Below are 241,123 nucleotides of genomic sequence, written 5' to 3' on the forward strand. Positions count from 1 at the left end.
CAAAGTAGATGTTTGAAAATGTTAGACTTAATTGAGCTCAAATTTCTCCTTTACATCTCAGTCTCAGTTGGGTCCTTCGTTGTTTTTCCTCTCCTACATAACTGCCCTTCAAATATTTGAAAACAATTACCTTGTTCATTTTTCTTATCTGCCCAAAATCCAGGAGGTACTGGCTAACTTGGTAGTCTATGTAAACAAAACTCAACATAAGCACAACATAGTCAAGAAGTCCCTCAGCATTCTATTTCCCAATCAACCTTTGACTCACACTCTATGATTTGGGACAAGAAGTATCTCTTCACACCCTTTATTTCACCACCACTTTGCTAAAATACGGAGAAAGAAAAATAAAACAAGGGGGAAACAGATAATTCCATCCTTATCTTAGTCATTTTACAAATATAAAAAAGAAAGGTGGCAAAGCACTTGGAGCTTCAGAACAGAAATGGAGTATGAGCAAAGTAATGGATAAATGTAGCTGAGAAAGGGTAACAATGAGCTTTAGCTCTGCTATTAAATCTGTGACCCAGGACAAAACTCAACTTCTTTTTGCATATTAAAGAGACTGATAAAAGCCAGGTAATTCACAATACTGGAACATTATATATATATATATAAACCCTCTGGGCTGTATGTAATCTTCTGGACCTTAGGTTAGGTATTTTATTAATAGTATCTCAGTTTTGCAAATACTAAAGCTGAAAACAAAAATACCCCACAGATCACTGTTTCTCTTTGTTGTTGTTCAGTGGCTCAGTCATGTCTGTCTCTTTGCAACCCCATGGACTGCAGCATGCCAGGCTTCCCTGTTCACCATCTCCCAGGCCTTGTTCAAACTCATATCCATTGACTCAGTGATGCCATCCAACCATCTGTCATTCCCTTCTCCTCCTGCCTTCAATCTTTCCCAGCATCAGGGTCTTTTCTAGAGTCGGCTCTTTGCATGTTTCTCTTTAAATTCTCTTATTTATGAGCCTTAGTTTTAACCCAGACTACCACAAATATTCTATTTGAACTATTAACCTCTATTGGTCATATATACCACTCCTATCGGCTCTGGAGGGAAGCTGTGGAAGGGAGAGCAAGGACTCCACTTACGCACACCTGTGGACACACTCAGTTTCCTCCAGAGACGGAGCAAAGCACCGAATGCTTTAGAATGGCCAATCCTTATGAGATGTGCCTTGAACATTTGGGCCAATGTTTACGTTCATGCTCAAATTATTTGGGTTACCACCAATAGGAACTGTTGTCTTGCCCTTTAAAGGGATTCCCCCCCCCATAATCATGTACTCATTTCTTTAAATCAATTTGTTCAGTGGCAATTTTAGAAATGAATTTTCAAAGGCAGTTCTTTCTGGTAGGAAATTGCCTGCATGTCTAAAAGCTATGTCTAGACTAAGTTAATAATGTGTTAAGCACAAAGAATTGAGTACTGATTTTTGTGACAAAATAAGTATTTGGTTTTTAAAGAATTCACGTTAACGTCCTCAGTCATCTCTCACTTGGATGGATCGCTTGAGTGGGAACAGCCATATCTGACAAAGGATATGTTTCAAGATTATGTTTAAGGTATGTAAGCTGTCAACTCTTTAAAGTTTACATACCCTAAATATAATAAGGACCTTAAATCAAATGATGATGGTAAAAACTTGAATAACATGTGCAATGGATGCCATGTCTTTAAATTCAGGCAGGTGGTGAAGAGTGCTAACTGCATTCAGCTCTGTTATGGGTTGTCATGGCATAATCCTTGTGGAAACACACTGTTGACGCTTATTACTTGTTCACAAAAATATAATTCATATAGTGCGAAGGGTAGGCTATTTCCTCCTCTGCCATTTCTAGAATTGCTCTAACTCAGTGTAGCCTAGAAAATGACCCACATCCATCTGACTTGCTATGTCCCCTAAAACTGCAGTAAATGTGGACATCTAGATTAAAATTTTAACCATTAAAAAAAATCCCCTGTATGACGAGCTTTGGGAAAACAAACTAATGATTGTAAATCAAAAGAGCTTCAATGGAAAAGAGGATATTAAAAAGAGAGAAACCACTTCAAGGTCAACAAAACAAACGTGGGCAGGTGCCATTCAAACGATATATACACATATATATACAACATGGTGGCTAGTGCTTGTTCCTCCACTTTACTGCCTAAAAAACTATGCCGATTAGCTTATAACATCAGGGCACAAAACTGGACTAAGATGGTAGATTAAACCTACATACTTAACTTAAAATTAGAATACAGAAAAAAGCAGGGAGACCCTGACAGGAGATGACAGAGCAAAATGCGGTGACCAAGAAAGCAGCGGTTTGAGTCACCTGGCTGATGAGAAACTTCACGCTAGCAGCAGGGAATGCTAAGACCCGACACAATTCACACCACAGAACCCTCCAGGGCACAGACTGACCGTGCCAGGTGCCCTGAGAACCTCGGATAAAATGTGTGGGGCGGAGCTAAAATAAAGCTTACTGAGAAAGCTGTTTCAATAAGTTAGTTCCCTAGATTCAGTCCCCCACTCCACACCATAGTGCAACCACACATTTCTTAACTGGGCAGGTATTTACTTGGAGACAGTCTCTGGAGAGAAAAGGACTGAAAGCAAGGATGAAGTAAACATACTCATAATGAATACAGAGACCCCCATAGCAGCTCCGGCCCCAGACCCTCTCCCCGTGGCCAGCCATCATGGGGAGACTGTTCTTTAGACAATCTGACCAGCCCAGGAGAAAAAGCCCCAAGACAGTGACAATAGGTCTTTCCCAACAGAGCCCCTCCAGACCTTCCCAAAGTGAAGTTCAAAGCTGGCATGCTTTCGTGTTTACAAAACTTCCTGTCAGCTTTTTAGTCTTATTCATGAGCGCATATCAAGAGTTACCAGGGATCTGCGAAGTCTCTAATAGGAAAGACAGAGATCAGAGCAAACAAAGAGGTAAAACCAACTGCGAGGAACAGAAACAATGCAAGAAGACAATTGTACGTATAAACAAACTCGAGATAAAGCTTCCTAGAAAGAGCAAAAGATCAAGTTGGCAAATTGGAAAAAAAAAAAAGGAGAAAGTCCAGAATAAGGGCATTTTTAGAAAGGAAGAGCAGAGAAAATAACTGCAAGAAATTCACTCATGAAATAAGAAAATTTCCTAGAATTGAAGGACATGAGTCACCAGGTTTTAAAAACCTAGTGTGTATCCACTGTGCTCAGCATAGACCCATACCAAGGAACACAGAAGACAATTTCTACAAGCTTCCAGAGAGAGAGACAAAAGGATTACATACGAGTGGCTTTGGATTTAACAGTAATACTGGAAGCAAGAAGACAAGAGAGTAAGGCCTTCAAAGTTCTAAAGGAAAAAATACCTTCTATCCACCAAACTATCAACTGAAACAGTATTTTCGGGTATGCAAAATACTAAAATAGTTATTTCCCACATGCATTTCTCAAGGAGTTTCTGGAAGATGTCACTCCAACAAAATTAGAGGAAAAAAGACCAAAAGATATGGCATATAGGAATCCAGGGGGGGAAAGACCCAAGAAGGAAAGAGGTAAAGGAAACACTAGGACTGTCAGCAGGGCATCAGATCTAAGAATTGTGAGCCCACAGACAGACATACAGGGCTGTCAGAACCAAGATTTCTATTGCTGTTATGCCAGCAGACCGCCTAAATTGGTTTGGTCCAGATTCTTTTTTGCACTTATCTGATTTTGACCAAATCTAATGAAATTTCTTTTCTCCCCTCCATGCCCTGGTAAATTGATCAGCTGACGTGTCTTTTAAACCACCCCATTCCCATAGGAGGTTGGGCTTTGATCAACTCCAGAGGACTGGAGAGAAACCACAGAGAGCTTGGACACAGGAAACAGAGAGCAGACTACTCCATCAGAGTCTCTGCCAGATGCCCAGGGTCAGGCTCACGGCAGCCCTGTCAGATGCCCCGCTGGCATCCCTTTTCCAGGACTCACTCATGACCTTGCAGTCTTCCCCAGAACTGGCTTTTATAAATTATCAGAGAAACTAAAGCCAAACTATGACCTAGAGAATCTGTTCAATTTATCTTCTAAAAGCCTGGATTTGATACTGATAATACTGCTCTTCCTTACACATTTAGGTTTTGGTTTGCAACTTAAGCTTTTTAAAAAATGAGGGAGGAGGGTTCAGGATGGGGAACACATGTATACCTGTGGCAGATTCATTTTGATATATGGCAAAACCAATACAATATTGTAAAGTTAAATAAAATAAAATTAAAAAATAAAAAATGAAACAAAGCATTATTCAGGGATACGTATGTCATGGCAAGACTTTAAAAAGAAAAATTAGCACAGATATCAAGATCATGGTTCTGTTGATGGGAAGAAAAGAAAATTGGAAAGGGAGAGATAGGAGGTCTTTCAAGATATTGTAGTTCTATTTCTAACTGAGGTGGTAGGCATATAGGGTTTTATTATTCTTTAAATGGTATTTATATATTTTATAAGGTCTTCTGTATATATGATTCATTAAGCATATACACAATCATAGCATAGCCATGCAAAATAGAATTGCCCTCCTTTTACATTTTTATTGACATACCAAACCCCCTGGCCCGAATGCCCCAAAGCCTTGATTATAATTCACAACTACCTGATATTACTTGTGTGTTGGGCAACCATCTGCAGCACAAAGTAAAGATTTAGGCAACTGGAAGATGTAGGCAACTGAAGTAAAGCTTACAGACCAAAGAAAGCCTACAGCCTATAGTCTTCTCCTATCACAGGTTACATTGTGGTTAATTTTTTAAAACACAATTTGCTGTTCACCCAGTCATATCTACTTGTGGTGACATGTATTTGAGACAATCTGCTTCACATTCTTCAGATTGTTAAAAAAAATTTTTGGTATCAAATTGAAGTACAGATTAAAGGTAAGAAGAAGGCCAATCAACCTGAAAAAAACCAGAATGTAAAATCTCAAAAGATCTACTTAATTCATCCCACAAAGATCTGCTTAATGGAAGTAGCTGGAAATATACCAACTCCAGCTTTGGACTTCTAAATGTAACCTAAATCACGCAGATTTCTAGCAACCTCATCCTCATCGTTGGTCAGTGGTGTGACTCTCCCTCTTAGGTCCTCCCTAGAACAGCTGGTCACGAAAGACGTCTCTGTGGGTTTCCTGCATCGGTGTTTCCGAGCTCTTTCCTCTTTCCCATCGTAGCATGCACACGTGCTGCTACTTGGATGGCACCCTGCCTGCTGGTCCTGCCAGGTCTCCCCGAGACCACCACCGTCTCAGCACGACACAGCCTATGTGCTCCTTTGTGGCACGTGAGGCTTCTCAGTTGGGAAGGTGTGGCCCACACAATGCAACAGCACAAAGAAGCATCTTCTACTGAAAGCCACTGGAAGAGGAACTCTTGAAGATAAGATGGGCTGGTCATCACACATGGCAATGCCTGACAGTAAGATTAATTTTTTTTCTAGTTTCTTCTTTTAACCCATCTTCCCTATTGTTGAAGATATAAAATCCATGGATACACCCGATGACTGTTACCACAAAATGTTTCAAATTCACATGCAACAAAATGGAAAAACAAAAACAAGAACAACTCAGGGGTCATCATCAAGTTTTCTGTTTTATTTAAGATTTTAGTTTTAATTCTGAAGAAAGAGGTACATTTCCTTTTTTTTTTTAGTTTTAGCATCAGGTTATAACCAGGTTTCTGTTTTCTTTTCTCCTGTCTTTTCAATACTGCACAAACGTCCAGAAACTACAGGGTTAAGTAAAAGCTGCAGGCAAGGAGGTCAGAGATTTGCTCCTGATGGTGATCAGATGGCCCCAGAGCAGTGCTATCTCAGAGTGCCCTCAGTCAGGTGAATTTACGGTAAAAAGAAAAAAAAGATTCTGACAGAGGAGAAAGATTGACAAAATCACTTATATTTCAGCTCATATATATTATGCATAGGTATTAAATCTGTGAATACTTTTTTTCTTTAAAACATATGAATTTATTTTAAATCTAAAGTCAAAATTTTTTCTCCTTTAAAAAAATCACTTCTCCCTCCCCTCCTTATAAACTCTTTAGCAACAGGCCAGTTACTACTACAGATCAATTTATCTTTCCATCAACTTCCAATAAATTCTTAAGCTTAACAACACAATCAAGTTTCCAAAATAATTAAAAATTAAATTAAAAGCATTTTCCCTGCAATAGTGATAAGCTGAATACAAGATGGATGCCAGGACCACTGCTTTCCCCCATGCATTTAGCAATCTCATTTCAACCTGGTTTTCAAACTTCTGCAGTTGATAATGCATTTACTTCACCTTTCCTAGAGATTAATCGTCATTTTCTGCTAAGCAGATTATATCATTATTATGCGCAACAGACAAACAGTAATTTTCTAAGTTTCGAGACTGCCCTTTGATTTCTTTTTTTTTTTTTCCTCCTTAAAAAGGCATTTTTAGAAAACATTCAACAGTGTCACTTGAATGCTGGATCAACAGAAACTTTTACAATTAAAAAAGAAAGATGGTAATGACCCTGTGATCGCATTGCATCTGGGGGTAGGGAGAAAAAAAAAAAAATTGATCAGGAACTGGATTCTTCAGAACGTAAGAGATGAGAAGGGAGCTCTGGGTGGGCTGAGAGGGAGAAAACAGGGGGGGACAAATCCTGCGTTTTCTAATGGATTCCCCTCTTTCCCTAGTGGCGGTCCAGTGTTGAACTCTGTAATAAATCTGTGGGGGTTTTGCTGGGGGGTCTGAAGGCTGTCTGAAAGCCTGGGGGTGGGGAGTGAAAGCTGGAAGGGTTTGAAGGAGGAGGGTAGGGATTCCAACTGGCTCTGTGCAGAGGGATCTGTGTGCTGAAGGGGGCGCTGTGGTGGGTTTGTGACGGAGCGGCAGTGGGGCCGTCCATCTCTGTGAGGGCCTGAAGGGATTTTAGCCAGTGTGGAGGATTGTCATCTTGAAGAGAGTCTAAACTGTTTCCTGAAGATGCTGGAATACCTAAGGAGAGAAAACAAAACAAGAAGAAGATGGTGAGTCTGTGCAGAGAGAATAAGAAATTCATCAAACAAATATTTTAAGGTGCTTAGTTTATCCAATAAGAAATGCAATTTTCAACTCCGTCCAAATAAGATGTTCTCAGCCTTACGTTGCATTTATCCTCCACCCACAACAACCACGATTTATTGTCACACAAACCCACGCCTCCTCTTCAACTATACAGACATTATCCCCCCGTGTCACAGAGGTGGAGTTTCAAAAACCAGTCCCCAAGATTGCATGACGGTATTTCCCAATTGTGCTTCTCCTTCTCTAGTAGGGATACACGGACCAGATAGCCTTATAATAGAGAGCTTTATGTTTTAAAGTGGAGTATGTTCCTTTAAGAGGATAAGTTGGATCCTTTTGTACTTTGAGACCTACAAAATACACGCATGCTGTCAGACGTGAGCACCTACTGACATCAAAGGAAGCAACCTAGGTACCAAACGCCTTATTACACAACGAGGCCAACAGAGTTTACAACTGAGGCTACGTGACCCCAGAGGATCAAAGAAGCTGCCACACACTTGTGACTTTGGGGGAAGATTATGTTGCCGAGACCTCTGCTTTTAGATCATCTGTGCTAAAAACCAAACGGGTGGCAGTCAGTGGAGCTGAAGGAACGAGAAAGTTACCTGTGATGATGGCTGGGTCTGTCCAGCTGCCAGGGCGGTCCCAACTCGGGCTGGCGGTGGTGGCAGTGTTGGACGCTGGTGCACTGTGGTTGGCGTTGGAGGGGGAGGAAGAATTGGGCAGTCCACCAAAGTTGATGTTAATGTTGGGTAGAAGTGCCCTTAGCCCGTCCTGCCATTCCTTCATATTTAAACTCTCTACAGAACTGCTGTTGTCTGGGAGATTTACCAACAAAAAAATGAAAGATAAAAAAAAAAATAAAAAGCTGACGTTAGAAACATATGTTGTTCTTTTGTGGTTAAGTGGGAGAAGAATTATTCTTTCTTTATTGAGCATCTAGAATGGGTTGTCCTAGCAAGATAAACTTGGTTAGGATTTTGCTCGTGAGCTTGGAGCCCCTGAAATCAGTGTGGAAAAACTTGCTCAAGGATCAGGAGAGGGAGCTTCTTGCCCTGACAGACGCTTCACCATTTGCTTTTGTAAGCCAACAGTCCAGTTTAAAGACTCAATGCTCCGGAGCATAATTTGGTTCCAGCTCCACTACAAAGTTTCAGTTAGTGGGGCGTGTAGCCAGCTGAGGTAATTTATGCTATACATAAAAAAAGCAAGCTTGTGAAGTTCAGTATAGGATTGTATTCTGAGCCCATCAAATGAAAAAAAAAAAAAAAAAAAAGCCATTTTATGAAAAGCAAACATAAGCCAATGGAAAAAAAAAAAAATTAAGTTCTTCCTGATTATAAAACTGATCATGTATTTCAGAGACGAAAGGCATAATGAATAGGCTTTTGAATCTGAAGAGAGTATTTTTCCATTAGTCAGAAAGGCCAAGGACGCAGGGGCGAAGCTACCCTTTGAACGGAATCATTTCCAGTGGCCTGCCCACTCTGTCCTTACAGTTCTACCAATCATTCACAACACAAGACCTGGAGTCCTGTGGTTAGTTCCCTGGCTCTATGCTATGCTATGCTGTCACTTCAGTCGTGTCCGACTCTGTGCGACCCCATAGACGGCAGCCCACCAAGCTCCCCCGTCCCTGGGATTCTCCAGGCAAGAACACTGGAGTGGGTTGCCATTTCCTTCTCCAATGCATGAAAGCGAAAAGTCAAAGTGAAGTCGCTCAGTCGTATCTGACTCTTAGCAACCCCGTGGACTGCAGCCCACCAGGCTCCTCCATCCACGGGATTTTCCAGGCAAGAGTAGTGGAGTGGGGTGCCATTGCCCTGGCTCTATAAATAGCAGCAAATATGATAAGATGCTATCAAGATAAAAAGGCTTTCATAAATTGCGACTAAACTCACTGGATCTGCTACCATCCAGAATCCACATGGCATATAACTAATTGCTTGGGGGGAAGGGAAGGGTAAAGTGTAATTACAACTTAGAATAACTGTCTTATTGAGACTAGGATGGTAGGTCAAGCTACGGACTGCAGTTCTTGAGAAGAGCACAGAAAACTGAGTTCTACAGAACTGATGAGAAATCACCATTAATGATGATGATGACAATGATACTTCATCAGGTACAGTCTAGGCTATTTGGTGAATTTAGTTTTCTTTTTATAATTTTTCCTTTGCCCTCATCACTGACCTATGCTAAATTAAAACATTTCAGTCAGTGAAGCTTTTAACCCTACTGACGTTATTCATAAGAAGACAAAAACTACAAACAAATTCAGCAAGTCATCTCTGAATTTACCTAAATGAAGAAGCAATCTACACCATACGAGTCAGTAGAAAGGAAAATAAACTCTTCAAACAAAATTCCAAGTCACCATCAGTGTCCTTTCCTAAGGCTCACCCTTCTATTTGCTTCCTGCCTCATACTTGCACTGTGCTGTACACTTCACAAAGCACTCTCACAGTCATTATTTCATTTGATGTTCATGTTGTGAGGTATGCAGGGCAGGAGGAATAGCATGCATTTAACAGATAAAGAAACAGACTCTAGAATAATTTGTCTAAGTCACATAACGTATATAGTCAACACTTGAAAGCCAGACCTTATCTGAGATTTTTTTTTTTTTTAAGTAACACCAAGCTCTAGATTTTGTATAGACTATTTATTTGCCTTGTATTTGTATAGACTATTATTTAGCTTTTTAACAAGTTAAATGTTTAAGGCAAATTCCAGAGGCCTGTGAGACCCATGATGAAAATGAAGCAAAAAAACACAGAAACATTATAGAATGTCCATCAGTCATGACTTGCAGAAGAAATATTTCACTAAAGGAACAAACGAGACTTGGCAGCCAGGGTGAAAAAATTCTAATCGACAACACAACCATCAGTCTCCTCTTGGCTCCAACTGCATGAGGCATTAACAAAATCATACTAATAAAGTCCTAGAACACTCTCAATTACAAGGTTTGGTGGCTACGGCACATTCTAACCTGTAAAGCAGTCACACTGTCACACTGAATAACTTAACTTGGTTTCAGTTCAGTTCAGTTCAGTTGCTCAGTCATGTCCGACTCTTTGCGACCCCATGAACTGCAGCACGCCAGGCCTCCCTGTCCATCACCAACTCCCAGAGTCCACCCAAACCCATGTCCATTTAGTTGGTGATGCCATCCAACCATCTCATCCTCTGTCGTCCCCTTTTCTTGCCCTCAATCTTTCCCAGTATCAGGGTCTTTTCCAATGAGTCAGCTCTTCGCATCAGGTGGCCAAAGTACTGGAGTTTCAGCTTCAACATCAGTCTTTCCAATGAACACCCAGGACTGATCTCCTTTAGGATGGACTGGTTGGATCTCCTCGCAGTCCAAGGGATGCTCAAGGTTTCCGTTAACCAAAAATTGAATTCTAAATAAGGAAAACTAATACAATTATGTAAAGTTTAAAAATAAAATAAAACTAAAAAATAAAAAAAAATTAAAAAAATAAAAAGGAAAACTTCACAGGAAGGGGAAAAAAAAAATCTCCCCAATATAAAAAGGTGATGTACAACTACATGGGAAAACTTTAAGGAAGATTAATGCCCTTGAACTTTAGGTAGCCAAACTCAACAAAAAGCCTATTAAGATAAACTGAGGTTCCCTCTTCTACTACACAAGGAAAAAGAAAAAAAAAAAAAAAAAAAAAAACACCCGTAACTTAGTAAAAACCCATCTTCTCCTTACTTTTGCTTTACATTTAGTGAAAGCTGGAACTAAGGAACTCTGCATTAACAGAATAACATTTGCAACTATATAAAGTTTATCTGAAAATTAGTATTACAATAAAATCAAAGATATCTGCTCACAGGCAGGAGGTATACGGGAACTTTCTGTACTCCACTCAATTTTGCTGTGAACTTAAAAAGTCCTCTAAAAAATAACCTTTATTTTCTCTGATTTTAGGGTAATGAAATCAAGCAAGAGTATGTTGGCCATAGACACTCAAAGATGGCACATGATATAGAAACAAGGAACTTAGATCCTCCCAAGGCGAACTATGATTATAAAATACCTTGGGAAATAAATTGGCTAGTTTATAACTCTTACAATCTTGCCAAAAAACAAAAGTCATGAATGTGCCTAGACATCATGGGAGCCTGAAAGCGTGGCTGGAGGGCTTGCAGTGAACTTGCAAGTGTCACAGGAAGTGGACTGACATCATTAGCTCAGGGTACGGGACCACTCTTCTCAGCTGCTTGCAAAAAGAAGTTTTCTTCACTGTTTTCTCTACGATTGCTATGCCAAGTGTTGGCACAAAGAAAGGCCAAGAAAAAGGAAATCAGATAAATCCATCAAAACTTCAACAGCCACACCTGTAATCACCTACTCTACCTCCCTGCCCACATTCCCACCCCACCTCTGGCCCAAATCTGTTCTGGCTGAGAGGGCTTCTGGTAATTCCATTCCTTGCAATACACACGGCAGGGCAGATGAACCTCGGCACAACTGACATTCAGGAGAAATGACAGTTCGTTTCTCGTCATGCAGGGGCTGTCCTCTGCCCTGTAGGTGTTTAGCAGCACTGCTGGATGCTAGTAGCTCCTGTGCACAACACCCCCACCCCCCCACCGCCAATTCTGACAATGAGAAATGTCTCCAGACATTGCCAAATAGCTACTGGGGTGTGCAGAGGCAAAATTATCCCTTGTTGACAACCACCGACACAAAGGAAGTTGATTCCTTTGTTTCTAGGACTCTAAATAATTCCATTCGAATACATATTTCCTTTTAAATAGCAACTTGGATGCAACCTGATGCGACTTCATTTCCCTTTGCTTATACAGGACTTCACACTGGCATATAAATTCACTACATACAAGTCAATAGCTGTAACGGAGAAAACACTGGGCTGAAAATTGCAGATGGACTCTATAAGGCAACCATAATTAACATAACCTTGAACATATAAGTGCATGCAAGTCTCTTAATATCCCGTGGACTGTAGCCCACCAGGCTCCTCCGTCCATGGGATTCTCCAGGCAAGAATACCGGAGTGGGTTGCCATTTCCTTCTCCAGGGGATCTTCCCGACCCAGGGATCGAACCCAGGTCTCCTGCATGGCAGGCAGACGTTTTAACCTCTGAGCCACCAGGGAAGCCACCCCTTAATATGTCAGGACCCTATTTTATAACATCTGCTTTTTTCTCTTATAAGGATCAAATAAGAGAAGGAAAAGCAATTTGAAGCCCATTTATTACTTGATAAATGCCTAACAACAATTTTTTTTTAATACTCAATACTGAATAGATAGTAGTTTCCAAAAAGCCAAGGTAAGAACATTTCTCAGTTGCCAGGAAGTGGCTCTGTGCACAACAGTCTCCTCCCAGGAATGTAGAGCTGATACCAGCATTCTCCCAGAGGTGCTGTGCAGTCAACCTAACTAATAAGCCTTCTCACCACCAACACAGTACAAACACAAAGACATGAGAAAGCCCTTTAAACTTTCTGTAAGCAGGGACTTCCCTGGTGGTCCAGTGCTTAAGACCCTGTGCTCCCAATGCAGGAGGCCCAGGTTTGATCCCTGGTCAGGGAACTAGATCTCACATGCCACAACTAAGACCTGGAGCAGCCAAATAAACAAACAACAATAAACTTACCATAAGCAAACTACAATGAAAATCATGTCACTGAACATACTTTATACTAAACGATACTAATTTTAGTGTTAACGTATTTAATTAGAAGTAGCATAATACACTGGGCTTCCCTGGTGGCTCAAATGGTAAAGTATCCGATACTACACTGTGGGAGACCTGGGTTTGAGCCCTGGGTTGGAGAGATCCCCTGGAGCAGGACATGGCAGCCCACTCCAGTATTCTTGCCTGGAGAATCCCGTGGACAAAGGAGCCTGGCGGGCTACAGCCCATGGGGTGGCAGAGTCGAACACGACTGACTAATCACAGCACAGCGTAATACATTAGGGAAGGATTGTGTATTTTTAAGGGATTGCTGATATGTTTAAATGTTTTATGATGTTAAAATTTTACTTTCAATTTGTAATTTTCAAATATGTACAAAACCACTATTTTAGGTTCTAAATAATTCAAGGGCAGGAGAGCAGGTGAAGTTGTTTGTAGTAGTTTTATTTTTTAGAACAGAACTCAAAGACAAAATTTAAAGTACTTTCAAGATGTCTTATATCACATTCTCATACTCCACTGTGTAAGAAACATCAGTATACTTCAATTTACCTAGCTCAGAACACGTTTTATTAAGGAAGAAATTATAGTTAAAATTCTGCCAGTTTGCTGATAGCCTAAGACTCAGTCCGTAACAAGCCGGTCATTACGCATTAAGCAAGATGACAAGTCTAGTTTTTAGCAACAACAGAAAATGTATGTGTTAAGGCTGCCAAAATAAAAGTCAAAGCAACTATTTAGTGAATGCCTACGGTACGCAGGGAGGACAAAGCCCTTATGCCTTAATTTCTGTTCTTAAGCAGCTTAACGTCTAGATGGTGAGACAATGCAAACATGGGGAAAAGCTCAACAACCACAGTCTGTAAAACCGACAGAAGAAATGTCATGGGGTTGTACATGATTAACAAATGCTATAAAAGTTTAGTGAAAAGAGAGGCTAGGTAGGCACACGTGTAGAAATGCAGGTGAGAGTTGTAGCCTCTCATTCATGGAGTTTAAAGTCCACAGATGCCCTGAGCCTGAAAAATCCATGACACGTTAAAACAATCTTTGGCGTTTTTATATACCTACCCCAACTATTTGCTAGAAAATACACATAAAGATCCATTTTATAAGCAATGATTATAACATATTACAAAATCAAATTAAGCTGTGTTCTGACATCAGGGCTTTCACAGAAAATCAAAAGCAGGAAAAGCTGAATGGCTTTAGGTAAGAGCACACGTTACAGCAGCCAAGTGGACTTCTCTCCTTTCTGTTCCTCAGGTTAACTGCAATATGTTATTATAAAATATAAAACTTTGCTACAGAGAACAAGACTGTGGGAAAATCTGCTCCTTATGATAAATCATCACTGGTGATAAGCCAGTGATTTCTTCTGGCTTGCATAAAATCTTTATCTAAGAGAAAAATTTTCAAATTGGTTATACAGACCGCAAAACCACCTTAGGAGCCACTAAGGAAGAAGTTAAAGGGATAAGGGTAGAAGGACAACACATCTGCTCCCACCTCCTGATTTCATCTATTTCACATTTCAGGGTAGCAGGTAAGATTGCACTTGAAAAACAAGACCTGCTAAGATAGAAGACAGAGGATCTATGTATAATAACACGGTGAAATAAAACACACTTAAGGGGAATTCTAAAATAAACGGCTATTCCAAGTTTTTGTTTCCTCTAATACAATACATACCACCAGGTCATGATTTTATCTCCACTTGGCATTCTTGCCTCTACCTTCTCTTTGGTTCCCCTCCACAAGGTCTTTTTATTATAAACACATAGGTCTTATTAATTAAACTAGCTAGATGTAACTACAGTCACAAATCTACCAATTTCTCCACTTTCCTGTTTGGGCAGGGACAACTGGTCCACATTTTCAGCCCTGATCCTTTCATTACTCTGTTCCCACCTACAGTCCCTAGGACCAGAGACCTCTTATTTCAAGTTAAATTTCTGTTAGCAGTCTAACTCAACTGGGAAGTAGTCACTGAGAGTTCCAGTCCCAAAACATTCCTAAAAGAGTTTATTCTGCTCTTCAGTTTTTAATACTTATCTCACCACTACTCCCCAAAGTCTCCTCAATTTGATCTTGTTTTCTAAAAAGCTTTAATCTTCCTTTTCTTGTGAAACAAATCTTTCTTGGTACAAGGGGCTGTCTGTCAGAAATTTAGTTCCCATTATGATTAATTCTTGCTACTTAGACTCTCAAATATTCATTTTTAGGACACTGAGTATGGCCTGTCTTAGCCACTCTACCCCTTGCTAAACTCCCCGCCTTCCCCAGCCCTATTAGATATTAATTCCTATGAATTTGGGGATGGGGTCTATCTCCATCAGTATATGATTTCAAGAAAGCCTAAACTTTCTCATACTTCAACATATCTCTAAGCAACTGAAATAGAAATGAATTATGCTTGTCCTATATATAAAACCAAACTTTAAAGAGCACACAAAATTTCTATCAGAAATTAAAAGAAAGCCTTTATGATACAGGAATGCTTTTCTCTAAGACAGTCACAACAATCATTTCAATTTATTAACTAAAATGTGAATGAATTCTTTCCAACAGATTTATAAAATCAGCTTGTTTATGGGGAAAAAAAAAAGCTATTCCATCTGAACAAAAAGAACTGAACCTCAGATTTTCTAGAATTATGCTTGTTATAAAAAGCAAAACAGACCACTACTGCACAGCACATTTGCTGGCGCACAAAATCTTGAGGGTTTAATAGATCTGAAAGTAGAGATTAAATTAAGTGAAACATTCTAAGAACTCAGAGTAGAAATGACACAAACAGGAAAAGAGAGGCCCTGAGGATCAGCTAAATATGATTTAGGCCTTCTGGACTGTCTCTACTTCCTTCCTTCCTCCTTGTCTAGAATGGTTTCCTGATCTCTTCAATTAATCTTTACTCTTCAAAAGCCAAGTCTTCCCCACAGATGATCCTGGATGAGCACGGTGGTCTGGACCGCGCTCCTGCAGCCGCACACCGTGCTGAGACAGCCGGTACACTCTCACATGTGCTCTCCTCTTCTCTCACAGCTCTGCTGGCATGCCTGAAGGAGGCTGTCTTATACCTTCTTGAGCATACAGCTCAGTGTCTTAGAAACGAGACATGCTTCAAGACACCTGCTGAATCAAATTCCCAACTTGAGAGGAGCTGAAAAACCACTTTCCCCGCAAAGGCCTATTTACATAATATCTGTATAATGTAGCGATTCGACCTGTTCTACCAAAAGGGATGCAAATCCTTCTGAAAGGAGGAATCAGCTAAGTTTGGGGGCCCAAAAGGCCTCTCTGAAGAAAAGAGGCCACTAAAATATGCTTTCAATAGTGCTTGAGATGTCAAAACACAAATAAACTTAACTTTTAAAATCCAATTTACCAAAATAAATCAGGAATACTTTTTTTTTAAAAGACATTCTAATATTATGTGCATGAGACAGTAAACAGGCCTATTAGCTATATTCTATCCATTTTTCTACTCTAGACACTATTCACTCACTATGCACTTTATGTACCTGATATCCTAGTACCAACAATCCAATGAGTTAAGTAGTAGTTTCATTTTATAAATGAGGAGACTAAGTTGACTCTGGAAAATGAAACTGCTACCTAGCCCATTGGGTTGTTGGTACTAGGATATCAAGTACATAAAGTGCACAGTGAGTAAATAGTTCAAAACTGCTGAAGTCAGTAATCATATCCATTCTGATTCCAAAGTGCATGTTCTCACCACCAAGCACACTACCATCCAGTCTGTGCCCTGGCAGGACTCACAGGCCAAGAGAAGAGGGCAGACATGTTTAAAAAACGACATGGCATGTGATAATAAGTACCGTGATATGAACAAAGTCCTGTGGGGCACAAGGAAGAAAATGAACAACTGTGCCTTTCTGCATGCAGGACGAATGATGGCTGGAGACGCTCAGGGGAAGAGAAGCTGATGTGGAAAAGGGAAAGGCATTCCATACTGAACAGAGAGCAGCAGAAGCAGCTAATCACAAAACACAGTGCATGGTACAGGACACATAGATGTGCTGTGCACAATGTGCACTTCTCTCTTCTAGAATGTTCCTACAAGGATCTGTAAGCTTGTTTTTGGAGAAGAATCAGATCCTTTAATGAGAGCCGGGAAAACATCTAGATGTTTGCTTTATGAAGGATCTGAAGAAGCAAAATCTATTTAAGGAAAAAAAGAAAAAACAAACACAACAGGAAAAAGTATCTATAGAAAGAAGTCTATATATAAAGCCTCATTTAGAATGAAGAAAAAGGTTACTGAGAAGTCAATGGAGGAGAAGACAATACATTCTCAGAAGCATTAGGTGGAGCCTGAACCAGAATACACAAAACTGAACGATGGGAGGGACAACAATCCAATGTAAGAAACTGACAAAATCTGAAGTTGGAAGCTTGAAAGAAAGCATTTAAGTGAGCACGAAACTACGAACTATGAACAAAAGCCCTATGAGGACATCCAAGGATGACTGAGGGAGCTTACCACCCAGGAGAAGATACGTGGATCCATCAGAATATGATCTCACCCAATTAAACTGCGGGGACATGGAGAATGTCAACTACTCTGACATCTCTGAGATCTGAATCTGCCAGGAGAAAATAAACCTGATAAAATTCATCTCCTGACCCCTGCCTTCACCTTTCCCAAAGTGGAAACAGAGGAAAAATTTTCTTCTGGACTTCTGACCAACAAAGCACAGGTTGGCTACTGTGAACACAATAGAAGCCCTAAAGTATGTGACATCACCTTAGGACTTTAAGAAGAAATGAGACTAACTGATGGGAGTTCTTGGATGGCTGGCATCCTGCCTACTTCTGTAACCACCTCAGTGAACTGCATTCATTTGTCTATCAGTTTTTTTCTACTACCCTGTGAGTTGCTTCAGAAAGGGCCTTGATTTGATCCTCTTTGTGTACAGTGAACAGTTTCTGAACCTCAAGAGGTATTTAATGTTTCCTAAATGAGGAGCCCTGAACATTTGCTTCCAGTTTTTTTGAGAAAACGTCTTTCCAAAGAAGTTTTTAAAAAAAAAAAAAAAAGAACGGTTGACCCGGGTCAGCGTGGTCCCGAGGTTAAAGGAGGCAGTGATTCATAGACAATAGAAGATGCAAAAATATGAACATTCTAACTATGTTCAGACTATATAATAATCTAATAAGGAAAATAAATAGGGGCAAAATCTAAAGAAACTAGTTCTTGTGCAGGGAGAGTCTCATGGGATAAGACTGGATAGAGTTATGTAACCTACCTGTGGATAAGAGTATCATAATCCTTGAGGATTAAAATCAGAATCCATAATGATCTGAAGCTTGTGAAAAATGCTGAAGGCAAAAAAAAAAAAAAAAAAAAGCTAAGTTTGGAACAGAAGAAAATTAGGAAAAGGCAACGGCTCAGCCTGTCATAATGTTAAGTCCTGAGGAAAGTCAGAGCTATGTAGTTCCATCTTCATTCTGCCTCGTTCCATCTTCTTTATAAAAGAGCATGATCCTCAAACCAGAAAGGACAGAATAAGCAATGTGGAGAGAGAACTGTAAGTCACAAGAGATACAAAGACAGTAAAAGAACATCTACTCAGTTTCAGTAGGCTTAAAATTTCTAGGTGCAACATGGGTGCTCTTCCAGGGTATTCATCCTCAGAGACGTCATCACAAAACCATTGTTAAGAGAATTACAAGGAAAGAAAGAAAAGGCAGCTCTGTAAGCTAAATGCTTAAAATGGGTTCTAGGGAAATTTTTGAAACAGATTGGAAGACACCTGATTTCTTTAGAAGTGAACATGAGAGGTTTTGCAAGCACTGCTCTACTGTTTGCATTTGGGGTCATTTTTCATGAGAAATAATACGCAACATTTTGGACTAAAACCTCAGCTCCTTTCCTAATGAAATACACAGGAAGTTTAACTTTGAGGTGAACAGCAGTCGTGAAGGCAGCTTCCACTGACAATTGTTTCCCACTGGAAATGTCCTCCTTCTAAATTCCGGGATCCATTTCCTTTCTTCTTCTGTTGCCTGCCCAAACTCAAAGACTTCACAGCTAAACTCCATTTCTATCCCACCAAAACATCAATGCCATAAAACAAAAGAAATAGAGCAGTCAATGAAAGCCAAAATACATTTCCATAAAGTATATTTCCATATCAAAGTAATTTATTCTTTGGAAAGACTACAGACTTTCTAGGATATAACTATGATACATCTTGAATTCAGCAGTTTCTAGAAGTTTTCTAATGGTAACCTTTTGGTATAAGATTCTAAAGTACAGCATGGATGACAGCAGTGTTTAGATGAACTGTCACAGAGCTAAAGACACTGTGTGTTAGTCTGGAAGTTCCTGAGATAGTGCTTGGCTTATCTTTGACTCCATGCTTCTTCTTATACTTAACAAAACCGACAACGTTTATTTAAACATGCAAACAAAAAGCCAATTCTACAGATGACAGAATCAATAATTAAAACTACAACTATTCTTAAATTAAAATCCTTAAACTCTTCACTATTAATGTTATTAATAACATTTATCTCTCACTTTATAATCACATAGTCTCATACCATAAACTTGTTGAGATGGTAATATACAAACAAGGGTACACTCTACACCAAATCCAAACACACAGTTTAACATGGTTACATTCAGGTTTTCAAAAATACATTTGCAAAGTACAGGATGGAGAGATCTAACTAACCAGTCACATGTATGAAAAAGGTTTAGTAGTTTTACTTACACCATTTCATAACAATTAGGTAATAGAATTTTTAAAAAATAACATTAAGCCCACATAAATAGATGTGAAATGTCCAAATTATCAACTGTATGACACTGAGCCAATCACAAATGATAACCACTCTGAGCCTCAGTTTCCTCATTCACCAAATAGGGATAATATCTACTCCACAGGATATTTTTATAAAGAGACTGTGTAAACTATAAAGGAATATACAAATATTAGTAATAAAAAAAGTGTTAATGATAAAGTAGATTCTCTAATCACATCTGGATTACTAAACTATGACCTCCACATTTCAAGAAAGCCATTCAATGTAATGTCAAAATATGTGGAGGAGAAACAGACTAAAGAGAACTAGAAACCATGTTAAATGTGAAAAGATTAAAAGGACTAAGGATGTTTCATCTATGTCTAGAAGTTACTAGACAAGTGGATACTGCCTTCACATATTTGACAAGAAGCACAAACGGGAAAAAGATTTTGGTTTAGCCAAGAAAAAACATTCTTTAACAATCCTAAGTTCCCTAGTGAGAGCACCCTGTTTATGAAAGTATTAAGTTCCCCAAGTAGCTCTTCAGTACTCACATAAGTAGAGTTCTAGAAAATAAGGTATTTATAAAGGCTTTCTGAATTGTGTATATGTTTGTGAGTATCACAAACGAGACACTGGAGGTAAGAAGGGTTATTGGTTAGGTGAAATTTTTTAAAGCCTGTGTGTATGGAGGAGGGAGCACAGTGGTCTTGGGAAAATAAGGAATAGTTGCAAGCTGAATTTTCAGAGTTCAGAGGTAGAGAAGATAGAAGGACTGATCATGGAGTGGTGAGGCAAATCGTTACACTGAATTGAGGATCACAGTTCAACCAAGAGATAAGATAACTTATTTGTAAACAAATCTGATTAATGTCTCCACAAGTCCAGATTTAACACAAAGCAGATCCAGATCCAGGCTGTGCATACCTCCAGAAATAATCAGATACAAACATCACCCTCTCAACCACAAGATTTCATGCAGCAAACGTTTACTGGCTATGTCTGGGGCTTGATGCTGTAACATTCTGCAGCAGCGTACTACAAGTCATGCTGTTCTGCTTATTTTCTATTTCTTCAGCGGATCACTAGAGTTTTTGGTTATTTTGAAGAAAGCAGTGATAGCTTTTGATTGTTTACTACCAATAAAATATTTTTTAAGGGAGTGTAAGTTCTCTTTAGGCTTGCATTCAGACCAAAGTATCTTGCTACTCATGCAAGAAATCCTCATAGGGTTATATGTCCATTGAAATTTTAAGACTTTTTATGTTCATAATCTTCCAAATTTAAAGATTTCTAAATTTTCTAAAAGTTATTAAAAAACACTAAAGCCAGTTTTTACTTCATTTGATTATTACACAGCTCACTTTTGTTTTGACAGTGAAGATTCAGTCAGTCTCATCTTTTTCTGAAGGATGGCTCCTATCTTAAGGGTTTATATCAAAGACACAAAAATATCCTGAAAAGACGACTAAAAATTATCCAAGCTCTGAAATATGATTTTCCATGCGCTGAATTATAACCCAACTATGAGCTTTATTTTTAGAAAGGTATCTTTTTAGGCATTAAAATAAGAAACTGCTTCTTAATTTTATTAAAAAAATCATTTTAGGAAATAAATTCCTCATTATTATACTAAAACTAAATGAAACAGATAATGGATATGGTCATAGTAATAAACACTTCCAACCAAACAGATCAAGCATACATCTTTCTTCTTCACTGTACTATTTTCACAAAGCAGAGGTATTTGTTAAAATTTGTTTTGAGGTTGTTTTATAAATAAACATTTGATTTTTCAAAACAAGAATATAAATTGAAATTACTTATTCTTTTATTTTCACATATACATGTGAAATTTATGATCTTAAAAAAAAGACTATTTTGCTTTTTTTTCTTCCTATTTATACTGTGGAAAATACACATATTTTCTTGCTTTCAATTTTTCAAATAATGCCTCAATTTAAAGAGCTTTAGTCCTAATAAGACTGTATTCTTTTCAGACCTATAAAAGATAATACTCCTTTGGAGGATAGCATTTAAAAAGGCCTACCTGCTGATGAATTTAAACAGCTATATGCCTACCATCAGGTTCACTAAGTGGCCTTAGTTTAAAAATTATTTTAAAAATATATTTAAGTGCTCATGCTTGGCTATGATTTATTGTAGTTCAACCTTCAAGGAATGCCAGAGATAGTCTTGCCAGACCAATTCTCAATCAGTGTTGAAGAAAGGAAAGCAGGAAGGAAAGAGAGAAAGATCAGATGAAACAGTTTTAAAATAAAATATAAATTATATATTTAGTCTTAAATATAAATTAGAAACAACAATTCCTATTTCACCATCTCCTGGAGCTTTATACAGAACTAGAATTTTTAGTGGAAAAAAATAGTTTTATTAAAAATCACATATATTTGTGAAACACTGAATTTCAATAGTATTGTCCAGAAAATATTTTTAAAGAGCTAGAATTACTTAGAAGTAAGTGAATAATGGCAATCTAGTAAAGTAAAAAGTCTACCAATCAGACATTTTTACTCAATCTACTTCCAACCCAGACTGTGCTTTCTGCTTAAATGTGCTGTTTTGATGTTTAAGAGAGAACAGAGACTGACTGAGAAGGAAATTGGGAGGTAAATGACAGAGAGACACTGAGTGAACATTCAGGAACCTGACAGAGCCCTTTCTTCTCCTCTGAAGAGGGAAAATTCAGGCCTGTCAAGGGTCCTACAGGGGTATCACACAGGAAGTGCACCTTAAGATCTAGTCAAGACCTCCCCCTCTAACTGTGGTCAGCTACACGGAGAAAGAAAGAAGCAATTTTCTCTTTGCACAAAGGAAGAAAAACTAGACAGAGAGGTAAGCACAAGCTACCAGAATGACTCACAGCAGTCAAGAACTGAAACCAGCAAGCGTGTTATAAAACAAAAGTTGCAGGGTTATATGTATTTAGTTGGAAATTATGAAAGATCTTTGCTTAGTTCAATAATAGGCTTCATTCCAGTCACCTGCCATTTAAAATAAAGGTGAGGTTTTGCAGCACTGACTCAAGAAATGTCATTCCTATCTAGGGCTAGGGCTGGGGAAGGCTATGGTTAGGTTCATTAGTGAATGTTAATAGTTGAGATGTAAAAACAAAAAAACCCCCAAAACCCATCAGTTCAGTTCAGTTCAGTTGCTCAGTCGTGTCCAACTCTTTGTGACCCCATGAATCGCAGCCCATACCCGGTAGCAAATCACACCCTAAGTTAGGGATGAGGGAATAGGGCTATCAGTAATTCATAATCACAAATTTTAATAAAAACTTATTATTTTAATAGAGACAACATAAGTGAAATAACACTCAGCTTAAGGTCAGTAAGAAATCTTCCTACTTTGTTGATGAAGTCATAACCCAGGGCCTCCTTTTCCTTTACTGAGTACTCAATTTATAGACATAATAAAGAAAAAAAAAAAGAATGGCTTCAGTGCCAGTTTTCTTGCCAATGCCAACACATAAAACGACAATGTTTAAAAACATCCCAGCAATATTCCAGATTACTACGTTCTGCTCCATAGACACATTACTTCCATACACAAGACTGATGACAACAGAGTAGAAATGCCAGTACGGTCCTTGGGAAGAGATCTCACCATATGAGGAAACAGCACTAGGCTATAAAAGTTGATTGCAGTCAGCTTCCCTGCATTTCTTCTTGGAGACGATGATGGTATTATCAACTTTAAATCCTTGTGGAGCTTCCCCTCTTTTTCATTATGCTGAAAACAACAACCTCCTTGATTGGAAAAAAAATCAGCAGATATTCTATCATTTTACACGGTGTAGCACACAGTAGCTCTTCAGAGATGAATCTGAGATCACCCCTTTGGTGTGGGGGCAGTACATCTTGGTGCCATTACTGTAAGAACTTTCTTCATTCTGTAGTATTAGAGATATCAGCAGACTAGTGGTCATGCAGGTTGATGCTTAAATGCTCTTTGGCACTGCAGAAAAATCCTGGGTAAATCTAATTCCACCTCTGTTTTACCCTTTATTTTGGTTCTGACATCTGTATGTACTTAAGTCACATTAAGAGTACCTGTGAAGTTTCAATCTCCCCCCATTAAAGTTATTCCATGATCACTAGGCAACATTTAACACAAGGCTGTTTTAACAACTTACAGGGTCTGTAATAACAATTGCCAACAGATGGACAATCTGAATGCCTTAAATTCATTATTTGTACTGATATTCACAGTTGAAAGCCCTTGACTTGTGAGAACTACTATAATAAACTGTAAGACACAATGAAGTTTAGAGAAATGTTCTGAATCTTGGAAGTCTTCTTCTTGAATTACATATACTCACATTAAGAGTACCTGTGAAGTTTCAATCTCCCCCCACTAAAATTACTCCAAGATCACTAAGCCACATTTAACACAAGGCTGTTTTAACAACTTACAGGGTCTGTAATACCAGTTGCCACAGATGGACAATTTGAACATCTTAAATTCATTATTTGCACTGATATTCACAGTTGAAAGCCCTTGACTTGTGAGAACTACCATAATAAAGTGTAAGACACAATGAAGTTTAAAGAAGAGATATGTTCTGAATCTTAGTTTTCTTCTCCTTGAATTACATATACGAAAGTGTATTCATTGGTGAGGGCTAACAAAACTTTAAACTGTTGTTAGAATGTGATTGTGGGCAAACCACAATCCTTCCGAGCCTTGTTTATTAATATCATTATTATTATTTGGTCTTCAAAAGAAGGATCATTAAAGGCTGTGCTATATGTTTCACAGCTCTGAAGTTTTAGGATTGTATAATAAAACATCTTTTTCTTTTTTTTATCCTTTCCTTAGGTTTTCCTAAAGAGTATATGGGATGGATATGTTCAGTAGTGGAAGTGAAAACTGATGAGAAAAAGCTATGAAAATATTTGTTCAGATAAAGCATAACCAGGGTTGAAGTAGGCACCTATATTGTAACCTTGCTGCATATGAACAGGACTTTAATTCCCATTAAGATAAAAAAAGAAAAAAACTTTAGAGAATGATGGAATATGAATACAGCTCTTATCCTAAACGCAAGAATTAATAAGAACACAGAAGGAGTAAATACACAAAAAGTCATAGGGAGATGGCCTGAGACGTTTTCCTCTGCCATATTCACTAAGTAGAGGATTTAAATGAAAATTACTATGTATAAATCAATGTACATGCACACATACCCACTCAATATCACCCTCAGACATAGAGTGAGGCTTCCTTGTTAAGGAAGCCTTTTTTTTTGTAAGGTACTAGTCAAATGTCATGAAGACAGAAAATTACCACTTAAGAACTACTCAGACAGTTACTTTAAACTTTTTTACCTGAGTCTAGATGCAGCTATTACCACACAGCCCCATCAAGGACGGGCCAAATTTCTCACAGCCAGAGTGGGTTATTTATTCAATTTTAACATTAAGATAATTAAAGAACAGTCCTACTAGGCCACCAAATTGTACACTTTAAAGTAGTTAATTGTATGTTATGTGAATTTCAACTTAAAAAAAAAGGTACTGAGTTCTTTAAAGGCTTTATAAATTATATGGAAGGGAAAAAAAGCTTTGAGGCTGTTGCTTAGAACACAGGACAATAGTAGGTCTTAGGACCAACCAGAAGCTGCAACAGCAAACTGTTCAAAGCACAGTTCTTAGGGGCTGGGTTGGAGCTTCCAGGAACCTTGAAAATAATCATAAAATGTGAAGCTGGCTAAGAACAAAGTGAAGTCAACAGCTGCTTTATGAAGTCTGGTGTGAAGGAACCTGAAGAAAATGGATTGGTTCTCGAGTACAGTAATTTCCATCTGATTCATGGAATTTCTAGGTACTTCAGTCTAATTCTCAAGCAGCTTATACTGCATAGGCCTGCCTTCAATTCTAGGTACCAATAGGTGTAAACCAGATTTTTATATAACTCAAACTTAGGGTAGACTCTCCAAAGCTCCAAGCTACCAGACTCTTCACATGCACCTACTTCCTCTGCCTAAACCTTTCACATCGTAAGTAACACACTCACTGGGGATACCTATGCCGTCCAATCTCACCTCTGGCTTTCCCCTGGCCTTCCCCTGGACTATGTGTTCACATCCTCCTTCTGCGCTTTGAGGAAGAAATGTTCATTCCACTGTGGGATGTTATCCTCTGGATCACCTTCAACTTATAGGAAACATGATCCAGGATTCCTCTGGTAATACCATGCTTTCTACAATTCTCTCTCACACAGTCTGACGTCCTACTCTGAACAAAAGAACTAGAGGGAAAGCTGGACGAGTAAAGGCCACAGGGGTAAGGAAAGCCTGCCTTCTTTTCAACCTCTGGCCCTAACGTTAGACATCTATCTACAATCCTTTTCCTGGTTCTCACTTGTCATGTAGTGTTGAGTGGTCATCACACTGACTAGTCTCCTAATCTGTCCTTCTGTTAACAATACTATACTGGTTCTTTGTCCTCATCAACATATAAAATCAATGAACTCTGGATCACAAGATTATATCATCAGTTTTACCTTCTTAAATATCTTTGTGTTCTTTTTTCTTCACCTTCTAAACAAACTCTCATATATGCTTTGTCCACTCCTGTTGAATCATCACAACATACAAAACTATACATATCTGACTCTCTTAAATTTGATCCTTATCTTGACTTAACAATTCTTAAATTTCTTTCTGATGAATTTCTTGGCTTATTCTCACAGACTTATTTCTTTCTCTCCCTCTTTTTAAAAAAAAACAAAACAAAACAACACAGGTTCCCAACTCCAGTCTTTCACCCCCATTTTCTCACATTATATGCATCCAAGAATTACTCATATGAGCACCTTCATCTAATCTCATTTTCTCTAATCTCATCTTCTTTCACCTAGATTTTCAGATTGTTTTTTTTTACAAATAACAAAGGAAGATATAGCCCATCTCGATTAAGTTAAGCTTATAGCCTAACCTCATCTCGGGGGTGTATCTCTTCCAAACACCTACAGAAATCTTTTACTCCACTGGTTAGCCTATCTTCTCTTCCATACTATCTACACTGTTCTCTCACTCGACTCTGTAAATTCTGCGTTAGATATTCAGCATCATCTTAAAGCAATGCCTTCTAAGATCTACGACCCGTCTAGTTAGCATCTTGTTTTTCCCTTCCTCTTTGTTGCCAAATGTCTTTAGTCAATGACTGCTGCATCTACATCCTTGAAATTTCCTCATAAATCCTAGAAATCTGCCCTTCCATCTGTATCTTTTTATGAAAGCAGCATTTTTAAAGATCACTAGAGACATGGCCTGGAGAAGGCAATGGCACCCCACTCCAGTACTCTTGCCTGGAAAATCCCATGGACGGAGGAGCCTGGTGGGCTGCAGTCCATGGGGTCGCTGGGAGTCGGACACGACTGAGCAACTTCACTTTCACTTTTCACTTTCATGCATTGGAGAAGGAAATGGCAACCCACTCCAGTGTTTTTGCCTGGAGAATCCCAGGGACAGGGGAGCCTGGTGGGCTGCCGTCTCTGGGGTCGCACAGAGTCAGACATGACAGAAGCGACTTAGCAGCACCAGAGACATGGCCTAACCCAAAGGCCTTTCCCTGAATCTCATTCTGACTTCTAATTCATAATTTCTTCTGCAATCCTACTAGTATTACTATTTGTGTCCAGGCCACCTTATTTTCACTGGTCAGCAATGACATACAAGAACTACTTTCTAACTGGTACTGATTTCCAGCAAATATATCAATCTTCTTAAAACGCTGCAATCAAGTTACATCTTTGCCAAAGAAATGTAGTTAACCACTGACCACATCCACATCAAGACTGAACTCTTCTTCCTAGTTATCAAGGCTTTTGCACATTCACCTCACCTTCCTACATGACCTGTAATACCTCAGACAAGTCCATCTCCTTACTATCCTCTCCTGACCCTTCAAAGACCATGCTAATCTCCATCCCCAATTTTTCATTCAATCTGTTCCCTTTACTGTATTTTCCAATTCCATCATTTAATTTCAAGCCATGCTTCAAAAGCAAAAAGCCAGACATTTCCTATGAAGCCTTTCTCCAAATCTGCCTGAATAACTTCTTTCTCTAAATCCCATTTTTACTTCTGTATCAGCAAAGTGTCTAACTGGCTCACTCAGCATTTCATGTGTGACTATTCAGCACAAGGAGACGACATAGTAGATATTCAGATAAAAAGACTGAGAGGAGGAAGACAGCACTAACGGCAGAAGAACTAGCTTAAAACCAGATAAATGACTTAAGTTAAATTTTATAGAAAAAGACATATATATTGTCATTTTGCAGTATCACCTCTTTCAAAGAAAAAAAATTTTAAGTTATTGTGCTCTCAACTATATGCTATGCACCTCTTAAGCAGATATGGGAAAGCTTCATCATCAAATAAACCAAAGAACCCAAAACCTTACAACTCAATATAGGATAAAATGTCCTCTCATTTTTATATATGCACACGTAACTTGGTGGTCTTCATTTTGTGAGTTTCAATAAACCTGCAATTCGTTCCTTGCTCTTGACTCTCTGAGGTAATGCCTCTGTATGAGTAGCTCCCTATGTACCTGTATTACATCAGAAGAGAGCTCTGTCAGTCTTGAAGGTGCTTGGAATACTGTACAAATAGGAGCCATGTCAGTAAAAATGTGCACACAATGCAATGAAGCTTTCTTTAAAGAAATATATATATATATTTAGGAATATATATATATATATAATCCTAATATATATATATAGGAATCTATACTTAACTACCACAACACTAAAGAATAAGACATGAGTATATGCCCACAACTGAGCAATACTTCAATTAGAATAATGACTGTATGTCTCCCCTGTTAAAATTTTTTTCACTCTCTCTAAATTATCATATATTTCAAAATTTCAAGTATCAGTATTCAATATCCTTTGTTGCCCTGTCAAAGCAATGAATAATGAAATGAGTGGACTACTATCGCTGTTCTTGTAGTTAAAATATATCAAGAGGTGACCCTATAGAAATAATTGAAATAAAATTGTCACAAGACTGTTATCCTTGATAATATATAATAGGATCTATACTTTATTTAACTGGTATCCCTCAAGATCTACCTCGAGCCACTACACAGAACAGGCACTTAAATATTTAATTAATGCTCTGCTGAAATAAGAGGAGAGTATACAAAAGTACCACCTGTAAAAACAAAATGCAACAGTAGAATGAAAAGGAAAGTATTATTAATCAGAAAATATTTCCTAATAGAATCTTTAAGAAAATAAAAAGAGGCACTTGACATTCATCATATGATCAAAATTATTCAGCCCAGGTCTATATCCTACAGTGACACTAAGAAGTGATGCTCTAAATGTTTTTTTAACATTTTATCCCACTTCAGCCGGGGGGAGAGGTGGGTCACCAAACACTTTGACAAGTCTAGTAACTATGAATATTCTCTCCAGAAAAAAAAATGAACATCTATACACACATACAACTCATAAGCACGTCCAAGGAGTTTTGTATTCCAGGTTAAACATTTCTGATTTAAGGAAAAGACTAGTCACTTTTGAAAAGTTAAGGATATAAAGGCATATAAAGTTTCCCTTGTGCATGACATATCAATCATGCAAGGAATTTATCAAAAACTAATCTGAAGTTTTTAGAATTTCTCATTGTTTACCATCACTTGGCTTCATCAACTTACTTGCTATGTGAAGCAGTACTTTCTTGTACGTGTTGTGTAATTTCTTCTGAGTTTTAGTACAATCAATTTTGACTGATTTTAGGACTTCACTTTAAAAAACCATAACATACAAAGCAAAACAGTGAAGCTTAATTTTTTAGGCTTACAAAGTCTCAGATTTACAAAGTTACTTAAATGATCATCTTTCATCCAAATGAAAATATCTAAGTTGAAGCCTAATTACCCAAGAAAGCATTTTCTGTTTACAGTGTGTATGTATAAGATGGCATAGGAGGGGAAGCAGGCAGGAAGACAGTGCTGGGCTCTAGCAAGTCAGATAAATTCTGACAGTTTTGTGGCAATGGCCAGGAATCAGAAAGGAGAGAAAGCTACCACAGGAGAGAAGCCTTGTTTAACAGGTGTATTTCTCAACACAGAGAAGAAAGTAAATGAGAGCTAACCACCTCTTATGTTTTCATAAGAAGGTTCAAGCAATGAAAGGCTTGGCTCTGAAGGCTGGAGAAAACTATGCACTAGGTCAGCCCTAGCAGGGAACCCAAGTTTGTACACAAGGCCCAGGAGCCTCGGCACCACAGGAGGCATTAAGTGGATGTCTTGGCCTCTTACAGCAAAAATGAAACCACAGTCAACACAGACTAAAAGGCTTCATATTCAATACATACTAAAAGGCTTCTAACAAATTTATAGTATTTTGTTTGTATTTGCTAAATTTCTTATAATGCTGTCCTAAAGTCACTCCTAAATCAAAAGCTGAGATTGTCATGTATGCAGAAATTTTACAAGAATAATTTAAATGGCTAGATAGTTGTTTCTATACTCTCAGCTAACCAAATTGAAGAATATCTAAGAATGGATTTTAGTTTACCCCCTATACTTCAGGACAAAGCCATTTAATTTGTGTATTTTATTTAATGGAAAGTTATTACACTTTACATAGAGAGGTAACCCTGAAAACTCCAACTCCAACATGATATTAGTATCTGTTCCCAGTAAGGTATTTCATTATTATTATTATCATCATCATCATCATTATTATTTTAAATCTTTAGGCTTCCTTTTTTGGTATTCATGCTACTCTTTTAATATTTTTTTTAATTAAGGCATATCTTTTATATCACAATTGTCCTTTGAAAATCCCATGAGGAGATCTGACTTTCCCTTTTCTTCCCAGATGCTTAATTTAGGCAGAACAGTCATGTTTTCTGAACCAGCTGTGTCTAATGCTGAGTACTGAACTCAGCTTATTTTCTTTCATTATCAGCTTTAAAACTATTTCAAGAAATTGTTTATTATCCAAAAAAATCACTTCACATTATATCCTAATAAAGTACACCACTATTCTCTGTGATTAAAATTACCTATGACAACTTACGTGGCCTAATTTTAGAGGATCCCCAATCTCTTCTCTTCCACCTTAGTCTCATTCTGGTCAGGAACTTGTAATATAGTTTTATTATCACATTTCAATTGTGAAACAATGAAATTTCCAAACAAATATCTCACAGAACTACCATTTTTCAATCAAAGTTTTAACACTACTATGGTTGCTTCTTACATACAATATTTACCCCATATTCAAGTTTCTGATAAATCAATTGTAAGTTGAAATTCTGTTTCTGAGGCATTTCCTGGTATACTAGGCAGTGCATTAGGAAAGAGATTATATTGCATTTAGTCTATAATAATTATCTTTTAAGCGTCTCTATATAATTAACAACCATTCAAAAAGAAAGTGCAAATGTGCAAATGAGAAAGAACAAAAACAGTTTCTAAACAGGTAATGCATAATATAGGACATAAATCCATACAACTACAAACAATTGCTGATAACATCCTTCTGGGCATTAAATGACACCACCAATTTTGTTTTATATGTATTCTTTCTTCTCAAGTATTCAAAGAATGCAATAGACATTATCTTCTTAATTTCCAAATTTCTCATGAATATATTAGGATATTACCATTTTTTCACAAGTCAGAAAACAAGGAACTACCATTATCTTTGAATATTTTCAATAACAGAGCCAAAGTAACAATTCTAGCTAATCTCATCTGGGATCTTAATTAGTACTACAAGTTTATTTGTGTGAGTTAAAAAATAGTATCACTCATGAGAAACAATGCCAAAATTATTATGCTAATAAATTGTGTTAAAGGCCTAATGAAGAAATACTTTAGCAGCTATATGAGGTAACACACTAGTTGTAGGTATGAGGAACGTTTATGTTGGCTCTTTTGGGTGTATACATTAAATGCAAAATCAGAAAGGAATCATGCAAAAATCCGGTTGCCCATGCAAGCACCCCAGAGTCTAATCCTCTCCTCTCAGTTCTGTTGTCAGGCCACAGTAGTGTGGAGACTTGTAGGCCGCTGTCCTTGTTGTAATGAATGGGAAGAGGCTGACAGTGGCATGGTCGAAACCTTCACCTCTTCTTCCCCTGTGGAAAAGTCAGTCATGGTCTAGTTATGGGTGACTAGATTTGTTAACAGTCCCTTTAAAAATGATTTCAATATTTGGAATACTGATACATATATAAAATACATGCTTAATGGCTGGAATGCGGGTGTGAAACAAGACATGAATTTTAAAATATAAATTTATCAAGTACCTAGAAAGCAGTTACACTCTAATCACACCCTTAAATTTAATACTATGTCAGATTTAAGAACAAACAATAGATTCAGAATTATAAATATACAAGAAGGAAAAAAAGAGACCAGGAAAGCCATTCTTTTCCAAGCCAATTGGACCTTTTATACAGATACTCCTAATAGTAAGTAGTATTTTGTGGGGGGGTGGGGGGGTAATTAAAACTAAATTCACAGAAGTGAAAATGTGAGTTTTGTAAAGGGCAAAATGACAAATCCATGTTTTAAAAGCAGTCATTATATTTAGAAAAAAGAAATAAAAAGATATAAATATTAGTTTAGCAAATTACCATATAGCATCTGAAAATTCAATGTGCACTTTTGAAACAATGAGAAAATAGTAAAATACTAACAATACAATGATCCAATTGACTGAAAGTAAGATGACTACTTCTAGGTCAAAGAACTATACATGAAATGAGATCAGTTCTCCCAATTATAATTGATAATGACTACAAGTGACTTGTTTCACAAATGACTCAAAATTCAATCAAGTCACTGTTAAAACAGTGAATTCAGAAACAAAGAATTTTCTTTAAATGCCCTCTCTTAAGTAAAATTTGAATAAACAAAAACATGAACAAAAATCTAATCCTGAACAGTTTCAAATATTTTTCTAGGTATATTTTGAAACAACAATGCTCACAGACTTAGACTATTATTTGTTTCCCAAATAATTTTTAGCTCTATAGAATAAAAACATCCTGGCAGAAAGTTCTTTGAAAAACAAATCTGCAAAGTTACACTTGGAAAGATAGTTTAAGGGATATCATGAAGAAAAAGACTGAGTTTTTAGAAAAGGTTATTTCATAGTTTTTCAGTAAATTGGCAAATATTCTATAAATCCCAAATATATAGCAAGAAGGCTGTGCAAAAGAAATTTTAGAGTTCTTGGTGAGGACATGGTACTCATAAGAACTAAGCAAGAGATTAATTTTCATCAAGTCAGTGAAATGCATTCTATTTTGTAACTGCAGGTTATATTCCTGAGCTGGGCTAACTGTCTCATGAATAGATTAAAAAGGGACCTCCCAAGAGTGTGAGAGCAAAAATCAATTACTATGGGAAGAAAGCCAAGTTAAAGTAAATGCCAGTAATGTTCATTTATGAAAGAGAACATCAATATTGTAGTGAGAAACATTTCAGTTGCTGAATCTGAGACCTGGGTTCCTATCTTAAATCTACTACTAACTGAATGTGTGACTTCTAACAAATTATTTAACCTTTTCAGAAAACAGCTTTGCCATTCCTAAAATGAAGGAGTTGAACAGGCAGGTCATTTTTTAGAACAGGAAAAGTTACTTTTTAAAACAAAAGCACATGGTTCCAATAATAAGGAAGATCTGAATGGACTTCACTATTACTGGTTACTAATCCAAGTTTTCCCTCAAGAATATTTATTCCAAAAATCCTTCTCAATTTAGAAAACTGGATATGCAGCCAAGAAAATGCTGCTAAAAAGATTTCACCTAAGGAAATAACTAATTTTCAACATTTAAAAAATGTTTTCAATTAGGCAGAGGAAATGGAAACCATGTTTATGTCAAACCTCTGGCAACTGTCCTTCCCATGATAGATTTCAGATATATCAATTTTTAATAATTAACTGAAACAAACCAAAACTTATAATTTAAATACAAATGTATAATAAACACAGACATTTGTAAGATACAAAGGTGACTATTTATTCCTAACTAAAAGTCAGAAACCCCATCTTGCTCTACGTATCTAAACAATAAATATACATGATTTTTCCAGTACTGAATACTATCTAAGCATATCTTAAGTGGCAGACCTTGCTGAAACATATGTACTCTCCTTTATGAAGCTCTTAACAGTTACCCTGTATAAGAAACCATGATATTCACTGCAGAAAATAGAGTTAAACCTTTTTCAACAGTTCAACTCAAGTACAGCTGAGTTACAACTAGGGGTGGGAGGCAGATATTGCCTACATATTAAACTGCTTCAAATAATTTACAGTTAAGATGTACACAGTTTTCCAGAATTTTAGGTTGTCACTTCTAATTGTTACTGCAAAACCTCAATCATCTGGCTACAATTATAAAACTATTCTGTTTTGAGGCTTCGCACATTCAGCATCCTGAGGTATTTGCCAAATATATATAGGCCATGGAAGGGTTCTGTATAACTCCTGATATCAATTTTAAATATTTTGGTACATTAACACTAAAATTTCTTTAGCCATGGTAACCTTAAGAGTTCTCTAAAAATAAGCTTAATTATAAGTCACCACTTAAATACCAAGCTAGTATGCCCAGTCAAGAAACTGAAATAACAAACTCTCCCCACCTCCCAGAAAATAGAACAATGATTCAGAATCCATAGTCGGTGACTTCATTCTTAGAATTTCTGGGAAAAAAAAAAAAAGTATTTTATGCTCTATGGTTGAGTATATGCTAAAAGAAAAGAAAAACCCATGAAGATAGGATCATGATTTAATGCCACATTTTTCTTCATCAAGTATCTATTCTAGATGAAGATTTCAAATGACTAACACAAGGACAGCTACCTCCAAAAATCAGTGATTACTCATCACCCCTGTGGCATTTCTGGAATATCTACCAGCTTAAAAAATATTTGGTTTAAAACTGCTCTTTTTACACTAATGGACAATATGATAACTATGAAATCAGAAGAACAGTTAATTTTTGAGGATGGTCACATAATAAGTCAAATGAAAGTACACGAAGAAGACAGCTAAGAACTAGAGTTCCACAAAGGCATCCTCCTTCCTGTCATATCAAGCCCACGCTGTTCTGCCTCCCTGGCCTAGCTCCACTCTCTAAAACACATGAAGCACCTCCTGGTACAGAAGGCAGTTCTACTGTTTATTAATGTAATGACACACTAGATTTTGCCTCTATGCCTTTATTCGGGAGTTTCTACCAACACAAAAGGTCTTGCCCTTTTCCTCCTGCTAACCCAAATCCAGGATACAGATCAAGTCCTAATTCTTCAATGATGCTTCCCCAACAATTTACAGGCTCCACTGATGTATCTTGCATTCCAGCATCAAATAGTTACCACCTTCATACATAGTCTTATTTCATCTTGTCAACTACACTATACAGTATCTGGAAATAATATCTGCATTTTAAAGTTTTTCTGCATTATCCACATGGCCTAGTTCATTGTTGGGCAGATATCCAAATATTCATAGTAATTGGTCTAATATTCTATTGTTAAATGTTTAGAATATTCAGGGAAAATTAAATTTTTGGTGTTATAATGTTATGAGATGCACTACTAGTAATTTAAATCCCACACTTCTAAATGATTGAAACAAAGGAAAACAAAACAAAATTACATTCTAATATATTGTCTTGGAAAAAAATGAGTACCAGGAACTGAACACTTAGTATTTCTTAAGTGAATATCATGTAGAAGAGGATTGAAAAATGTCACTCTTAATTACCTACTAACTACCATAATCAAACGAACAAATATCACAAGTCCCACCAACGTGCAAACCATTACATTAGGTCTATCATGGTGGTGGTGGTTTAGTTGCTAAGTCATGTCTGATCTTTGCAACCCCATGGATGGGGGACTGCCAGGCTCCTCTGTCCAGAGGATTTTCCAGGCAAGAATACTGGAGTGGGTTGCCATTTCCTTCTCCAGGGGATCTTCTCAACCCAGGGATTGAACCCGGGTCTCCTGCACTGCAGGCAGATTCTTTAACAACTGAGCTACAGACCCCATGTGCTATCACACTTATGTGTAAATTAACTTGACTGTATCAAAAGCCACACACCATATTCTCTTAACCTACCTACTTGTCTTGAAATTCAAATGCTGCCGTCACAAAGAGAATAGAACCAAAGAATTTTGATGGATCTCTGAAAATTTATCTACCAACCTTGCTAAAAACAAGAGAACAAATGTCTTGCTGGTGATAGCACATTATTACAGGAATACTGTGCCATGCCGTATCACAAAGGCCAAGACAAGGGATAAAAATAAATTTTATGAGTTATGTAACACAGTGAAGACTATTCTATTCTACTTGATTCTCTTCAGAATCAAGAGAAAACAAACTCTTTCAACAGTCATATCTAAAACCCAAATCAAACTTTGAAAAACTATTAATAAGAAAGATTCCTTTAAATGTAGAAGTCACTTGATCTAAAAAAAATATCATGAGACCTTAAAAGCCAAAAGTTCTGAAACCTTCAAGGGTAGCAGTACAAAATCAGAAATATTCTGGCATCACTTACAGGAATCTAATATTTACCCCAGAAACAAAAGCATGACAGACCAAAAGGAAAAAATCTCTCCTTGAACAATTTCTTTTTCACAGAAAGTATAATTATGCACATATGATATGTCTGTGAAAATTAAGAGTTCCCAAATATTATATCCTTTATTATATAAGCAGAGTTTTGATGTGAGTGTGTGTCTATCAGTCAAAATAAATTGTGAAAAGGAGTTAAGAGGGTGGCTTTATCCCTCATGCTCTCACTAATTATCATCTCTAAAAAATTTTTTTGAACCAGTTTACTATTAGAATGTATAATCAGAATTTTTGGTGTTGGACATTATGGCACCATAATTTCAGAGCCCATTTGTTTTTGCATTTGAAAGACTTACATGCCATAAGAAAGTATGGTAACTATGCTATTAAGTAAAATGCTTCCGAGCAATAACCAGGTATAATACTCCACCATCCTTATAAAGCTCAATATTACAAGGCATCCATCCAATTAAAATTTTTTTAGATTATCATAAAGTGTTTCCCATTGAAATTTCCAAGACTAATGATAAATACTTTCTGTTATCCAAAAGTACCCTCCCTACCCACCCAACAACCTGTAGGCAAGAGTTATTCACAAATTCTCAAAGGCTATAAACGAACCTACCTGCTATAGGGATCCCTCCCAGACCTGTGTTGTGCTGTGGCGGGAGATTCAAGTCCAAGAAATTACTATTTGAGGTGGGGTTTGCTGTGTGGTTCAAGTGCATGATGCTATTGCGTGGAAAGGCCATCCAAGGATAGCGGGCTGCCTGGCCTGGAAAACTGAATGAATTATAAACCGCTCGGTGCTGCTGAAATTGAGGGAACCTCTGTGGCAAGACGGAAAAGGTACTATTCAGAGAGTTGGCATTTGTAGGTGCAGCAGGATGCAGGAATCCAGAGCCTGGACCTTTGGCGGTTGTAGTGTGTGACGAGGAGTTCTGAAGAGATGTGGGCGAAAGGGAAGGCTGGTCTTGGACTGACAGTTCCTTTTCAATCAAGTCTGCTAAGGCTTTTCGAGTGACATCAAAGGGATCAAAACCCAAGTCATCCTCTGGTTGTTTAGAAGAACCAAAGCCAAACGCTGCTTGCCAGTCTGTAGAGGATGATACTGGGATTGTTTCTGATGGGAAGAAAATCAGTGATGAATTTAAAACATATATCTCACTTCCATACTAGTGAAACATCATACTATGTAACACAAAGGCAAATAAATACATGCAAAATCTGTTATGATCTATTAGAACATTAAGAATGTAAAATTATAATTGGCCTCAGATACTTTAAACAATGACTTCATTTTTAAGTTACTAACTTCAAAAATTGAATGATACAGACTGATTTTGCTAATCAAGGAAAACAAAGTACTACTTGAAACCCAAATCATACTCTCAATTATTCATCATCAAAACCCAGAATCAGTTGTTTAAATAAAGTAATAAATATGGTCAGAGAATTCAATTAAAGTTTATTTTTAAAATGTATTTCTCAAAGACACAAGTATAAATAATTTTGAATATATGCTTTATATACTACTATAACAATGAAAAAAGTATCTATTTAATCTTTATATTTTTTTACATTGTCTTAATTTTATGCTATCCTTCACATTAATGAGAACAAATGAATGAAACTGGAAATGGTTCAAATGCCAAAATATAACTTTCGATATTAACTAACATACTTCTTTTGTCAGCTGGGAAAACACTTTTTAAAATATAACTATATAAATACAAATCTAATTAAAAACTGTAAGCCCTTACTATTAATACTTCCTAGAGGAATAAGTATTTGAATACTGAAAAAATGATCTAATCCTTCATTTCTGGAAAAGTCTGTTAACACAGTAACTTCTAGATCACACAACTCTTCCCAAAACCATCCAATTTCTTGCAATTTAAATGTTTACATTTTTATGAAAAAAGAAGAGGACAAAAACAGCATAACAGCACACCCAGTGAAGGGCTGATTTTAGTCTGAGGATAATTACTAACACACGCAGTGTTGCTCTGTACCTGATGTGAAGAGGCTCTGTGGCTCTGGTGCTGTAGGCCAGTCACTGGAAGTCTGTGGGGAGCTGGGGAAAGGAGGAAGCCCACTTGGGATAGGGTTGGGATGGCGAAAATTATCTGAGAATAACGACTGTGACTCAGTTACTGCTCCTTCAAAAGGAGACCGTGCACTGTGATTGGATGAACTGATGGGGATGACTGGATTGGATTTTGATAAACCAGGAGGTGGTGAAGGTGTATCACTGTTAGATATCTAAATAAAATAGGAAAAGAAAAGAATAATCAACATAAATTTATACTATATACAACAATAAGCCATAATTTAAAGGGCTTGCAATGAAAGGTACTAGAATAGTGATCTTCAAAAATGGGATACTTAAGAGACTTTTTTTAGGACTGTATGAATTTTCAAAAAGATCCATCAACTTCGGACTTCCCTGACAGTCCAGTGGTTAAGATCCCACACTTCCGCTGTAAGGAGCACGTGCAGTTTGATCCCTGGTAGGGGAACTAGAATCCCACATGCCACACAGTGCAGCTGAAAAAACATCAACTTAAACATGTACTCTTCTATATAACAAAACTGACCCTCCTAAAAAGACACAGCCAGTATCCTCTCGTTTTACAACCTAATTTCTCTCACTATTTCTTACTCTCTGGGATCTAACCAAAGTATTTTGCCCAAGAGTGAAAACTTTCTGGAAGCCAAACACAACTTTATTAGAAATATTCAGATTAGTAATGACAGAGTGTCTGACTCTTAAGGACTACATTTTCTTTGGCAAACTAAGTGATTCCCAATACTTTGGTTTTAAACAAGACGAAAATATCTAATCAAGTTGTTTCCAAACACATCATTAAAACTAATTTTTATAATAAATCTTAATATAATTCTTAGGTATTTAAAATTCAAGAGTTTGAAAATTTGAGTGATATAGACATAATACTCTTTCTTCCATTTACTTATATAGATGAACCAAGATATCTCAGCACTTTTATTTAGAAAAACGAAAACACGATTAGATGGCTGCTAAAACATCTCCTTGTGCCAAAGGGTAACATTCATCCATGGATACAAGAAAACTAATTTTAAAAAGCCCTATCCACTTCATTAAGAAGTAAATTTCCAATACAATTTTAGCTTTTATGTTAAATGATTAATTTTTTTTATTAAAAAAAATCAGGTCAAGGAAGGATGTACAATTTCCGATTGTTAAAGACAAGCTTGTGTAAATGGATGAGGGAGTAACAAAACATTCTGATACTTAAATCTCTCAAATACTAATTAAAAACCAATATAGTCTGCTACTGCTACTGCTAAGTCACTTCAGTTGTGTCCGACTCTGTGTGACCCCATAGATGGCAGCCTACCAGGATCCCCTGTCCCTATTTATTTAAAAATACAAAAACTTATAATAAGCTGGAAATTACATCCTTTGTGGCTATTTTTAACTTATTATGAAAAAAATATTTAATGTTAACTTAGAATATACAAAGGGACATGCAGATTTTCAAATTCTTTCATGGAACTCATGAACAAAAAGTTTAGAAAAGCAGTGTAATTTAGATTTCACATTGTGGGAAACTGCACATTCTTTACAGAAGAGATTAGAACACTTTTTTTTTTTTTAAAGTAAGAGGGTATACAGAAAGTAAGAAGGTGTAGTGAAAAGCTAACAACCAGACAATAGGATACAAAGCATGCTCTACAGATTAGGACCTCATTCAGTATCATACTGGATACAACTTTGAAGTTGATTTAACCATTTCAAAGCCCAAAGTCATTTGAGGAATGAGGGAAACTTGGGGGAAAGTTCATTGAAAGAAACAGAAAATTAAAGTCAGTTTGGAACTAGCAGATACAAACTTATATATAAGGTGGATTAAAAGATCCTACTGCATTTCAGAGAGAATTATATTCAATACCCTAAAACATAATGGAAAAAAACATGAGACAGAATATATGTATAATTGAGTCACTTTGTCGTACAGCAGAAATTAACACAACGTTGTATTTAACTCAATAAGATTTAAAAAAAAAAAAAGTTAAAGTTGACAACAAGGACAGGGGAGCACAGGACAGAGAAACAACTCAAAATCAAGAATGCACAAGCCATGTTAGTCTGGGACCATTTCATGTCAGGTCAAAAAGACCAAGAATATGAGGGATTCTAAGGACACTAATGTATTGGTACATAGCAGAGTAACATATTTTATTTTCTCAGGCTCCAAAATCACTGCAGATGACTGCAGCCATTAAATTAAAATTTTCCTTGGAAGAAAAGCTATGACAAACCTATACAGCGTATGAAAAAGCAGAGACGTTACTCGGCTGCCAAAGGTCCAAACAGTCAAAGCTATGGTCTTTCCAGTAGTCATGTACAGATGTGAGAGTTGGACCATAAAGAAGGCTGAACACTAAAGTATTGATGCTTTCAAACTGTGGTGCTTGAGAAGACTCTTGAGAGTCCCTTAGACTGCAAGAAACTCAAACCAGTCAATCCTTAAGGAAATCAACCATAAATATATATTCACTGGAAGGACTGAAGCTGAAGCTCCAATATGTGAAGAGCCGATTCACTGGAAAAGACCCTGATGCTGGGAAAGATTGAGGGCAGGAGGAGAAGGAAACAAGAGAGGATGAGATGGTTGGATGGTATCACTGACTCAATGGACATGAGTTTGAGCAAACTCCAGGACCGAGAAGCCTGGTGTGCTGCAGTCTATGGGGGCGCAAAGAGTCGGACATGACTTAGGGACTTGAACAATGAACAGCAACTGTAACATATGGTCATAATGATACTTCTGCATCATCAAGAAAGGGTTACATTATGCTCTATTCTGTGGAGAAAAAGACAGCTAATTATTATACATGTAACAAAGATGTTCACTAAAAGTGTTTTTAAATTAAGCATTTAAAGTATTTTTCACTATCTAGAAAATTCACTTGCATAGAAGGTCTTATTTCAGCAGATGGCAGGTAAATAAGGCAATATAGTATCACAATCTTACCTGCTGAGAATTATCACCATTCCCTATGCTGAGAGAATCAGAAGGTTTGTCAATAGGGCTGTAAAAAAATAAAAATTAGAGTAAATTTATTCTCCTACAACCAAAGCCTGAAAAATAGACATTTTTTCATCTTAACATTTACTAAAGCACTCAGATGCAAAATATTAGGTTAGATGTTGGGGACACAAAGTGTAAGATAAAATCTCTATCCTTGAGTGACTTACAGTCTAATATTAGACTCTCCAAAAACAACAGGTGAAACAACAGTTTGGGGCGGGGGGGAAGTATACTACTCCATTATTTAGTTTGTACCCATGATAAACACATTCCCCATTAAAATTCTGAAAAAATTCTATTTTTCTAGGTGCTTAATAGAGGGCATAAAAGTTACTGAAATGTCATCTACAGGTTCTTAAAATCAATACATTTTTAATACTTCAATAGCCTAATCATAACCTTAGGAGAAGGCATATGTAAGTATATACATATACACACATAAACACATACACACCACACACGACTAAGAGAAAGAAACTTTTGTGCTTCAAACAAAAGTAGTAAAACTTGATTTCCATAAAAGAAAATGCAGTTATCACAGTAAAGTAACACAGATTTGCTAACTTCAAGTCCATTTTAACTCATCTGACTTAAAACAGAAATCTTTATAAACATTACAACACTGACCAGGCAAGCAATTTCTATAACAAACTTTAATCCAGCACATGAACAAAAGTTTTGGCACTCATATAACTAATACTTACTTCTGATATAATACTATAGCGAAAAAAACTTAAGATTCCAAATTTCTGAAAATTATTTTCTTGTCTGGAAACATATATAAAGTCACCTTACAAACCAACAACTTACTGGTATCATATTTGATTGCTTTGGAATAATTTCACAAGAACTAGTGTACCCAATCTGAATGCATCTTCTACAGAAACACTGCCAGATGCTCCTGAATCTGACTGGTAAGTCTGAAATTTCCTTGAAGAACACTTTTACTTACTATTCACAGTATATCAATAAATGAATTCATATTATTGTCAAGAGGGTAATCCTAATAATTTTAAGATACAGTTCTGAGCCCACTAAACTTAGAGGTAGCTGGGTAACAAGACAGGTGCACAACAACAAATACCAGTCAGTGTCAACTATTAAATGGACTATTTAAACACTAAGTGCCATAAATCTTTAGAAGAAAGAGGAGCCACTCCAAGAGGGGCAACTGGGAAAAGTTTCCTAGGGAAGTTCAAATTTAACTAGGCCCTTAAAAAATATTTACATGTTAGAAGGAAGAGAAGTGGGGTCGGGTGGTGGCAGGCAGCATTAAAGGCAGGATTAGCAAGAATTTCAAGAATCAAAAGGTTGTAGAAAAGGTTGAGAGAAAGGTAATTAGTTTAGCTAACTATATTAGGATGATTTTAACAATGGGAGGTAAGAAGAGAAAGACATCAGAGGCCATTGGAAATTTTTTTGAGCACAGAAATAATACAAATAAAGCAATGTTTTAGAAAGATTAATACACTTCAGTGGTATTAAATACACCTTGTTGTACAACTATCACCAACATTCATTCCCATAACTTTGAATTTTATAAAAATGAAATTCTATACCCACTAAACAACTCTCTTTTTCCTCCTTCTACTATCTACTATGTACTTTGTTTTGATGACTCTGACCATGCTAAATGCCTTGTGTATAAACTGTAATCACAGAGTATTTATCTTTTTGTGACTAGCTTATTTCATAAGCAATAATGTTCTCAAAGTTCATCATGTTGTAACATACAGCAGAATTTCCTTCCGTTTTAAGGCCAAATACTATTACATTGTATCAGTTCAGTTCAGTCACTTAGTCCTGTTCAACTCTTTGCAACCCCATGAATCGCAGCACTTCAGGCCTCCCTGTCCATCACCAACTCCCAGAGTTCACTCAGACTCACGTCCATCGAGTCAGTGATGCCATCCAGCCATCTCATCCTCTGTTGTCCCCTTCTCCTCCTGCCCCCAATCCCTCCCAGCATCAGAGTCTTTTCCAATGAGTCAACTCTTTGCATGAGGTGGCCAAAGTACTGGAGTTTCAGCTTCAACATCATTCCCTCCAAAGATATCCCTGTACCATTTTTTGTTTGTCCATTCATCCATCCATGGACACTGAAACTGCTTCTACATTCAAGCTACTGTGGGTAATGCTGCTATGACACAGTGCAGAAATACCGCTTCAATATACAGCTTTCAATTCTCTTACATTTATATATAGAAGTGGAATTGGTAGATCATATGGTAATTTTATTTTGAAATTTTTTGACGAACTGCCATACTTTCTTCCACAAAGGCTGTACCATTTTAAATTCTCACCAACAGTACACAAGGGCTCCAATGTTCCCACATTTCTTCACTTGTTTTCTGCTTTTTTGATGGTGGCTATAGCGAGTGTAAGGAGAATGGGTATGAGGAGGTATCTCACTGTAATTTTCAGTTGTATATTCATAACGATTAGTGATGTTCATCTTTTCATATGCTTAGTGGCCATTCACAAATCTTTGGAAAAATGTCTATTCAAGTCCTTTGCCCATATTTGAATTTGACACTTTTTGCTGTTCAGTTTTAGTTCTCTACATATTCTGGTTAATAATCCTTAAGAGATTTATAATTTGCAAATATTTTATCCCATTCTGTGACTTGTGGATAGTGTCTTTTGATTCATAATATTTTTAAGTTTTCATGAAGTCCAATTTATCTATTTTTTCTTTTGTTACCTGTGTTTTCGGTGTTATATCCAGGAAATCACTGCCAAATTCAATGTCATCAGATTTATCCTACATTTTCTCTTAAGGTTTTTTGGGGGGCAAGGGGGTGCTTAAGGTCTTAAATTTAGATGCTAGATCCATTTTGAATTGATCTTTGAATATGGTGTTAGGCAGGCAACCAACTTCATCCTTTTGCATGTGAATATCCAGTTTTCCCAGAACCATTTGTTGAAAAGATTGTCCTATCCTCAGTAGTCTGATCTTGGTGACCTTGTCAAAAATCATTTGGCTATATATGCGTTAATATTTATGAGCTCTCTATTTCACTGATCTGTAAACTATCTTTATGTTGATATCATACTATTTTGATTAATACAGCTTTGTATAAGTTTTGAAATCAGGGAGTATGGGTCCTCCAGTTTTATTCTTCTTGTTCAAGATTATATTGGCTATTTGTCCCTTGAGATTCTGTATGAATTCAGGATGGATTTTTCATCTGTCAAAAACTCTGGGATTTTTGACAGGACTGGGATCTGTAGACAGCTTTGGGTAGAACTGACATTTTAATATCAAGTATCCCAAGCCATAAACATTGGTCTTTTCATTTATTTATGTGTCTTTTTAAACTTCTTTCAGCAATGTTTCATATTCTTATACAAGTATTGCATGCTTACATGTGTGCTAAGTCACTTCAGCCATGTATTTTATTCTTTTATCTTATTGTGAATGAACTTGCTTTTGTAATTTCATTTCAGATTGTTCACTGTTCATGAATAGATATGCAAATGATTTCTGTATGTTAACTTCATATACTGCTACACTGCTGAATTTATCAATTTTAACAGGTGTGTGTGTGTGTCTCTCTGTGTATAATCATTAGAATTTTCTGCATATAAAGCCAAACCATCTGCAAAGAGATAACTTTACATATTCTTTTCCAATTTAAATGCCTCTTCTTTTTCTTGGCTAATTGCTATGGCTAGAAAATGCAATGCTGTGTTGAAGAGAAGTAGTGGAAGCAGGCATCCCATTCTTGCCTTGTTCCTCGTCTCAGGAAAAGCTTTCAATCTTGCCACCATTGCGTATGATGTTCACTTTGGTTTTTCATATACGGCTCTTACTATGCCAAAGTGGCTTCCTTCTATTTCTAGGTTGTTAACGGTTTTTGTCACAAGAGTGTTTGTGTCTGATGCTCCTCTGCATCAATTGAGAGGATCATATGGCTTTTAACCTACATTCTGTTGATACGGCATATTGTACTGTTCAAGTTCCATACATTAGACCATCCTTGCATTCCAGGAATAAATCAGACTCGGTCTTGGTATTTAATCTTTTCAACATGCTGAACTCTGTGAGTATTCTGTTAAAGATATGTGCATCAATGTTCGTTAGGAGTTTGAAGTTTTCTTACAGTGTCTTTGGCTTTGGTTATCAGGGTAATGTTGGTCTCATAGAATTAATTAGGAATCATTCTCTTCTCTTCAATTTTGGGGAAAAGCTTGAAAAAGACTGCTACTAGTTCTCCCTTAAATACTTGGTAGAATTTAACAATCGAGCCATTAGGTTCAGAACTTTTCTTTGGTGGGAAGTTTTTATTACTAATTCAATATGCTAACTGGTTATACATCTATTATGCTTTCTATTTCTTTGTAACACAGTCATGGTAGGTTTTGTGCTTCTTGGAATCATTTCATGTAGGTTATTCAATTTGTTGGTGTACAACTGTTTATAGTACTTTCATATTTATTTCTGGAGAATTTGTAGCAATGTTCCCACTTCAGTTTCTTATGTTAGTAATCTGAGACATTCTTTTTTCCTCAGTTCACCTAGCTAAAGTTTTGTCAGTTTTGTTGATATTTTTGAAGAGCCAAATTTTGGTTTCCTCAATTTTCTCCATTGTTTTCTATACTCTATTTCACTTATCTCTGCTCTAATCTTTCTTATTTTCTTCCTTCTGCTAGCTTTGGGCTTATTTGTTCATTTTCCAGCTCCTTAAACTGTGAGGTCAGATTGTTGACTTGGGATCTTTTTTATTTTTTAATGTAATATAGCACTTAGAGCTATAAATTTCCCCCTTAGCACCATGTTTGCTCCTTCCCAGAAGTTTTGGTATGCTGTGTTTTCATTTTCATTCATGTAAGTATTTTCTAATTTCCTTGTGATGTCTTTTTGAACCCATCAGTTGTTCAAGTGTTAATTTCCACACTTATGAATTTTATAGGTTTCCTTTTGTTAATGATTTCTAACTTTATGCCACTGTGGTCAGAAAAGATACCTTGTATATTCATCTTTTTAAATCTACTGAGACTTGATTTGTGGCCTAACATATGGTCTATCTTGGAAAATGTCCCATGTACATTTGAGAAGAATATGTATTCTATTGTTAAACAACACAAACATATACAGAACACTAGGTACAGTGTTCTGTATATGTTTGTGTTGTTTAAATCCTCTCCTTATCTTTTGTCCGGTTGTTTTATCCATTATTATGGGTGGGGTACTGAGTCTCTAGCTAGGACTGTAGAACTATTTCTCCCTTCAATTCTGTCAGGTTTTGCTTCATATAGTTTGGTCATTAAGTGTGTAAATGTTTATCATTGCTCTATCTTCTTGCTGTACTGAGCTTTGATTAATATATAATGTCCTTTTTGTCCCATTAATCTTTTTTATTTAAAGTCTATTTTGTCTGATATTAGAAATAGTTTTTGTTTAGTTGCTAGTGGTGTCTGACTCTTTTGTGACTCCATGGACTGTAGCCTGCCAGGTTTCTGTGTCCATGGGCTATGAGTAGAGCCACCTTTAATCTTTTTTGATTCCTATTTGCATGGAATATCTTTTCCCATTCTTTCAGTTTCAGCCTGTTTGTGACTTTGGGTCAAAAGTGAGCTTCTCATAGACAGCATATAGCTGGACTATGTATTTTTATCCATTTTGCCCATCTCTTTTGAATGGAGAACTGAACTCATTTACATTTAACATAACTGGTAGTAAAAAGTTATTTATGTCACCATGCCATTTGTTTTCTATATGTTTCATAGCCTCCCCCTCTTGTTTATTGCATTATTATCTTCTTTTATGTTTAGCTTATTTTTCTGTAGTGAAATGTTTCTCACTTCCTTTTGTGTATATTCTAGAGTTCTTTGTTGCTATCATGGGAATTACATTTAATATCCTAAATTCAGAACAGTCTACCTTAAACTTACACTAACTTAACTTTAACAATATACCAAAACTCATAGCTCCTTCCCTAGCCCTTCTGGTTACTGATATCACAAAACTGTATCTTCATACATTGTGTGCCCCCAATAATTCTTCTGAATGCAGTTTCTTAAATTATGTAGAAAACAAGATTTGAAGTCACAAAGCAGGGTAATATTAGCTTTTATACTAACATACTGGACCTTAAACATACTGCTCTTAAGGTCTACAGGAAGAAAAAAGCATAGTTACAAACCATTGTTATAACACTAGGTTTACTTTTACTGAGATCTTTATTCCTCCATACAGCTCTAGGGTACTGCTTAATGTCTTTTTATTTCATCTTGCAAGACTCCTTGAGTTCTTCTTGCAGGGCAGGTTTAGAGGTCCTGAATTCCCTTAGCTTCTGTTTATTTGGCAATATCTTAGTGTCTCCCTCACTCTTTGAGAACAGTTTTTCTAGACAGAAGATTCTTCGTTGATGTATATATATATTTTCTTTATAGCACTTTCAGTCTATCAGCCCACTGCCTTCTGGCCTCCAAACTTTCTAATCAGCAATCTGCTGATAATCTTACTGAAGATTCCCTTCTATGTGATAATTTGCTTCTCCTGCTGCTCCAAGATTCTCTCTTTTGTCCTTTGCCCTCTCTGATTATGCTGTCTCAAGTATCTCACTGTGGGTCTCTGAATTCACCTTAATTAGAATTTGTTAAGCTTCTCGGATGCTTATAGTCAGCAGACTTGGGAAGTTTTCAGTTGTTATCTCTTCAAATATTCTCTCTTCTCCTCTGAACTCCAATAATGTATCTGCTGGTCCCCTGGAATCCTATAAGTCCCTTAGGCTGTTCACCTTTCCTCAATTTTTGTGTGTTCCTCAGACTAGATAATTTCCATCACCCTATCTTTAAGTTTGCTGATTCTTTCTTCTGTCTTCTCAAATCTGTCTTTGAATCCTCCAGAGCATTTTTTGTTTCAATTATTGTACTTTTCAGCTCCAGAATTTTTTTTTAGTTTCTTTTAAATTTTTCTACCTTTTATTGATGCTTCCATTTTTCTTCATACATCACTTTTCTTTCTCCACATTTTTCCTTAATTCTTTAAGAATTTGTAAGATTTAAAGACTATCCAGTATACCTGCCATTTAGGTCTTTTCCAAAGACAGTTTCTGTTGATTTATTATTTTCTTTTGAATGGATCATCCTTTTCTGTATCTTTGTATGCCTTCTGATTTTTTTGTTTAACACTGTCCATTTGAATCTATCTAGTAACATGGTACCTCTGGAAATCAGATTCTCCCCTTTCCCCAGTGTTTGCTCTTTTTGTTACCAGTTGCTGTGTTTGTTTGTTTGTTTGATTGTTGCAGGCTATCTCTGTACTGAGAATTAGTCTTAGCTGTAAACTTAAGGTCTTCTCAGGTCTTTTTTGAGCCTTCCCTGGACATGCAGAGTAACTTTCTAATTTTTTCCTTATATGTAGCTGTTTTTGAATGTCCTAGTCTTTAATGCCCAGGTCCCAAAAGAAGAAAAAGCAAAAATTAAAGGGGTATGGCAAGTGGGTATCAGTCCATCAAATTCTCTGGAAATCACTTCAGTCAGAGAGGAAGGGACTTGTAACTACGAGAGGAGATACAATGCTTGCCTGCCTCTCTGTCTGCACCTGTGATCAGAAGCCATGATCAGCAATCAGAGCTGAGATCCTCAATATCTGAGGACATGGTCCACTTTACCCATCCTGTCTTCCATAAGCTATAGGCAAGCTGCTCTAGGAACATGTACACAGCACCTGCCACGTGGCTGGGGATGGGGGTGGGAAGCTACTGTGCTAAGAGTGGAAGTTGACCAAAATTAACTGCCAGGTCTTTCCCTGAAAGTTGCAAGCCTTCAAAAGACCTCAAGAGTTCAAGAACAGTTTCATTAGACAGATTATGTAAGTGCAATTGTTGTCCAGGTGGAGAGATTGATTCCTGGTGCTATCTACACTGTCACCTTCCCCAAATTTGCACTGTTCTTGCAATAGGGCATAAGGGCTTAAAAATGAGAGGAAGGAGTAGTCATAGAAACAGAAAGATGAGAGCAAGATATCACAAAAGAAAATTTCAGTGTCTTCATCTTGGTTTACTGCCTCAATTATCACCATTAGAAAGCACTAAATAATAATTTTCAACTTAGATGAGGTCAATCTTGCTAATGTCAAGGGTAACATATGAAAACATTATAGCATTCAGAATTAAACCTTGAGACTGTTTCTGGATTACAACTAATTAGAATAATTTATAGCATCTTTTCCACCATACCAACTGCAGTTTCATAAACACTGATTCACGAATACTTAACACTTCATCTGGGTAGGTTTTATCAAAGATCTCTAGATCAAAATCTTTATATCAGTGTCATCAATTCAAAGACAGCTACTGAAAAATCAGAATCAGGGCAAGATTTAGTAAGCTTAAGTCCCATTCAGTTTTAGTATATTCTTCAATTTAAGAATAACAAATTCAAGGAATAATAGATGACAGTTTTAGGAATAAGGATATAACTAGAAAGTTTTTTGTTATGTGGGTTGTAAAAAAAAAAAAGTTTTTTGTTCTGTAAAAAACATGGGTCCATTAAAATTACACCTGCCCTAGGAAGTGCAACTATCAGTGTCAAAATGGAAAGTAAAGATGGGGGAGTCCTCGCAAATGAATGTACAAACTCAATAGAAAGAAAAAGTACATTTCCCAAGTCTAACTGCAATAAATGCACACTTTTTGCACTCTGATGGCTGAAAAGAAAACATGTATCTCAGAGTTACCACTAACCAGTCAAAGTTCTCACAACTCCCCTGGGATCAAGTGTCCAAATTCCTTCTTCATTAAGCCCTGTCATACTAATAAAATTTGTTGTTTTACATTCAACATACATCCACCCATTATCATGCAAAGAAGGTTAAGAAAGGAAAGCAAACATAAATATCACATTAACTAATGAAGATAGAGACCTATGTCTTAGGGTTCCATGGGAATGACTCTAGAACAGGCTCCAGCTCCAGTTCAGGTCCTGGGTTTGGTTCTGGCTTTCTTTGTGATATCATGCCTAGAGTACGCTCTACTGCTGGTCCCAGATCCAGCCCTGCTCAAGCAGTGACTCTAACTCCAGGCTTAGCTCTGGCTCCCTGTATCAGTCTGGGCTTCCCCTCTAAGGATTCCAGTTCTGGCTCTAGTGGTTGTTTTAGCTCATCCACTTGTCTCTTAAAGACCACAATGAGCCTATGTTTCAGGTATTTCCTCTGTTCCTGAAAATTAACTTCCTCCTCTAATAGCACCCAAAAGCCTCATCCCTCGGCTTCAGGAGTGGAGGAAGTACAACAGGTTCACAGGTAAGTTCTCCTCAAAGAGGTTGTTAGTAATTGATGACTTTAGCTAGCAAGAATGACGGGAGTACATTCCTGGTGCAGGGCTACACTTCATCATCATTCAACCAGGAGCAGATAATGCCCTCTTCCAATGATTCAATGAAGTGCAGCAGAAAGGTGCCAGAGATGGTCTTCAGAAGCTGGCATCCCTGGCAGTGCTGGAAAAGAACTGCTGATTCTAGGGGTCTGAACTGACCAGAGTGAACCAAAGAATCAAGAACCAGGCAATCAAGAGTACGTTCACATTAGAAATAATCATCAAAGAGAAGGTGTCTGTTTTCAGCTCCTGCTTCAGATCCTGGTAGTTGTATCCGACCATGAAGCTGATAATGTGCACTTCCTGTTGCACCCAGCAGTCCCCTACTGTTGCGCTTTCCAGAACCACCTGAACACTGCTCCGGAGTCAGGGAGCCAAAGACCAAATTAAAATCTGACTCTGCTTCTTCTTGGGGCACAAAGTTTTCTGGTTTGAAGTCAGAATGTTGAACTTCTATAAACTTTGTATAGCTGGTCATCAACATCTGTGGGTTCCACCTATTCAGATTCAAGAATATTCAGAGGAGAAAAATTCCAGAAAAGTTTCAAAAAGCAAACTTGGATTTCCCTTGTGCCAGCAACTATTCACCTAGCATTTACATTGCATTAGGTATCGTAAGTAATCCAGAGATGATTTAAAGTATACAGGAGGATGTGCGTAGGTTATGTGCAAATACCACACCATTTTATATAAGGGACTTGAGCCTTCGAGGATTTTGGCATCCTAAGGAACCAATCCCCATGAATAGCAAGGGATGACTATAATTGAGGAAGATTATTGTCAGTGGAGACTTCTGCAGTCAGTGACCCACAGCCTTCCTGGAATCTCTTCAGCAGCCTTGTTTGAACAGTAAACTTCCTCCCAGCCTTGAGGATGAGGGGCCAATGGGGAGTTGTGCACGGCTGGGTTTCTACCAAAAAGGCTTTGTGGAACAGACGTAAAAGCAACTCTCTGTATGGGACTTTTCACAGGGCCGCCCCTTGGGTCAGAGGGTCGTCCTGATATATGACTGAGCAACTCAATTCCATCAGCTTCTTCAGGTGAAACAACAGCTTAGCTGTGAACATTTCTCCAGCTGATGCAGCCAATGGTCCAGGGGCACTGCACTGCAGGCGTTGTGCTGCTGGACATTCCATGCCTCCAACTTCAGCAGCAATACTTTAATTAGGGTAACTGGCGCAGTAGTCCTTTGGAGGCATCCAACACCTCCTTACTCCTTTAGACCAGTTCACTGAGAATTTCCTGAAAAAGCTGCTGCTGTCTAGTCTGATAGGGGTCCAAAAAGGGTATCCTCACTGGGTCTGGCTCTTACATTGGAGGCAAAAGACATCCTGCTGGCATTTCAGTTGGCTGATGGATTTTACGTTTCTCCATCAAGCCCTTAATTCCAGGGTCCAGGATTCAATCTCATGCTGCTGGCTTTCCACAGGTTCTTTGAGGTCTTCCTCTCCTTGCTTCACTGAGCCCTTTGAGCCTGGAGCAGAATTAAAGAGATCAAAGATCATCTCAGCCAATTAGGTATGGCCCCAAGAAAGGCCAGAATGTCCCAACAGAATTTTTGCAAGTTGGGCTGTAGTAACAAACACGCAAGGTCCTGGCTGCAGTGGCTACACTCATAGTTCAGTTGGTTTAAGAAGTGGAAGAACAGCATGTTAGCCTTGGAATCATCGTTGTCCAGTAACAATATGAAGAGAGAGAAATCAAGACACCTGAATCACACAGTTGACTGATAAGCACTGGTTTCAAGTGGGATTAGGAAATTCTAATAGGTAGTTAGGTTTCATAAAAAGTGAAACCTAAGAAAGTGAAGAGGAACTGAAAAGCCTCTTGATGAAAGTGAAAGAGAGTGAAAAAGCTGATTTAAAACTCAACATTCAAAAAACAAAGATTATGGCATCCAGTCCCATCATTTCACGGCAAACAGATGGGGAAACAATGAAAACAGTGACAGACTTTACTTTCTTGGGCTTCAAAATCACTGCAGATGATGACTGCAGCCATGAAATTAAAATACGCTTGCTCCTTGCAAGAAAAGCTATGACCAACCTAGACAGCATATTAAAAACAACAGATATTACTTTGTTGACAAAGGTCCATCTAATCAAAGCTATGGTTTTTCCAGTAGTCAGGTGGGAGTTGGACTATAAAAAAAGCTGAGTGCCAAAGAATTGATGCTTTTGAACTGTGGTGTTGGAAAACTCTTGAGAGTCCCTTGGATTGCAAGGAGATCAAAGCAGTCAATTCTAAAGGAAGTCAGTCCTGAATAATCATTGGAAGGACTGATGCTGAAGCTGAAACTCCAATACTCTGGCTACCTGATGTGAAGAACTGACTCATTGGAAAAGACCTTGATTCTGGGAAAGATTGAAGGCAGGAGGAGAAGGGGATGACAGAGGATGAGATGGTTGGATGGCATCACCAACTCGATGGACATGAGTTTGAGCAAGCTCCGGGAGTTGGTGATGAGCAAGGAAGCCTGGTGTGCTACAGTCCATGGGGTCACAAAGAGTGGAATATGACTGAGCGACTCAACTGAACTGAAGTTAGGTTTCATAACACAATCAAGGTATTATTTCTAGAAGGTAATGCTGTGTGTATAAATCCCTGTAGATAAAAATTTGTAAACATGTTTTCATACAGTCTCACTAAAATATTTTTTTTAAATTCTAGTCCTAAATAGTTCTGAAATCTATAAAATAGTTCTGAAATCTATGGTGAAATTACAGATTTCTCAGGAGCAAATATTTTCCAGTTAACCCTACAGGTGGAATCTGGTGCTATGGAGCTTTGCAAAATATAAACATTTATATTTATTTATTTCAAGAATAGAGTCTATATCTAGATTCTGTCCTTGGAGATTCTGACTCAGTCCAAATTGAGGTATTTGGTGTCTGATGATCACTGTTCTAGTGGAAAAGGAATACAGTGAAAAAGTATCAAGTCTCCTCAAAGTCTCTGAAATTATTAGGCTTTAGAGCTAGAAGGAATCATTAACATCAAATTTAAATACTGTTTTACAGTTAAAGAAACCAAATTCACAACTATCTGCAAAGTGCCTCTCTCTGGATCTTCAGATGCTCAGCCAACTTTGCTAGCTTCTAACTGGCCCACTGGGCAATTTTTGAGTTTGATTTCCTTTAATTTCCTTGGTGGTGACACCAACCAAATTTCTAAAGATAGTCTCTTGGCTGCTTTCTAAAAATTATAACATAAAACAAGCAGTTATGTAGTAGAAGAAACAAAGAAAAAAACATTTTCAAGGACTGGGAGTTGGATAAGAAAAATAGTGAGGTTTAGTTTCCTGGTTTATCATATTCAAAAGATAAAAAGTCTTCAAGGTTGTACTAATTTTTGTCGCATTTTGAACATAAAGTAAAATTTAAGGCAAATGTCAGTATAATGGACATTTCCAAATTTCTGTTGTGTTACTATATACCCAAGTACTTATACTGCTCCTAAATATTCCCTTATTCATTGAGAATAATTCACTTTAATTTTTCATGCTCGCCAAAGTCTTAAATAACTGAGATAAACATTTGCTACTGCAAAGGACAAATTTAAGTTACAGACAGGAAGCTTGCTTTTAAAGAGTTTATTTTGATACAGGGGCTTCAAATACACATTGACACTAAAATTACTTTGCTAGTAATATATGGCCACATCTTAAGTTACATGACACAATTAACATGGCAAGAGTAAAATGCCTCAGTAAACCTAGACTGATTGTAGTTGGCAAGTATGATTCTAACTGCAAGTTTCTCATAACTCCAGGACATACCAAATATGAAAGAAAATAAATGCTTTTATTACTGGTAAGCACAAAAAATTAATTATCCTTAATATTAAAATTGAAAGATGGACATCCACCATCCTAAACATCACAAACTATTGCAAGCTTTCAAAAACAAAAAGCAAAATCTCCATCTATTCATTATAATTTTGTATTTTAGTAATAAAGTTTGATCTTAAAAAGATATTTGACGTGTCTTTTCTTCTAAGAAATAAAGGCACCAAAAACTTCGATCTCTAACTCATTCCTACCGATACCCACCATTCCCCTCCCTTCCTTGCACTTATTACAACCACCCTCTGGAAAAAATACCCGTGGCTCTCTAAACTTTTTGAAAATATTCTACTTCAGTGGAGCAAGATACCAGAGCTGACTGACTAGTTTTCCAGTATGTATGTGCACATGTGCAGTACTTTATATATCCAAATATATCATGGGACTAAGTAAGATTTCTTAAGAAAAATAAGGAAATACTGAGAAATAAGTTCAGAAAAATTTTATAATTCATGAATTTTAATATAAATACCCCATTTTAGCAAACTTTACCACCTACTTAATTTAACAGTAAGCAGCCTTAGCTTTATACAAAAATAAAAGTTCAGAACTGTAAATAATTTACCTACTTCAAAAGATGGAATGCCTTACTGGGGGTCCACTTTACAAAAACAATGTAGGCTACCTTTCATGACACTTGTCCATACTTTGAGAATTACTGCTTTATACTGCTCCTGAATTCACCTCTATAGGTATCAATATACACCAGTAATTTATAACTATTTTTAGGTCATGGATCCTCCCTCCAGAAAAGTATACACACACACACAATTTTACAGAAGATTTCAGAGCTTGCAGATATTCAGAAGTCTATATCTGATTTAACACGTTCTACTCAAGACTATTTTATACAATTATCTGGACCATATCCTTTCTAAATTTCAGGGGTTTACCAAATGATATTAGGACAGAAGAATACGATTCAGGCAGTGCCTACTTCCATTCTGTTAAATAAGGCACTCTCATTATGCCTTCAGTCTATTAGAGCTTATATTTGACTTTCAATACAAATATAGCTGCATATAGTTTTTAAAAATACACCTTTTCCTTCAATGTGATAAAATGGATAAAATGGACAAATTTCTAGAGAAATTTTCTTTTCACCATTTCTTTAGCTTATCCTCTACTGCCACCAATCTGTGGTTTAGGGAAGGTTTTGCTTAAGCCTTCCCTGGGATTAATAGTACATCCATTATATTTATCCTGAGGTATAAGCCTTAAGTACTAGAGATCTTCCAAGGTCAAACTACATACAGTTATGGCATAGTTTAACTGATTTAGTTTGATTCACGCTCGAGTTTTTAATTCATGTTAGAGTCTTAAATTTCGCCTCTTCTAGATTAAGAAATGGCAGAGTGAAAGAATGAGCTTGGGCTTAAAACTGACTGAGACTTTTGGTCAGAATCTGGTCTATCACTTACTTGTGAAGGATACTGGTAAATTACCTAAACTCTCTGAGATTTAGTATTCTTGCCAGCAGTAAGATAATGATGTCTACCACACAGTACTACTAAATGAACACTGAAGACATCAAATTTTTATTCAACTTTCTTTCTACCTAAATCTAAAGCTGAACATCTCAATTTCTTCAGTGGTGTCTTCTCTGAGTCACAGTATCAAGTCATAAACTTGACTTGCGTGATCTGCACATTCCGTAATCTGTCCCCCCAAGGTAAGCAGACCTATACACTGTCCTGGGCATACAGCAGCCATTTAGCTACTACTGCCCTGTCTAAGTCTTCAGTTGGTGCACAAACAGTACCTCAATGTAAAAAAAGGTATTCAAAGCCCTGAACTTAAAAACAGAATATCCAGTCCTTAAGCATCACTACTGCATGGCTCCCTTATTTCCCCTTAACTACATTTTTATTCATCATTTCAAAATAACTAATAGAGAAACAGCGTATCCACAGTCAAAACCCAATCTGACTGATATACTCTCAAACCCATAATAATGGAGGGATGTGTGTGAAGAACAAATGATACACACTCTCTAATTAATTATTCATTTAAGTGATATAGGAATAAGACATAGAAAATTTCACTTACTAACATTAATGTGTATCAAGGGACCATGTTGGGGTTCAGTAATGATTAGTAGCTATGATATTCTTAATATTTATAATCTGCCTTAATTACATGTGAGAAAAGTACATTTCAGTTTAATGTCAATCTATAAATTTTCAAGTTTTGCTTTCTTGAAATTCTTCTAAAACTGCTGCTCACTACACAGGAATGCCAAGAAAAGAAGAAAAGGGGCCATTCTTTTTGTCCCTAGAAAGTTTAATTCTCAACTCGAATAAGGAAAATGTTCTCTCTCTGGGGTAGGACCACAGAAAGAGTTGTACTGCTCTTCATTCTAACTTGGCAGGTCTTCCCTGAGGGAAGAAGAAAACTTGTCTACAAATTCATCCCTACCTGTACCCTGTATGGTGATAAGGTATAAGTGGAGACCAAAGCAGATGTTCAGTAATATTGACAGTCAAACTTACTCTCTGTCAGGGGTTGGCATGCAAAGAAAACAAGCTACAGGAGCTTGCCAAACAAAACAAAACTGCGATAACTCTATGTAGCCTGGGCCATCAACTGTCCTTAACAAATCCTGGGGCGGGGAGGGGGGGGGGTGCCTTTCATTAAATAAACAAACAAACAAAAAAAACTCTTCTCCCTCTCTCAAAAATCCTTCACTTATCATGTACTTACGTTAAGCAAAGGTAACCATGTCAAAGTTTATTCTGGTCCCAGCTGAAGTTCAGTTGCACTGATTTTGGGCAAAGTTACTAAATGGGTATACTGTTTCAATTCCCCCCTTTTCTTTTTTCCCCTACAACTTGTAGTTGCTATGACACTCCTCTCCTGTAATTGAAACAATTATAAATGTGCTCTGACTATACTTTATATGAAGGCAAAGTTCATAAAATATTAGTAAATCTATATTAATAAGTGATCACAAAAACATAAGTTAAAGACAGCTAACTACTGTTAAAATGCTGAAAAGACATGTTGGTAAATTCCAATTTTTACTTCTAATATAAAGAAAAAAGTCCAATAAATTAAAAATAATAAGGTGTTTTCATATTGTGATTATACCACTTTCTGACACTGTTGCTTAATTTTTAGTTCCTAGAGATTCTTAGACAGGAAGAGGTGATGGTAGGAGATTTGATTTAAAAATGCAGGGAAAAGACCAAAAAAAAATTTCTTGACCGACACAGAAGACTTAAATATTTTGAAACAAATAGACTTGGTCAACTAACGGGAGAAGCTAGCCTATATACTGCACAGAAAACACTTAAATACACCAATAAAACATGGCAAAGAGATATGAATTCACGGTGCATAAGAAGTTCAGTATGTTAATCAAAAACAAATTAAAACAAGAAAGATTTTATCAAATTTGGCAAATGTGCAGGAAAAAAATACTTAATTCAAGGAAATACTCATAATCGTTGACTTAGCAGTTCTAAGATCATCAAAACTATAACCAAAATGTTTACATGAAAAAATATTTATCACAGTGTTATAATAATAGCACCAAAATGAAAGTAAGATAATATACACCAGCAGGAGATTGGTTTAATAAATGTGCAATACTCACATATAATGTTTTCATAACATGGGAAAGTATTCATAATAATGGGTATTAAATTTTAAAATGTAACAAACCAATGCAATTTTCTGTATATATACATTCACAGAAAGGAAAAGGACTACAAGGAAACACACACTGCAAGGAAGATACACCATATCATTTTAGTGAAAACGTCTGAATATTGAGATCACATACAATATTTACTTTCTTCTTTAGGCATTTGTATATTTTTCAGCTCTCCTTCAATAGCAACATTTCTTTTATATTCAGGGAATAACAAATGCTGTCACAAAGAGATCATCTAAATTTTACATTTCTGCTCTACATTCTCTTAGGGGCTATAAACCCAGAACATGACTTTAATTAGAATGACAACACTTTTAATGAGAATAAAGATGTGTATTTAAAAGCATCTGAAATAAATTTTTACTACAAATTCTCACATAATGTACTACAGAGTTAGCAACCAATGAGGTAAATAACAGCATAGGTTCTTAATAAAATAAACATAGGGGTGGGTACAAAAAGATCAATGGAAAGGGTCAAAGTTTATCAACCCCCAAAGATTTTAGACTTAACTTTTATACTTAGCTTTGATAAAATAAATTTCATGTAGTTTATTATATAATAATTTTGTTTTACTCTATGGCCACCTATATATTTTTATATATATATATGTACATATGTATGTGCAAATAAAAGGAAGTTTTTAAATTTGAATTGTGTTTATAAATAATCTTTACTATCAAAGTGAATAAACCTAACATGGACTTCCAAGAATTTAAATATAAGAATAAGTTTTGAAGAAACTGACTCTAACAACAATCCATGTGGTTATTATTAGCTATGCTTAAAAATGGCCCTTACATTATTCTAGTGCTAAACAGACATGGGACTGTAATAGGACTATGTAATACCCAGACCTTTAAAGCATCATTTAAACAAATTTAACTTTGGAATAAATTTTTTAAAAAAGAAAACTGACCTATTTGATTACAGCTATTTACTTTAGATGAATTCACTTTACAAAAGTTAGACTTACCAAATTAAAAAAAAAAAAAAAGAAAACACCAAGATCCTAACACAAACGTAAGATATATTCAGAATAAAGTGTAACCCCCAAATTATCATTTTTATTAATCATATCATTTTCTGACAGGCCAAACCCAAATACAATCCAAGATGTGACGATCACCATATCAGAATGAGATTCGATACATAAAATTATAAATTTGTTTAAACATGAACAGAATATAGGTCTATGCAAAAACAAGTTCTCTCCAAGATGAAAAAGATCTGTATATGGGATACCCTCCTCACTCAGAGGACATAAGACTTTGGTGATTCCTGAGACAAGACAAACATGAATACTTGTATCCCCAACACAAAACGCTTCAGATTAATAACCCTCTGTCCCTTTTACAGTATTTTGTGCCACCCCCCCACCCCCACACCCCACCATTACATCAGGAAGGAGACCTCCATTAGGTGACAAGAGCCTTTTAATAATAACCCACATCTCTTAATTTCCCTTTTTATCAAGGAGAGTGTTCCTGGGGCTCAGGGTAGTCTGCAAATCAATGCAAAGGGGAAGCATCGAGAGGCTCATCTGAAGTATTACCAGGGAGCAGCAGGCAGCAAATATTCAAACCCAGAAATTGTGACTCAACATTTCCTACAGTACAACAATTCTGCACAAATGACAGACACTGTCAAGAAGGATCCTGCCTGAAAAAGATGCAGAATGAAAAGAGAAGAATGACAGACAGGAAGGTTAAGGTATTTGATTACACTAGTATCGGTACTTACGTATCATACCTCTGCAGTGGTGTCACTTTGTTCTTATTCTTATCAACTGAACCCGTAGACAGTTGAAGGAAATTGGGGTTTAATTTATATAATTCCTGAAGGAGTTTCTGTTCATATTCTTGGTGTTTACCCGCCTAGTGAAAGAAGAAATTAAAACTGCAGTGGGACTCACAAAGTGGCTGGTATAAAATGCTGACGTACTTTCTGAATTATTAAAGCTATCCTAAATAAAACACACAAGGATTTGTCACAGTGTCAGAGAAACCTGTGAGGAAGATGTCACAGGAACTTCTAGACCAATGAAAGTTCTTTCAACAAAACTACAGGAGACATATTCCATTAATTAAGCACATCAACCACTTTATGTGGAGAAAAAACATATTAATGGACAACATTTTTGCTAGCTTAAAAAACTAGAGGGGCCCTTTTAAATTTACTTCCCCAGCTTTCCACAAAAGAATTACGTTTTCTAACAGGTCATTACAGAATTTTCTGAAGATCACTGGAAAATCAATCTCTGTTTTTAGAAGAGATTAACACTAAAAGTAACTCAGAGATGAAGGATTTTACTATATTTTTCATTATCCTAAGACTAAGTAACACATTTACATAAAAATGAATATATTTAAATGTTGGACCAGAAGATGGCAATTTAGAGCCAGCCGCTTTGTTTTTGTAAATAAAGTTTGAAGGGAACAGTAATGCTCATTCATTTACATATTATCTATGACCTTGTTGGTGCTACAACAGCAGATTTGAGTAGTTGTTACAGAGACCATGTGACCAGAAACACTAAAACATTGACTAACTGTCCCTTTACAGAAAAAGTTTGCCAATCCCTGCTCTATACATGACAAAGAGAGCTCTGTATTTCTGGAGTTGGTAGCTGTCTATCAAAATGCAGTGTTACAAACATGATGGAAGAAATTAAACAACTGACTGTGCAACTAGTCACACGCAAAAATAAATTACAATGAAATTACACTAAATAACTTTCTATTCTTCGCATGTATATTATGACTGCAAGGACATTTTTACTTACCTTCAGGGTTGTTAATTATTTTTAAAGTGTGATCTAAAGAGATGTTACGGGAAAACCAAAACCAGAACAGATCAAAACAAAAACAAAGCAATAAAAACAAGGGCAGTATCATGTGATCCAGCACAACTGTCTCATATATATTGCACAATGCATCGTTCCCTGTTCTGAGAGGGCTCTTGCCTGTTCAACTATACAAATATGTCATATGGTACTGAATTTTGAGTTATGCAGTAACAAGGAAAGACCTAGTATTGGCCATGATATAATTTGTTCGTTTCCTTTCTACACTGAAGAAATGTTTTAATGAAGAAACGCCTTTTCAAAGTAATTTTAAACTCAGAGAGATAAATACAGGTCAACAACATGAAATTAATTTTAAACTGTTAAGAAAAAATACAGTTTAGATGTGGATTTTACATCTTTAAAATGAAAAAAAGCCCTGAAAATTCTTTCTGCAAGCAATACTTCAGGAGATATTATGGCTTTCATTAGCCACAAAGAGCTCAAACTGGTATTCAAATGGTTTAACGGGGTCAGTTTACAGAGACAGGTTAAACAGCATTACAAATAAATTCCAATGGACTGCCCATCCATTTTCTTTTACTTTTTAATAATACTTAAGTGAGATCAACTGGGGCTTAGAAACTTCTTGACAGATATTTTTATTGTAATAATACCCATAAGTAAAGCATAGTTCCCATTAGTCAAAATACAGGATGAAATGGCTCAACCTTAGATCTCATCCAAGAAAGTTTCAAAAGAAGAAAAAAAGTCAAGAACCATTTACTGGATAAGCAAGAAACAAGTAAGTCATCTGTCCCCATTAAATATCACAGAGAACTTAGTTTTGGGGTTTGGGGGGTTTTTTTTAAGCTCTTTTTTTTTTTTTTTGACATGGACTATTTTTAAAGTCCTTACTGAATTTGTTACAATATTTATTGTTTGTTTTTTTTCCCTGTGAGGCATGTGAGATCTTAGCTCCCCAACCAGGGATCGAACCTACAGCACCTGAGTTGGAAGGTGAAGTCTTAACCACTGGACCACCTGGAAAGTCTCTTAACGCTGCTTCTGGATCATAAAGACCATACATACTGTAAAGAAATCCCAATGTATTTATTATAATGTGATTTAATCAGTGATAATTCCAAGTCAAAAGGGTAATATTTCATTCCATTTAACAATCTGCTCTGAAAGGAGCCCCTCCTAGATTGTCTCTAGTTTGACCTGGAGAATGAAAGGCAGTAGTCAATGCCCCCACCTTCTAAAGGAGAAGTATTCCTGCAAAGTTCACAGCAACAATCTGAAGTCTTCACCTATAATGGGGAAGTGCAGCATTGTGCTTTGGCATATGCTCATTTAATATGCCGTATGGTCAATATTTTTACTTGTAAAGGCAAGTTTATACTACAAATTGAAAGAAGACAGGAGAACAGGAAATGTAAAAAAGAATACAGGATAATAAGCCTTCAATTCACCCTTTACAGGACACTGACTCAGTGGACACTTCCATGGGTAGAATCATTTTATAAAAACAATTAAGCTTTTCAGTGGCATTTAACAGAGTATTATTTTCTAGCACACTCTATGAAGAGCAGAGATGGCAGAGGGGAACCTCATAATTACAATACTCCACTTAGCTTTCATTTTGCCTACATTTTCAAAACTTAGGGGACCACAGATACATTTTTTATTATAACAGTGTCCTGCAGAACTGATATTCCATAGAACAACCACATATTTGGAAAATGCTAATTTAAAGTAATAACAGTTTAATAAAAAATAAAATTCTTAGTTTTTGCTTTTGCAATTTTAAGTTATAAAGAAAAATACTTCCTTTGCTGCAAAGTTGATAATTCACATTACTCTACTACCTGCATTTCCTCTTTTGTGAAGCTGGCCGCCTCATCTCCCAATTCATGTAGGTACATGCAGTCAGGCTTTGGACACTGCATATTCTTTAAGAAGTAACTGCAGTATTTTGTTGTACCTAGAGATGCCTGCAGGAAGAGGAGGGAAGAAGGAAAAAGACCCAAAACGTAAACTGACACCAGAATGAGAATTTCCATATCTAGTGTTTTCAAATGAGGCAAAGACACAATAAAACAAAGTATGGCTGTGAATACTAGAGAATTCAACTATTATTAGCAGAATTTATTAAATATGATGATCATTTGAAAGATTCAAAAAAAAAAAAAAAAAAAACCCTCAATCTATGGTTTCCAGAGCTTGAGCACCCAAATCAAAGAATAGGAAGGCAAAATCTGTTCAATGTTTCAAGTGGTTAGGCACATAAGACAAATTCCTTTTTCTAATTATGCCATCCTTCTTTCAACTTACTTGAAGCATTGCTTAGTGGGACCCTTCACTCAAGCCTGAACTAATCAATGTCCAAATATTTAAGGACAACAAATTGGAACCATCATCTATTTCGTAAAGAAGAATAAATCCATTTTCACAAAGGAAAATATGTGTAAATACAGGAGATTTTTTTCTTTAAGATTACTCCCCTAATAAGGTATGTGTTTACTTCTACCTGGTAGAACAGGACCCTAACAGGTAAGTGATTAGCAAATTAGCTGTCATAGGTTAGAATGGATACCTACGAAGCAATCTTTAAATAAGACTCCTTCATTAATATGTAACAGCTATGTTCATCTGTACTTACTACATGTTATCTTTTCCTCCTTAAAAAAAAAAAAAACCCAGAGGACCACATTACCTTAAGTGTTCTGCCATCCACCACCACATTGTTAACACACTGTATGGCTCTGAGAGCATCTTCCGACCGTATATAGGTTACATAAGCACTGGCACTTGGACCCTAAAGTGAAAAGCCACTGTTGTTAGAATCAAATTCAACAAAAACTTAAAAAAAAAAAAATTAACTTGCAACCTGCCAAAGGAATTCTAAAGGCCTTTACTACCACTATCTTTAATAATAATGACAATGATTAGAAGTAGTAGTAGCTTATATTAAGCTATATACTAGCCCATCTTAAGATAATCATTAACGAATTTTATCTGATTTTAAGCAGACTAAAATATATATGAATGAAATATCTTTGGCTTGGTAATTTTCTTATAAAAGTCACCTGACAGGCTCGTCAACATTATAAAAAAAAACAAACTTTGAAAATTAGATTTGAAAAAATAAGATGTGAAGACACTGTCAAACTATGTTCTCAGAACAAATGCAATCTTTAAGGGTATTCTAGCTGCTAATATCAGCATAACAAAAATGCTCTATTAAGTTCACAATATCTGAAAATATTAATTCGAAATCACTATATAATTTAACTGCTTGATTATAGACTCAATTCCCCCTCCCCTTCAAACCATCACTAAATCTCTGTTACTACTTCCCTCTTAATACTATCAATTCACTGTTAAGTTTTGAAAGGACAAACAAGCACCAAAAAATTCCCCCACCCTACCAATAGAGGTCACTATATGGTGTAAATGCTTGACCATCAAGCTTTCTAATCACAGAAACCAAGTTTTCCTTCTGAATAGCCCAGGTCAAGCCCTGACCGTAGGAAGGAAAGGTAAAAATCCCTATAATTAGTTACCTGTGAGCCTGCATATGATGTGCTATTATTGATGACAACTTTATGTATTTTACCAAACTTCCCAAAATATTCTGGTCGTTTTAAAACCTATAAAAGAAGAAGAAATAAGGTATAAACTTTCCCCACTTCATCAACTTTATCCTTATAATGGGGACATGCACCATGCCTCTTCAGTGAAAAGAAAATAATTGTTAAAGTTTTCCAATAAATGTGACCACTTACTGATTACAATTTGTGTGGTTAACTTAACTGCAGGAAATCATCAACAAAAATCTAAAAGCTATTCTTTACTGACCCACTGAATAGAAACTGAGACTAAGTCTCACATTACTACATTCTAACATGTGCACCAATAATCTATGGGATCTTAATTTGACAGTAGTCTTAAACACAAAACAGATCAACTATCTTAACCACACTTTCATTAATAGATGATCCTTATAAGGTCTAAGAACAATGACCAAGATTATGTGTTAAACAGAAACTCAAAAACAGACACAAGTAGAGACAGTTTTACTCATAAATCTACTGTACATAAAATACTGTGTATTATGGTAACAGAACGTTTTTCAAACTTTCATGCTTTATGATTTATTACTCAGTGAGTGTCAACAAATTTTCCTTATGTCAATTTCACCATTTTTCAATTGTCTTCTGTGTTGTTCTCTCTTTCCCTGATAAATAATGAATGAATTTTTCTCTATTACCTGGTTACTTCTTGGTGGACATTTTCCCTCATACTTATGTCATCTCCTTTACTCTGTGATCACTACATGCATTCATTTAACTTGTCCTGCAAACTAACTTAATCCTCTCTCCCAGGATTTGCAACTACCTCAAAATTAAACTGTTCTTTTCCAAAATTTACCTACAGACCTACATAGTATTTTTTATAGGTTTAAAATTCAACATTCAAAAAATGAGTATCATGACATCCGGTCCCATCACTTCACGGCGAATAGGAAAACAATGGAAACAATGTCAGATTTTAATTTCTTGGGCTAGAAAATCACTGCAGATGCTGACTGTGGCCATGAAATTAAAAGATACTTGCTCCTTGGAAGAAAAGCTATGACAAATCTAGACAGCTAATTAAAAACCAGAGACATCATTTTACCAACAAAGGTCTGTATAGTCAAAACTGTGGTTTTTCCAGTAGTCATGTACAGATATGAGAGCTGGACCATAAAGAAGGCTGAGTGCCAAAGACTTAATGCTTTCGAAGTTGTGGTGCTAGAGAAGACTCTTGAGTGTCTTGGACTGCAAGAAGATCAAACAGTCAATCTAAAGGAAACCAACTTTGAATATTCATTAGACAGACTGATGCTGAAGCCAAAGCTCCAATACTCTGGTCACTTGATGCGAGGAGCCAGCTCATTTGAAAAGATTCTGATGTTGGGAGATACTGAAGGGAGGTGGAGAAGGGGGTGACAGAAGATGAGATAGTTGGATGACATCGCTGACACAACAGACATGAGTTTGAGCAAACCCCAAGAGATAGTGAAGGACAGGAAAGCCTGACGTGCTGCAGTCTATGGGGTTGCAAAGAGTTGGACACAACTTAACGACTAAACAACAACAACCTATAGACCCACTATTCCTACAATCTCTCCAAATAGCAAGCTATATCTCAACTGAAGCTTTCTGCACGTATCTGTTCAAGTGTGTGCAAAGTATCTTCTCCAAATACTCTTATTTGATAATTCTCGCATACTTAACATCTTAGCTAATATACTCTACATCTGACAGAACCAAAGTTTTGTGAAACAGTCTGCGGTTGGGGTGTCATGAATTCTTACCAGTTTTCAACCTGATTAATCTAATTTTTTTAACTTACTTTATTTTAGGTTTTTATAAGTATAGGGTTATTATGTTTTCTGCAGCCAATTTTAATGGATTAGAAGGTGCAGTGACTACACTGACTTTCAATCTTTTTTCCACCCAAATCTTCTGAAGGATATGACATTTAGAGTGCTCTTGGGTTGTTCACAGAAAGTCTTAGGATAGAGGTTATGGGAAGAGTATGTATCTTGAAAATCTTTCTGGCCAGTGGAGAACAGAACTGCATTCAATATTCCAGCTGGATGTGTACCAATTCAGCAAAAAGCCTCAGCTAAAAGACCTGCTTCAAGGGCCTCAGCCTGGTCAAAGGTTGTGCTGCATCAGCATCTCATATCACATCCAAGTTTATGGAAGTACTTCTCAATGAAGGCAGCATCAGGGGATGCTGGAACGTTATGTCAAAGCAACTGGGAGACACTACTGGCACTCAGTGGGTGAGAGCCAGGGACAGATTATAGCACTCGGGCTAGCCCTGCACCACAAAGAACCATCCTACACAACTTTTGAATGTTCTACAAGACACTGATCTAGCCAAGATGCTTGTTTATAATTAAGTGAATCTAGAAACAAATCATAAACATAAAGCACTTTCCCACAGTTTCAACATATGTTGAATTTAAAAGCAAACACTATGTAATTAAGGGACAACTGCAAATGCTTTGTTTGAAATTTTACTAAGAGTTCTTCAGAAAAATCACACACATCATTAACTCTTCATGGCACCCATGCTGTCAGCACATACGTCTGTAACAATCTGCACTTTTAGTTGTCATATTCACAGTGATTCTACAAACAGATGCAAGCTCCTATTTCATAACGTACTGGGAAAAAAAGTACTTTACAAACTTATATACACACACAAATCATTTGAGGATCCAGCTGAAATACCTATTTCAGCCCCTGAGAGTTTGCGCCATAAGCACCCAGGTGATACTAATGCTAGCAGCCCAGAGGCCACACCCTGAGCAGCGGTACCCAGTATTTACATGTAGAGACAGCCTTCTTATACTTCAATTTCTCCCTCATTTTTTCAAATTATGTATCTACCTAGACAAATTACATTATCAAGAAGTCATTTCATGAAACTCAAAGGGTGTTACAAAATACTATTTTTTAAAAAAACATGGATACTGGGTCTGAAAAGGTTAAAGACTGACTTATGGAAATAAATTCTGGCCAATAATTGAGCAATACTTTCATAAAAAACATTAAGACTTGTATATAATTACAGTGAGTGGCCAGAATAGTATTTCCAAAGCACAAATCTCTCCATGTCATTCTGTTCTTAAGATTAGTCAATAGCTTCTCCGCTGTCTTTAAGATACAGTGCAAACTCATTAGCATGTTTTAAAAGCCCTTTGTTATCCCTTACCACTTACCTCCTCAGCCTCATCTCTTACCATTTCACTCAATTTTCCAGCCAAACAAATCATTTGAAGACCAAGCTTTTTTTTTTTTCTTTAATCCAGAAGCACTTGTATAATCCCTATGCCTGAATTGGAAAAGACTCTTGAGAGTCCCCTGGACTGCAAGGAGATCCAATCAGTCCATTCTAAAGGATATCAGCTCTGGGTGTTCTTTGGAAGGAATGATGCTAAAGCTGAAACTCCAGTTCTTTGGCCACCTCATGCGAAGAGTTGACTCACTGGAAAAGACTTTGATGCTGGGAGAGATTGGGGGCAAGAGGAGAAGGGGACGACAGAGGATGAGATGGCTGGATGGCATCACTGACTTGATGGACGTGAGTTTGAGTGAACTCTGGGAGATGGTGATGGACAGGAAGGCCTGGTGTGCTGTGATTCATGGGGTCACAAAGAGTCAGACACAACTGAGCAACTGAACTGACTGAAGCATTTTATATCAAAGATAGCTAGGAAGTACATACCTTCCCCACCACCCCCACAGTCAGGTGCCATCTCTTGTGCTTCCACAACACACAGCACTTCTCACAGTATATAGCTGCTTTTATAAATAAACAGGGGCAACCTTTTATTAGTTTATGTTCAGTGTCTCAGACAGTGCCTGGCACACTGCAGGTACTCAATAGATGCTTATGGAATAATTAAACTCTGTTAGCATTGGAGAAGGAAATGGCAACCCACTCCAGCATTCTTGCCTGGAGAATCCCAGGGACAGCGGAGCCTGGTGGGCTGCCATTTATAGGGTCTCACAGAGTCGGACACGACTGAAGCCACTTAGCAGCAGCAGCATTGAACAAAAAGAATAATACATGTGTAAAACACTGGTGGGCCTTATTGTATTAGGAAATGATCTATGGGTGATAAAAACAGCCTGCCCAGGCAAGGGAAACTCAAGTAATTTCAATGTTCTATATTAAGTTGCACATTCGAGGTTCTATCTAAACATAAGTCAACTAGCAAAACAGTAAATAAAAAAAGTAAAGAGTATGGGTAGTAGGCAGAACACCCTGCATATAACCACATTACCTATATAGTCAAAGTCCTATATTTACTTCACAGTGAGTCAACTTGAGTACTAACTACTATATAAAAGATTACATGATAGAATTATAAATGCCCAATGACATACCTAATGTGAAAATGTCTTCCTATACTTTGGGAACACAAATGTTCATGGACATGTCATAGAAAATAAAAAATGTAATGACAGATGGAAAGATGAATAGACAAATGTGTGGATAAAGGAACCATATACACCACTGGTGTAAAATACATTGGAATAGGAGTTCTAAGACCAGGGAGGTGGGGTGGGGGGTGGGGGAATGAGGGTGGTTTCTAGTCCTGGGTCTGCTATGGAACAGCTAAGTAATCCTAGGCAAGTCATTCAACTTCTCTATGCCTCAGTTTCCCATTTGTAAAAGAAAATGGTTACGTTTTTAAAGTCTTTCAGTTCCTCAAACAAGCAGCTCTTTCATGCCACCATACACCTGGGACACTTCTGCCCTTATCTGCTACCCAGCTAATCACTAGTCATTTTTAATCATCCTTTCCTCAGAGAGGCTTTTCGTGGATCTCCGCACTAGCTAAATTACCTACTGTTTATATGTTCTCAAAAAGCCCTGTATCTCCCTATTTATAAATACTCAGCACACTTAAAGTACTTAATTCTGTCTTCTCCACTGTCTATAAGCTTTTAAGGATAGAGACTGTGTCTGGCTTGCTAAACCATTTCATCTCCAACATCAAAGTACCTAACAGACTGTAAGTATTCAAGAGCTAATTTACAGAACAAATGAATAAGGTTCTGACAAACTGAAATTTTTAGGATTTAGGAGATGTTTACTCTAAGCATTATCTCTAACTACCACATCTTCTAAGATAGGTTTTTTCCTATTAAGTGATAAATGGATACATTTGACCATCAATCTTGGTATGAAGTTGTCAGATTTACAAAAATTATTTTCAAAATAAGCTTTAAATTTTCCTAAATGTTCCTATTCTGCTAATCAGAATTCAGCCAAATATCAAATTGTTCAGCATCCAAAAATAAGTAAATGAAAGGGATCTTCTTTGACTAAAAGTTACCCTAACAATTTGAAACTTGGCGATTTCTAATGAAGTGCTCCAATCTGAAAGAGTTAGGCAGTTACATTTAAAAAAAATTTTAAGGCATTATTTAGAAGTAGTAGGCTTTAATAACTAAAACACTAACCTTTGGTTTTCTTAGGGTTTCAAGAGAAACAAATGAGAGAAACTAATGTTTAAGAAAATTCACCAGCAACAGTGCTTTCAAAAGTATAAAACCAAGACAGTGATTTTTTAGGTATATTTACATTCATGATAAAGTATTCTCTTTCACGAGTCATTCCCTAGATTAATTTCTTTCTGTGTAATAGTTCTTCAGATTAATCTTGCTGACATTGTGTTATTTGAAATGAATATAAATCTCTGTACATAAGTAAAAACAAACTACAGATCTAAGTCACATCTCTAAGAAGAAGCAGAAACCTGTAAACCAAACATCAGACTGAGGCTATGGCTTCATTTTATCCAGCATCTGGGTGCTGCTCGGTAAGACTCCAGTACCACAAGCAACTGGATTTTGTATTAATAAAACCAAGCACATCCATAGCCAAGAGTTGTTAAATCAAAATTAAAGTTCCATTAATTTACTGGCATAGCAGGGAGCTCCTTGGTGGCCTAGTGGTTAGGATTGCACACTTTCACTGCCATGGCCTAGGTTCAATCCCCGGTCAAGGGAACTGAGATTCCACAAGGTGAATGAATGCCACCCCTCAAAAATTTTTTTTTACTGGAGTAGCAGCTTCAGAAAAGCAAACACAGATTCTAATCAATAAGATTAGCAGGAATAAATGCTGCTAAGTCATTTCAGTCGTGTCCGACTGTGCGACCCCATAGACGGCAGCCCACCAGGCTCCCCCGTCCCTGGGATTCTCCAGGCAAGAACACTGGAGTGGGTTGCCATTGCCTTCTCCAATGCATGAAAGTGAAAAGTGAAAGTGAAGTCGCTCAGTCGTGTCCGACTCCTAGTGACCCCATGGACTGCAGCCTACCAGGCTCCTCCATCCATGGGATTTTCCAGGCAAGAGTACTGGAGTGGGGTGCCAAGGAATAAATAGAGGTAGGTAAATTAAAAACCTGCTTAGGCAAGAAATGTTCTCTGGTTGGAAAAAAGTATTGTTTAAAGAGGGAGACAGAAGCACTGATACAAAGTTGTGGCAGTGTTCAAGAGTGAAACGGGATTCTGCCTGTCTGGGGAGTTAAATGCTATATGATTTAGGAAAAAGGGAGAACTGGCTGCTGAGGTTAAATCACAGGCCTAAAATGAGCTCCTTCCTTATCATTTATTAAAGATATGAACTCTAGGTCCACCCCTTTGGCTTTGGAAGAAACCTCGTCTCTTGAAGATCATTGTAGTCCACTAATGCCAGCATCTTGGGCCTAGATCCTAGTCATTCGTGAGGTGCCTCCACAATTATTACCAATGACAGAGACTTCTTAGTAAGGTCACCCTGATGTTCTCCTCTACAGATCTTGAAGCCCTTCACAGCCTCAATACATAGTTAACTAATCAGCAATAAATATTTCTTATTCTTTCTAAACTGATTTTTACAAAATCAATTTTTAGACGCCTTATATTTCCTCCTTCTGGGGCCTTTAGCCCTCTTAGACCAGTTCAAAGATTGCTGCCTTCCTAAGCATATTCACTATAATCCTTCCTCTGATTGCTGCCATCCTGAGCATTACTATAAACCCTTCTCAAAGAGTACTTCCGACAGATCCCTCAAATCCAGCTCTCTCCAACTTAAGTGAACATTCTGGCTCCCATTCAGTTTTTATTTGCCTTCCCAACAATCTAGTCAGCATCTCCTCGTATATCAGGAACTAAACATTAGCAGACACGTATCCAAGGGCATTAAGGAAAGTAATGAGTTCAACATTACTCTAATAAGCCTGGTGGAGGAAGGAGAGAAGAGTTTTGTAATAAACAAAAGGGTTAAGACCTCCCCTGCTTTCAACGAATGACAAAGAACCTCAACCACTGTTTCCCTCTGAATTCTCTCTCCTTCCCCAAAGTTGGCTTAAAAATGAATGAATAAAGAATGATGACACAGTAGAGTAACACTTCTATCACTGTTTTATAATCAAGGTTCACCACTTTGGTGTGATTTAAAAAAAAAAATACAGATCTCTGGTGGGTTCATGAAAGTACATCTCCACTGTTGATCCTTAATACAGCGACAGAAAAGAGGAAAGAAACAGAGCAGTCCTGTCACATGAGCCTTAAGAGCACAACAGAGACACTATCCAACTTCCACAGACTATGAGTAAGGGGACGTCAGAGATCTAATTCAACTGCCCAGTTTCACAACTGAAGAAAATGAGCCAAGAAAGATTAAGACACTGGCCTAAGATCACAACTGGTCACTGGTTTCTTAGTGATTATTAAAAAATCATTTCCCATTATCTTCTAAGTTCTAGAATTTTCAGGTAAATCCTGCCATCAGGCAGGGCCAGCTATTATTTCCAAATAAACAAAAAGAAAAAATGCCAAGTTGAGGAAGAAAAGAGAAGACAACTTACCTCTGGGTCTGCTAGGCGCTGAGACAGACCTACAACAAAGACGAGGTTTTTTTGTACAACACGTACACTAGCCAAATGTTTGCGATTTTCTGATATTTTCTGTTTTCTCTCATTTTGTTTCTGTTTTTTCTCATTCTTTATCCTTTGCAGTTCTTCCTGGGAGAGTGGTTTATAAACTGCTGGGTCTTCTGGATATGGCTTTAGGCATAAAACAAACACAGAAGTTAGCATTAAATGAACAGAAAACTATGAATAAATAATTTTCAAATGCTGGATGATGTGTATGCACTTATTTGCTACATCTCCCTTTTTCTGAATCTTCTAATCTTCTAAACTTTTTATTTAATAAAAGTTAAATGTTACATAAGAGTGTTTTAAAATACTTTTTAAACCACTTTTAGTGCTGAAACTTAAAATATCACCAAAGGTTCTAAAATTTTAAAAACCAACCTGGTATTACCAACAATGCCTAGTACACAGTTTACAGAAAAATTAAGCTTTTAAGGTACTATGTAAGGGGCAAAGAGTACAAAATATCATCTAAATACGGATTTATTTATTACAATCAACAAATATTTAATGAAAACATACTATGTGTTTGAAGATTAATGAAGTACTTATTCTTTAATAGGTAGACATTTCCTGTCAAAAGAGATGGGCAAATAAACAATACACAGATACTCTGGCTCAGGAGTTTGAACTTAGCTTCAGCACTTATTATCCACATGGCTTTAGACAAGTCAATAGAACTCTATGTCTCCGTATCCATGTAAGTAAAATGAAAATAATCTTAAAGGCTGGTATCCTTTAAAAGTTTGAAAAAGCCATACTGTTAGGTAAAAATAACACTCGTAAAGCAATCATTGTAACTGGCCCACAGTAATCCCTCAATAAATACTGGCAATTACACCACTGTAATGTTCTTCTCTCTCATCATTACAATTTTGTTTTCATTCCTCCTGCTAATGCCAAGACTACCAACAGCCTGAATGAGAGCTGCAAACTGGCTTTGAATCTTGGATTTTTCTTTACTGAGAGACCTTGGCTAAGTTATGTAATTTGTCTGCCTCAGTCTTCCATAAAATGGGAATCATAGTACTTTATTCAGAGGGTTTCTGTGAGAATTTTAAAAAGGCAACACACTTATAAAGTGATTAAAACTGTGTCCTGCACAGAAGCATTCAATAAATCAGTTATTATTTCAGCTGGCCCTCTATATCTGCAGGTTCCACATCCTCAGATTCAACCAAATGAAATTATTTGGGGGAAAAAAAATTCTAGAAAAAAAGTTTCAAAAACCAAAATTTGAATTGTCATGCACCTAGCAACTATTTACATAGCATTTACATTGTATTTACAACTATTTATACAGCATTTACATTAGATATTAGAGACTATACATAATCTAGAGATGATTTAAATTACATGGGAGGATGTGTGTAAGTTACACACAAACACTATGCTATTTTATATGAGGGACCTGAGCATCCACGGATTTTGGTATCTGTGCAAGTGGCGTAGAGGGGGCTGTTCCTAGAAAAAAATCCCTAGAAAAAAAAATTAAAAAAAAAAAAAAACCTTTTTAATCTTAACATATTTGTGAATCTGCATCTCTGTTGTTAGGAAGAATTAAATAAATTGTTTTAGATAATAGAAATCTGGTAATTTAACCTAAACACAAATGAAAAATATACAAAATTTTATTAGTCTCAACCTGTCTAAAGGTTTCATTAAAAGTTGGTAAAGCACACCTTCTATGATGGTTCCTCCTCCACACTCACCACCATTAAATACCTACTCTACAAATCCGATAGAAAATTAATCATCTGATACAATAAGATGAGGAAAGAAGCTAGATTAAAGATGGGAGATGAAAACACATAACTTGAACAGCTGCAGAACAACACTGTGACTCACAAAACTAGTAACCTTAGTACTAAAAATGAATATAAAGAGAAATACATCTGGTCTACTTTTTGACTGAAACAGATAATGTTAAACCTAATATTCTAGGAATACAGGATCAAATAAAAAGCTAAAGGCAAAAAATTTTTCTTTAAAATTTTCTACTGCATGTTACAAACTAGTGATAAATAGGATACTTCTGGAGAAGCATTTTAAATGTGCAAAATATTTTTAGTAGTGTTAATTTGTCAACAGATTGCCAAACTACTAATTAAGATGGTTTATAGTCTTTAATATAATCACTTAATTCCTTTAATATGTGTAGTTATGTTTCCACTTTTATTTCCAATTTACATGTATATTTAGATGTGTCTTCCGTTTTATTTTTTGATCAGACTTACCAGGACTTTGATTATTTTATTGGTTGTTTCAAAGAACCAGCTCCAACTTTTATGGAAATACAAATTTCCTATTTCATTAAATTCTACTTAATCCCTACCTTCTACTGTCATAATGTTTATTCTTTTCCTAGTTTCTTAACCCGGAAATAAGTTCATTTATTTTTGCTCTTCATTTTCTAATAAATGAATTTACAGCTTCATCTTTTCCTCTTGCTAAAGACAATGAAAAATACTGGGTAAAACTTTTCAAACCAACATCTTAAAAACAATAATGATCTGCAGCGGTGAAGTCCCAAGCAAATTTCTGGATAAAAGTCAAAACCCAAAGAGATAAGTGGAAAGGCTGAGTAACAACCAATGGGAGAGAGGGAGAAATGAAGGAAGAAGCACAGCATTCAAAGTCCAAAACCAGTCTAAGGTGAAGAGTTCTGGGGAGATCACTCCCATGATAAGATGAGACCAGTTCACCCCCAAAGGGCTCATATTCTCTTAGGGTTAAGTACAGACTTACAGAAAGGTCAGAACAAGATAAGAAAAAAGGAAAAGGGTGAAGGAAAAAACCATCCTAGAGAAGGTGAAACCAGCCCCAGGGAAGATGTGCACCTGAGAGAACAAAAGATTAAGGCATCCCTAATGGCAACGTTCACAGGTTCCTGCAGAAGGCAAACCAAAGCCTATCTATAGGACGGCAAATTTATCCTGGGCCTCAGAGAACTGCACAAATGACTCAGTGACAACCACGAAGCCCATCAGACAACAAATCACAGAAAGAAATAACACGAACAACAACCAGCATAAACATCCCTCACAGACTTCAGCAACTGGAATTATTGGACAGATTTTAAAACAAGGATGATTATCAGTTTAAACAAATATATGACAAACTTGAAAATATCTGCAGGGTATAAAAATCTTTTTTAAAAAATCAAGTAGCAAAAAAGAACATACATTACTTTCAGAAATGGAAAACAAAATTTTAAAATTCAGTAGACTAGAACTTATACACTATTTAACTTACATGCTGAGTACATTATGCAAAATGCCAGACTGGATGACTTCAAGCTGGAATCAAGAATGCAGGGGGAAATACCAATAACCTCAGATATGCAGATGACACCACCTCATGGCAGAAAGCAAAGAGGAACTAAAGAGCCTCTTGATGAAAGTGAAAGAGAAAAGCAAAAAAGCTGGCTTAAAACTCAACATTCAAAAAACGAAGATCATGGCATCAGATTCCAGAACTTCATGGCAAATAGATGGGGAAACAATGGAAACAATGACAGACTTTATTTTCCTGGGCTCCAAAATCACTGCAGATGGGGACTGCAGCCATGAAATTAAAAGACGCTTGCTTTCTTGCAAGAAAAGCTATGACCAACCTAGACAGCACATTAAAAAGCAGAGACATTACTTTGCCAACAAAGGTCCATCTAGTCAAAGCTATGGTTTTTCCAGTAGTCATATATGGATGTGAGAGTTGGACTATAAAGAAAGCTGAGCACCGAAGAATTGATGCTTTTGAACTGTGGTGTTGGAGAAGACTCTTGAGAGTCCCTTAGACTGCAAGGAGATCAAAGCAGTCAATCCTAAAGGAAATCAGTCCTGAATATTCATTGGAAGGACTGATGCTGAAGCTGAACCTCCAATACTTTGGCCACCTGATGCGAAGAGCTGATTCATTTGAAAAGACTCTGATGCTGGGAAAGATTGAAGGCAGGTGGGGAAGGTGACAACAGAGGATGAGATGGTTGGATGGCATCACCGACTCAATAGACATGAGTTTGAGCAAGCTCTGGGAGTTGGTTATGGATGGGGAAACCTGGCGTGCTGCAGCCCATGGGGTCACAAAGAGTCAGATACGACCGAGTGACTGAACTGCACTGAGACTAGACCTAAAAAAATTAACTGATTAGAAGGAATCATCTATAATGCATCAAAGGAAGAAAAAGAAACAAAAAAGAGATGAAAAGACATGGCAGATAGTGAGAAGAACTGGAAAATATTTAATCAGTGTCCCAGAAAGAGAGAAAAGAGAATAACGGCAACAGCTGACTAGATAACAGCTTAATTTTTTCCTGAACTAATGAAACTCTAGATTTGATGATTTTGAATTGTGGGGCTGGAGAAGACTTTTGACAGTCCCATGGACAGCAAAGAGATCAAACCAGTTAATCCTAAAGGAAATCAACCCTAACTATGCATTGAAAGGACTGATGCTGAAGTTCCAATACCTTGGCCACCTGATGCGAAGAGCCGACTCATTGGAAAAGACCCTGATGTTGGGAAAGACTGAAGGCAGAAGAGGGCAAGAGAGGATAAGATGGTTGGATGGCATCACCAACTCACTAGACATGAGTTTGAGCAAACTCCAGGAGGTAGTGAAGGACAGGAACGCCTGGCCTGCTGTAGTCCATGGGGTCTCAGAGAGTCACACACAGCTTAGCGACTGAACAGCAACAATGAAATTCACCAAATCCACAGATTCAAAAAGCCCTACAAACCTCAAGCAGAATAAACAGAAATACACAAGTGAGTTCTACATTTTGGAACTGATCGATGGTCAATTTTTGTGCCCGATACACTGTATTTTAAAGTTTTGTACAAATTTATTTGTACAAAGTTGTATGTGTGCACACACACACATACTTGCTGTGTTAATCAAATTTTTCATTCCTTCTGTGTACTTCATGCGTGCGTATGTGTTAATAAGTCCCTTTAGTTGTGTCTGACTCTGTGTGACACAGTTCTGAACTACAGAAGTTAGAAGCCCCTCGATTATGAAAGTGGGTGCAGTTTCTCCTGGTATTTACAACAGCTCAATATACTTCAAAGCTCTACTATGTAAATAAAAGTTTTGTGACTCTAGGGGATCTTTCATCAGTAAGAAAAATATCCTCTTTAACTACTTTCAAAATGTGTTGATCTTGAATATAATATCAGTACTATTATACTTTCTTTCTTATGGTTTCCATTTGCCCACTCTTTTCCCCCTCTAGTTTCATGATCTATTTCTTACGTGTTCCTAGCTCTACAAGGTTTATCAGGAAATAGAGCAGTCCCCTATATACTTCCCCCTCAACAGTTGCCTCTCCCTAAAAATAATCTGTTTATTCTTTCACATGATTCTTTTGTCATTTACTATCACATCATTAAATAACATGCTTGTACTGCTACTTCTTGATTTTTTCAGTATTAAATATTATTATATTATGCAAAATCAAGATTTAGCTTTCTTTCAGCCAGCCTAACAACATATTCCAAGCCCACTTTCTAACCTTCCATTCTAATTTCGTTAGGCCAATAGTCATAATTACATTATTACAAAGTTCAAATATTATTTTTACACCTTCACCTCCAGCTATGGCAGATTAGATGGTTAACAGACTAGGGATACCAGCATAAACAACTAGAAAACTAGACAAAATGTATGAAATAACTGTTTTCAGACATTGAACAACAGGGAATGAACAGCAAGCAGATCTATGACCTCTGAGAGAAAAGAAATAAGGCAGATAAAAACCATGAGTGTCCCAGTTTTCTGCTCTTCTGGCACTTACTGGACCCTGGCACTGGTTCTAACAGTCACATTGAGCAGAAGGGACAGTGTTCAAAATTTGAAGAGGCTGAAGCAACTGAAATTTACAGGGCAAAAATACCACAAAGAGTGAACTAATACAAAAAGAGTTCCAGAAATCAATATGGAAGAATCCTGTGGTATCCAGTTTTCATAATAGCCCTCCTGATAGAGTGTCAACAGTGAATCTGGGAAGGAAATAAAAAAGAATTAAAACCAGTCACATGTACACTCTTTCAGAATACAGATGAGGAGGAAACACTTCCTGAAGCAAGTATTTCTGTGGTACCAAATCTAAAAACAATATAAAAGAAAGCCACAGATAAATACTTCTCATAGCACAGATACAAAACTCCTTATGAAAGTATTAGCAAATTGAAAATAAAAAGGATAATACATCATGACACATAAATCAAACAAGATTTACCCTTGGAAGGGAAGGTTGATTTTTTAAAAAAAATCAACCTAAATCACTGTTTCTACAGAACAAAGGAGATAACACACGATCACCTCGACAGAAGCAGAAAAGGCACTGACAAAATGCAACACCCACTCATGATTAAAAACTTTCAGTAACCAAAGAGTAAAAGCAAATGTCCTCAACCAGATACAGACCATCTACAAAAAAATGGTGACATACTCCATGCCTTCCCACTAAGATGGGAAACAAACAAGGATATGTGCCTGTAACACTTTCATCCAAGAATATAGTGTAGAGCTTTGTTGTTGTTCAGTTGCTAAGTCATGTCCAACTTACCCAAGTGCAATATGGCAAGAAAAATAATTTTTAAAAAATAAAGACTGAGAAGAAATAAAACTGTCTTAATTCACAGAAGGTATAACCATCTATTTAGAAAATCCTAACAAATCTATTTAACAAAAACCAATTATTCTACCTATAAAAATGAACAATTAGAAAATGAAATCTTAAAAGGCATTATCATGTGCCACAGCCCAAAAAACATAAAATAGTCATAGGCAAATATAACAAAACATGCTGCACTACTCTGTACACTGCAACTATAGAACAATGTTTCTGAAATGTAGAAAAATAAACCTTATTCGTGAACTACATGCTGCTGCTGCTGCTGCTGCTAAGTTGCTTTAGTCGTGTCTGACTCTCTGCAATCCCACCAGGCTCCGCTGCCCCTGGGATTCTCTAGGCAAGAACACTGGAGTGGGTAGCCATTTCCTTCTCCAATGCATGAAAGTGAAAAGTGAAAGTGAAGTCAATCAGTCATGTCCGACTCTTCACGATCCCATGGACTGCAGCATATCAGGCTCCTCTGTCCATGGGATTTTCCAGGCAAGAGTACTGGAGTGGGGTGCCATTGCCTTCTCCGCATGAACTACATAAGTCAGCATTTTTAAGATGTCATTTTTCCTCAAATAGACCTGTTTATTCAATGCAATCTCAATCAAAATTCCAGTAGGCTTTTTGTACAAAATGACAAATGAATTTAAAAACTTACGTGGAAAGGCTAACATTTAGCTACCCACCCATCAGTCTAAAACGACCATTCCTGATCTTTTATGTGCAACCTACCTCTTCCTCTTTGGAAACTTGTAGAACCTCTTTCTCTTTAGTATTTTGTATTTAAAAATAAAAGTTTGTTGGACTTCCTTGGGGGTACAGTGGAAGAGTCTGCCTGCCAATGCAGGGGACATGGGTTCAATCCCTGGTCCAGGAAGATTCCACATGGCACAGAGCAAGTAAGCAAGGGTGCCACAGCTACTGAGTCCACGTGCCTAGAGCCTGTGATCTACAGCAAGAGAAGCCACCGAATGAGAAGCTCATACACTGAAACAAAGAGAAGCAAGCCCTACTCACCACAACTAGAGAAAGCCTGCACACAGAAACAAAGACCCAGTGCGGCCATAAACAAACATTTTTAAAAAGGTCCTTGACTCTGTTTAGTACCTAAACAACTATTATTTAAAAAGTTTGTGCCTGGCACTTGATAGGTATTTTTGATTCTTGGGGGTTTTCTCTCTTTTTTTTTTTTTTGGAGGTAACACTAGTTTATAACCTTCTGTAAGTTTCATGTGTACAACGTTTTATTTCTACTTCTGTGTACCCTACAGCATGCTCACAACCAAAAATTTAGTTTCTATCTGTCACCAGTTGATGCCGTTTATCTATTTCACCCTCCCTCTTTGCCCTTTCCCCTCTGATGACCATTACTCTGTTCTCTGTATCTCTGTGTTTTTATTTTGTTTGTTCATTTATTTTGCTTTGTTTATGTATTCCACATATGAGTGAAATCATACAGTATTTGTCTTTCTCTAACTTATTTCGCTTAGCATTGACCCTTCAAGGTCCACCCATGCTGTTGCAAATGGCAAGATTCTACCTTTTTGATGAGTAATATTCCAAGGGTGAGTGCGTCAATGAGTATGTGTGTGTACACATTGCATCTTCTTTATCCATTCATCCATTGTTATATTGCTTTCATATCTTTTTTACTATAAATAATACAAGGAACATATGCATCTTTTTAAATTAATATTTTTGTATTCTTTTGTTTCTTTTTAATATGAAAATATATCCTTTGGTCCTGGGAATATTCTTCAGTCATATTATTGAAGATAATTTTCCTATCACTGTAGTCTCTTCCTAGAACACTAACTTATTTGGCATGTGACCGTCTGGACTGATCCTCAAATCAAAGTTCTCTCTTCTGTCAAATAGTCTTTGCTTTTTCGCACTACTTGTTAAGAGATCATTTCAACTTCATCCTCCAACTCTTTCCTTATTTCTGCTATCATATTTAATTTTCAATAACTGTTTATTGTTCACTGAAATTTTTTATACCATCTTATTCTTGTTTCATGGATGCAGTAGCTTCCATTATTTCTGAGGGGAAAATAACACATTTGTTGAAGTTTTACTTCCTTGGCCAGTCTCTAGTGTTCATGAGAACCAGCACTATATGGTGCTACATCAATGTACCACCCATATTCCCACAGCTGCTGTTTCCACCAGGTATTTTTCTCAGATACGCTGCACTAAAAGAACATGCAAAGGCAGTCTAAAGAATGACCTGCGCCTATGTTTAGGGAGGCATAAGGTCCTCTAGACCCCACCAAGCTCAGCAACTAAGACCAAAGAGAAATGTTCAACTTCATGTTTTTAAAACCTTCCTCTCTCTGCTTTTCAAAGCTACTTAAACAAAAGAGGCCCTTTCTGCAAAAAGACAGGTATCATCTTGTGGGCCAAAATCAGGCGCTGGCTTTTATTAGCCTCCACCTGCATCTCCAAGTCTAGTTAAATCATCTCAATTGGCCATCTCACAGAATGCCTTCTATAGACTTTTGCCCACAGGGTTGGGCTACATGTAAATTATAGCTTCATGGTCCTCTTCAGAAACACCTGTGGTTTCCTTCTGTGTTAACATAACCACTGAAGCTGGTCTCCAAAGATGTAAAGATCTTCTGGTCCCTGACTGAGATGGGCAGCTTCATAATTTTGGGTGTCCAGCACTCTCCAGCAAAGCTAAGTCAGATTCGAAGACTTTGCCTGACCTGTACTATCTGCATTCCACGACTCATGCCATGAGATAGGTATGAGCAAGGTCTGATAGTTAAGAGACTAAGGAGAGGTTCTAAGAGTTGTGGATATTAAATCAACAGGAAGAAAAAAAATATACTCCTGGTCTATTTATGATAAATGACTCATCTCATATTTCTTTATTATGGATTTTTTTCTCTTTTTCTATAAATGTTGGAAAGCATAATCTTTCATCTTTTCCACTGACCCTCTCTTGTGATTTCACTCAGTGTCATTAATTTACAAAAACATTCTACATACTGATAACTTCCAAATTTATAACTACATATCCAAACCAACTTGAATAAATTCACCTGTCTATTCACTATCTCCATTTAGATCTCTAATAGGAATCTCAAACCTAACATGTTTAAAACCAAGTTCCTGATAGTCTCAAAAAAGCTATTCCTATTACAGTCTTCCCCGTCTCAGTTAACAGCCATTCTCTACTTCTAGTTGTTCAGTTCAAAATCTTGCTGTCATCCTCAACTCTTCTACCTGTATTGTTATAAAACATATTTATATATATAGTTTTGTAACTACATTAACACTTAAATAGATCTCACCTTTCTTCATTCATATAACATATGTTAACTGCCCACTAGATTTTAAATACAAGACTGGACAATGCATTGTCTTCTGAGTTTTTGGTTGTTAATTTTTTTTTCTTTTTTAAATAATGCAGGTATCTAAAACACATTTCTACTTTATCAAAATTTAGTAATAATGAACCCAAGAGCTCTTTTAATGGGTAAAGAGAAAAGAAAGCTTAAATCATACACAGACATTAAAGAGAAGGCAAAAAACAGATATTTGCATAAACCCCTAAAGTAACAAATAAAGACCTTCAAAACAGAGATCCTACTCATTCTAATAGGTCATTCACTACACTATAACTGCTGTATCTGCTTAGTAAAACAACTAGACCCAGAAAATTACTTTAAAAATCATAGATTTTTTTTTTTTATTTAGAGGGGATTCAAAGGACTTGCATTTGACCACTGAACCTACTACCCATCAGTTGATGCCTTAGACAGATTACTTATAAGGCCTAGTTTCCTTAAGTGTACAATAGGGATAGCGCTCGTCAGCCTAGAATTGTCAACAATAAGTGTTACCTTCTGAACCAGGATTTCTCGTCATTTTAATTCACACTCTTTTTCAGTAAACATCAAAACTTCTCTATTTTGTACTAGAAAACTAAAGTAAATTTCTCCCCAGATGTAAAACTGACTGTGTTTTTCCAATCTGACATTATCCTATCTAAATCTACTGCCTTTCACTACTCCTAATCCTTGGTAAAGAATCTGCCTGCAGTGCAGGAGATCCGGGTTCAATTCCTGGGTCAGGAAGATCCCCTGAAGAAGGAAATGGCAAGCCACTCCAGTATTCTTGCCTGGAGAATCCCATGGACAGAGGGGCCTGGCAGGCTACAGTCCATGTGGTCGCAAGAGTCAGACACGACTTAGCGACTAAACCACCACCGCCACTGACTGTCAGTCTCCTCAGATAAGAAAACTAAAGGCCAACCAGAGAGGTTCTATGACTTTAGCAAGGTAATATACTTAGTTAACCATAATGTTGAGACTCTGATTCCCAGGGTAGTGTTCTTTACACTTCATGATATCTTAAGAGTATAATGTCACACTTTATCTCACCTGAGTTGTGTAGATTCTATTAAAATCTACTTGCTCATAGGCATGGGGGAAAAAACTAAACACAAAGTTATTTTGGAGCATTTACCTTTCTACATGCAGGACAAAGCCCATTTTCATCAGTGCGAATTCGATGCCAACAAAAGCGGCAAATCTGGTAGCCACAGGTGCAAGGGAAAAAGTTGATATCATCTATCTCCAAGGGCTCCATGCAAAGAGGACATTCCACAGGGTCTTCCTTTGCATCAGGACTGCGAGACATCTTCACTTTTATTAAACAGCAGCAAAAGTTTATAATAATTTAAGGGAGAAGGAAGTTCAGCACTGAGAACTAAACCGTAGAACTTCAAAGACCTGCATGAGAAAAAACAAAATATACTGCTTACTACTGAAAAACAATGGCATTTTCAACAATCAAGAATCATATTATCAACAATGAAAAATATTAATCAGATCAATTTTTGCTATCTCAGAAGATGGAATTCCGAGCATTTTGCATGTCAAGATAAAAGACCTGAGAGGTTGTTACATTTTTCGATTCAACAGAAGGAGAAAAGAAGTTCCTCTTTTACAAAACCAGTACTAATCATAGCACATTTTAGAGTAATAAATACTATACAGAAGCACATTCATCTTAAAACATATTCTAAATTTAAACTGTCTTATATTTGACCTAAAAGCTAGTAGTAATAATACTGCCACGTAACTAAGAGTATTATAGTAGTCTAAAATGTGTCCTAATTTACAAATAAATTTAATAAAGAAGAGAGGCTTCAGATGTCCAGTATGTGTTAATATCAAACCATAACCACAGAAAATATAAGAGCTGAAAAAATGTGCCACAGAAGCTAGCTGTTTACAATTAAACATGCCAATAAAAATTTCATTTCTGGGAAAATAAGCACATATTAAACAAATGAAAATATTCCTTTTTCTTGTAGAAAGGCTACTAAAAGCCTAGAGAAAGGAGAAAGAGAACAAATAGACCTCCATGTTTCAAAGTCTTTTAAAAAATTAAATAATTTATCTTTTTAGATTATGGAGAATTGAAAAGTTTAGGCAAAAGTCACTGTTAAATTAAAATGTTATGTCAAAATAACAGAGATTTTTGTTTATTTATATAATTTGACAAATTAATTCTAAAGTTTACATGAAAGAGTAAATGCATGAGAAATGCTTTGAAACTTTTCAAAGGGGGAACTTGGGAATTTGTGCTATGGGATACTGAACTGTACCACAAAGCTATAGTAACAAATAATTTGATACCCATACAAAAACAGACAAAAGATCAAAAAAACTAAATAAGGAATTTAGAAACAGATAATGAATTAGATTTCAATATTTGATAAAAGAGACAACATCAATACAGTAAGGATGGACCCAATTTATAAAGGATCCTGCTCTATCTATTTTGAGAAAGAAACAGTATATAGCCATCTCACACTGCAATCAAAATAAACCCCAGATGATCTGTCTAAAGAGTTACATAGTGAAATAAACTATTAAAGTGTTAGAAGAAAATAGAATTTTTTAAAAACTTGGGATACAGAAAGTCTTCCTAAGAAAAAAACATAAATTCATAAAAGATAATATAATCAACTAAGCAAATTAAAGGCAAGCAATAGAATAAAGGATATATTCACTGTATATAAGCGTTACTGTCCTGAATATACAAAGGAATCTTACAAGCAATGTTTAAAAGGCAAATAAGTCAGAAGAAAAGATGAGAACAGAATATGATCAGTAGTTCACAAAAGAAGTACAAATGATTACAACATACAAAAAGATGATCAACCTCTTTAGTTAGTAAACAGTGAGATAGCATTTTCCCGGCACCAGCCTGTCAAAGTTAGTCTCCCCACAAAGCAGAGATCATCACTGAAATAAGTTCCTCTTTACAAAGAGAAAATTCGAACACAAAGAGTACCTTGCCTTAAGTGTTAGTCACTCAGTTGTGTCCGACTCTTTGCGATCTCATGGACTGTGGCCCGTCACTCTTCTCTGTCTATGGGATTCTCCAGGCAAGAATACTGGAGTGGGCTGCCATTCAGGGTATGTCACTCAGCGAATTCTTGCCTGGAGAATCCCATGGACAGAGGAGCCTGACGAGCTACAGTCCATGAGGTCGCAAAGATTCGGACACAAGTGAGACAAAGTGAAGAAGAACAAAAGAGCCTCTTGATGAAAATCAAAGAGGAGGGTGAAAAGTTGGCTTGAAACTCAACATTCAGAAAACTAAGATCATAGCATCTGGTCCCATCACTTAATGGCAAATAGATGGGGAAACAGTGGAAACAGTGACAGACTTTATTTTGGGGGCCTCCAAAATCACTGCAGATGGGGACTGCAGCCACGAAATTAAAAGACATTTGCTCCTTGGAAGAAAAGTTATGACCAAGCTAAACAGCATATTAAAAAGTAGAGACATTACTTGGTCAACAAAGGTCCATCTAGTCAAAGCTATGGTTTTTCCAGTAGTCATGGATGGATATGAGAGTTGGACTATAAAAAATGCTGAGAGTAGAAGAATTAATGCTTTTGAACTGTGGTGTTGGAGAAGACTCTTGTGAGTCCCTTGGACTGCAAGGAGATCCAATCAGTCAATCCTAAAGGAAATCAGTCCTCAATATTCATTGGAAGGACTGATGCTGAACCTGAAGCTCCAATACTTTGGCCACCTGATGCAAAGAACCGAGTCACTGGAAAAGACCCTGATGCTGGGAAAGACTGAAGGCAGGAGGAGAAGGGGATGACAGAGGATGAGATGGTTAGATGGATCACAACTCAACAGACATGAGTTTGAATAAACTCCAGGAGTTGGTGATGGACAGGGTGGCCTGGAGTGCTGCAGTCCATGGGGTCCCAAAGAGTCAGACATGACTGAGTGACTGAACTGAACTCTCCAGAGGATCTTCCTGAACCAGGGATAGAATCTGGAGGGTCTCCTGCATTGCAGGCAGATTCTGAGCCCCCAGAGAAGCCCCACCTTGCCTTAAATTGCACAGCTATTAAGTGGTGGTGCCTGAATTCATTCCAGGAAGTCTTAGCCCCAGAATCTGTGCATTTAACCATTCCTTTAAACCACATACGTATTTATTCTACATAAATACTCACATATGCACCAAGTACTTTGTTGTAGGTTTTGCAGCATTGCCCGTACAACTAGAACTATAAACAATGTTAACTGTCCATCAGTTGGCAAATCATTATGCAAATAATGATACAGCCATTAAGTTGATGTGTGCTGAATCAAAAGATGTTTATTATACAGATTTTTTTAAATTTGTAAACGTAACTAACATAAATATACAGTAACTTCAACACAAATATACAAAATCTGTATGTGTACATTTTGTTTCTCAAAGAAAATAAAGCATATTAAAGGTTTGACACCAAAATGTTACCCATATCACAAAAGATAAAATGGAGGTACTAATTTCATTTTGAAAATTTGTATTATCTGTATTGCTATGACAAACCTTTCTGCAATTCAAATGACAAAAAAATTAAATTAAAAAAGAAATTATTTTCATCTCCTTTAGGAAAATTAAATCTGACTTGTGTTAATAATTAGAAAAACGAAATATCTAATGAATCTATAATTATTTCAAAATATAAGTTTTTTAATGGCATATATATTTACAAACAATTCAGGAATCCCAGTTTACAGACCCAGTTTTGCCACTATCAGTTTTCTCATGTATGAAATTAGGGGTTTAATCTTATGGTTACCAGGGGGATAAGAGGGGAGGGAAAGATTGGGAGACTGGGACTGACATACACACCACTATATATAAAATAAATAATAATGACCTACTGTACAGCGCGGGCTTCCCAGATGGCGCTAGTGGTAAAGAACCCACTTGCCAACGCAGGAGACATAAGGGATGTGGGTTCGATCCCTGGGTAGGGAAGATCCCCTGGAGGAGGGTAGGGCAACCCACTCCAATATTCTTGCCTGAAGAATCCCATGGACAGAGGAGCCTGGCAGGCTACAGTCCACAGGGTCACAAAGAGTCGTATACAACTGAAGTGACTTAGCACGCACGCATGCACTGTATAGCACAGGGAAATCTACTCAATACTCTGTAATGACCTATATTAAAAGAAGCTATAAAAGGGTGAATATATGTGTATGAATAACTGAATAACTGATTAACTTTACAGTAGAAAGTAACAACACTGTAAATCAACTATACTCCAATAAAAAATTTTAAATAAATAAAATGCGGGGTGTTAAAGACAATGCAAAAGGAAGACTGTAAGCTTCAAAGCCCATGTCCTTTCCAAAATGGTAAGGATTACCAAAGCTATGATTAACTGAAGGCTCAGCCACATTCTCTTCAGTATATAGTATAAATGTACTGAAAGTAAAAATGACATTACTTTTTCAAAAAGTTAAATTCTACAGGAAATGTCTACTTTATTATGAGTTCTTGTCCCCTATATTACCTGCAACTGCTATCACAACACAGTATATATTTAACATACATAAAAATGCTCCTGTAGCACCAAAGAAAGACTCCCATGTAGTTAAGTGTACAAAATAAATATTTTGTACAATATACCCAAAATCATGCTCAAAAGTTCCTTATCACTCATAACGTGCCATATACATGGTTTTATACTTAGGACCATTTTCAAAAGATCTATGTAAAATGCACTACAAAATGTCAAGAACTGAAGCTGCTATGGAAAATAGTTTAGTGGTTCCTCAAAAAGTAAAACATGGAATTAGCATCTGATCCAGCAATTCTACTTTTGGGGCTATACCAAGAGAATTAAAGGAGGGACCTGCACAGATACTTGCACACAAATATTCATAGAAGAATTATTCAGACAACCCAACTATCCATTAACAGATAAAAGGATAAACAAAATGTAGTCTGTAGTTACAATGTAATGTTATTCAGTCATAAAAGGAGTGAAATTCTGATACATGCTACAATGTGGATAGGGCTTCCCAGGTAGCTCAGTAGCTAAAGAATCCTACAAAGCAGAAGATGTGGGTTCAATCCCTTGGCCGGACGATTCCCTGGAGGAGGGCATGGCAACCCACTCCAATAGTCTTGCTTGGAAAATCTCATGGACAGAGGAGCCTGGTGGGCTCTAGTCCCTAGCGTCACACGACTGAAGTGATTGAGCATGCACAATGTGGATGAACTTTAAAAACATTTTGCTAAGTAAAATAAGCCAGAAACAAAAGACAAAAACAGTACGATTTCACTGACAGGAGGTATCTAAAATAGGCAATTTATTGACCCAGAAAGTAGAACAGAGGCCGGGAGGAGGAGAGAGAATGGGAAGCTTCTGTTTAATAGGTACAGAGTTTCGGTCTGAGAAGACAAAAAAAAATTAGAAATAAGAAGTGTTGATGGTAAAACAACACTGTGAATGTTCTTAATACCACTGAATTGTATGGTCAAAAATACTTAAGGTGGCAAGCTTTATGTTCAGTTCAGTTGCTCAGTAATGTCCGACTCTTTGTGACCCCATGGACTGAAGCATGCCAGGCTTCCCTGTCCATCAACAACTCCCAGAGCTTACTCAGACTCATGTCCATTGAGGTGGTGATGCCATCCAACCATCTCATCCTCTGTTGTCCCCTTCTCCTCCTGCCTTCAATCTTTCCCAGCATCAGGGTGTTTTCCAATGACTCAGTTCTTCACATCGGGTGGCCAAAGTATTGGAGCTTCAGGTTCAGCATCAGTCCTTCCAATGAATATTCAAGACTGATTTCCTTTAGGATGGACTGGTTGGATCTCCTTGCAGTCCAAGGAAGTCTCAAGAGTCTTCTCCAACACCACAGTTCAAAAGCATCAATTCTTTGGTGCTCAGATCTCTTTATGGTCCAACTCTCACATCCATACACAACTACTGGAAAAACCATAGCTTTGACTACACGGACCTTTGTCAGTAAAGTAATATCTCTGCTTCTTTAATATGCTGTCTAGGTTGATCATAGCTTTTCTTCCAAGGAGCAAGTGTCTTTTAATTTCATGGCTGCAGTCACCATCTGCAGTGATTCTGGAGCCCAAGAAAATAAAGTCTCTAACTGTTTCTATTGTCTCCCTCATCTATTTGCCATGTACTGATGGGACTAGATGCCATGAACTTTGTTTTTTGAATGCTGAGTTTTAAGCCAGCCTTTTCTCTCTCCACTTTGACTTCTATCACGAGACTCTTTAGTTCCTCTTTGCTTTCTGCCATAAGGGTGGTGTCATCTGCATATCTGAAGCAATTGACTTCTCTCTGCAATCTTGATTCCAGCTTGTGCTTCATCCAGTCTGGCATTTCACATGATTTATTCTGCATATAAATTAAGCATGTTAACAATATACAGCCCTGACCTACTCCTTTCCCAATTTGGAACCAGTCTGTTGTTCCATATCTGGTTCTAACTGTTGCTTCTTGACCTGCATACAGATTTCTCAGGAGGCAGGTATGGTGGTCTGGTATTTCCATCTCTTTAAGAATTTTCCACAGTTTGTTATGATCCACATAGTCGTAGTCAATGAAGTAGAAGTAGATGTTTTTCTGAAATTCTCTTGTTTTTTCTATGATCCAACGGATGCTGGCAATTTGATCTCTGGTTCCTCTGCCATTTCCAAATCCAGCTTGAATATCTGGAAATTCTGGTTGACGTACTGTTGAAGCCTAGTTTGGAGAATTTTGAGCGTTACTTTGCTAGTGTGTGAGATGAGTGCAATTGTGCAGTAATTTGAACATTCTTTGGCATTGCCTTTCTTTGGGATTGGAATGAAAACTGACCTTTTCCAGTCCCGTGGCCACTGCTGAGTTTTCCAAATTTGCTGGCATATTGAGTGCAGCACTTTCATAGGATAAACTTTTAGGATTTAAAATAGCTCAGCTATAATTCCATCACCTCCACTAGCTTTGTTCGTAGTGATGCTTCCTAACGCCCATTTGACTTTACATTCCAGGGTGTCTGGCTCTAGGTGAGTGATCACAGCATCGTGGTTATCTGGATCATTAACCTCTTTTCTGTACAGTTCTTTATGTTACATGTATTTTACTAAAAAATTAAAATATACACTATATACACAGCACTTTTGAAAAAAGGTTTTTAAGTATTTGGTTGCTTTATTTAAATTAATTAATCCTGTGTTGCTAAGTCGCTTTAGTCGTGTCCGACTCTGTGCGACCCCATAGACGGCAGCCTATCAGGCACCTCCGTCCCTGGGATTCTCCAGGCAAGAACGTTGTCCAAATTATTCCTCTAGTTTTCTGTCAATCTGGCAGTGAATTTGTGGTAAGTTAAATATGTGTGTGATACAAGTCCATTGAATAGTTACATAGAAGTTACATTCCTGAATACAGTATATAGGAATGTATACTATAATTACACATAATAGAAAAGCTATTTATAGATATGACATATACATACACACGTTTTGAATGGTAATTAGAACAGTATCTTAATTGAACTTTCAGAAAGAGACTCACAGACTTAGAACACAAACCTATGGCTGCCAGTGGGAGGGTTAGAGGAAAGGGATGTTTAGGGAGTTTGGGGTAGTCATGTACAGTCTGCTATATTTAAAGTGGACAAACAATGAGGACCTACCGTACAGGACAAGGAACTCTGCTCAGTGTTATGTGGCATCTTGCACGGGAGGGAAGTTTGGGGGAGAATGGGTACATGTATATGTACGGCTGAGTCCCTTCACTGCTCACCTGAAGGTATCATAACATTGTTTGTTAACTGGCTATATCCCAATACAAAATAAAAGTAAAAAAAAAAAAAGAACAGCCCCTTAAGTTTCCATTAAAGCCTTACATTCAATATATACACAGAACTATAAACTAATATTTTTTAAAACCTATAGTAAATGTAAGTACAATACCACACAGCTTACATTTTACTTAGTCAATGTTTCATAACTATAAATGCTTGTTTCTTTAACAGTCTATTCTCAATAGAATGGAAACTTCAGGAGAGAAGTTAACTGGTGTGTCACATGTATCAAGCAGCTACACCTGACTGGAAATAAACAGCACACATGTATTTGATGAATGAATAATGAATAAAAGAAGTAATGAATTATTTGTTATACATCAGTTTTGACTGACAATCCTCTTCAAAAATAGGAAAGAACATTCTAAGTTGTTCATTATATAAAGCATATATAAACTACACAAAGGCAAAAGCAGATTGAATGGTAGCTATGAACAGTTTGCTAAGTGAAAGAGCAAGGTAAGTCAACTGACTGAGTATCAGTGCCAGTACCTCTTCCCTTTCTTAAATTAAATACCAAAGTATCAATATACATATACCATAAATGTACATTTACAGTAGAACTCAAGATTGCCTCCACCAAAGTTAGGAAAGCTTACTTACTTTCTCATAGAAATAAACATCATGTTTAGATATTTTCTTACAGAAAAATATCTACCTAAGAATTTATTTTTTTTAAATTTTATTTTATCTACCTAAGAATTTAAAGTCTCTTTCATAAAAGGTTAAGCTGCAGTTACACAAAAAAATTGATTATGTGGAATTGCTCTCTACTTCCACACCAATTTGTTCTTTATTCAGCAACTTATTTGTACTTCATATTCTCTTCTTTTTTGGCAGCACTGTGAAGCTTGTGGGATCTTAGGTCCCCAGCCAGGGACTGAACCCAGGTACCGGCAGCGAAAGCACGGAGTCCTAACCACTGGACTGTCAGGGAATTCCCTGTACTTGTCAACATACAAGTCACTTCACATAATATATCATGTCCCCCAAGCAGTTTTTGCAGAAGGGGCAGATAAGGGTAGAAGGAGACAAACAATGTTTATCCAACAGAAAGCAAACTCCATGAAGATAGAGACTGTTTTGCTTGCTAACGTATCCAAAAATCCTAGAATTCTTGGCAGAGAGCAAACACTTAACAAATAAGTGTCAAATAGAAGGAAAACAAGAAAGGATGGAGGAAGGAAGGGAGCTGAAGGAAAGGAAAGTACCTCTTCATTCATCCATACATGTGTAAGCACATATTTGAAGAGTCACTGAACAAAACTGTGCCAATCTCTACAAGTTTTCATGCAGCAAATACACAGCAGACATAGTAATACACTTCTCTGAATGTATCAGTGAAAAACGCAAAGGTTTTTCTATTTTCTTATGATGTAACACTACTGAAAAATAATTTCTAACTTGCATATAGTATTCATTTGCATAGTTAGAGCAATGTGATTGTTAATTTGGGGAAGTTGTTCAAAAAAATCTACCAATTTATCAGCTATATAAAGACAACAAAGATGACAAACCATCTAATTAAAGCCATAAAGAAATGCAAACAAATATGTTTTCAAAAACCTAACGCTATGAAAACTTACATGTACGAAAAACTTGAAGATGATCATTTTGTGAAAAATCAATTTTAAAGAAAAAAGTTTGCTACAATTTTCCTTTAAATAAAAGTTTTCAGGATGGGGAACACATGTATACCTGTGGCGGATTCATTTCGATGTTTGGCAAAACTAATACAATATTGTAAAGTTTAAAAATAAAATAAAAAAAATTTTTCAAACACATTTAAAATGGTTGAAGCAAAAGTATCTAATTCAAGCCAATTTGGAAAAGAGTTCTACTATGGAAAGTATGGTAGGCAGAACTTAATGATGATTAGTCTTTTTAAAGGGGTGAAAGTCTATCTTTTTTTAAGGCATATTTAAGCTTTCTTACAAGAAAACTAACTGGCTGTTCTAACTGCATCTAGTATACCATTAACATTACTTATGATTCTCTCTAGGTAAAAAGATTTTCTCTTTATTAGAGAAGTCAGATGGCTGACCAGTGAAGGTTTTTGCCACCTAAAAGTTCATTGTATCCTTCACTCACTTAGTGATTCAATAAATAGTTATTAAGCTCTTGTTTCAAATTCTAGTCTAAGTCCTTGAGATACTTTGGTGACCCTAAAGGGCAAACCTTGGTTTCCTGTCCCAATTCAAACCCAAAACAAAAGTCATAATAAGTCAGTATATTAAGTATGATAAAAGGTGATAATGCTGTGTGTGTGTGTATGTTCAATTGCTAAGCTGTGTCTGAATGTTTGCGACCCCAAGGACTACAGAACACCAGGCTTCCCTGTCCATCTCCCAGAGTTTGCTCAAATTAATAGAAGGTACCAAAGTCAGGATGCAATTGAAATTGGCCAACTGGAGTAGATTTCTTTAAGAAGGTAACATTTTAATGGAGGAACCTGAATAAGCCATGCATATGAAAAAGCTGGCTTGAAATTCAACATTCAAAAAATTAACATCATGGTATCAGGTGCCATCACTCCATGGCAAACAGACAGAGAAACAGTGACAGACTTTCTTTCTTGGGCTCCAAAATCACTGCAGATGGTGACTGCAGCCATGAAATTAAAATACGCTTGCTCCTTGCAAGAAGAGCTATGACCAACCTAGACAGCATATTAAAAACAACAGAAATTATTTTGCTGACAAAGGTCCATCTAATCAAAGCTATGGTTTTTCCAGTGGTCATGTATGGATGTGAGAGCTGGACCACAAAGAAAGCTGGGCGCTGAAGAACTGTGATGCTTTTGAACTGTGGTGTTAGAAAAGACTGTTAAAGAGTCCCTTGGACTGCAAGGAGATCCAACCAGTCCATCCTAAAGGAAACCAACCCTGAATATTCATTGGAAGGACTGATGTTGAACCTGAAGCTCCAATACTTTGGCCACCTGATGCAAAGAACTGAGTCACTGGAAAAGACCTTGATGCTGGGAAAGATTGAAGGCAGGGGGAGAAGGGGACAACACAGAATGAGATGGTTGGATGGCATCACTGACTCAATGAACATGTGTTTGAGCAAGTTCTGGGAGCTGGTGATGGACAGGGAAGCCTGGTGTACTGCAGTCCATGGGGTTGCAAAGAGTCTGACATGAGCGAGAGACTGAACTGAACTGATCTTAACTGATATGTGAGAAGAGAACAGAAAAGGCAAGAAAAAAAATCAGTAGAGAAACCCCAAAAAGGAAAACTGCCTAAAATGGTTGAAGAACAGCAAATCCAGAGAGGTTGGAACAGAAAAAGCAAGGAGAAGAACAATTTCAGATAAGGTCAGAGTAGGGGTTCAGGCTCTTGGAAGGATTCATCACAAGCCACTAGAACAGTTTTGGCTTTTTTTTTTAAGTTATTTATTTTTTAATTGAAGGATAACTGCTTTACAGAATTGTGTTGGTTTCTACCAAACATCAACATGAATCAGCCATAGGTATACATATGTCCCTCACTCTTGAACCTCCCTAGTTTTGGCTTTCTTTGTAAAATAAATGAAGAGAACCAGAGTTTTAGAGATAGGAATGGCTGTGGATGTGACTTATATTTTCAAAAGTTTTCTCTGTGTTCTACTTCCAGACTGACAGTGTAAGTAGCTCCATGACCTCATTCCCCAGCAAAACTGCTGAAAATTATTTAAAATGAATCATTTGAAGTATCTGGAAATACTAAGAGCACAAGAGAAATGAAGAAACACTCACTCAAGAAAATCAAGAAGAAAAACAATACTATGTGGTATTGGAACCAAAACCTGTCCCCTCTCTTCCTCCCTTCTCAGCTCGGTGAGATGGGAACTCTACTCCAGGTTGGCACTGCCGAGAACACAGGGTGCTCCCTAAACACAGTTACCACTCAGAGAGCATCTGCCTAGGAGGGACAGGACATTAGCACCTCTCATTCTCCCAAAGCTACCTGATGCTGTTAGCTAAGTTTCAGGTAAGTGCAACCAATAGGCGAAGGTGCCCCTCCTCCACCCAACTGCCATTCACAGCAAAGAGCACCTTTGCTGCTGCTGCATGTTGAAAACACTAGGACCCAGATTGCCCTGCAACAGCTACTTTATAAAGCTGGGATCCTGCACCAGGAAAGGTAAGACAAGACTTGAGGCTACTGTACACTCTTTCAATGAGTGCTCAGTTACTAAACTGGGAGTGTCACACAGAGGAAAAAGCACACTACTGCCTCTCCTTCTCAGTATCAGAGCTCAGCAAGAGATTTTGACAAAGGGGTAAAGCAGGTCTTAAAACTGGTAACTTTGGATCTCTTCCCCCCTAAACCAACTTCATCTGTAATGGAGTCTTAAGTCCAAACCTAAGCACAATCTCAAAACCAGGAAGCTTGTGGTGAAAGACAAATGAGAGTAGTCAGACACAAGCTGAATGAAGTGTAAACCAGCTAGTTTGCAGGAAAGAATAAGAAGAATCAGGTTCTTCTTAACAGCTGGGATGATCCTGCCCGTGGTAACAAAACAAACTTCAAGCTGTGACCTAAAAATCTATGCCTTCGAGTGAGCTCATTAAAAAAAAAAAAAATCAGGCTGAGAAGCAATTTATATCCTAGGGCATTGTTGAAATCAATGGAGCAGTCACCTGGAAAGCTGTAGAGTTTAACATCTGGATGTGGTCAAGGAAAGCATGGAGGAGGGCCCTGTCCAAAACACAGTCATCCCAAGATACATGTAGACATATCCAACTCTGCACCCCCCAGGAACACAAACAGATGCTTAACACAGTCAGAGGGAAACAGAGTTCACTGAATTAATTCACCCACTCATTAAACAAATAAGCAAATAATAATAACAAACCCTGGGAAAAGCAGGACACTAGTACCCAGAGTCACTACAATACTATATAAAATGTCCAGTTTCCAACCAGAAATTACAACTGTGCAAAGAAACAGGAAAGTATAACCCATACACCAGGGGTAAAAAAAAAGCAGACAACTTCCTGTGAGAGCCACAATACATTGGATTTAATAGCCAAAAACTTCAAAAGAGCCACTTCTAATATGTTAAAAAACTAAAGGAAATCATAATTAAAGAAGTAAAGGAATGGATGTGGTCCACTTAAGAAAGGAATGGCAAGCTACTTCAGTATTCCTGCCTCGAGAACTCCATGGACAGTATGAAAAGGCAAAAAGTATGACACCAGAAGATGAGGCACCCAGGTCAGAAGGTGTCCGATATGATACTGGTGAAGAACAGATAAACAGCCCCAGAAAGAATGAAGAGGCTGGGTCAAAGCAGGAACGACACTCAGTTGCAGATGCATCTGGTGGTGAAAGCAAAGTCCAGTGCTATAAAGAACAGTACTGCATAGGAATCTGAAATGTTAGGTCAAGGTAAACTGGATACAGTTAAGTAGATGGCAAGAGTGAACACTGACATTTTAGGAATCAGTGAACTAAAATGGACAGGAATGGGAGAATTTAACTCACATGACCATTATATCTACAACTGTGGGCAAGAATCCCTTACAAGAAATGGAGTAGCCCACATAGTCAACAAGAGAGTCTGAAATGTAGTACTTGGGTGCAATCTCAAAAACAACAGAATGATCTCGGTTCGTTTTCAAGGCAAAGCATTCAACATCACAGTAATCCAAGTCTTAAGCCTCAACCACTAACGTCAAAGAAGCTAAAGTTGAATGGTTCTATGAAGACCTACAAGACCTTCTAAAACAAATACCAAAAAAAGATGTCCTTTTCATCACAGAGGATTGGAATGCAAAAGCAGGAAGAGATACCACGTTTGGCCCTGAAGTACAAAATGAAGCAGGGCAAAGACTAGAGAATTTTGTCAAGAGAATGCACTGGTCACAGCAAACACCCTCTTTCAACAACATAACAGACTACTTTACACAGGGACATCACCAGATGGTCAATACCAAAATCAGACTGATTACATTCTTTCCAGCCAAAGACAGACAAGCTCCATACAGTCAGCAAAAACAAGACCTGGAGCTGACTACGGCTCAGATCATGAGCTCCTTATCGCAAAATTCAGACTTAATTTGAAGAAAGTAAGGAAAACCACTAGACCATTCAGGTACGACCTAAATCAAACCCCTTATGATTATTATACAGTGGAAGTGACAAACAGATTCAAGAGATTAGATCCGGCAGACAGAGTGACTGAAGAACTATGGACGGAGGTTCATGACACTGTACAGGAGGCTGTGATCAAAACCATCCCCCCAAAAAAGAAATGCAAAAAGGTAAAGTGGTTGTCCGTGGAAGCCTTACAAATAGCTGAGGAAAGATGAGAAGCAAAAAGTAAGGGAGAAAGGCGAAGATATACCCAACTGAACACAGAATTCCAGAGAATAGCAAGGAGAGAAAAGAAAGCCTTCTTAAGTGAACAGTTCAATGAAATAAGAGGAAAACAGTAAGGAAAAGACTAGAGATCCCTTCAAGAAAACTGGAGATACCAAGCGAACATTTCATGCAATAAAGGACAGAAACAGCAAGGACCTAAGAGAAGCAGAAAAGATTAAGAAGAGGTGGCAAGAATACACAGAAGAACTATACAAAAAAAGGTCCTAATGACCTGGATAAACACGATGGTGAGGTCACTCACCTAGAGCCAGACATCCTGGAGTGTGAATGATTCCTGGAGTGGGCTTTAGGAATCATTACCATGAACAAAGACAGCAGAAGTGATGGAATTCCAGCTAAGCCATTTTAAATCCTAAAAGATGATGCTTTTAAAGTGCTGCACGCAATATGTCAGCAAATTTGGAAAACTCAGCAGTGGCCACAGGACTGGAAAAGGTCAGTTTTCATTCCAATCCCAAAGAAGGGCAATGCCAAACACTGTTCACATTACCATACAATTGTGCTCATTTCACATGCTAGCAAGGTAAAGCTCAAAATCCTTCAAGCTAGGCTTTGACACTATTGGAATCAAGAACGTTTAGACGTACAAGCTAGATTTAGAAAAGGCAGAGGAACAAGAGATCAAATTGCCAACATTCACTGGATGTGAGGGAATTCCAATTAAAAAAAAAAAATCTACTTCTGCTTCACTGACTACACTAAAGCCTTTAACTATATGGATCAAAACAAACTGGAAAATTCTTAAAGAGACAGGAATATCAGACCACGTTACCTGTCTCCTGAGAAATCTGTTTGCAGGCCAAGTAGCAACAGTTAGAACTGGACATAAAACAATGGGCTGGTTCAATACATTGTCACTCTGCTTATTTAACTTAAGACACCCCAGTGGCTCAGATAGTAAAGAATCTGCCTGTGATGCAGGAGACCCGGGTTCAATCCTTGGGTCAGAAAGATCCCCTGGAGAAGGCAATGGCTATCCCCTCCAGTATTCTTGCCTGGAAATCCCATGGACAGAGGAGCCTGGCAGGCTACAGTCCATGGGGTCACAAAGAGTCAGACACAACTGAGCAACTAACACTTTGCTTAACTTATATGCAGAGTACACCATGAGAAATGCCGGGTTAGATGAATCACTAACTGGAATTAAGACTGTCAGGAGAAATATCAATAACCTCTGATATGCACATGATACTACTCTAATGGCAGAAAGTAAAGAGGAACTAAAGAGCCTCTTGATGAGAATGAAACAGGAGAGTGAAAAGGTTGGCTTAAATTTCAAAATTCAAAAAACTAAGATCATGGCATCTGGTCCCATCACTTCATGGCAAAAGGATGGTGGAAAAGTGGAAACAGAGACACATTTAATTTTCTTGGGCTCCAAAATCACTGTGGATGGTGACTGCAGACATGAAACTAAAAGCCACTTGCTCCTTGGAAGGAAAGCTATGACTAACCTGCTGCTAAGTCGCTTCAGTCACGTCCGACTCTATGCGACCAAACAGATGGCAGCCCACCAGGCTCCCCCGTCCCTGGGATTCTCCAGGCAAGAACACTGGAGTGGGCTGCCATTTCCTTCTCCAATGCATGAAAGGGAAAAGTGAAAGTGAAGTCGCTCAGTCGTGTCCAACTCCTAGTGACCCCATGGACTGCAGCCTACCAGGTTCCTCCGTCCATGGGATTTTCCAGGCAAGAGAACTGGAGTGGGGTGCCATTGCCTTCTCTGATGACAAACCTAGATAGCACATTAAAAAGCAGAAACATCACTTTGCCGACAAAGGTCAATCTAGTCAAAGCTATGGTTTTTCCAGTAGTCATGTACAGATATGAGAGTTGGACCATCAAGAAGTCTGAGTGCCAAAGAATTTATGCTTTCAAACTATGGTGCTGGAGAAGACTCTTGAAAGTCCCCTGGACTGCAAGGTGATCAAATCAGTCAATCCTAAAGGAAATCAACCTTGAGTATTCACTGGATGGACTGATGCTAGAGCTGAAGCTCCAATACTTTGGCCACCTGATAGGAAGAGCTGACTCATTGGGAAAGACCCTGATGCTGGGAAAGACTGAGGGCAGGAAGAGAACAGGGCAACAGAGGAGGAGATGGTTGGATGGCATCACTGACTCAATGAACATAAGCTTGAGAGAACTCCAGGAGATAGTGAAGGACAGGGAAGCCTGGCATGCTACAGTCCATGGGGTCACAGAGAATCGAGTTAGTGACTGAATGACAACAGAATGAATGTATGATGACAATCTCACAAATATCTAATTTCAATACAGAAAATGATGCTATTTTTAATAGAAATTCTGGAGTTAGAGTACAATGACTGATATGAAGTCACTAGTGGGGTCAAAGCCTGTACATGTAGACTAGCAGAAGAATGAACTGGTGAAAGAAAAGATAGATTAATAGAGATTGTGCAATTTAGAAAACAGAGTGAGAAAAAAACTGAAGAAAATGAACAGAGCTTCAGAGAAATGTAAAACACCATTAAGTGCATCAACGTACACATCATGGGAATACTAAAGAAAAAGAAAAAAATGCTCGAAAAAACAATGGATGTACGAAAATGAAAAACTACAGTGATGCTAAAACAAAGACGAATCCCACAAACACAGTACTGAACAAGGAAGAAAGAAGTAGAATGTAGCTGTGCTCATACAAAGTTGAACAGGTAAAATAAAACTTTATTTTTAGTTTTTGGCTGCACCAATTACATTCCCACCAACAGAGTAGAATTCACTTTTCTCTAAACCCTCTCCAGCATGTGTTGTTTATAAACTTTATAATGATGGCTATTCTGACCAGTGTGATGTGGTACCTCAGTAAAAAATCTGCCTGCAATGTAGGAGACCTGGGTTCAATTCCTAGGCCAGGAAGGTCCCCTGGAGAAGGAAATGGCAACCTGCTCCAGAGTTCTTGCCTAGAGAATTTCACGGACAGAGGAGATGACAAGCTACATACAGTCCATGGGGTCATGAAGAGTCAGATACAACTGAGTGACTAACACTCCCATTTTTCTCTAATAATTGTGGGTGTTAAGCATCTTTTCGGAGAAGGCAATGGCACCCCACTCCAGTACTCTTGCCTGGAAAATCCCATGGATGGAGGAGCCTGGTGGGCTGCAGTCCATGGGGTTGCTGAGAGTCGGACACGAGTGAGCGATTTCACTTTCACTTTTCACTTTCATGCACTGGAGAAGGAAATGGCAACCCACTCCAGTGTTCTTGCCTGGAGAATTCCAGGGACGGGGGAGCCTGGTGGGCTGCCAGACGTCTATGGGGTCGCACAGAGTTGGAGACAACTGAAGCGACTTAGCAGCAGCAGCAGCAAGCATCTTTTCATGGGTCTATTGGCCATCGTGTCTTCTTTGGAGAAATATGTATTTAGGTCTTCTGCCCATTTTTCAACTGGGTTGCTTGGAGGTTTTTTATTGTTATTTTTTTCTTATTCTTATTGAAATGGTTGAGCTGTTTTTATATTGTGGAAATTAATCCCTCGTCAGCTGCATCATTTGCAAATATTTTCTTCCAGTCTGTAGGCTGTCTTTTTGTTTTATGTTTTCTTTTGCTGTACAGAAGCTTACAAGTTTGATTAGATCCCGTCTGTTTATTTTTGCTTTGGTTTCTATTGCCTGTGAAGACCGACCTAAGAAAACATTGGTACGATTTACATCAGAAAATGTTTCGCCTGTGTTTTCTTCTAGGAGTTTTATGGTGTCATGCCTTTTATTTAGGTCTTTAAGCCATTCTGAGTTTATTTTTGTGTATGTTGTGAGGGTGTGCTCTAATTTCACTGATTTACATGTGGCTGTCCAACTTTTCCAACACAACTTGTTGAAGAAAGTGTCTTTTTTCCATTGTAAGTCTTGCCTCCTCTATCAAAAACTGACTGACTTCAGTGTGATCACTATTGAAATAGGTGTGTGGATTTATTTCTGGGCTCTCTATTCTGTTCCATTGATTCATATGTCTGTGTTTGTACCAATACTATGCTGTTTCTGATAAATGTAGCTTTGTAGTATTGTTTGAAGTCTGGGAAGGTTATGCCTCCTGCTTTGGGATTCTGAGTCTTTTATAGTTCCACATAAACTTTAGGATTATTTGTTCCAGTTCTGTGGAAAACATCATGGATATTTTGTAGGGATCACATTAAACTTGTAGATTGCTTTGGGTAGTACTGCCATTTTAACAATATTAATTCTTCCAATCCAAGAACATGGGATATCTTTCCATTTCTTTGACTCATCTTCAATGAAATATTCTATTTTTGACCTGGGAAGTGGTTACAAAGATGTTTGCTATACCCTTAAACTGTACATGTTCTACATGTACACATTTTATATGTTTCTGAATATGCAGTTCTTACATTCTTCCAAGTCTTAAAAGAAAAAGATAATAGTTGCAGAATGGTTAAAATGCAATAGAATGGTTAAAAATAACCCCTTGTCCCACAAAGTACAATATACCCAAGTGAGATCAACAAATCCCCACCCAGACACAAGACAGTAAAATGCAGAACACTAAAGGCAACAAGAGTCTCAAAAGCAAACACTGAAAAAGAACCCTTCACCCAGTAAAATAATCAGACTTTATGGCAGATTTCTCAGCAACAGAAAATTACTGTCAACCTACAATTGTGCTACTTGAAAACAATAACACTTAAGAATGAAAGTAAATGATAAAACAACATTTGAGATAATGCGGCTTTTCACATGGACCGGTTATTAGAAGACATTAGTTAAATATCATACTAGTATTGACTTTATTTTGTTAAAAAGCTCTTCTACAGGAAATACCTTGTAAAATATTTACAGATCTCCTGATGAGATATTCTAGCAAAAGTCCATAACTATGGGAACTGAGGAGTAGTAATAACTGGATTCCATTACACTGTTTGGTCTATTTTCAAGTATGCTTAAATTTACCATGATAACAAACTAAAAATAAGTGATTTAAAAAACAAGGTGAATGGGACTTCCTGGTGGCCCAGTGGTAAAGAATCCACCTTGGAGTGGTCGGGGACCTAAGACCCCACATGCTACAGAGCAACTAAGCACACAGGCCACAATACCGAGCTGGAGAGTCCCGAGTCCGCGTGCCACACTACTGAGGCTGCGTGCTGCGACGAGACGGTCTGTGCGCCACATCCAAAGACCCTGCATGGCACAACTAACACAGCCAACAACTAGCTCAACACAGCCAAACGAATGTGTGAACAAATAAAAATTTTAAAAAGTAAGGCTAGGCTTCCTGGTAGCACAGTAGATTAAAAATTCACCTGCCAATGCAGGGACATGGGTTCGATCCCTGGTCAAGGAAGATGCCACATGCTGTGGAGCAATGGAGCCCCCTCGGCACAACTACTGAAGCCTGTACCCTTCTAAGGCCCATGGGCCACAAGCGATGAGCCCTTGTGCCACAACTACTGACTCCTGCGTGCCCTGGAGTCGGCAAGTAGCAACTACTGAGCCTGGGTTGCAACTGCTGAAGGCCCTGCACCCAGAGCCTGTGCTAAAACAAGACAGGCAACACAGCAAGAAACCTGTGCAACTCGACTGAGAAGCCCCAGTGCTCCCCACCCAGAGAAAGCCTGCATGCAGCAACAAAGGCTCGGTGCAGCCAAAAATAAAACATAAAGCGGTGTGGATATGTCAAAAAAAAATTAACAAAAAAAAAAGGCTAAATTAAAACGAGCAAACAAAAATAGAGATAGTTTTATCAGTAAGCCACCTCCATTACAGGCATTTGTGAAGATATTCTTCAGGATAAAGGAAAGTCAGAGATTTAAAAAGATGGTGAGGAAAGAATATAGTAAAAATATATGTAAATTGAATCATATTTCTATAGAATATTCTACTTCTACATAAAGTAATATAACTTGTTGGATTTGACAAGAATAAAATAAAACACTAAACAATAATAAAATGTCGGTTGGGAGAGGACTGATATAAATAAACTGCTATAAGATCCAACTTTAAGAACAATACAAATAGTAAAATCTCAAGGATAACCAAATACACACTAAGATCCACTAATTCCCTTTCCTGTACCTTTGTTAGAGAAACCACTGCACATTTTAATAAGGTGCCATGTACAAAGAGTTCCAGCACCATTGTAATAGAGAAAAAAACTGGAAATCTAAACATCCATCAAGGAACTCACTGGTGGTCCAGTGGTTAAGATTCTGCAACTCCACTTTAGGGAACATGGGTTCAATCCCTGGTCAGGGAACTAAAGATCCTCATGCTGCAGTATAGCCAAAAAAAAAAAAAGTCTGTGAATAGGAAATGGCAACATATCAATAAAATGAAACACTATACAGCAATTTAAAAGACTAAGATAGATCCCTACATTATAAACAGATTGAATGAAAAAAGCTAATTGCAAGTACTATATAACAGTTTTTACATTAAAGAAGAAACCATATGCTTTCTTTATATACAAACATACAGATGGTCTTCAACTTATAATGGTTCAACTTACAACTTTATCATGATGCGAAAGCAAAATGCATTCAATAGAAGCCAAAATGTACTTTCAATTTTGAATTCTAATCTTTTCCCAGACTAGCAGTATGTAGTACAATGCTCTCTTGTGATGCTGAGCAGCGGCAATGAGCCAGTGAGCCACGGCTACCAGTCAGCCACACCTTCCCAAGGGTAAACAACAGATACACTTAAACTATCCTGTACCCAGATAATCATTTTGTTTCTTGCTTTCATTACAGTTATTCAATAAATTACATGAGACAATCAACACTTTACTATGAAAAAAGGCTTGTGCTGGGTGACTCTGCCCAACTGTACGCTAATATAAGTTCTGAGCACAAGGAAGGGTAGGCTAGCCTATGCTGTAATGTTTGGCAGGCTAGGTGTACTAAATGTACTTCTGACTGACTAGATGTTCAATTTTCAGTTCAGTTCAGCCGCTCAGTTGTGTCCGACTCTTTGCGACCCCATGAATAGCAGCACGCCAGGCCTCCCTGTCCATCACCAACTCCCAGAGTTCACCAAGACTCACGTCCATCAAGTCAGTGATGCCATCCAGCCATCTCATCCTCTGTCGTCCCCTTCTCATCCTGCCCCCAATCCCTCCCAGCATCAGAGTCTTTTCCAATGAGGCAACTCTTCGCATGAGGTGGCGGCCAAAGTACTGGAGTTTCAGCTTTAGCATCATTCCTTCCAAAGAAATCCAGGGCTGATCTCCTTCAGAATGGACTGGTTGGATCTCCTTGCAGTCCAAGGGACTCTCAAGAGTCTTCTCCAACACCACAGTTCAAAGGCATCAATTCTTCGGCGCTCAGCCTTCTTCACAGTCCAACTCTCACATCCATACATGACCACAGGAAAAACCATAGCCTTGACTAGACGAACCTTTGTTGGCAAAGTAATGTCTCTGTTTTTCAATATGCTATCTAGGTTGGTCATAACTTTCCTTCCAAGGACTAAGCGTCTTTTAATTTCATGGCTGCAGTCACCATCTGCAGTGATTTTGGAGCTCAAAAAATAAAGTCTAACACTGTTTCCACATCTATTTCCCGTGAAGTGATGGGACCGGATGCCATGATCTTCGTTTCTGAATGCTGAGCTTTAAGCCAACTTTTTCACTCTCCACTTTCATTTTCATCAAGAGGCTTTTGAGTTCCTCTTCACTTTCTGCCATAAGGCTGGTGTCATCTGCATATCTGAGGTTATTGATATTTCTCCCGGCAATCTTGATTCCAACTTGTGTTTCTTCCAGTCCAGCGTTTCTCATGATGTACTCTGCATAGAAATTAAATAAGCAGGGTGACAATATACAGCCTTGACGTACTCCTTTTCCTATTTGGAACCAGTCTGTTGTTCCATGTCCAGTTCTAACTGTTGCTTCCTGACATGCATACAAATTTCTCAAGAGGCAGATCAGGTGGTCTGGTATTCCCACCTCTTTCAGAACGTTCAATTGAATGTCTGGTATTCCCATCTCTTTCAGATGGGAATTAGTGGAAAGTAATTCCATAATAAGATGAGGAAAATCTATAATAACATATACAAAATCAGAAAAATTAAACACAAGCTGGTAACAGTGGTTACATCTATGAAACGATGAAGAAAAGGGAATGGATTAGAAACTTGAGCCTTGTCTATAATTTTTGTAAAGATGGCTAATGTATTTCTCTATAATAGCGAAATTAACTTTTAAAGATAATTTTAAAGACATTAAACTTTGAATTCTTTGAGTGTAAAGACTGTATCCATTGTGTTCAAGTACTGTACCATGGGCAAATGTATAGCAAGTAACAGATTCCTACAACTGGAAGAAATGGAGGGAGATACAGAGGCTGACTCAAAAAGAAATATTCCAAAGTAGCAGACGTTATCACTTAGCAGGGCAATTATGAGTAGTTTCTTGTCTTCCTTTTATTTTCTTCTGCTTCCTAATTTTTAGAAAATAAACATTTATAATGGGAAAAATTATTTTAAATTAGTTAAAAACTTGGTACAATTGACAAAAAGAGACAATAAAGTCTCTGTATTGAGATGAAAACTTTTGACTGTGTGATTAGATTAGTAGCCTTAATGTTTTCCATTAGTTTGATGCTCTCTCAGAAGGCCAAGAGTATAAAAAAATTAAAGGCTAAGCCTGATGAAAGTCTTATTAATAAGATAAAATTAAACCTGTATAAAATCAAACCAGAGACTAATTAATCAGTGTGCCAATCAGTTCTCTACCATATTCGTGCAGGTTGTCAACAGAAGTAGTTACCTTATCAAAAAAAACCAGATCTATGTGCTGGGGGTTAACAGTCTGGTTTCTAAAATAGGGGGTTACAAAAAATGACTCAAACATATGCGCGTCTAAATTCTGAGATGAAGAATACACTGTTTATTTAATTGTGGAACGTATATTAATCCACATATATCCATACCACTGCTATCTTAGAAACTAAAAGCCCCATTTTAAAAAATGTAACATTAAAAGAGAAGAGGCTCTAAACCAAGGATCAGCAAATATTTTTTGACAACAGCTGAATGTTAAATTTTATGTTTTGTGGGCCATGTGGTGGCTTAATCGCTCAGTCGTGCCCAACTCTTAAAATCCCATGGACTGTAGCCTTCCAGGACCCTCTATCCATGGGATTCTGCAGCCAAGAATACTGGAGTGGGTTGCCATTTCCTTCTCCAGAGGATCTTCCTGACCCAGGGATCAAACCCGGGTCTCCTGCATTGCAGGCAGATTCTTTACTGACTGAGCTATGAGGGAAGCCATACAGACTTGCAATTACTCAACTCTCTGCTGAAATGTAAAGGCAGTTACAGACAATACCTAAATGAGTGTGGCAATGTTCCAATAAAACTTTATTTATAAACACTAAAATCTGAATTTCACTTAATTTTCCCATATCATATTACTTTATTTTTCAACCACCTGAAAATTTAAAAATCATTCCCTTTGGCCCTACAAAAATAAGCAGCATGACCCCCTGCTCTAAACTAACATGGAAACCGCACAAATTTGATCATGAGTCTGTCTTGGACTACCTTCAAATCTAGTTCTCTTAACGTTCCTGAGGAAATCTTTTTAGTATTTTATTAGGCAAATGATTTGCCTCCACTCTAGGCATTTACTTTCACATGTCCTGCTGAGTGGGCCCTAGCTTGATATGAGAAACAAACTATAAGCACTATTTTAAGATACTAAAAATTCTTTCTGCCTTCTCATACTCTTAACTATAAAACTCCACTGACCTGAAATAATTTGTGGACACAGGCTTGTTTGCCAATTAGACAAAATTCAGGAAATAAATAGAGTACCTGAGAAATATTGACATGAAATACTTAACCTACCACATGACAGCTACAATGAAACCAAGATCATTCTTCATAATACATGTTGAAGCAGTAAGTAAAACTATCCCTAATGATGTTAACCAGCACTAACTAAATGTTTACAAAATGGTCCTGATTTTAAGGGCCTCAGTAAACTTCTAGATATTCATAACTATATGCATATAAACAGTGAGAAAACAATGAAGATGTTTAGAATTGGGTACAGTTTCATATTTCACAGAAAGAAAGAAATTCTGTTGCAGGTGCAAAAAGGAGTAATAATGAAAACAAATATAAATAATGAAAAATCCAAGAGGTAAAAAAGTAAAGGTATAGAAGTGAAATAAAACAATTATTAGAGTCTAAATTATGTTTTAACAAGAAAAGAGGACAGTCAAAAGTAGACTATTAAGTTTAGCAACACAAAGAAAGCAACTGGGTTTTATTAAAGAGCAGAGAAAACAGTTTACATGAATAATGATGGTGATGCCAGAAGAAGAGGGAGTAAGAAAAGCAAATGATGAAAATAAACATTAAAATGAAGCCACCATTTAGTTATCCAGTTACAATCTAACTCCAATCATTTCTGCAATATATTTATAGTCTTATTATATAGAAGTATGCAACCATTGCTTTCCAATTACTGTAAAAATCACAGTATATCTATTAATGGAAAAGTTTAAGAATTAAGATGGTAATATTAATAATACACACACAAAATAAAATGTCAAAGATAACTGTAAACTTCTGTTACTACACTTACAACCTGTGGAAGAGTCTAACTTTTGATAATGGCTAGAATTTCAGCACTTATTATTCATCAATTTTGGGGAACAAGGCAAATTATAGTAAATTGTTACAAAATCTACAATGCTTCTAGAAGCTTGAACGCACAAAATGAGGATTTTTTTTAAAATTCTCCTTCAAAGCAACAGGAATGTATAAGAATACACTAACCAAGCAGAAATCTATATCAAACTGAGAATAAGAAGAACTAGCTCGATGTTTTTCAGTAATAATCTAGACTACAACCTACTAGGTCAAAACTAAAATTGCTGAAGTAGCAAAATTAGATTTATAAGACTATGTCTCCTAAACAAAGGCTAATCAATAAACAGGTCTTAGAGGAACAAGTATAAAGTGCCCTGTACTTTAGGTGTAGGTGTAACTGTAGAGAAGGATGAAAGTTGAGAAAACGAGGAGGGAGAGGAAAAACAGATGAGGAAACTGTATCATAAGCTTAATACTGAAATTTGAGTAAAGAAAACTACAGATCATTCTCATAAAAACATAAATACAAAAATCCTAACACAGTATTAGCAAAACTAAATTCAACAATATTAAAATAGAGTTTTCCCAGAAGTGCAAGGACTTCATAATAGGAGTATTTATCTCCTCAAAAGGTAAAAACAAACAAACAAAAAAACAACTGTTCACTTCCAGAAGTACTTAAAAGTCACTTAATAAAAACCCACTATTATGTCCTTATGAACTCTCTTAATAAACAGGAATAAAAAGATTACTCTATAACATGATAATGGGTATCTAGCCTAACACATTTTAATGACAAAACATTAAAGGAATTTTCACTAAAATCAGGACTAATGTAGGATGCTATCATTACTATTAACATTATTTCAAAAGCTGTTCAGTTCAGTTCAGTCGCTCAGTCGTGTCCGACTCTTTGTGACCCCATGAATAGCAGCACGCCAGGCCTCCCTATCCATCACCAACTCCCGGAGTTCACTCAGACTCACGTCCATCGAGCCAGTGATGCCATCCAGCCATCTCATCCTCTGTCGTCCCCTTCTCCCCCTGCCCCCAATCCCTCCCAGCATCAGAGTCTTTTCCAATGAGTCAACTCTTCGCGTGATGTGGCCAAAGTACTGGAGTTTCAGCTTTAGCATCATTCCCTCCAAAGAAATCCCAGGGCTGATCTCCTTTAGAATGGACTGGTTGGATCTCCTTGCAGTCCAAGGGACTCTCAAGAGTCTTCTCCAACACCACAATTCAAAGGCATCAATTCTTCGGCGCTCAGCCTCCTTCACAGTCCAAATCTCACATCCATACATGACCGCTGGAAAAACCATAGCCTTGACTAGACGAACCTTTGTTGGCAAAGTAATGTCTCTGCTTTTCAATATGCTATCTAGGTTGGTCATAACTTTCCTTCCAAGGAGTAAGCATCTTTTAATTTCATGGCTGCAGTCACCATCTGCAGTGATTCTGGAGCTCAAAAAATAAAGTCTGACACTGTTTCCACTGTTTCCCCATCTATTTCCCATGAAGTGATGGGACCGGATGCCATGATCTTTGTTTTGGAATGTTGAGCTTTAAGCCAACTTTTTCACTCTCCTCTTTCACTTTCATCAAGAGGCTTTTTAGTTCCTCTTCACTTTCTGCCATAAGGCTGGTGTCATCTGCATATCTGAGGTTATTGATATTTCTCCCGGCGATCTTGATTCCAGCTGTGCTTCTTCCAGCCCAGCGTTTCTCATGATGTACTCTGCATATAAGTTAAATAAGCAGGGTGACAATATACAGCCTTGACGTACTCCTTTTCCTATTTGGAACCAGTCTGTTGTTTTCAAAAGCTGTAGTCAATGTTAAACAAAACTTTAAAATTAAGCATTATTATTATATGTAAAGAACAATTAAAAACAGAAAATGAAGACAAACACATATTACCAATATCATAATAAAATGGGAACATTACACATACCACAAGAAGAAGTAAAAGCATAAAAGGAAATGCCTACATTCTGTTAAAAACAAACAAAAAAAACACAGGTTTTTAAAACTGACCCAAGGGACTTCCCTGGCAGTCCAGTGGTTAAGACTCCTCAACTTCCACTGCAGGGGGGATGGGTTCTATCCCTGGTTGGCAAATAAAGATGCTGCAAGCCACAGAGCACAGCCAAAAATCATAAAAAATGAAAAAAAAAAGAAAAACTGACCCCAAAACAAATAGAAAATCTAGACTGCCTCTAAAGGTTAGTGCAATTTTATTTGTATTTTAAAATATTCTCAAATGGCTTCATGAATTAGTCCTCAAAAAATTTAAAAGGTAAGTAACACAAAACTCAGACAAACTCTTACAGAGAAGAGCAGAAGAGGAAGCACTTTCCGAGGCCTTTTATGAGGTAGTATATTCTGCTATCATAACCTGACAAAAACATGACAAAACAAGAAAATTCCCAGAAAAGAATCTTCATGAACACAGACCAAAAAAATCTTTGAAACTTAACAAAATATAGCAAATACATTAAAGAAAATATATCATGACTATGATTATGCCAGGGATGAAAAGTTAATTTAACATTCAAAAGTTAGTCATTGGGTAACTGAACGAACTGCCAAGGAGAGTATACCAGGATGCCAGTGACACTAAAGAACAGAATCTAATGTCAAGCAGCCCAGATACCTGCACAACCCACGGCCTTAGTGAGCAAGTTCATGTGAAGATGAAGCTGCTTGATGGTCAGGAAATCAGGATAAAGCTGCTCATATATAAATCAGTTATCAGTGGGCTCTAATAGCCCATTACTTTCATCATTTATTCATTCATATGTATATTTTAAATGTATTATAAAGTAAACAACAAAAGGTATTAAACAATACTTTGAAATAAAACATTACAAATACAAACACACTAAAAAAAATCAGTAAGTGGAAATCACCACATTAACCAAATAAAGAATCATGATCAACTTGAAAGATGCAGAAAAGTGACAAAATTTAACATCTATTTATGATAAAAACTCAGCAAATTAGAAACAAAGGGAAACTTCCTCAATGTAATAGAGTATCTGTAAAAAGCTTACAGCTAACATCATACCTAATTGGTGAAATACTGAAAAATTTTCCTGAAATCAAAAAGTCAAGACAATCTGCTCTCAACTGACTTATTCAAACCTTTTGCTAGACAGATGGGAGGGAGGGGACATAAGTCTACATACAGTTGACTCATTTCATTGTACAGTAGAACCTAACACAACATTGTAAAGCAATTATACCACAATTAAAAAAGAACAACTTTTTTTTACTAGATGTCCTAGCCAGTAGAGCAAGACAATAAACAAATAAAGATCGTGAGACTAAATAAAACGAGTCTTTATTTGCAAATGATATAACTTCATACACAGAAGATCCAAAGGAATAGAAAAACTACTTGAACTAAGTGAACTTAGCATGACCACTGGATAAAAAGGTATACACCAACATCTACTGCATTTCTAAAAACTAGTAACATATAATATAGACAGAAAGTAAAACCACAACACCACTTATGATTAAATAAAACATCAATTACTTAGGGATAAATTTACTGAGATCTGAAACACATCTATACTGAATCACAAAATACTGCAGAAATGAATGGAGAAATTCACAATGCTTATAAATTGGAAGCCATGATATTTTTAAGATATCAACTATCCTCAAATTATTTATTCAAAGCAATCCAAATCCAAATGGATTTTCATGAAGTGAAAAGGCAAGCTAATATTGCAAGATAAAGCTCAAAACATCTAACAGAATCCATATCCAAAATATATAAAGAACTCCTACAAATCAATAATAAAAGACAATACAATTTACAAAAATGGTCAATAAGCAATTAATGTGTTCAACACCACTGGTCATCAGGGAAAAGCAAATTAAAACTACACTGTGACATTACTCCACAATCACCAGAATTGCTATAATTTCAAGTGTTAGTGAGGACATGAAGCAACTAGAACTGCCATACTTTGATTAGAATGTAAAACAGGACAACTATTTTTGGAAACTAGCAGTTTTTAATAAAGTTAAACACATACCTACTCTATAACCCAGAAATTCCTCAGCTACATATATACTCAAGTAACATGAGTGTATATGACTAACAAAAGATTTGTACAAGAATGTTCATAGCAGCATTATTCATAATAGCTTCCCTTCCTTTCCCCACAAAAAAAGGAAATGATTTAAACGTCCATCAACAGAGGAGTGGATGAACTGTGCTATATTCATACAATGGAATACTACTTCACAACAGAAAAGATATTACTATTACAAACAACTACTTCAATAAATTTCAAAATTATTATGGTGTCTAGAGCAAGGAGCCAAGCGTAAAGGAGCACAAGGTTTCATTACATAAGCTAGCCAAAAGTCAGATGCTTTTTCATCATGGGGGGTTGGAATGCAAAAGTAAGAAGTCAAAAGACACTGGGAATAACACGCAAGGTTGGCCCTTTAGCACAAAATAAAGCACGGCAAAGGCTAACAGAGCTTAGAGAATGCACTGGTCATAGCAAACACCCTCTTTCAATAACACAATAGACAACTTCTACATGGCCATCACCAGATGATCAATACTGAAATCAGACTGATTCTATTCTTTGCAGCTAAAGGAGAAGCTCTATAAAGTCAGCAAAAACAAGACCTGGAGCTGACTGTGGCTCAAACTGTGAGCTCCTTATTGCAAAATTCAGGCTCAAAATGAAGGAAGTAAGGAAAACCACTAGACCAGTCAGGTATGACCTAAATCAAATTCTTCATGATTAGACAGTGGAGGCAACCAGTAGATTCAAGGGATCAGATCTGGTAGATAAGAGTGCTGGAAGAACCATGATGGAAATTAATAACACTGTACAGGAGGTGGTGACCAAAACCATCCCCAAGAAAAACAAATGAAAGAAGGCAAAGTAGTTGTCTGAAGAGGCCTTACAAATAGCTTAGAAAAGAAGAGAAGTGAAAGAAAAGGAGAAAGTAGAAGATATACCCTACTGAATGCAGAGTTCCAGAGAATAGCAAGAAGAGATAAGAAAGCCTTCTTAAGTAAACACTGCAAAGAAACAGAGAAAAACAATACAGTGGGAAGGACTAGAGAACTCTTCAAGAAAATCGGAGGTATCAAGGGAACATTTCATGAAAAGATGGGCACAATAAAGGACTGAAATGGCAAGAACCTAACAGAAGCAGAAGAGATTAAGAAGAGGTGGCTAGAATACACGGAAAATCTACACAAAAAAGTCTTAATGACTTAGAATATTGCGATGGTGTGATCACTCACCTGTAATATGCGAACTGTGAACTTCCTGATGTTCAAGCTGGTTTTAGAAAAGGCAGAGGAACCAGAGATCATATTGCCAACATCTGCTGGATCATGGAAAAAGCAAGAGAGTTCCAGAGAAACATCTATTTCTGCTTTCTTGACTATGCCAAAGCCTTTGACTGTGTGGATCACAATAAACTGTAGAAAATTCTGAAAGAGATGGGAATACCAGACCACTTGACCTGCCTCTTGAGAAATCTGTATGCAGGTCAGGAAGCAACAGTTAGAACTGGACATGGAACAACAGACTGGTTCCAAATAGGAAAAGGAGTACGTCAAGGCTGTATATTGTCACCCTGCTTATTTAACTTATATGCAGAGTACATCATGAGAAACGCTGGGCTGGAAGAAACACAAGCTGGAATCAAGATTGCCGGGAGAAATATCAATAACCTCAGATATGCAGATGACACCACCCTTATGGCAGAAAGTGAAGAAGAACTAAAAAGCCTCTTGATGAAAGTGAAGAGGAGAGTGAAAAAGTTGGCTTAAAGCTCAACATTCAGAAAACAAAGATCATGGCATCTGGTCCCATCACTTCATGAGAAAGAGATGGGGAAACAGTGGAAAAAGTGTCAGACTTTATTTTTTTGGGCTCCAAAATCACTGCAGATGGTGACTGCAGCCATGAAATTAAAAGACGCTTAGTCCTTGGAAGGAAAGTTATGACCAACCTAGACAGCATATTGAAAAGCAGAGACATTACTTTGCCAACAAAGATCCGTCTAGTCAAGGCTATGGTTTTTCCTGTGGTCATGTATGGATGTGAGATTTGGACTGTGAAGAAGGCTGAGCGCCGAAGAATTGATGCCTTTGAATTGTGGTGTTGGAGAAGACTCTTGAGAGTCCCTTGGACTGCAAGGAGATCCAACCAGTCCATTCTAAAGGAGATCAGCCCTGGGATTTCTTTGGAGGGAATGATGCTGAAGCTGAAACTTCAGTACTTTGGCCACCTCATGCGAAGAGTTGACTCATTGGAAAAGACTCTGATGCTGGGAGGGATTGGGGGCAGGATGAGAAGGGGACGACAGAGGATGAGATGGCTGGATGGCATCACTGACTCGATGGACGTGAGTCTTGGTGAACTCCGGGAGTTGGTGATGGACAGGGAGGCCTGGCATGCTGCGATTCATGGGGTCGCAAAGAGTCGGACACGACTGAGCGACTGAACTGAACTGATCACTCACCTGAAGCCAGACATCCTGGAGTGTGAAGTCAAGTGGGCCTTAGACTCATTACCATGAACAAAGCTAGTAGAGGTGATAGAATTGCAGTTGAACTATTCCAAATCCTAAAAGATGATGCTGTTAAAGTGCTGCATTCAACATGCCAGCAAATTTGGAAAACTCAGCAGTGGCCACAGAACTGGAAAATGTTAGTTTCATTCCAATCCCAAAGGCAACACCGAAGAATGTTCCAACTACTGGACAAATGAGCTCATTTTACATGTTAGTAATGTAATGCTCAAAGTCCTTCAAGCTAGGCTTCAACAGTATGTGAACCAAGAACTTCTGGATCTACAAGCTGGTTTAGAAAAGGCAGAGCAATAAGAGATGAAACAGCCAACATCCGCTGGATCATAGAGAAAGCAAGGGAATTAAAAAAAAAAAACCTACTTCTGCTTCACTGATTACGCTAAAGCCTTTGACTGTGTGGATCATAACTAACCGTGGAAAATTCTTAAAAGAGAAGGTAATACCAGACACTTTACCTGTCTCCTGAGAAACCTATATGCAGGTCAAAAAGCAACAGCTAGAACCGGACATGGAATAACAGACTGGTTCCAAAATGGAAAAGGAGCACGAGCCTGTACATTGTCACCCTGCTTATTTAACTTACATGCAGAGTACATCATGCAAAATGCTGGGCTGGATGAATCACAAGTTGGAATTAAGACTGCCAGGAGAAATATCAAGTCTCAGATAGGCAGATGACACCACTCTAATGGCAGAAAGCAAAGAGGAAACAGACTCTTTTTTTTTTTTTTTTTTTTTTTTTTGGAGATTTCTTTTTTTTTTTTTTTTTTTTTAATTTTATTTTATTTTTAAACTTTACATAACTGTATTAGATTTGCCAAATATCAAAATGAATCCGCCACAGGTATACATGTGTTCCCCATCCTGAACCCTCCTCCCTCCTCCCTCCCCATTCCATCCCTCTGGGTCGTCCCAGTGCACCAGCCCCAAGCATCCAGTATCGTGCATCGAACCTGGACTGGCAACTCATTTCATACATGATATTTACATGTTTCAATGCCATTCTCCCAAATCTTCCCACCCTCTCCCTCTCCCACAGAGTCCATAAGACTGTTCTATACATCAGTGTCTCTTTTGCTGTCTCGTACACAGGGTTATTGTTACCATCTTTCTAAATTCCATATATATGCGTTAGTATACTGTATTGGTGTTTTTCTTTCTGGCTTACTTCACTCTGTATAATAGGCTCCAGTTTCATCCACCTCATTAGAACTGATTCAAATGTATTCTTTTTAATGGCTGAATAATACTCCATTGTGTATATGTACCACAGCTTTCTTATCCATTCATCTGCTGATGGACATCTAGGTTGCTTCCATGTCCTGGCTATTATAAACAGTGCTGCGATGAACATTGGGGTACTCGTGTCTCTTTCCCTTCTGGTTTTCTCAGTGTGTATGCCCAGCAGTGGGATTGCTGGATCATAAGGCATGTCTATTTCCAGTTTTTTAAGGAATCTCCACACTGTTCTCCATAGTGGCTGCACTAGTTTGCATTCCCACCAACAGTGTAAGAGGGTTCCCTTTTCTCCACACCCTCTCCAGCATTTATTACTTGTAGACTTTTGGATTGCAGCCATTCTGACTGGCGTGAAATGGTACCTCATAGTGGTTTTGATTTGCATTTCTCTGATAATGAGTGATGTTGAGCATCTTTTCATGTGTTTGTTAGCCATCTTTATGTCTTCTTTGGAGAAATGTCTATTTAGTTCTTTGGCCCATTTTTTGATTGGGTCATTTATTTTTCTGGAGTTGAGCTGTAGGAGTTGCTTGTATATTCTCGAGATTAGTTGTTTGTCAGTTGCTTCATTTGCTATTATCTTCTCCCATTCTGAAGGCTGTCTTTTCACCTTGCTAATAGTTTCCTTTGATGTGCAGAAGCTTTTAAGGTTAATTAGGTCCCATTTGTTTATTTTTGCTTTTATTTCCAATATTCTGGGAGGTGGGTCATAGAGGATCCTGCTGTGATGTATGTCAGAGAGTGTTTTGCCTATGTTCTCCTCTAGGAGTTTTATAGTTTCTGGTCTTACGTTTAGATCTTTAATCCATTTTGAGTTTATTTTTGTGTATGGTGTTAGAAAGTGTTCTAGTTTCATTCTTTTACAAGTGGTTGACCAGAGTTCCCAGCACCACTTGTTAAAGAGATTGTCTTTAATCCATTGTATATTCTTGCCTCCTTTGTCGAAGATAAGGTGTCCATATGTGCGTGGATTTATCTCTGGGCTTTCTATTTTGTTCCATTGATCTATATTTCTGTCTTTGTGCCAGTACCATACTGTCTTGATAACTGTGGCTTTGTAGTAGAGCCTGAAGTCAGGTAGGTTGATTCCTCCAGTTCCATTCTTCTTTCTCAAGATCGCTTTGGCTATTCGAGGTTTTTTGTTTTTCCATACAAATTGTGAAATTATTTGTTCTAGCTCTGTGAAGAATGCTGTTGGTAGCTTGATAGGGATTGCATTGAATCTATAGATTGCTTTGGGTAGTATACTCATTTTCACTACATTGATTCTTCCAATCCATGAACATGGTATATTTCTCCATCTGTTAGTGTCCTCTTTGATTTCTTTCACCAGTGTTTTATAGTTTTCTATATATAGGTGAAAAATTGAAAGCATTTCCTCTAAAGTCAGGAACAAGACAAGGGTGCCCACTTTCACCATTACTATTCAACATAGTTTTGGAAGTTTTGGCCACAGCAATCAGAGCAGAAAAAGAAATAAAAGGAATCCAAATTGGAAAAGAAGAAGTAAAGCTCTCACTGTTTGCAGATGACATGATCCTCTACATAGAAAACCCTAAAGACTCCACCAGAAAATTACTAGAACTAATCAATGAATATAGTAAAGTTGCAGGATATAAAATCAACACACAGAAATCCCTTGCATTCCTATACACTAATAATGAGAAAACAGAAAGAGAAATTAAGGAAACAATTCCATTCACCATTGCAACGGAAAGAATAAAATACTTAGGAATATATCTACCTAAAGAATCTAAAGACCTATATATAGGAAACAGACTCTTGTTGAGGGTAAAAAGAGGACAGTGAAAAAGCTGGCTTAAAACTCAACATTCAAAAAATTAAGATCATGGCATCATGTCCCATCACTTCATGGGAAATAGATGGGAAAACAATGGAAACAGTGACAAATTTTCACTCCAAAATCATTGCGGACATTGACTGCAACCATGAAATTAAAAGACTCTTGCTCCTTGGAAGAAAGTGATGACAAACCTAGATGGTGTATTAAAAAGCAGAGACAACACTGTGCCAAAAGAGGTCCATATGGTCAAAGCTATGGTTTTTCCCCGGAGAAGGCAATGGCACCCCACTCCAGTACTCTTGTGTGGAAAATCCCATGGACGGAGGAGCCTGGTGGGCCACAGTCCATGGGGTCGCTAAGAGTCGGACAAGACTGAGCGACTTTACTTTCACTTTTCACTTTCATGCACTGGAAAAGAAAATGGCAACCCACTCCAGTGTTCTTGCCTGGAGAATCCCAGGGATGGGGGAGCCTCGTGGGCTGCTGTCTATGGGGTCACACAGAGTCAGACACGACTGAAGCGACTTAGCATAGTATAGCATGGTTTTTCCCATAGTCATGTACAGATGTGAGAGCTGGACTATAAAGAAGGCTGAGAACCGGAGAACTGATGCTTTCAAACTGTGGTGCTGGAAGAGACTCTTGAGAGTCCCTTGGACTGCAAGGAGATCAAAGCAGTCAATCCTAACGGAAATCAACCCTGAATATTCATTAGAAGGACTGAGGCTGAAGCTCTGGTACTTTGGCCACCTGATGCAAAGAGCTGACTCATTAGAAAAGACCCTAATGCTCTGAAAGATTGAGGGCAGGAGGAGAAGGGGGCAACAGAGGATGACATGGCTGGATGGCATTACCAACTCAATGGACATAAGTTTGAGTAAACTCTAGGAGATAGTGAAAGACAGGGGTGCTTGGCATCCTGCAGTCCATGGGGTCACAAAGATTCAGACAGGACTTACTAGCTAAACAACAAAAAACAGAAGTCAGAATGCTTACTTCTTAGTGGGAACAGTGAAACTGTCTGGAAAGAGGGAACCACCTGATTGTAGAAGTTTCACATTTTGATCTGGGTGTTGGAGACAAGTTTGCATACATACGTAAAAGGTCAAGTGTCTAGTTTTATATAAGAATTGTCCCTCAATTTTGTACTGTGCAAAGGAAAAGAAGGAAAGGAAAAAGAACAAGTGCCAGTTTAATTTAAATTTCATGATCTAAATCAAAATTTTAGCTCTTAAAATGACACCAATAAATTTTTTGTGAAAGGGAGTGTTCTCTATGATACACAGTCCCTCAGACTGTTAGGAATATACCTCATATTCTTTATTCTTTGAATAGCCCATTGAAATGCCATGATTACACATTCAGCCTATTGAATGTCTAAGGATAATACATTAAGAGGATTTCGACAGCCGTTCTATTTTCTCTCATTTGCCCAAAAACGTCTAAGTTTCAACAGAGCATTCATACTTCTAATACTATGTTAGCTCTTCTCTTTGTGACTTAAAACTAATTGTTAATTTTTTCAAATTCAATCATCTAAGTTCACTGTAAAATAATTAGCAATTACAAAACTGCAACAATTAAAAAAATGTGAAGTTACCCACAATCTCATATTCTACTACATAAAGTTTTCTGTATCCACACACCTCAATTACATATTATAAATGTTCACATAATTTAAAAGGGGGAAGGATCATGCTGTACCCTATTCTGGACTCTGGCCCCGTGCTTAATGCTATCTTCCCTTCATAAGTCATGGGTGATGTCTCTCAATGCATAATATTCTTCTACACAGATGTCCTGTAATTTATTTAGTCAGTCCCGTTACTAAACATTTGTTTTCAAATTTTTATCACTGTGAACAATATTGTAACAAACAGTACATTTCTGTTGATTTTTTTCATATCTTGTATTTTTACTATAACTTTAAATGGCCTAAAATGATTCTCTGTGACCATTTAGGGTCTTATTGGTGATTCTGGGCACATAGTGGAGATTTTTTCTTCCAAGGCCAGATGGCAAATACTTTAGGCACTGAGGGCCATGTACAATCTTTGTTGTTTATTCTTTTGTTTTTACAAACTTTTAAAACTGTAAAATACCATTCTTTAGCTCATGGACCTTACAAAAACAATCCAAGGACCGGACGTGGTCTGCAGGCCAGTTCGCTGACCCAATTTAGATCATGTTTTATAAAAAGACCCATGAAGACAGAAAGTTACCTTAGAATTCTTGGTGGGTGTGCCAGTCATCACATTTTATTGGACAGTGTAGCATAATAAGTTTAATTCTTAGTTATTTTTAAGGAAAATTTTTACTTTGATTTCTTCTTTTAACCACCACAAGATCACCCAACCTCTATCCTGATGAGATTATTAAAATGTTTTATTTAAATTTTAAAATTATAAAGGCTGCTGAGTAAAAAATTTACAATTTTAAAGGTGCTTATCAGAATCAGTGATTTTGCTAATGTTCATAACTCTTCAGCTTCAACATTCTAGCAATCAGCGAACTAAGATGGACTGGAATGGGTGAATTTAACCAGATGACCATTATATCTACTACTGTGGGCAGGAATCCCTAAGAAGAAATGGAGTAGTCATCATAGTCAACAAAAGAGTCTGAAATGCAGTACCTGGATACAATCTCAAAAATGACAGAATGATCTCTGTTCATTTCCAAGGCAAACCATTCAATATTATAGTAATCCAAGTCTATGCCCCGACCAGTAATGCTGTAGAAGTGGAAACTGAACAGTTCTATGAAGACCTACAAGACCTTTTAGAACTAACACCCAAAAAAGATGTCCTTTTCATTATAGGGAACTGGAATGCAAAAGTAAGAAGCCAAGAAACATCTGGAGTAACAGGCAAATTTGGCCTTGGAGTACAGAATGAAGCAGGACAAAGGCTAATAGAGTTTTGCTAGGAGAACACACTGGTCATAGCAAACACTCTCTTCCAACAACACAAGAGAAGACTCTACACATGAAGATCACCAGATGGTCAACACCTAAATCAGACTGACTATATTCTTTGCAGCCAAAGATGGAGAAGCTCTATCCAGTCAGCAAAAACAAGACCAGGAGCTGACTGTGGCTCAGACCATGAACTTCTTATTGCCAAATTGAGACTGAAATTGAAGAAAGTGGGGAAAACCACTAGACCATTCAGGTATGACTTATATCAAATCCTTACAATTATACAGTGGAAGTGAGAAACAGATTTAAGGGACTAGATCTGATAGACAGAGTGCCTGATGAACTATGGACGGAAGTTAGTGACACTGTATAGGAGACAGGGATCAAGACCATCCCCAAGAAAAAGAAATGCAAAAAAACAAACTGGCTGTCTGAGGAGGCCTGACAAATAGCTGTAAAAAGAAGAGAAGAGAAAAGCAAAGGAGAAAAGGAAAAATATACCCATTTGAATGCAGAGTTCCAAAGAATAGCAAGAAGAGATAAGAAAGCCCTCCTCAGTAATCAAATGCAAAGAAATAGAGGAAAACAACAGAATGGGAAAGACTACAGATCTCTTCAAGAAAATTAGAGATACCAAGGGAACATTTCATGCAAAGATGGGCAAAAAAAAGGACAGAAATGGTAGGGACCTAACAAAGCAAAAGATGTTAAGAAGAGGTGGCAAGAATACACAGAAGAACTATACAAAAAAGATCTTCATGACCCAGATAATCATGATGGTGTGATCACTCACCTAGAGCCAGACATCCTAGAATGTGAAGTCAAGTGGGCCTTAGGAAGCATCACTATGAACAAAGCTGGTGGAGGTGATGGAAATCCAGTTGAGCTATTTCAAATCCTGAAAGATGATGTCAAAGTGCTGCACTCAATATGCCAGCAAATTTGGAAAACTCAGCAGTGACCACAGGACTGGAAAAGGTCAGTTTTCATTCCAATCCCAAAGAAAGGCAATGCCAAAGAATGCTCAAATTACCGCACAATTGCACTCATTTCACATGCTAGTAAAGTAATGCTCAAAATTCTCCGAGCCAGGCTTCAGCAATACGTGAACCGTGAACTTCCAGATGTTCAAGCTGGTTTTAAAAAGATAGAGGAACCAGAGATCAAATTGCCAACATCAACTGGATCATCGAAAAAGCAAGAGAGTTCCAGAGAAACATCTATTTCTGCTTTCTTGACTATGCCAAAGCCTTTGAGTGTGTGGATCACAATAAATTGTGGAAAATTCTGAAAGAGATGGGAATACCAGACCACCTGACCTGCCTCTTGAGAAATCTGTATGCAGGTCAGGAAGCAACAGTTAGAGCTCGACATGGAACGACAGACTGGTTCCAAACAGGAAAAGGAGTACGTCAAGGCTGTAGATTGTCAATCTGCTTATTTAACTTATATGCAGAGTGCATCATGAGAAACGCTGGGCTGGAGGAAGCACAAGCTGGAATCAAGACTGCCGGGAGAAATATCAATAACCTCACATATGCAGATGACACCACCCATATGTCAGAAAGTGAAAAATAACTAAACAGCCTCTTGATGAAAGTGAAAGAGCAGAGTGAAAAAGTTGGCTTAAAGCTCAACATAAAGAAAACTTAGACCATGGCATCCGGTCCCATCACTTTATGGCAAGTAGATGGGGAAACCGTGGCAACAGTGGCTGAGTTTATTTTTGGGGGCTCCAAAATCACTGCAGATGGTGATTGCAGCCATGAAATTAAAAGATGTTTACTCCTTGGAAGAAAAGTTAGACCAACCTAGACAGCATATTAAAAAGCAGAGACGTTCCTTTGCCAACAAAGTCCACCTAGTCAAGGCTATGATTTTTCCAGTAGGCATGTATGGATATGAGAGTTGGACGATAAAGAAAGCTAAGCAGTGAAGAATTGATCCTTTCAAACTGTGGTGTTGGAGAAGACTCTAGAGAGTCCTTTGGACTGCAAGGAGATCAAACCAGTTCATCCTAAAGGAAATCAGTCCTGAATATTCATTTGAAGGACTGATGCTGAAGCTGAAACTCCAAAACTTTGGCCACATGATGCAAGGAACTGACTCATCTGAAAAGCCCCTGATGCTGGAAAGATTGAGGGCACGAGGAGAAGGGGACGACAGAGGATGAGATGGTTGGATGGCATCACCGACTCAATGGACATGAATTTGGGTAAACTCCTGGAGTTGGTGATGGACAGGCATGGTGAGGCCTGGCATGCTGCAGTTCATGGGGTCTCAAAGAGTCGGACATGACTGAGCAACTGAACTGAACGGAACTGATCAAATACTCCGAAGATATTCTTTGAAAGGCTACTGTTAACAACCAGTGCTCTCCCAACTCTGGCTACGTAACGATTCACAGCTACAGCAGTAAACATCATCACCTAATTGTCCCCATCTTATCCCATAGCCTGTCCTTGTATCACCTATTAACTCTTCTTTAAAAAAAAAGTGAAAGAAATGCAATAAATATTAAAAAGTAAGTTGTTTGCCAATATATGATTTCACTAAAATGTTTTTAACAGCATCAGCAAATTATACAATTTAAACAATAAGGGTAAGACCAGTGACATTACAAAGAATTAAAAGAGTATGCCTTATGAATATATTCACTTTATATTTTATGCTCTTTTGTAAAATATATACTAAGCAAAGAATGCTTGAAGAAGGATAAAAGGAAAAGTTTTTTTTAAAAAGAAAACAGAAGATAGACTTTATAGATGCATGGTGGAAAACTAACGGAAAGACAATTCAATACGTTTGTAATACTGCCAGCTTTGGTGAACTCGGGGATGCTTCATGAATCTTCTGGTTTTGGTTCTTTTGGTTCTAGTGACTAGGCTGGAACATCAGAACCAGTATAGTAAGTTGCTGTTGCTGTTGTTCAGTTGCTAAGTTGTGTCCAACTCTTTTGCAACCCCACGAACCACTGCCAGCCAGGCTCCTCCATCCATGGGATTTCCTAGGAAAGAATACTGGCTGGGTTGCCATTTCCTTCTCCAGGGGATCTTCCTAACTAGGGATCAAACCTGAGTCTCCTGCATTGGCAGCTGGATTCTTTACCACTGAGCCACCAGAGAAGCTACAAAACATAACCTACTCCCGCTTCAGCCCATCTCCCTAGGTCCAATTTCCTTATAATAGGTCTACTTTACAGTCTTTCTATGTGCACTCTAAGAGAGAAAGGAGAAGAAGGAGAGGAAAAAAGAAATGGAGAAATAAAAGATAGTATCAACCACATATCACCAAGACAAAGTCTTTTTCTCACAGGAAATTTCACTTTTCCCAAAGTACTTTCGGCCATCATAGGGTCTGGCAGATTTTCTTACCAAGGAAAGAAATAAACGTGAATATTAAGCTCATTCTCTATTTCAAGTAGACTCAAGACTAGAAAGCGCCAGAAAATAAGATATATATATATATATTATATATATATAGCAGGAGATCTAGGTTACAGTTCTGATTCTTACCATAACTTGTTTTGGGTAACTGGTCAAGCTACTGACTTTCTGTGGATTTCTTTGTTTGTAAAATAAAGGGATTGTATTAAATACTGAGATCTCTCCTGGTTCTAAAATTCTAAAAATACAAGGTGCTTAAACCTCCCATAATTAAGCACAAAGTACCTTAAAGGGACTATGTAACAACTGATAATAGGAAAAAAATAAAATGTTACTTAGGAAATATTAAATAATCCAGCATCTTGTGATTCTAAAATTAAAAACTGTCATGATTCTCAAGAAAATTGTAATATTTAATAAAGCCCAAAGTTTTGATATTTGATGTTAATTCAATTCAGTTCAGTCGCTTACTCACATCCGACTCTTTGCAGCCCCATGGACTACAGCACACCAGGATTCCCTGTCCATCACCAACCTCAGAGCTTACTCAACTCATGTCCATCAAGTTGGTGATGACATCCAAACATCTCATCCTCTGTTGTCCCCTTCTTCTCCTACCTTCAGTCTTTCCCATCATCAGGGGCTTTTCCAGTGAGTCAGTTCTTCGCATCAGGTGGCCACAGTACTGGAGTTTCAGTTTCAACACCAGTCCTCCCAATGAATATTCAGGGTTGATTTCCTTTAGGATGGACTGGTTGGATCTCCTTGTAGTCCAAGGGACTCTCAAGAGTCTTCTCCAACACCACAGTTCAAAAGCATCAATTCTTCCGCACTCAGCTTTCTTTATAGTCCAACTCTCATATCCATACATGACTACTGGAAAAACGATAGCCTTGACTAGATGGACCTCTGTTGGCAAAGCAATGCTTCTGCTTTTTAATATGCTATCTAGGTTGGTCACAGCTTTTCTTTCAAGGACCAAATGTCTTTTAATTTCATGGCTGCAGTCACCATCTGCAGTGATTTGGGAGCCCCAAAAAACAAAGTCTATCACTGTTTCCATTGTTTCCCCAGCTATTTGCCATGAAGTGATGGGACCGGATACCATGATCTTAGTTTTTTGAATGTTGAGTTTTAAGCCAACTTGTTCACTCTCCTCTTTCACTTTCATCAAGAGGCTCTTTCATTCTTCCTTGCTTTCCTCTTTGGTTCACCCTTGCCATAAGAGTGGTGTCATCTCCATATCTGAGGTTATTGATATTTCTCCCAGCAATATTGATTCCATCTTGTGCTTCATCCAGTCCAGCATTTCTCATGATGTACTCTGCACATAAGTTAAATAAGCAGGGTGACAATATACAGCCTCCATGTACTCCTTCCCTGATTTGGAACAGTCTGTTGCTCCATGTCCAGTTCTAACTGTTGCTTCTTGACCTGCATACAGATTTCTCAAGAGGCAGGTCAGGTGGTCTGGTATTCCCACCTCTTTTAAGAATATTCCAGTTTGTTGTGATCCACACAGTCAAAGGCTTTGGTGTAGTCGATAAAGGAGAAGTAGATGTTTTTCTGGAATTCTCTTGCTTTTTCAATGATCCAACAGATATTGGCAATTTGATCTCTGGTTCCTCTGCCTTTTATAAATCCAGCTTGAATATCTGGAAGTTCACAGTTCACATACTGTTGAAGCGCGGCTTGGAGAATTTTGAGCATTACTTCACTAGCGTGTGAGATGAGTGCAATTGTGTGGTAGTTTGAGCATTCTTTGGCATTGCCTTTCTTTGCTATTAGAATGAAAACTGACCTTTTCCAGTCCTGTGGCCACTGCTGAGTTTTCCAAATTTGCTGGCATATTGACTGCAGCACTTTCACAGCATCATCTTTCAGGATTTGAAATAGCTCAACTGGAATTCCATCACCTCCACTAGCTCCGTTCGTAGTCGTGCTTCCTAAGGCCCATTTGACTTCGCATTCTAGGATGTCTGGCTCTAGTTCAGTGATCACACCATCGTAGTTATCTATGTCATGAAGATCTTTTTTGTATAGTTCTTCTGTGTAATCTTGACACCTCTTCTTAATATCTTCTGCTTCTGTTAGGTCCATACCATTTCTGTTCTTTATCGAGCTCATCTTTGCATGAAATGGTCCCTTGGTATCTCTAATTTTCTTGAAGAGATCTCTAGTCTTTCCCATTCTGTTGTTTCCTCTATTTCTTTGCATTGATCACTGAGGAAGGCTTTCTTATCTCTTCTTGCTATTCTTTGGAACTCTGTATTCAAATAGGTGTATCTTTCCTTTTCTCCTTTGCCTTTCCCGTCTTTTCTTTTCTTAGCTACTTGTAAGGACTCCTCAGACAACCATTTTGCCTTTTTGCATTTCTTTTTCTTGGGGATGGTCTTGATCACTGCCTCCTGTACAATGTCACGAACCTGTGTCCATAGTTCTTCACTCTGTCTATCAGATCTAATCCCTCAAATCTATTTGTCACTTCCAGTGTAAAATCGTAAGGATTTGATTTAGGTCATATCTCAATGGTCTAGTGGTTTTCCTACTTTCTTCAATTTAAAATTTGGCAAAAAGGAGTTCATGATCTGAGCCACAGTCAGCTCCTGGTCTTGTTTTTGCTGAGTGTATAGAGCTTTTCCACCTTTGGCTGCAAAGAATATAATCAACCTGATTTCAGTGTTGACCATCTGGTGAAGTCCATGAGTAGAGTCTTCCCTTGCGTTGTTGGAAGAGAGTGTTTACTATGACCAGTGTGCTCTCTGGGCAAAACTCTGTTACCCTTTGACCTGCTTCATTTTGATGTTAATTAAATGGCTCTTAATGTTAGTGTTAAAGTAATAGCTAGCTATGGTGTAAAAAAAGTTTTTCCTAAATTTTTCATATGCAAACATAAGTTTTACTAATTTAGATTGGAGGACAGTCCGAATTAGCAGAGTACTTCTTTGTATACACATTGTATCAAACACATCAGATTGCTTTTGATAGTACTAACTTATAAATTATAGAAGATGATATGGAAGATGGATTGGCCACTAAAGCAAATTCTTAATAAGTCTGGCTTATTTTCTAGGTTGCTGTTCTCTGGTTTTCGTAAATTAATTTTTTTAAAAAGGACATGACTTGGTTAAATAAGCAGGAGTGCTCTAAGTGTAGAAACGTTCCTAAAACTCTAAAGTGCAGTAAGACTCCTAAAACTCACTTAAGGCAGGCAATTGTAATTTTAAACATTTTTTTTAAGTGTGTATATTTGTGCATATGTATAAAATCTCAGAAGTATAAATGACAAATTGACTAGAAAAGTTAACCAAGTGATATGGATGGGCAAAGGGCAGTGGGGTTCAATTAAAAGGGAGTTTTGCTCTATTTGTACAGCTTGAATTTTTCTAAAACTTCATTACTTGTGTGACTATAGTTAAATTTTTTAAGAACAATGCTTTTAAGAAAAATATACTCAAAGAAAGTCATATTAGTACAACACAATGATCACTAGTTGGAGCAGGGTTACATGCTATATTTAAATGTCTAAAAAAAAGATAAACAAGAAATAAACTCACATTTTAAAAAACTTATATAGACTAGATATTTAGGTCAAATTCTTACTCCTCCATAAAATACATTTCCATTTCTAGGACTGAGTATTTTTAGCAGTGTTCACTTTATATTTCACCATCTGCGAATTTTCCAGGGAACTGAAGTGCATCACTTTAAAGTAGCAAATCCTACGTTCCTACTATGTGTCAGATATAGTGTTAGGCACTGAAGATGGTGAGTTGGTGATCATAATGAAGTTACTGCTGTTGTTGTTGGGGGGCGGGGAGAAAAATTAAGGACTAATGAATTTATTATACACTCAATGACCTTTACTCTATTTAGAGAGGCAAATTTCAGGTTCTTCCAGATTTAAAAATAAGTCAGCTATGTTCTAAACATAGCTGTGCAAACTACTGTGCAATCCTGTCTACTCCATGCTGCTGCAACTGTCCCCATCATCACTATGAGCCGACCTTTTTTCATTAACAGTCTATGATGTAAAGAGGTAAAATTTACAGAAAACTTGAATGTCTGAGGAAAATATAGGGGAGAATGGTAAAGATAGTCAAGAGCAAAGAGAAAATATAAATGCTGGTGTTTTAACTGAATTATGTAGCATACTTTTTTTCCGTCACAGATTTTAAAGTCATTTATTAGCTTGGAAAAACAAAACTATTACAGATTACTTGTAACGTACATTAAGATTACATTGTGGATATTTAATTTGTAGACTGAAAACCAAAGGAACAATTTTGGTTTTCTATTTTCTTGAGTCTTTTCTCAATTCTCAAGCAAATCAAAAAGGACTCTACTAGAAATTTTCCTACAAATTTTCTGTATCTACTCCTTCCCCGAACATAGTTTTGTTATAACCATTAGCATATTTTCTATTTTCTCCTTAAAGCAAAGCAGTATGTAGTTAACTGTATGCCACAATCACTTAAGACCTCATGCCTTACTCCTAATATCACACTTTTAATCTTCCTTAAAAAAAAAAAAAAAATCTACTTTATACCCAGGGAAGAGCACAAAGAAAGAAATGAGCACACAAGACCAAGGCCAGAGTGATTCCAACCTTGTAGAGACTGCAGTGGAGACGAAGGATGTTTATGAAGACCACAAAGACACTCCAGAGACAGACAGGTAGGAGAAAAAAAAGAGCACAGTGACAGCAGAGATCAACAAGAGTGAACAAGTTTAAGAAATATTTTGACAGGAGAACAGACTAGATATTAGAGAAAGGAAGAGAAAGAGGTTTCAAGAATGACTCTCAATATGACTCTCAGAGATGCCCATGAACATTCATTCATTCGCCAAAATAATTATTGAGCATCTAATATGCACAATGCACTTACTTTCCTAAGCATGGGGGTTGGTGTCATTTGAACAAACATACAGAGCTCAGTGATATGAGGGCTGATGAAATATAAATTTTTAACTCAGACACATATTTAATATTTATGGTTTTGATGATACTACCTGGGCTTTCTTGTTTATGTGACCCAAAATATTCTCATGTTTAAGCCAGTTTGGGTCAAGTTTTATGTCATTTGCAAGGAAAGAGTCCTCTTCACAGGGTCTTCCATCTTCAGCCTCACTTTTAACCCACTCTTCAAAAGTGGTCTCTTAAACCCTTCCATGGCTTTATACTGTACTTGGGATAAATGTTCTTTAACGTGACCTCTAAGATCATTCATGGTGTAGCCTTTAAAAGTATCTCTCACTTCCACTGCCCTCAATTCTGGCCTTGGGAAAACAGTTTTTAAGCAGACACTTACCACATAACCTAGCAATTCCATTTCTAGAGATTTACCCAGAAAAAAATGAAAACACATGTCCACAAAAGAGCTTATCCATGAATGGTCATAAACAGCCTTATCCACAGTTAGCCAAACTGAAAACAACCCAAATGTCCACCAACATACGAATGGATAAACAAACTGTGGTATATTTATTCACTGGAATACTACAACTATTCAGCAATAAAAAGGAACTGCCGATAGATATGACACGGACAATCTCAGAAGCATTACACTAAGTATAAGAAATCAGTCACAAAATTATTCCACTTATGTAAAATTCCATCAACAGCCAAAACTAAGGTCTGGTAACAGAATAAGAACAGAGATGCATTCTGGGAGACAGGTACTGAGTAATAAGAGGCATAAGAGATTTCTGGGGTAACTGGAATGTTACAGATCTTGAAACAGGTGTAGCTACACAGGTGCATGCATTTGTCAAAACTTACATATTTCACTATTCAGTTGGTGGTAAAGACTCCTACCAAAGCAAAGCACTGGGGGTGAAAAGGGGGAGTTGAGGGGAGGAAGAGAGGGAAGTCTTTTAACTCTCCTCTACAAGACTGAATCCTGAAATATTCAAGACAAGTTTCCTAAACTACAAGTAAATTTATTAGGACAAGGGACTCTAGTTGATAAAAAGCCATTATGCATACAAAACCACTCAGAGACCATTCAAACTACTGGAAAAACTTGATACTTCAAAGAAACTACTGTATTATAAATGACTTTATAAGATACCCATCTTATAAAACTTGAGATTCCTCAAACAACTATTAAACTATAGAATATCTTGCAATTATAAATTATTAGGAGTTGTAATACAAGCTTAGAAGCATAAGGTACTAAAATTGTAAGTAAGATAACTGCTTATGAAAAAATCATGCTGAAGACTAATTTTAAAGAGATCTAATAAAATTAGGTTTAGGATGTAAAATCATCAAGAGATAAACAAAGTTAAATGTAGAAAACATTCTTGAAATTAAATTACTCATTGTTCTTCTCCTTCTCTTTATTCAGCTCCTGTATACACAACGACTGTATTATTCATGTCTTACATTATATAAGTGAACCTTGTAATTCAGCTAGCCTACATGCCAACACTTTGAAGGCAGTGTCCTACACCTAGCAGAGAGCTGGAAGACACACTTACTAGCCAAATGAGATCTTGTTATACTGTATTAGGTCAGCCAAAAAGTTCGTTCAAGTTTTTCCATAACATCTTACGGAAAAACCAGAATGAACTTTTTGGCCAACCCAATATATTAAAGGTTCCTTGCTACAAGTCAGTCGTGGCAGAAAGCATCAAACAAACCTTTCAAACTGGCTCTAAAGATAATGACTGGCTCCAAAAGAAATTAAACAGAGGAGAAAAAAAAAGAACCTTAAGTATGTGCCTCACAAATAAGAAATTCTAAGTGAGTTAAAAATAAATCTTTTAAAAGATGCAATTATAATTTCTTATCTTGCTGGTATTAAAAAAAAAAGATTAACCTGCCATAGAATCAATTTTTAACAAAATTGCTGGATGGTTTGGAGGCTGAATAAGTCTTAAAAGGTCAGAAATAGGAAAGTAAATAAAAATAATCACTTAAATTAGTAGTCCTTATTTTCTGACAAATGAACTAGTGATTTGCTTAATTTAAAAGATTATTTCTAAGTTTCTCCTAAATTACTTAACAGTTTTAAAAACTAGATTCAAAAACAATAAAAATGGGGCTACACTAAAATTTTTGTTAAATAAAAAATAAACACAAAAAACTATTAAAACATGACAAAAATAGCTTATTATTCAATTCCTTGCAAAATATATTATGACATTACTAACTTGGCAAACAAACAAACAGTAAGTTTTTTAATTGACTGAACCAAGCAGACACGGAGATAGACTTAAGCACAGTGACTGTCTAGCTGCAGGATAAAAGTAGCATATTATTCTATTCTCAGCCTAGGGGGACATAAGACAAAAGAACTCCTCTGTTCCAAGAATACAATAGTACTCTTCATGACTTTCACTCCAGGGACACTCTATTTCATTATGCTAATAACCAATCTTAACTTTTGATTCAAAACAATAATGTAGTGATGGCTGCATAACCAAATGCTCTAGTTAGAAGTTAACATTTTCCAAACCCACTTCTGATTTGTTGTTCCTACTGAATTCTACACAAAGCGAATGAAAATGTAACTCCACAAGATCATTTTACTCCTAGTTAATATTTTCTAATACTAATAACTAATTCCAAAGAAAATCTATTGAAATCGAGGTGTTTATACACTGCTGACGGCATTATAAATTCATTCAATTCTTTTGAAAATCAGTAACCATGCAAATTATATAATGAAGTCCTCTGCTCCAGTGTTTTTATGTCTGGAAATACAGCTAAGGCAAATAATTTAGCTAAAAGAAATGTAAGCTATTTCAACTTTACCTAGCACCTGAGAGTCCAATTAATACCAATTTTGCAGTCAACTTAAACAGGCTGAACTCTGGTTTCAGTGAGTGTGAAGATCGGTATTTCCATGAATGAGATGGTCTCCCACTACTCTGCAGGTGTCATCTATGTAGCAGAATAACTAATAGCAACTACATAACAAAATTTTATCAAAGATATGAATAAGTCACATACAAACAAAATTCTGCATTCTAAACTCTCATCATTGGAACAGGAAGCCTCCAAAACAAAAAGGTCAAAATCATGACCAGTAACTTTTAGGGAGAAGAATAACTGAAATACAAAAGAATGGAAAGAATTCTGAGACTCAATGAACATGACGGAGTTAGCAGTCCTACAGTACTGAATAAAAGATGCTTACAATTTTCTCATGGATTAGCTAAGAAATATGATGTCAGTTTTTTGCCCAATTCATAAAGAATATTAATGGCAGAGTTAATTAACAAAATTAAGCAGACCACGACCAAAACTGGACATGGTAAAACATCCCAACGAAAACGGATGAGTCAACTCTTCTTGACAAAATTCCAGTGTACAGTATATAAGAAAAGTGAGTTTGTATAGGCAAGTTCAAATGAAAACTAACAAACACCAGAACTATACATAGGTAAATAAAACTAATTCCTTTAAAAAGACAGTGAAAAACACCAATGTTGTGGTAAGTAAACTAATACAAAAAAGTAAAATATAAAAAAACTGAAAGGAAACACCATAAAACAAAATTTTTAACAAACATCACCATTGGGAGACTTGTCTTCTACATGTCATTTTCACATCTTCTACAAGGAATATATGCTGCCAATATTTAATTTTACTTTTACTAGTTAGTAAAACTGATCAAGATTAACACACAATAAGGGTACCTATTAACTTTGTTTCCACCTGTTAGGATCATAGTGGCAACCACTATAAATAATTTTTAGTACTCTTCCAGATATACCCAATGTATATATAAATATATGTTCATAAGCATCTTTTCTTTAACTGAAAATGAAAAGGACTGTGTGCACTGTTCTGAACCTTTTTTACTTTACACTACAAATTTTTCTATCTTAATACATTTACCTCTACTTTCTTTTCCATGGCTGTAACATATTCCATCATATAGATGCACACATAATCTAGTAAACTCTGCTGACATGAATTTCAGCAGTTTCAGCCTTTTGGTATTACAATACTGCAATGCACACTCTTCCACGTATGTTTTGGTATGTTAGTATTATCAGAAACAAACCAATCTCCAAAATTCAGTCTGCTGAATAATAAATTCACTGAAATTACCAAATTTACATATTCATCTCAAAGATCTCAACAAATCAGACACATGACCCTGATTATATTTTATATCAATATATACCATATTGGCTTACTATAACATTGCTATAACACACATATTTAGAGTACAGTCTATATGTATAAATATATTTATTAATTTAAAAATATATCTGTATTTATAGCTACCTATATGTATAAATGGGCTTCCCAGGTGGCACTAGTGGTAAGGAACCACCTGCCAATGCAGGAGACACAAGAGACGCGGGTTTGATCCATGGGTTGGGATGATCCCCTGAAGGAGGTCGTGGCAACCCACTCCAGTATTCTTGCCTGAAGAACCCAATGGACAGAGGACCCTGATGGGCTACAGGCCATAGGGTCACAAAGAGTTGGACACAACTGAAGTGACTTAACACACACATGTATAAATACTTATATTTGTTAATATAGTAATAAATAGAGAAATCTCATTTATAAATAGTTCTTATTTATAAATATTTCTATAAGCATTTTATATTTATTAGTAAATATATGTTAGTTTTGTATGTCCAGTCATTAAATTTTTTGTCTTTTGTAGCAAGGTTTAGGCCACTCTTTCCAGTTCTTTCACATTCTTGTTTGAATGAAATATTTCATTACTCCACTCTCTAGGTAATTTTATTATTATTCCCCAAGGCCTCAATCAAGATAACATTCTTAATTTTTATAGCAATTAAAAAAATATTAGCATGTCTCAGCAATAGCTGCTCTAGATATTTTTCAGCACATATCTATGGTAAATGCATGTAATATTTACACTGAAATATTAATAATAATGATTGTGAAATGTTTTTCTGAATATTAAATATGTTCATAAAAAAAGTCAACCAACCTATGACCCTTAGCTTCCAATATTCCTTAAAATAAAGGGGGGGAAACTGTGAATCAAATCCCATCAAAAATCTTTAAAAGTTATTAAAATAATTCCATCCAATATACATAACTGCAAATTTTTTAAAACTTATAAAAATTTTTAATTAAAAAAAATTTATTAAAAAACAAACGCTGGTAGATGCACTTTGAAACTGACAAAAGAACCCTAAAACTATTAAAATGCTAGAAGGAAACACAAAATAACCGTTAAATAACTTTTTAAAAGATTATAAAGAAATCAGAAAGTGCTGGGGGAAAAAACATAACTCTTCAAAGAATGGGAAAGAAATCAAAGTAAACTGAAAAATTTTATTATAAAATAATGATATTTTGTCTATACTCTTTAAAAAAATGTTTTCTTGAATAGACTGATACAAAAAAACTGGTAAATGTGACAAGTCAGCCTTGTAGATCAATTGACCTAGAGCCAGTATATTTGTAGAACATATTCCTAGAAGTGAAACTGCTGGATCAAGAATGTTACGTGCAATTTTTAGTTTTAACAAACACTGCCAAATCACCCTTTAAAAAGTTGCGCCAATCTACATTCTCACTAAAATCTATTAGAATCAAACATTTTAATCTTTACCAATCTAAAAATGTAAATACTGGAATCACTGTTATTTTTAATTTGCATTTTTTAAAATGTGGATGAGAGTGTATGTATGTATTTTAAGTTGTAAAGAAATATAAAACATTTATATAATGAATTTTAAAGTATACAACAATATAAAAACAAGTTACATATTAATAAGAAATCAAGACAACATGCAAAAATAATGAAGATGCTATTTATTTTAGGATTTTGGAATTATATGTTTTTTCCACTCATTTTTCAAGATTTTCTCCAATGTTATCATTATGCTCATTTTCTATCAACAAAAAGTTCTCTAATAGCCTGGGAGTAAAAAATAATCACAGTTTTTTTGCCACCCAGGCTTTTTATTTCCTGTCAATGGCCCACCCAGTTTTCAGTTGCCCTGTGCCAAAACTTGAACATAATCTTCAATTTAGCAGTCTTATTATACTTAAGCATGCATACAAATTACCTATCTTATTAAAAAATGTAGGTTCTGATTCTATAGGTAAGATAGGGTATTAAAATTTGCATTTCTAACAACCTCCCAGGTTATGCCAATGCCTTATACTCCATTCTTCAAGTCACTCTTCAGAATGATAACCTTTAAATCTGCTACTGCCTCCTGTTCAAACTGAAGCTCCTTCTTGGTATTCAGAACCTTCCCTCTAGTTGACCCTTGATCAACATGGGTTTGAACTGGGGATCCACTTATACATGGATTTTTTTTCCCCCAATAAACACTACAGTACTATATACCACTCATTGAAATAGTTAACCCTTGAACAACATGGGTTTGAAAAGCACAGATCCACTTACACAGGAATTTTTTTCAACAGTAAATGCTACAGCACTACATGATCTGCTGCTGGCTGAATTCACAAATGCAAAACCTCAGATACAGAGAAATCTGGGACATGGAAGAAAGAACCACATATATGGAGGGTCAACTATAACTTGGCTTCCCAGGCGGCACCAGTGGTAAAGAACCCGCCTTCCAATGCAGGAGACATAAGAGACGTGGGTTCCATCCCTGGGTGGGGAAGATCCCCGGGAGTAGGAAATGGCAACCCACTCCAGTATCCTTGCCTGGAAAATTCCACAGACAGAGGAGCCTGGCGGTCCACAGTTCACAGGGTCGCAAAGAGTCAGACACGACTGAAGCAACTTAGCATGCAACTATAACTTAAACACAGATTTCCTCTTTTTTAATTTTCTTTATACTTGGATTTGACTGCATGGAGGGTCAGTGTCCCTAATCTCCACACTGTTCAAGGTTCAACTGTATTATTTTTTTCACAAGGCTACACAAATTAATCCTGCCTACATTCTTTAATTACGCATTTTCTGGATTCCTACAGTACCTCTCCATTAGGCATCTGTCTTATACTATTAGAAACACTGCAGAAGTGTTCATCTTGTGTCCATGAAGTACCTTGAAAACACAGATTTTCCTCCTATTTAATGCACAGCAATATGCCTGGCATACAATTCCTATTCAGTCTAAATTTATCCCGAGAATCATACTTTATGAGTGACTTTTTAAGAATAATAAAAACACACCACCATACTTCACCTTGGAGTAGTAATATTTCAAGGTCAATCTGCCATTAGTGTAAGCACAAATTACAGTGCCAACATTAAAGCCTAGTGAGTGACGATATTAAATGTTGTTTAAAACTATAGAAAATGTCAAATGAGACATAAAAATTAAGAATTTATGGGAAATAAAAAATTATAAGCAGAGGAATAAAGAATGAATGTCAATGATGCTCTACAAACCAATAATAAGGAACATGAACCAAACAGAATGGGTGGGGCAGGCAGCAAGGAGAGAGTTCCACAGAGAGAGTTAGGTGGTATTCCAATAAAGTCAAAAAGTAAGTAGAACATATATTCCTTTCAAGCATCCATAGAACATTCTTCCAGATAAACAATATCCTGGGCCATAAAACCTCAACAAATTTCAAAGAACTGATATCATAAAGAGCATGTTCACTGACCAAAATGGACTCCAACTTACAATGTATCAAATACGAAATTCAGCAAAAGCAGTGCCCAGAGGAAAATCAGTTCAGTTCAGTTCAGTCGCTCAGTCCTGTCTGCCTCTTTGCGACCCCATGAATAGCCAGCACGCCAGGCCTCCCTGTCCATCACCAACTCCCGGAGTTCACTCAGACTCATGTCCATCGAGTCAGTGATGCCATCCCAGCCATCTTATCCTCTGTCGTCCCCTTCTCATCCTGCCCCCAATCCCTCCCAGCATCAGAGTCTTTTCCAATGAGTCAGCTCTTCGCATGAGGTGGCCAAAGTACTGGAGTTTCAGCTTTAGCATCATTCCTTCCAAAGAAATCCCAGGGCTGATCTCCTTTAGAATAGACTGGTTGGATCTCCTTGCAGTGCAAGAGACTCTCAAGAGTCTTCTCCAACACCACAGTTCAAAAGCATGAATGGCCCTAAATGTTTATTTAGGAGAAAAAAAAGGCCTTAAACTGATCATCCTAGCTCCTATTGCAAGAAACTACAAAGAAGAGGAAAATTAACTCAAAGCAAGCATAAAAAAGAAAATAATAAAGACAGAGATCAATAAAATTGAAAACAGAAATAAGAGAAAATAATGAAACAAAGACCTGGTTCTTTGTTTCAAATAAACTTATAAACCTCGAGCAAGACTAACAAAAACAAAAAGAAGAAAGACTTGAATCTTAACTATCAGAAGGAAATAGGGGATTATCACTACAGATTTCTCAGTCATTAAAATAATAATAAGGAAATATTGAGAACAACTTCATACTCATAAATTCAACTTAGAAACAATTATTTAAAAACCACACATCATGTTGAGGAATATAATAAATATATATCAACTAGACATCAGGTGATCATTCTGAAATGGATAGGATTACAAAAGCACTATGTTGTATATAACAGGAACTAACACAGTGTTGGAGGTCAGTAACACTTCAAAAACAAACAAACTCATTTAAAAAAGAGATCTATGGTTACCAGAGTCAGGGAACAGGGGATGTGGGGGGTGAATTGAATGAATGTGATCAAAAGGTACCAATTTTCTGTTTTAAGATAAATAAATACTAAGGATGTAACATACAACATGATGAAGACAGTTAACATTGCTGTATGTTATATATGAAAGCTGTTAAGAAAGTAAATCCTAAGAGTTCTCATCACAAGGAAAAAATTTTTCCTATTTCTTTAATTTTGTATCTGCATGAGATGATGGATGTTCACCAAATTTATTCTGATAATCATGTAAGTGAAATCATTATGCTGTACATCAACCTTACACAGTGCTCTATGTCAATTATATCTCAATAAAACTGATAGAAAAAAACAATTTTTTAAAAAAACTACATTATCACCAAAACTCAATAAAAGATGAAAGAGATCATTCAAATAGTCCTGCTAGTAAAGTAATGCTCAAAATTCTCCAAGCCAGCCTTCAGCAATATGTGAACCGTGAACTTCCTGATGTTCAAGCTGGTTTTAGAAAAGGCAGAGGAACCAGAGACCAAATTGCCAACATCCGCTGGATCATCGAAAAAGCAAGAGAGTTCCAGAAAAACATCTATTTCTTCTTTATTGACTATGCCAAAGCCTTTGACTGTGTGGATCACAATAAACTGTGGAAAATTCTGAAAGATATAGGAATACCAGACCACCTGACCTACCTCTTGAGAAATCTGTATGCAGGTCAGGAAGCAACAGTTAGAACTGGACATGGAACAACAGACTGGTTCCAAATAGGAAAAGCAGTATGTCAAGGCTGTATATTGTCACCCTGCTTATTTAACTTATATGCAGAGTACATCATGAGAAACGCTGCACTGGAAGAAACACAAGCTGGAATCAAGATTGCCGAGAGAAATATCAATAACCTCAGATATGCAGATGACACCACCCTTATGGCAGAAAGTGAAGAGGAACTAAAAAGCCTCTTGTTGAAAGTGAAAGTGAAGAGTGAAAAAGTTGGCTTAAAGCTCAACATTCAGAAAACTAAGATCATGGCATCTGGTCCCATCACTTCATGGGAAATAGGTGGGGGAACAGTGGAAACAGTGTCAGACTTTATTTTTGGGGGCTCCAAAATCACTGCAGATGGTGACTGCAGCCATGAAATTAAGACGCTTACTCCTTGGAAGGAATGTTATGTCCAACTTAGATAGCATATTCAAAAGCAGAGACATCACTTTGCCAACAAAGGTCCGTGTAGTCAAGGCTATGGTTTTTCCTGTGGTCATGTATGGATGTGAGAGTTGGACTGTGAAGAAGGCTGAGCGCCAAATAATTGATGCTTTTGAACTGTGGTGTTGGAGAAGACTCTTGAGAGTCCCTTGGACTGCAAGGAGATCCAACCAGTCCATTCTGAAGGAGATCAGCCCTGGGTGTTCTCTGGAGGAATGATGCTAAAGCTGAAACTCCAGTACTTTGGCCACCTCATGCGAAGAGTTGACTCATTGGAAAAGACTCTGATGCTGGGAGGGATTGGGGGCAGGACGAGAAGGGGACAACAGAGGATGAGATGGCTCGATGGCATCACTGACCCGATGGATGTGAGTCTGGGTGAAGCCTGGGAGTTGGTGATGGACAGGGAGGCCTGGCGTGCTGCTATTCATGGGGTCGCCAAGAGTCGGACACGACTGAGCGACTGAACTGAACTGAACTGATAAGCATTATCAGGCCTCCCTGGTGGCTCAGATGGTAGAGCGTCTGCCTGCGATGCAGGAGACCCAGGTTCGATTCCTGGGTAGGGAAGATCCCCTGGAGAAGGAAATGGCAATCCACTCCAGCACTCTTGCCTGGAAAATCCCATGGACGGAAGAGCCTGATAGGCCACAGTCCATGTGGTCCCAAAGAGTCGGATACGACTGAGCGAGTTCACTATAAACATTAAAAAAAAAAAAAAAAAAATTGACTCCATAGTTCAGAACTCAGGAAAAAGACATTCCCAGGCCCAGATGGCTTCACTGGAGAATTTTACCAAAAATTTAAAGAATTAGTTTTATTTTTATATTACCTTCCAGAAAAGAGGAGGAACTCTTCCTAACTCATTTTATGAGGTGAGTATCACTGTGGCATCAAAACCAGACAGACACAGTACCAAAAAACATAAACAAAAACTTCAGACCACTATTTCTCATGAACTTAAGATGCAAAATTCCTAAACAAAATATAAGCAAATAAAATCCAGAAACATCTAAAAAGATTATTGGACTTATTCTAGGAAAGCAAGGCTGGTTCAACAGTGGAAAATCAATCACTGTAATCCACCAAATAAAAGGGCTAAAGAAGAAAAATTACATATCATATCAATGGAAAGAAAAGCATTTATCAAAATTCAAAATAAAAATTCTCAGTAAACTAGGAATAGAGGAGAACTTCCTAAATTTGGTCAAAAAAAATAAATAAAGTCGATTAAAAAAAAAACCCATGTATAACATCACAACTTAATGGCAAAAACTATGTTTCCCACATAAGCTCAAGTACAAGGCAAAGATGGCCAATCTCACCAATCTTTTTCAAGATTGGAAGTTCAGCAAACAAGGTTAAGAGAAGGAAATAAAGGCAAACAGATTGGAACAGAAGAAAAAAATCTGTCCTTGTTTGCAGATAACGTGACTTTTCATTTTGAAAATACTGAGTAATCTATAAAAAAAATGAACTAATAAATTAGTTCTGCAAGGTCAAATGATAAAAGATTAACACATAAAAATCAACCATAGTTCTATATACTAATAATAAACATATGAAAACCTAAGTTACAAACACAATGTCATTTGAAAATCACTCCAAACAAAATGAAATACTTAGGTATAAATCTAACAAAATGGGCAAGGTCTATATATTGAAAATTACAAAATGCTGATGAAAAAAATGTTTAAAAGACCTAAAGAACTATGTTCAATGACTGGAAGACACAACACAGTGAAGAACAATACTCCATAAATAATATATTTAATTGATATAGATGTAATTCTTAGCAAGTCACAGAAAGATTTTTTTACAGGTATAAAAAAGCTTATTCTAAAATCTGTATGGAAAGAAGATCCTACAAGACCTAAAACCTTAAGACCTAAAGAATCAAATTGTGTAGTAAGCCTGATATTGAGGCTTACTACATAGCTACATTACTCAAAACAGTGTAGTACTGATGGAGATAGACACATGGATGGATAGAATGGAACAGAAAACCCAGAAATAGGTCCACACAAATATGTCCAAGTAATTGTTGACAACAATATGCAAAGCAATTCAACAGGGGAAAGATAGACTTTTCAAAAGAAGGTTCTGGAACAAATGGACTAAGAAGAAAAAAAAAATCAACTGAAACCTCCTATCTTATACAAAAAGTAGCTCAAAATGGATCATACACTAAATGCAAAATGAAAGACAATAAAATTTCTGGGAAAAAATTTAGAAAGAAATCTTCAAGACTCAGGACTAGGACTAGGACTAAGTTCTTAGACTTGTAACAAAAAGCACAATACATAAAACAGAATTAACATATTGACCCTCATCAAATTATAAGTTTTTTCTATGAATGACCCTATGAAGATGAAAAGACAAGCTACATACTGGGAAAAAAAATCTGCAAACCACGTACTTGACAAAGTACTCATATCTAGAATATATAAAGAACCCTCACAACTCAAGAGCAAAAATATCAAGTTGGAAAATGGGCAAAAGACATCAGACATTTCACCAAAGAGGATATACAAATGACCAATAAGGACATGAAAAGGGATTCTACAACTTTAACCATAAGGAAATGCAAATTAAAACTACAATGAAATATTACACATCTATTTGAATGACTATAATAAAAAATAGGGATAATACACACCCACTCTGATTAAAATGCAGAGAAACTGAATCACTCATACAATGCCTGCAGAAATGCAACATCATAGAGCAACTCTAGAAAATAGTCTTACAGCTTCTTCTAAAACTAAATATGCACTTATCTGATGATCAAGTAAGCGTGCTCTTGGGAATTTATCCCCCAAAAATGAAAACTGTGTTTTCACAGTTTTCACAAGCAAAAAGTGTCCACAAATTCTCAAAACAACTCAACTAGGACAAGCAAAAAAACTACAAACAAGCCAAATAAACAAACTGTGATATATCCACACCATTAAATATTACTCAGCAAATTAAAAAAGAACATATGATATACACAACATAGATGGATTCAGAAATTATTCTTACAGATCAACCCAAATCTAAGTCTGCACAGCCAACAGAAATCAGGCCTATCTTCAAAACTTAGGAAGAACCAAAAAGTTAAACAGGGTATTCTAAGATTCAGAAAGTTGACAAGTAACAAAGTCTTTGTTTCAGTCTATCAAAGAGTATCAAAATTATCCATCCATTGAGCAGCTAAGAATGTGAACTTTTATGAGCTCACTTTTCTACTTCCTTCCCACAATTCCTATTATCTCTATTTCTCTACTATTTTCTCCCAATATACCCTTTCTCCCAATTTTCATTTTTAAACCTGTATTTTATCAATTCCAATCATTAAAAAAAAAAAATTCAAACTTGTTGGCCAAATTTTTTTCTTATATACTTTCTTGTGAATATGCTTTTACATAAATTTTCAATATGTAGGTACCTACTATTCTCTAAGTAGGTAAGGATAATAAAATAGTTCTCCAGTAAATAATTTTCAAATGCCTAATAAAGCCATTTTTGTTAATAGCTTGATGGTAACAACATATGATAGATTAATTTGAAATACATTTTGGAGCTCAGAAGTCAACATCTCACTTTAAAATATAATCCACAGTTACCCAAATCATTTATTCACTTGAAAATTACCCAGATCTGAGCTACACCACTTTTTAAAACACCACTGTTTAAAACAGCTACAAACTGTTTTAAACAGTTTAAGGCTTAACCATATAAAGGTATTCCCTGAACTCAATATGAATCCTTTTTTTCCCAAAGATCAGAAAAGGTAAGAGAAATAAAATAAAAAACTTAAACCCTCAAAGGACTGCAACATGGAGGGAGAAACAGTAGCAATGGTGCTAAGGTCCAAGTTTATGAAAGTTTATAAAACCTGTAACAGCAAACTAAGTCAGTGCATTTTTGCTTGTGTATTTATTTGTTTGCTGGGTTTTATGTTCAAGCAGACTTTCAATGTGAAATTTTCAATCCCTTTTCTTTTCTACCAGATACAAATTGCCTTTACTTTAAATTTTAAAATTTTACATTAGTAACAGAATGATTTATAAAATATACTATTAGTAGTCCTAAATATTAAGTAGTAAATAAAAGATAAACTCTTATACTTTTTAAACTCCTCCAAAATTCTCCCAGACAATATACAGAAAGCATAAGATGCCTATATAGTACCATGAGAAGAAAAGATGAAAGTCAAAAGGTTAAAAAAAAAGGAAAAGAAAAAGACAACTCAGGGTTTCAGAAAGTGAATACTAATAAGCATAACAACATAAAAATATTAAATTTCGGGAAAAAATCCTTTTATATTACATAACACCAAAATTATTTTTGGAGACTATATAATGGATTAAAATAATTGAAACTGTTAGAACAAAGGAAAAAGTAAGATAAGACAGCAATGTCAAAGAGAAATAAAATGCAAACCACATATGTAATTGTAAATTTTCTACTAGGCACACTGAGAAAAAGAATAGGTAATTTATCTAACCCAATATATCCAAAATATTATCAATTCAACATGTAATCATTAACTTACACTTAGCGCACAACTTAATTCAGACTAGCCACATTTCAAATGCTCAAAAGCCAACACATAGCTCATGGGTAACACAATAAACACCACAACTCTGAAACAGCTTGAGAAAACAGGCATATATATATATATATATATATACACACACACATATCTTCAGACCAATCTCTTGGTACAAATCTATGGTCCTAAGCACTAAAATATGAAAAGATCTGATATCAGTAGTAACATACACACAATATCCCAACTTGTAATATGACTGCTGATTCCAGTATAAAAGAACATTCTGCAAGGGAATCAAAAGAAAACTGATTAAAGAACATCTGCTTCAGAGAATAGAAGTGAAAAGATAAAAGGAATGAACTATGAAGTTCTTTTTTCAACCAATCTCCAAGCGTCTCTACATGTTGCAATAAATACAGTGTAACTCTTCTAGAAATCATAAGCATTATGACAAGTACATTCAGAATACCCAAAAAACATATCTTTCATTTTCCCCACAATTTTACACATGATTTCCCTATTTCTATAAATTACCCTTTTGCTGTCATGTTCAGTATCATTCTGTTGGAAACTTTATCAACAAAAGTAAAACCAACTCACATCACAGATGGCAGAATGGACTATCAAGATATCTGAAAGTAGAGTTTAGAGTATAAAATACTAATTCAAACAGAGCCAAATTTCTTAAGAAATACAATACATCCATGTGGAAGTAGGGAAAAACAGAGAAAGGGCAGGCGTAGAGGGAGGACACTGAGCTTGGCAGGAGCTGGGGAGGAAGCAAGTGTTGCTAAAGGAGGTTAGAGGCAGTAGTGAAATAACAACAGATTGCTGTTTTATTTGCCACACTGTGTGGCACGTGGGATTTAGTTCCCTGACAAGGGATCAAACCTGTGTCTTCCACATTGGGAGCATGGAATTGTAACCACAGGGCCACCAGGGAAGTCCCAATGGATCTCTAATTTAAAAGGGTGGTCCAGTCTTCCATTCAAAGTAACTTTCTGAAATAGTAACCAACTCATAACCTCTCTTCCCAATTTCCTCTGGTATATAGGTTGTCAGGTCTTTTGTGTGTAGGATGGAGGAGAGGAGGGTGAGTGAGGTGAAAAGCAGGCCATGAGCCATCCGTGACAACTTCCCCACCCACAAACATCAGTATAATCAAAGTCTACATTAAATATGCCTTAAAGGTTTAATTAAGATAAGATAGACTAGAATAATCTCTCACTAGCTCATGAATATAATGATTGACACCTAGGTAATGAATGTACACTAGGTAAGAAGGGAAGAAACAAAATCAAGGTGGGGGGTGGGGAGGTGGTGGAACAGTGCAAAAGAAAAGAGAAATCTGTGGACTGGAGGTCCTAATGACAATAAGACTGATGAGTTGGGGAGTGCCTGGAAGGAGTGAAAAGACATGGTGGTCAGAGAGGGGTTGCATGACTTGAAAATCATGGGAGGCAGGGCTCACATTATTGGTAATAACAAGGTATAAGATATGACCATGTGAAAGCCTTTGACTATGTGGATCACAATAAACTGTGGAAAATTCTGAAAGAAATGGAAATACCAGACCACCTGACCTGTCTCTTGAGAAACCTATATGCAGGTCAGGAAGCAACAGTTAGAACTGGACATGAAACAACAGACTGGTTCCAAACAGGAAAAGGAGTACGTCAAGGCCGTATATTGTCACCCTGCTTATTTAACTTATATGCAGAGTACATCATGAGAAACGCTGTGCTGGAAGAAGCACAAGCAGGAATCAAGATTGCCGGGAGAAATATCAGTAACCTCAGATATGCAGATGACACCACCCTTATGGCAGAAAGTGAAGAGGAACTAAAAAGCCTCTTGATGAAAGTGAAAGAGGAGAGTGAAAAAGTTGGCTTAAAGCTCAACATTCAGAAAACTAAGATCATGGCATCTGCTCCCATCACTTCATGGAAAATAGATGGGGAAACAGTGGAAACAGTGGCTGACTTTATTTTTTTGAGCTCCAAAATCACTGCAGATGGTGACTGCAGCCATGAAACTAAAAGACGCTTACTCCTTGGAAGGAAAGTTATGACCAACCTAGATAGCATATTCAAAAGCAGAGACATCACTTTGCCAACAAAGGTCCATCTAGTCAAGGCTATGGTTTTTCCAGTGGTCATGTATGGATGTGAGATTTGGACTGTGAAGAAGGCTGAGCGCCGAAGAATTGATGCTTTTGAACTGTGGTGTTGAAGAAGACTCTTGAGAGTCCCTTGGACTGCAAGGAGATCCAACCAGTCCATTCTAAAGGAGATCAGCCCTGGGTGTTCTTTGGAAGGAATGATGCTAAAGCTGAAACTCCAGTACTTTGGCCACCTCATGCGAAGAGCTGACTCATTGGAAAAGACTCTGATGCTGGGAGGGATTGGGGGCAGGAGGAAAAGGGGACAGCAGAGGATAAGATAGATGGCTGGAAGGCATCACCAACTCGACGGACCTGAGTTTGAGTGAACTCCAGGAGTTGGTGATGGACAGGGAGGCCTGGCGTGCTGCGATTCATGGGGTTGCAAAGAGTCGGACATGACTGAGCTACTGAACTGAACTGAACTGATGGGGACTTCCCTGGCTGTCCAGTGGTTAGGATTCCTCACTACCATTAAACGGGGCAGAGGTTCAATCCTGACCTAGGGAACTGGGATCCCACATGCCATGCAGCACAGCTGGGAAAAAAAAAAAAAGACACGACCATGAAGTAGTGGCTGAGATAGGGTGGAGAGCAAAATCATTAAAGAAGAATTTTAGAACTTAAGAGGTCAAAGTAATAGAAACAACACAAATGGTATACACTGCAACTATCAAGAATTTTTAAACGGATAGTGTTATTAGCAAGAATGACAGTATACTATGAGCTAAAAGTCAAGAAAAGATGAGTAGCTCAGAATGCAAGAAATGCCAGCAAACCTAAGGGTTTTTGGACAATATAAACCAGGTTCCCTTTTTGACTCCTAGTCAATGGAAGAGGTCATCATGGGAAATGTAATCTTAAATCTCAGTACATGAAACTCACCACTGACCCTTGATGATAGCATATAAAAATGAAATGAAAAATATTATAGCCAACGCATACAAGGATGACAGTGTCTTCACAACAGTAGGAAGTGGAGAAGTGTTTAGGGGGGAAAAAAAAACAAACAAGGATACAAGAAATTTTGCTGATGATGGAAAGGACTGAAAAGGTAAGAAACAGAACTTTGTCAGGATTCAAGTGTGAGACATGAACTGTCACTTGGGAGAATGGCAGTAACTGACATGAAAAGGGATAAAATATATAATGAGATTTGGACTTCGGGCGAGCAGTGGTGTCAAGCCTGTGACTGCCAGAAGGGGAAATGAGGTGTCAGAAGCTCCCTGTCAATAGAACGTGAGAGTCTGAGGAAGCACTGCCCTTTGTCTCAGTGCAAAGGGCTTTTCCTTCTCCCCTAATGATGGCATAGGAGGAAACTGCAATGTACCCGGGAGGCTGTAGAGTTTTTAAAAATTAATAATATAAAGAGTCTAGAGAACAGTTCCTAAATTCTAATAAACACAAAAATTTAAGCTTTTATCAGCTAATCAAAAGTAAAATATAATTATTATAGGAAAAGAGAGGTGTCTTAACATTTTTCTTTCCTCAGCTTGATGGGTTTCCCAAGTGATTTCCAGGAAAACCAGTACCAAAATGGACTCAGAAAACCCACTTGAGAAGAGGAAGTAGATCTGAGAAGATCAACTTCTATATAGTATGCATCAATCTCAGAAAATTGGCTTTTCCTCCAAAATTGTATCCCCAGCACCACTTAAATTGCTTTCCCCACCCACCTCGCCTCAATGGTGAAATACTTTACTCATTCAACAAGCATATACTGAGCACCTGCTATGTACCAAATATTATTCCCAGAACCTGGGTCTATCAGGGAACAAACATCCCCATCCTAGCAGATGGAGATCGACAACAACCAGTATATACAATAAGTAAGTGGATTATACAATATGTTTGAAGTACTGTATTTTAAGGGCTTCCCAGGTGGCGCTAGTGGTAAGAACCTGCCTACCAACACAGGAGATATCAAGAGCAACAGGTTCAATCCCTGGGTTGGGACAATCCCCTGGAGGAGGGCATGGCAGCCCATTCCAGTGTCCTTGCTTAAGAGAATCCCATGGACAGAGGAGCCTGGCGGGCTACAATTCACAGGTTCACAAAGAGTCGGACACAACTGAAGTGACAACTTATTTTTTTTAAGTAAAACAATGCAAATATTAGGGGAGAGAGGCTTGAATGCTAACTGTAAATAAACAGGGCAGGCCTAATGAAAAGTACACTACGTGAACAAGGGTCTGAGGGAGTGGAGACAGCTATACAGTAACTGGAAAACTGCTCTCCAGGCAGAGGGACAGTCAGAGCAAAGGTTCTAACTAAGGCTTTTCTATTCAGTTCTTACCACTACTTGGCAACGATTTTATTAATTTTTTTTCCTATTTCTTCTCTTCTATTGTCCAATCCTACTCTTTACCCTCACTTCAGCAGTGGATGGTAATAACAGGTAATATTTATCAAATATTTACTACATACCAAGCATTTTCTAAGCATTTTAAAAAGATTAACAGATCTAAGAAATAACATAGATCTATAAACATACCAGATCTATTAACTAGATCTCCATCATTTACAAGGAAGAAAACCAATGCACAAGAAGATTAAGCAACTTTCCTCAAGACTACAGAGTTATTTAGCAAGTGGCAGAGCCCTGAAGCAGCATGTTTAATAAGTCTTCTATACTGTGAAATTTAAGAACATTCAGCACAAAGACTGCCTCGTTTTCTCATTTCTAATAAACAGAATCTCTCATATTACATATTCAATAATTATGAAAGCTGCTATTATAATGTTTTACTGACATTTTTACAGTCATTCCCTACTACTGAACAGTCTTTACCTACAGTCTCTACTTACCATTTCCCTTAGCTCCCCCCAATCTGATTCACATTCCCAGACTAATGAAACTGCTCTAATATGATTAGTGACCATCCCACCACAAGCCAAAGAGCTTTCTCTGGTCTCATTCTCCTGGAATGTTACACTGAATTGTGTCAATTCCTTCTTTCCTCCTGAAGTCAAAGTGATATCATACTGGATCTTCCTATCCCTGTGTCTTCTGCCCTAGGAAATTCTTCATTTGTTTTCTGAGACATACTTTTCCACCTTCTTTTTACTTCTCCAGTTGTTCCGTTAATAATACCTTTTTTTTTTTTTACTTCTACCCCTTTAAAGGTAGGGATCCCAAAAGCTTACTTTCCTTTATATTTGTCTGTTATCTCAGTCCCCCTCAAGGTTCATTCATCCAATAAATATTTATCAAGCATCTTATTATCTACCAGGCACTGTTTGAGTCACTCTGGATACATCAATGAACAGAATAAACAAATAATATCTTTTCCACATAAAATCAAGTATCTATGCTACCACAGATACTCAAAACCATGTTCCCCTAAATACTATGGTTTTTCTAGTAGTAATGTATGGATGTGAGAGTTGGACCATAAAGAAAGCTGAACGCCAAAGAATTGATGCTTCTGAACTATGGTGTTGTAGAAGACTCTTGAGAGTCCCTTGGAAACCAAGGAGATCAAACCAGTCAATCCTAAACAAAATCAATCCTGAATATTCACTGGAAGGGCTGAATATTTACTGAAGCGGAAGCTCCAATACTCTGGTCACCTGATGTGAAGAGCCGACTCATTGGAAAAGACCCTGACGCTGGGAAAGATTGAAGCAGGAGGAGAAGGGAAAGACATAGGATGAGATGGTAGGATGGCATCACTGACTTGAGTTTGAGCAAGCTCCACGAGTTGGTGATGGACAGGGAGGCCTGGCATGCTGCAGTCCATGGGGTCACGAAGAGTTGGACACGACTGAGCGACTGAACTGAACTGAAACACTATTTTAAACACATCTCTCCCCAACTTAAAAAAACGAATTTGAAGTGACTGCAATGATTCCCCTCTTACCAATCACATCTAAATTTCTCTGTCTTCATTTAAAACACTCATAATTATTTTCTATTATACCTATCCAGATTCACTTTCTATTATTCCTTGATTCAAAAGAATCCTAGGTAGGTCAGTACTTGGATTACCCCCTAAAACACTTTAGTTGTATTTCTAGTTGGTCAAATAACTACTGAAAACATATGTCCACTACCTAGACACAAAAAAGTATACTGAATAAAAAAGTCTACAGAAACAGATTTTTTAAAAAAAATCCTTTCAAATGTGTAAAAACAGCAAACACTTCTACAGGGCTAACTACATGTCAAGGGTTTCCCAGGTGGCGCTAGTGGTCAAGAATCCTGCTGCCAATGCAGGAGACACAAGAGACACAGGTTTAATCCCTGGGTTGGGAAATGGCAACCCACTCCAGTATTCTTGCCTGGGAAATCTCACGGACAGAGGAGCCTAGCGGGCTACAGTCCATGGGGCTGAAAAAAGTCAGACACAACTCAGCACACATACAAGACAAGACTATATGCCAAACACTATTCCACGCGTTTTATAGACATTAAATCATTTATTCCACACAACAATCTTAATGGCTGCATCCTACAAATGAGGAAACTAAGGCCCTGATAGGATAAAGTCACTTGCCCTGCGTCTGACAAGAAGTATGTGGTAAAGTTAAGATTCAGGTTCAGGCAACCTGGTTCCATACTAAACTGCATAATACTCGCAGCAGAAGCAATAAATAAAAATAGGAATTCAAAGGGCTGGCAATGAAATCTAGAGGCCAATGAAAACTATGTTCAACTGTATTAAAAAAAAAAATCATTTAACTCCTTTACTCTAAGAGCAATATTGCTTTTAATATAATGCCAAGTTTTAAAGATTGTAGAATTTAGTAGTACATTATAAAAAGCACAATCTGTAAACACAAACACATCATGTTATTCAAAGTTCTCCAAAGCTGCTGAAAATATTTGCTAGGCATGACAAAATATATTTTTATATATTTATATATACATATAGGGTACCATTCAGGTATGACCTAAATCAAATCCCTTATGATTATACAGTGGAAGGGAGAAATAGATTTAAGGGACTAGATCTGATAGAGTACCTGATGAACTATGGACGGAGGTTCGTGACATTGTATAGGAGACAGGGATCAAGACCATCCCCATGGAAAAGAAATGCAAAAAAGCAAAATGGCTGTCTGAGGAGGCCTTAAAAATAGCTGTGAAAAGAAGAGAAAAGAAAACATATAAGCAACTGAATGCAGAGTTCCAAAGAACAGCAAGGAGAAATAAAAAAACCTTCCTCAGTGATCAATGCAAAGAAATAGAGGAAAACAACAGAACAGGAAAGACCAGAGATCTCTTCAAGAAAATTAGAGATACGAAGGGAACATTTCATGCAAAGATGGGCTTGATAAAGGACAGAAATGGTATGGACCTAACAGAAGCAGAAGATATTAAGAAGTGGCAAGAATGCACAGAACTGTACAAAAAAGAGCTTCACGACCTAGATAATCATGATGGTGTAATCACTCATCTAGAGCCAGACTTCCTGGAATGTGAAGTCAAGTGGGCCTTAGAAAGCATCACTATGAACAAAGCTAGTGGAGGTGATGGAATTCCAGTTGAGCTATTCCAAATCCTGAAAGATGATGCTGTGAAAGTGCTGCACTCAATATGCCAGCAAATTTGGAAAACTCAGCAGTGGCCACAGGACTGGAAAAGGTCAGTTTGCATTCCAATCCCGAAGAAAGGCAATGCCAAAGAATGCTCAAACTACCGCACAACTGCACTCATCTCACACGCTAGTAAAGTAATGCTCAAAATTCTCCAAGCCAGGCTTCAGCAATACGTGAACCATGAACTTCCAGATGTTCAAGCTGGATTTAGAAAAGGCAGAGGAACCAGAGATCAAATTGCCAACATCAACTGGATCATCAAAAAAGCAAGAGAGTTCCAGGAAAAAAATCTGTTTCTGCTTTATTGACTATGCCAAAGCCTTTGATTGTGTAGATCACAATAAACTGTGAACAGTTCTGAAAGAGATGGGAATACCAGTGACCACATGATCTGACTCTTGAGAAACCTATATGCAGGTCAGGAAGCAACAGTCAGAACTGGACATGGAACAACAGACTGGTTCCAAGTAGGAAAAGGAATACGTCAAGGCTATATATTGTCACCCTGCTTATTTAACTTATATGCAGAGTACATCATGAGAAACACTGGGCTGGAAGAAACACAAGCTGGAATCAAGATTGACAGGAGAAATATCAATAACCTCAGATATGCAGATGACACCAACCTTATGGCAGAAAGTGAAGAGGAAGTAAAAGCCTCTTGAAGAAAATGAAAGAGGAGAGTGAAAAAGTTGGCTTAAAGCTCAACATTCAGAAAACAAAGATCATGGCATCTGCTTCCATCACTTCACGGGAAATAGATGGGGAAACAGTGGAAACAGTGGCTGACTTTATTTTTTTGAGCTCCAAAATCACTGCAGATGGTGACTGCAGCCATGAAACTAAAAGATGCTTACTCCTTGGAAGGAAAGTTATGACCAACCTAGATAGCATATTCAAAAGCAGAGATATTACTTTGCCAGCAAAGGTCCATCTAGTCAAGGCTATGGTTTTTCCAGTGGTCATGTATGGATGTGAGAGTTGGGCTGTGAAGATAGCTGAGCGCCTAAGAATTGATGCTTTTGAACTGTGGTGTTGGAGAAGACTCTTGAGAGTCCCTTGGACTGCAAGGAGGTCCAACCAGTTCATCCTAAAGGAGATCAGTCCTGTGTGTTCATTGGAAGGACTGATGCTAAAGCTGAAACTCCACTACTTTGGCCACCTCATGGAAAGGGCTGACTCATTGGAAAAGACCGTGATGCTGGGAGGGATTGGGGCAGGAGGAGAAGGGGATGACAGATAATGAGATGGCTGGATGGCATCACCAACTCGATGGACATGAGTCTGAGTAAACTCCGGGAGTTGACGATGGACAGGGAAGCCTGGCGTACTGCGATTCATGGGGTCGCGAAGAGTCGGACAGGACTGAACAACTGAACTGAACTGAACTGATAGGGACATACGACTAACAAATGGTCTTTTATTAGCAAGGCTATTAAAGTATTTTATTGTCATACTTGTTTTCATTAGGATCAAACAGATTAGAATACAGTGCAGGGAAAGTAACTACCTTAAACAAACAAAGACCACTAGCTTTACTTTCTAGAAGCAAAACTCACATCTATACTAGGTCTAGTATAACAAAAAAGATTTTAATAGAAGCAAGACATTCCTAAAGAAGTACCACTAAGCACCTAACTTATATCCATACCCTGCAACCTAACACCAACTCTATGGCTAAAGCACATTTTACAAGATTTCTAAGGATTCATTTAGGAAATTTATGAAGCTATTTTATAACTAATTACATACAATTAAAAATGAAAGGAAGAGGTTCTTGTATAAAATAATCTTAGAATAATCTTATGCCAACTTACGAACAGATGAGGAGTATCATACATATCACTTTCTCCTCTTTCCCATTTCCCCCTTCTTCCTGGCAGATTAAAGACACAATTGTCAGGTTCTGAGCTAGAGAGATTAAAATGCCAAAGCCTGGAGAAGGAAGCTAATCTGACTTAGAAAAGGCTAAAGTTTGTAGCCTTCCCAACTAGTAGCCTAACTTAGAAAACCTAAAGTACGTAGCCAAAGGCAGCAAAGGAGCCAGTACCATCAATGCCTGAGGCAAAAATGCACTGTGGCCGTTATTAGAATTTGAAGACTTTCACTGTATTTTCTGCCTATCTTCCCTTTTCCTAGGTTTGCAATGCACCTGCCCTCGTAGCAACTCAAGACACTCCCAAAGCCACACACACAAAAAGGGCCCTTTTCCAAGATTCATATGAATAAAGCTATGCAAAATACTAATAATTTGACATTAATTCAAGTTGTTAAAATCTGGGAGAGCCTTTTGGAGAATGGAACCATTTGCTCCCCTCCCTATCAACTCCTCGGGGCTTCCCTGGTAACTCAGCTGGTAAAGAATCCACCTGCAAGGCAGGAGACCCCCGCTGGATTTCTGGGTCGGGAAGATCACCTGGAGAAGGGACAGACTACCGACTCGAGTATTCCTTTCCCTGGTGGCTCAGCTGGTAAAGCATCTACCTGCAGCATGGGAGACCTGGGTTTGAAAGATCCCCTGGAGAAGGGAACAACTACCCACTCCAGTATTCTGGCCTGGAGAATTCCATGGACTGTATAGTCCATGGGTCACAAAGAGTTGGACACAACTGAGTGACTTTCACTTCACTACCACCCCTTCATCGTGGCTCCATACTCAAGGCATTAAATTAAAAGTTCCTGGAGGAAAAGAATAGATTGGCAGCTACCACTGAAAATATTCTCAAATACTAAGGCTCTCCTATACTGCATATTTGATAATTTACTTCCTTTACACGTACACTGGGAATGAGAAAGAAGCATAATCCTCAAGATTCTTCTGCACAAAGGCGATCTCAATTCAATCTTAAATCCAAAATTAAAATATGAAAGGCTCTGTTAAAATATACCAAAGGAGAAAGCAACAGCTTTCTATTCTAGTGACCATATTAGACAGCACACATAACCCGCTAAATAAAGGGGGAAAATGTCAGAAATAGCTCTGTCACATTACCAGGATTAAGGAGGTACAGGATGGAAGGAACATCAATGAAAAACACATATTTCCCAACAAAGCACTATATTACTTTATTATCTTTATTCTTATTATAATTTCTCAAAATATTCATGGCATTATGGTAGATCTTTTATATTAATAATAGGAAAGAAAATGATTGATAAGTCATTTTGAAGCTGTAAGCACCCCAAGCTTGACATATTTTCAGACTCAATTGTGATAATTCTTGAGATCTACATGCTAAATGTTGTAAAAAGGGACTAAGTGTCATATTGAGGGAATCAGAAAGAGAAGAAATGAAAATACAGTATTACTCATCTACTATTTACAAAGCCAGAACAAGAAATCTACTTTTTCCCCGTTGCTTTAAGATACAAAATGAAATTTTCCTTCACAAAACAAAGCAAGCATGCTATCCAGAAATACACAATAGATGAAGAAAGTTGGTTTAATGAAGAGTAAACAAACCAAAACAAAGAAAAGAATAACTTCCAGGGTCTCAAAACTTAAAAAAAAAAAAAATTCCAAATAAGCCTGTTGTTTAACCAGATCTGTTTAGAATACCTCTGCAAAACAAAGTATAATCAAAATAAATCAAAGAATAAACTTTCACTTAATAATGGCCCTACATTCTTCTTTGGCCTGCTGACCTATCCTTATTCATCCTTACGGGAGCTTGGGGTTGACAATATTAGTGTTCTATTCATCAGAATTTTATGCCATTCCTTCTGCTTTCATTAGGTCACTATTAAACTTTAAAGACACCCAATAATATATACTGGTTACAAGCTGTTCAAACATACATTTCCTAATAATCCTGAACTCATACACATTTAAGCAGATAAGGCATCAATTCCTATTTTACAGATGAAATATGTTCCATCTCATCATCATGTAATAAAGATTTTATTTTCTAAACTCTTATTTCTCAGTGCACACATAACTAAAATTATTTGAAAACACTGGTGGTTATTTTCTGCTGAAATTTTTTGAGATTGTTATTTTGAGAAATCATGCATCGCTTCCTTTCCAAAAGCTGGGCTTGGATAACAAATTGCAGTTTACTATCAAAGACAAAGAGACTACATTTCTTCAGTTTTCTACTCTCCAAAACCTTGTTGTCATTTCTGGATGTAAAGGACTGAAGAGAAGATGGAATCTATGAGATGTCACACCAACATCTCTCAAGACGGTGCCTTACCTCCGTAGTCTACTCATTAATTTTTCTCACTCAACTCAACTGTCCACCCCACAATACACTGCACACTACTGAAGGAGGGATCTTTCTAGAAAGTACTTTTACTATGTCATCTCCTGCCCCAACCAACCTACTGGCTCCTTACTATTTAGTACATCAGATTCAACCTGACACTGAATACACCTCATAATCTAGCCTGACTCTAGCATACTAATTTCTCTGACACCATTCTCAGAAATTAGCACCTTATTCCACTGAGATCAGACTCCTCTCTCTCTCACATCATGCTGGTCCCCATCAACGTGTCTGCTCCTGCTTTCATGCTCCACATGGAATGTATGGAATGTTCTCCTTCTGAAGACGCTCTGCCTATACAGACAGTACATATTCTTTATTCAAGTCCTACTTTCTCAAGAAGCCCTACTTCTAAATATCTCTACACTAACATACTGGACTCAGACCTATGAATCAAAGCATTAGATCTATTATGTTTTGGTTAGCACTAGTTAATAATTATGGAAGTACACCCAACAAGATAATAAACTCTTAGAAGAGCCTGAACCGTTTTCCAAGAAGCACATCTGTAATAAATACTTAAAGACTATTTGACAGACTGACTGAATAATCTTGCTAAAAAAAAAAACAACCAAGGGTTTTTAAGTCAAAAGATTTCTAGCTCATATGAAATAATTGTGAAGATGAGGATTTGCTTCAAAATAATCCAGGTCAAAGAGTAGGGGGACAAGGAGTAAACTAAGTGAAGGTACCAGGTGAACTCAGGTTGACTACGAGTTGATCTTTGAAGTGACACAGACATTTCTGTCTGTGTCAGAGATTTCTGTCTACCTCTGTTTAAAATTTTCCACAATAAGTTTTTTTATTTTTAACACTGATAAGTCTATAGTTGATTTTAAATGACAAAACCAAGGCACAGAATACCACTTTTCGTTACCCGACAAATACCCAGGTCCCTATTTAAAGTAAGAAAAAAATTCTGGAAAGATCTAACTTGGCAGGAAACTTGTATGATTCTAATTCTCAACTAAGAATTAATTTAAAAATTAAAGAAAAACAATCTAAATGGAAAGGATCACCATCAAAAGAAAAATTAATCTACTACCAAAAGCAATACTGTTTATATTTCAAATTCTCACTCAATTACAGCATTCACAAAAGGACCCACCCAAACAACAGCTGAAAATCAGCTGTTTAAAAAAAAAAAAGCAAAATACAAAAGGCAAAAAAAAAAAAAAAAAAAAAGGCTGCTACAATCAACGTTCAATAAGCCAAATCAGTCAACGCTACTTCAAGAAATTTACAATCTGAAGACACTATTGCTCTTAACAGAGACTGACTTAGTAGAGTATTAAATAATCAGAAAAATAAGCACTTCCTCTTTATTCTGAGAACTGAAAATTATGTTTAAGAAATTTCAGATATTTGCCTTAATGCATCTGTTTGCTGCTACTAAGGAATGCTCCATCCCTTTGGTAGTTCAGTCTACAGCTACTTATCAAAATTCAACCACCATTTCTCTACATCATCATTAACTAACTCTTTTTAAAAGCAGTAATACAAACACCTACTATCTTTAAATGTTGACATTTTATTCTAATTACACTGCTTCTTTGCCTTGACTTCTTTTTCTCCCAAACTAGTTTTAGGCATATATACACACTAATCTGATTATTTTGATTTCCCCTTCTCCACAATTTCTCTAAATATTCAAGAAGGTAGGTTTTAGATACCATAACTAAAAACCCAGTGACTGTGAACAGATATCTCATATACCCTGATGCTGGGAAAGATTGAGGGCAGGAGGAGAGGGGCGGGACAGAGGATGAGATGGCTGGATGGCGTCACTGACTCAATGGACATGAGTTTAAGCAAACTCCAGGAGATGGTGAAGGACAGGGAAGCCTGGTGTGCTGCAGTCCATGGGGTCGCAAAGTCTGACACGACTGAGCAACTGAACAACAAATAAACAGCAAGCTTTATCCTAATAGCAATACATCATCTGTCCATCACCCAATACAATTAAAGTTTAAAACAAGACAACTTTCTTATATAAACAGAGTTTAGAAAGAATGAAACCATACTCACAAATAAACTTCTTAGAAGAAAAATAAACATATTCAAATTGCCTTGTACTTGCCCTATCTTTAAAGTTTCATTTTCCTAGCAAGTAAAGGTAATGATCTTCTTTTTAGTAGCATGTAATTTCCCTCTTCCAGTAAAAGAAAAACTGCTAGATAGGAAAGCTAATCTAAGGGGCCAAAAGAGTGCTGAAATTTTCTCTTCTATAAACTACTTTCTCATTAAAAAATACAAGAATCATGCTATGAAAAAGAAATGAGACAAAACCTATTGAATTAATATTATTACACCTGAAAAAGTTGACATTTACCACAAAATCTTTTCTAATAAAGATCACATAAATATCAAAAACATTTTCAGAAAACCACTAAATATAGGATTAAAGGTCCCATTTATCTTCTTTCATCACATCACTGAGTAAATAATGCCCATCTTTACCATTTGTATACTCTAGACTTTTGAGAAAAAACATTACTTTTTAAAATATCAGGGGTATTACCACAAAGAATGTGCCATTTGCACATTTTTCCTAATATCTGAGTTAAACACAGATTCTTTTTTAATCTCAAAATGTGTTAACAAATTTTATCCAATACATGCTACTCCAGTGGGATGAAAACCATTTACAAGTTCCACTTAGATTAAGAAATCCTTTGAGAAAAGTATGTAGTACATTCTAGTTATACTATTTCTAGAGCACCAAAAATCTCTATAACCTATTTCCCTACTGTTTTTCTTTAGAATCAGCTGAGATGAATGTAACTTCCTTCACTAAAAGTCAAAAGACAGTAGTATATCTAATGACAAAAAACTAACTGAATTTTCAGCAAATGCTTAAGTTTTCACAAATTAAAACTTTCTACTTCACTTGAATAGTCTATAAAAATAGTAACACTGAGTTGAAAGGGATTCAATCAAGTGCTATTTGCAGGCACCAAAAAGAAAAAAAAATGTTTTAATCAACAGTGTGGCTTAACCTTAAGACAGGAGTAGTGAAAGAGAGAAAGGGAAGATTTCTAAAATCATAGTGCTTAAACTGAGAAGGTATTTTTTCATTAACTTAATATATATATATATATATAGAACATCATCTTAAAAATAAAATTCCCCTAATGCAAGATGCTCATCCTTAAGCAATGCTCTCTTTCTTTTACAAAGTAATAAACCGCAAGTTATCGCTAGTGCTCCATTCAGACTGAAGTTGAAGGGCATTACAAAACAATTTTTCTGCACTTTGCCATGTGGTTATAGTCTTATGCCTCATAAAAGGTTTGTCTACAGAACTTCATATAAACAAATTTTATAATAAGTTTACCTTAAGTAATTCACATTCAAAAACCCTCCTTTAGAAATAATCTATTGATTGAAGAATTCAACTACTGAACCCAGCAGAAAGTATTTCAAACTATCTCCCCCCTCCCCAAAAAAACCCCATAAAATTAGGAAGCTGCAATAAACCATACAAAAATATTTTGAAATCTCAGCTATTTCCTATCAAAATATCAAAGCACTTTAGATTATCTTCTTCAGATGTGTTAAAGATCCCAAAGTGAATTCATTTTGACTTCACAGTGCTGAAAGTAAGAATTTGATGACTGCAGGTAAAAAAAGTATAGAGTGGAGAAAACTACTTGAGAACATTTTTTATTGAAGCAAAATAGCTTTACAAAAGAAAAGATATATTAAAATCATTTACCTTCTTCTGCCAGACTGTCCTCTCCTAGAATACATAGCTTACAATTCAGCAAAGCATGACTGCCAAAGATTTCTAAACCCATTCAGATTGTTCATAGTAGAAAGCTTCTCCACCAGTGTATTAAAAAGAAAAATGAAATGTATTTTTTGCTTAGAGTTGAAGATCAATTGTATTAAATATTTTCCTACTAATATAAACTAAAAGTAATACTTATAAAAAAAAAAAAAGCTCAGGTTATAACTCAACACAAGGTTTGCTACATGAATTGCTTCTAAATCTCCAAAGAGTAGAGATTAATTCAGTTTCCCCAAATTGTGGCTTAAGTGGCTGAAAGGAAAAATGAAGCTTTTCCTAACCTTGGTTTACATTTGATGAAACAGACCATTTATCACAATCAAGTGAATGTAATGTCAAATATAAGATTCCTCAAGTACTACAGATAAAATCTGTAAAAATCACAATTAATGCAGTAATCTCCAAAAGTGATTTAAAGGGCAGCTGTATGTATTTATATTTACATTTGAGGTATTATTACTTTTGCAAGTAGGAGGTATATTGCTGCATGAGATTGCTACTATGACTTTTAACGTTTTTATATATATCTTATGAATACAATGTCTTATTCATGTTTAAATTTGAAATGTATGTATTTGATCTATGTAATCCTGTCTGTTTTTCTGGTAATTCTTTACTTAACAGTAGTCTGATTATAGCAAAAGCTCCTTCTTCTCTTTATGCCATTACTCAGGACATTTTAATTTCGCTTTCACCAAAACAGACATCATAAGCCACCCTTGGCTTCTAGCTTTCTGTTTCTTAATGTAAACAATAATGACAGTGAGTGTTACCAAATGCATTTATGTGTACAGCTTTGTCATTTCTTTTCCCAGCCCCCTTCTTTCCTATGAAAAAAATGAGGGATTTCCTTCTAGAAAAAAATCGATTTTTCTTTTGCTTATGTACCTAATAGTTTTCAAAAGAAGATAATGTATTCTGATACCTACCATTCTAGAAATGTTAAAAGAAAGAACTTACCAAATCCAAAAATATTAAGTCAATCTGGTATTAGCCAGAGAGGAAATTTCCACTCAAACTATAAATAAAATGTCATCAATTAAGCTGAACATCAATAAAACTGAGTCAATAATCAATTCTCAATTTGAAAGGAATCCGTAACCCACATATAACCTGCATATAATCAAAATACCATTTATATTTGCTCGTGAAGCTCACAGATGAATTTGATTGTGTGTCAGATTTATCTTATTTTTAAACGCCTAGGCTAATATTTGTTGGTATCATCAGAGCCCATACTAAGTGTCCTGGGGAGATGCAATTCAGAAGAACGTTTGGTAGCATGGAGAAACCGGTCCAAAATGAAAAAAGAAAAACAAACCAAAACAAAACCACGTCCCAACAGAGCAAATAATCCACAAATTGATCACTGGGAGCAAAACGAAGACGCTCCTCTCCGGAATAGCCTTTATAAACGATCTTCACTCAAAATGTTTAATAGTATCCTACCTCACTTCATTCACTTCCCAACTTCCTTGACTTTTCAGGGGCCAACACGGGGCGTCCCTTTCTTTCTTTTCTTTTTTTTTTTTTTCTGGAAGAGTATGCTGAAACAATCAGTTAGGAAAGAGGGAAGGAAAGGACAATACCCAAGAAAGCTGTGAAACAGGTGGGTTAGAACGAGCAGCGGCACAATCGAGATAGTTAAGGGGCAGCTTTTAAATGACAGATGTGGTTAAAGGAAAGACAGCAAATCGGAAGCTCCAGGGTAGCAAGACAGGCTAAGGGGCTGACTGCAAGCAACAGAGGGGGGTAAAGGCTAAGTCCAGAGTGGTAGCAAAAAAAAAAAAAAACAAGCAGCAGGACGAGTGGGCAACGAGCAGTAGGATTAATGAGCAGCAGCAGCGGCACCGGTCAGAGTGGGAGTGATGGCTTTGGTCCTGGGAGACGGGGTCCACTGGGAAAGGACGTCAGAGAGGGGCAAGGGGGCTGGGAAAACAAGGAGTCCTGAGACTTAAGATTGCTGCTCCTACAAAAATGTAGAGGAAAGCGCTGAAGACGAGCAGCCGCCTCAGCTGCCCAATTGAAGAGATTTTCGAAGCAGCCGGCGCTCGCCGCCGCGCTGCCTTCTGCCCCGCTCCCTTTTCCTGGTGGTAACTGCTGTGGCGTAGGGGGGAGAGGGAGGAAGACGAGGAGGAGGAAGATCGAGAAGGAGGAGGGTGAAGATGAGGCGGGGGGGTGGGGAGAAAGGGGGGTGCGGCCTGCACAGTCCCAGCGAAGCCTCCGCTCTCTCGTAGCCGGTCAGCCCTGGGTTTCCCCTAAAGCCCAGCCCCGCATAGACTCACCCGCCTGCCTTGCCTCGCTTTTCCCTTAGCCGACTCCACGCGCTGCCGCGTCCTCACGAGAGACCACTGAACGAGTGTCGGGGAAAAAAACTCTTCAGAACCGGGTCTGATTGCTTCAGCGAGTCCGACCTTTACGACTGAGAGAGAGACTCTCAGCTTTCGGTGGGTTCCACAGCCAGACGGGCCACCATCTTACATTAGGGTAAGACTCCTCCGGGCTCCCGTGCGCAGGCGCACGCCGATCCGGCCGGGAGGGGCAGGGGAGGGGCGGGAGGAGTGGCGGGTGGCCGCTCCCGCAGCACCCTGGGAGTTGTAGTTCTGCGAGGGTAACCGCCCAGCTGCAAGCCGGGAGTTGAAGTTCTCACTCGGAGGGCGGCTGGCATCGCCTGCCTCACGTGGCTGCTACACTATTGCCTTTTTTTCGTGTTTTGCTTCCTTCTCGGCCCTCGTGTGTGCTGCTCCGCTGTCATTTGGTCGGCGGCCTACGTTAGCGGTTCCGTTTCCTCAGTGTTTGCTCAAATATGGGAAACCAAAACTCGGGGCGGGCATAACCAATTTGAGGGGAGCCGAGAACGTCTTTTCTCTGCTCCGCCCACTATAGGTATCAGAGAGGGCGGGGTAGAGGCAGATGCGGGGGTAGGAGGAGCGCGGGATTTGATCTAGGGTGGGAATTAGATACTGAATTAGCGTTCGTTTTTCGAAAAGTGAGAGTTATCTCGTTTCCCCTGTTTGCGCTTTTTGGAGCCATCACCCTTCTTCCCATCCTCACCATTAATCTCCCCTGAAGAGGTAATCCTAAATTGTCCTGTACAGAAGTACAGGAGAACGGCAGACCCACTCACTTACAAAAATGTGTTTCTGATGAGGTCAATTTGAGAACATTATGCGGACTTTGCATATTAGTGTTAGTTCGGTTTCCAGCCTGCACAGCTCTGCGCGCGGAGTTCACAAACCCTTCACACATCAATACAGGCCAAGGACTATAAGAATGCACTCGCAATTTCTACGACCGCTGAGGAATCCTCAATCTCAAAAATCAGTCAATTTACTGGTCCCGCCCACAGTCCTCCTAGAATTCTGGTGGAAGTGGCGCTCCACGCAGTCGTTTCTGCTTATTGCGTGTATTCCTCACCCATTCATACAACGGATACTCATGGAGCTCCTCCTGTGTGCCCGGCACTGTTCTATACATGGGGAGGCGACGGTGAGCAAAATAGATAGCATTCTCCGTTTCTATTCTAGGAATTCCTGTATCTATTCCAGTGTGTGTGTTAGGGTGAGAGAAAAGGGAGAGGAAGCAACGTATGATTAAAATGCATAGTGCATTGTAACTGATGAAAAAAAAAAACAGAAGGGGAATAGGGAGAGGTTGCAGTTTTAAATCTGTGAACCTAATCCCGTAGTGAGCAGCTTTTTCATTTTTAAAAAATACATTAGTTATTTGTGTTTCAGTTTCTTCACTGTCAAGCCTAGACACAATTATTTGGTGAATACCTAAAATATGTAATAAACTCAACAATTTCCCCAAAATTTGAAATTGTAGAATCATGAGATTATTATCTAGCAAGCAAAATTGGGAAAATCATTTGGCTTCACCACCTTTAGGTAACTGTCTAAACATTCAGTATAGGAGGCGTTTTTTTTTTTAATGTGTGTTTGTTTTTTTAATCACCAATTATATGGTGAAATATAAGCCAAGTTATGCAAAGACCAAAATAAAAAGAATCCTTAACCTTATTAAAGATTAGAACCACCACATTAAGACTTCTAGAAAAGATCTTTAATCAGCATTTAATCCATCACCTTATCCTACACACCTTTTTTTAAGAACAGTGTCTTCACAGTGTCTCTTGTATTAGCCTAAAATGAAATTCAGGGATAATTTATAAATTTCATTTACATACATGATTTTGTTTTAAATCAAAATAATGTCCTATATATGATATAAAAAGTACAAAAAAGTGATTTGTAGTTCAGTATGTAAATGCTCAGACATAACTAGTCTAGAAAATATAATCAAATCATCATTTGTTGGCTCCTGTAAATCTCCAGGAATGTGAAAGCTCCACTTACCAACTGACACAAAGGATGGTGATTTGGCCACCTCTGGCGACAATGCTAATCTGTCCTCAGTGTCCACTGTAGATGCAGTCCCAAAGCACTCACTGTTAGAATTGTATAATAATTAGAAACAGTGTTGGTGAGAAGTTGCTCAATAACACAGGTAGCCCAGTCTGGTGCTCTGTGAGGATCTAGAAGGGTGGGATGTGGGGAAGAGAGGGAGACTCAAGAGGAAGGTGATATATGTATAATTATGGCTGATTTTCATTGTTGTATGACAGAAACCAATGCGACATTGTAAAGTAATTTTCCTCCATTTAAAAGATAAATTTTTTAAAAAGCAAAAAAAAAAAAAAAAAACCCTTGTGTTCATATGCAAAATAGTTGTTCATATATATATATATACACACAGGTTTTTCACCTACACTGAGGACATTTAAAAGATATGAAGGACACACAAAAAATTTTCATGTAAGGAAGATTCCCATGTTTTGCAGGAAGTCTTGGGCTTCCCTGGTGGCTCAGCTGGTAAAGAACCTGCCTGCAATGTGGGAGACCTGGGTTCGATCCCTGGATTGGGAAGATCCCTTGGAGAGGGGAATGGCTACAGACTCCAATATACTGGCCTGGAGAATTCCATGGACTTGTATAGTCTATGGGACCTTGAAGAGTCAGATGGGACTGAGTAACTTTCACTCATTGACTAGCTTACCTGGCCCCTATCCTCTAAAAATCAATAGTAACTCCAGAAGTATTCAATACTAGGGGGGCAATACCGTACCTACTGACAGTCATTTATTCCTGGAGATTAAAGTGACATTTACTAGGTCACCAACTAATTAGTGACAGAGTCACAACCCTCCCATGGCAATGCTCCTTTTACAGTATTTTACCAGTTTTTCATATATGTATATGTGTATGTATTGTATGTATAATTTCATATAGACATCCATGGATGCCCATATAGACATCCAACATATTTTTTTCATATCATTTTAAAAATTAATTAACATTAAATTATATTACCTCATTGCCCAACGATTCCTTAGGACTTCCTAGGTAGCTCAGTGGTAAAGAATCCTCCTGCTAATACAGGACACCCAAGAGATGTGGGTTCAATCCTTAGGTTAGGAAGATCCCCTGGAGGAGGAAATGGCAACCTACTCTAGTACTCTTGCCTGGAAAATTCCATGGACAGAGGAGCCCTGGCAGGCTACAGTCCATAGGGTCACAAAGAGCCAAACACAACTGAATGACTAAGCACACACAATGATTGATTCCTTGGTGTAGCATATACAATCTATTCACTCAATAAATGTTTTCTGCCTTTGAGTATTGTGCTAGGAGGTGTTGGTGGTACAGTACAGCAAAACATTGTCTCTGTCCTCATAGAACATGGTACCTAGTGGAGGAGACAGAGATGAAATAATCAGACATTTAAATAAATAAAATATATAAATATAATTTCTTATAGATTATTATAACTGGTGATGAGTACCGTAAAGGTGTTTATAAGATGTTATGAGAGTGTTTAAGAGGGGAAACTCTTTTTTTTTCTGTTTTTTATAGTTTGTATCTACCAACCACAAACTTCCAATCCATCCCTCTCCCTCCTTGCTGCCACCCACAACCATAGGTCTCTATGTCTGTGAGTCTATCTCTGCTCTGTAGATAGATTCATTCGTGCCATATTCTACATTCCATACGTAAATGATATCATATGGTATTTGTCCTGCTCTTTCTGACTTATTTCACTTAGTATCATCTCTTAAGTTGCACCCGTGTTGCTACAAATGCAATTATTTTGAGGTAAACCTAATTTAAATGAGTGAGCAAGAGGAAGATGTGTGCATCTGTGTGTGCTCAGTTACTTTAGTCGTGTCCAACTCTTTGCAACCCTATGGACTGTAGCCCACCAGGCTCCTCTGTCCATGGGATTCTCCAGACAAGAATACTAGAGTGGGTTGCCATTCCTGAGCAAGAGGACTATAGTCAGGGGAAATCTTTACAGGTTAAGAGTTAAAAATATACAAGAATTATGAGGGGGGGGGAACCTTATTAGAAGGCCAGTATGGATTATGGTGCAAAGAAGGCAATGGCACCCCACTTCAGTACTCTTGCCTGGAAAATCCCATGGGTGGAGGAGCCTGGAAGGCTGAAGTCCATGGGATCGCGAAGAATTGGACACGACTGAGCAACTTCACTTTCACTTGTCACTTTCACGCATTGGAGAAGGAAATGGCAATCCACTCCAGTGTTCTTGCCTGGAGAATCCCAGGGACGGGGGAGCTTGGTGGGCTGCCGGTCTATGGGGTTGCAGAGTCGAACACAACTGAAGTGACTTAGCAGCAGCAGCAGCAGCATGGATTATGGTGAGCAAGGCGAGGTGGGGGTATAAGGTGAATTTAAAAGAAGCAAGGGCCGTATCATACCAGAGCCTTGCAGGCCATGGTAGGTAATGTGGATCTTACTCCACAGGAAAAGGAAAGTTTTGAAGGAAAGAGGCATGATCTCACTTACATTTTTAAAAGGCCATGCTTTGGAATGTTTGTCACTGAGGAAGTTGCCAATTTAATTTCTGTACTTCCATTCTCTGGAATAATATACAGCTATATAAAAAATAGAAAGGGAAAGAACTGTATATCAACCTGGAGGAATGTCCATGACATGTTATTATGTAAAAAATAAATAAATTATAACATGATATATTGTGTATAATGTTACCCATTTTTTAGAAATAAGAAAGAATTTATATTTATGCAGAGCACAGAGAAAAGGATGGGCAGCTGGTTACTTTGGGGGGTTTCAGTTGGAAAGGGGTTAGAGGGAGTATACAACTTTGTCTTTATAAATTGCTATATGGATCTATTATGTGTATGAATTAGTCTTATACATTTAAAAAACAGATCAATCTGCTGTGTGGACAATGTATAGGATAAAAGCTATAGAATGAAATGGAGCAACTAATTAAGAGAACATTTCAGTTATCCGTATGGTGGTTCTGATAGTGGAGGCAGTGAAGATAGCATAGAGGTGATGAGTTCAAGATCTGTTTCCTGAGGTGGAAACAATAGGACTTAGTGATATAATGGGCCAGGAGGCAGTCCCATGAGTAACTCTCAGGTTTTCTGATTTATTTGGCTTTGTAGACGGGGGCTCTTTTGATCCCAGGAGAATGGTGAATATTGAAATAACATCTGTAGGGAGAAGAACAGCTTCATCCATAACACAACAGCATTTCAGGGAAATGATTGCTTATCTGAGTTGGGTGATATTAAAAGTCCTGCCGATTGTATTTTGCCTAACTTAGTGGTTTATCTCTAATAATGCTTATCTGCTTGGGTTCTGCCAAAGAAACAACATACAGTTGGGTTTATCTAGGCTGGAGAAGGGAAATGAAAACAGAAAACATTATGGGTTATTTCCCATATTTTTTAACCTTAACCAATAATTAATATATGGATATTTTTTTAAAAATTCAAGTTATATTCTTATAGTCTCAAATATAGATCTACAGAGTCAAAGGAAATGATCAGCTTTATGACCCTTGTTATGGCCAAATTGCTTTAGTATTAGTGAATATTAATGCCATTTTACATGGAGGATTTTTTCCCCAAAAAATCCATTTGCTTGGAGTTTTATTGTTCTTATTTATCTTTTCTAGTTTTAATTATTTGGTATTTGAGTGCTAAATATTGAGTTATGTCAAGGTGAGCAAAGCACTAAGCTCCCTCAAGGATCTTAGAGTTTAAAAGGAAAGACAGAAAATAAGTTAAAAAGCAAGTAAAACTCTACTTATTTGTTGTCAAAGTATTAAGAAGGAAAAAGAACAGAGAAATAGATACATCATGAGAGGATTTACTTTAAATTGGACAGCCTCTCTAAAGAGATGACTTAATCTGAAATTTAAAGGATTGGAAGGAATCACCCATTTGAAGAAGAGAGAAGAAGGAAATGGCAACCCATTCCAGTATTCTTGCCTGGATGGAGGAACCTGGCAGGCTATAGTCCACGGGCCCCAAAAAATACATGACTGAGCTACCCATTTAAAGAATGGCCTGTGTTAAGATCCCAATGTGGGAATGAATTTGGCCATATTCCAGGAATGGAAAGTTTACCAGTGAAGTCAGGGCATTCAAAGGCAGAGTGGTAGAAGATGGAGTTAGGGAAGAAGGTAAAATCTAGTCTATAAAAGGTTTTACATGGAATTTGGATTTTGTTGCAAGTAGATTGAAACAATTGCATGGTTTGAAAAAGAGAAGTGACATAATCAATTTGTCTTTTCAAAAGATCAGTGGGGCAGTGATGTGAAGAGTAGATCAAAGATGAAAGTGGAGAGACCGGTTAGGAAGCTCTTGCAAAAGTGCAACCTGGAGATAATTAGTTTAGACTATGGCAGGGCTGCAATTAGGACGAAGTGAGGGAGGCTCTTGCCTTGGGCACAGAATTTAAGCAAGCTCTCAAAGATGCAGTCATCAAGGTAAATAACATTTTGATACTATACGTTTAAAAATCAACATTAATGCAATAAGTCCATGGTGAAAAAACTTTAAAATATAAAATAAAGACAAAATCTGACCCCAAGTTTACACATTTCAATTTCAAAGGATGAATTCCAAAAACAAAATACAGGACAAAAGAAGAAAATCGTACATAAATATATAACGGTATGATACATTTTATATGGAGTTCAAAAATAGGCAGAATTAAATAATATTGCCCAGGGATACATGCTGCTGCTACTGCTGCTAAGTCACTTCAGTCGTGTCCGACTCTGTGCACCCCCATAGATGGCAGCCCACCAGGCTCCCCCGTCCCTGGGATTCTCCAGGCAAGAACACTGGAGTGGGTTTCCATTTCCTTCTCCAATGCATGAAAGTGAAAAGTGAAAGTGAAGTCACTCAGTCGTGTCTGACTCTTAGCAACCCCATGGACTGTAGCCCACCAGGCTCCTCCATCCATGGGATTTTCCAGTCAAGAGTACTGGAGTGGGGTGCCATTGCCTTCTCCGCAGGGATACAAAGGTAGAGTTAAAACTACAAAGAAAAATTAGGACATATTTTATACAAAATTCAGGACATGGTTATCCCTACATGGAGGAGAAAGAGACCTGACCTTGGAGGGTTACACAGGGAACTTCTAAAGAACTGATGCTATTTCTTTATCTTGTAGACCTACAGGTGTTCAGGTTACTATTATTTTTAATAGATGCAAATACATTTTGTACTCTCCTTTGTGTGATTTGCTTCATGGTGAAAACAATTATATTATTCAGGAACATACTCATGAAAAAATTGAACTACTAATCAGGTTTCCCAAGCTGAAAGACACCACATCTGAATATTTTTGCAGGCTCATTTTACCAATCATTCAAAGAAATCGATAATGCCTTTCTTATTCAACTTCTTCACTTATGGAGATAAATGCAGCATAATTTACCACATCAGCAGATTAAAATAGAAAATACATGTAATCATTCTAATAGATGCAGAAAAAGCTTTCAATAAAAGACAATGGTCAATTATTAAAATATATATTTTAGCAAAACAGAAATAAAAAGGAACTTCCTTAATCCACTAAAAACCTATAGCAAACACTACACATAATAGTGGAATTTTAAAAGCATTTTCTTTAAAATATGGCAAGGATGTCATGCTATCATTGTTACTATCCCGTATCATACCAGAGGGCCTAGCCAATGCAAAAAGACATAAAGAGGAAACAAAAGATATAAGAAAACTAGGAAGAAAAGTGACCTACTCATTATATACAAATATGATTGTCAGCATAGAAAATTCAAAAGAGGATATATGAACAAATAATGAAAACTAAAGAGGATTCAGCAAGGTCATTGAACACATCAATATACAGAAATCAAGAGCATTCCTATATGTCAGCAATCAATATGAAACTGCAAAAAATGCACATGACAAAAGCGATTTGTTAAGTTTGGGCGATGGGTGTTCAGCTGAGAGATTAGGATTTCTTTTTGGTAATAGCATGCAAAATGATTTTCATCAACCTTTCCACTATTGTGCATAAGGAACAGAGGCCCACACACACTGCTCATGCTACATAGTATAAATGCAAATAAGATTTAGTTTGGAAAACATTCTGGAGATGCAGCACAGATATTATTCCTCATTTATCCCACAGAGACACATACTTAAGCCTGGCATAAATATACGGGGTATACTCCCTGTAAGGGAGTTTTCCAAGTGATAAACCAAACTCCCAAGATACTATTGACACTTATACAGAATGGAAAATGGGGAGCATCTAGGCAATTGTGTAAAAATGAGAATCTCCTGGTTGAGGAATGACCTGTTAGAAGAGAGAAGCTTCTGGAGCTCAGATTCTGATAATAGCCTTTTTTTCTGTTGTGATAACTCACATACCTGTATGAGTAGTTATTACAGAAACAGTACTATCTAACTATCCCCTAAAAGCAGTGACTTAAAAAGAATGATCATTTGCTGTCTCTTATGCAACTGTAGATTAGGTGGGGCTGGGTGGGGAGGCAGTCAGTGTACCTAAACTGGGCTCACCTGGGTGCCTCTGCTTCCATCTGCAAGTCCAGTTGGAGCTGGCTGTTCTGCAGGTTGGGCTCAAGACTGCTTTTGTGTGTGTTTATTCTGGGGCCCAGGCTGAAGGGGCAGCATCTTCTTGAGGAAAGATCTCATGGCAATGAGGGAGATAGATGCAGGAGGGCAAGTCCAAATATGCAAGCACATTGGATAACAGCTCAGTAGTCAAAGCAAGTCACCCAGCCAGCTTCAACATCAAAAGAACTGGAAAGTAGACTCTTCTTAGCAAGGTTGCTGTGCTGTGCTGTGCTCGGTCATGTCTGCTCTGTGACCCCATGGACTGTAGCCCACCAGGCTGCTCTGTCCGTGGGATTGATTCCCCAGGCAAGAATACTGGACTGAGTTGCCATTTCCTACTCCAAGAGATTTTCCCAACCCAGTGATCAAACCCGCATCTCTTGTGTCTCCTTCATTGGCAGATAGATTCTTTACCGCTGTGCCAGTTGGGTTAGGTAGAATGAAAATTTGCTGAACAATAATCTAATCTACCACAATACTACAAGAGGGACAGGAGTGAATCTCTAGGATCATCTAGATTTGTCTCTCTTCACTTCCTGGCTTTTGGGGCCTCGTTAAGTGAGTCACTTTATCCCTTCACTAAAGACAACTGAGAAGAAGTTGGATAAATACCAAGAAGCATTTACTAAAAAGCATCAATGTGGCAGGCCTTAAACCTGGGAAAGAATTGGAACTTGGGATTAACTGAAGCCATTTCTGACCAAGGAGCATTTACTTATACCAAATAAAGGGGATGAGGGGCATCTGAGAGACAAAGATGCCAAAGGTAAAGATCCCCCTCCTGTTAAATATGCTAAAGAGCTACTGCTTTTACTCAGGAGGCATTTGTTAATCTGAGGGGAATAGCTTAAAACTGGAGTAACTTCATGGACATCTGACGTTTAAGAAACAGGGGTGGGGATTCAAAACAAATGAAGGTGGAGATCTTCTGCCCTTGACTGGGACCCAGAACATCCCTATTTCAAAAAGTAAGGGTAGGTACCCTCCAGTGGGTCATCTCAGTAACCCAGTCTTGCCTTTGACTGCATGAACCATCAGGTACTTGGTTGAAGAAAACAAAAATTTGCTGGAGGAAATTTACATTATCTTAGCTTTTAAGTTAATCCTAAAGATAATATTTAAAATAAAATGTCTAAGAAACAGTGAGAGATTATGGAATACACCTCAAGTCACAACAAGGCAGGATTGAACACCAGTTGCCCACTACAGTAGATGCATCATTCAGTTCAATTTAGTCGGTCAGTTGTGTCCGACTCTTTGTGACCCCATGAACCACAGCATGCCAGGCCTCCCTGTCCATCACCAAGTCCCAGAGTTTACCCAAACTCGTGTCCATTGAGTTGCTGATACCTTCCAACCATCTCATCCTCTGTCGTCCCCTTCTCCTCCGCCTTCAATCTTTCCCAGCATCAGGGTCTTTTCCAATGAGTCAGCTCTTCGCATCAGGTGGCCAAAGTATTGGAGTTTCAGCTTTAGCATCAGTTCTTTAAATGCACATCCAGGACTGATCTCCTTTAGGGTGGACTGGTTGGATCTCCTTGCAGTCCAAAGGACTCTCAAGAGTCTTCTCCAACACCACAGTTCAAAAGCATCAATTCTTTGGCGCTCAGCTTTCTTTATAGTCCAACTCTCACATCCATACATAACTACTGGAAAAACCATAGCCTTGACTAGACGGACCTTTGTTGACAAAGTAATGTCTCTGCTTTTGAATATGCTGTCTAGGTTGGTCATAACTTCCTTCCAAGGATTAAGCATCTTTTAATTTCATGGCTGCAATCACCATCTGCAGTGATTTTGGAGCCCAGAAAAATAAAGTCAGCCACTGTTTCCACTGTTTCCCTTTCTATCTGCCATGAAGTGATGGGACCGGATGCCATGATCTTCGTTTTCTGAATGTTGAGCTTTAAGCCAACTTTTTCACTCTCCTCTTTCACTTTCATCAAGAGGCTCTTTAGTTCTTCTTCACTTTCTGCCATAAGGGTGGTGTCATCTGCATATGTGAGGTTATTGATATTTCTCCCGGCAATCTTGATTCCAGCTTGTGTTTCTTCCAGCCCAGCATTTCTCATGATGTACTCTGTGTATAAGTTAAATAAACAGGGTGAGAATATACAGCCTTGATGCACCCCTTTTCCTATTTGGAACCAGTCTGTTGTTCCATGTCCAGTTCTAACTGTTGCTCCCTGACCTGCATACAGGTTTCTCAAGAGACAGGTCAGGTGGTCTGGTATTCCCATTATTAATGTGTGCTTTTTTATCTCTTCCCTGTATTACTTTTCATGCTTCCTCTGTACTTTTGCATTTCTTGGAATCATCTCCCACATAACTTCTTTCACCCAAGTTCTTACCTCTGGGTTTGCTTCTGAAGGGCTCTAAGCTCACCCAACAGGTGGGACAATCACAGAACCCCCAGCACAATCAAGATAGAGGGCAAGGATTTCCCTGGTGGTCCAGTGGTTAGGACTCCACACTCCCAGTACAGGGGGTCTGGGTTCATTCCCTGGACTATAAAAAGGGGTTCCGCATGCTGGACTATAAAAAGAAAAAGATGCTACGTGCTGCAACTCAAGGTCCCACAGGCTGCAACAAAGATCTAGTCTGCCACTAAATAAGTGAATGATACAAGGCAGTGCCTGCATTCCTCATACCCCTTTGCTGTCAGCCCTCTCCCCCACCCAATTCTCAAACAACTGCAGACCTGCTTTCTATCACTATCATTTTGCTTTTGACTTATTTTCAAATAACATGGAAACAATTTAAAATTTCTTTCACCTTGTTGATTTTATTGAATGGCAGTTTAAAGAGAATTTATTATGTGTGATTTAAACTGCTAACCTTGTCCAGGAAGGACCCCAGGGAGAATCTCATTTGTATCTACTGCTATTATAGGATATGTCTGATATCTTTGGAAGGCTGAGGGATGGTCATCAGAATTCTATCTGTAGAAGATCCCAAAGAATCTCCTGAGAGACATGAGTCTCCAGGGAAGAATGTGGCATAAAGGACTGTAAGAAAGCCTTAGTCATTAGAGGGCCAGGGGATGATACTGACTCATGTGTGTTACTCAGATCTGCATCGCAATTCAGCCCCCTCCGTAAACTCATATCTGAGTAATGCAGGTGTAGGTACTGGGGAAAGAAAGCAACATGAGCTATGAGTCAACTCTGAAAGAGCAATGTCCCTACAGTCTCTGTGTGACATTGATGTACGAGCTTCACGTCGCTGATACTCATTCGTAAGCATGACATCCAGAGCACATTTGCCCAGAACTCAGAGGAGCTTTGGCACCTTGAAAAATCCAGCGTATCTTCCATGACAATGCACAGAGAGGGAGGCGATGGTGACTGGGACAAGTGACAGTTTAGTGAGCACCAGCAGTCATGATGGGCGCCTTCATGTGACTTGACGGGGTGCAGAACCCTGAGCAGTTATGCTCCTGGAGTCCAGGAAGTAAACAGTATATCCCAATGACTAAGAATCTGAACTTTGGAGTCAGACAGGTCTAGACTGAAACTCCAAATATGACCCCATCCTACCTACACGAGGTGCCCCGATGAAGTACCAGCAAATGGTGGCACTGCTGTTGTTCAGCCACTAAGTTGTACGCGACTCTTTGCAGCCCTATGAACTGCAGCACACCAGGCTTCCCTGTCCTTCACCATCTCCCAGAATCTGCTCAAACTCATGTCCATTGAATCGACAATGCCATCCAGCCATCTCATCCTCTGTTGCCCCCCTTCTTTTCTTGCCCTCAATCTTTCCCAGCATTATAGTCTTTTCCAATGAGTCGGCTCTTCACATCAGGTGGCCAAAGTATTGGAGCTTCAGGGGTAGCATCAGTCCTTCCAGTGAATATTCAGGGTTGATTTCCTTTAGGATTGAGGGGTTGGATCTCCTTGCAGTCCAAGGGACTCTCAAAAGTCTTTGCCAGCATCACAATTCAAAACCATCAATTCTTTGGCACATAGCCTTCTTTATGATCCAACTCACATCCATACATGACTACTGGAAAAACCATAGTTTTGACTATACAGACTTTTGTTGGCAAAGTGATGTCTCAGCTTTTAAATATGCTGTCCAGGTTTGTCATAGCTTTTCTTCCAGTGAGCAAGTGTCTTTTAATTTCGTGGGTAGAGTCACCGTCTGCAGTGATTTTTGGAGTCCAAGAAGATTAAATCTGTCACTGGCAGGTGTCTGATTTTAACGATTCTTCCATTCATTTAACACATACTTATTGAGGACCTGCAATGTACCAGGCACCTTTGAGTGAGCAAAGCAAATGAGCTCAAGGGCTCAACTCCCTCTGTGCTGGTATCACAAAGAACCATGCAACCTGCTCATGGTGTCTTACTGTTCCCGAGTTATAGAGCCTTTGCCTCTTTCCACCAAGCTCCCTTTGAACAACTGGATTTGAAATCTACAGTTTTGCCCTGGATATCTTCATCAGTTTCCTCTTGATTCTCTGTCATTCTTTCGTACATGCAACCAGTTCCCACTTGCTGGGGAGAAAAGCATTCAGACATTTCTCCTCCAATAATCCTGATAATCTCATTGGAAGAGAAGTGAAGTGAAGTGAAAATCTCTCAGTCACGTCTGACTCTTTGCGACCCCATGGACTATACATAGATTCTCCAGACAGAATACTGGAGTGGGTAGCCTTTCCCTTCTCCAGGGGATCTTCCCAACCCAGGGATCAAACCCTGGTCTCCCACATTGCAGGCATATTCTTTACTAGCTGAGCCACAAGGGAAGCCCCACTGGAAGAAAGGAGGGTTATCTAATCCCCAGACACCAGTTCAGCCTTTATGTACCTTGCCCTGCCTTTTACTTTTCTGGCCTCGCATGATGAGACCAAGTCTATAGGTCAGTGTTAGAGGTTTTCCCATTTGGGACCCAGTTCTCAGGATCTCTGCTCTTATCCTGTTGGAGGCTAGCCCCAATCACTGTATGTTCACTGTATCAGTTGGGGTTCTTGAAGACAAAGAACAGCGAAAGGGCCTGGCTAACAAAAGTGGGAAATAAATGTATTAGAAGGACATTGGATGACTCACTCAGTTGGCTGAGAAATGGAGAACCAGGCTTGGAAAACAGGCAGGAACCAGGGGGCTGGCAGCTGCAGCAATCTGGTTAAGAGCTAAATATCACAGCCACCACATCCATCACCACTGTTGTGCATGGCCTAAATGGCCCTGTTGCCTCTGTTGCATACTGCCACAGGTCAGTCTGACTCAGTCTGCCTCCTTGCATCACCCAGAGTCCCAGAAAGAGCATCTAACTGCAGAGCCTAGGTCACATGCATGATCTCTAGCTGTCCAGATACTCAGGCAAAACTCGTTGGCATATTAATTGGCATTTTTGCTTTGTTTCCCTGGTTTCCCCTGGCCGATACTCTTACAAGTTGAAAGAATCAGGATTGGTTGTGGAGATGTAAAATCCTGTTAGCCAGGAGGCTTCCATGCATTTCATGCTGACCCTGCTTGGGCTGATCATTGCAGAGCCATCCTTTGGATATTTTCCTTTCTTTTCAACTTGAGACTAGCCTGTAGTTCCATTTTAACCCCCTTGCCCTTGTTCTCTGTCTTTTTCTTTGCCATGTTTATCTGCAACACTATTTGAACCTGTTTATTCTGCTCTGTTTTTGTGACTAGGACTCTTCTCTCAGCTTTAATCATTTCAAACTTGTAAGTCCCATGTTCTATACCTTTTCCAGCTTTAAGGCTTTTGTAAACCACAGCTAGAGAAGCCCCTGTGCCACAGCGAATACCCAGCACAGCCAATAATAATAATAGTAAATGAAAGTTCTGTCTTTATGTAAAAGAAGGCTTTTGTACAGTGGAAAAATCTGTGTACATGTAGCTAAAGTTATTTCTCTTCAACCATCTTGTGCTGCTATCCAAACAACTTAACTCTTAAACCAACGTACTCATAAAGAGAACGTTCGTTCCAAAAACTCCAGTTTTCTTTTGCATGTTCCAAGCCTCTAATTTTTATTATACTCACTGTCCTCCTACATTATTAGAGAATTTAAAATATTTTCCTTTTTAAAATTTTCAAAATGAGTACCCCTAAAAGGGTTTCAAGGGCTTCTCCAGTGGCTCAGACAGTAAAGAATCCACCTGCAATGTGGAAGACCTGGGTTTGATCCTTAGGTTGGGAAGATCCCCTAGAGGAGGGATGGCAACCCACTCCAGTATTCTTGCCTGGAGAATCCCCATGGACAGAGGTGCCTGGTGGGCTACAGTCCATGGGGTTGTAAAGAGTTGGACATGACTGAGCGACTAAGCAAACAGCACAGCAAAAGGGTTTCCAAGTGCTTTCTTTCTCAGTGTTTACCTAATACTACTTCCCTCTGAAATACTAGTTGTCTATATGTTAGATATTTTCTTCTCAGGATTGTTTATAAGAGCTGGTAATTGTTTATAAAAGTTTTAATTGTCCAATGATAGTAGACAGGCTAAAGAAATTATAGTATATTCATATGGTGGGATTCTGTATAGTCATATTAAGTAATGATACAGATGCATATATACTGGTGTGGAGCCATGTCCATCACATCCTGGTGTGTAAAAAAAAAGGAGAGACCAGAAGTGTGTGTATGGTATATTATTATTTGTGAAAAAAATGTGTGTGTGTATGCAAAGAATGTCTTCAGAAGAATATATGAGAAACTAGTAATGGTGATTCCCTCTAGAGATGGAATCTGTGGGCTGGAAGAAGAGGTGAGAGAGAGAGAGACTGTTTTCATTGCATGCTCAATATGGCACCAAAATAAAATAAATTATTTCTACTGAGGAGAAAATCCAGACACAAAGACCAAAACTGTAATAATTTATGATTCATCTGAAAGACCTTGAGAAACAACTCCATTTAATGACTTTGGGTTCATGGTTTAAATATTTTCTGATTTCTCTCCTGGGTTTGATTGCAACAAAAACTTGGGGAAAACAGGATTTGCGGTTTCACATTATCTCTTTGGAGAGGCTGATCTGCATTTTGGGAGAGTCATTCTAGGTCTAATCTTCTGTGTTACTCCCTCTTCAACAAGCATTTATTGAACACCTGTTGGAACCAGGCCCAGTGCTACACACTGAAGTGGCCCATATGCTGCAAACAGGTTTCATATATTGATGAGAATGAAGTGGGATAAAATATAAACTTGGCCATGATAACTCTTACTCCATCACTGAGGGCACAGTTCTGTGTGAGTTTCTAGTTCCAAGTCCTTGAAATACCAGTAAAGAGATTCAAGAATTTTAAAAAAAAGTTTTTCTTATGTTCAGGCACATTTACTTCCAAACTATGCCTTTTTTTCCTATCAGTAGTCCAGTAGGTATCAAACAGTTTTTAAGAAAGCAGGATTCAATTTTCACAGCACAAGCTTTTGTAGAACAATTAAGTAAGTAATAAACTGCAGAAAATGTCAAAGAAGTTTCTGTTAGAATATTTTAAATATGCATTTTTAATTTTGTTTCACAATTTTCACAAAATTTACTTGGGACCTGAGAGATTGCAGCAAAATAATGCTACATGTTTGGAAATAAAATCATTCTTTTAGCCATTTTTTCCCATTTGGCACTCTACTGATGTCTAGCAATGCTGTGAAAATCCAGTTCTTTAGTTCTTTTCCAAAGATTTAGACAACTATTTCCACCTTGAGACATTTGTAGAGACTAAATAAAAATCGGAGTCACTGAGATAGAAATGTCTGGTACTTAACTCAGCCAAGTTGCAATTGTTAATGTTCATCATCTTTCTACTGGGGAGATCAGTGAAAAATAAGCCAGAGTCATAAAGGAAGCCATCAAGAAGCCACTTGGAAAACTAACTGACCACAAAAGCCTAAAGGGCAGCAGTCCTAGATTATACAGTGCATACAGACAGAGGCTTCATTCATTCATTCATGTATTTATTCAATTTAGTAGTAATGTGGACACTGAAATCAGACTGCCTGGGTTTTAATCTTTGTAACTTGGTAACATTACTAGTATATGACCTTGTCCCAATCATTCATCTTCTCTGTGCCTCAGTTTCCTTATCTGTAAAATAGTACATATTGCTTTACAGAGTATTTAATATTTGTCCTTTAAACAGTGCCTGACCCATAGTAAACATAGAAGTGCTAGTTAGATTAACTTATAAATTAGTTTAACAAATATGCATCAAGCAACTATGTGGTCCAGGCATTGAGCCTGATGCTTGGGCTACACAGTGAATAAGAGTCACAGAATCTGCCTCCTTAACTTTGAGATGATAGAGAAAGACACAAACTTGTGATAACAGAAAATGTGAGGAGTATTTTGATAGGGGATGTAGAAGGCATTACGGGAACACAGTATGGAGGGACATCCCTAATCCATATCAAAGGGAAGTCTGGATGTTCTTGGGAGGAGCTTTTCGGGCACCAGAAGGGGCAGTAGAGACTAGTGGTTAAGTGACCCTGAGAAGCCCAGCTTTCTGGGTTTGCATCATGGCTCCATCACTTACTGCTCATGTGAACTTGAGCAACTTACTTAACCTCTCTGTACCTCAGGTTCTTCATCTATAAAATGGGAACCATAATTATATCTGCCTCTTAGAGTTATAGTGAGGAATCAATGAATTTATACATCTAAAATACTTAAATGGTACCTGGAATATTACTTGAGCATTAGTATTATTACTTAAAAATAAGTATTATTACATCATGAAAATAGAATGACATATGATTAATACTCTTGTAGTTGATCTTGTCTAGCTCTCTTCTTTAGGGCTTCCCTGGTGGCTCAAATGGTAAAGAATCTGCATTGCAGAGACCCAGGTTCAATCGCTGGGTGGGGAAGACCCTCTGGAGAAGGGCATGGCAACCCACTCCAGTATCCTTGCCTGGAGAATTCCACAGACAGAGGCGCTGGTGGGCTAGCTCTCTTCTTTAGCTTTACCTCTCCTTTTATGAGAAAGTGAAAATTTTAGAGCATTATGTTTTCCTTGCATCTTTTGTCTAAATCAGTGGTATAACTAAAAACTTCCTCCTCATTTCCTCCCCTCTGAAGTCTAGGTTCTAAACAGGTTTTACTGGGGACTTTAAAATGATAGAAGCTTGAGTCATTGCATGCATGGGAAATACCAAATGCCTGCTCTTGTATTTTGGCTTTCCTCTACTGGAAAGAGCACTCAACTTGTACTCAGAAGACTTAGGTTTCATGCCTGGCTCTGCCACTTTCTGGGTGGTCTTGGGCAAGTCATCTAACTTGTCTGATCTTCAGTTTTCTCATCTGTAAAATTGGAGAAGAATAATTCCTCATTTACCAAGTTGTTATGGGGACAATTGAGATTACATAGGAAGGAAGGAAGACTTTGTAACCTGTAAAGGTCTATTCAATTACAAATACAGCTGATCTCACTTATACGTGGAATCTAAAATAGTCAAATTCAGGGCTTCCCTGGTGGCTCAATGGTAAAGAATCTACTTGCCAATATAGGAGATACAGGTTCAATCCCTAATCCAGGAAGATCTCACATGCAGCAGAGCCATGAAACCTGTGGGCCACAACTATTGAGCTTGTGCTCTAGAACCTGGGAGCCACAACTACTCAGCCCTCATGTCACAACTATTGAAACCCTCTTGCCCTAGAGCCTGTGCTCCACAACAAGCTGCTGCTGCTAAGTCACTTCAGTTGTGTCCGACTCTGTGCGACCTCATAGACGGCAGCCCACCAGGCTCCCCTGTCCCTGGGATTCTCCAGGCAAGAACGCTGGAGTGGGTTGCCGTTTTCTTCTCCGATGCATGAAAGTAAAAAGTGAAAGTGAAGTTGCTCCGTCGTGTCTGACTCTTAGTGACCCCATGGACTGCAGCCTACCAGGCTCCTCTGTCCATGGGATTTTCCAGGCAAGAGTACTGGAATGGGTTGCCACTGCTTTCTCCAGCCACAACAAGAGAAACCACCATAATGAGAAGCCCGTGTACAGCAGCTAGACAGAAGCCCCCACTTGCCACAACTAGAGAAAGGCTCACATAGCAGCAAAGACTCTGCCCAGCTGAAAATAAATATATAAAAATTTTTAAGAAAATAGTCAAACTCATAGAAGCAGAGAGTAGAAGTGATTTCCAGGAGCTGGGGAAGGGGGAATGAGGTTGAAGAGTATAAAATTTCAGTTATGCAAGATAATTAAGTTCTGAAGATCTTCTATACAGAATAGTACCTATAGGTAACTATTGTTTACTTTTAAAATTTGCTGAGTAACTCAAGTGTTCTTGTCTCACACACACACACAAATAACAACACTAATGAAGGAGGTAAGAGGAAACTTTGGGATACATTTATGGCTTTGATGATGATGGTTTCACAAGTATATACTTAACCCAAACATATCAAGCTGTGTACATTAAATACGTACAGCTTTTTACATGTCAATCATATCTCAACAAAGTGGAAAAAAAATTAAAAATATAGCCATATGCATATAACATCTGATCTAGTTTTCCACATAGCTGGTCACTCCTGTGGCCCATTCATGTTGCCCAATAAATCCTCAGCCATTTGCCCCAAAGCTTTGGCTACTTATGTCAATTCTAGATCAATCTTGGAAACCTAACTAGGGCTTAAATTGCAAGAAGGGTGGGTTTGTGAGTATGGGAAAGAAACTAACACTGTTTTCTTCTTTTTCACCCCATCCTCTCTCTTTTCTCTCTCCTTTACTTCCTGGAAAACTTTTGAAACACCCATTCAACAACATAAGAGGTAAGAGGAGTTTTTCTCCCTGTTCCTTACCTGTATTTCTGTGGTCCTTTATTTCCATCTGTATCACATAGAGTCATGGTGTGTTGTGGTTGTGTTGACGTGTGTGTTCTTCCTATGCCACCTCTTTTTTGTTTGTTTGTTTCTCCTGGTGGGTTCTCAATAAATGTTTGTTGGATTGAATTTACCTGAATAGAATTTAACATAATTGAAGCTATTCAGAGCGTATTCCACACACTCATTTATTCAAAATGAGTTTCAAAGGGGTTAAAAATAGAAATCTGGATTCAGGCAGTTTCGTTCAGAGACTTTCAAGTGGGTAAAACAGCTCTGGCTGCAGGCTAGGGTCTTTGTAATGAGAAAAATGCAAATATGAAGAATTGCAAAACACCACTAGGGAAATGTCTGGGTATTTTGAACCTTTGGCAGAGATGTATTTCTGTCTGGAATATACTTCCTTCTCTTCACTCACGTCTCTAATCTCAGTCATGGCTTAACCCAGTAGCACATAATAAATAAGCAAAATTTATAGAAATCTTTTTCTAAATCCTCATCCCTTGAAATTACGACCTGGCAATTTCTTCCCCCACCGATAATTCTGAATTCAACATGGAATATAAATATGGCAACTGCATATCCTGGCTTTTCCATCATGGTTTTGATATAAAATATTATCTCAGTATCAGACTTGTTTCTGTTCTGGTTCATATTTATGGGGGGTCCTATAGTAAATTGGATAACTTCCCAGGTGGTGCAGTGGTAAAGAATCTCCCTACCAATGCAGGAGATGCAAGACATGTGGGTTCGATCCCTGGGTTGGGAAGATCCCCTGGAGGAGGAAATGGCAACCCACTCCCATCTTCTTGCCTGGGAAATCCTGTGGACAGGGGAGCCTGGCAGGCTACAGTCCGTGGGGTCACAAAGAGTCGGACATGACTGAGCACAACATACTGTCTATGGTAAATATGTTATGTGAGAAAAATGACACTTTTAAAGATATTATGCTTCATTTAACATAGCATAGGGAGAGTACTTGGATTCCTAAAGAGATTTCTTTGAAGAAATTCCCAAACTTGACAAGCAATAAAAAATGCGATTTTTTTAAAACTAGATATCACTTAAAAAAAAAAAAACTTCCTAATAATAAAATTTTAAAGTTATAATATTTAGTATTGGTGAAGGTTGGAGAATCAGGTCCATTCTATGGAAGGAATGTAATGTCTTTAAAACAATTTTGTAATATTGACACAGAGCATTAAAAAATACTTGCTTGTTAAACTAATAATATTACTTCTAGGAAACATTTGCAAAGATTGTGGACAGAGATTCATACATAAAGATGTTCATCAAAGTATTTGTAACAATGAAAAATTAGAAGAAACCTCAATATGCAGTATTAGGAGCTCAACTACATAAATGTAGGATTGTATGCTCATGCACAGGATTAATATTTTGGCTTTTGAGTTCTTAGCACGTAAATGTTCTCTGAGCAGAATGACAAAGTGGAAAACAGTGATCCTGAAGAATATTTAATGATGAAGATAAGGCTCATGATGTTCTTATTGAGAATATAAGAAACAAAGTAAATATATAAGGTTAATAATTTATATTAATATCAATGTGTCCAGCTGGAATTAAAGCAAGATCTCTAGCTATGGTTATTAGACCTAATTTCAGTTTTTTATTCTTAGAACTATTCTGTGTTTTCTAAATGCTCTGTAATGAGCATGTGCTATTGTTATAATAAAAAAAATAATTTAAAATTATGAAGGTTTAACAGTGAACCTCAACAGGGAGATAAACTGTTATGCTAGAAACCAGGTGGGGTGAGTGAAGGAGCCAGGAGGGGTTTGTCAAAGAAATTCTTGCTTGGAAAGAGCATCACAGGAGACCACTCTGCAGACCCAGGGGTGAGAGTTGGGCTTTGCCTGTTGCCATCCAGAGAATATTTATATGCTAAGGATTCAGAAAGCCAAGATCACGGAAGAATTTGGTTTGACCATGCTTAAAAGAATTGAAAATCCCTAGCATGAGAGAATTGAAAATTCTCTCTAGCAGGAGAGAATTTCAGAGAAGAGAGTACAAAGAATTTAAGGAAAGCTAATAGCTATAAAGTTACACAGCAAGGCAGAACAGTGTCCGGGAAGGTCAGCCAGTCACCCAGACAGGTCCCCCATTTCTGCCCAGGAAGGTGGAAAGTAAGTCACTAATTATTCTTTCTTTCTTTATTTATCTAAGATATTTATTAAGCACCTCATAAATATCAGGCACTCTGCAAAGTTGAGGGAATAGGTTGGTAGATAATATACCAGGAATTCAAGTATAGTTGAACAAATTGAGTTTATTAACTTGTTGCTGCAAACAAGAATACACACCTTGGGGATCCATGGGGCATTTCAGTAAAAATATATTAGAAAGGACTTAAAGGATTTGGGTTTGGGTTGGGTAATTTGAGGGAGGATTCAAGCAAACAGAAGTTTGGTCTAGATTGAGTGCTTTCAGGAAGAAGGAATAATTCTGTGATTCGTCACATGAATCTATCTTATCTCTAGGGAGGGCAAACTAGAGTAAGGCTAAAACGGTAGTTGGGAAAGAAGTGACAGTCCCTCCTGTTAGCTGAAGGGAGGATATTTGGTATTTTATAACTTGGACAATGTTATCATTTTTTTCTCTATTCAAATTGATTACAGAGTGGTCTTGTTTTGGTCTTGATTCATCATGGTCACAGAGTGCCTTTATCTGTCCTTGATACTGTGTGACATTGTTTATGTTCAGTGGGAACACATCAAGATCTAGTTATGAGTGCTGGGCCAACTCATAGCAGCACCAAGGCCTAACTGATTAATAATATCTAGCCAGCTTCTGGATATCAGGGGGCTGCTTTTCTCTTTATCAAAAGGAAGTAAGTAAATGTAGAACTTCAGATTATACTTGTTGTTTCATCACGTCTAACTCTTTTGCAACCCCATGGACGGTAGAGTTGGACCACAAAGAAGGATGAGCACCAAAGAATTGATGCTTTCAAACTGTGGTGCTGGAGAAGACTCTTGAGAGTCCCTTAGACAGAAAGGAGATCCAAGCAGTCAATCCTAAAGGAAATCAGTCCTGAAGATTCATTGGACAGACTGATGCTGAAGCTGAAGGTCCAATATTTTGGCCTCCTGAAGGGAAGAGCTGACTCATTGGAAATGACCCTGATGGTGGGAAAGATTGAGGGCAAGAAAAGAAGGGGGCAACAGAGTATAAAACGGTTTGATGGCATCACTGACTCAATGGACATGAGTTTGAGCAAACTCTGGGAAATAGTGAAGGACAGGGAAGCCAGGCGTGCTGCAGTCCATGGGGTCACAAAGAGTCAGACACCACTTAGCAACTAAATGATGACAGACTATATAGCCCACCAGGCTCCTCTGTCCATGGGATTCTCCAGACAAGAATACTGGAGTGGGTTGCCATTTCTCTCTCCAGAAGATCTTCCCGACCCAGGGATCGAACCCATGTCTCCTGAATTGGCAGGTGGATTCTTTCCCCCTGAGCCACAAGTGTTATACCAAATTAATAGGATGCAATGTTAGAGATCAGTGTTAGAAATCAAATCCCTTATGTATACAGTGGAAGTGACTAACAGATTTAGAGGTAAGATCTGATAGAGTGCCTGAAGAACTATGGATGGAGGTTCATGACATTTTACAGAAGGCAATGATCAAGACCATCCCCCAAAAAAAGAAATGCAAAAAGGCAAAATGGTTGTCTGATGAGGCCTTACAAATAGCTGATAAAAGAATATAAGTGAAAGGCAAAGAAGAAAAGGAAAGATATACCCATTAGAATGCAGAGTTCCAAAGAACAGCAAGGAGAGATAAGAAAGCCTTCCTCAGTGATCAGTGCAAAGAAATAGAGGAAAACAACAGAATAGGAAAGACTAGAGATCTCTTCAAGAAAATTAGAGATACCAGGGGAATATTTCATGCAAAGATGGGCTCAATAAAGGACAGAAATGGTATGGACCTAACAGAAACAGAAGATATTAAGAAGAGGTGGCAGGAATACACAGAAAAACTATACAAGAAAGATCTTCATGACCCAGATAATCATGATGGTGTGATCACTCACCTAGAGCCAGACATCCTGGAATGCAAAGTCAAGTGGGCCTTAGGAAGCATCACTATGAACAAAGATAGCAGAGGTGATGGAATTCCAGTTGAGCTATTTCAAATCCTAAAAGATGATGCTGTAAAAATGCTGCACTCAATATGCCAGCAAATTTGGAAAACTCAGCAGTGGTCACAGGACTGGAAAAAGATCAGTTTTCATCCTAATCCCAAAGAAAGGAAATGCCAAAGAATGTTCCAACTACTGCACCATTGCACTCATCTCACATGCTAGCAAAGTAATGCTCAAAATTCTCCAAGCTAGGCTTCAACAGTACATGAACCATGAACTTCCAAATGTTCAAGCTGGATTTAGAAAAGGCAGAGGAACCAGAGATCAAATTGCCAACATCCAATGGATCACCGAAAAAGCAAGAAAGTTCCAGAAAAACATCTATTTCTGCTTTATTAACTACACCAAAGCCTTTGACTATGTGGATCACAACAAACTGTGGAAAATTCTTCAAGAGATAGGAATACCAGACCACCTGACCTGCCTCCTGAGAAATCTGTATACAGGTCAGGAAGCAACAGTTAGAACTGGACATAAAACAACAGAATGGTTCCAAATCAAGAAAGGAGTACGTCAAGGCTGTATATTGTTACCCTGCTTATTTAACTTATATGCAGAGAGCATCATGCAAAATGCTGGGCTAGATGAAGCATAAGCTAGCATCAAGATTGCTGAGAGAAATATCAATAACCTCAGATATGCAGATGATACCACCCTTATGGCAGAAAGTGAAGAGGAACTAAAGAGGCAAGTGAAAAAGCTGGCTTAAAGCTCAACATTCAGAAAACTAAGATCATGGCATCTGGTCCCATCACTTCATGGCAAATAGATGGGGAAGCAATGGAAACAGTGACAGACTTTATTTTTTGGGGCTCCAAAATCACTGCAGATGGTGACTACAGTCATGAAATAAAAAGACGCTTACTCCTTGGAAGAACCTAGACCAACCTAGACAGTATATTAAAAAGCAGAGGCATTACTTTGCCGACACAGGTCTATCTAGTCAAAGCTATGGTTTTTCCAGTGGTCATGTATGGATTTGAGAGTTAGGCCATAAAGAAAACTGAGCACCAAAGAATTGATGCTTTTGAACTGTGGTGCTGGAGAAGACTCTTGGGAGTCCCTTGGACTGCAAGATTAAAGCAGTCAATCCTAAAGAAAATCAGTCCTGAATATTCATTAGAAGGACTAGTGTTTCAGTTTCAGAACTCCAATACTGTGGCCACCTGATGTGAAGAGCTGACTCATTGGAAAAGACCATGATGCTGGGAAAGATTGAAGGCAGGAGGAGAAGGGGATGACAGAGGATGAGGTGGTTGGATGGCATCACCGACTTGATGGACCTAAGTTTGAGCAAGCTCTGGAACTTGGTGATGGACAGGGAAACCTGGTGTGCTGCAGTCCATGGGGTCGCAAAGAGTTGAACATGACTCAGTGACTGAACTGAACTGAACTGAATGGTAGAGAATCAAGGTTAGGGTGGGATCCATTTGCATAGGTTGGTTAAAGAAAGCTTCTCTTAGGAAATAATGTTCCATTCAAGACCAGAAATGCATTACATTTGCTTACATACATGTGGGTCATGGATGATGCTGTAAACATATTTCTTAAAAAAAAAAAAAAGTTTTCTATTTATGACTGCTACGTCTTCACTGCTACTCAGGCTCTTCTCTAGTTGCAGTGAGTGGGGGCTGCTCTCTAGTTGTGATGAGAGCGTCTCTTGTTGCAGAGCAGAAACTGTAGGGCAGCTGGGCTCAGTAGTTGTGCTTCCCAGGCTCTAGAGCACAGGCTCAACTGTTGTGGGTTTTGGGCTTATTTGCTCTGAGGCACAATCTTCCCGGATCAGGAATCGAACCCGTGTCTCCTGCATTGGCAGGCAGATTCTTTACCACAGAGCCACCAGGGAAGCCTGTACATATATTTCTTATTGTGGGTTGTCAAAAGGAGAAAAAAGTGGGGGAGGAAACCATTGCATGATGAAGATATACAGATGAGTAAAATAAGGAAATTGGATCCAGATCATATAAATCCTTATAGGCAAGGCGTTTCTGTTTTATTTTTATTAAATTGATCAACATAAAATTGTTGATTTTCAGTTTTGACCAGTGATTTTGATGCCGAAAACTCAGCCTTCATGCACTAGTGCCAAATCGAATCTCCGAGTTTGGGTAAAGTAGAAAAGAATAGCATTATTGCTTTGCCAGTTAAACGGGGTCATAGCAGGCTTGTAAAAAGATGCTATGTAAAAAAGAAGATGTGGTATATATGTATACAATGAACAATTACTTGGCTGTAAGAAGAATGAAATACCATTTGATGCAACTAGAGATTATTGTGCTAAGTGAAGTCAGAAACAGAAAGACAAATACTATATGATATCACTTGTATGTGGAATTCTAAAAAAATGATACAAACTGTATCAAAATTGTATGTCCCAACTGGAGAAAGGTTTGATAAGGAGTTTTATAGCAAGCTTTAAGAACGGGATTGCTGATAAGGATTAGGATGTGTGCAGGGCCTTTACTCCTTTAATCTGGTCTCAGGAAGTCTCGTGTTGAGCTTCTCTGGTTCCTTTAATCTGGCCTCAGGTGGTCTTCTCTGGAGTGAAGAATGCTAACATCTTCCATTTGTTGGGGTTTTAATTCTGTTGTTGTTTAGTTGCTAAGTCACTAAGTCACCTCCAACTCTTTGAGACCCTGTGGACTGCAACACAGTAGGCTTCCCTGTCCTTCATTGTCTTCTGGACTTTATCTATATTCATGTCCATTGAGTCAGGGATTCCATCCAACCGTCTCATTCTCTGTCACCCCCTTCTCCTCCTGCCCTCAATCAGGGTCTCTGCCAATGAGTCGGCTGTTTGCATCAGATGGCCCAAGTATGGGAGTATTTAGTTCTGTAAAGAGCTCAAAGTCTGTGCGTTGGTCAGTTGTGTCCGACTCTTTGTGACCCCATGGGCTGTAGTCAGCCAGGCTCCTCTGTCCATGGAATTTTCCAGGCAAGAATACTGGAGTGAGTTGCCATTCTCTTCTCCAGGGAATCTTCCAGACCTAGGGATCGAACCCAGGTCTCCTGCATTGCAGGCAGATTCTTCACCATCTGAGCTGCCAAAGAGCTCCATACTGTTAAATGTATCCCTTGAGGTAGAACCAGGCTGTTCTGACCGAAGGCTGCACTATTGTCTTGGCTGCTCCTCCCTTGTCTCTGCATCCTCTCGCTTCCTTGATTAGCAACTGTTCCAAGCTGCCCTTGGGAGCTCAGGGAAAGTCATGGAGGCTGAGTCTAGTCCTGGCCTTGGTTGTAAATAAGAAACAGTGGACGCAGAAAGTCTTCTCTGCCCAGGAGCTCCACAGAGTCCTGCTCAGTTCCAGTTTCACTTGGTTCAACTTAATGCACTTCAACACCATTAAAACAGGGGCTGCAATGACTGGATTTATATTTTTAAAAGGTCACCCTGGCTGCTGGAAGGAGGATAGATGGCAGACAGATGAGAAGGCAGGGAAAAGATCAGTAAGGCTGTGGTTGCTTTGAAATAACCCTCTTCTAATACTGAGTCCTTGCTTTGGTTGACTTAGAAATCTGTTTTATTAATTACCCAGTGGGATGTGTGCAGCAAGGAGTTGACTCATGCTAGAAAAATTCACAATAGAGTGATAATAGTAGAATTGGAATGCCAATTGATTAATTTACAATGAGAAGTAACACTGTCAGGCAACTGAATTCCTGTGTTTATTGATTAATGCCATCTTTTACATGGGTAGCTAAATTCAAATCAATAGATAATTGGATAGGACTGCAAAAAAATCAGAGCAAGGGGAGTTAGGGAGAGTCATTGCCAGCAAAGTTTGTTGGCATAACCCCTTGTTGGAAATACATTTTACCTCGAGACCTAGTTTATTTATTATTTTTTTAACTTTTAATTTTATATTGGAGTATAGCTGATTAACAATGTTGTGATAGTTGTAGGTGGACAGCAAAAGGATTCAGCCATACATTACACAGGTATCCATTCCATGGAGACCTATTTACATCATACAAAATAGAGCTGAAACAAAAATTTTACAAATCAGACCATGCTCTTCTTACACGAGACACTGATATTTTGTTATATATATTTTTTTCAGTAAAAAAAATATTGCGGCACAGGCCCAATAAATTGATTTCAGGATCTTCTAGAGTCACAACTTGCAATTTCAAAATCGCTGAGTCAAATCATCTTAATGCTAGTTGGCATCACACTGTGATAGTCCCATACAGAATGATGTCCAAACATCAGTAGCACCTCTAGGTTTAGGCTGAGGCTGCAGGCTGCCCTCTGCAACAACTTCCTGGCTTTCACATTTCCTGGGAATGGCCCCAGGCTCTGTCTCCTATTAGCCTCCCAAACCTGCTGGGGGATTTGGCTTGCTACAGTTTTTACCATCTCAGTTCAGGCCCTAGGTGATGGGCAGCACCTAGCTCACCTCCCTCTGTCCTCAGCCTCACCTTGCCTTTACCCTGTTGAGCAATCAGCCTTTCTCCCTCTGGGTGAGGCAGAAGGAGGGAATGAGCCACCTACATAGCTAATGGTCTATGCCCTGAAGCTTAACTGCACTATGCAGCTCCATATTTCAGGTTCAGCAAATTAAGGTTAGCTGTAAGGACACAGTTCCACTCTAGTAGAGGTCCAGGACTGACTGGACGCCTGGGTGGCAGGTGAAATGAGGACTCTGCAAATTGGAGTCATGATCCAAAACACCCAGGAGCCAGAAGGCCAGCAGCAGCTCCTGCAAGTGAGGTGTCGCCCTGGAGAGTTTCTGCTCGCTGCTGATACAGGTTTTCTACCTGAGCAGCAAACAGGGAAATACTTGCCAGAGCTCCATCAGGTCACCCATGAGTGAGCAGGTTAGGAGTGGGGTGATCATCTGAGATGAGTTAGAGGTCAAGAAAGCCAAGAGGGCCTGTTGGGGGAATGACCCTCTGGGGAGGCTGGGATTCAGGTATTGTCACTCAAACCTCTTTTGGTTGGCCCTAAGTAGAAATGGTGTCCTGCATAATTGTAAGTAGTACTGCCACTCACATCTGTATTCAAGAGCTGGACTGGTTCTATTTGTTGAAAAAATTTCATACTTTTCCTTCTTTTCTCCCCTTATTTTCTTTTTATTTATTTTTTTATTGAAGTACAGTTAATTTACAACATTGTGTTATTTTCAAGTGTACAGCAACGTGATTCAGTTATACATACCTATATATTTGTTTTTCAGATTCTTTTTCATTTTATGTTATTTAAGATATTAAGTATAGTTCCCTGTGCTATACCATAGGACCTTGCTGTTTATCTATTTTGTATATAATAGTATGTATATGGCAGGAGGTGGGAGGGAGATTCAAGAGAGAGGGGACATATGTACACCTATGGTTAATTCATGTTGATGTATGGCAGAAATCAAGCCAATATTTTAAAGCAATCATCAGTTAAAAATAAATAAATATTTTAAAAAAGAATAAAAAGGAAAAAAATAAGTGTGTATATGTTAATCCCAAGCTCCTAATTTATCTCTCGACCCTCCCACTATCCCCTTTGGTGACTATATATTTGTTCTCTATTTCTGTTTGGTAAATAAGTTCATTTGTATCATTTGCTTTAGAATTCCACATATAAGTGATATCATATAGTATTTGTCTTTCTCTTTCTGACTTACTTCACTTAGTATGATAATCTCTAGTTGCATTCATGTTGCTGCAAATGGTATTATTTATTCTTTTTATGGCTGAATAGTATTCATTTTATACATATGCACCACATCTTCTTTAACCAATTATCTGTTGATGGACATTTAGGTTGTTTCTATGGCTTGGCTTTTGTGAACAGTGCTGCTATGAACACAGGGGTGCATGTATCTTTTTTAATTATAGTTTTGTTGGGATATATGCGCAGGAGTGTGATTGCTTGATCACATGGTAACTCTATGTTCAGTTTTGTATTTTTTTTTGAGAGATCCCCATCCTGTTTTCCATAGTGGCTGCACCAATTTACATTCCCACCAACAGTGTAAGCTATTACAAAATATTAAGTAAGGCATGTTTAATTTTCATTCAGTTAAAAATATTGTCTAATTTTGTCTGTGATTTTTCCCCCCTTGGGTCCTTCTCAGTAGTTTTTTCTCTCGCAATCTCACACTGCCTTGTGCACCAGCTTTTTTCTCCTGTATATTTATTCATTCAGCAAATATTTATTGATCATCTTCTGTGAAATGCTAGATACTGTTCTAGGTACTTGAGAGACAGAGTGAATAAAATATATATCCCTATCCACACAGACATGTATTTTATCATAGGGTCAGTCACTCAGTCATGTCCAACTCTTTGTGACCGCATGGACTATACCCTGCCAGGCTCCTCTGTCCATGGGTTTCTCCAGGCAAGAATACTGGAGTGGGTTGCCATTTCTTACTCCAGGGGATCTTTCCAACCCAGGGATTGAACTCAGGTCTCCTGCCTTGCAGGCAGATTCTTCACCATCTGAGCCACCAGGGAAGCCCCCTACACAGAACATGTATTTTATTAGGAGTTACTGTTTTATGACTTGGTCGGTATTTACTCCTATCAAAGGGTCAGCTTCCTTTTGAAGTCTTGACATCCTATTTCCTTCCTATATCTCCAGGATGACTTTACAGAACTTATTTGCAACTATGAAATAATACCAGTGACTTTTACACTTAAAAAGTATCTACGTAGGGAGACGTCCCTGGCAGCCCAGTGTTTAATACTGTGCTTTCAGGGCAAGGAGCACAGGTTCGAGCCATGGTCAGGGAACTAAGATTCCACATGCTGTGCAGCGTGGCCAAATAGAAATAAATAAAATACATTAAAAATAATAAAATAAGATAAACCTCACTTTAAAAAGTATCAATCCTTAATGCCTCATATTTATACTTAAACAGTAGATTCAAACCTCCTGTCTACATATATTTCCTAAATTTATAATCATGTTTTTGAGACAGATGGTATTTATTGGGAGATGTGTTCTTCTCTGTCATATTTATGCCTTGTTCTGTCTGAACTCAGGAAGATGGACTGAATTTTCATAAGCATCAGCTAGCTTTAGGGTTGAATCATAACCAAGGTTTCCTAATATTGGCAACCAAAAAAAATTCTGAGATTATGCTGATTTAAATTTTCTCTTTTGAACTTCTCTCATGGAGCGGTGGATAAGAATCCATCTGCCAATGCAGGGGATGGGAGTTCGATCCCTGGTCCAAGAAGATTCCACGTGCTGCGGAGCAACTAAGCCCATGCACCACAGCTACGAACTCCGTGCTCAACTGCTGAGCCTGTCTGCTGCAACTATTGAAGCCCATGCACCCTAGAGCCTACAGGCCATGACTATTAAGCCCGTGTGCCACAACCACTGAGCCTGCACTCTACAGCCCACGTGCCACACCTACTGAAACCCACGTGCCTAGAGCCCATGCCCTGCAGCAAGAGAAGCCAACACAATGAGAAGCCCCTGCTCGCTGCAACTAGAGAAAACTCATGCGAAGTTGTGGCACAGCCAAAAATAATAATAATTTAAAAATACATTAAAAAAATTAAACAGAATTACCATATGATCCAACAATTCCACTCTGGGTATCATTCCAGAATAACTGAATGTAGGGGCTGGAAATATTTCTACACCTATGTTAATAGCAGCATTGTTAACAATAGCTGAAATGTGGAAGCAACCCAGGTGTTCAACAGATGAATGGATAAAGAAAATGTGGTCTATATATACAATGGGCTATTATTTAACCTTTAAAAAGAAGGAAATTCTGATACCTGTTACAATGTAGATGAGCCCTGCTGCTGCTGCTGCTAAGTCACTTCAGTTGTATCCGACTCTGTGCGACCCCAGAGACGGCAGCCCAGATGAGCCCTGACATTATGCTAAGTAAAAATAAACCAGTCACAGAAAGACAAGTATTATATGATTCCTATTACATGAGATACCCAGAGTAGTCAATTCATAGAACCAGAAAGCAGAATGGTGGTCGCCAAGGGGCTGGGAAGAGCGGTAAATAGGGAGTTTTTTAATGGGTACAAAGTTTAGTGGGGAAAGATGAAGAAATTCTGGAGATATGGATGGTGGTGATGCTTTGAGAACAGCATGAATGCTCTTAATGTCATAGATCCATACACCCAAAAATGGTCATAATTTTAGGTTATGTTTATCTTGTGTGTGTGCGTGCTCAGTTGTTCAGTCAGTCATGTCTGACTGTTTGTGGCCTCATGGACTGTAGCCCGCCAGCCTCCTCTGTTCATGGAGTTTTCCAGGCAAGGATATTGGAGTGCATTGCCATTTCCTACTGCAGGGGATTTTCCTCACTGGGGGGTCAAACCCATGTCTCTTCCATCTCCTCCACTGGCAGGTGGATTCTTTACCACTAGTGCCACCATGTTTATCTTATCACAATCTAAAAAAATGAGTCCCCAGACTTGGTCTAGGTACTGTGCAGGTGTAATTTTAGAAACCAAGAAGCAACAATATTTCAATGGTAGATAGTACCTTTTTAAGAAAAACCACGTTTTTTGGCATTGTCACACTTATGACTGAATATTAAAATCTTAAAATCACAGTATACTCAACTAAGTTTTAGCGACCACACTAATTTTCTAATTTCAAATGCATTTAAATTAGTCTTATTACTACTTATAGTAATAAGTAGCCGTATTATCCCTGGTAGCTCCGACAGTAAAGAATCTGTGTGCAATGTGGGAGACCCAGGTTCAATCCCTGCGACGGGAGGATTCTCTGGAGTAGGGAATGGTAACCCACTCCAGTATTCTTGCCTGGAGAATCCCATGGACAGAGGAGCCTGAAGGGATCATCCATAGAGTTGAAAAGAGTCAGACATGACTCTTCATGTTTAGTAGGGAAAGATGAAGAAATGAAGAAACTAAACTCGGTCATGTCTGACTCTTTTCAACTCTATGGATGACCCCTTCAGGCTCTTCTGTCCATGGGATTCTCCAGGCAAGAATACTGGAGTGGGTTGCCATTCCCTACTCCATTCAGAAAATGAAGATCATGGCATCTGGTCCCATCACTTCATGGGAAATAGATGGGGAAACAGTGGAAACAGTGTCAGACTTTATTTTTTGGGCTCCAAAATCACTGCAGATGGTGACTGCAGCCATGAAATTAAAAGACGCTTACTCCTTGGAAGGAAAGTTATGACCAACCTAGACAGCACATTGAAAAGCAGAGACGTTACTTTGCCAACAAATGTCCGTCTAGTCAAGGCTATGGTTTTTCCAGTGGTCATGTATGGATGTGAGAGTTGGACTGTGAAGAAGGCTGAGCACTGAAGAATTGATGCTTTTGAACTGTGGTGTTGGAGAAGACTCTTGAGAGTCCCTTGGACTGCAAGGAGCTCCAACCAGTCCATTCTGAAGGAGATCAGCCCTGGATTTCCTTGGAAGGAATGATGCTAAAGCTGAAACTCCAGTACTTTGGCCACCTCATGCGAAGAGTTGACTCATTGGAAAAGACTCTAATGCTGGGAAGGATTGGGGGCAGGAGGAGAAGGGGACGACAGAGGATGAGATGGCTACATAACATCACTGACTCGATGGACGTGAGTCTGAGTGAACTCCGGGAGTTGGTGATGGACAGGGAGGCCTGGCGTGCTGTGATTCATGGGGTCGCAAGGAGTCGGACACAACTGAGTAACTGAACTGAACTGAACTGATGCTTATTAAATGGGCAGCTTAAAATGTATAGGGTTGTACAACATGGCTGAGTTAACACTACCATGGGAGCCTCATTAAAAGAGTTCACTGATACTATGCTATTATTAATACAGTCATCCCTGGGTATTCACAGGGGATTGGATCCAGGACCCCCCACCAATACAAATCCTGAGGATGCTCAAGTCCCTTATATAAAATGGCATAGAATTTGCATATAACTATATTACACATCCTTCCCCTCTCACCATACTTTAAATAATCTCTAAATTACTTGTAATACCTAATACATTGTAAATACTATGTATATAATTGCCAGCACAAGGCAAACAGAAGTTTTGTTTTTTGGAACTTTCTGTAATTTTTTCTCCAAATTTTTTCGATCTGTGGTTGGTTAAATCCTCACTTGTGGAACCCACAGATACAGAGGGCTGACTATATTAGTATAGCTTTATCAGACACTCTTATTCAATGGCTCCTCTTTTCTTTGTGTAATCCCCATATTTTACCTTCAGTGTTCTTCCTTCTGATCATCCTATGACCACCACAGAATATCTTCTGAGTATTTTATGTCAAGTTCATATATTAGTTTACGATTCTTCACAGCAATTCAAGGAAAGGGTTACTTCTATTTTAATGGATGAGAAAACTCAGAGAGATTGAAAAAAACTTGCTTACAATCACACAGTGAGTCGCTGGCAAGGTAGAAATTTAGATTCAGGGTTACCTGTCTCAAAATCTCTTCTCAACTCTACCAGCATGCTACCACCTTACACTGTTGATTGGTTCCTTCCTGAAATCGCAACTCTTTCATGAAGCAGCAAGAGAAGATAGAAAATGCACATGGCTGAAGAAGGACCCTAAGCCGAATGGAAGCAGAGAAATGATACACACAACAGCTTCGTGGTGATCTGATATCTAAAAAATCTTTCTCTAATTTATTTACTTTTGCATTTGTTTGCACTTGGCAATGTTTCCTATTGTCCTTTGTTTTGGAGTTTACGTCATGTTCGGAACACTACGGTAGTTGACTTCAGTTAATGCTTTCTTGTTCCTTGTACATAGTTTCACTTTGAGTATTCTAATAGGATGAATGTCCTGCTCTTTCATCACACTCAGACAGAATTCTGCTTTCCTCAGTGACTCCCCATTCTCCTTCACACACTGGCGTCCCAGACTGCAGCCAAGTATTCATGCTAATTCCCGGAGTACAATCCAGACTCTTTTTTGATCAGATAAATTGACGTTGCCACCAGTACATTTACACTCCTTTACCCCTGCTCATTTTCATTTTCTATGTCATGTGCTGCTGTGGCATATGCCTCCTGTCAGAACCAAAGTTCCCACCTTATCTATATAGGAAAACCTCTCAAAGGGTTGTTGCTGTTCAGTCGCTCGGTCATGTCTGACTCTGCGACTCCGTGAACTGCAGCACACCAGGCTTCCCTGTCCTTCACTATCTCCCAGAGTTTGTTCAGATTCACGTCTATCACAAGGGGATTCCACCAGCTAATTCCTTAGCTAGAGCCCTGGTGTGTTTCATGTAGGGGAGTATGGAGAACGCTATCCCCTTCAGTCTGTATTGGTAATCCATGCATCAGGAAAAGAGGGACCAGCCTTCTTTTCCTGGAGTTTTCAGGCACTTACCAGAGAGATGGTGGTATATGGAGCCATTTTCCAAGGAGCCCACGGTATAGTCAGGCAATGAGTAGAAGACAGCAGCCTGACCTCTCCTTACCTTTATTCATTCAACAAATGTTTGTCGGCTCCTGGGTGCCTCTCCTTTTCTATGTGCAGCTTTCTGTCCAGAAGGACTGACAAACCTGGGGGAAACTATAGTACATTATTGGAGAGCACAGGAGGGCATATCGTCCAGGCTGAGGTAGGAGCTCCATGGGGGAAAGTGACACCTGAGAAGAGTAACTAGATGAAGGGGCTACAGGTATTCTAGAAGAGGAAGATCATGCCAACAAGGATTCAGAGGCCAAAAGTTGTGACTCTAATTGTTATTGTTGTTTAGTCACTAAGTCATGTCTGACTCTTTGCAAACCCATGGACTGCAGCCCACCAGGCCTTCCTGTCACTCATTATCTCCCTGAGTCTGTCCAAGTTCATGTCCATTGAGTTGGTAATGCCATCCAACCATCTCATCCTCTGTTGTTCCCTTCTCCTCCTGCCCTCAATCTTTCCCAGCATCAGGGTCCTTTCCAATAAGTCGGCCCTAGTATCAGGTGGTCAAAGTGTTGCAGTTTCAGCTTCAGCATCCGTCCTTCCAATGAGTATTTGGGATTGACTTCCTTTAGAATTGACTGGTTTGATTTTCTTGCTATCCAAGGGACTCACAAGAGTCTTCTCCAGTACTACAGTTCCAAAGCATCAAAATGCCAGAGGGAATACTCCATGAAGAAGGAACTGCTATGGATGCTGGAGGAGCTAAGAATGTGTATCTAAGTAACCACAGTCATCACTAAAGAGCCTTAGGGGAGGAGGTGTGAGATTAAGGAGGACTGAAGGGGCCAGACTGTGAACTGCCTTGTGCTCTGCTGTAAGAAGAAGCAAAAATTGGCATCAAGATTTCTGAGAGAAATATCAATAACCTCAGATATGCAGATGACTCCATCCTTATGGCAGAAAGTGAAGAAGAACTAAAGAGCCTCTTGATGAAAGTGAAAGAGGAGAGTGAAAAAGTTGGCTTAAAGCTTAACATTCAGAAAACGAAGATCATGGCATCTGGTCCCATCACTTCATGGGAAATTGATGGGGAAACAGTGGAAACAGTGTCAGACTTTATTTTTTTGGGCTCCAAAATCAGTGCAGATGGTGACTGCAGCCATGAAATTAAAAGACGCTTACTCCTTGGAAGAAAAGTTATGACCAACCTAGACAGCATATTAAAAAGCAGGGACATTACTTTGCCAACAAAGGTCTGTCTAGTTGAGTCTATGGTTTTTCCAGTAGTCATGTATGGATGTGAGAGTTGGACTATAAAGAAAGCTGAGTGCCAAAGAATTGATGCTTTTGAACTGTGGTGTTGGAGAAGACTCTTGAGAGTCCCTTGGACTGCAAGGAGATCCAACCAGTCCATCAAATCAGTCCTGAATATTCATTGGAAGGACTGATGCTAAAGCTGAAACTCCAATACTTTGGCCACCTGATCAGAAGAACTGACTCATTTGAAAAGACCCTGATACTGGGAAAGATTGAAGGCGGGAGGAGAAGGGGATGACAGAGGATGAGATGGCTGGATGGCATCACCGACTTGATGGACATGAGTTTGAGTTAACTCTGGGAGTCGGTGATGGACAGGGAGGCCTGGCGTGCTGCAGTCCATGGGGTCACAGAGTCAGACATGACTAAGCGACTGAACTGAACTACTATAAGAAGGGTGGACTTGCCCTCAGGGCACTGACAAGAACTCGAAGGGTTTTAGGGAGAGGATGAAGTGGTCCCTCTGGTTATGGTGCGGAAGATAAAGTGGGCATGAGTGAGACTGGCAGCAGGAAGACCAATTAGGAGGCAATAGGAATAATTCTGCCTTTGAAGGGAAGCTTTTACACAGAATCATTTGCTGCATGGTGGTTGTGACTCTCTCAGGGAAAATCTGGGGAAGGTTTGTTTCCTCCTCTGCCAGTGTTCCACGGCTAATAGTTCTGCCATTGCAAACTTTCTACAGCTGGCTACTGACTGGGGTCAAACATGATGGTGAGTCTGTCGTGCCTGGAGTCCTCACTGGCTGGATATGGAAAATCTCAGAACTTGAAACTCACCTCAATGTCTAAGGCCTGTCCAGAGGAACTGTTGCAGATCTGTAAATATGAGAACTTGGGCTTTGTCACTTTTTCAGTGATCTGTTCCCTCTCCCAGCCCCATACGCTCTCGCAACCATGTAAAATTCTAGCATCTGTCCATTCAAGTGCCATTTTCTTCATGTAATTTTTCCTGGACTCCAAATAAGAGTTAACTGTCCAGAAGAGCTCTATACATCCTCATGTTCACTGCAATCTTATTTACAAAAACCAAGATATAGAAGCAACCAAAATGTCCATTGATAGATAAAAGAAAAAGAAAATGCTATATATATATATAATGGGATATAATTCAGCTGTTAAAAAGAATGAAAGATTGGGACTTCCCTGGTGATCCAGTAGTTGGGACTCAGTGCTTTCACTGCCGTGAAAGCCCAGATTCAGTCCCTGGTGGAGGAACTAAGATCCTACAAACTATGTGGCATGGTAAAAAATGAGCCTCCCCCAAAACAACACCAAAAAACCCAAACCATATGAAACCAAGTTCATACATAGCAAAGAAAAGATTGGTGGTTGCCAGAAGCAGAAGTTGGAGGATGAGTGGAGGTGAAGACAATCAAAAGGTACACATTTCCCAGTCATAAAATAAATAAGCCATGGGGTTGAATTATAGCATGGTGACCATAGTTAATAATACTGTATTTCATATTTGAAAGTTGTTAAGAGAATGAATCTTAAAAGCTGTCATTGCAGGGAAAAAAATCAGTAACATGGTGACCATGTTAACAAGATTTATTATGAATGATCATTTTGCAGTACATACATGTGTTGCAGCATTATGGTGTACACCTGGAACTAATATGGTGTATGTAATTATACCTCATTTTTTAAAAAAAGGAAAAAAGAATTAACCTTTCTTATTTTAAGATTTCAAAGACTTTTGTGTGTACAGTTAAAACTCAATAAATTGGAGCAAGGAAGGAAATTACAAATAACAGATCAGTTAAGACTAGGGCACAGTCCTACCCCTCTCCCCAGATAAATCACAAATTGTTCAATGGCTGGGTGCTTTCATGTTTGTGGTGTACTCCAACAACTTGGTTAAGTTCCTCCTAAGTAGATGAGATGGCTCGATGGCATCACCGACTCAATGGACATGAGTTTGAGTAAACTCTGGGAAGTTGGCGATGGACAGGGAGGCCTGGCGTACTGCAGTCCATGAGGTCACAAAGAGTCAGACATGACTGAGCGAGTGAACTGAACTGAAGTAGTTGACTGTACCTCCACTTACACTTATTTTGTCTTAGCAAAAGTTCATTTAAAAAACACTCACATAGCACTAAAGGTCAGGCACAGTCTAAGCACTTTATAAATAAGCCTCTTAACTAGATGCTTATCTTATCACCCCCATCTAGAGATGAGAAAACTAAGCCACTAAGGAGTACTCTTGCCTGGAGAATCCCATGGACCGAGGGGCCTGTAGGCTACAGTCCATGGGGTCACAAAGAGTCGGACACGACTGAGCGACTTCATTCATTCTAAGAAGGGTTTCACAGCTAATATGTAAGAATTTGAACCCAGGAAGCCTAGCTCTAGATTCTGTACTCTTAGCCACAATTGCGTGTATGTGTCCTCTCTCCCTGCCAGTAGATCTTGGAAGCACCAGGTTCTGCAGATTGTTTTTTCCTGAGTTGTGACTGTAAGCTAGGATGTGGCAGCAGAAGGGAACGCAAATATAAAAAGACATAGTTGTGTTCTCTGGGAGGAAATCAGTTGTTTATTGAACATAACAAACCACAAAACTGTGGCTTAAAACAGCAGCCTTTTACTTGCTCATGATTCCAAAATGTGGGCTGGACTCACCCGTTTGCAGTCAAGTGATGGTTCAACTAGGAATAGAGGATCTGAGATGGCCTTACTCAAGTCTAGACTCTTAGCTGGTTTAGCTGGAGGCTAGTTAGACTTCTCTCCTCCTGGTCTTTCATTCTCAAGGAGGCTGGCTAGGATTTCCTTTCATGATGCCTCAGAGCAGCAAAAAAAAAAAAAAAAAAGGCAAAAGTGGAAGCAGCAAGGCCTTTCAGATGCTAGACTTGGAACTCACTCAGTGTTACTTACACTTTTGGTCCAAGCGAGTCATCAGTGTGGCAGATGATCACATAATGCCTTGAATCCAGGGTTGTGGGTGGTGATAACTTGGTGGGTGGTCGACAGAGGGAAGGAGAAGGAAAGATAGACATTCTAGGCAGATAGTATAGTAGCTGCACAAGTACATGGCACAAAAAAGCATGTTGTACCTGGGGAATAACAAATACTTGAGAGTGATTAGAGTAAAAAGGGCACTTGAGGAAGAAAAAGGCTAGGGAGGTTGAAGAAGAGGATGGAACCAGATCAGGAAATGGCATGAGTGCCTTGTTAAGAAGTTCCCAATGTTACCCTTAGGGACTAGGTCATTAAGAAGTTGTGTTTGTTTGTTTCTGAGAAATTTTGATTAGGGCAAACACATGATTAGAGTTTCCCTTGTGGCTCAGCTGGTAAAGAATCTGCCTGCAATGCGTGAGACCTGGGTTTGATCTCTGGGTTGGGAAGATCCCCTGGAAAAGGGAAAGGCTACCCACTCCAGTATTCTGGCCTGGAGAATTCCATAGACTGTATAGTCCTTTGAATCACAAAGAGTCCAACATGACTGAGCAACTTTCACTTCAAGCACATGATGTGATTTGCGTATTTGAATATCACTTTGGGAGACCATGGGAATGGGTGAGATGGAAATCAGGAAGACCAGTGAGAAGGCTCTTGTGAAATAGCAGGTATAAGATGATGAGGCCTCATACAGCAATGGCACAGGGAGCAGAGAAGAAGAAAAGGGCTTTAGAAATATTTACAAGGCAAGGTGAATAGGATATGGCAATCTAACGAAGAATATGGAATGATTCTCAAGTGTGTGACTTTGGCAACTGAGTAGATACAAGTGATTGAGTTTTATGAAAGAAGGTGTTCATTTAAGCTTTGAATCAATTAATTTTGAGATGCCTGTAAGACAATCAATAAAAGTATGCGGTGGACAAGTTGGATATACAAATTTGAATTCTAGGAGAGAGGGCCGGGTTAGGGATATAAAATTCATCAGCAAGCAGGGGGCTCTAAGAAGCCATAGATTTCCCAGAAGTATGCAGAATGGTAGAATAGAGGCTGGTGGGGGGTGGAGTACTTCCCTGATGGTCCAGAGTCTAAGACTCTGTGCATCCAGGACCACTGCAACGGGCCGAAGTTTGATCCCTGGTCAGGGAATTAGATTCCCACATGCTGCAACTAACAGTTGGCATGCCTCAACTAAAAAAAAAAAAAAAAACCTGCATTCTGCAACTAAGATTGGGCACAGCCAAATAAGTAAGTAAATAAACATTTAAAAAAAAAAAAAAAACGAATCTTGGCTGGGATGACCAAAAGGGAAGAACTACATTTAATAATGAGAAGAGAAAGAGAAGGCCGTAAAGGAGATTTTAAAAGAACTATTAAAAAAAGAACTATAAAGACAGGAGGAAAACCAGGAGGAGTGGTACCCCACAAGTCAAGGGAGAAAAGAATTTCTATGGTATTTGGAAAAGTGCTTGTGAGATTTGACACTCACTGGTGACCATACTGAGAACAGTTTTAGGAGAGTTATAATGCCAATACCCCAATTGCTATGGATTGGGGAAACCTATGAGAGCTTGCTTGTCCATGAGATGATGGGCGAGGGGGAGTTGCAGGAAGTTAAAGAAAGAGTTAGAGTTCCTTCATCGAAAGTGAGTGATCTACCAAGAGGGAAATGTGTGGGCTTAAAGAGTGCGAGGGGAAGGCTCATAATAGTTGTGCTGAGAAAGAAAATCTTTGAATGCTACTTCCTGCCAAGTTTCTGCTCAAAATTCTTCTCACTTTCGTGATAAACTTCAGGAAAAATCCCTTTACCTTTTCATTTGCTCTTCCCCTTCTCGCCTTAAAATCACTTTTATTGCAATCTGGCATTTGTCTCTATTTGACAATGACTTTCAAAAAAATTACCACTGACTTTTGTGTTCCACCTAATGTATACTGTGTCATTCCATATTATTCATTCTAAAGAATGAATGTTTGCTATTCTCAACAACATACTCTGTGATTTTGTCTAAATTATTATTGGTTTTTTTTCCCAACAGTAAAATGGGAATAGAAATTCTAATTTGTCCCAAACTCAGTGAAATGTTGGAGGAGTTGAGAAAGTGAGGTTGTAAGGTACATAAAACATCTCTGAGATAAGTGGCTATATTTCCCTAGTAGGATTATTTCAGGGATTAAATGAGATAATGTAACAACAACAATGTTCTTAATAAATATTTCTAATAAATATCTTGAAGAATTTTCCACACTTTATTGTGATCCACACAGTCAAAGGCTTTGGCATAGTCAATAAAGCAGAAATAGATGTTTTTCTGGAACTCTCTTGTTTTTTCCATGATCCAGCGGATGTTGGCAATTTGATCTCTGGTTCCTCTGCCTTTTCTAAAACCAGCTTGAACATCAGGAAGTTCACGGTTCACGTATTGCTGAAGCCTGGCTTGGAGAATTTTGAGCATTACTTTACTAGCATGTGAGATGAGTGCAATTGTGCGGTAGTTTGAGCATTCTTTGGCATTGCCTTTCTTTGGGATTGGAATGAAAACTGACCTTTTCCAGTCCTGTGGCCACTGCTGAGTTTTCCAAATTTGCTGGCATATTGAGTGCAGCACTTTCACAGCATCATCTTTCAGGATTTGGAATAGCTCAACTGGAATTCCATCACCTCCACCAGCTTTGTTCGTAGTGATGCTTTCTAAGGCCCACTTAACTTCACATTCCAGGATGTCTGACTCTAGTGAGTGATCACACCATCGTGATTATCTTGGTCATGAAGATCTTTTTTGTACAGTTCTTCTGTGTATTCTTGCCACCTCTTCTTAATATCTACTGCTTCTGTTAGGTCCATACCATTTCTGTCCTTTATTGAGCCCATCTTTGCATGAAATGTTCCCTTGATATCTCTAATTTTCTTGAAGATATCTCTAGTCTTTCCCATTCTGTTGTTTTCCTCTATTTCTTGGCATTGTTCACTGAGAAAAGGCTTTCTTATCTTTTCTTGCTATTCTTTGGAACTCTGCATTCAGATGCTTATGTCTTTCCTTTTCTCCTCTGCTTTTTGCTTCTCTTCTTTTCACAGTTATTTGTAAGGCCTCCTCAGACAGCCATTTTGCTTTTTTACATTTCTTTTCCATGGGGATGGTCTTGATCCCTGTCTCCTGTACAATGTCACGAACCTCAGTCCATAGTTCATCAGGCACTCTATCTATCAGATCTAGGCCCTTAAATCTATTTCTCACTTCCACTGTATAATCATAAGGGATTTGATTTAGGTCATACCTGAATGGTCTAGTGGTTTTCCCTACTTTTTTCAATTTAAGTCTGAATTTGGCAATAAGGAGTTCATGATCTGAGCCACAGTCAGCTCCTGATCTTGTTTTTGTTGACTGTATAGAGCTTTTGGCTCTTGAGAAACCTGTATGCAGGTCAGGAAACAACAGTTAGAACTGGACATGGAACAACAGACTGGTTCCAAATAGGAAAAGGAGTACGTCAAGGCTGTATATTGTCACCCTGCTTATTTAACTTATGTGCAGAGTACATCATGAGAAACGCTGGGCTGGAAGAAGCATAAGCAGGAATCAAGATTTCCGGGAGAAATATCAATAACCTCAGATATGCAGATGACACCACCCTTATGGCAGAAAGTGAAGAGGAACTAAAAAGCCTCTTGATGAAAGTGAAAGAGGAGAGTGAAAAAGTTGGCTTAAAGCTCAACATTCAGAAAACGAAGATCATGGCATCTGGTCCCATCACTTCATGGGAAATAGATGGGGAAACAGTGGAAACAGTGTCAGACTTTATTTTTTTGGGCTCCAAAATCAGTGCAGATGGTGACTGCAGCCATGAAATTAAAAGACGCTTACTCCTTGGAAGGCAAGTTATGACCAACCTAGATAGCATATTCAAAAGCAGAGACTTTACTTTGCCAACAAAGGTCCATCTAGTCAAGGCTATGGGTTTTCCAGTGGTCACGTATGGATGTGAGAGTTGGACTATAAAGATAGCTGAGCACCGAAGAATTGATGGTTTTGAAGGGGACAACAGAGGATGAGATGGCTGGATGGCATCACTGACTCGATGGACATGAGTCTGAGTGAATTCCAGGAGTTGGTGATGGACAGGGAGGCCTGGTGTGCTGCGATTCATGGGGTCGCAAAGAGTCGGACATGACTGAGTGACTGAACTGAACTGAACTGAATAAATATCTGGCATATTTTGTTTTTAATTTAAAACAAATTCTTTTTTAAATTTATTTTTTATTGAAATGTAGCTGAGTTACAATGCTGTGTTAATTACTGCTGTATAGCAAAGTGACTCAGTTATGCTCATACATACCTACCTTCTTTTTCATATTCTTTCTTAGTATGTTTTATCACAGGATACTGAATATATTTCCCTGTGCTATACAGTAGTGTTGTTTGATAAATTCTTAATAAATATCTGGCATGTGATAGCAAATGGTAAAGACTGTATTTTAGTTTGAAAATTAGCAAACTAAAATTCAGCAAGTGAAAAAAGAAGGTCCGGCTATTTGGAGGTGCTTAGGCAGGAAGATATTTGGTGTTTATGAAATGATATGTTTGGAAATTGCTTCAATATAATCTCTCATGTTGGGAGTGAGGTACAGGAATTGACCAGTTATCGAAGCTGAGTATTCATTATTCTAATTTTGTACACATCTGAAATTTTCATAATAAAAAATTATGATTGTTTAATTGCATGCAACTGTATTCACACAATATGCTTGGTATATAGATGAAATGTAATGAAAATTTAGTTTGTAACCGGTCAAGTTGCTTTTTGAGGCTTGTCACCGTACATCCTACTCAACTCCCCAAAGTAAGGGAGTGATGCAAGAAGATTTAAAGTAAGATTATTTGAATTTACAGCTTTCATAATATCATAAGTGGGTGTCATTTCAATAACTAATCTTTTTCTGCTTCAGTTAACTGACTTAAAAAAAAAAACAACATTCTCCTTTTATTTAGTTTTCCTTTTGGATGAGTTTCGTGGCACGCAAGATCTTCTTTCCCCAACTAGAGATCGAACTGTGCTCCCTACGGTGGAAGCACGGAGTCTTAATCATGGGACTTCAGAGAAGTCCCTAGCTAACCAACTGGAATCATTAGAAATAGAACTACAAGTCCCAGAATGCACTGCACGATGGACGTCAATTCGAGGACCCCGCGTCTCCGAACTAGTTGCCCTCGCCTTTACTTGAATGGGAATAATCCCAGCGAAAATTGACGTCTGTGACTCAGGGCAGATTTTCGGGTATCCGTACGCCTGGGTCGGTCGAGAGTGCAGTTCGAGAGGGACAGCGTGGTACTTTCCTTATCAGGCGTCGCTCCGGGCAGCCTCACCCTCTTCTGGGGCTTCCGTGCGGCAGGAGGGCTCCGTTTTTGCGCCTCCAAGATGGCGACTCTGTTGGCGGTAAATTCGGGTAGGTGCGGCCGGGGCAGAATGCAAGCTGTGGGCAGGGTGCTGACCCGTCCTTTAGGGAGAGACCCAGGCAGTGAGTTTTCTCGGGGTCCACGACCCCACTTGTGCATAAGTGCCCGCTTCTCCTTAGCTCCGGGGCTAGAGTCCCGCCCCTCCCCAGTTTGAATGGCGCGTGTCGGCACTGCGGCTCTAGCCCTAAAATTGGGTCTTAAGGTTCGAGACAGGGAGGCTTGGTCCACTGGAACAGGACGGGCAGTTCTCATAACCAGGGCCTACTCTAGTGCCTTCCATTACCTATCCCAGTATGTGTCTGCGGTCCGAATTCCTGCAGGATTTGCAAGTCTCTGGCAATGGGGCCAGGAGACCGGAGATATTTTTCAGCCACGAGCGCAGGCTTAAAATGAAAACTCCCACCTCAAAATAGTCGCTGGGGCCCCTCTAGGTTGGGTGGGCGGGTGGGTGGATGGGTAGTTCTACAGAAAGCAAGGTCCCTTGGTTATGAAGCCTGCAATCCGGAAAGTGGTCCAGAGTGCCGTGACTCCCGGCTTGGCTTTTGTGGTCCGTCCCTTGATGCTCCTGAACCCTTGGAGCAGTAGACCGTCGGGGACGGCCAGAATCTAGAAGGGAAAGAAGAAAGTTTGAAGGACTTGGATTGGGTTCTCTTGTCAATTCTCAGTCGGGCGAGTACCCCGCCTCCCCACCCGTACCCCTGTCCCCACCTCGGCGTTTGAAAGAGTGGGTGCGTTCTGATTGTCACAATTCCTGGGATGCACGCTGGCGCCTAGTGGGCAGGCCGAGGATGCCAGAAGTGCTGTGGCGCCTGGAACGTGCCTGGTAAATGAAGAATTTCCTGCTTAGAATGCCTTGATTGAGCCGTGCTAAGCTTCATGGGTAGTTAAGAGCGCACATCTGGTTGGTAAATGCTTGTACAGCATTTCAGTCAAGAGGACTCTTTTGCTGGGCGCCTTTTCTGTCTCTGTACAGTCTTTTCTTGTTGCTGATACATTCTTTTCATGGGCTTCCTTGGTGGCTCAGCTGGTAAAGAATCCGCCTGCAATGCGGGAGATCTGCGTTGCAGTGTGGGTTCGATCCCTGGGTTAGGAAGATCCTCTGGAGAACGGAACAGTTACCCACTCCAGTATTCTGGCCTGGAGAATTCCATGGACTGTATATAGTCCATGGGGTTACAAAGAGTTGGACACTACTGAGCGACTTTCACTTTTCACTTATTCTTTTCACATGACTGATATTTTTGAAAACTTGTCTAAATCTGACTTTTGTAAATCAAACCCTTTCAGAACCACTATGATAAATTATTTTGTAATAATGAATTCTGTTTATTGAGCACCTCCTTTTTTCCAGGCACTAGACCTAGAGTTGTGCTTTCATTTAGTCCCTCTTATACAGCTCTGGGCTAGTTGGTATTAAATACATCATTTTACAGATTTGGAGATAAGAGTCTTAGAGTACTTAACTTCTTCAAGGTTATACAGCTAATGATTTAAAGCCAGTCTTTTTTTTTTTCCCCTAGAAGCCAGTCTTTGATACTTAAATTTCTGCATGATCCTACTTGTGAAAGTTTTAGTCACTCAGTCATGTCTGATTCTTTGCAGCCCCTGTGGACTGCAGCCCACTAGGTTTCTCTGTCCATGGAATTCTCCAGGCAAGAATACTGGAGTGGGTTGCCATTCCCTTCTCCAGGCAATCTTTCTGACTCAGGGATAGAATCTAGGTCTCCTGCATTACAGCAGACGTTTTCCACCGTCTGAGCCACCAGGGAAGCCCTGCTTAAGCAAAACCTAATTCATTTCATTACATAGAATTTTCGTGTATCTGAATGTTAGCAGTGAGGTTGCTTTCTTAATATTGCTGTCCTGCACTCCCACACAGATGTAAACTTAAAACAAGTCTTGCATGTTATATGTGTGGTTATATACTTTTCTTTGGAGAAGGCAAGGGCAACCCACTCCAGTACTCTTGCCTGGAAAATCCCATGGACGGAGGAGCCTGGTAGGCTGCAGTCCATGGGATCCTGAAGAGTTGGACATGACTGAGTGACTTCACTTTCACGCATTGGAGAAGGAAATGGCAACCCACTCCGGTGTTCTTGCCTGGAGAATCCCAGGGACGGAGGAGCCTGGTGGGCTGCCGTCTATGGGGTCGCAGAGTCGAACACGACTGAAGTGACTTAGCAGCATACTTTTCTTTAGTATATACTCATTGTAAGTTACTATTCTTAAACATAAATCATTGAAGGAAAATGCTGTTGCCAACAGCTGCAAAGAGTATAGATTGTATAATAATGCCTTGTGGCAGGAGTGTTTAATTGGCCACATAGAAAGGAAACATTTTTAAGAGCTGAGTCAGGAGAAATTTTTTTTTACTATATATATACTTATTTATTTATTTGGCTGCACTGTGTCTTAGTTGTGGCATGCGAGATCTTTAGTTGTGACATGTGTGATCTAGTTCCCTGACCAGACATCGAACCCGGCCCCCTGCATTGGGAGTGTGGAGTCTTAGCCACTGAACCACCAGGGAAGTCCCAGGAGAATATTAAAAATTAAAAAAAAGATGTCCAGGAAAGTAACCCAAATGCCCATTGACAAGTTAATGGGTAAATAGTGTGGTCTGTACATCTATAATGGAATGTTATTCAGCTTTGAAAAGGAAATCCTGTCCTATGCTACAACATGAATGAACCTTGAAGACTTTCTGCTAAGTGAAGTAAGCCAGTAACAAAAAGACAAATACTGTATAATTCTACTTATGTGAGGGATTGAAAGTAGTCACACTCAAAGAAGCAAAAAATGTTGGTTGCCAGAGGCTGAGGGGAGGGGGAAATGGGGGCTTGTTTAATGGGTACAAAATTTCAGTTTTGCAAGATGAAAGAGTTCTGGAGATCTGTTATACAACAGTATGATTGCCCTTAATGCTACTGAACTGCATACTTAAAAACATTTAAGATGGAAAATTCTATGCTATGTGCTTTTTATCATAGTTCAAGAAAAAACTTAAACATCTTAGAATTGTAGAAAGGGAAAAAACTAGATTGTAGAGTTCAACGACCTATGCTTGAGTTTCAGCTGCATGGTTTACTAGTATTGTGGCCCATGTCAGCCTGGCTGAGTAGACCTATAAGCTTGTGAGTAAGCAGCCATTAACACTGACAATCCTTGGAGGGCTATCTGGTCACCCCTGTCCTGTTCATAGCATTGTCTATTTCAGACCTTTTCCACTCTCATCAAATCTTTAACCTCCAACCGATCCCTTAGTCTCCTAGTCACACAGAAAGAAGCCAAAAGGCATGAGCTCTTTTTTCACCCTTAAACCTGCAAAGGTAGGTATATCTACACCCTTGAGTCAGTTTCCCTGTGTCTTCCTGTCTAAGGTAGATCCTACCCTTTACAGCCTTATCCCTGTTACTCCCTCTTCTTGTCGATTTGCCTCTGTGTCTTGTTCCTTTTCTTTCCACCAACTGCCCTCTTTCTTGATTTCATGCCGCACCCCAGTTACTGTCCTCTTGCTCCTCTTCACAGTCAGATCTTTCAAACACTCATCAGTATTCACTCACTGTTTCCATACCTTCTCCTCCTCCACCCACTCTAGTATCTTGTTTTTTAGTCACTAAGTTGCATGAGACTCTTTTCAACCCCATGGGCTGTAGCCCGGCAGGCTCCTCTGTCCATAGGGTTTCCCAGGCAAGAATACTGCAGTGGGTTGCCATTTCCTTCTCTAGGCGATCGTCCCAATGCAGGGATTGAACCTGCATCTTGTGCCTTGGAGGCAGATTCTTTCCTGCTGAGCCACCAGGGAAGCCTCTCTAGTCTGTTCCCATCCTCCTAAACAGCTGTCAACTTTTACATGCTTTTCTGTTTCAGTAAGTCCAGCAGACAGGTGAGATCTTTTTCTCACTTAATCTTCAAGGGTAAGACCAAAATCCTTAGCAGGAGCTAGTAAGCCCTGCATGGTGTGCCAGTTGCCCTCCTTGCGAACCTTTCTTGGTACTCTGGCTCTCCTGGCGTTTTCAGCAGTTTGAGAATGCAGCATTTCCTCTTTCCTTGGGAACCCATGGTGCTGTCCTTTTTCCTTGTTGTGTTATGTCTACCACCTTCCACTCCCCCTTTTATCCTTCGCATTTCAGCCTAATAACCATCCCTTGCTCAGTGCGTCCTTGCCTTCCCTGATCTCCCCGGCAAGGTCACATTCCTCTGTTGTGTGGTCTTTGCCCGGGTGCTTCGCTGTCGTAGCCCTTACCCCATATTGGAGATTGCCCTGAAGTGTGACTGTGGGAGATGTGCTTCCTCACTACATTGAGAGCTTATGCATATCTAGTCCATGACGAAAGAGTGAATAGGTGGGGTTTTTGATCTGTTATTGGATGCCTTCCCATAAAAAGAGGCAAGTAGAATTTTCTCTAGATTTCACTGAACTTATTTAAGCTATGTATACTGCAAAGAATCGTTCATCAGAGGTTCTGTTAAGTATTATTTTTACAGACAGTCTATTTTTGTTAGCTTTTTTCAGATTTTAAAAATACTTGTGGTAAGGTAAGGCAACTTTCACATTTGCCTACAAGTCATTTTTCTTTTTTTTAATTATGTATTTCTTTTAATTGGCTGCATTGGGTCTTAGTTGCCAAATGTGAGACTCAGTTCCCTGGCCAAGGTTTGAACCCGGGCCCCTGCGTTGGGAGCACTGAGCCGTACCCACTGAACCACTAGGAAGTTCCTACAAGTCAGTTTTGGTAACTTTCCTTCATACCCTGTGCCAATCAGGAACCAGTTCTGACTCTACCAACAGCTCGCGCCTTTCTGTTTTACTGCCCTCATCCTGCTTAAGGTTCCGTCACCTCATGAGTAACTACCTACCGATCATCCCTAGGTCCTGACACTTCATATTCTAGTTAGTCTGTCAATCACACCATTGTCCAGGTTTATTTTGTCTTCTGGGGCTTCCCGTGTGGCTCAGTGGTAAAGAATCTGCCTGCCAATGCAGGAGATGCAGGTTCAATTCCTGGGTTGGCAAGATCCCTTGGAGAAGGAAATGGCAACCCACTCCAGTATTCTTGCCTGGAGAATCCCATGGATAGAGGAGCCTGGCGGGCTATAGTCCACCAGGTCTCAAAGAATCGGACACAACTGAGTGACTGAGCACACGTGCATTTTGTCATCTACTACTTGAAACTTTCCCGTTTACTAATGGGAAAAATTCCATTGTGGCCAGGAAGACAAGGCTCAAACTTGCTCTGTCCTCAGCAGCTGGAAAGAGCCAAGAAAATGATCTCTAGGGAAGTCAGGTAGCCACTATGCAACTGGCCCCTCATAGGCAGTCACCAGGATCCAGGGTCGGGTCCTCATCTTGGCAGGCCTGGAGCTGTGGTATTTGTTAGTTGTATCCAGAGCCGAGTAGATGCCAGTAATATATTTTCTCTACTCACCCTCAGATAGATATGTACACCAGTATGTCAATTAATTGATCTTTAGTGGGAAGTACATCTGCATGGGTCCTCATTTCCTGAGCACATTTTATTGTGGAAAGTTTATATGACATGCTGTATTTTCCATCAGAATATTGTCAAATTTAGGGTCGAGACGGGAAAAGCAAAGCTGGGAGTTGGGTGATTGTTCTCTATGTAAGATCGAGACAAGTGATCCCCATTCACTCACATCCCCATAGCAAAGACCTGACACACAGCTTCCTCCCTGCCCATCACATCAAGCTAGATGCTTCCTTTTGTATGTTCTCATAGGACTCTACTTCTTCATCATGCCTTTCATTAGACTGTTAGTTGTGTTTTGAATTCTGCATTTAATGCCTGTCTTTGTCATCAATCCATAAGTTCCATAAGCCCAGGGATCCTGTCTGTTCTGCTTGCTCTATAGTCCCTGACGCATGGAAGGCCCTCAGTCCAGTGAATGAATGCTCCAGCTTGACTGGTTTAGTCTGTCCTCTTCTTGCACATCTGGCTTCCCTTGTGGCTTAGCTGGTAAAGAATCCACCTGCAATGCGGAAGACCTGGGTTCCATCCCTGGGTTGGGAAGATCCCCTGGAGAAGGGAATGCTACTCACTCCAGTATTCTGGCCTTGAGAATTCCGTGGACTGTATAGTCCATGGGGTCACAGAGTTGGACATGACTGTGTGACTTTTACTTTCTTACACATCCCTTTAAAAAAAATTTGCACAGTACTTTGCTGCCTTCTGACAACACTGTTCATAAGATTGTAATGCATTTAGTTAGGTTACAGTTATCTTGCATGTCATTCTGACTGTCCTGGTGACTTTAGTGGGATTTGTGTTTTCTTAGATATCAGTTAAACATGTTTGCAACCCACACTTCATGGTTTGAGCTATAGTTAGTGCATCACTTGAGTGAGTGAGTGGTTTTGGTTAGTTTCCCTTTCAGAGTCTTTATTAACATATAGGGGTACCATGTCTGATTGTTTGCAAACAGAAACTTTGGGCTTCTGTGTCATTTTTTCCAAACCATACTTAGTAGCACATAGCAATAGCTCTGTAAGTATTACTTATTATTCTTAGTATCTTTACAAAGAAAAATGTGATTCTTTATTAAATGAGTTTACAGAAGAATTCTGTATTTCTATGCTGTTTTTTAACAGCTAGTGTCCCAGGCAAAGTAAAATACTTTTTTTCAGCTTCTAAGTTTTACAGACTCTGGTTCCTCCTCCCCCGATTCCTTCTTTTCCTCTGGATGATAGGGAGGGAAGGAAAGGCAGTTACATTTATTGAATGACTGTGATATGCCAGACACTGTGTTGTATGTTTTACTTAGTTTATTCTTAGTCCATTCAACCTTATGAAGCAGGTGATGTCCTTATTTTGTATATAAGGAAACTGAAATTCAGAGAGGTTAGTTTCTCACTGCATGTCACATAACTAATAAAGTGACAAAACCAGGTTCCACTAACGCTTCAGTTTAAAGTCAGGATTTACTTTGTATTAAGTTAGGTAAAATGATGTTTGTGTTATTGCTTGTAAATTCTAATATTATATTAGAATTCATATAAGAGAATATTAGAATTCTCTTATATTAATGTTTGGTTTGTATATATAAGGCCTTATATTTAAAAGTTTCTGTGAGTGTGACTAAAATGCGTAGACAATAACTTTGCCTTCTTTTCCAAATGTATGTTCTACTTGATGCTGATTTTTATTTATTTTTCCTTTAAGCCGCTAGTCTGTGGGGACCTTACAAAGACATTTGGCAGACTGTGGGAAATGCTCTTTGGAGAAGACAACCTGAAGCGGTCCACCTCCTTGACATGATTTTGAAGAAGCACAAACCTGACTTCATCTCATTGTTCAGAAACCCTGTAGGAGATTTTCTTTTTTTGCTTCTTGAATTTGATTTTTCCTTTCAAGATTGAAGGAGAAAGTAAATTCTTAATGCATTTAAATGCAATATGTTACTTGTTCTAGTCTATTGATTAAAGTTTTTTCTAAAGATGGAAGTTACCTAGGAGCAATTATTCTCTTCTTTCTGTTCTCCATGGAAGTTAATATACCTTTTAATTCTAGCTAGCAGATATCTTGATGGTATTTGAATACGATTTTGGAAGGTCTACATATTCCGGAAATAGAAGCCTTTTTGGAATTTCTGACTTGCAGTTAATCCATCTAAGCTTAGTAAGATTGAGTCTTTTATTTATTTCCAGGTACACTTCAACATTTTAATTCTTTATAACATTATGTAAGTTGTGTTAACTGAATGAGTTAATTCTTACATATCGTTAATCACTGCATCTTGACATACTTTTCAATGAGGAGTAGATTACTTCAGCAGTGGGGGTTCATATTTCCCTGCTGTTTGACAGTTTTCTTTATACACTAGCAAGGCCATCTAAGAGCTATTTATGGATTTGTCTTACCAGAAAGAGCCCTGGCCTGGGAGCCAGTTGAACTGAGTTCCAGTCTTGGCTCTCCCACTGAAGAGTTGTGTGACCATAGACAAGCCACCTGACTTCTCTGGGCATCAGTTTTTCCCTTCTGCAAATAGAGAAGGTGGATTAAATGACTATATGGCCTTTTTCAATGTAGAAATACCTAAGATTTTATGGCCCATCAAGTAATTCTGTACTATGTTATGTGTTAAATATTTGCAGGTAAATCTTTTTGCAAATAAGACTACATTTTAAAATAACATACTAACAAGCTATCATTAGTCCTCCTATTTAATTCAGCAATTCATTTCCATTTGCTGTCTTCCACTTGAAGATTGATTGTTTTTATACTTCTTAAAGATATGATTGGAAAGTTCCTTAGACACTTGAAAAGTTGGATGCTGTTTTGTGTAATTTCTCAACCTTTCCAAGTTGAGCAGAAATAGTTATTGAGAAGGTAATCATAGTGTAAAAAGTTGAAAGTAATGTAAAATGTTACCTCAGAAAGTTCTAACTGTAGATCATATGATAAGAAATACTGTTTGTCTTGTTATCAGACTGCTTTGTGGATGAACTTCTCTAGGTAGCAGTTTAACACCTTGTTTCCATGTGCCATTTTCATGAAATGATCCTATTTATTTATTTTTACTGTTGTAGCCAAAAAACGTTCAACAACATGAGAAGGTTCAGAAAGCCAGCACAGAGGGAGTTGCCATTCAGGGACAACAGGGAACCCGACTTCTTCCCGAACAGCTCATTAAAGAGGCTTTTATCCTCAGTGACCTTTTTGATATTGGAGAACTGGCAGCTGTTGAACTTCTTTTGGCTGGTAGGTTGACACTTAACCTATGGTCAGGCAGTACATACATATACAATTATTCGCTTGTAATGTCAAATATTACACCATTTAGATTCCGCAGTAGTTTCTAAAGATGCAGTGTATTTGATATTCACAGTATTGCCTTTTGTTTATCTTTGACTAATGGGAAGGCTTTAGTTTAGTGGTCAGAGTTGTTTAAGGAAATTTAACTGTTTTAAGATAGACTTTTTCTCGGTCATTGACTCGCAAAGAATAGCTGACTGTATCTCAGACGTTTTTATAGTGCAGAGCATTTCTTGCCATACAACGAGTAAGAAGGTAAGGTCACTGCTTTTTTGGCATTTCTTTTGGCGGGGGTGATTCAGACAATGAATAGGTAAAGAATATTCATGACTGAGTGAAGTTGCTCAGTCAGGTCTGACTCTTTGCGACCCCATGGACTGTAGCTTGCCAGGCTCCTCCGTCCATGGAATTCTCCAGGCATAATACAATACTTCCCCAGGGGATCTTCCCGACCCAGGGACTGAACGCAGGTCTACCTCATTGAAGGCAGACTCTTTACCATCTGAACCACAAGGGAAGTTCCTAGGTAAAGAATAAGATAATGTCAATAATACTGAGTTCTAGGAAGGAAGTAAAACATGGCAGTGGGGTAGAGATGGGGGCTGGTAGAGGGAACTGTGTAAGGAGTGTACTAAGGGAAGGCCTCTCTGAGATTGGAGCCTTCGCTCTGGAACCTATATGATGACAAGGTACCAGAGTTGTTGGGGAAGGGTGTTCCAGGGATTGCAGAGCTTGAGGTGCGAGCAGAGGCCTGCCAAAGGACACAAAGACCACAGTGGCCAGAACATCATGAATGAGGGCGAGAGCGAAAGAAGACAAGGACATCATAGGAGTCAGATCATAGTCTTGCAGGCCGTGAAAATTGTTTGGATTTTATTCTAATTGCAGTGGGAAGTTGTTGGCAGGGGCTTTAAGCATAAGAATTATAGTATCTGGAAAAGCTGAAATTATTTGTCATGCTGCAATATAGAGAAAAGATTGAAATTTCCGTAAAATAAGTAGTTCATTTTAATCATAGCTGGGGAGCCATGTGAAGAAGCCAGGTGGACATTTTAATTGAAAGACAGTCTAATATGTCTGAAGATAACCATGCAGCTGCCAGAATAATATCTGGCTTTTGACCTAAGGTTGTATTAAAAGAAGTAAGATATTGAGAATGACTAAGGTCATTTTCCCATTCTGTGATGGAGATGTTAACTGGGCATGCTCCAGTTGTGAGTTTAATTCAAAACTTAATTTACCAAATATTTTTCCTGTGCATATTATGCGTCAGGCACTGTGTTAAGATTCCAGGGATATAAAGATGAATAAAACCTCAACTAGCTTATAAGTTATTATAAGTGAAGTTATGACACTATCCATAAAGGAGCTGATAGTCTAATAACTGAGAAAGACATAGAAACCAGTAATTTTGACCCATTAAGTGCATTAATGCAAAGTTTGGGGACGGCCCAGCGGGGAGATGTTTAAATTGACCTCAGGTTGTAAAGAAGTCCACAGAGATCACGAGGCTTCCAGTGGTTGTTGAGAGTAATTATGCATGTGTCAGGTGGAGTAGGTGCACACTCAGAAGACAAGGGACAGCTGGACAGAAGTCACCTGCGAGAACTGTGAGGCAGTGAGACGAATTTGGGGAAGAGAAGGGAGGAGAGTGTAGGAGTGACTGGGCCAAGGGGAGAAGAAAACCATAGGAAATGAAACTGGAGGCAAGGTTGTTCAGAAAAGACAAAGTAGAATTTACTCAAAGGGGAGTAGTGCAAAAGAGCAAGTAAAAGTAGAAACATAAGAAAAGGTTATTTAATATACTAGGGGAAGAATCTTAAAAATATTTGAAAGAATTTATGTGAAAGGGAATAAAACAATGGATAGGTGTTTGAAGTAGAGCTCCTTAAACCCTGAGGTAGGGCCCCTTCAGTTCAGTTCAGTTCAGTTCAGTCGTTCAGTCGTGTCCGACTCTTTGCGACCCCATGAACCGCAGCACACCAGGCCTCCCTGTCCATCACCAACTCCCGGAGTCCACCCAAACCCATGTCCATCGAGTTGGTGATGCCATCCAACCATCTCATTCTCTGTCGTCCCCTTCTCCTCCTGCCCTCAATCTTTCCCAGCATCAGGGTCTTTTCCAGCGAGTCAGCTCTTCGCATCAGGTGGCCAAAGTATTGGAGTTTCAGCTTCAACATCACTCCTTCCAATGAACACTCAGGAATGATCTCCCTTAGGGTGGACTGGTTGGATCTCCTTGCAGTCCAAGGGACTCTCAAGAGTCTTCTCCAACACCACAGTTCAAAAGCATCAATTCTTTGGCGCTCAGCTTTCTTCACAGTCCAACTCTCACATCCATACATAACCCTAAGATTTCATAATATCTTTGAACTGAGCATTGGTATCATGATTTTTGTCACAGCCTAAACACATACATGTTTACTTCCTAAATTACTTCTCAACTTCCTTTTCCAGGAGAGCACCAACAGCCACATTTTCCTGGCCTCACCAGAGGATTAGTAGCTGTTCTTTTATACTGGGATGGAAAGCGGTGCATTGCAAATTCCCTGAAAGCCTTGATACAGTCCCGACGAGGAAAGACATGGACCCTTGAACTCAGGTCTGTTTGCATGCTAGGATTTCAGGACTTAATTAGAAATTGGTTGAAGAATTATAATTTTAGAAACAAAACTTTCTCTTTGGTATGTATAATTGAAGTAAAGTGTATAACATAAGTTGAGTAATAAACCCTCCCTTTTTGTGCCAGGAATAACATAACAGTTTAAACCTGCTTTATTTCATTTAAAAATCAAATATTACTTAGTTATTTGTGGTTAGAAGTTTACTGAAACACAGTGATCTGAAAAGAATGAAAAGAGCTAGGTTATAACTCATCCTGGTTGTTTCCAGTTATCCAACATTATTGTCAAAAGAGTATTTGCTATATCCATGTGATGAGGAAGTTTAAACACTATTGTTCATTGTAACTTGATTTTTTATCACAGTCCGGAGCTCGTTTCTATGACAACACGGTTTACTGATGAGCTGATGGAGCAAGGATTGACTTACAAAGTTCTTACTCTGGTGTCACAGATTGATGTTAATAATGAGTTTGAGAAACTGCAGCGTGAGAGAGGTCTGGGTAGTGAAAAACATCGGAAAGAGGTGAGTGTTAGATGCGTCAGTTCATAGTTGTCTGCGTCAGATCTTGAAGGCAAAAAAGCCATGTCAACCAGAGCATTCTTCTAATACATGCATAGGAAAGTTAATAACACTGAAGTTTGGTCAGTTCATGACATTGACGTGCACTTGTTTCAGTCTCTTTCTAGTCACTAGGTGCCATGCTAGCACTTTTTCTAGAATGAGGCCTTTAAGAAATTCGTTATCCTGTAGAGGAAACGGGAGTTAGGATTTCAGAATTGGAGAGTTGAGATTTTAGGGTCACTTACGGACTCAGATACGTTTATTTAGTTCACCTTTATAATAGATAGTTGATACTTTGGAATAAGATCAGGCTTCATAGTAATTCATTTATAATGATAATCATTCACCTTCACCTTTATTTCTAGGTTTCTGATCTCATCAAGGAGTGCAGGCAGTCTCTGGCAGAAAGCCTTTTCGCCTGGGCTTGCCAGTCACCTTTAGGCAAAGATGACACTCTCCTCCTTATCGGACATTTGGAAAGAGTGACGGTTGAGGCCAGTGGCTCGTTGGATGCAGTGAACCTGGCTCTTCTTATGGCGCTTTTGTACTGCTTCGATAGCAGCTTTATAGAAGAAAGCACAGAGGAACGTGATGGTAGTGAATTTTGTATCCATTAATACATTTATTTTAAAAAATCAGATTTAATTGTGGAGATGACATTTAAGAAAGGTGACAGTCTAACAACTAAAATATAAATTGTAAAGTTTATTCCTTTGTGTGTAATGCATCCATATTTGAATATTTAGATATAAGATCACATTTTGAAAGTAATTTCAACCCCATTTGATGTTTCTTTTATCGTTTGGGATTTTGAAATGGGAAAGTGGCTAAAGGATTTGCAATGTGTGTTTGTGAATTATGCATGCATAACTTGCTTGTTTATTATTTATTCACATTTTAAACCTTTCATTCTAAGGGAGGATGACTATAATTTTTAGTAACATATCATCTTTGATGTTGTTTTCTGTGAAGTAGATAGAATTTCTCTTGCTAACCTTGTAAACGGGCTTCTCTGGTGGCTCAGCAGTAAAGAAGCCATTTGGTAGTGCAGGATATACACGTTCGATCCCTGGGTCGAGAAGATCCCCTGGAGAAGGAAATGGCAACCCACTCTAGTATTCTTGCCTGGGAAATCCCATGGAGAGAGGAGCTTGGCAGGCTACAGTCCATGGGGTCGCAAAAGAGTCAGACATGACTTAGCAACTAAATAACTTAAACAACAACCTTATAAACGTTATTGCTTAGAGCTGAGGATCTTAAAAATGACTCTCACAAAGGAAGATTATTGCTATTCAATGTCATGCGTGCATGCTAAGTCGCTTCAGTCACGTCTGACTCTTTGTGACCCTTTTGACTGCCAGGCTCCTCCATCCATGGGATTCTCTAGGCAAGAATACTGGAATAGGTTGCCATGCCCTCCAGGGGATCTTCCCAACCCAGGGATTGAACCTGCTTCTCTTATGTCTTCTGCCTTGGCAGGCAGGTTCTTTACCACTAGCGCCACCTGGGAAGCCCATTAAATGTCATAAATATTTATAATTATTCCAACAGTTATCCCCTGTCTGCTTTTGATTGTATCATCCCAGCCTTTCATTAGATATGTGAAGAGAACAGACGGTTCCCATTCGTCTTTGGAGATCATCCTTAGCCGTTAGGAAAGGCTTATTTAAAACACAGCTATCCTGTACCTCCAGTCGAATTGTCGGGTGATGCATCGTGTCACATCACAAGCAGCACCTGTGCTTTGTGTTCAGTCGCTCAGTTGTGTCCGACTCTTTGCAACGCCATGGACTGCAGCACGCCAGGCCTCCCTGTCCATCACCATCTCCTGAAGCTTGCTCAGACTCATGTCCATTGACCTGTGCTACTCATATAGGAATGCTGCCAGTTAGTGCGTTGGTCAGATTTCCTGTACTGAATGAAATGAAGCACAGAATTAAGTGGATGTTGGCTGTGTTAATGGAAGTTTGTAAGCTGGAACTTTGAAATGCTAAATAGAATGGGAAGTTTCATAGGCTTGGGGTACTTATTTGGATTATCTCATCTTAATTACTTGTTGATCTTTCTGAATATCTTTGTTAACGGGAGTAGTGAATTACTAATTCATGTATAACAGTAGACATAAACTTTAAAAATACAGAAAATTAAAGAAAGTGTTCTTTCTGGTTTAAGGTTGGAACCACTGAACTAGTTATTCACAGAATGACATCAAAACAAAATATAAGAAAACAATGAAGTAAAATAAAATTCATAGGTGATCAGTGATGTTTCCCACTACTTTAGATTTATTTGGGATCTTGTGCTTTTTGAAGTGCCATAGTATAATTGAAAATACCTTAATTATTTGGTTGTTTCATTTATGTTATAATCAGACTAGATGCATGTTTGCAGTTGGCATGCTTTGTTTTGGTCAGGGTTTTCTTTTTAATACTTTAAATTCAGGCAATTATTTATCATAAAAGTGTCTTTCTTTAATCTTTAACGTTGGTTTATATTTTGGAATTAGTGCACAGAAAAAAATGAGTGGCTGTTTAACTTTTTTCAAATTTGTTAATAGAACACTTACCAAAAAAAATCACTGAAAGTAATGAAACTAAAATTTAGGATTATTGTCATTTCTTTCATTTTTAGTTTGTACAGTTTTTACAATAGTGTACTTATTTCAAAGATTAATGTTTGATTAGTCTTTTTTTATAGGAATTCTCTGACTTTCTTATTCTTAGATATCATTCCTATACATCAAAAGTGGAAATTTTCTCTACTTTTTGGTTCAGTGTCTATTTTTGTTTTCAGATATGATTCATCAGCTTCCACTGTTGACAGAGAGACAATACATTGCAACAATTCACTCTCGCCTTCAAGACTCACAGCCTTGGAAGCTGCCAGGGCTGCAAGCCACAGTGAGACTTGCCTGGGCGCTGGCCTTGAGGGGGATATCTCAGCTGCCTGATGTGACAGGTAAACTGGTTGTAGGTCATTTTCTTATGAGAAATGATGTATCTGCATTTAATAATATTTCAGAAAAGGTGTGACATTTGACAAGTCTAAACATGAGCCTAGGAAGATACTTAGAGTTGTGGTGAATGAATGTTTTCCTTTCTTTCTTGTCTCTCAAAAGATACTATTCAAAAAATTTTTTTCCCTTTCTTGTAGCTAGTGATAATTCTCTTTTAGCTTCTTTTTTTGTTAAGAGTTTGAAATTTGAAAATGACAGTGTAACATACATATATATGTATTTTAACTTTTTCTTCTTGGATTTGTTCACAAACAAATTTTTCTCACATTGTGTCAGATTAAAAACTAGTATTATTTAAAAATGCAGTGTATTAGGAGGTGTTTGGTTCAGTCAGAAATGGATGTGGAATTCTGACTTCTGACGACGTTTTCTGCTGTAGCATATCCTCTTCTGCCGTGTATGTTCATCATGCATGTGGTTTATCATCATACTAGTTTACTGTAACAGGATGAGAAACTAGCTTTTGTTGTCATTTGAAGCCCCTGAAATTGTCACTTCTGTAGGTTTTTATGGTAAATTTGGAAAGGTTTTATTAAAATTTACAGTCCATGGGCTTCCCAGGTGGCACAGTGGTAAAGAATCTGCTTGTCAGTGCAGGAGACACAGGAGACATGGGTCCAATCCCTGGGTTGGGAAGATCCCCTGGAGGAGGCAGTGGCAACCCACTCCAGTATTCTTGCCTGGAGAATCCCAGGGACAGAGGAGGCTGTTGGGAGGGCTGCAGTCCCTGGAATCGCAAAAGTGGGAAACGAGTGAGTGGCTGAGCATGTGCGTCAGTTCTCTAGTTTTAGAGTGTCTGCAGATTCCAGGAGCTTGTCAATTGTGTGATTCCAGAACATGTTCACTAGTCTCATGCTGCTCCCAAGTGGGCTGTGGAAAGCTTTTTTTATGTTACAGATTTTCCTTTGGCCGAGTGTTTTTTATATTAAAGCTGATAAAAGGCTAATTAGACATTTACATTTATGTACAAATTCTGTTTTTTAACTATGCCTCTTCATTTCTGAGTCTTATTTCAGTACTTTTGGGGCATAAAATGACCTTATGTACTTTTAAATAGCTTTGTGATAGTTAATTAAATTCATATACTGTAAATTACTGTACCATTGCCCTAATTTTGAGAGGCACATAGAATATGCTGTACTTCATTACTGAATAGTAGATAAGAATAGTCTAGAAATGCGGACCTGGTTTCAAGTCCTAGATCTTTGGCTACTTAATCTCTTTGGTTTTTCGTGCTCATATCCTTTCATAATCTTTGAAATTAGGGGCATTATAATGAACATTTTAAATACAATTTTTTTCTGTTAATTTATATTTTAAAAATTACTAGAAAAAATGAATAACTTATCTTATATTGCAGAAATGGTGATTTCTTGAATCCAGACAAGTTTTATCAAGATCTGAATTTTGAAAAATTGTTTTCTACTCTTTATTATAGACTTCTGTAAATTTTGTCATATGTGTTTATTACATTATTTTATAAAAGTGTATTTTGAGTTTTATTAAACTATAAAATTTTTGTGTACTGTTTTGAGACATTAAAACTCATTTTACATTAATGTATTAGTGTACTTTATTACCTAAGTAGTCTTTAAAAAGTAGTTGTTAATTCTAGTATTTCTGAATTCAAGTGAAGACTTGGAACTAATTATTATTGTTATTATATATTTAATTAACCATTTCAGTAATTATTATTAGTAGTAATAACAAATAATTAAGAAACTATTTTGTTCTCGAGGAGTTTGTATAATATGGGTAGATATACAGGCTTTATTTCAAAATGCCAAACAGTATATAAACAGAAAAAAAAAACCAACCAATCTCTTTTCCTCTGGTTGAGAATATCCTGGTTTATATCTGTTCCAAGGCATTGAAAATGTACCTTAAGTAACAGATCATATTTGGTCTCTATGACAGTGAAACAGAATAAGCTATTTAACAGTTATTTTCCAAAGCCAGATTATCACAAAATTACCTAGCATTTTTAAAGTTTAAAAGAAGTGAACAGCAATGTAGTTTTTGATGGAAAGATGCAGCATCACCCATGATATACTTTAACTGAAAAAATGGAATGTAATTAATTAAGCTGCTTAAGATCAAACTTATCAATTTTTAAGAGGAAAAGGAATATAGTAACTATACCACTGGGACGCAATGCTAACAATGCTACAATATAAGACTTAGTTTTTTCAGCAGAATAAAGGGCAAGAGAAAAATGAAAAAGATGTAAGAGGAGCCTACAGATATATCAGTTAATTGCAGTGTATAATATAACCTTATTTGGATACAGATTCTAACAAATTGCCCGAAAGAGAAGAAGCAAAAAGACAAAACTAAAATCTTAAATAGCATTTATGGGACAGTTGTAAATTTGACCACTGACTGTAGTTTTGATTTTGAATTATGTGGCAAAATACTAATGACATTACATATGTGGTTAATTTTTTCCCTTTTTTTTAAGTGCCATTTTGAGTTGTATACTTAGAAGTGTAGTGTTAACTTGTCTGGTATTTGCTGCTGCCAAGTCACGTCAGTCATGTCCGACTCTGTGCAACCCCAGAGACGGCAGCCCACCAGGCTCCCCCGTCCCTGGGATTCTCCAGGCAAGAACACTGGAGTGGGTTGCCATTTCCTTCTCCAATGCATGAAAGGGAAAAGTGAAAGTGAAGTCGCTCAGTCGTGTCCGACCCTCAGCAACCCCATGGACTGCAGCCTTCCAGGCTCCTCCGTCCATGGGATTTTCCAGGCAAGAGTACTGGAGTTGGGTGCCATTGGTATAGACTTCAGTCTAAATTAAGTGGACAGGAAGAATGCATGGAGATCTAAATGATACAAAGTTAATTGTAAATGGTTAATATTGTAGCTAGGTGTTAGGAATGTGGAGGTTCATTATACTTGTTTTCTCTTTTTTCACTTATCTGTTTAAAGTTTTCCAAGTACAAAGCTAAAAATATTACAAATAGACCACTTTGTCTTTAGGCTAAGATTTATTTAGTTTTTCAGTTTTTGCTACTTGTTTACCAAATTAATAGAGTTGCTTAAGTGGTCATGTTTTTGATTTTCACTTGCTGACTGAAGACTTTTGCCAAAAAGTCCATTTCATTTCATTTCATCCAGTTCATTTCATTGAGATTAAAGCCTTGGCATCATTTAAACTTGTTAATATTTTGATAATAGCTTTCTGACTACATATGTGTTACATCATACATCTGTTAAGTGTTTATTTTCTTTTATCACTCTTAATGTTACTGTGAAGAGCAGATGGTTTTCTAATGCACTTTTTTGGTAGTTCTTTGGGGTTTATTAGTCAATTACAGTTACACACTGTCTTATTTTGTGTGTAACTCAAAATATACACAAACAAAAGGTTGAGAAGAGATCTGAATTTTGAACTATCAGGAGAATATTATGAAGTACTATAATCTAGTAACTTTTCCTCCATGTGCTATTTTTCTAAATACATTTCTAGCTCTGGCTGAATTCACAGAAGCAGATGAAGCAATGGCAGAGCTTGCAATTGCTGACAACGTTTTCCTGTTCCTCACTGAATCTGTAGTGGTCTCAGAAAACTTCTATCAGGAGGAATTTTACATTCGTAGAATCCACAATCTCATTACAGATTTCTTGGCACTTATGCCAATGAAGGTAAGTGTAATAATGCAGGGTGAGTAAGAGTGGGAGAAGATAATATAAGACTCATTAACTGAGAACAAACTAAAAGGAAGTAATATTTGAAATTGAGAGTGGTTTATAATGAGAAAGTAGTAAGCAAGTGAAAATGCTTCTGTGGGCAGAAAATTATTAACTCCGTGCTATCCTGAGGAATCAGTGTTAAGGTTGCCTTATTTAATGCTATTTATACATGATTTGGAAGATGCATAGTGGAGAATCTCCAGTTTTATAGATAAATGTTTAAACACTTAATTGCAGTGTGTAAAATGGACCTCCACATACAGGTAATGGGTTTAAGAAACTAATGCAAAGGTTAGTTTTTCTGTAATTTTTTTTTTTTTTTTTTTAAATAATAAGGCCCATGTGCCCTGCCCACCTCTAGTGTGAGGTTACATTTAAATAAAGTGCTGGAGCTATAGCTTTGTTCCAGAAAGGGATTCTTAGAGCCATTTCAGACAATTCCTTCATAGCATATTTCTGTGTGCCATTTTGTGCCAAGGAAGTGGTGGCAGGAAGTACAAGAGAGAGTCGAGTTCCAGTTCAGTCGCTCAGTCATGTCTGACTCTTAGCAACCCCATGAATCGCAGCATGCCAGGCCTCCCTGTCCATCACCAACTCCCGGAGTTCACTCAAACTCATGTCCATCGAGTTGGTGATGCCATCCAGCCTTCTCATCCTCTGTCATCCCCTTCTCCTCCTGCCCCCAATCCCTCCCAGCATCAGGGTCTTTAGCAAACAAAGAGTTAAGTGCTTACTCATCCTATGATAAATCAAGTGTTCATTGAATTCCTCCTGTGTTCCAGGTAACTATGCTAGGAATTGTGAAGAAGACAAATAAGTAGGAGACTCATTCCCTGCCAGCAAAGAATGTATATATAGTCTAGTTGGAGAAATAAGATACACACAGAAAAATATAGATAGTAATAGGAAGTAAACGAAGGTGTAGACAGTAAATTGCTGTGGCTTTTTAGGCTAAGGATAGCTCACTTAGACTAGAATAGTCAAGGAGAATTTAACAGATAACTTCAGACCTCATCAGCCTTGAAGGACATGATAGACTGACATGCTGAAAATTTTGAGTAGAAAGAAGTGTTTTCATTTTATATTTGTGGAAATGAAGCTTTAGAAAAGGTTAAGGCTTTAACTTTTTCCTAATTATTAGTCTAGACTAGTATTGACTGTAGTATTGGTACTGGTAGTCACTAAGTAGTGCTGCTGCTGCTGCTGCTGCTAAGTCGCTTCAGTCGTGTCTGACTCTCTGCGACCCCACAGATGGCAGCCCACCAGGCTCCCCTGTCCGTGGGATTCTCCAGGCAAGAACACTGGAGTGGGTTGCCATTTCCTTCTCCAATGCATGAAAGTGAAGAGTGAAAGTGAAGTCGCTCAGTCGTGTCTGACTCTAGCGACCCCATGGACTGCAGCCTACCAGGCTCCTCCGTCCATGGGATTTTCCAGGCAAAAGTACTGGAGTGGGGTGCCATTGCCTTCTCCGCTAAGTAGTACTAGGAATGCTAAATGTTCAGAATCATTCAACCCAGTGAAGAAGTGCCCTGCCCAAAATGTCAATAATTGAGAAACACTGTAGTTAAAATTATCTATAGTGGGAATTGCACTGAGTTTTAAGATCTTAGAAATCATAGATAATATAATATTGTAATAAAATTCCTGGTATATTCATTTCCATGACTAAAGTGGAGTTGATATTTAAACAACATTTTTCTTTTATGTAATAACTTAGTTGCCTGATTTTCTGTTTCATTATTATCAACCCATGTAATAAATTTATATATGAACTGCCTGTAATAAACTTCATAGGTGAAGCAGTTGAGGAATCGGGCAGATGAAGATGCTCGAATGATTCACATGAGTATGCAGATGGGGAACGATCCCCCCATTTCGCTTAGAAGGGATCTGGAACACTTAATGCTCTTGGTAAGTTGTTATATTGGGTCATCATCTCCTTCTCTCTGTTACTTTTCCCCTAACTTTGGAAAATTTCAGATCTTTTTTCCCTAACTTTGGAAAGGTTCAGGCTTAATATCTTAAACATGCAGGTGAATTCAATAAAATGTAACTTTTTATTTAAAAGTAGTTTTTGAGTTACAGACATTTTCGCACAGTTTTTGTTTACACTTTGCAGATTGGTGAGCTGTATAAAAAGAATCCTTTCAATTTGGAACTTGCCCTGGAATACTGGTGTCCGTCAGAGCCTCTTCAGACTTCCACTATCCTGGGTTCTTATCTTGGGGTGGCTCACCAGCGACCCCCTCAACGCCAGGTGAGCTCTTGGTTTTCCTACTTTTTACCTTGGAAATCATTAAAACATGAACAATGGTATTTTCCTCATGTTATTGCTATTCATGCAAAATGAACACTTGTAACCTTTAGGTGTTTATACTTATTTAAGGAAATGGAAACTCTTAAATTGATCTGATCATTTCAAAGTTTATACAGTCAGCCTTTTATTAGATGCTAGCTACGTATTGAAACATTAGATGTAGAAAAGTGTCTAGTTTCATTGTGAGTCACTAAATAAGTGTGTGACTAAATAAGTGACTAATTAAAATGAATATTTATTAGCTTATTCTGTCCTCTATAGACATAACAATGAATATCTATCTTTCTTAGCAAGTTGGGTAAGATAGGAGAGGTACAAATACTGAAGGAAAAAGGCTTAGAAGTTATAATTAATGCCAAAATGCCTATGAGTCAGTAGATAGTGTAGGAAAAAGTTCATTTTCTATCCTGTATTAACTTTTAAAATATGTTATGCATTAGCAAATCAGAGGGATTACCATATCTGTCTTCATCTTTTTGGGATTTTCTATTTTAAATGGCTTCATGCCATGTACTATAGTTTTCATTTGTGCTAAGAGGCAAAGGTCAAGACCCCCTTTTTTAAACTGTATTTCTTACATTTATTGTTTCACTTTTTTCCTCACTTAAAAAATATATTTCAGGGAAGGATTTATTAAAATTCTTTAGAGATTAAAATAATTTCCATTATGAAGATTTTCAAACATATGGGAGAATAATTATAGTGAACACCCAGTATCTTAATTTAATAGCTGTTAACATCTTGCTGTGTTTACTTCTGCTCTTGTTATTTCTACTGCTTTTTTTTTTTTTTTTGCTGGGTTATTTTAAAGTAAATTATAGGCAGCATGACTTTTTCACCTCTCATTGGTTGTTAATATCTCTTGAAAATAAGGATATTTTTCTATATGATCATAAGATCATTGTTAAACACAATAGATTTAACAAAAATTTCCAGAGATGTGTGACATTTTTGGTTTGGGTTCCAACTAATTAGTCTAAGTAATATATTTAGTTGTTGATAATAGATTTAAGGCTTAAGCAGGAGAAAAGAGAAACCTAAGAAGTGAACTTAGAGAACAGTATAGAAACATATATCGGCAAGAAGTTAAAACAGTATGTTTAGGTTACTGTCAAAAATTCTTCCAGGATCCTATATCTTCGTATTCAGTTTTCGTGGGGTTTAGGAACTCTGGGTTCTAAGCGTATCTTTGAATTTGCTGGTTAATTTTAGATGAGTAAATTCTTCAATTGTTTTACATATTTAGAATATGAGCAGTCGTTCGTGTTTGTGGCATTTAGATGTACGTTGGGTTCACAAAGATATTCTGTAGTTGCATTAAATTACTAATGATAAACTTGGAAATGCAGTTTTTCATAAATAGAATTCCAAATTATTTTGTCTTGGGGAAAGTTAAATGAGAGTACTTAGTTTTGGTTCATATGTAATCTTTATTGGCTACTCCATGTTGGCTTAAAGTTAAGCTATGCTTTATGTAAACTGTTGGCTTTTCCGTATTTCAGGTTGTCTTGTCAAAGTTTGTTAGGCAAATGGGCGACCTGTTGCCTCCAACTATTTATATTCCTTACTTGAAGATGCTGCAGGGATTGGCCAATGGGCCCCAGTGTGCCCACTACTGTTTCAGCCTGCTCAAAGTCAATGGAAGCAGTCATGGTAAGAAAAATCTAGATGTTTTCTAAGTTTGTCATGACATTCAGTATCCTTCTACCTGTTAAAGCATTTGGTTATTTGTGCTGGGTTCTACTGAGCGTATACATTATATTTATAACAGAGAAGCACACTGCTGGCTTTTGTATGATGATGCTTTGATTATGGTCTCAAAGAGGGGAGAGTGTTACCATTTGCTTTATAAAATACAGTACAGTTTAAGAAATGAGGGTTAATATGCATTTTCAAGAACACATCTGGTGCTCAAAGCAGGATATGTACCCTTGCCACGTAAGTTTGATTTCTTTAGTTTATCTTCAGAAGTCCGTGTTTTCAAAATTTCTGTTCTTAGTTTTTCTCTCAACTTTTTCCCAGTTTGGTCATTTAATTTTCAGATTTGAGTCTGGTTATACCAAAAAAAAAATGTGTGCATCCGTCATAGCTAAGTCGGTAAAGAATCTGCCTGCAGTACAGGGGACCTGGGTTCGATTCTTGGGTTGGGGAGATCTCCTGGAGAAGGAAATGGCAACCCACTCCAGTATTCTTGCCTGGAGAATCCCAGGGACCGAGGAGCCTGGTGGGCTCCAGCCCACAGGGTTGCAAGAGTAGGACACGACTTAGTGACTAACCACCAACTACACCAAAGATAGTGCAAAAGGGAAGAGAAACAAATATTTATTAAATATCTGTCAGGTAGATTACTTTCATTTTTACATTTGAGGAAACAGGTTTAGCAAAGTGAAGTAGTTTAAGGTCACAAGGCATAGGCAAGCCATAGTTGAGATCTGCCTGACTCCAAGACTGGGGTTTTGACCATTTTGTTAAGGCTTCTTTGTCTTGTCTGCTAGGCTTTTATTCTCAGTGCTTAGTATGTACTAGAGTACTGTAATCTGCAAATCAAGATTGTAGTTCTCTCTCTCTTTGGGAATTTAATGTAAGCTCAACATTTGGGAACTGGTCATGGGAAAAGCATCCCTGAATAGTTACATGACAACACGGAGAAACGTCCTGGATTAGAAGTAGGTAACTGACATTCAGGGCTTCCTAGGTGACTCAGCAGTAAAGAATTTGCCTCCCAGTGTAAGAGATGCAGAAGATGTGGCTTCAATCCCTGGATCAGGAAGATCCCCTAGAGGAGGAAATGGCAGTCCACTGTAGTATCCTTGCCTGAGAAATCCCATGGACAGAGGAGCCTGGTGGGCTGCAGTCCATGGGGTTGCCAAGTACTGGCCATGACTGAGCACACATGCAGGGCAGGGCAACTGACATCCAAAGTAATTTACCTTTGTACTTGCATGGGCACTACCCATGTCTTAGTCCCAGGGAAAAATTAATCCAGACTTCTAGTTTACAGAGGATTTCTAACCGATTTTCAACACACAACATATCTAGGACAAAGGCAAACAAAATGTATTGTTTTATGTTTATTTTCTCCCTCCATTTCCAAGCAGGTACTTAGACAGTTTTGTAAGGACATTCTGTGCTGTGTTTCTTTACAGTTGAAAATATTCAGGGAGCAGGTGGCAGTCCTGTTTCCTGGGAACATTTCTTTCACTCCTTGATGCTTTACCACGAGCACCTCCGGAAGGATCTTCCGAGTGCCGATAGTGTCCAGTACCGTCACCTCCCTTCACGCGGTATCACCCAGAAGGAGCAAGATGGGTTGATTGCTTTTCTGCAGCTGACATCTACCATCATCACTTGGGTAGGTAACCCACCCGCCGCATGTGAATACCGTGTAATTTTATTTGTATTCTAACACAGTGGCATTTTAAGGAGCCCCCAAGTTTTCATATAGTGCTTAAAGCTTATAAGCGATAAATTTAGCATTTATATTTGGCATTCTGTTCTTCTAAGTTGTTTGTTTCTTCACCTTTAAAGGGTGTGGTATTCCCTGCTTACTGCCAGAAGCGGGTATGAAAATAATAGCCTAATCGTGTTGTTTGTATTTTTAATGTTGAACTGCACGAGCTATTTATATATTTAGGATATTAATCCCTTACTGGTCATTTCATTTACAAATATTTTCTCCCATTCTGTATATAGGTTGTCTTCATTTTGTTAGTGGTTTACTTTGCTGTGCAAAAGCTTTTAAGTTTAATTAGGTCCCATTTGTTCTTCTGGTTGTTTCTGTTATTCGCTAGTGCAAAGCTAAGTTCCTTTGGCTGACATTCTCTCAGAAGAACAGGAATAGTGTCTTCTAACTTTATTGGTTTTTCCAATAATGCTAAACATTATTCAGTCAAAACATAAAGTTTGTAATTATTTACTGTTAATTAAATTGGAGTGATACTTGGTACTCTGTGTGTGTGTGTATGTATTTCTATTTTTTTTCTCAGAAAAGGACAAGGCATTTTTCTCATTTATATATGACATTGTTCCAGAAAGGATTTAAAATGCCTAGGTAAGATTTATGTGACCCTGGAAGATGGTTTATCTCCGTTTGTATATATTGTTTTCTAGTCTTAGAGCTGTAATTCAGTAAAGGCTATTTTTCCCTCCATTTTTTTATATTAACTGAACTTGTGATCTGATTTGATCTACTGGTAGAGTTCAAGCATTTGCTCTGTTTTAGTACGTGTTAATTGAGCCTGTGAATACTCAGTGTAAGTGTTAACAATTTTGATGATTTTACTGGTCATTTTTCTTAGCTTTTAAACATGCAAAGCTGTCTTGATCTTTTTGTATTCAATTCACAGAGTGAAAATGCTCGTTTGGCACTCTGTGAGCATCCTCAGTGGACACCCGTGGTGGTGATTCTGGGACTCCTGCAGTGCAGTATCCCTCCTGTACTAAAGGCCGAACTACTGAAGACGCTTGCAGCGTTTGGAAAATCTCCTGAAATTGCTGCTTCTCTCTGGCAGTCATTAGAATATACTCAGGTAGTACTGTGTGCTCTCTTATTTACATTACTGCAGTTTGGAAGTGAGTTTTGATACTATTGTACAAGCAAGTGCATCTGTTTGAAACTTAGAGTACACCGTGAACTTCCTGAATGGAAAGTTATGATTTTGGTACCAAGCGTAACTTCAGAAACTAATAGGCTTGGATTTTTCTCTTGGATCAGTTGACAACTTTACTGGGTTACCAGAGATTGGTTTTTTCTTAAGACTTTGTTATTCAGTGTGTGTAAGATTAATAAATGGACAGAATTCCTCAAGTCTGTCTTTGGGTACCAGCCTGCAATAAGCCTTCAGAAGTCATCTGTACTCATTAAATGTGGGGGATGCCTAGTTTTCTTTTTAACTGCTTCCTTCTGTGACCCTTCCTGTCTTATAACAGTCGAGTAAAGTGTCTTATCAATTCTTATTTCTTTAGATATAAGCCCTATTGGAATTTTTATGTCAAGATGGACTTATTCTATAAATGATGGAGTAAAAAAAGGAAAATAAGAATGTGTTCTATAGAGATAGTTCTAGGAAAATGGTTAGGTGGAACTTGCATTTGTCTTCAAAATAATATGACATAAGGGAGACGGTGATTCTGACACATTGGTAGAAGCTACTGTTTTGAAGCAGCATTCTAGTTGATTTCTAACATATGTGTCTTGAAGATGTTAATGATACTTTATAAAAATGAAAATGAAGAAAGTTGATATGTGCGGGGACGCTGGGCCACTTTTCTTTCAGTATTGATACTTCATTTTTTTCATTCAGAAGCGTGTCAGCACTTATCATTGTCCTCAGTGCTTCAGTTCAGTTCAGTCGCTCAGTCGTGTCCGACTCTTTGCGACCTCATGGACTGGAGCACGCCAGGCCTCCCTGTCCATCACCAACTCCCGGAGTTTACCCAAACTCATGTCCATTGAGTTGGTGATGCCATCCAGCCATCTCATCCTCTGTTGTCCCCTTCTCTTCCTGGCTTCAATCTTTCCCAGCATCAAGGTCTTTTCCAATCAGTCACTCTTTTGCATCAGGTGGCCACCGTATTGGAGTTTCAGCTTCAACATCAGTCCTTCCAATGAATATTCAGGAATAATTTCCTTTAGGATGGACTGGTTGGATCTCCTTGCAGTCCAAGGGACTCTCAAGAGTCTTCTCCAATACCACAGTTCAAAAGCATCAATTCGTTGGCGCTCAGCTTTCTTTGTAGTCCAACTCTGACATCCATACATGACCACTGGAAAAACCATAGCCTTGACTAGGTGGACCTTTGTTGGCAAAGTAATGTCTCTGCTTTTTAATATGCTGTCTAGGTTGGTCATAACCTTTCTTCCAAGGAGTAAGCGTTTTTTAATTTCATGGCTGCAGTCACCATCTGAAGTGATTTTGGAGCCCCCCAAAATAAAGTCTGTTACTCTTTCCACTCTTCTCCCATCTGTTTGCCATGAAGTGATGGGACCAGAGGCCATGATCTTAGTTTTCTGAATGTTGAGTTTTAGGCCAGCTTTTTCACTCTCCTTTTTGACATTCATCAAGAGGCTCTTTAGTTCTTCACTTTCCGCCATAAGGGTGGTGTCATCTGCATATCTGAGGTTATTGATATTTCTCCCGGCAATCTTGATTCCAGCTTGTGCTTCATCCACCCAGCGTTTCTCATGACGTACTCTGCATATAAGTTAAATAAGCAGGGTGACAATCTACAGTCTTGACGTACTCCTTTCCCGATTTGGAACCATTCTGTTTTTCCATGTCCAGTTCTAACTGTTGCTTCCTGACCTGCATATAGGTTTCTCAAGAGGCAGGTCAGGTGGTCTAGTATTCCCATCTCTTTTAGAATTTTCCACAGTTGATTGTGATCTACACAGTCCAAGGCTTTGGCATAGTCAATAAAGCAGAAATAGATGTTTTTCTGGAACTCTCTTGCTTTTTCGATGATCCAGCAGATGTTGGCAATTTGATCTCTGGTTCCTTTGCCTTTTCTAAAACCAGCTTGAACATCTGGAAGTTCACGGTTCACGTATTGCTGAAGCCTGGCTTGGAGAATTTTGAGCATTACTTTACTAGCATGTGAGATGAGTGCAATTGTGCAGTAGTTTGAGCATTCTTTGGCATTGCCTTTCTTTGGGATTGGAATGAAAACTGACCTTTTCCAGTCCTGTGGCCACTGCTGAGTTTTCCAAATTTGCTGGCATATTGAGTGCAGCACTTTCACAGCATCATCTTTTAGGATTTAGAATAGCTCAATTGGAATTCTATCACCTCCACCAGCTTTGTTCATATTGATGCTTCCTAAGGCCCACTTAACTTCACATTTCAGGATCTGGCTCTAGGTGAGTGATCACACCATCGTGATTATCTGGGTTGTGAAGATCTTTTTTGTATAGTTCTTCTGTGTATTCTTGTTACGTCTTCTTAGTATCTTCTGCTTCTGTTAGGTCCATACCATTTCTGTCCTCTATCAAGCCCATCTTTGCATGAAATATTCCCTTGGTATCTCTTCTTGAAGAGATCTCTAGTCTTTCCCATTCTATTGTTTTCCTCTATTTCTTTGCACTGATCACTGAGGAAAGCTTTCTTATCTCTCCTTGCTATTCTTTGGAACTCTGCATTCAAATGGGTATATCTTTCCTTTTCTCCTTTGCTTTTCACTTCTTTTCACAGCTATTTATAAGGCCTCCTCCAACAGCCATTTTGGTTTTTTGCATTTCTTTTTCTTGGGGATGGTCTTGATCCCCTCCTCCTGTACAGTGTCATGAACCTTCATCCATAGTTCTTCCAGCACTCTGTCTATCAGATCTAGTCCCTTAAATCTGCTTCTCACTTCCACTGTATAATTGCAAGGGATTTGATTTAGGTCATACCTGAATGGTCTAGTGGTTTTCCCCACTTTCTTCAATTTCAGTCTGAATTTGGCAATAAGGAGTTCATGATGTGAGCCACAGTTAGCTCCCAGTCTTATTTTTGCTGACTCTATAGAGCTTATCCATCTCTGGCTGAGAAGAATATAATCAGTCTGATTTCAGTGTTGACCATCTGGTGATGTCCATGTGTAGAGTCTTCTCTTGTGTTGTTGGAAGAGGGTGTTTTCTATGACCAGTGTGTTCTCCTGGCAAAACTCTGTTAGCCTTTGCCCTGCTTCATTCTGTACTCCAAGACCAAATTTGCCTGTTACTGCAGGTGTTTCTTGACTTCCTTCTTTTGCATTCCAGTCCCCTATAATTAAAATGACACCTTTTTTGGGTGTTAGTTCTAGAAAATCTTGCAGGTCTTCATAGAACTCTTCAACTTCATCTTCTTCAGCATTACTGGTCAGGGCATAGACATGGATTACTGTGATAGTGAATGGTTTGCCTTAGAAAGAAACAGATCATTCTGTCGTTTTTGAGATTGTATCCAAGGACTGCATTTTGAACTCGTTTGTTGACTGTGATGGCTACTCCATTTTTCCTAAGGGATTCTTGCCCACAGCAGTAGATATAATGGTCATCTGAGTTAAATTCACCCATTCCAGTCCATTTTAGTTCACTGATTCCTAAAGTGGCGACGTTCACTCTTGCCATCTCCTGTTTGACCTTGATTCATGGACCTAACATTCCAGGTTCCTGTGCAGTATTGCCCTTTACATCATTGGATCTTGCTTCCATCATGAGTCACATCCACAACTAGGTGTTGTTTTTGCTTTGGCTCCGTCTCTTCATTCTTTCTGGAGTTATTTCTCCACTGATGTCTTGTAGCATATTGGGCACTTGCTGACCTGGAGAGTTCATCTTTCAGTGTCCTATCTTTTTGCCTTTTCATACTGTCCATGGGGTTCTTAAGTGGTTTGCCATTCCCTTCTCCAGTGGACCCACATTCTGTCAGTCCTGAGTGCTTAGTGCTTCTTTATTCCTGAGATATGTGTGATTGGGTTTAGACATTTCTGTCTTAGATAAGGCTTTTTTTTTTCCTTAAAGAGGATTACACCTAATAGTGGAATTTGCAAAAGATAAAGTATTGACATTGAGTATAATTATTATATACCAGACTATTTATGCCTCCAGCAAGGTCAGGACAGAACTTCTTAACCCAAAACTTCTGTTCACATAAGAGACCTGTTCTTAACAAATTTACTTCTTGATTTTTTGGTGCCAACAGTAGGGCTGGTTGTAAAAAAGACTAGTGTCTTGAACATTGGTGAGATTTCATCCCATAAATCCTTTTAAGGTTTATGCCTAAAATATCTGAGAATAAATTTGTTGAAAACACATCTTGTGTGCACTTCAGAAATTACCAGTTTTCTGAAGCCCAGGTAACTGAAAGTTCTCCCTGAATGTGGACACAGTTGCTCATGAAAGTTCATTGGAGACTTATCAGTTGTCATTTCTGATCGACACTGTAAGACGTACACATGTGGTGGGTGATGTATGTGACTATTACATTATTGAAAGCCACTGATTTTCATTGATCAATGAGGAATGCTGCTAACATCACATTCTTCTTATTATTTTAAGATACTGCAGACCGTTCGGGTTCCAAGCCAGAGGCAAGCTATTGGTATTGAGGTAAAAGTTTCCTTTTAGTTTAAATTCTGTAGTCATGCATTCACATGATTAAAAGACTAAGAAAAATATATTCTTACCGTATTAAGTTTCTGTAGTTTTCAAATTTGATGCGCTTTCATTTGAGGGTTTTCTGTGTTGAAATGTAGATGAAACTTTATGAAAGAGATCAAAAACACTTTTCGTTTCAGAGCTGGAAAAGTATGTTAGTGGCAGCCATCAAGACTGAAAGTTTGGTTTGAACTCAATTTAATTTGGCTACTTGGGTCAGCTGTGAAGTGTGAATTTACTTGTTTAAGTTTCCTTTTTTCTCTCTGTGCCCACTTCCTCTTTTTTTTAAAGAAACATTTGATATCTGTTTTTAACTTTTGTATCTTTACCTCTAAATAAAAAAATTGTAATGTCTTTGTGGGTCTTTGAGTGTGATATTATACCAGTAGTAATGAGTTAAAGTCTGAAAAATGCTTTGCACTTTAAAGCTAGTGGTTTTATGTTACTGAATTTCCTTTGTTTTTCTTTGGAAGGTGGAACTAAATGAAATAGAATCCCGGTGTGAAGAATACCCTTTAACTCGTGCCTTTTGCCAGCTAATTAGTATCCTGGTGGAGAGCTCCTTTCCTTCTAATCTGGGTGCTGGACTGCGGCCCCCCGGTTTTGACCCTTATTTGCAGTTCCTGCGAGATTCCGTGTTTCTCCGATTCCGTACAAGGGCTTACCGGAGAGCAGCTGAAAAGGTTATGTTCAGAGAAAAACTTTTGTCTCCTTATTTATTTTATTGCTGTTTTTTCTTTTATTAGAGGTATGAGATGCTATGAATTCATTTTCGCTTTTGAAAGTAAAATTTATAATCTTATACTGACATATCCATTGTCTGATTGGTTTAAATGTATTAAAAAATACATTCAAGTGTTAAAACCAAAGCACTGACTCTTTAGTGATCAGTAATTTAATTGATTTGTAACAGAGAAGCACACTGCTGGCTTTTTGTATGATGATGCTTTGATCATGGTCTCAAAGGGGAGACTGTCACTATTTGCTTTATAAAATACAGTACAGTTTAAGAAATGAGGGTTATTATGCATTTTCAAGAACACATCTGGTGCTCAAAGCAGGATATGTACCCTTGCCACGTAAGTTTGATTTCTTTAGTTTATTTTCAGAAGTCCTTGTTTTCAAAATTTCTGTTCTTAGTTTTTCTCTCAACTTTTTCCCAGTTTCCTCATTTAATTTTCATATTTGAGTCTGGTTATACCAAAAAAAAAAAAAAAAATATGTGCATCCCTCATAGCTCAGTTGGTAAAGAATCTGCCTGCAGTGCAGGAGACCCACATTTGGTTCTTAGGTTGGGAAGATCTCCTGGAGAAGGAAATGGCAACCCACTCCAGTATTCTTGCCTGGAGAATCCCATGGACAGAGGAGCCTGGTGGTCTACAGTCCATGGGGTCGCAAGAGTAGGACATGACTTAACTACTGAACCACCAACCATCACCACCATTTAACTGATATGAAGTCATAGTCATTAAATCCTTAATTGAACAAATTTTTACCAAAATTGAACCAAAAATGATATACCTTTGGCAGTTGGAAACACACTATCCTTTATTGGGATGATTTAGGTTAAGGATTGAAATAAGTTTTAACTTGCACATCAATTAATATTGGTTAGTAAGTAGCCCTTCTGGGTTGTGGAGTCTTGGCTTAATGGGAAGGCACACTGTGGTTCATTAGATATATAAGCCTTGGAGAGAGGCCGAGGGAACACTGACGTTTATGCTCATATTTGGTCTCGTAGTACACTCACAACTGAGCTTTTGTATATATCATCTTATGTAATTATAATATTATTGCGAGGCAGGTACTATTAATATTCCCATTTTACAGATGGAGGCTTAGCAAAGTTAAGGAACTTGCCTAAGGTCCAGGACCAAGATTTGAACCTAGGACTCCGATTCCAGATCTAAGCTCATAACCACTAAGCTATGTAAGAGACCCTTGCAGGTTCTGACGTAATTCACGTTAGTCTATAATACTGTTTATTGGTTCACAGAATACCCTCGCAGACAGAATACCTTACAGGGACATTTCTAGTTTATTTTTATAGTTTGCCGTTTTTGAACCTGTTGGGTTTATTTGTTGTATTAATGATTATAAAATAATTTAGTTCATGCTACTTTGGGAAATTAGGAAAATACAGAAAAATATGTAAAGAAATTACATCACCCATAATCTTGTTACCAAAGGAAGGGATAACTGCTTTTATTCTTTTCCCTTTGCATATCTACTTAAATTGAGACAATTAGTGACATTAGCTTATATCCCTTTTTGGCCACTAAACATAGTATTATGAGGATTTTTTTCATGCTATTAAAGATTCTTTGAGAAGAGTCTTTTTAATGACTGCATAATCATTACTTGTATCTCGTATAGCTTATTTTTCATTGCCATATTATTGGACATAGTTTGTTTCTAATATTTAGTCCCAGATAGCTGAAGTTTATTTTTTGTCAGTTGCTTTATAAGTTTTGCTTCTCATGTGGCTAAAAATCAATACCAACAGGGGTATATGTTTTACTAAAGGCCTGCTGCCGCTGCTGCTGCTAAATCGCTTCAGTCGTGTCTGACTCTGTGCGACCCCATAGACGGCAGCCCACCAGGCTCCCCGTCCCTGGGATTCTCCAGGCAAGAACACTGGAGTGGGTTGCCATTTCCTCCTCCAATGCATGAAAGTGAAAAGTGAAAGGGAAGTCGCTCAGTCGTGTCCGACTCTTAGTGACCCCATGGACTGCAGCCCACCAGGCTCCTCTGTCCCTGGGATCCTCCAGGCAAGAGTACTGGAGTGGGGTGCCTTTGCCTTCTCCACTAAAGGCAACATTAACATGTATTTCCTTATTGGATGAAAGCATTAATAGCAGTCATGCCTTATTAATAAAAGTCATTTCAGATGGATAATGGATGCTAACAATTGCAGTCTCTTCAACAAAATGTTCTGATACTTTTTGGCATTTCTTTTAAATATCTTACTTGCTTTTTCTTAAAAAGGTCAGTATGACCTAAGGATTTAGAGCGTTAGTAAGCCACTCTTTTTCTGTGCTTATTATTTTTCACCCATGCGTTTTTATATTTCTAGCACTGCTTCTCTTCCAGCTACCAATGATTTTCTAACATATTACCCTAAGAAAATTTCCCTCAGTTTTTTGAATTTATTTCACTAGAAAGTCTTTTTTGGGTTTAATTTATGTCATTGTATTTTAGAACACTAGCTTGTCACAAAAACAGTGCTTTGGATTGAGATAAATAAATATAAACAGTGTTTGAGGCAGCATATATATTTAGTAATCCTAAAGTCCATTATCATGTGGTGATAAACATTTTTTTATTTAAATAAATGATTTTGAAAAACTTAGAAAATAGAGAAAAATGAGTAATTAAACAAAATAATTTAAAATTAAGATTGTCGTAGTCCTAGTTTTAAAAATCTGCTTTGATAAAATTATATGCGGTGGAAATAATGACTAAAGTAATAATTTTAAAAACCACCATCTACAGTTACTAGACTAAGCCTTATTAAAATTTTATGTAGTAGATATTTTTAAACAGTTTAATTTTACTGTCTGTACAGTTATGTCTGTACAGTATATTTTCTCTTTGGCATAAATATTTTTCCTTAGTGTTACATAGCTTTTAAAAACATTTTAAAGAAAGAGGTGAAGTTGAGGTCATTTGGAGGAAGCCTACCAGTGATCTTAACTTTGGCTAGAGCCATGAACACTGCTCTGGGAATTAGAAGTGCGGGGCTGGACCTCCAGCATGTTGGCTGCCAAGCTTTCTGGTCTCGGGACATCATTCAGTACTCTGAGCTTCACTTGCTTCACCTGCAAAATAAGAGTTGATGAGATGTTTTCTCAGATCCTGTCCAGCTGAGATCCTTAGAGAAACTGAATGTTTGACGCTTTTGGAGAAGTGTTCAAACGTGGTGGTTTTTAATTATAAATTGAAGTAGATTTATGAACTAAATTTATTTATAAATTTTAATTTATAAATGGAATCCTATATGGATAGGTATTAGGTGCTTTAGATTTGTTAACAAAGCTCAAATATCTGCTGTTGAAATGTTTCTTTTTTAGAAATGTTTCTTTTACTAATTCTTTTATACCTGTTTTACCTTGAAAAACTAGCCAGTCCACTGTCCTTTAGCAAAACAAAGCAGAATGAATTGGGCTTTCTGTATTGCTTCGAATAAACAAAGTAGAAAAGGGGCTTCACACATTTTCTGGAGGAACGTGAGAGGGATGAAAAACTTACCCACTCTATCACCTTGAACTGTTATTGTTACTGAAATATTTGTGTTTTTCTGTAGTGGGAAGTTGCTGAGGTTGTTTTGGAGGTGTTTTATAAATTGCTCAGAGATTATGAACCTCAACTTGAAGATTTTGTGGATCAGTTTGTGGAACTACAAGGTAATTCTGTCACTTTCAAACAAAGTGTCAGCTGTTTATAAACCTGTTTATAATTTATAAATTACTATACATAAGATGTAAATTACTTCTGGTTATAAACTAAATTATAATTTTATATGTTTTGTTACATTGTTTTAGTCATTTTGATTGTTCTAAGCAAGAGAAAATAAAGTAAAATTTAACCGAAAGAAAGAGTAAGAACATTGCCTACAGATTAATGAGTTACATATCAGTGTACATGTGAACCAACTACTATGTGCAGATCAGGCCTTGTGGAAATAACCATTGTATATAGTTTGTGTCACTGTCTCTAAATTGAAGCTTGCTTCATTTGTTTAGATATTATTTAATTTACAAATCTCATGTTTCATAAAAAGGGTGTGACAAAAATACTAATTCACCATCTCTTGGACTATGTTATGTTCTATTTAGGAGAAGAAATAATAGCCTATAAGCCGCCAGGATTTAGTCTGATGTATCACCTTCTGAATGAGTCACCGATGTTGGAGCTTGCCCTTAGTTTACTGGAGGAAGGTGTCAAACAGCTTGATACCTATGCTCCTTTCCCTGGTATGTGCCTGAATGTCTCCACAGCTTAACGGTTCTGCTGTTTTTGTCGTGTGTAAATTGAAGCTTTGAAGTAGATGACCTCTGAACTTCTTTTCACCATAAGATTTCCT

General features: G+C 38.1%; 2 protein-coding genes and 1 non-coding gene across 10 annotated transcripts in view; 2 read left to right on the plus strand and 1 right to left on the minus strand.

Annotated features, from left to right (window-relative positions):
- Positions 1-5,601: 5,601 nt before the first annotated feature.
- CNOT4 (CCR4-NOT transcription complex subunit 4) lies at positions 5,602-161,689 on the minus strand. 7 transcript variants are annotated; one of them, XM_055590995.1, is made up of 12 exons: positions 161,343-161,689; positions 83,437-83,702; positions 72,264-72,461; positions 64,396-64,482; positions 63,546-63,647; positions 62,698-62,823; positions 59,785-59,918; positions 41,157-41,214; positions 38,148-38,397; positions 36,758-37,255; positions 7,671-7,883; positions 5,602-6,993 (listed from the first exon to the last, which is right to left on the minus strand). In XM_055590995.1, the coding sequence occupies exons 2-12, from the start codon at positions 83,608-83,610 to the stop codon at positions 6,692-6,694; spliced, it is 2,142 nt and encodes a 713-aa protein (XP_055446970.1). In that variant the 5' UTR covers positions 83,611-83,702; positions 161,343-161,689; the 3' UTR covers positions 5,602-6,691. The 7 variants fall into 7 exon arrangements, with proteins under 7 accessions (XP_055446970.1, XP_055446973.1, XP_055446971.1 ...); XM_055590998.1 differs by having other exon boundaries at positions 59,794-59,918; positions 161,343-161,688; XM_055590996.1 differs by lacking the exon at positions 161,343-161,689 and adding an exon at positions 160,507-161,299.
- TRNAR-GCG (transfer RNA arginine (anticodon GCG)) lies at positions 139,250-139,321 on the plus strand. Its single transcript has one exon. It is a non-coding gene; the product is annotated as a tRNA-Arg (tRNA).
- A 43,076-nt stretch (positions 161,690-204,765) lies between the features above and the next one.
- NUP205 (nucleoporin 205) overlaps positions 204,766-241,123 on the plus strand; it is an 80,809-nt gene continuing 44,451 nt past the window's right edge. The window contains exons 1-17 of one of the 2 annotated variants that reach the window (XM_055591003.1): positions 204,766-205,995; positions 213,115-213,257; positions 214,482-214,653; positions 217,165-217,309; positions 217,695-217,854; positions 218,259-218,487; positions 220,687-220,851; positions 224,379-224,554; positions 226,397-226,513; positions 226,722-226,859; positions 228,422-228,572; positions 230,066-230,271; positions 231,266-231,448; positions 235,939-235,989; positions 236,511-236,720; positions 240,344-240,443; positions 240,876-241,013. In XM_055591003.1, the coding sequence (XP_055446978.1) occupies positions 205,896-205,995; positions 213,115-213,257; positions 214,482-214,653; positions 217,165-217,309; positions 217,695-217,854; positions 218,259-218,487; positions 220,687-220,851; positions 224,379-224,554; positions 226,397-226,513; positions 226,722-226,859; positions 228,422-228,572; positions 230,066-230,271; positions 231,266-231,448; positions 235,939-235,989; positions 236,511-236,720; positions 240,344-240,443; positions 240,876-241,013 (2,584 nt within the window). In that variant the 5' untranslated portion in view covers positions 204,766-205,895. The remainder of the gene's footprint in view (positions 205,996-213,114; positions 213,258-214,481; positions 214,654-217,164; positions 217,310-217,694; positions 217,855-218,258; positions 218,488-220,686; positions 220,852-224,378; positions 224,555-226,396; positions 226,514-226,721; positions 226,860-228,421; positions 228,573-230,065; positions 230,272-231,265; positions 231,449-235,938; positions 235,990-236,510; positions 236,721-240,343; positions 240,444-240,875; positions 241,014-241,123) is intronic. The other variant, XM_055591004.1, reaches the window with a different exon arrangement.

This window comes from Bubalus kerabau, chromosome 8, assembly GCF_029407905.1.
Source record: "Bubalus kerabau isolate K-KA32 ecotype Philippines breed swamp buffalo chromosome 8, PCC_UOA_SB_1v2, whole genome shotgun sequence".
Classification (NCBI taxonomy): domain Eukaryota; kingdom Metazoa; phylum Chordata; class Mammalia; order Artiodactyla; family Bovidae; genus Bubalus; species Bubalus kerabau.

Bases quoted from the DNA above. Each gene is read 5' to 3' on its own strand.
- CNOT4 (XM_055590995.1), bottom strand. From the start codon at position 83,610: ATGTCTCGCAGTCCTGATGCAAAGGAAGACCCTGTGGAATGTCCTCTT. The intron at 38,398-41,156 runs GTAAGATTGTGA...TATTTTATTTAG, and splicing joins ATGGTGATAATTCTCAGCAG to ATATCTAACAGTGATACACC. The intron at 7,884-36,757 runs GTAGGTTCGTTT...TAAATCTCCCAG, and splicing joins GGGAGGGATCCCTATAGCAG to ACAACAGCAGTTCTGTAGAG.